This window comes from Mustela putorius, unplaced genomic scaffold (genome assembly GCF_011764305.1).
Source record: "Mustela putorius furo isolate JIRA1106 unplaced genomic scaffold, ASM1176430v1.1 tig00003871_pilon_pilon_pilon, whole genome shotgun sequence".
NCBI lineage: Eukaryota > Metazoa > Chordata > Mammalia > Carnivora > Mustelidae > Mustela > Mustela putorius.
Window position 1 is genome coordinate 4,901,387 of NW_025422023.1, and position 288,358 is coordinate 5,189,744.

Sequence of the window (288,358 nt, forward strand, 5' to 3'; positions counted from 1 at the left end):
GGTGTGTTATTTTGCCAGTGCCCTATTGCCGGGGTTACTGTGACTTCACAGAAAGTCTTGAAATAGAATCAAGTGAGTCACCCAACTTTCTTCTTTCTCAGAATTGTTTTGTCTATTTCAGCAACTTTTCCTTTCAATATACTTTTTAGAATTAGCTCATCACTTGTGTATATGCACAGTTGAATTTTCTTTTTTCATTTTTGTTTAATTTTTAAATGTATTATTATTAGTAGTAGCACTATATAAAAGCTTTCAACACTTAGTGGCAATGTTAATACTCTTAATACTCTTAAGAGTATCATTTATTTAGCTCAAAATTCAGCTAGATGGTCCCCTGCTGGTCCAGGTGGTCTCCTTCATGTTTGCAAAAAGCTACAGTTCAGCAGAGCAGCTCTGCCCCTTTTAATTGGGTACCTGGTGGATGGAGCAACCAATAGAAAGTTTAGCAGAACTAACATATTTGCCATGTTTTCTCATTTTCCAGCAGATTGGTCTGGATTTATTCATGTGGTAACAAGAAAGATTTCATGGCATGTACCCAGAAAATTACTCAGGGACACTACCATTGTATTCCATTGCTGAAATCACATCATAAGGCCTGCTCAGATTGAAGGGGTGGGTAAATGAAATTCCACCTCAAGATGGGAGAAGTTAAAAATGATAACACAATCTACCACAGTTATTATTAATTAAGGTCATCAGTAATATAATTTTTGAAATTATCAGAAGATAAGGGAAATCACCATGAAGATGAAGATAGAAACACATCCATAGTTTTTAAGGACCAGAATCAATTGTGATTAAAAAACAAACAAAACAGCAGTTTTTCTTAAAATGGAATGATGAAAATGGTGATTAAGAGATTTTCTTAGTCTATTTTGGCTGCTGTAACAAAATATAGACTGGGTGGCTTAGAAACAGCAGTTTATTATTCTCAGTTCTGAATGCTAAGAAGTCCAAGATCCAAGTGCTTACAGTTTTGGTATCTAGTAAATACCCACTCGCTAGTTCACAGACTGCCTTCTGGTGGCCACTTCACATGATGAATGGAATGGTGAATGGAAAGGAATGAGCTATCTCCCTGGGGCCTCCTTTATATGGCTGCTACAGCTAATCATGAAGACTCCTCTCTCATGACCTAATCATTTCACAAAGGCCTGTCTTCTTAATATCATCACCTCAACAGGATTTCAATGTACGAATTTTGGAGAGACACAAACACTCAGACCATCAAAGTAATAGATTAATAATCATAGTTTAATCAAGAGGTATTTTATTTGCCCAATCCTAGATGTAAGAATTCATCCACAAATATAGATACAAATGCACCTATTGATATAGATAGAAAATTAACTCTAAATTGTTCCATGGGTGATATGTTCAAACTCTATGACTAACTATTGGCCAGTGTAAGATTCGGACTTCTGTCCCAACTCCCAGTCCGGTGCACTTCCCACAAAAGTGTGCTCTTCTTATGATAGAGAGTTTGGGGGGAAGGTTCCCTTTAGGAAGCAACCATCTATCTACCTATCTAATGTGCTGATAAATACATTTTTTCTGGGTTGTTTTTTTTTTTTTTTTTTTTTTTTTTTTGGAACAGGCAGCAGAATATAAATTTGCAAATTTTTATTTACTAGTGGTAAAGGAGAAATTTATCAAAATACGCAAGGTGGTTTTTCAAAAGGTAATAGTGTTGCGTACTGCTTTACAATTAAAAAGATATATATATTATCCCTAAATTTTAGCTAATTTCACTTACTCAGACTTATAAGAAAGAGAAGGAAGTTTGTTCTCAGAAAGATGAGGGTCAGTAAAACAGATTTGAACAAAGATCCACAGCTAGTCATTCAAAGTGTCTGTACTTGAGCTAATGTTTTTTCTTTTTTTTTAGTTTGCTATATGGTGAAAAAAAAAAGAGAATAAAATCAGTGATATTTCAAATGGCATTCTTATTATTTCATCAAGGGTTGTTTTTTCTTATGGTGGGGGGATATGTAATGACTCAGGAAACCCTTGTGCTATACAATGGGTTATTATAGAGGCAGATTTTTGAGTTCTTATTCCTAAGAGGTCTATTTATCTGAGGCTCCAGTGACCTAGATTTTTTTTAATCTCTTATGTCAGTATATTTCAGTTTGAAAAGAACTGGTAATAAGTCCTGGAAAGTTAGAGACATATAGGTTTATACACATGTGTGTGTTTGCATGTATTATCTGAGTGCATGTTCAGTTCAGTCCTGAGTGTGCAACTGCAAATGTGTGTATGTTCAGTTATATGTGTTTTTATGTGTGTGATGTCTTTGTGTGCTTGATATTGGGGGAGAACTGCTGCTTAGTAACCATTCTTTATTTGTATGAATAAAATTACATAAAATAGTATCGCAGAAATGTACCTTTATTCTTGAATTTTCACTGAGGTAATTTTTAGAAATTATATCCACTCAGTAATGCACTTCTTACTCCCTGTATTTTGAAAAATCAATAATTTTACATCAACTTTATCTTTTATGGATGTAGTACATTTCTTCAAGCATCTGAAACATGGGCACCTATGTTATATGAAGATAGACATTTTATTATAATAATACTTAAAATGGATTGTGAATTCAGATTGATTTTTCTCACATTAGTTGTTTTAAATGGCTTTTATACAGCAGACATATAATGGCATGGCTGTCCTCTGCCAAAATATCCAAGAGGAAAATATTTTAAAAGAAATGATATGAGACATTTGGAAAGAAAGCCCTATATTCATCCTCCTATAGGTGGCCTTTGGGACATTCCTGCTTAAAAACGTTAATGTGTCTTATGAGTTTTGATTTATAGATGTTTTTAACATCATGCCTTTAAGGTGTCAGCTCCTGCTAAACGAATTGTGCTTTCCTCCACTTTTTAAAAGCAGGAAGGCTACTGCCTATACCTTAAGGGGACTGACAACAAAATGAGTAGGCTTCAGGTTTGTTAACAAGGTTTAATCTGAAATAAAAAAGAAAGCAATATAATATTGTATTGAATTTGAATAACAGGTTGGCTAACAGCAATAGAAGGACACATCAATTCACACAAAAGGGGAAGCAGCTAAAATCACATTATATAGTCCAAATCACAGAATAGCTATGGGAATGCAATGAGCAACAAGGACAGCACATCACTCCACAAAGCATCTGAGACAGGCTGTTGTCTCTCCCCTTGTAGTTGCTTCCCCATGCTCACAATCATTGTCACTTTGAGAGTAAGGACAAGCTAATTTGAAAATTGGAATGTAAACCCAAAGGTAAAAGGATATCTGAATCAACAAACAGAAAATACATTCTTTTCTTTTTGCCTATGCATCCCTTGCAAAAACAAATCTTGCTTTGGGATTACAAAGACAGCCTCAGTAAATGTGAAAAACAGTGACTTTAGAAGCTATATTTTCAGATTTCAATGGAATAAATCTTGAAGTCAACAACAAAAATTGCTTGACATTAAATAAATAGATATTTAAAATGGAAATTATCTGTAAATTAAAAACAGATTTTTAAGGGACAACATATCACATCAAAGCTTCCATAAACAGTGGCTTGTATTTGTTTAAATACTTCCTTTTTTCAGAAATAAAAGAAAACAAATGTGCAATATGCAAAGAGAAAAAATAAGCTAAATAGAATTGAAACAAATCATGCCAAAGCTTAGATTAAGTTAAAGTGGAAAATAAGTTAATATAAAATCCTAAATAAAGCCAACTTCTCTTTCCTTAAAAATATCAAGTCTCATTAAGAAACAAGAAAGATTAAAAACACACTAATATGTTCCAGAAACTGTTCCAGGGTGCCTAATGTTCTATTTAGAAAAAAATAAATATAAACTTTCACTTTATAACATGTAGCAAAACAAATTTTAAATTTATTAAAGATCTAAATGTAAATTACCTACTAACATATTAGAAAAACATATGAGAATGTTTATATACTCTGGAAGTGGAGGAAATCTATTTAAGCAATTTAGGTAGGTTCAAATCATGAATGAATAGTTTTCACAGAATAAATTACATAATATAAAAACATACTAATTGGCAAAGACAGCATGAACAAAGATAATATACTAATTCTCACCCAAATTTTACCCTATTCTCAATCATAATTCCACTCATATTTATAATTAAATGCAAAATCCAATGCAGGTCCTATAAAACCTTACCTAGTTTGGTCCAGGCCATTCATTAGTATTCTAAATGCATAAAAATTGCTACTAAGTGATTAATAATTAAGAGATAAAAACAGTCATTTATTTTTATATGAGAAAATTTATCAATAGACTAAACTATAAAGTTATCAAGAGTTAAATTACAGTTCTAAAAACTGAAAAATTGTTAAGGATTTTTGAAAATATTGTCAATACCATGATTTAGTGCTAAAAGGCATGGTACAACACACACACACACACACACACACACACACACACACACCAGAAAAGAAGCATGCAGGAACTTTATAAGGTAACAGATATGTTTATTATTTTGATTGTGGTGCTAGTTTCCTGTCTGTATGCAAATGTTCCAAATCCTCAAACTGCATATATTAAATATAAGTAGGTTTTTGTATATCAATTATACCCCAATAAAATGATTTAAAAAAGCAAAAAAAAAAAAGCAAAAAAAAATTATTGGGGGATATTTTTCATTCTGAATCTTGGTACTTTCAAAGTAAAATTGTGTTTTCTTTTTCTAAAATAGATACTTTAAAGTAAATGTTTTATTTTGAAATAATTTTTAATTCACATGCAGTTGTAAGGAATAATACAGAGAGATCCTGTATGTTCTTCACCCAGTTTTCCTAATGGTTATTATATTTTTCAGCTCTAAAATTTCCATTTGTGTCTTCTTTATATCTTCTATTCCTTTATTAAGGCTTTTCCACTTTTTTATTTGTTCCCCACTCAGTCTTTGCTGATATTGGTTAGGGTTGGGTATCTCTAACAGAGATAACAGAGTTTCAGCAAGAAAGATATATGCATGTCCACAAAAGGTGATTAAAAAGAGTTTAATTATGATTATTTTACAGATGTGTGGACATATTTATGGGACACCAGGAAAGAAGATGAAGCATCCCATGAACTGGTAGCAGCTGGTTACTTCTGTTTTTCTAGGACAGAAAAAAAAACTGTAGCTACAGTAGGTGCTGCCCAGTTGGAGCTTGGCCCACAGTAAAGGAACCAGACATTGATAACTATGAGCTAACAGAATAAGCTGGGGTTTTAAATACAATGGCAGTTCTTTCTTCACACCCACCAACCCAGTCTCCTACTGGAATTTTCTATTGGACAAATGTAACCGTTAAGTGTAAGAATAAGGAGTCTCACCAAGTCACATACTAGTACTCAGAGTAGGATTACCAAACAAAAACAAAAACAAAAACAAAAAAACAAAAAACAAAACACCAAGGGTAGGAAATGAAACTCCAGGGCCAAGTATAAAATATTCAACCCAGAGAGGATTCCAGATGTAAAAGAGGAGACCAAAGTGAGCATGTGTGAACAAAATGAGAAAATTGACCTGTCTGGACAAGATATCAAAGGAAATAGCAATTGGATATAAAATGAGATCATAGATGGTTGTGAAGGTGGGATCAGCAGTCTCAACTAAAGCAAATGATAGAATTTAACAATTCACGGGCTTGGAAATATTAAAACATAAATAGGTAGTTAAAGAGATAACATGCAAATCTAAAACTATTCATTCCACAGTTACATTTTTAATTAACAAAATATTTTTCACAATGAGGCAAAAGAATAAAAGATAAGTTTAATTCACATAGCAAAATATGATAATTTCATTGAAAAGATGTTTAATTAAAATAGAACAACAGTGGAAGGTTTAGAAAGATTGATTGGAAATTTTGTAGAGAAAAATCTATTGTGCAGAAAATAAAATTCAGATTGAAATGCTGAGTATGTGCCATTTTATTTCAAGGATTTATGTGAGGGTGGCATTTTTCCCATTTACATAAACAAGCTGTACTGAAAAAAAAAATCTCAACCAGAAATCTGCCTTCCGATGAGAAACAATGACCACCTAATCACTACCCTTTTTCTTTCTAATACAGTTAGGGTCATAAGAACCACATCTTCCTAACAGGGAAAGAAACACCCAATAATATTTTAGCAGGTGCTGCATAATCAGGCCTCAAATGACTTTCTGCAGATAAAAAGAAAATAGTATTTGCTTGCATAACTGAACATATCTGTCTGAATTGTTTTCCTACAGATGTTATCCTGGGAATAGAAACAAAATTGTTCATTCACAAGCAGCCTTCAAAAAGCACTATGATCTGGGGCAGCAAAGAGCCAGCAATAAAAGACAGAGAGGCATTCTCAATTCCGGAAGAAAACACTGGTGTGGAAAATACATAAAATGGCTGTTCAGTCTCAAGACTCTATGAATTATTATCTAACTATTCTGAATTTTCTAATTCCTGTGTCTCAGAGGACTACAAATAGGTACATATACTGATTTTTACATATGTAGATAATACTGTCAAATACTAGGTTTCCTTAATGGTGTTTGTATTAAGCTCTGTAGACTTTTTAAGCTGACACATACTATTTGTGGCCAAGAACACCTACTAAATTACAAATCTTTGAAAACAGTGATTGCTTCTTATTTACTTTGTATTCACAACTTGAGCCTACTGCATATGCGATATTATAAATGCTTTTGACATTAAATATCCTTTAGGTTCAAGCTATATTTACAACTCAAAGCAGCTTAAAGGTAGGAATTTATTTTAAAATCACAGTGTCTTATTAATGTTTTACTAATGATAGCTAGCATGCTATCCCAAGGAAGTGTAGAAATCAGAATACACTCCACACATATTACCGTGCTTTCCCCAGCTCCAGACCATAATAGATAATGAAACTGGAGTTTGAAACTTTTCTATTGAAAAGTATCCAATAGATACTATCCAAACCTTGGATCATAATCTTTCACAAGGTAATCCTCTGGGCTGGCACTCCCAATAAATCCGAGTGGGTAAGCAACATGCAATCCATTTGTTGTCCTGAGTTCAAAGATATGTAGCATGTAATGAAAATACACACACACACACATGTGTAACTATAACTAGACTTTATACTGCACTGCATCTAAACAACATTATAACTAAACTACTCAACTACTATACACAAACTAAATAAATACCTAAAGTAGGTATGAGAGTTAATTTTATATATCATAGGGGAAGGAAGGGAAAAATGAAACAAGATGACAGCAGAGAAGGAGACAAACCATAAGAGACTCAATCTCAGGAAACAAATTGAGGGTTGCTGGGGGTGGGGGGTGGAGTGGGAGGGATGGGGTAGTTGGAGGATGGATGTTGGGGAAGGTATGTACTATGGTGAGTGCTGTGAAGTGTGTAAGACTGGTGATTCTCAGACCTGATTTCATAACCCCTGAAACAAATAATACATTATATGTTAATTAAATTAAATTAATTAATTAATTCTTTTTTTTTTAAGATTTTATTTATTTATTTGACAGAGAGAGAGATCACAAATAGGCAGAGAGACAGACAGAGAGAGAGATGAGGAAAGCAGGCTCCCTGCTGAGCAGAGAGCCCTATGCGGGACTCGATCCCAGGCCCCTGGGATCATGACGTGAGCCGAAGGTAGAGGCTTAACCCAATGAGCCACCCAGGCGCCCCAAATTAATTAATTAATTCTTAAAAAAACATAACTTCAAGTGGGAAAAAAGTTATATATCAACTCTATCGACTTGACTAGACCAGGCAATGCTTTGATATCTGGTTAATCATTATTTCTAGGTGTGCTTGTAAGGGCATATCTAGATGAGATATGCATTTGGATCAGTGGACTGGGTCATTCTGGGTGAGTACCGTGCAGCCTCTTGGGGGCCTAAATAGAACAGAAAGGTTAGGGAAGAAAACATTCTTTTTTTTTCCACCTGTCATTGCTTGAGCTAGAACATCTCATCTCATCTTCTCCTGCTCTCAAACTGAGATTTACATCATTGACTCTGCTATTTCTCAAGTCTCGGGACTCAAACTGAATTACACCACTGACTCTCCTGGGTCTCTAGTTTGCAGGCAACAGATCATAGAACTTCTCAGCCTCTATAATCACATGAGCCAATTTCTCATTAAAAAAATTTCCTTTTATATGGTCTTGGTTCTGTTTCTCTGGAGAGCCCTGACTACTACACCAGGCAAAAGGAATCAACCTATATAATCAACATATATTCCATTGTCAGCATACTGTGCTTTTGGAAACAAATACATTTTGGGTTCTGATTCAGCAGCAACTATTCATTTAGTATATGAATTTGTGGGCTTTTGATTTTTTTAATTCTTGTAATTTATCTTTGCTAAAACATTCTGGCTTGGGAAGACATCTTATCCTTGCCACATATACTTACAGTGTACCTAGTATGTGTTAGGCCTATGCTCAGTAATGGAGTAGTCTAAAAGGCAAGCTAGCTCTGGAAAAAGAGATTCAGATTCCAGATTGCAGTTGGTCAGCTTGAAATCTGCTACCATCGTTTACTATGTTGATATATTTATGGGTATTAACAAGCAACGATAACTCTATTTTCTATATTCTTATTTATTGCTGTTTTATATTAATTTTCAGAAAATTTAGTCAATGAAATGAATGAATGGAATGAAAAATTTGGGAGTAAACACATTGAGTTGCAAGACAGTATGTTCAATATTTTAACTAATTTGCCATTCATTGACTTATTTCCCTCCAAATCATAGTATTTAAATGGGGGTAATGGCTTAGACTTCACACTGGCACTGATTTAATTGGAGTCCAATTGAAGCAAGATTCTCAAGATGTGACAGGATGAGGCCAGGGAGGTAGTCATCATGACGCTCATTGGCTTAGGCTGTTTGGAGCTACACTAAGAAATGACTATGGAATAGATTCTGGGCTTAGAAAAAGAGGACAGGTGATTGCTTTTAACAATGACAGGGCTCTCCCTGAGCAGACTGAGATTCAAGCATAGGCCCCAAAGTCAACGGGCAATGAGTACACTGAAGAAGAACTGAAAGGGGTGCCTGGGTGGCTCAGTAGGTTAAGCCTCCACCTTCGGCTCAGGTCATGATCCCAGGGTCCTGGGATTAAGTCGCTTGTTGGGCTCAGTGGGTAGACTGCTTCTCCCTCTAGCCCTCCCCGCTTCTCATGATCTCTCTCTCTCTCTCTCACACTTTCCCTTTCTGTCAATATAACTAAATAAAGTCTTAGAAAAGAAGAAGAAGAGGAAGAGGAAGAATGGAAAGTCACATCTATGTAGTAGATAAGAATAACTGATTTTGCATGCCCAGAGTGCCCACCCAGGCTCTCTGGCAGGTAAAACAATAGATCGATTTCCAGGCCCTATTCATTTGGGGCTCTTCCTGTTGATGTGATTGACTCAGGTACTCTGTCTAAATCAGGAGGTGTAAGATCTAAGCTTCCACTGTGGAAAACAGAGAATATGGTTTTCAGAATTTGTGACTAGAAAAATAAGAAGATGAGATACTTTATATTCTAAATACATTTTCAGCTTTTTTTCTGCACTTCAGCACTCTTCATTTGTTCTCAATTGCTTTCCAGAACAATATTAAAGCAATATTCCCTCCTACACTATGCATATTTAAACATATATTTTGTTTCACTTTATGATTTCATTTCAATACATTGTTCAGTTTGTAACAAGTCTATTTTCCTGCAAGTTATTTTCATTTCTCAGCATGACCATGAGTAACCTGCAATGTACTCAACAAAATATTATATTTCTCTATTTCAATACCCTTCCAAATATACATTTTACTGACCTTATTTTCAGTCATTTTAGATCCAATAAAATACAAAAATAATTAGTTCACTATTAATGGATACTCCTAGCTTTTGCTCCAAGCTGTGAGATCTGTTGAACTTCAATGTATGAACGTTGAAGGAACTTACAATCAATGTCTGTCTCCTTCTGTGTTCTCAACAGATCTTTATAGATTTTATGAGAATTACAATGATTATCTATGTGGCTATTGTATATTTTATTAAACACCATTTCTGTCTTCTAGAAGTAGATCAGGTAGGAAGGAAGATAAAGTTCATGTGTAAATAACTATGACAGAACTTAAAATAAGTACCTCGAAAGGTGCACACACAGCATGTTATGTAAGTCAGAAAAGAAAGAGACCTAGTTGTCCAGGAAGAGACATATTTAATAGGTTACATTTCATTTGGTTCTCATTGCACAGAGAATATTTTTAAAATGCATACATTTGGAAATTTTTTACTTCTTGAGTTTTAAGACAGAGCGTTGTCATATTTTTAGCCACTATTACCCAAAATCTCACTAATATATATATATATATATATATATATATATATGTGTGTGTGTGTGTGTGTGTGTGTGTGTGTGTGTCTGTGTGTGTGTGTTTATATATATATATCACTCAAAAAGAAAAAGTCAGTGTGTGAGTGAAGCCCTTCTAAAATAGTTGAAGGTGCTCAGGACAAGTATCCCCAAAATGTACTACTTTAATATGTAAACTATTTTTAGCTGAAGGTAAAGGAGACCGAGCAGATTCAAGAATATTTTTTACCTCTCCCTTAAACTACCTAAAAGAATTTGGATGGGGGCCTACCCCCAAAAGAGAGCTATTTACAAAAGATGACTTTCTTTTTAATCTGAATGACCTATCATTCTGAATGCCAGGACACACCAAGCATTTGTTCTTATCATCCTGACTCTCCCCTCACTCCTTCGAAGCCCCAGACCCCTGTCCCATTCCTTAGCTCAAGAAGGCATGTGGACCTCAACTGCCCAGCTTCTCCTTGGGTCTTAGATTCTTACGATCATCCCCCACTTTCGCATGTAATTAAAATAGTTTTTTCTCCTGTCAGTCTGTTATGTATTAATTTGATTATTGGGCTAGACAAAGGGTCTAGGAAAGTAGAAGGAAATATTTCTCTTTTCTAACAGTGTACAAATAATTTTTCCTCAAGTAATGATATTTCAAAGACCAAAGTTTCTTAAACATATGAGTCACTAACATGTGTGGAGTTTGATCTACTATCTTCTGGGTTCTAGGCCACCTAAATACATCACATTATCTTCTTAAGAATAGTCTCAATTTGTCTTAAAAGCTTTACTTCACGACCACAGAGACCCACTGAGAGCACTGCCTTCATCTTTCAAGCTGGAATTGCAATACCAATATTTAATCCATGACACATTTTTCTGGAGTAAGTTTTATCATGATTTGGAATGCAAATCAAGTACTGAATTCCAGAACTTAGAATTATTATAAATGCATCCTTCAGTCAACTCATTTATCAAAGTCCCTACTATGCAGCAACTTACTGGTAATTGCTTCCATGCATTTTTGAGTAGATCATCCTATAGTTTTTCCTCCCCTCCCTGACAATGTTACATGATTTTTCTCTTTCTCTTTCTTTATCTCTCTTTCTCTCTTGGGCCCTCCTGGCGTTCCCCTCTAGAACTCAAAGACAAAGCTTTCTATTTTTCTTTCTTCTTCCTGCCCATTCTTTTCTCTGCACTTTTATCTACTACTGCAAATCAATCCTGAATCTTCTGCCTTCCCATTCAGTGGTTTCCTTCAGCGGAGCAGTTTATACACACTTCTGCTCCTCTGCCTGCAAAGCAGCAGGTAGGGGTGAATTAGCTACAACTCCCAACAGTTTTCCTTTTCTACCAGCTTCCTTGTTCTCTTCACGTAGTTTGCACACGCTGTTCATAAGAAATGCTCTTCTTTTTTTATACCTCTGCTTTGTGAATCAGCTGCCTAATTTGCCAGACTCTTCTCCCCCTCCTTCGGAGATGGTCTTTTCCAAATTGAACCATTCTCACGAAGGTACATCGAATCAAGTAAAATTTCATTTAGTCGTCATTGGTAGCCTTGTACGTGAGAAGTGACTGATTTCCAATGTAAGTATAGTAATTTGAGGCCCAGAGAAGTTGGAACTTCCTGAAGGTATCTAATAAGTGATTAACAGAGTTGACACTAGAACCCAGGTCCTTATCTGTAACCTAGCTCCCTCCGCGCTGCCAACTACAATCTTATCTGAATGTAAACAAATCAAGATGTAAATCAGTCATACACTGTCTCTATACTTAGAGCTTCAACTAAGACAACTAAGATTTCCTAAGAAAAAATAAAACTAAGATTTAATTTCATCAAGACAATTACAACTAGTAGAAGTAAAAAGTTGAAGGAAACATGGGAGAAAAGTCTCAGAAAGAGATCAACAAACTCAGTACCTGAGCTTGGTGGAGAATTTGACCTATAGAAAAAGATGTCTTGTTTGTTTTAAAGAACAAGGGCCTTTCTTCAAATGGTAATAAAGTCTTTACAGTTGTTTAATTAACATCCCCCCCCCACACACACATTGCTTGATGTTTGGCGCAAACTAACGTGCTATTTTAACCACAGTGCCAAATTCACTGTGTAAGAATCACCTGGGGAATTTGTTAATTACAAAGATTTCTAGCCCTAGTTTTAGAAGTACGTATTTAATGTGTTTGGGGCACAGTTCAGGAATCTGTATTTCTGTGATTTCCATGTGATACTGATATGCAGCCTTGGGGAAACCATTAAGTCACACTATGTGTTACAAACGATTCAGTAAAAACAGCTTTTGAAGGAGGAGATTTTATTCAATTTCTAGATGACAGTCATTTCTTGATGACTTGTAGACGTCTTTTCATCACTTTCCTCAACTGTTCTTTTTCTTACTATTTTTCAAGAAAACTTATGACAAAAGGGAAGTATTGGAAATGTGTATTAATGTCATCTACTCACTTACATCCATAGTAAATATTCATGTGAAGTCAATTACAGGAGTGGGGAGGGGGAAGGAATTAAACCTAATGAAAGTTAATCAAAGAGAAGAACTTCCTTTAGGCTGGCCATGCATGTCTGTGGTTTGCCTGTCATTTATAATACTGCAGCCTCTGGTTCATAGTCAAGCTGTAATTCTGCCAGTTAATGTATCCAATTAACCCCACTAATGAGCTAATCAACAGTGTAAAATCTGTGTAAAATCACTGAGGGTGTATGATGAATGGAAAATGCACTGAACTCTCCCAATATAAAAAGTGCTTTATTGCACTTGTTAAAGTGGCACTGTCTTATCCCTCTCTAAAGGGTAATTTATCACTAGGGTCCGTAACAGTGCCATGCCCTGATAAGGCAGAGGTGGCAATAAACCCATCAGAAAATGATTACTCAGGAATGTAGAGCAATTACAATGTCTCCGTGTATCAGAGTCATAGGCTACAGAGTAAATGTGCTTTTCTGTTGACGCAGGGTTCAAATAAAGAACCAGCAGTAAACTTGAAGGTGATCCGTAACTTGTAAATGGATGGTACTTTTATATATGTGCATATTCTCTTATAATCCTCTGAAGCAAGTATTTCTGGAATCACAAGTCTCCATTATAAAAGAGGATGAGTGTTTTTTACTGGAACTCCTTATCACAAGAGTGGGACAGCATCAAGCTGGCTGTCCTTTAGAAGCTACCTATTTCTTCTAAAAACCAATCTTCTCTTACGGAAAGACTTTCACCAGCTAATTAATAGTCATTTGCTCTTATTCATATACTGAAATAACATTCTAGAAAGGCTCATTCTCGTGTGGGAAATCAAAGTTTTCTTTGTCATGTAGGATCAGAGTCATTTTCTCCATGATATACATCCCACAACAAATCCCAGTATTGGCTCTCCCTAATCCTATTTTCTTATGGCACAATCCCTGGGTGTTTTACATATTTAGAACAAGTTTGAAATCAAGGACAGACTTCTAGGGAAGGAAATAAGTAGCATTCCCTCTTGTTTCTGGGTAATTCTCTGCCCTATTTACAACTTTTTTTTTTTTCCTTTTTTTTTTTTTTTTTTTCCCGCGACTTTGACTAATCTGTTTCCATGTCTTTATTTTCATGTTTCTAGATTGATCCCTTTTCTAGCTGTGGTCTTCAAAAACAGAAAAACTCTCCACTGTTACATCTGAAAATATTTCTGCCTTTCATTAGTCCTGTATCTTACTTCTACAAGCTTGAAGTAAACTTCTTTCTAGCATTAACTTTTACACTTATGTTGGTATTCCTAGCCTCGCTCCATCATTATTCGTTCACCTTTTAATCCTCCCTCTCCTCTGCTCTTCTATTTTCTTTTTTTTTTAATATTTATTCATTTATTTATTTATTTGACAGAGAGATAGAGATAAAGAGAGAGCACAAGTAGGCAGAGCAGCAGACAGAGAGAGAGGGAGAAGCAGGCTCCCCACTGAGCAGAGCGCCTGATGCGGGGCTAGATCCAAGGATCTTGGGATCATGACCTGAGCCAAAAGCAGACACTTAACAGACTGAGCTTCTATTTTCATCAACACCTGCACCCCTCCTCTTCTATTTTCATCAACAAATATACCCAAGCATCATTACTATTTAAAATATTTTTCCTCCATTACGAATATTCTCTCTAGTTACAACTTTTCTTCCTCCTTTAACTTAAAAGTACTTCTCCCTTACTGCCTCCTCTTTGTCAATGATCACATGAACTTACCCTGATAATGTTTCCAACTCTCTCCTCTCCTAAAATAAAATTCCTTCCTCAAACTTCCTCACTGTGCTCTCAAATATCAAACATTGTGGGTTTTTGTGACAATGATCTTCACAGTTAATCTCTGAAAATATCTGACACACTTGACTACAGGTGCCTACCTAAAATTTTTAACCTCCCATTACACTTTATGACACTACATTATGTCTCTGATTATTCTTCTTGAAATTATCTACTGTAGGCTTTAGTTAGCTCTTCTCACATGTATATACTCAACCACTCTATTTTATATACTCATTTAAAAATATTTCTACCATGCCTATACACACAAACTGAGCAATATCCTTATCTAATAATTGAACTACACTGTCTATATTCTAAAGCATGAAACTGCAGTGCTGACTGCAGTGAACTCCAGGTCTACATTTTGTGAACTCCCAGTCTACATTTCCAAGATCTGCTTCTGTTTTTGACACCTTACATTTAACATTTGAAAGATTTGGCTGATTGTATTTTATTCCTCAGTTAAGGAGGCCACTTTAGATTTACACAAATTTGACTTTAATTAACTTAGGCTAAAGAAGGATTTATTAGAAAGATACTGGGATGTGACTGGACTAGCCATACTCAGGAGTTCATACACTTGTCTTCCCTCCCTCTTTTTAGGTGCTGGTTTTATTAAGTTCTGTAAAAATCCACATCTTCCTCAGTATAGGGAAGTTGTTTATCAACACCTTCTGATTCTCATACTTGAAGCTTCTAGTTCTGAAGTTTTGACTGAAGCTTCTTCCCTATTTCCATTTGCAAAATCGTGGGGAATTTCTCCATCAGCTCACTCTAGGTCATTTGAGAGATATCTGGACATTTCCAGCCCACACAGGTGGAATGAACCTGAACTCTAAAGTTATGGGATTGTTCTGAACCAGGCATTCACTTCAACTGGTACCAATCACTACCTACATTCTATATTTTCTGTCTAAACAACGGCATTCACCTAATCACACAAGCTAAATACCACAGCATTATATTTGTCACTTTTCCCCCTTTTAACACCAATTACCAACCCCTCCTCATTCTATCTCAACATTGTCTCACTAGCATTTTCATTTATCTCTTTCTTCAGTGGTTCTGCTCTAGTTAAAACTCAGCATCCTAGCTGTCCTCTATCACTGGTATGTTGGTCTCCAACTCGAATAACTAGCAATTCTACTACATTCTTCTCATTCAAGTCAAAGAAGATGATTATTATCCTCAGCATGCATGTGCTATATTTTCTCTTTCCTCTTCATCCACAGCCATGTTTCTCTGCTATCCTTCAGGCTAAAAGGATATAACACAACTTTATAACAAAATTTCTTTAAAAAGTTGTCAGCAGTCCATGTCTTCAATTCTTCATTTTGTTTTCTCTAGAAACTAATTATCACCCAGCAACCTATTCAACCAATCTTTCCTAATCACATAAGACATCTGTCTTGCTAAATCCACTGTCAGTTATCTATATGCCTCTTTTTTACTCAAGCCTTAGAAGAAGCATTTCTACAAATGATCCATTCTCATCTTGAATTATTTTTTTCTTGTCTTGGTAGTTACCTACCCTCCTGATTTATTTTCTACCCCATAGATGATGTCTTCTTCTTCTTCTTCTTCTTCTTCTTCTTCTTCTTATTCTTCTTCTTCTTCTTCTTCTTTTAATTGAAGTAAAATCAACATCAGCATTATATTAGTTTTAGGTGTATAATATAGGATATAAATCCTGTATATATTGTAAAATTATACCACAGTAAGTGTAGTTAATATCCATCACCATACATAGTTAAACACACTTTTTCTTGTGATGAGAACTTTTATACAGATGCCTTCCTTTCATGGACTATTACTGGGATCTGCTTTCTCTTCCCAAATTACAAATGCTGGCATTCTCCAGGGGTCAACCCTCAGGCCTCATTTTTTTTTCCTTGTATAAACCTCTTTATACAAGGAAAACACTAGTTTACCGCTGCAGCAATTTCTGCCCTCTATGCATATAAACTTCTCTCCAATTGCATTCACATGCCACAATCCTCTGGTGTATTCATAATTATTTAATACTTCTGTGCTTCTGTACTATCTCCTGAGCTCCCATATAGATGGCATCATATCCTTTCCCATTGTCTGCCTGTGCTACCACCACTATTATCTCTAAGACCCAATTCAATCTTTCCCAAGAAACCTTCCCTAATTAGCCCACCCAGTTTAACGGGAATAAATTTTTCTAGGTTTCGCTTTCTGTGTAGCTTGTACCTCATTTTAACACTTGTTTCATCCTGTATTCTCTTATAATTTTGTTTTAAATTCATGACTACCCCTCTTGGATGGCAGGTCTGTGAGAGATTGCTATAATCTGTTCAGACACAGCATTAAGGCTCTGGTAACTAACTTGACTATGATTGCATAACTTTATTCCAGACAACCGCGGGTTTTGGTCCCTGCTTAGCTCAGCCTATTTGACTTGCCTCCTCACAATAAGGTTTACCTGTTTTTCCTAGCTCTGGTCTTCTTCCCAGAACTGGCTTTATCCACTTTTATTTTCAGTCACTTACAAGGTAGCAGACACATCATTTAAAATATTACATTTGTTCACTCTATTTTACTTAATTTTAATGTATTATTTAATGTATTAATGATTGTTAATATATTTTTGAATGTATTTAATGTATTATGATTGATTTAATGATTATTGATTACTGATTATTCAGTTTTTATTTTTTGTGTAATTTCACTTTTAAAAAATTCTCTAGACCTATCCAAATGAGGAAAAAAAAAAAGACTGAAATTAACTTACTTATCCACAGTCAATGAGAGAAAACTTAAAAAGTATTTGAACTCATTTTATTTCACTTCAAAGCTCAGACTTTAAAACTCTTTCCCCTTGTCTTCATCAGTCACCTCCTTACCTTTTCTTCTACCCATCTTACGTTGGCAGGGTGCCCCCCACACAGTAGATACTCTGTAAATATTTGTTGAATCAACTATAACTTTTGCAGAAGTTAGCTATTTTGTCATGAAAATGCTGGGAGGCAGAGGAGGTTAATTGAATATGAGTCTCAAGACATCAGTGTTATATCTCTCCTCAGTACTAGCTGGCAAACTACATTTTTCTCCTTCCCCAACTGCTTCTTATAACCAGCCACAGGGGACCTACAAAGCTTAGGGCAAAGTCAAATAACACAGTCAACCCATTCTAGGAAGGCTCTGCCAGAAATGTATAGTGCTAAGGTACTAGGAAAAAGATCACAGAGTTGGAACAAGAAAGAAAACTGGCTTCAAGCACAGTAGTACAGGTACAGAGCTTGATGGTGAGAATACAACTTCTGTTACCTTCCAGGACTGGATTATTTAGAGCATGGATGAAATATGTATGGGTTTTCTAACAGACTTACTGAAATCCAGCAATAATGCAAAACAAGAAAAAGCCTTATGGTGGGAGGGTATTTGTATACTTTTGTCCCTTTACAGAAATTTATAATACCTTTGTCCCTTGACAGACTTTATAAAAAGGTAATCAATGATACTAAAATTAATTATCAAAATTAGTGAAAATGGTTCAGAGTCAAAAACTGCCTACTCCTCTGCATAGCCAGACAAAATAATACTACAGAATAACGCTTTCTCTTTTTTGTCAACCAGGATTTCATAACTAATCTCTCTGTTAAATGAACTAAAGACCATTTCCTATATTTAAAAAGTGATTATGCCAGATTTCTTACTTTAAAAAAGATGAATAATCTCTTCCATTTAAAAAGAAATCTTATGCCCCAAAATTGTTTACATGATTACTTTCTCTGTGGGTATACCAACTGATAAGGGCAGAGAAAAATAGTTGAATATTTCTTATATCTGAGATTAAGAAGTAGCAGAAAGCTTCTGATGACAGTCATATTTAGAGTTAACACAAAGCTTCAGCATTAGGCAAACTTCAAACACTAAATCTTTATATCACTGACAGTACATCTGCTCATCTCTGATTTATGAGATCCAAATTCCCAGGAAAAGTTTATATTTTTTTCATTCTCTCTGTATAGAAACACATTAATTGACCATAACATGTATTGTGTTCTCCCATTCAGTCCACATGATCTTATCCAAGATATCTTTACCTTCGCATCCTTAACGCCACTTACTCTCAGAAGCTCTTTCCAATCACCCCAGGTAACACATTGTACTAGTACAAAATTGAACCCTGAAGCCCCCTAGCTAAGAATGTTTTTAGCTAAGTCAAGAAATTTTAGTAATTTTGCAAAATGTTACTTAACATGGATTTGTATGGTATCCTTGTGATTAGATCAGGTTAACTATTTTAGTAGAAACAGTGATTTCTTGTTTTCTTTTCTGTGTGGCATAAAGCATGTTGATATATAATTATCAATCTTTGGCAATGAAAAATTTGATCACTTGGTTAAAGTGTTATCATCTAGATTTCTCCCTCGTAAAAGGAAGTGAAATAAGTCATACTGAGAAAGACAAATGTCATATGATTCATACTGAGAAAGACAAATGTCATATGATTCCACTCATAAGTATAATATTAAAAACAAACAAACAAAGAAATGGAAAGCAGAATCAGACCTATAAATACAGAGAACAAACCCACAGTTGCCAGAGGAGATGGGGGGAGTGGAGGTTGTGCAAAATGGGTGAAAGGGATGAGAGATACAGGCTTTTAGTTATGAAATGAGTAAGTCATGGGAATAAAAGGCACAGCATAAGGAATATAGTCAATGACATTACAACAGTTATACAATGGGACAGATGGTATGTACACTGGTGGTGAGCATAACATAATGAATAAACTTATCAAATCACTATCATATACTTGAGACAAATATTACACTGTGTGTCAACTCTTCAAATAAAAATTTAAAAAAAACCCCAACAAATAAATAAAATAACTTTCCCCTTTGTAATAAGAAACAATTTGTAAGGTGGTCATTTGAACTCTGTGAACATCCTTTTTCCCACTAACTTTTCTCCAGTGTTTTCTTTTTAATGTATTTTTTTTATTCTAAAATAGTTCAGAGTTACAGAAAAGTTGCATGCAAGTTACAGAGTTCTTTTATTTATTATAACCAGATTGTTGTGCTGTTAATGACATTTGATGACATATTTATCACAACTAATGAACTAATATTAATCTATTATTACAAAACTCCATACTTTAAATGGATTATTTAATTTTTAACCAATGTTATTTTTTGGATCCAGGATCCCATCCAGGATATCACATTACATTTATTCATCATGCATCCTTAGACATCTCTAGATGGTGACAGTTTCTTAAACTTCCCTTGTTTTTGATGAACTTGACAGTTTTGAGGAGGACTAATCAGGTATTTTACAGACTGTCCCTCAATTCAGGTTAGGCTTGTATTTTTCTCATAATTAAACATGATTGGGGCTTAGGGGAGGAAAATCACTGAGATATAGTTCTATTTGCATCATGTCATATTAAGGGTTGTATGCTACTAACGTGACCTATCACAGGATATTAACCTGATCATGTGGCTGGGTTAGTGTTGTCAGGTTTCTCCACTGTAAAGTGACTCTCTTTCTTTCTTTTCATAATCTACTCTTTGATGGGAAATCTCTATAATCAATTCACACTTAAGAGGTGAGACATTATGTTCCATTTTCTGAAGAGTCATAAATAACTTTTATTTCTTCTGTGAAGATTTGCCTACAGAAGATTTCTTCTGTGAAGATTTGCCTATCTTCAAATGCCTTCATTTTTATCAGTATGGACTCATAAGTATTTATTTTTACTTAAGTTTATAGCCCAATTCTGTTTTGTTTATTTTGTTCAAATTATTCCAGTTTTCATCACCAAGAGTAGTTAATTTGTTTCTTTGACGTATTTCATTGGTTTGTTTTTTTTTCTTTTTTTTTAATTTTTTTTAAAGGTTTTATTTATTTATTTGACAGAGAGAGAGAGAGAGAGACAGAGATCACAAGCAGGCAGAGAGGCAGGCAGAGGCAGAGAGAGAAGCAGGCTCCCCGCTGAGCAAGGAGCCTGATGCGGGGCTCGATCCCAGGACCCGGATCATGACCTGAGCCGAAGGCAGCAGCTTAACCCACTGAGCCACCCAGGCGCCCCTCATTGGTTTGTTTTTTAAGTACTTCCTTACTTTTTGGTACTCTAGATGTCCCAGGTTCATCTTATGTATTTCCTGTTCCAGACTTCTGATTATCCATTTCTACAAGGAACCCTCATTCCTTCTATTAAAAACCAGGATCTGAGTCCTGGATGTGTTTATTACTACTAACGTATCATTGCTTCCAGGATTTTTCAGAGTAAAGAGCTTGGAAATATTATATTATACTTATGTATACAAAGATCGTTGTAATAATTAAAATCTAATTCTTAATATGAGCATAAACCCATATTATAATTATTTCTGTATCTGTCCATTTGTATTAACATTAAGCCAAACATTAGTTCATACTAATGCTTCTAACTTAATCCAGTATTAGCCTTGCCTCCCTGTTTATTTGTAACCTCTTACCCTAATAATGAGCAACCTGGCTCCCAACACCCATAATTCATTTGTGCAATTGTTCAGTCTCAGTACACATGTATAATTGTTTCAGATTTACTAATTTATACACCTGCAAGAAATAAATTCACCACCTAGAGTACAGTTCTTTTGTATAGCTTCTTTTATTCTCAGTCTTATAGTTTCCACTTGTTTCCAAAGTCATTTGGGAGGGAATGCTTTCCCTCCACTTCCTTCAGTGATGTCAGGCATTTGTAATACAAATAGATTGTTTTATCACAATTTGCATTTCATTCTGGGATCTCTCCCACACACCTCCTAATTTGCATTTGTATACATGAAGTCTCACTCCTTGGCTGTAAAACTCTAGGAGTTTGATAAGTGCATACTGTCATGTATACCACTATCCTATCACATTATGAATAGCTTCACATTCCTAAAATAAAATCCCCTGTGCTTCACCTGTTCAGTCCTCCCTGAAACCCTGCAACCAGTGATGTGTTTTCTATCTTTATCGTTGCCTTTTCCAAAATGTCATACAAAGACAATATTATAGCATATAACCTTTTCAAACAGGCTTGTTTCATTTAACAATGTGCATTTAAGATTCATTCATGTTGTATTCATTCCTCTTTTTTATTGAAATATAATTGACATATGACATTATATTATTGTCAGGTGTACAGCATAGTGATTCAAAAATTGTATATATTCATTCCTCTTCATCACCAAACTGTGTTCCATTGTATGGAGGTATAACAGGGCTTTTTATGCATTCATTTTTTGAAAGACATTTTGGCTGCTTCCACTTTTTTGTGAGAACTGCTGCAAAAATTTGCATGTAGAATTTTGGTAAACATAAGTTTTCAAATCAGTTGAATAAATACATGAGCAATTGCTGTATTGTATGATAAGATTATGTGTAGTTTTATAAGAAACTGCCAAAATGTCTCCCAAAGTAGTTACACCATTTTGTGTTCATTCTCACAAGCAATAGATGAGATTTCATTTTGTTTCACACCTTTGCCAGTCTTGAAACTATCATTTTTTTCTTCAATTTTAGCCAATCTAACACATGTATAATGATATCTGATTGTTGTTTTAATTTAGCAATGGTCTTGTCATTCATTCATAATTTTTTTAAATCATTTATTAAATTGGTATTTGCAAAATAGCAACATTTTAATTCTATAATTTATTTAGTATTCCTTGTTATTCTTGTAAGTCTTCTGTTAAAGAACAGTGTCTACCACCCTTTTTTTTAGTATCTTCCATAATATTAATTTCTTTATTTTACTGTTATAATATACTATTGATTTTATATTATTTATTTTGATGCTCAAATTAGCCCACATTTAGCTAATAGCCCATTTAAGTTTATTCCTCTTGCTTTTGACATATTTAGAATGGACAAGTTTGAAAAAAAAACAAAGTAAGCAACAGCAATAAAAATGTACAGAGGAGAATTGTCAGAATACAGATTTGCTATAATAAACTATCTAAAATAACTACTTTTCCAAAAAAAAATTTTAAGGCAAATAAACAAACCGAAAACTGTGACTCATGATCAGAAAAAATGCACTGTCAATAGGAGCACCCGGATGGAAATAGCAAAAAAAGATTTCAAAGCAGCTGGTATAATTATATTTAAAGAATTAAAGGAAACAATGTTTAAAGAATTAAAGTATGATAACAATTACTCAAATAAGTAATAGAAGTAAATACATGGAAATACATTACAAAAAAAAAAAAAATAGAGACTTCAGAATTGAAAACTATGATAAATGAAATGGAAAATTTACTAAGTGGACCTAATAGCATATTTGAGATGACAGAAAAGCAAATCAATAAACTTAGATTTATTTTAGATTGGTCAATGGAAATTATTCAATTTTAACAACAGGGAGAAAAAAAGAGATTGAAGAAAAATTAAGATGCTCAGAAAATAGCAAGCATACCACCACAGATATAATGTAACTGTCAGACGAAAATAGATAAAGGAGTAGAAAAAATATTTGAAGAAATAAGGGTCAAAAATTTCTCACATTTGATGTAATATTAATTTACAGATCCAAGGAGCTCAAGTCCCCATGTAAGATAAGCACAAATACTATAAACCTGGCTACATCAAAGTCAAATTACTAAAAGACAGAGATAAAGAAAGTCCTCAGAAACTAAAGAAAAACACCTAGTGGGGCGCCGGGATGGCTCAGTGGGTTAAGCCTCTGCCTTCGGCTCAGGTCATGATCTCAGGGTCCTAGGATCGAGTCGTGCATCGGGCTCTCTGCTCTGCAGGGAGCCTGCTTCCTTCCTCCTCTCTCTCTCTCTCTCTCTCTGCCTGCCTCTCTGCCTGCTTGTGATCCTGTCAAATAAATAAATAAAATCTTTAAAAAACAACAACAAAAAAGAAAAATACCTAGTACAAAGAAACAACATACAATTAATAAATGATTTTACAGTAGAAACAATGAAGGCCAGAAAGCAGTGGAATCCATATTGTTTTCTGGGATGTACCTATATATGTTCCCTGTGATGTATTTCACCAGTGTCTGAGCCAGAAATTTCATTTTTCCAGAAAAACATGAATACCTTTTCTTACATCATTGATTATTTATTTAGGATATCTATGCTGATTATCTTTTAATTTACTTTTAAGTTTCAGTTGCTTTCATTCATTTCCCTTTCAATAGTCAATAAATTCTAGATATCCCTCTTCATTGTTAGAGGGAAACTGGAAAGAGTTAAATATTTAGTGTATTCTTTTTAGTACAAATAATAACGATTGCTTCATTTCCCAATCACTTCAGATAAAAAGTGAAATTTTAAAATATTGGGGGGTTCTACAGCATAGTACACTTCTGAACTCATTGGGGTAGCCAATATTTTAGGAGTTTTATAATTCCAAGATTGCCTTATCCCACATGGAAAAAATCTTCATCAAAGAGACTCCAGCCCAACCACCCAGCCATCACCACACAAAAGCAGATGGCATGATCCCTCACATTTTTTCCAATAGTAAACACTCCTTTGATATGTTTTACCTCATGAACACTAGCCTCAACATTTTTGTTAACCTAATTAACATATACAGTAAGGTTTATAAAGGGACTGCAGGTGTAATTTTCTTTTGGGGGGGGCAATTCAATGATACTTTGGGAAGGTCTGGGAAAACATGGATGACACATGGGAAAGTTAGTCATTAGTTTTAGAGAGTAGGTATCCCGAGTCAAGGTTTCATCACTCCTATCCGCTGCTGCCATTTCTGATTCTCTGATACCCTTGCACCCACCTGAGTCCAGGTTCCAGGCGCTTCCTCCTGTACTCTCCTATTCATATCTCATACCACAAAAGTTCTGTTAAAGGCAAATGGAGGCATGAATCACAGAACTGAGTAGAGTCTGTATATCTCTATTTTATTTCTTACCCAGAACACATCTCTGCGCTCTCAGTGCAGGAAGACATCTTTCCAGGCAGCCATGACTTGACACATTGAAGGTAGGAATGAGAAAGCCTGGATTTAGTTTTGTGATTTTTGTGATATTTAATAACAGTGTATTTGAACAGTAAGTACGTTTTGAAAGTCTAGGAAAAAAATAAGCTAGCATTATGGCGATGACTTTGAAATATAGATTTTAGTACATGGCAATTTAATTGCTAGTTAGAAGCAAATCCTGTCTTGTAGCAATAGGGTTAGTCGGTATTTCTCTAAATTCAATATGAGCTATTGATTCGTGGCTGCTACAGTATGAGGGCTTGCTGAAAGAGCAAGGGTTTCCAGATAAGGTAATTTGAACAATAAAATCATTTGGTGGGGGAAGCTGTTAAAAGAACAAATTCATTTAACTCACACAGAACCAGGCCAGACTACAAGGAACTTGGAAGAGTATAAACTTGATTAATAGTGGCTGTTTGTTTAGTTTTATAAAAGGGGGGGAACCATGTTGTTAATATGATCTCTTTATTACTGTTTCTAATACAATTCAGCTATTTGTTGTAATAATTCCATTGACAATATTCTTCCAGACCTGAAGTCTTAATAATGATAAAGGGTATGTGAGATTAATAGAGGCTATATAAATTTTCAGGCCCTAAATCCTTTTCTGCACCTTTTAATCTCTTTGTAGCTTTATAGATATATCGGTCCAGCACTGGCATTTCTTATAATAGTCTGGTAGATGGTAAGTTATCAGATAGGTCAAAATTGCCTTCAATACCCCAGTTTTCTCAAATATATTCCAATTTTGTCTTCACATTCCATGTCTACTCAGTATTCATTTTCAATCCTTCTCCAGCCTTCAAAATTTCTAAAATCTTTATTTCTTGTTCTATTTTTTTAATACCAAGGTAAAAATAAATAAACACAGGAACTGAAATATTATCCTTCCTCATAGTATTTGCATTTTCACAATTAACTGCTTTTTAACCATCTCGTATATATGTTCATCTAAGATCCTGAATCTGAAGTGAGCTTTGCAGATTAGAGCTGCTCAATGCAAAGACAAGAGAAAAACAAAATGTTCAGGACAGTTGCTATCAGGAGGTGTGTGGGTGAGGTGAAGGGTTCAGCCAGGCTCAAATACTTTGAAGCACTCTATGGATGATTATGAAATGTTCTTCGATACCCCTCTTTCTGTCTGAGACACCTTCATCTGTGTTTCTGCCTCTTACATCCCTAAAACCAACCTGACACAATGCCATCACAGTGCAACTTGCTGTCCGCTATCTCTGTTCTTCACCGTCTATTCCCAGATTCTATTCTAGATCATGATGAGTCTTTGCTCATCAGTGAACCCCAGTAACTAGCCCAGGATGTGAAGCTGAGTCAAATACAAGAGAATAGAAGAGAAAATACAATAGAAAAGAAAGGACATGTTTCATTCACTGTCTGATAAAATACATCGTTTAGGACAATTCTGGTTGGGCAGGGGGTTGATTTCTTTCAGAGAGAGTCCAAACTTCAGTGGACATTAAAATTATCTTAAGAGCTTTTACAAATATCGGTGTCTGGCCTCATCCCAAAGATCTTTATTTAATTGATTTAGGAAGGGTCTGGATATTGATTGTTTTTAAGTTCCCAGTGTGATTCTAATGTACAACTAAATACAGAATGTTGAGGTACCAAAAAACCATACAACAAAAAATATGCTAATTCCTTATATTTTAAAAGGCAATGCATATTTATTTTGGCATATTCTTCCTGAAGCTTACTCACATAAAATCTACTCTTTCTATTCTTAAAATATAATATATAAAGACTAGAGCTTGACATTTTAAAAAGGAGAAAATAGTTAACTGACTAAATTAATTCCCCAAGGTGGTTAATGCCAGATACTGAGACCAACATAGTGTTATGTACTGCTAACACAGGATTTTTTTTATAAAGAGAATATGTTTTCCTAAGAGACTGACTTTTGTTGAATACTGATCCTACAAGATGTTGCCTAAAAAGGATATAAAGCTTGGAAAACCCATTAAAGCATATTTTAATTTTGAATATTTTTAATAAAGTTGGCATTTTTAAATGCTTTTTGAGGTCCTAGAATGAAGGGAATCATTTGAAGTGATTAATCCTATATTTTCCTAACTTATTTGACTATGAACTATGTTCTGTAATGACACATATTAATAAACAGCAAATTTAATCTTCTACCAAACATACATTGAAAAAATCACTGTCCTACATCATACTGTCCTACATACACACACACACGAACATATATGTATATATAGAATCCTAATGAAATCCTATGAATTAATATTTTCTAAAATTCAGGATGCTAGAAATGGTGTAGCCCTCTTACTATAGAAGGAGTTACTGTAAGTTCCACAATAATATTCTAATAACGTTTTTTAACTTGTGGGAAGTGCTGCAAATCTACTGAATATTTCCAGTGTTAACATATTGGTTTAAAGTGTAATTATAATAGAAAATAAAATTATTTCAATTGGGTCTTTATTAGTAAATATTTATTTCTCTACCTATATGTTGCATATAGACACTAATTTATTTTACCAGTTTCTACTAAAGGCAGTTACAGTATAAATCAAATTTTGACATTTCAGTGTTTTTCACTATGCTGACTTTAAATATTACTTTACAGCTTCAAGAATTACTCTTCAAAGGGATTTGTGAATTATATGACTAGAATGCTAGAGCAAGTACCGTCTCTTTTTGCAGTGAGAGCATTCTGAGCTTTGATTCACAAATAGTCCTTTGTCTAATAAGACCCTATGAGGGGCACCTGGGTGGCTCAGTTAGTTAAATGTCTGCCTTCTGCTTAGGTCATGATCCCCTGGGATCACGCCCCTCATCTGGCTCCCTACTCAGTGGAGAGCATGCTTCTCTCTCTCCCTCTGCAGCTCCCCCTACTTATGTACTCTCTCTCTCTCTCTCTATTAAATAAATAAATTAAATAAATAAGAAGACCCTATTGATTCATATTTGCTAAAATTAATTTACTTGGATACTCTTGTGTGTGTGTTCTAAAGGTAGTTACTTACACATACATATATGCACAAATACATATACATACTCCAGAGGTTTACCTTTTTTTAAACACATGTTTATTGGCTACATTGAGCTTAAATTCTGTAGATTTCAAGTTTTTCTATTTTAGATTTAGTTTGTGGTTTCGCTCTAATTTGTTGAAGTATTAGTCCAAGTCATTAATCATAGTCAAATCTATATATCTATAGATCATTTGGTTTGAGTGATTTCCACTATTTAAAATCAAATAACTTTTATTACCCTATGGGTTTCTAGACTGTTTCTCTCTATCATCAATTCAATCCAATGTCTATTTTTTCTGTACATAATAACTGGGAAATTATGATTTATCACAAGGACATGCTATTCTACAAAACACTGAAACTTTGCTGTGGATTACCTGATATTGTCTATACTTGATTTTTAAAGTTTTTTTTTTAATTTTTAAAAGTTTTTGTTTATTTATTTAAGAGACAGAGATAGTGACAGAGAGCAGGAGTAGGGAGGAAAGGGAGAATTAGGCTCCCCTCCTGAGCAGGGAGCTCATTGCGGGACTGGATCCCAGGAACCTGAGATCATGACCTGAACTGAAGGCAGTCACTTAACCCACTGAGCTACCAGGCGCCACTTTAAAGTTCTTTTAAAAAACAATTGTGGTGGGGGGCACCTGCGTGGTTCAGTGGGTTAAGCCCTTTGGCTCTGTCTGGTCATGATCTCAGGGTCCGGGGATTGAGCCCCGCATCAGGCTCTCTGCTCAGCAGGGAGCCTTCTTCCCCCTCTCTCTCTGCCTGCCTCTCTGCCTACTTGTGATCTCTGTCAAATAAATAAATAAAATCTAAAAAACAAACAAACAAAAATACCCCAAACTTGATAATGAGCCATTTTGCTTTATTCATGGTATAAGATGTTTATGATAGATGGAAAATTTCATGTTTTAAATGGGTTTCTGTCACAGAGTTACATTCATCTAAACAATCAGCGATCAATTTAAAAGATGACAAAAAGAAATTTTGTGAGGAGGAAGAAAAGCAGGTGGTAAATAGACAAATAATATTTAAAAGCTATTGGTAATTCTTGTCATGTTATCTCCTATTTTTAGGACCTTAAAGTAAACTCACTGGAATGAAACAATAGGAAACAATGTCATGTTTCTTTCCCTTGGACATTTTAAACAGCAGGAGGGATCCAAATGATTGTCAGGTGGATTTTGTTGTTGCTGAATACCAAAGAGTAAAGAATTATAATTTAAGCTAAATTTAGTTACTAGAAGCCAAGGCCTTTTTTTTTTGCTATACATCTAACTTCAATATCTTCCTCTGTTGCCTCTGATTTTTCTTTTCAAGCCTGGGAGATACAATGGTACTGAATTTAAAACCTCTTCATTAGGAAGCTGATTAACCTGCATTCACAGATTCCTTCTTTGGTCATATTATAGCATGACATCTTAAAAGATATCCAAACACCTGAAGGCTTATAACTTTATCCCCATTACTGAGTCAAATCAACCATCCATATGACCATTTATCTTGCCTTTATTTGCTTCAGTTATTACCCAGAAAACATTAATTGGACATCATATCAACCAAACAAAAGAGAATACATTAATGCCAAAATGTGGTCTCATTCAATTAACACCTTTGTCTGACCAGAGAGACAGGGAGACTTTTTTTGAGAGGAAGTTTAGAGGTTTCTGGGTGGCTCAGTCAGCTGAGCATCTATCTGCCTTTGGCTCAGGAGATGATCCCAGGGACCTAGGATTTAGTCTTCTACTCCCCTATACCCTGGAGAATCTGCTTCTCCTTCTGCCTCTGCGTCTCTTGAATAAATCAATGATTTTTTTTTTTTTAAGGAAGGTTAGTCCAGAATTCTAGAATTGAATCTTTGCATTTCTATGCATTACTGAAAATGGTCATTTCATTTTTCTAGGAGTAAGTTCCTTCATTTGTAAAATGACATAGTAGGATTTGATGATCCCTGATGCTCCTTTCTAAAAGGCATATCTACCCAATGTTCAATAGAAAATATGCACCTAAAATACATTAGAAAAATCCATTTTTACTTAGAATTTAGAACTGAAGGATTCCATCAAGAGGCTACTTATCAGGAAGAAACAAAAAATGGCTGAATTACATTCCTAAAATACCTTTAGTCTGATGTAAACAGACACTTCTATCTCATGTAGAATAATTCACACAATGCTCGTGTGTTTAAAAAGAAGCTAATGTACGGCATTATTTCATTTATAGAGCTTATTAGGGGGTCTTTTCAAGAGATTATTTAAGTTACTGCCTAAAAATTTAGGGTTTCACCAAATAAATCTATATACAATTTTTATTTGTATTTTGGGAATCATAGCTTTATATATTCTGTTTTTGTATAAGAAATGAGAAATATATAACATTGGTGGAAGGGTTTGACACACAGGGAAAACTTGAGTAATCACTTTACAAGCATATTTACACATTTAATTGTATCTTTTACTGGATTGATTCTAGATATTCTTTTTTTTTTTTTTAAATATTTTATTTATTTATTTGACAGAGAGAGATCACAAGCAGGCAGAGAAGCAGGCAGAGAGAGAGGAGGAAGCAGGCTCCCTGCTGAGCAGAGAGCCCGATGCGGGCCTTGATCCCAGGACCCTGAGATCACGACCCGAGCCGAAGGCAGCGGCTTAACCCACTGAGCCACCCAGGCGCCCGATTCTAGATATTCTTAATTCTTGATTCAATGCTGTAATTTTTCAAGGATTGTTATTCTTGTAAAAAGAGACTACATGCATGCACACATGCACACACACACACATATGTATACAGCGCACCTGCTAAACACTCCTTATTTGTTTAGCTATAAAGAAAAACTCAGCAAAACTGAAGATGCTATCTGAGTTGCTACATAAGTGGTTTACCTATGTGACATCTTTCTCATATCTTGTTTTCTGTGGAAAAGACCCTGCCAGGAACACATTCCCCTGGGAAGGTATTGTACAAGAGTCAGGAAAAAAGTCAAATGTTCTTATACCGCTCATCTTTTATCTTGGGCTTTTCTTCAACCATTCCAGAACACACCAATAATCTAAGTTTTACTCCTCTTCAGTTTCCCTTAAAAATTTCATTCTTAACCACAAAATCAAGATAAAAAAGACCTGAGTATTTGTTCTGAAAAATGTTCTTCCAACTTTCAAGATTCTAGAAAGATGGTCTCATCACACACACTATAACACAGTTCATTCAAAGACAAGAAGAGTTTTAACATTAATTAAAACTTTTAACATAAGTAAAAATTCCATGTTCTGTTCTGCTTCTATTTATTTCCCAAATAATTTAGTTTCTATGTTATAGGTATATTAGGATCAAAAGGGTTAAAAGAAAAAGAAAAATACTATAGGCATATTCACAAATACACGTATCTGGGGGATATTTTTGTGTATTTATAATATTACTAGGATTTCTATACTGATATGTACCATCTGTATTTCTGACATGTACTTTTTTGTTGGGTATTTACTTATATTAAGAAATAGTCTCTATACTCCTATAAATAAATGTTCTATCTATATAATTGCATGTAATGGAACTATATAAAATCAATTATTATCTAAGATGGGAATTATTTTGTTACATCTGAGAAGTAAATTATATCTCTAAAGTTATATGCATTTTTTGTACGTGTTTATCCATTAATTCATCCATGCATTAATTTTCCATTGAACACATAGGGCCCATAAAACCACTACTCTTGTTACACCAATGACTAAGAGGGGCTGAGATAGACTGTAAGTCCAACACTGAGTCCTCATAAGTTACAGAAAATTCTAGAAGTTGCAGTGACCAATGCCTAGAGAAATTCAGTCACAACCTCCAAGCCAACCGTACCATCTCTACTACGACTATGCTCTACTCATTTTCACTTTTGCTTAAGCCATGAATTCTATTTCCTCTTTATTTCTTTTCCCTGAAACACAAATCTGCTTTCCACTTATCCATATATTCTTTTTTTATTCTAATTTTGGCCACACTGACATTGCCCTCATTGTTTGTCCTATGTATTAAAAAAATAATTAATTAGCTCTATTTTCGTATATTTCAGTATTTATCAGTTTGTCACCCCATTTGTTCTGCAGTATTTCATGTCTAATTGATTGTAAAATCTACTTTAGCTGATATATATAAATTTCATCATCTCAGAATTCAGTTTGCCCTCCTATTTTTCCTTCCTTGTTTGTGTTTTCCTTCTCTCTCATCTTCGCATTCCTTCCTTCTTTTGAATGTGTTTTGCTTCAGAAATATCTTGCTGATAAAATGCCATACATGGCCAGAAAATGACCAACCAAAAATAATCACTTACTTATATGTTTTTTTCTATAAGTTTTGGACAAAAATAAGAATTCCACAATAAAAATGGGAAGGATGATTCCATCTATACTGATCATTATTATACTATTATAATATCTATATATCATAGTCTTATCTTCCTATTAGATTTTTAAATTTTCAGATTTAATTTTAATGGATCTTACTAGACTTTTACAACTAACATATATCAAATGAATTGAGAAAAATAACTTAGAAATATGTTAGATTCTTTTCTATTCCTGGCTCCCACATAAATAAAAAATCTATTCTGCTTTACAATAACTTATTAATAAATTATATTGATATTGAGAATATTTTCATGTTAGTGTTTAGGACTTTAGCTATTGTATAAGTAATTTCATCTAACAAATCCGAAGGCAAATTATAAAGAATAAAAATTGATAAATATCAGATTTTAATCTAGTTTTGACATAATGTAGCTGTGATCTCTGAAGTCATTTAATCTTTCTGGTCTGGTTTTCCATGGTATAAAGTAACATACTCTCATACTGAACAGTAACCTGTGGTTATCATTATTTAAATAAAATTATAAAATATTCTATTAAAAATCTTATTCTAATTTTGACTTCTTGACCACCACCCTCATACAAAGGAAAATAAAATAATAAGGAAAAAAGATGCAAAAAATACCTACTAAGTGCTTCCCAGTATTCAAGGTTTTGTTCTATTTAATTTTCATATTTGTTTCTTTACAGTAAATGTTATCTGAATTACAAAGTCGAGAATTTCGTGGTTTGACCAGATAACTTGGCTGGTAAATACTGGATTGATGTAGGTATATATCTTGTATGACTCTCATTCAAATTTGCACTTGAATATGATACTCAGTGTGAACAAGTTAAAAGCTTGTCCGACCTTTCTATCTCCCAGGACCATTTCTTCTCCCTATATATAGTCAGGCAGTCCCATAAAAGCTCTTTGCAAATAACACCCCCCCCTTTTGTTTTTTTAGCAGAAACTATGTGTTAACCATATATCATCATTGTTTATGCCCCCAAGGCATTCAGACACTTGTGTCACCTGTTTTAAGAATTCTATGGTTGCAGGGCACCTGGGTGGTGCAGTTGGTTGTGTCCAAATCTGGGGTTTTGACTCAGGTCTTGATCTCAGGGTGATGAAATAGAGCCCTGTGTCAGGTTCCATGCTCAGCACAGAGTGCAATTGAAATTCTCTCTTCCCTTGCATCTCTCTCCCTCACTCATTTTCTCTCTTTCTCCCTCTCTCTCAAATAAATAAGTAAATCTTAAAAAAAAAAAAAAGAGTCGTGTGGTTCCTCCCTCATAATTATACCTCAGATTCTAATTTTCTGATTCCTCTATTTTAAAGAAGTTCTCTTTAGTGTCACATGTGTTTTAAAGTTGTTCATCTTGGTCAGTGGAGAGAAGGAAACAATTATCTCAGACTTTTGGTAAAGTGAAAGAATATAGCAAGACCTAAATATTGTTTACTTTTATTGGTATTAAAAATAGACTTCATGTTTAACCATGGTTTGACAGTATTAATACAGTATTAATGTATCATAAAAATGAACAGAGGTTTGCAAATAAATGTTTGCAAATTTGTTCATGTTGTTTCAGTATTTGATGGAATGCATTATGATGATCCATTATGGACATATATAGATATAGATATAGGTAGATATAGATAGATAGATAGATATTTAGAATAATGGCTGTCAAGTGCTTTTTAAATATAAATATAAATACAAATACAAATATAAATGTAAATATATAATTTTTTTTTTAAAAAGTACTTGGCAGCCATCATTCTATAATACAGGTTGCTGTATGTTGATTAAAATAAAGTTAGAATTTTATAGAAAGTTGATGTAGGGCTATTGAAATATCTACGATAATTTTTAAGACATTTTGCATCAGAGACCCTCACTTTGCACTTATTCATTCTAATATCCCATTGATCAAAACAAACAATCTGACACTAACAATGTAATAACTGTATAACTGTGAGAAAGAAAAATCACTAAATCACTAAATAATAATATAATTATTTTGTTTAAATTTGAATTGACATGCATGGCATGCTTTTCCTATAAAATGGTTAGTTGAATTTTTTTGTCATAAAATGAGGATAATTCCATGATAAATTCATTGTTTTCACAATCTTGTTTATTAAAAATATTTAAAATATTAATACATTTAATAATAAAAATATTTAATAATAAAATATTTAATCTTGTTAATTTAATTAATATTAATATTTATGAATTATATCTCTGACTTAGTAAGTAGACCAAAATACATACATTTAATTTAAGAGAAAAATCAGTGTATAATTTAGAGAATTGATAAATAATTACTGAAATAGATTTTGAATCTATTATAAAATATTTAAATGGTTCTTTATTTCTTATGTAATACATAAACTAAAAACTAATTCAGTACATCATGGACCCGTAAATTTTAAGTTTAAACAAAATTTAATAAGAAGTTCTAACATTTAGGGGAGTCTGGGTGGCTCAGTGGGTTAAAGCCTCTGCCTTCAGTTCAGGTCATGATCTCAGGATCCTGGGATTGAGCCCCATATAGGGCTCTCTGCTCAGCAGGGACCCTGCTTCTCCCTCTCTCTCTCTGCCTGCCTCTCTGCCTACTGTGATCTCTGTCTGTCAAATAAATAAATAAATAATCTAAAAAAAATAGTTCTAACATTCAGTGATTAAGCATTAAAGCTTTAAAAATATGACTACACAGAGTAGTCAAATACCGCTTTCTTGCAAGAGTATTTTATCTAAAACATTGAGTTTTGTGTTATTCTACCTATGTAATAAATATAGTGACTCCAGGTTACAGCATCAGAGAAATAACTTGTATTTTAGTTTAAAAATTACAATGCAACAGATAGCATAAAGCTACAGTAAAAACTGAACTTGATTTTTAAACTTTTTAATTTAATCAACGTAACCAACTTTATTATCTGATCAACATGAAAAGCATAGAGGAGCATGACTTTAATACATGAAGACACTAAAATAAATGGAAGGTAATCTAATCTGAACCTTTGTTTAAATTATGTAACTTTGAAAATAGTCTTTGTGTACCTATGGTTGTGTAAGTTCCCCTCGTTTCACACAAACAAACTTAAAAAGTAGGAGTATTATCACATTTCATCATTTTAGAGCAATAGCTATCATATTTGACATTGCAACACAGCCATATTTTACATTATAAACTGCCAGACAAAAAAAAAAAAACAAACAAAAAAAAACAAACAAAAAAAAAAACAGAAGAGAAAGAAACATATTGAGATGGCAAATAGTAAATCAGGAAATACCCGAGGGTAAATATAGTCCTACCTAAGCACAACCTGTAGCTAATGATATAGGTCATTATTTTAATAGTTTTCTCCAAAGTCACTGAGAGTATAGAACTTAATTGAAAATGCCCAGTGCGTAACCTTCTTGAGAAGCAGTAGCTACCTATGTAGCTATTCTTTGATGTTGTTGCTGAGTTCTTTAAATTTAATTTCACAAGTATTTATATTTTATTTATATCTGAGTTTGTGAAGTAATTTTCTGATTTAGGATTTAGGGTGATGTCTCTTAAGAGTTGGAGGTCAGATAGGAAAAGGATATAATACAATAATTTGTACTACAGAGTTTGATGCTCTATCTGTAACTGATGTTCTTTCTGTAAAACCCTATTACAGAAATCATTACTTTTCTGTAAGTAAGCACTGTCAACCTTAAAAATAAAATAACAGGTTATTTTACAAACAAAATGAGATTATTCAGGAATAACAGAAGGATTGCAATTTGAGACCAACAAACTATGGCAAACCATAGGCATTTCTGAAGAGACAAAGAGAAGGGCAGCTTTTATTAGGTTTTAGGAGAAAATTGGGGAGGGTAGTTTTGAACATAAGTTCATTGGAGAAGAACAGAAATTTGAGGTTATAACAGTTTCTCATTGGCTGCCACTTCTAGTTAGTGCGTTGTTGCTGGGGCAGAAAGGGACCGCCTTTCTTTTTCTTAAAAGTAGGAGAGGAGAAGTGAGTTGGAGGGGAGGAAGGTAGGAGGTTGGGTGAGTCTGGTGGTAGGTATTAAAGACGGCACATATTGCATGGAGCACTGAGTGTGGTGCATAAACAATGAATTTTTGACCACTGAAAAAAATTAAAGTAAATTAAATTAAATTGAAAAAAAAAAAAGCAAGAGATAAAATTACTATGTGAAAACATCTTCCCTTGCCAAAATAATTCTTATCTTCCTTCTTCCTGCCAATGATGCAGGCTGCAACCCCTGGCATGTGTGTGAGAACTCTGCCTTTAGGACTTCCTGAAGCCATTTTAAATGAGGTTTCTTTTACTCATTTTCACAATATGTTACTTAAAAGTAGAATGAGAGTCTACTGTTACCAGCTACATGACCTTAGGACAATAATTGCTTTGATTCACAGATTTCTCATTTGTAAAAAGGAGTTAATAGTAATAGTAATAAAATTAATAGCTACCTCATAGGGTAGACATTCAGAGAAGATACACAAATGGTAAATAAAAACATGAAAAGATGTTCAAACTCTTTTGTCAATGGAAAATATAAAATAAAACCATGAAATGCGAGAAAATACTACTCATCAGTTTGAATGACCAAAATGGAAAAATAAAAACTGAGGATAACAAATTCTGGTGAAGGTAAGAGACAACAAGAACTGTCTTTCATTGGTGATCAAATTATGCAATGGTAGAGCACTTTAGAAAAGAGATTGGCAGATTTATAAAATCAAGCAAAGACATTATATAATTCAGTAATCACACTGTCAGGTATTTATCCAAGAGATTTAAAAACTTATATTCACAGAAATATATATAAGAAAGTTGAGAGCAGCTTTATCTATAACAGCCAAAACTTGAAGTTGTTAAATTTGCAGGATATGTGCATATGACTCCTGCTGAACCTTTTGCAACTAAGTGAATAAAGCTTTACTAAATGTGAAACCAAATCGATGTGAGCAGAAATAGAGAAAAGAAATAAATTGCGATGATATAGACTGTGGCCTTGATTCAAACCATAACTGGGGCTAGAGTCATCCTTTTGTATCCAGTAATTTATGCCAATACATTAACTTCATTGCTTACTATGAGTTGAGATTCAGTCCCTCGCAATAGGAAGAATCATGACTGGTGTAGTTTTAATTGTTGATAGTCAGACAATGTCAGTTCTATGTGATCTTGAAAAAAGATTAATGAGTAAAGAACAATGAAATCAAAGGCAGTACCAAGCATTGGTCAATAAATGATTAAAATGTTAATTTAGTCAACCAATGCATATTGTATAACTTTATGTTAGAAATTCATATCACTTAATGTGAATACCTCAGAAGCAAGAGACAACACGTGGCTACAGCCTCTAGCTGAAAACAGATTTTGAAGAAGAAAAAAAAAAAAAAACGTGTATTGTTTATGCCTCTCCACTAGAAAAGAAATTTACAATAACAATAACAAAACAAACAATAAAAGAACTGTGTGAAAAAGAGATCAGTTAAAAAGGCAATTATCAAAGCTTTTGATAAATTTGTATACATAATTGCAACAAAAGAACAAAAGTAACAGGTGATAATACTCCCTTTCCATTCATATTATAGTAAAGGAAAAAGTAGTCCTGATAATGAAGGGATTATTCCAGTAATGCAAAAATGATGCAGCATTAGAAAATCTTTCAGTAACACTCATTCCATAAGCAGTCAAAGGAAGAAATCTACATGATTAGTTTAACTGATGACAAAAAAAAAAAAAAAAATCGGGGATAGTAGAAAACCTCTTTAACTGAGTCAGAAGTTATTGGTAAATATGACACTTCATAGTCTTTCACTTCATAGTGAAACCAAAAAGCAGCTGCATTAAAGTGCAAAATCAAGGAACTGCCTACTACCACCACTTTTTTTTTTTTTTTACATTTAATTGAGGTGTTTAGCCAATACCTTAAAACAAGACAAAGAAATGAAAACATTTACAAATGATATGTAAAATTCATTATTACAGAAAATCTAACCTTCGTATAGATCCTCACATACTAAATAAAGCAGCAAGAACTAATGGAGAGTTCAACAAGGTTTGGATATAAGATTTCACAAAAATCAGTTTCTTTTTAAAGTATTACTTAAGAAATAGAAAATCTCATAGAAAAATATCATTATTATGCTTACTATATTTAAATACTCAAAAAGTAAACTTATAGGATGTATACATTTTTTTGAAAAATAAAAACTGATAACCTGAAAACCATAAAGTATAATAAATAAATGAAGAACTATCCAATGTTCATGCATAAGAGGATTCAATATTAAAAAGCTAGCAGTTCCACTTAGGTTAACCTATATACTCAATGGGTTCCAAAGAAACTATTTGATACGGGGCTTTAAAATCCAAATGGAACCACAATGTGTAAAAATAACCAAGAGTATTGATTAAGCAGAAAAAATAGCAGACTTGATCTATGATTTATTACAGCATCTTATATAATTAGAGTAAATACAACAGTGTCATCTGGTTGAAAAAAATAATTAAAACATATTAGAATATTCATAAAGTCACACACACAACAGAAAATTTAGTATGTGATAAAAATAATATTTCAACTTAATAAAGAAAGGGTGCATTATGTTTTAATTGTTTTTCTAATTGATTCTTTGGAAAAATGCATAATAAAACTTCAATTTTTTATAAGTTTTTATTTATTAATTTGTCAGAGAGAGAGCACGCACAAGCAAGGGAAGCAGCGGCAGAGAGAGAAGCAGACTTGTCATTGAGCAACGAGCCCAAGATGGGACTGGATCCCAGGACTGGGATCATGAGCTGAGCATAAGGCAGACACTTAACTGACTGAGCCATCCAGGTGTCCCAATAATTAAACTTTTCTATCATACCACTTACAAAAATAATCTTCGACGACCTAAATGTCTAAATATTTTCAAAGTCTAAGAACATATTGACAACATAAATATTGCCATTAGAATAAGAAAGCTTTTCATAACAGAAAAAATATCGATATATTACAGTATCAAACTTATTATCTGCATGGCAAATGGCACCATGAAATATTAAATCATAAAAAGTCAAATGGTTTGTGTTCAGAACATATAAAGAATTAATCCAGGGGTGCCTGGGTGGCTGAGTTGGTTAAATGTTCAACTCTTGGTTTCAGTTCAAGTCATGAACTCAGGGTTGTGAGATCAAGCCCTATGCCAGCCCGTGCTCAGCGTGGAGTCTGCTATTTGCCTCTTCCCATCACTCTCTTTCCTTGCTGTGCTCATGCGCGCTCTCTCTCTCTCAAATAAATACATAAATCTTAAAAAAAAAAAAAAGAATTAGTACAACCCAATAAAAGAAAGATGAATGTGGGAGATTAGGAAAATGGGCAAAATTAACAACAGTTATTCACAGAAAATATCTATATATGGCAAATAATATATAAATATATTTTAGCATTTTACATACAAAGACAGTGCAGCAGTTTTCAAAATGAGGGATCTCCATTTGCTAATACATAAAGACTGATAATATAAAGACTACTTGTCTCAGAATTATACATGGAATATGACCTCTGTGTAAAAAAAAAATATACATGGAAAATTGCATTAATAGAATCATACATTGGCGATGTGGGTAGGTGTGTCTATAAATGTATTGCAAATTATCTGAAATATTATGCATCAAACTGGTAAGTTGTTACCTCTGAGAAGGGACACAACGTGGGGATGAGGCAAGACTCAAGCATGAGGAAACCTTATCCCTGCCAAAGGAAACCTTAGCTTTATTTGCATCATTTAAAAGCTTTAATTTTTCCCAGGTAAACCACTTTCATAATTAAGAACAAAAATTAGGGGTACCTGGGTGGCTCAGTGGGTTAAAGCCTTTGCCTTCAGCTCAGGTCATGATCTCAGGATCCTGGGATTGAGCCCCGCATTGCATCGCATCGCATCGGGTTCTCTGCTCAGCAGGGAGGTTGCTTCCTCCTCTTTTTCTCTCTCTGCCTGCCTCTCTGCTTACTTGTGATCTCTGTCTATCAAGTAAATAAATAAAATATTTTTTTTAAAAAAAGGAACAAAAATTAGATATACATTATTGTTCTCTAGAATGTATGTTTTGTACAATCAGATTATACAGACACACACACACAAACACAATATATATATAGGATAGGTGCTCAAGTGCCTTGCAAATGAATCAATGAAAAAATTCTGAGGATAGAAAACTAAGAAGGAACAAAATAATACACAGAAGAGCAGCTTGCCTGAGTTTTCCTTAAAAATGATAGCAGAACTTGTCTCCTTTCTTTCCCACTTTTCTTCAGAGGCAAGAAGAGAGGACAGTTACAGAGGGGACCATGGGACTGGATGAGCAGGCAGGTGGCATGTTGGGAGATGGGTACATGCAGGAAGAATGAACACACAGTGTTGAGGGTACTGGGTCCAAGTTGCTCATTATTAAAAAAGGATAAAAATGTAGATAGAAAGAACTAAAGGCATTAAATTGGAAGTGGAAGGTATATCTATTATATTATATTATTATGAAATAAGCAGAAAGATATACAATTGATACAAATACATGTATATGCTTCTGTGTATGGGCCACAGATAGACCTACACACATGCATACATTTCCTTAGTCAGTCTACTAAGTCATAGAAGTGACACACCAAACTCTCAGATCTTGCTGTCTAGATACCACCCTGAACAACAACAACAAAAAAACTAGGACTCCTCAGGTCTGGTGTAGGAAAAGAACAAGAAGAGCCAGAAACACCTTATTTGGCCAGAAAGTAAAGAAGTATTCCAAGAATGATGAGAAAAAACATGATGATACAATACCCAAACTTAGTGGGACTTTCACTGACCAAAATTGGGACAATCGCAGCTTTAAATAAATATTGAAAATAAAGAGTTGGCACTCAATAAATAAAATAAAAATTTTGACTCCATTAATACAAATAAAAAAGTATACAAATAAATATGGGAGAAGAAGAAGCCCTTACTTAGTAAAATGCCAAATAATGAATATAGAAGGAAAGACCACAGTAAAAAACCACCATTTGGCAACTCCCACTCTGTATGTAGTTTTGGCATAAGTCATGAATAGTGCTAGAGTTGATGGGTAGAAATTTGATAAGAAATAGGTATTGCATTTGAAAAAGATGGTAAGATTTTCTTAGGAATTCTACCCACATAGCACCTATCAAAAGACTATGAAATATGAAAGGAATATTCTCTACAACTGTCAAATTCATGAAAGACAGAAGATTGATGAACTCTAGCTGTCTGACGGGAACTACAGAAACAGGATAACCTGTCCTATTCAGGATCCTGAACCAAACAGGAAAAAATATACTCATTGGAGTAGTTGGCACAATTTAACAGCTGTGTATAAACTAGATGGTAGTGTATAATTTTCTAGTTTGAATAGTTGCATTGTGGTTGTTTGTGGTTAAGAGGTAGTGTCCTCGTTTTACCAATAAGCAAACAGGGATGCTGGGGATTGTGTCTACATCATGCTCCCAACTAAGAGGCATAGGGTGATGGAGCAAACAAGATAAAATGTTAACAACTTGGGAATCTGAGTGAGTGAAAATGTGAGGATTTGTGAATTCTTTGTACTATTCTTACAACTTTTCTAAATGGGTAAAATTACTTAAAAATAAAATATAAATAAACCACATTTAAAAGAGAAATTGATTAAAAAGATAAATTAGAATAAAATAAATAATATTTAATAGAGAGAGATGAGTGGTTTGACCCATATAATAAACCGAATAATATTTACTGTGTGCTTATGACTATGTTAAGACCTTATAAGATTGATGGAGGAAGAGCTGTATGCCTTCAGCTCAAAAACTAAATTTGATGTTAATTGTTATATTTTAAAGTACCACAATCATTTTTTGCCTATATACATTTTTATTTCTTGTTTTATGTCAAGTACATTTAGAGCAGTTTATAAGATATCTGATAAATAATAAATGGTAAATGAAAATAGTAAATAACATATAATTGTTATATTTTAAAGTACCACAATCATTTTTTGCCTATATACATTTTTATTTCTTGTTTTATGTCAAGTACATTTAGAGCAGTTTATAAGATATCTGATAAATAATAAATGGTAAATGAAAATAGTAAATAACATATAATATTGCAATATATAAATAAATAAATTTTAATTAGGAATTGGAATAAAACAGGTAGCTCAAGAATGTATGTAAAAGATACCATTTTGTAGTTTCTATCAAATACATCATTGTAGTTTAGAAGAGTCTTAGACAAAGTCTCTGGTTAAATATTAAAGGATTCAAGTTTGATTTTTGAATTTAAATGTTTTAATATTCAAAATACTTTTGGTTGAATTGAATTCCTGGGGTTATTTTGGGAACTAATAGGAAATAAGGTGGCCAGGTTAGAGGCCTTGACAACCAGGTTTGATTTAAATGGTATCACACTAATCCTGAGATATGAAAATACAAGTCAGATCCCTGAAATGAAGCAAAGGATGCTATTTATTCTTTAAGTCCTTTTAAGGCAGAGTTGCTTCGTATTTTTCATGTCCAAGCTCCCAATTTTTTTCAGTGGAATTAGTTAACAGCTGTATGTAGCAGGCATAAGCTTTTGAAAATTGGACTATTAATGAATGAGTTGTTTTCCTGTCTGGTTACAGCAAATGTAAGAATATATATCTACAGTCATTCCTTGTTGGTGTCTATGAAGGGACTTCTGTGCCTATTCTTTCTGCCCCACCTGCACAAGGCAAAAGCAAAGAACAAAGTGGACAGAATTCCCACGTGTAAAGGCTGTTTCAGTGACCATTTTTTTTAACTGTACCATGTGCAGAAAAGCATGTGTGTTTGCTGTACTCAGTGCCCCTTTCTAGGTTCCTAAACTATCGAAACTGTAGTGCACCACCCCTCTGTGGTTTACATCCCATTTTTATGTGTTGCTGCTTTTATAGAGTGCTAAATTGCTTAATTAAATTTTACTTGTTTATTCTGCTTGCTCATTCATATCCTGTTTAATCCAGCCTACAACATTTTTTTCCTTAAAGTGAACATATGAAAGTTTATGATGTATATGTCGTAGTGCATTTGGGCTGTGAGAATGGGTAAGTGGTTTAATACGTAAGATGTTATATGTTGAAAAAAATAACAGAGTACTCCAGTACTGAAGTCATAAACAGCATGTTGGGTTTAGCAAAGTTTTTGAAGGAGAACATATTGGAATAAGTATTTGCTTTCACTAGAAGTCGTTATGGTTTATTTGTAAGCTTTTGTTCTATCTCATATATTCAGAAAGTTCTTTATTCCTGAAACTAAGAATTATGTTCAAAATCCTCCCTATTACAAGGGCCCCATTTAGAGTCTATAAGAAGAGGAGGTGCTACTGCTTGCTTTATCAGAATCTCTTCATAAGTGTGAGTGGCAGGTACACCATTGAAGGGTTTGAAATGTTTCCACATCATTCATTTCAGTACTATTTCTAAAACTTTCCAATTCCTCTCGGAGCTGTTTCTTCTCTTTTCACGTGACCTCCCCTCTTCACATTAAAAGACGATAAAAGACTACAGCAATTTGAAAAGAGTCCCTTCATCATTTCTTCTTCACATATTAAGGATTAACTGTAGCTTTGTCCAAACTAGTCTCCTTCATGCCCGTTATTAATGATAACTTTTCATGGTATTGAATCATGCTCCACCTTCTGGTAAAATAGCAATAATTTAAACCCACCTTCTTCCTATTCCTTATAATTGCAGTTAATATTTAACATATCCATTCTTTTTATTATTGACTATTCACTTTATTATTGACAACTCACTTCTTTGAAAGCATTTATTAATGGGTTGAACCATCTTCCAGATGAGAATAGAAATACACATTATTTCTCTGAGGGTCTTGCTGCTATCTTTTGGCATTTAAGTTCAAACTCTTGTTATTTAAGTTTTTAACTCTCAATATAGCTCAGCTTGTCATTGGTAAAATTATAGCTCTTACTATAATTGAATAATTATAGCACTCTAATGAGCTAACACATGTTTAGGGCATTCCCTAATGTTGGGTATCCTTTTCTTAATATATTTAATAGTGTTGGTAGCCAAAAGGGCTGGGTGTTCTGTAGTTTAATCAGTACTTCCCAATCTCATTAAGTAGCATTATTCATATTTGGTGCCTTGTCAGCTGATTACCTCCTGCCAGGGTTCCCTGCACTGGGTATGTGCTGGGCAAGGACCAGTAACCCATTTTCTATGAGCACCCTATCATTCAGAATGGACACAAGAAACTCAGAGAGTCAGGATATAGATAACCTGTTACTGATCCAAGCATTAACCAGTTATTAAGTTGTTTGATACTAGGGAAGTTAGAATATGGGGTAAAGGCAGCTGATATATAAGTTTATGTGGTAGGGACCATCCTTTGAGGACTTAAAGCAGAAACAAATGACCAACCAATGAGAATGTATTTCAGTATTTTAACTGGTGATCCAGGGGCTATCTTCCTTTCTTTTCCCCAGTGCTAACCCTGATTTTAATGTCCAGATGTCCAGACAATCACCAGATGTAGGGTCATGCCATATTAACATTTCTTCCTCTTTTTCATGCAATTTGATCAAAATTACATCAAATCACTCCATTCACCTTCAAAATTATAGAGATTTTTCTAATATGAATATAAAAATAAAATCTTCAACCACTCAAACTGATATCTTACCTTACTTCTTTTCATGGATGTCAGATTTCATTTTTGTTTGTTTTCTCAATATGTTCCCTGGGCCAAGTGACAGTTGAGTAATAACCAGCCAGCTCTTTGGGATGGGGTATTTCATTTAGTGAGCTCATTCCATTGAGTACATATGCAATTTAACAGAGCCAATAAATAGTGCTCTAGATCCATGGCCCAACTTTTTTCTTCATGCACATATCTTCCAAATATTTAATCCCAGGCTTACCATGTTGAGGCCCACTTTTACGCACATACACACACAAAACACATATGTATTTGTATATTGGTATATTTGAATATTGATATACACAAATATATGTCACCTCTTTACATGAATATCCTGCTGTTACTTCAAACTCTCTATTTCCAGAGTACATTATGCATGCACTTAACTTAAATGTGTTCCTGTATCTTTTATCCCTGTTAGTATATCCTTATTCTAATTATACAGGGTGCAAATTTTAAAGTCATATCTGGTTGCTCTCTCTGTCCTTTTCCCTGTATAAAATTAGCTTAATATTTTCGATAGTTCAATCTCTTAAATTTTTATTATTTTTTTAAATTCTTACTACTATAAAACCCCAAACTTCTGTTGGGGTAAGAATAGACATGGCAGGTGTCTACTGAGCTGAGTCAAGAAGGGGATTCAGGGGCGCCTGGGTGGCTCAGTGGGTTAAGCCGCTGCCTTCGGCTCAGGTCATGATCTCAGGGTCCTGGGATCGAGGCCCGCATCCGGCTCTCTGCTCAGCAGGGAGCCTGCTTCCCTCTCTCTCTCTGCCTGCCTCTCCATCTACTTGTGATTTCTCTGTCAAGTAAATAAATAAAATCTTTAAAAAAAAAAAAAAAAAAAAAAAAAAAAAAAAGAAGGGGATTCAGGGCTTTAAATACCATCTCAATAGATATTAAATTGGTTTTTCTGTTTTTATCTCTACCTTCATATCAATATTCAGAAATACTATGAATTCTTAAGTATTTGGGGTCTCCTCCAGGATAACTAGGCTGCTTCGTTGTTGTTGTTGTTGTTGTTGTGTGTTCAGGAAGCTATATCTTCAAATGTAGATTATGGTCAGGTTTAAGGTTTGTGTTAGAGTATGTGCCTGGTATTTTGCAGTTCAGAGACATCTCAAGGCTTAGGTTTAGTGTTGGTGTTAGTGCTAGGGTTAGGGTTATGGTTAAAGTTAGTGATTAGGTTAGGAATTAGGGGTTAGGAGTAAGGGGCTAGGAGTTCAGGTTCGGGTTCAGGTTAGGGTTGTGCTAACTTAAGGGTGTGTGCCTGGTATGTGCTGTTCAGCAATGTTTATAGCAGCATTACCAATAATAGCCGAACTCTGGAAACTGCCCAATGGTCCACAGATTAATAAATGGATAAAGAAGATGTGGTAAATATATAGGATGGAATATTACTTAGCAATTAAATAGAATGAAATCTTGCCATTTGCATTGACTAGATGGAGCTAGAGAATATTATGCTAAATGAAATATGTAAATCAGAGAAAGACTAATACCATATGATTTCACTCACACAAGGAATTTAAGAAACCAAAGCAAACAAGCAAAGTGAAAAAAAGAGAGAGTGAAGCAAACCAAGAAACAGACTCTTAACTGTAGAGAACAAACTGATGGTTACCAGAGGGGAAGTGAGGGGTGGTGGGTTAAATGAGTGATGGAGATTAAGGAGAGCACCTTGTGATGATGAGCACTGCTGATGTATGGAAGGGTTAAATTAGTATATCATACACCTAATAAACACTTATATTAACTAACTGGAATTAAAATTTTAAAAATTAAATAGAAAGTATTTAAAAAATTCTTACCTCTAAATCCTAGTTTTAGATGCTCATTGATGTTTACTTTAACTGTTTAATATTCTTCTGACTTATTTGTATGTTCCTAGCTTATTTGTCTGTTAATGCAACACAGATATCTTTCTTGAGTTCTAGGTCTTCCTATCAATATCTTTCTTGAGTTCTAGGTCTTCCTATCCTGCATATTGGACATTATTCAAATATCTCAGAGGCAATTCAGACACATAGCAAGGCAAAACTGGAAACCTGAACTCATTAACAATCATCCACACACACACACGCTCACATATATTTACCTTTCCTGTAGTGTTCTCCACCTGAGTACAGAGTTCCTTTACTAACCTTTTTGATCAAGGCATATAATCTGGAAGTTACCCTTGAGCCATCATCACCAGTATATGATTGTCCATCAAATTTATGTATCTGACACAAGTCTCATATTGGGACTTTATTAAAATGCAGATTCTGATTAAGTGGGTTTAGGGTGCGACTTAAGGCTATACATTTTAATAAGATCCTGAGGGATGCCAGTGCTCATGGTTTGAGAACCACACTTTGAATAACAAGATCCTGTGGTGTCCTACATAATCTGGCTTTTTTAGCATCTTTATAGAATTCATCACATTAACAATCCACCTCTGATTCCCTCAGTCCAATCTTCTTGGCTTCCTACCTTTCCTGAGTACATCAAGCTCTTTCATATGTGTCCATACTGTTGAATGTAGTTTCATTTGTCTAGAATGCTTTTTGCCACTTTTTATGCCACTAACCCCTCATCCTTTAGATCTCAACTTCCCTTATTTATCTGAAAAACATTTACAGGGTCAGATCATTAATTTTATGTGTCAACTTGACTGGGCTACAATGTAACCAGATAATGGATTCAATATTATTCTGGGTGTTCTTCAAAGGTATTTCCAGGTGAAATTAACATTCGAATCAATAAACCAAATAACGCAGACTGCTGTCACTAATGTGAGTGGGTGAATACAACAAAAAAGGTGGAGTAAGTGAAAACTTGCTCTCTCTAACCGACTGAACTGGGACATCACTCTTCTGCCTTTGGACCTGGACTATAACTTACATTTTAGGCTTTCCTAGTTTTAAGGCATTCTTGTTAGAACTGTACCACTACTTCCCGGTTTCCAGTTTGCTGACTACTGATCTAGGGACTTTTTATCCTCCATAATAATGTGAGTCACTTCTGTATTATACACACAGACATATATATAAACACACAGACACAGACAGACGGATATACACATACACACATTATTGGTCCTCTTTCTGGTTAATGCTCTGTATGGATATTACCTACTGATAAACACCCACACAAATATTTGGACAGATCAGCAGTAAGGACTATAAAAGAATAGAAATAGAATGTCATGAGAGAAACAAATATAAGTTATATAGGTACTCAGGAAAGGCCCCCTAAAAGGAAATGACATTTTAATTGAAAATTGAATTTATAGGGGCGCCTGGATGGCTCAGTGGGTTAAGCCGCTGCCTTCAGCTCAAGTCATGATCTCAGGGTCCTGGGATCGAGTCCCGGATCCGGCTCGCTGCTCAGCGGGGAGCCTGCTTCCCCCTCTCTCTCTGCCTGCCTCTCCGTCTACTTGTGATTTCTCTCTGTCAAATAAATAAAATATTTTTTAAAAAAAAGAAAATTGTATTTATAGTTACTAGATGAAAGGTTAGGGAAAATCATCTGAGGCAGATGGAACAAGCTTTATGAAGGTTTGAAACAGGAATAGCTGAGTGTGTTCAAGGCCTGAAAGAAATCAGTGTGTCTGGAGTAAAGTGAACAAGAAGATTTTCACTGGAAGATATTGCAAAGAAGACAAAAGATAAACTATGTAGAACCCAATAGTCATTGGTAGTGAATATGGATTTAATCAAAGTACAATAAATACTCAATGAAATAGTTAATTAAGAAAGAAATATACCCTAATTTGTGTTTGTTACATGTTACTAGATGGGATCCCTGTTCCCAGTCATGATAGAATAAATGCTAGCAGACTTGATCTCTTCCTGAAAACTTCTATAAAGCAAGGTAAATTTATGAGACAAAACATTCCAGGTATGGAACAATAGGCAGAAAAGGACTGTGACTGTGGAAAGAAGGGAATCACAGAAGGTGAGCCAGAAGATTGTGCCATGATGGCCCCAACTTTCTGCCTGCAGACATTTCTGTGCTACAAAATATGGAGGCAAATCATTGGTGATGGGGCATCTGGGTGGTTCAGTGGGTTAAGCCTCTGCCTTCAGCTCAGGTTATGAACTCAGGGTCCTGGAATTGAGCCCCACATTGGGCTCTCTGCTCAGCAGGGAGCCTGCTTCCCCGTCTCTCTCTGCCTGCCTCACTTCCTTCTTGTGATCTCTCTCTCTCTGTCAAATAAATAAATAAAATCTTCCAAAAAAGTGGTGATATTCCTGAATTGAGGAGGAAGATATCAGATTTCTGGGCTTCTGGTATGGCCAAAATGTATAGCTCTGGGTATCTGAGAAGAGGGAGGTGTCAGAGGGACATTCCTTAAGGCTCTGTAGGGAATCATCATGAGTCACATGCATGAGGGATAAGTAGTTTATTCAGACAGACATTTGAGTCTGAAACCAGTTAGAATGCAAAGACCAGGGGCGCCTGAGTGTCTCAGTGGGTTAAGCCGCTGCCTTCGGTTCAGGTCATGATCTCAGGGTCCTGGGATTGAGCCCCACATCGGACTCTCTGCTCAGCAGGGAGCTTGCTTCCCCTTCTCTCTCTGCCTGTCTCTCTGCCTACTTGTGATCTCTCTCTCTCTGTAAAATAAATAAAATCTTAAAAAAAAAAAAAAAAAAAGAGAATGCAAAGACCACACTCCCCTACTGCCCCATGCATAGTGAACATTCGTTGGATGGAGACTGCCCTGATTTAGAAATAATGACCAAACCAGGGGGCAAGTGGCAAGCCCTAATACTAGATACAAAACAGAAATGCAGAATAAGATCAAACCTGATAGAACTAAAGCATAGGCAAGTAATTTAAATACCCAACAAAACAAATACAATGTCCTTTAGTGGGTGAAAAATAACCCAAATACTCCACAGTATAGTCCATTATGCTCGGCATAAAATTAAAGAAAAAGAAAATATTAAATATGAAGAAATAGGAAAGATAACAACACAGACAAAATAAAAACAGGAAAAAATTATCAACTTCAAAATGATCTGGATGTTATGATTAGTAGAAAATAACTTTAAAAGAGCTGTCGATCCTTCTCTTTCATTAAGCTATCAGGTAGATACTGTGGTTTTAGCAGTGCCGGGGAAAGGGGAAAGCTCAGGAGGAAAAATAACCATGCTGATATAAATAGAAACTTCAAATAATGTAAGTTTAGAACAGAAAGATCTAAAAGGTAATTTAAGTCAACTCTTTCATACACATCTATAATAGAAGAAGAAAAAATATGACTGAAGTGGTTAAGCATTTATTATTTAACTAATTAGTCGTAGCAGAACCAGGACTTAAATCATTCTCAAATTTCCCAATTTTTCACACTTAAAACTTGTAGGTTTCATTTAAGCTTGTTTTTTATTATCAACATTTTCAATTGGTGTAAAGGGAGTCTTTCATCTTTTAAGAAGGATTACTTTGTGGTTACTTTTGAATGGACATTATCCTAATTATTAATGGAGACAAGGATGACTAGATGACTCTTAGGGTAATAGGTAACTTCCTAGGTTGGCTGATCTTTTAAATTTTAAAACCAAATTGTTGGAAATATTTTCATATATAGTTTATAGCTGAAAACCACTAATGGGATTTCTAAGACATAAATACATTCAGATATTCTTATCTTTCACAATTACCTTTGGTGCTAATACCTCAATGAATTTTACTTCCTTTTTGCTTATTCAACAAAACATGAATTTAATAAATCCCAGTTATATTAAACTAGCAGGTATATTAAACTAGCAAATAGATAATGACTGTTTCTATGTATGTGAGTTTGCATGTACATGTACATGTAGGATGAATGTGGAGTTCAAAGTAAAGACATTATAGAGATACTTCTGTCTATACATGGAAATCATTTAACAATTAGAGAATTAAGCTGCATTTTCATTTATTTTGACAATGGATTTGACCAACTTTACTAGTTGGTAAGTAAGACATTGGCCTTAAGTAAGACAATGTCTTACTTAAATTGTAAATTTTAGGTATGCATTCTTTTGGCTTGAATCTCCTTCAGAAGCATCACATCAGTTGTCAAAAGACCCTGATATGAGGAAGTGGTGATGCAACATGGGGGCTTAAGTGGGTAGGAGAAGAATAAATGAAACAAGATGGGAATGGGAGGGAGACAAACCATAAGTGACTCTTAATCTCACAAAACAAACTGAGGGTTGCTGGGGGGAAGGGGTTTGGGAGAAGGGGGTGGGATTATGGACATTGGGGAGGGTATGTGCTTTGGTGAGTGCTGTGAAGTGTGTAAACCTGGTGATTCACAGACCTGTACCCCTGGGGACTAAAAATATATGTTTATAAAAAATAAAAAAAATTTAAAAAAAGAATATTTATCAAATGAAAGACATAAAAGCTTTAAAAATAAGAGAACAGATTGTTTAATAGCAACACTCCCTATACAGAAATATCTGACTTTAGGTAATAAAAGTCTTTCATCCTGTGACTCCTCACCATGCGTTCTTGGCATGTCTGTGAGAGAAGCAGGCATTTATTACTTCCTATGTCTTCTGATACTTTGGGATTATCACTTAATTAACTCGGTATAAATAGATTGAACAAGTGGTGTAAATCCCAGTGGACACAACACTTAGAATTCTATGATGGATCCTCACAAGAAATCCTGGAAAATGAACTAACAAGAAATAGAGAAGTGACACCTGCTTCAGATCAGAATTTGAGTCTATGACAAACACTTTTTTTATTTTTCTGCACATATTTGTTAGCTTTGGCTGGCACATTTAGAAGTTATAAATAGGCACACAGACATATATTCATAGAAATATTATAGGACCGTCTCCATGCTTCTCTGTTTAGAGAAATATTAAAGAGAAGACTTTTTAGTTTATATTCCAGATAAAAATTGTTTTAAAAATTTTATTTATTTATTTGACAGAGAAAGAGATTACAAGTAGGCAGAGAAGCAGACAGAGACAGAGAGGAAACAGGCTTCCCGCTGAGCAGAAAGCCGGATGCAGGGCTGGATCCCAGAACTCTGAAATCATGACCTGAGCTGAAGGCAGAGGCTTAACCCACTGATCAACCCAGGTGTCCCTAAATTCCAGATGAAATTTTAAATACTTGCTCTATTAGGTTGAATTTAAGAGAATTCAATAAAACCATTATTTGATAATAGAAGCAACTTTATGTTGTAGGAAATAAGGAAATTTTGTGTATAATTTATTGGAAAATTACAAGAGTGTAAAACTAAACTGATTAAGGTTTATTATTCTAAAACTATCCTCAAAAGTGAATTCAAACCTTTTAATCCAATCTCTCTGTGACTATTTAGAAATCTGATTCAACTCTTTTTGAGGTTATCGTACATATTATATTTTAGCAATTTGTTAGGTCAGGGTGCCTGGGTGGCTCAGTTAGTTAAGCTACTGCCTTCAGCTCAAGTCATGATCTTGGAGCCCCAGGATCCAGTACCAAGTCGGGCTCCCAGCTCAGCAGGGAGTCTGCTTCTCTCTCTGACCCTCCCTGCCATCATGTTCTCTCTCTCATTCTCTTTCTCTCAATAAATAAATAAAATCTTAAAAAAAAAAAAAAGAAGAAAGAAAAGAAAAAAAAAAAGAAAAGAAACTTGTTAGGTCAGATCACAGTTTTGCTCAAACTGCATCTAAATATTGAAATATGCAAATATCGAAAAAAAAGAAGAAGGTTGGGGAGGATCTGAGGGGAAGGAGAAAACTGTCATGCAATTTCAGCCAAACTATATCTTAGATCCCTATTACAGCAGTAACTTTTCCTGGACTCCATCAGTGGACCTTTGTAAATGGAAATAAATATTCATATCAGTTGTTATCAAAACTGTACTGGACCTCTTATAGTTTAATATGTTTTAGGACATATAAAGAGTAGCAAACTAATGGATAATTTTGCTGACCCTGCCCACAGTTTTTTGGAACTTAAATACATTTGTGTTTACATCTAAAGACAGGAAATGCAGCTTTCAGTAAGGGACATCTTGGCTCCATGAAAGTCACTTTGAATCCTTACAAGATGTCTCAGAAGCAGATCATTTGACTACATCACAGTCTGGTATGCAGAGATTTTTTTTTCCCCACTGACATAAAAATTTAACGATAAATAACAATAATACTCGGTTTTAAAAGCTAACATTCTTAAATAAGAAAGTCTGAGTGTCTGCTTGGTCCAAAATTCTGGTATGCTGACAGGGACTTTGAAGACATCTGTTTCAACAAAGTGCATGCATTCATTCATTCTAATGATCACAGGCTTTTATTTAAGATTACTGTAGGGTCATCATAAGAGTGATATCACATGACTATTTTGGTAATATACAAAAAATGTGTAAATGGCAAGATATTGTTTCATTTTTTTCCTGATAATTATCTAATAAAATATTTCTGCACATTCATGGATTTTGGTACTCTCTCATTTTCCCATATCCTACTTCTTGACTTATATATCTAAGTTATAAATAAGATGGACTTTATAAAGTTATTTAAGTTATTTACGTAGTAAACAATGTTAGTTTTTTTTTTCTTTTTAAGATTTTATTTATTTATTTGACATACAGAGAGCACAAGGAGGCAGAGACTCAGGCGGGGGGGCGGGGGGTGCAGGTTCCCTGCCGCAGTAGAGAGCCTGATGTAGGACTTGATCCCAGAATCCTGGGATCACGACCTGAGCCAAAGGCAGCAGCTTAACCCACTGAGCCACCGAGGCACCCAACAATGTTAGTTTTAATTTCTACTTTTCTCTTATGTGCATCAGGGGAAGTATCTATGGGAGTAATACTTATAGAAAAAGGCACTTTTTATAAGAGATAGGAAAAGGAATCAATTTAGGGTTGCAGATGAGAATGAAGCCATCCCAGGAGGAAATTCTCGTTTTGATTTCATTATCTGGAGGCACATGTACCTGGAGGAGAGAGCCCAACTGCCCAGGTTGCTGCTTGAATACTATAGACAAGTCATGGACCTGGGCTGGCACCCAGAACATTGATAAAATCCTAAAGACCCTGTGATTCAAAAAGTGCTTTTCATAATGGCTTTTTGGATTCTATGCCCCTGTAGTTCTCAAACTCTGACAGCCAAATGAATTGCCTTGTACAGATTCAGACCTGCCATAGGAGAAATGTACAGTCTTAGTTGTAAGTAGCCAATGGGTCATTTTCTTGCACTTGTAGCTCTCTCTATATTGACTTCCTATGAAGTTTATTTCTCTGGTGAATATCTTTTATTTTCTCTATCCCTAATATACCGCTGATGGTCATGCCATCAGCGCCATATTCTGACATCAGCGCCATATTCTGACAATATACCTATCTGAACTTTAGCAAACTGTGCCCACTCTCACTTTTGAATTGCTACTGAGATTATGAATTCATGACATGATTTTGACAAATAGCAGCATAGTAAGTACTTATAAGTATCATGAGCATAAAGATAAATAACTTCTCATAAGTATCAAGAGAATAAAAAGAAGTGATTTTTTTAAAAGATTTTATTTATTTGTTCCTGAAAGACAGAGAGTAAGAAAGAGAGAGAGAGGGAGAATGGCAGATCAGAGAGAGAAGCAGACTCCCCACGAAGCAGAGAACCCAATGTGGGACTCGATCCCAGGACCCTAAGATCATGATCTGAGCTGAAGGCAGACACTTAACCGACTGAGCCACCCAGGCACCCCAGAAGTAACTATTTAATAATTTGTGTAAAATTAAACATTATATTGAGTATTCTACTTTATTATCCTTGATCTACAAGGATATGAATGATCTACATATTTGGAATTAGTTTCTGAATTTCATTCACGTACAGTCTTCACTTAGACTAGCTTAGGTTTTCCTTCTACCTTTTTACTACTAGTCTTCAACTGGTGTGCTGTTTCTTCCTGATTTTTGGTCCTATTGTTATTTATCAGTTCAACATATTTTCAAACATGTTTTCCTAATAACATTTGAAACTGAAACCATTTTAACTACTAATTAAGGATGCCAACCTCTTTTGTTTAAATACACAGATTCCTGGAGATCAATAGGCACAAGTACTACCACTGTTGTTGTTAAAGTGTAAGGCCATTTTACCTCACAAAAGATAAACATGGTTTTTTCAAGGATTTCTCAGTAATAAGTAATAGACAACCCAGTAATTTGCTCTAGGAGATAGCGAAACTACTGGCCACTTCCTGAAATCGATCAATATCCTATATTTATCACGTATTGTCAAAAAGCCTATTCCCAGTTAAATTAATGGCTTTTGGTTTTTTGTTGTGTTTTCCTGGACAGGCATATTGATTTTTGACTTAATTTTAGCCAGATTGAAGTAATAGCTATTGTTAAAAAATGAATGAAGTCGATTATTTATTGAGTGTGTCTGCTAGGCATCATGCATTTTGTTAAGTGATTGATAAAGTGGGTAGATAGATACATACACACATAGATGGAGAGTCTAATATAATCCTCACAGTAATTTTATTTTGTTATTATTACATTATTTTTATTATTGTTATCATTATCATCATTAGTATTATCTTTTCAAATGAGGAAACAGAAGATAATGTAGGTTTAGAAGCATGAAATTTAATATGAATTAGAGGGAGCTTTTATCTTGAACATACAGGACTCTAAAGGAACCAAAATTTAAGTTCTTTCTACTATCCCCTACGTTTCAATTTAGCATTTAGCCACTTCTTATTTAAGGGTGTGGGGGCAACTCCCACATGAAATAAATTAACCCAAAATTAAGGCTACAAGTAAATATGTCTATAGCCACAAATGTCAAGAAAATCCATATCTCTAAGAACTATTTAGTACTGGAATGGATTCTTGCCAGGAAAAAAAAAAGTTATATTTCTGTTTTCAGCTTTGAGGAACTTGGCAACAGAAATGAGGGAAAGATTTTATGAGTTATGGGTCTACTAGTTGTTTTCTGCAAATACAAAGTGTCTAATCAATGAACTCACAGACTGACCAGTAAGTTAGTTAAGTTGTTTGTTGTAATAAAGTTAATTCTTCATCATGTACACATTTATCATCACACTTTTTATAAGTACATTTTAGGATAAATATTGAGATGCCAATATATTAATATCAGAATGATTTTTTTTTTAATGTTGGAGGTTTTGAGACGAATTACTTAATTACACTTCTTTTATGTTTTGAACCAGTTGAGAAGTAGATATAGTAATGAAGTAAAAATTTGAATGATATATAATTTCTTTCCTGTTAAGTCTGAATTGAAAAAGCACTCTGGGCTGTTTTAAAATGCATGCCTACAAGCCTATCCTGTGAATTGTACTTAAACATTAAATTGCAAGTAGAATTGTTGAGAGGAAAAGAAGGAAAGAGAGAAAGAGAAAGAGAGAGGACATTCACAAGTTAGTTTCTGGATGACTACTCTTCTTTAATATATTAATTCCACAACAAGATGGTCAATGAATGTCATTTTTTCTTTCCTAAAGTGGAGTAAGTGGGGAAAATATGCAGAATGCCTAGAAATAATATCTCATTACTGTTTCCACTTCGAGACTGGTATGACCACCTATGCATAGAAATATAACAAAAGGATGGGGCACCTGGGTGGCCTCTGCCTTCGGCTTAGGTAGTGATCCCAGAGTCCTGAGATTGAGCCCCGCATCAGGCTCTCTGCTTGGCAGGAAACCTGCTTCCTCCTCTCTCTCTGCCTGCCTCTCTGCCTACTTCTGATCTCTGTCTGCCAAATAAATAAATAAAATCTTTAAAAAAATTTTAAAAAAAGGAAATATAACAAAAGGAAAATAGTGTTTTCTTAGCAAATTTGGTGGGAAAATAAAATTGTTCAGGTCAGATATAAGTAAGAGTTGAAGTCATACACTAAGAATAAATAAACTGGGAGATACGGAAGACTGAGGATCAAATATACTGAAACAGGCAATGAGCAAATTGATCTTCTTAATTAGTTGCAATACACAGAGATATCACAAAGGCTTAACTGAATATTCTGTGATTCTTAGAAGTGACAGTAGAAAGCACTATATACCTGAGAGGTCCATAGAGCCAGGAAAAGAAAACATGGCAGGAAGTATTTCAGAATGGCATGGAGTAAACAGAAGGAATGTATTAATATAGTTAACAGGCATACTTTCTTAAAATAACAAATTCATGCACTGGTAAAAAGTAATTTTGACCTAAACATTTAATGTTAAATAAATAACAATGACTTGTACAAATTGCAAATAGAAATAGCTCATGATGCATCGTGATGGAGAGGGATTTTCATACAAGACCAGATGGATTTATTTCAAGATATCTAATGGTATGGCATTGCTTTAATTTCTTTTGATCCAAACTTTGTGCTTCAGTGTCATAGGCTTAGAAATTGTTATTGCCAACTCACCAAGATTATATCTATATTTCTAAGTCTACTTAAGTTAATAAAAAGAAAAAGATTTATAAATGAAAAACATCCAATTGACTAGTTTAAATGAGAACTATAGAGTATAACCAGATGGCTATATCCCCCAGCCAATTCATTTTTCCTATGATGATGAAAAAAATTCCATTATCATCAATATGTTTGTTGTCTGGCAAGAAAGGAAGAATTAGAAACTCAATATTTAATGGCATCAGACTGAAATTGCCTGACATATACCTCTCCACAGGATGAGGGTAGGGGATGCAACATTTGAATGCAACAACATCTGAGGTTCACATCTTAAAATAAGGCATGGCCTACCTTTGTTTCTGTAATGTCTCCCCGTACTCTAAACAAGTATACTCTCTTCCGTAATGTGTTGATTTTAGCACTGATGATATTATCATTTTCCTTCCTTATTTATTTATTTATTTATTTATCTGAAATCAATATTTAGAGATTTACACACATTACTCAGAATGCTGATAAATTCTTGGCTAGACTCTTAAATAATAGATTCTCTACATTAAGGAAAAGATAAAGACAGTAAGTCTTCTAATTCTAAATCTGAACATAAATAACTGCTGCATGAATTGGAACTTTTAACTTTCCCTTCTAGAAAAATGCCCAGTACCCTACATTACATTAAATTATGCAAAAGACTTAAAATATGTATATATGTGTGTGTGTGTGTGTGTGTGTGTGTGTGTGTATAGAGCCTCTATAGTAGAACTTCTCAAAGAGAAAATGGATAGAGTAATATATGCATGGCACAATGGATACACAAGTTACAAGGTTACAAGAGAGGTGCTACTTACTTAAATTCTTATAATTTGAAATGCTACAAAAGGGGAAATAAGTATATGAAAATCAAACTGGCTGCTTATAAATTCATACCTTTGGGATATTCAAAACAAAAAAAAGGAAAAGAGGGATTGCATGTACTCTCACTGGGAAAATTTAGAGCTTAAGACAAATTGCAAAGAAATATGAATCATTGGGACGCCTGGGTGGCTCAGTTGGTTAAGCCACTGCCTTCAGCTTGGGTCATGATCCCAGGGCCCTGGGACCAAGTCCCACAACAGACTTCTCATTCAGCAGGGAGCCTGCTTCTCTCTATGCCTCTGCCTGCCACTCTGCATGCTTGTTCTCTCTCTCTCTCTCTCTCTCTGACAAATAAATAAATAAATAAATGTATAAAATCTTAAAAAAAGAGAGAGAGAGAGAAATTTGAATTATGGTCAGAAGAAGGATAACATCTGAAAGTAACAGAGCCTCAATGGCCAGCCTACTCTCCTTGCCAGGTTTGCTTTCCCAGAGCATACTTGCTTTAAGATACCTTAAACCCTTAGAGGTGGAGAGAATAGATTATGAAATACAAGTATCCTGTAGGCATTTTATATTAAAATATTCAGAAAGTGCAACTCATATTTGGGTAACTAAAGAATTCTCACAAAACAAGGACTCAAACCCACATTTCCTAGAAACATTTGCCTAAAGATTGATCTACCAAATGTCAGTTAGCTTCAGCCAACTCTTGAAATAATTTTGGAGCTATTTTTGAGACTTCTTTTTTCTGCTAATATTGTATTATTTTGAATTATTGACATCACCATAGAATTTTAGGAATTATTTAATCAGTAAATCTAAAAGTGTTTTTACACTTATTTTTGCATTTTTGATATAAATGTATCAGGTCAATATTTTCCGTTTTTCTTTTCTTATAGGTAGATTTTTTTCTTTCATCTTCTCAATCTCTTTTGATGATTTTGAGACATTTTACTTCTTTAATTAAAGATTCTCCAAAGACATTTTATTCCTAGTAATTCACACTTAAGAAACATTTATAGTAGTATTGAGAATTTTATACATTGCATTTATACCTTTGTTCTTGTTGTTTTGTTCCATTGTGTGCATCTCTGTTTACTTCATGCATTAAGCAAATTAGTACCTGCCAATATTCATTTCTGTTAGTGTTTCCTTAGGTATTGATATTCTGACAAGGGGAAAAAAAAAAAAGGAATTGGATGAGTCAGACTGCTATTGAACTCCACTAAATCTATTTTTCAAAGATAAGTTTGAAAATGTAAGTGTGAAACAAAGGGGAATTGAACTTTGGTATCACCATTATGGCTGAAATTTCACTGTTATTTAAAAGCAAGTCTTGATTGTCCACTTTGGATAGTCAACACTTAGTTGATTATTAAGCATAATCATATATAGCACACCATTAAAGAATTGTAAATTAGCAGGGATTCCTCACTTAGTAGTGCATGAATATTAGCTATAATTGATTTTTTCAGTGACTAGATGTACAAATAGACTTTGAGCTGGACTTAAGTTGAAATCCCAACCCAACCACATTAAAGGATTACCTTTATCCACCCCACCCGTTTCCAACTCTCCATTTGCCCTCAGACACTCCATTGAGTCTATTATATGTAAAACATTCAACTATTGCCCTTACTACACAGGTTTGATCAGCTATTCACTTTGATAACAAACTAGTTCCACAAAAGCCACCACTTTTAATGCAGCCAAACTTCCTAAGGCTAGAAAACCAAAAGTAACTTACTTGAGGCCATGGCATATTGATAGTTGATGAGATAAAAGATGATTTTCTGGGTCAGGCCACCTAAATTTGGTTGTATGTTTAGATAAGTCAGTTGTATTAAAAGGATTCTCAGGGACTATTACCAAGAAATCATGTCAGGCTACGGGAGACCTGGGAGAATTGAGGTTTCATTACTCAGTTAGTCAGTGAGAGCTGGGAAACAGGACACGTTTAGAAACTGGATGGGAAATACAAACATAAATACAGCAGGAGAACCCATCCTGAAGAAAGCATTTAGCTGAGCCAGTCTGGTACAAATCCAATAGCATTTTAGGGTTAGAAAGCTCTATAAATCCAGAGTGTTTGGCATACACCCTATAGAATGGTTATTACTCTAACCTTTTGTGAACTATGCCATGTTTTCCTTAGGAAAATGTACAGAAATGAAGTGAGAACAATACCAGGCCATTACCTTCTTATCTATCACCCTCAAATGCCAAACTATACCTTAACTACATTTAGCCTTTTCTAAAATGGCAAGAAATACATTTCCTTTTCTAAACCAATTGATTCTATTAAATACCACTAGGCAATCTGGACAAAGATTTCCAGAGCACAAGTTATTTTTTTAAATGCATAAAAGGAAAATATGAATACATACCTTTATAATTTCCGAGTAGTGTTCTATGAAGAGATTGTCAGAAATGTGAAGCTTAAAGCTAGGAAAAATAAAATGTCTGAGGATTGGTCATTTTAAAACTGGGGTCAACATAACTACTGCTGAGGGTGGATAATAATAAGTTCGTAATTCATTCACATAATTATAATTTATATTCATAACCACAACTTATTTTCAAATTGTCTAATATGTGCCAGTCATTTAGCCATCTTCTAGGTCTTGAGCATATAGTAAAGGATAAAACCTAAGGCAGAGAGAATACATAACTTCTGACTTTAATTCTTTTTTAAATTTTTATTTATTTTTAAATTTCTTTTCAGTGTTCCAGAACTCATTGTTTATGCATCACGCCCAATGTTCCATGCAATAAGTGCCCTCCATAATACCCACCACCAGGCTCACCCAACCTCCCACCCCCCGCCCCTCCAAAACCCTCAGATTGTTTCTCAGAGTTCTACAGTCTGTCATGGTTCATCTTCCCCTCCAATTTCCCCCAACTTCCTTCTCCTCTCCATCTCCCCATGTCCTCCGTGTTATTCCTTATGCTCCACAAGTGAAACCATATGATAATTGATTCTCTCTGCTTGACTTATTTCACTCAGCATAATCCCTTCCAGTCCCATCCATGTTGTTACAAAAGTTGGGTATTTATCCTTTCTGATGGAGGCATAATACTCCATAGTATATATGGATCACATCTTCCTTATCCATTTATCCATTGAAGAGCATCTCGGTTCTTTCCAGAGTCTGGCAACCATGACCATTGCTGCTATGACCATTTGGGTACAGATGGCCCTCCTTTTCACTACATCTGTATCTTTGGGGTAAATTCCCAGTAATGCAATTGCAGAGTCAGAAGGAAGCTCTATTTTTCATTTCTTAAGGAATATACACACTGTTTTCCAAAGTGGCTGCACCAACTTGCTTTCCCACCAACAGTGTAAGAGTGTTCCCCTTCTGCACATTGTCTCCAACACAAGTTGTTTACTGTTTAGTTAATTTTGGCCATTCTAACTGGTGTAAGGTGGTATCTCAATGTGGTTTTGATTTGAATCTCCCTGATGGCTAGTGATGATGAGCATTTTTTCATGTGTCTATTAGCCATTTGTATGTCTTCATTGGAGAAGTGTCTGCTCATGTCATCTGCCCATTTTTTGATGTGATTATCTGTTTTGTGTGTGTTGAGTTTTAGGAGTTCTTTATAGATCCTGGATATCAGCCCTTTGTCTGTACTATCATTTGCAAATATCTTCCCCCATTCCATGTGTTGCCTCTTTGTTTTGTTGACTGTATCCTTTGCTGTGCATAAGATTTTGATTTTGAAGAAGTCCCAAAAATTTATTTTTGCTTTTGTTTGCTTTGCCTTTGGAGACATTTTTGAAAGAAGTTGCTGTGGCCAATGTCAAAGACATTACTGCCTATGTTCTCCTCTAGGATTCTGATGGATTCCTCTCAACTCTATGGTCAAATAATCTTTGACAAAGCAGGAAAAATATATACAGTGGAAAAAAGACAGTCTTTTCAATAAATAGTGTTGAGAAAATTGGACAGCTATGTGTAGAAGAATGAAACCAGACCATTCTCATACACCATACACAAGGATAAACTTGAAATGGATAAAAGACCTCAGCAGAAATCTAGAGAATCCTAGAGGAAAATATAGGCGGTAACACCTCTTCCACATCGGCCACAGCAACTTCTTTCAAAATATGTCTCCAAAGGCAAAGGAAACAAAAGCAAAAATGATTTTAATCCTTTACATCTTTGGGGACAAGGATACTGCTATTCAGTTATAAAAGAGTTTAAGAAAGAGAGCCCTACATACATGAGGAGTTGATGAAGAAGGAATTAACTAATTCAATGTTTTAGGGCTTAGGCAAATTTTAACACAGAACCTGCTAGCAATTTGTCAGTGAGAAAGGTATCAAAATACTACTGTCCTGACTTGTAGTTTTTGTGGGCTTTTTAAGATTTTTATTACCTTTTACTTTATTTTAGTATTTATTTAAGATTTATTTATTTATTTTGATAGAGAGAGAGAGAAAGAGCACACAAGCAGGAGGGACAGATGGAGAAAGAGAATCTCAAGCAGATTTCATGCTGAGTGCAGAGCCTGACACGGGATTTGACATAGGACTTGGTCCCATGACCCAAGATCAGGACCAGAGCCAAAACCAAGAGTGAGTCACTTAACCAACTGTGCCACCTAGGTGCCCCTATTTATTATTATTATTATTTTTTTTTTAAGTAGGAGCCACACCCACCAAGGAGCCTGACATTGTACTTGAAATCAAGACCCTGAGATCAAGACCTGAGCTGAGATCAAGAGTCAAGATACTTAACTGACTGGGCCACTCAGGTGACTCTACCATGCGGACTCTTAATTAAGGGAAGGGAAACATGGGGCACCTGGGTGGCTCAGTGGGTTAAGCCTCTGCCTTCGGCTCAGGTCATGATCTCAGGAACCTGGTATTGAGCCCTACATCGGGCTCTGGCTCAGTGAGGAGCCTGCTTCCCCCTCTCTCTGCCTGCCTCTCTGCCTACTTGTGATTTCTCTCTGTGTCAAATAAATAAATAAAATCTTAAAAAAAGAGAGAAGGAAGGGCGCCTGGGTGGCTCAGTGGGTTAAGCCGCTGCCTTCGGCTCAGGTCATGATCTCAGGGTCCTGGAATCGAGGCCCGCATCGGGCTCTCTGCTCAGCAGGGAGCCTGCTTCCCTCTCTCTCTCTCTCTCTGCCTGCCTCTCTCTCTACTTGTGATCTCTCTCTGTCAAATAAATAAATAAATAAAATCTTTAAAAAAATTAAAAAAAGAGAGAAGGGAAACATATTAAATATATATTTATATATTTTATATATAAGTATGATCTATATAATTATACATAGATTAATAGCTGAAAAATATTTCCATATATATTGAGCAAGATAACACAGGAACATGAAGAGTTCACAATTTAGTGGAGACATCATTATGTTAAACATTAATTAGACATGAAGAAGAATACTTTGATAATAGTATGCACAGTATATACATAGGGTTAAAAAGAAACATGCCTACATCTCCTAGAAACTACAAAGAAAGTATATTTAGTTAAACTGACAGCAACAAAATCTTAAACTGAATATGTCATAAACACCAGGACATTTTCACATAACTTAAAAAGAATCCCAAGTGATTCGGTAACATTATCAAGTAACTTGTGTTCCTTTTACTGGTCTGCCCAACCACCTCTTCCTTTAGAGTCAAAAGATGACCCACACCTAATTGTTTAAAAAGAGTTGAATTTCCATTACGGCACTGGGCCAGTTATGGTCTATTTCTTTGTTTTGAGGATTAGTCTACCCCTTGAGCCTATTGTTCCTTAAAATCTAAACAAAATATGTATCTGTTAGCCAGAAATATGTATCTGAGGCCTTCAGCAGGATTTGCCATATGTAACTTACACAGAACTGTCAGTGTGTTGGCTTGATACAGGCAGACCTACTAATCTATTAGACACAATGGGTATAGCACATCGGACCCACAATATCTTTGGAGCCAAGAAAAGTTTTCAAATTTCCTTCAAATAAGAAGAAAGAAATAGATTTTTAGGTAGAAGAAAATATTTAAACATTTAACATCAATATGTTTGTCTTTATATTAATGTAATTGTGGACAGTAAGTTTTAATATTTTTTATAGTGGGAGAGGCCAGGAGAAATCACAACATGGTCCTGGTTGCACGCATCTAGCATGCCAGGAGCTCAAAGACAGAAAACACATTCAAGGTGAAGGGAACAGCCCAATATTTCTCATGGGAAAGATGAATCATCCCATTTCAGAGGAATGGAGAGCCACACTCTCAAATTCTCAAATGGTCCTAGGATCATTATGTGCATGAGCAGACATCTGCAGTGAGGATACTCAGATTAATGTATTCTAAGTCAATTTACAATTAAACTGGACATAATAAATAGATCTTCCCAGGGGTACATATGAACATAATGCAGCAACAGAACCTTAACAGTTTTTCCTTCCTATTTTTCAAAATGACAGATCAATATTTCCAGAAAGAAAGGTGTACCCTTCTTGTGACTACCTCTGTGTTCCATAAACACTGTACCATGTACAAAAATGCACAGCACACACACACACACACACACACATACATTTATTCTTCTCTACATCGTTTCCAAACTGATACATTTGATAAGTGTCTCTCTGTATTTTTGCTGTCAAGGTCCCTTATTTGCCAGCTGGTTAGCAAAGAAAGAGGTGAAGGCTGATTTGCTTTTCCCCAGGAACAAATCTGTCACAACACTGATGTTCCACTACAATAACCTCTAGGTCTTAGGGATGCCAGTCCTCCTCCTTTAGGGTACTTCCTGCTCAAATACACACACCACAGATTTTCTTCTAGATCAATCAGACATCAGAGTGGCATTCAAGGCTATTATGTCAGAAAAGAACTTAAGTCACAAAAACTTGCCTAGATATTTCCAACAGGAGTGTACTTTAAGAAGCTTCTTATATATATCTGCACACATCAAGGCTTTCTGGCCTTTGTAGACACAAGAGTCTTATTTTAGAGAGCAAAACTGCAAAGATTAGTGATCAAAAGCGCCAGAGTTTTTCTGGCAGAAGTAAATGTGGTTCAAACATTAGTAAATATGTATGCTGTAATGAAAATATCTTTTTTTAATACACTTTCCCACTCTCAGTTGTGAATTTTCATGGGAATTATTTCCAAAGACAGGCTGCAGGGAAAACATCAATTAATCTGCTGAATGAATTTTTGAATCCATTCTCAATGCTGAGACCCCCTCCTGGTGCTTGGTAATTACCCCAATATTTTCTGCACGCTTGTTTAAACGGCTTCCTCTTGGGCTTCCTGGGAAGAAGGCCTTTCTCTCTGCCGATGTGAAAGGCAGCGTGCCTTATCACTCTGCCTCATTCCATCTGCAGCTCGTGGGGGGTCCCGCTAATCACTGTCATTGGAACATTGGATGAGCAGTCTGGGGACATAGATAGATGTGACACCAAAGGAGACCAGGAACTTTCCAACAGAGTGCTCATCTCCGCAAATGCATCACACCCTCCCAGATTCAAAGCAAGAGATGGACCCTTTTCAAGCAAAGGCCTGGACCTTAATTATACAAATACAGTGATCAAAGTTATTATCACCCTTTTAAAAGGCCAGGGATTTAGGAGAATGGTGTTTTGTTACCTTTGACAGAAAATATTTGGTCCTTCTAAAGAGCAAAAGTAGCAGAGAAAAATACAATAGGGGAGGAAATAAAATAAGAAGAAAGGGAAAATGTTTTAAACAAAAATGTTACTGAGAAATACAATTTGTATTGAGAAATACAATTTGAAAGCAATTGATGCAAAAGAAAGATAAAAGTTGTGAAGTGTTGGATTGTGAAAGAACTTCAAAGTGTATTCAAATGTCACATTGATTTTTCTTACATCTTTAAGTAAGTTTCAGAAGATAAATGTGATCCACAATTTATTCATGTGTGATTTATCTATAAATAGAAAATAAAGCACAGTGATATTTTTTCACATAAAAGAATCCTCAGACTGGAAATATTTATCCATTATTTTCTTAAATAAAGATGAATTTCATACTTTTAGAGACTGACATGTGTGAATAACATTTTTAAAATAGTTTAGAGTTTCCTTGAAACTTTGTGAAGTATCTGAAGACAGATACTCCTTTCCTGGGAGTGTAATAAGAGAATGTGTCTATTCTAGTTCAAGTATAATTTAAAGAATCTGAGCAATGATAGAGAATTATCTGAACAAAAGAAAATTAAGTAAAAGGTTAAGGGAAAACTGGTCATTCCTTTTAGTCTTAGGATATAAAATCTCAGTTTGATTAATTTATCTCTGAGCTGAGTCCCAGTATCAGAAAAGTTTGAGATAGCTTCTCATTCATAATGCTGGTGACTTCTAGGATATAGAGTCAGAATATTACAAGCACAATCATTCTACTTGCTATAACCCAAATAAAGTAAAATATTTAGAAAACCTCTATTTTTAGAGTATTGAGAAAATATTTAGAAAACTATTGACTTTATTTTAATGCACTATCTATACATCATAATTCAAAATTTTACCAACAAAATGGAAGCGCCAGTCGTAATGACATAATGGAGTCTGAAAACCAAGAACAAAGCTTGGTTAAGATTCAAAGATCTATATTAATTTTTCATTTGTCTCCCCTTGTCTTCTCTTAAGAATCCCTTCTAATCAGGAATTACTTCTACCATTTCAACAAAATGTCCCTGTTACCACGCTATTCCCTGTTGCTAAAAACCAATGATCATTATCAATTCTATTCCTGGCTGACCTATTATTTATATCTGTCATGGTTTCTCAGACCTTGAATATCTTGAAAATTTGCTTCCTGGTGCACCATTCTTTCCTGATTTTTTCATCCTGCATCATTGACCAATTCTACCTTATTTAATTTTGCTGGTTTATGAACATTCCCCTGATTTCTAATCATTCAAATATCTTACTGCTTAACCTTTAGATCTTTTCCTCTTTACATAGGTCCCCTTAGATATCCCAGTCTCATAGTTCAAAATACCATGAATATGCTTATGACTCTGAAATTGAAATTTTTTCCTACATATCTACCTTGTACTCCATATTCTTATATTCAAACTTATAAACATCCCATACCTAACGCACTCAAAACAAATCTGAACTTTCCCTAAATATGCTCCTCCTGAGGTTTCTTAAACTCCCTAAATAAAAACCCTTTTTATCATTGCTGAAACAAAAAAAAACTTGGACTCATCTTACTCCTGTTTCTTTAACTCTCCACACTTGAAATATCAGCAATGTTTAAGGACAAGAACAATAATGATCTTTTTATAACTCAAGGCTGATCATGTCACTCTTCTATTCCAAACTGTCCACAGCATCTCACGTTGCTCAAATGTAAAAAAAAAAAAAAAAAAAAAATTAAATTAAAATAACAACAACAATGCCTATCTTCTTCCAAAGGACTATAAGATGAAGTTTACTACTGTCTCTGAATTGGTTATCACTTATTTTTTCCTTTGCTCATTAAATAACTATCACTTTGTATTCCTGCTGTTCCTAGGTCAGGCTCAACATTCTCTCATTTTTGCTTTCCTGGTCTTTCTGTCTTGAAAGCTCATCCTTGGCATTTCTCCTTGGGTTATACCTTCATTTTCTTCAGGTCTTTGGTCATATATTAAATATGCTTTTGTCAGTGGCTATGTGCTACCTTCTGTGAACTTTCACTTTTTGGTATACAGTTTTCTCCTATGTATAATTTTGATAAGACTAATTTTACAGAGTCATGCTCAGATTTAAAGGAGAGGTACAACAGTATTAATAAACCTGTATGAATTAAATGCATTTCAGTCAACATAATGTGGCTTTAGAGATTTGTAGCAGCAGAATCTATAAAAGTTTAAATTATGCTAAAATAAAGTTTTTACCAGAACCTGTCCACCTCTTCAAATGATAGATTTTACCAATCTGCCTTGAAATAAACCAAGAAAGATTAGTAATTATTCAGACAGCTAATCAAAGTATCTTACTAGAACTAGAAAAATCCATGTGATATGTAAAAGCAAAGTGAGGAGACCCTAAAAAGGATCCTCTTCAAAGTGAAGTGTCTCAGATGACTCAACCTCTGTAGTACTTCATTAGCTCAAAATCAAACTTCTTAGAATGTTTCAGAACCAATACTATCTCCAAAGTCATCTCATACACTGAGAGCCACATTTCAGAAACAGTAGTGTAGTTGATGCCACGCACTTTTGTGCTTGATTGTTTGAGTTCAAATCAACCGTCTTCTACTGATTAGTCAGTAAGGGTAGCATGGATCCACATTGGGCTATTTATTCAATCTGTTCACCTAACATTCAGATTTAAAAAGTGGTAAGGGTAAGACTACATACTATATTTGTGAAAATTAAATAATCAGTGATATCAACACTTAGATAGTGCCAGATTCATAGTAAGTAGCCAGTGAATTTTATTTACTAGTAACATTAACTCCAAAGCAAAATTTCTTTATGGAGTCCTGCATGGAGAATCAAGTAGCTCTAAGAGTACTGTATAGGTGGAATCTAATGTAAATAGATGACATCTCCCAGAATTAGATGTTTCTACCTACAAGTGTGCTGTATGGCTTCAGTAATCCAATGGATCAAAATCACTTCTGGGAGGGAAGATTGCTGCATGTCCACAATCTCCCCTCAGTCTCCCTGGAGTCTCCATTTCTCAAGGGTGGACCAGCAGTACACTGGAGTCAAAAGTTGAGCTCTTCACCTTGAGTGACCTAGTCTTATATGTAAATCTGAATTAAATCCCATTGTGAGAGGGACCAAGAAATGTCAAAGACCCTGCATTAGTTTTGGAGTACCCTGGAATTAAAATTGCATTTTAGACCCTTGGAAAACTTAGAACTCTTTAAGTACTATAGCTTTCTAACGAGACATTGAAATCAATCTGCTGTCCTAATAATTTCTCAAGGATAGCTCATTTTCCATGAGCCTGTTCCACTGGAAAGCAATCAAAATGATATATTTTAGTATGGACCAAACTGTAAGGACAATGTATAAATCAGCTGAGCCCTGAAGTCAGTGTTTCTCACTTTATAACTGAATTTTGATGAAAGGAGAAAAGAGAATGGCTGACATCTGTGTGTACAACAGGAATTTTTTTCTTCTTTTTTAAGCAAGTCTAACATAGACCCAGTCTTTCCTCACCAATCATGTGTTTGGAAGAAACCCAAACTTCAGTCAGGTTTAAAATCGCATTTTATATCTAGTATCATATAAAATGCAAATGGTTTCATTTCCATTTCTTATCATACCGATGTTTTAGTGTGCTATTGCTTTGCTTTGCATAGCATTCACATTTTTTGGCTGGAACTCATGGTACTGGGTGTAAGAATAAGTGTGTATGTAACAAACTGTAGAAGAATAATGCATCATTACCATTTTTGTTTTCACATAAACCACATACCATTTTAATTCAGAATAAATTATAGATTTAGTTGTGCTTCATGTTCTGAAATTGGCTTTTGTTTTTCATATGTGTTACAAAAATTTCTACTTTCTCACCATCAAGGACAAAATTAAAAACTAAAGTGAAGTAGTCACAGGTCTATGTACAAATCTCTAATAGATTTGTTAACTCCACTGATGAGTTGAAAGTAAATCTGCTGATTTGTGCAAATGAGTATATCATTTAGGTAACTTCATAAATTGGAATAAATTCAGGGAAACTCTGAATTTATTCAGGGAAAATGGTGAATTTGAGGGACATATGTCTGTTATGTTTCCTTTATTTCAGTTCATTTTACTCAAATAAAACGAACTAGTTCAAAATTCCATAATTCTCATATTAACAATGTTTTATGAAATACTGATTCAGTCTTAGATGACTTAAAAATTTTTCTCTCTTTTTAGAAAATAAGGATCTCTCTGAAGTTGTTCTCTTATCCATTCCAATAATGTATATAATTGGGAACTTTCGGGCTACTGAATCTTCCTTTTTCCTTAAAAGTAAAAAGATGACCTTTGATAGTGAAGTGAAAGGAAGGTGTTATGTTAGATTCATACCCAAAGAAATCTTAATGAAATTTTTTAATGAAATGTTTTTGAGAGGTAGAAAAAAAAAATATTTTGATCACCTAACTTCCAGATAACTTTTATTACATATATATATATATATGCCATGCATATATATCATAAGAAACATAATGTGTTTGTAAGCTTTATGATTTTTTCTTTTTAAAATGTAAGATGTTTCACAAAATGCCTGAAAGCTTTCTAAGTAATGAAGGAATCTCTAATGATGATAGACTCTGCTACAGGTTACATCCAAATAAATCCTCAATCAAACAGAAAACAACAACAAAAAATGCCAGTTGTATAACTAAAAAAAAATTTAGTGAATGAAACAAGGTTAAACAAAGTTAATTTACAGAGAAGATGGAGAATTACATGTTTCTGAATGATCTGTTAGAAACCCTATGCTTTCTTTCTGCTGTTTTCTTCTCTCCAGCCCAATTTGTAACTTGACCTGTACAACTTTGTGATTTTAATACTTGCATACATTAATTTCATCTCTTTCTAAGCTATCATTTTGTATTCTACTTATATTTTTTTCATTATTTTGATACAGTTTAAATAAATGTTTCCATGGGAGAACTTTCTTTCTTAAATGTTGAATATTATTTTTTTTTTGAAAACAGAAAACACTACAAAGGGAATAAAGAGATGTTCCCATTTATTATTCCTTCCATCAACATTATGCAGCATCTGCTATAAATACATAGGATGGTCTCTTATGCACACTGGGGGATGGGAAGCTCCATAGACCTATCTTTTCCTTCCAAAATTCTTATCAGAATGATAAGAAAATAGTTGCTGCTGATTCCCTCTACCTTCCTGAACCAACACTGTTCACAGGCTGCTAAAATCACACCAGGAGCATTCCGTTTCTCCATCTCTGTCATAGGTCAGGACACCTGCTAACCTGAACTACAGACCTAGCTGTTTCACTATTCCATCTTTGAAACATGGGTCCTCATGCATGTACAGGCACACACTTCACCTTTGCAGGACACTGGACATTGCTAATAGAATATTGACAGTGTTATATAAACCCATTTTGAGAGAGGAAATATTTCTTTTACTTGCTTACATTCAGAAAGCTATATTATAGTCAGAAAACCATTTATTTTCTTACCTACTGTGGAAGTGCTGAATTGAAAATTAGGCTTTGTTATCGTTTAATTATGATCCTTGACTCTCCAATGAATGTTTTGAAAAACTCTTATTATTCAAAACTCATTTTTATAAAGAATCTTTTTTTTCCCCCTCTTGAGTCTTTCTATTACACACAATGCCAACGAGCTCAATAAATGAAATAATGTAAGGGGATAAAGCTGCACTATCTATACTATGATGCACTGTCTATACTATTTTCTGAATTGCAAATGGTTTACTGTAAAGCATTAAACAGGAATCTGGAAAATGAGACCTGACATAGAGATGAAATGGCCAAGAGAGTATTCTTCCTCCCTTAGACATGGGACTTGGGAATGCAGGGTTTCATTGATTATCCTTTTAAAACTCAGTGATCGGTTTAATCACAAATGCCTCAAAATTGGGGAAAAAGTGTACTGCTAAAGAAATAGAGTAAGATTTGCATTTCTATAAATGTGGTGGCAATTATTATAAGAGCGTTACACAATTTAGACTTGAGAAAAGAAAGGCTTTACCTTATCAGAACAGTTGAAAAATTGAATGTGTGCTCATGTGGAATCTTTTTGATGAAGGGCTCTAAGTCTTTAGATTCCTTTTTTACAGACTCTCAGGAAAGTTCACCTTAGGGAACAGCATGCCAGTTGTACAATGGGCAATCGCCCATGGCAAAACTAGAAAAAGCTCACAGTGCTGAGAAAACTTCAAAGTGCACAAACCAAAAAGACTTAAAACCAAACCTACTCTGCGTACCCTAAATAACAAGAGAAGATGATGTTGAAAGGTTGAAAAAGAAAAAATTACAGATCAAATAATTTATTTACTTAAGCTGACCATGCTAGCATGGTATAACTCTGATAATCAGTCATATATCTCTTTGCTATTCTTCTGGAAGAAGGCCAAATAGAGATTCTCATATACTAAACAAGTTCTATCTCAAATAAATGACTGTCACTTGAAGAGACTGTCTCCTCTACCTCATGATGTTGACTATGTATTTGAAACCCAAATTTAGGACTTTGCCCACATGCTGATGCTGATGCTGTAATAAGCAGAGAGAAGTACATAAAGATGTAAATATATGTGTATGAGCGTAAAAATTAAGATACATGGCATATATCTGCAAATAGTCTTCTGTGATGACAACTATCTTTATATATTATGCACTTATTTTCAGTGAATAACTAGGAAAAGTTGAAGCTATTTTTATTTAGATAATATATTTTTTAAATGTATACATAATTTATGTTCACTATAACAGAAGATGGTGTGACTGATTAACACAGTTAGATTTCACTACTATAGTATTAGTGGACAGAGTCAATCAGTGGTCATAAAACCTGAATTAGGTTCTGTCTTCCCTCTGGCAGCTTACAATGTTCTATGGTCAGATAAATAATTTTGATTTATCATTACCACCACATCTGTGTTCTTCCTGAAGGCAACTTTCATACAGAAAAAAAAGTTGAGTGGCACCCCTGAAATTGTGCAACAGGGCAGGGATACAACTTACATATTTTGGCAAGACGTGACAAGGAATTTTCAATCTAAATAGTTTATCTTTTGAATTGAGAGAAGGGACTTTTTTTTTCCCCCTGAGTGATCAGTCTATGACCAAACTTTTGCAAGCGCTTTGAAACTGCTAGCTCTTTAATTGAAGAATATAATATAAAAAAAAATTTTAAAAGAGTTCTTTTGGCCAACATTAAGTGATTTCTTTGAGGTAAAAGGATTCCTCACTCTTTTCAGTAAAAACATTCTACAGCTAGCCCCATAAATCTAAAAATGCACCCAAATTGCCCCACAAACTTTTGTTTTTGATCAATCATATTTACATAATCTTTCTGCAAAAATTATAATTATTCCTCTTTTAAAATATAAATATAATTTACATTAAAAAGTATTAACTAATATTGAGTTTACACGTTTATTAATTTTATGAAGTTGACACATTTAGGAACAAAATCAGAAACAAGAATCAGGACACTACCCATAATTCAGAAGCTCTCCTCAAGCCTGCCCCCTATAACAACATCTTTCTTTTTTGAGGTAACCACTTTCCTGGAAATTAGATTGTTTGTAAACGTTATTTCAAATGGACTTTTACAGAATGTATCCTTTTATGTCAGACTTTAAAATTGTGATTTTTGATATAAAATCCTATTTTTACAGGTAGTTGTCTTTTATTTCTTCTCATTTCTAAATCCACTGTATAAATACTACAAAGTTTATCATTATATTCATGTGAAAAATTGTGTTTTCAATTTGGGGTCATTTCAAAGAATGTTGCTAGGGACATTTTTGAACACGTTTTCTGGTACACAAAGATAGATATTTCCCTTGTTTATGTACTTATGAGTAAAATTGCTTAGTTATGGCATGCTCATAAGTTTATGTTTAGTTAATAACTGCCAAAAGTCAAACAAAGTCATTCTAACACCAGCTTGAAGTTTATAGTGCTGTTTGATATCTTGTATCATTTTTGGAAATTTAGTACTTTTCTACAAATTTTGCTTTTGCCCCATTGTCTTTCTTTCCTTTTTTACACTAACTACAAACTTTTTTTTTTTTTTTTTTTTTTTTACTGTGCCCCATATGTGTCTTTCCCTTTTTTATGTATTTTAAAACTTTGACCTCTCTGTACTTCAGTTTGGGTGTTTTCACTGATTTATCTTTCATATCATATGTCCTTATTTGGGGTGTGCATAGTGCACTATTACACCAATTTATCAAGTTCTCAATTCTAGATAGTATGTTTTTCTAATGCTAGAGTTATTTTTGTACTATTTTCTACAAATCTAATTTATTGCTGAAATTCTCCATCTTTTGGTATATTTTCTTATATATATGTATATTCATTTCAGTTACTTTAAAACCCATGTCTGATATCAAAAATATTTATTTTTTTCTGAAGTTTCATTTCTATTTTCTGGTTTTTCAGTTAGTTTTCGGTCAGTTTGTCTTCTACTGGTACTCCTAAAATTGTTTGCTTCTGCTTTTAAGTTTTATTTAAATTCCAGTTAGTTAATATACAATGTAATATTAGTTTCAGGTGTAAAATATAGTGATTCAACACTTCCATTTGATATTTGATGCTCATCCCAGGAAGTGACTTCCTTAATCCCCATCACCTATTTTTTTTAAAGATTTTATTTATTTATTTGACAGAGAGAGAGATCACAAGTAGGAAGAGCAGCAGGCCGAGAGAAGGGGGAAGCAGGCTACCTGCTGAGCAGAGAGCCAGATGCAGGGCTCAGTCCCAGGACCCTGAGATCATGACCTGAGCTGAAGGCAGAGGCTTAACCCACTGAGCCATCCAGGTGCCCCTCCCCATCATCTATTTTATCCATATCCCCTCAATGTGTCCCTCTCCTCTGATAATGATCAGTTTGTTTTCTACAGTTAAGAGCCTGCTTTTTGGCTTGCTTCCCTCTTTTGTTCCCCTTCCTCATTTGTTTTGTTTCTTAAATTCCACATATGAGTAAAATCATATGGTACTCATCTTATTGTGACTTACTGTGCTTAGCAGACTACTCTCTGAGTCCACTGATGTTGTTGCAAATGGCAAGATTTCATTCTCTTGTACGTCTCAGTAATATTCCATTGAATATGTATACCACATCTTTATGCATTCATTAGTCAATGGATACATGGGATATTTCCATAATTAGGCTATTCTATAATAGCGCTATAAATATTGGGGTGCATATATCCTTTTGAATTTGTTTTTTTTTTGTTTGTTTGTTTTGTTTTGTTTTTTGTTTTTCGTGTGTGTGTGTGTGTGTGTGTGTGAGTTCTTTGGGAATGTTTTCCCTCTTGCATTGTTGGCAGAAATGTAAACTGGTACAACAATACTGGAAAAACAGTGTGGAGGTTCCTCAAAAAGCTAAAAATTGAAAGCCCTGTGGTTTAACAATTGCACTATTGTGTGTTTTATGTTTTTTTTTTTTTAAGACTTATTTTTTATTTTAAAGTGGGGAGGCAGAGGGAGAGGGAGAGAAAGTCTCAGGCAGACTATGTTAAACACAGAACTTGCTTAGAGCTGGGTGACCCTGATATTGTGACTTCAGTAGAAGTCAAAAGTCCAATGCTTAACTGACTGCACTACCCAGGCGCCCCACTGGGGGTTTGGGAGTTTTTTGTTTGTTTGTTTTTAATGCCAGACACTGTGTATCAAAATTTTCAAGGTTATTCGTGTGTCTAGAAAATCTTATTTCTCTCTCCCTTTACTCCTAACAGGTTAAGGGAATCCTATGTTTTGAGACTAGATTTTAGTTTTGAGACTAGATTTTAGTCTCAAAACTTTATATTCTGTCCAGCTATTCTCTTTGGGCACATTTCTTCCCGGGATCCCAACTGAAATTCTAGGATGTGTTCAAGAGCTCACGTCTTGTCCCATGCCCCCATAAGACTGCTAAATGCTTTTTCTCAGCTTCCAGCATTTCTTTTGCTGCTTAGACTGGGGCCAGATCATTATGATACAATCAGAGGAAGAGCTGGTTGAAGTTTCAGACATGGCTGCAAACTTGTAAATAGGCAAATAACTCCAAAGGAAGACTAATTTCTAATATCAAACATTTCTTTTTTTTTTTTCTTATCTCTTTAAGATACTGATCTTGAAATTTGGGGCTGACTTGACAGTCTTCTATTTTTGAATGGATTTTTAAAATAGAATTTTACTCTCTTTTCCAGCTTTTCTCAACAAGAGAGCTGTTCTGATAAACTGGATCTGCCATAGCCAACAGCCAAAATCTAATATATGTATTCTTCACATGAACCATGCTACATTCACATATGTATTATCCAATAAGAATGGCAATGTTGGGGGAGATATAATGTTATGATTCTTGGTTTAATTTATAAACATCTCTTTTATCAGTTCAATAAAACATTTGAAACATAAGACCTGACATTAAAAGCACAAATGTATTATTAACGTATATGGACTTTTTAATGTTCCTAGTACCATGTTTGGACTTTGTTTCTAAAGACTTATTTAGACAAATTATTATAAAATTATTAAAGATTATAATCTGGGCATAAATAAAAGCATCAAACAATATTTTCATAAAGTGGTCTGTATCCAGTATACAAATATAACCATGTGAAGTTATTAGTTTTTAAATGGAAATACAGAAATATTCTATATAATTTCAAGCATCTTTTGTATGACCACATTTATCTCTTAGTTAAAGACAAAGTGATTGAATAATTATATAATAAAGTAACTTATTTTTTCCTTTGGGTTGGTTTTAGAAATAATAATTTTGTTAATTTAGAACTAACTTAAAATGATAAAATCTTTATTTGGTGGTCATATTTGATTATAAGTATGGAGAATTCTGCACATTTTTAATCATAAAATCTGGCTTAATTTTGCAGGTGGCTTCAAGTTTTTCATTTACTTTACTACTCACTTAAAAACCCGAAAACAACTATTTTCTTCCCAACTTCCTTTACAAATTACTATTTTTGGTGAAAGCAGAATACAATTATGGATTTTCAAATAATCATGGAATAAAGAAAATAAGCCCATCAATTAGAATGCCATTATTTATATGCATATATATTGGTGTTTATTGAAGCATGTATCTTCTTGCTATTTTTCTACTTGCATTGGTGAAAATGGAATCATGTAATATTTACACTAATTTGATATTGAACAAAATAAAGAGAAATATGCCTTATTGATTAAACACTTCAGTCAGTTTTACCTTGTTTATGCTCTCATATCTCATCCATCCCTAGAAAACCTGATACTCCTAGAGACTTCCTTCTGACGGCCTTTTAATAGTTCACTAACCTTTATTCAAAGTATAAGCTGCTTTACCAAGCAGCTACTATATGCCTCACCTTCGTAGGGTGACTAAGGAAATGTACCCCTGTGCTAATCAGGAACTCTGGAACTGCACGGCAAACCACAGTGCATACCTTCTCTCATTTTTCTAATCTGGCTCTGTCATTCACATCCCAACAGTCCCTACTCAAGTCTCTGTCCCAACAGCCTGGCTAGTTTCTTAATGAGTGATGTAAATGATCTGGATCTGTCTTGAGATTCTGGATCCCATCCCCTATCTGGATGCACAAACTATCCTTGCTCCAACTCCTATAAGCATTGATACGAATTCACGGCCAGATTTCTGAGTGTCAGCTTCCTGCTAATGTATGCTAGTTCTGCACTGTGTTATGACAAATCACTACTTTTCTTCACTCTTCTTTAAGAAAATTTTTCCCATTTGTTTTAATCATGACTGGAGATTGCCCATCTTTCTTGAGTGTGTCTTCTAGACCGATCTCCTTACTTAGTCATCAAGACCTGGACACTGGGCTTGTTCCATGGCTTGTCAGACAACAATCTCTTTCTTGCCTCTACTGCAATTCATTTTAAAGTAACTGCCATGCTCTCTCAAGAATTCAGAGACACAACAGATCTCACATAAGTAATCCTTTACTGTGTCATACATAGAATTAACATGTCTTTTTTCTTCTGTAAAGAAAACTATTATTCTAACAACTATTCTAACAATTATTTTAAAACAATTAATGAACTAATAGGGACAAGTTCATTACTTTAAATTAACAGTCAAATACTACTTTTCAATCTTAAAAATAACCAAACACTAGATATATTATCTAACATAAAAGGAAAATAGAAACCTTGAGGAAATGAATTTTCATTTAATCATTTCAGACAATATTTATTGAGGATAGGCTACCAATAGACCCTTGTATATTTATAAATGTTACTACTACCAGAAAGGAAATTGACTATTAATAACCACCAAAATTTAGTATGTAATACTAATGCCATATTAAAAATATATGACTATAGACAGTTTATCCACTTGACTCCAATCACAGCTTCAGGCAGGATATGAATGACAGTGTAAGGAAAGAAGAATATACACAGTGAGTTTACGTTGAGTTTACTTTGATAATCAAGAACAGAGGGTGCCTTCGGCTCAGGGCATGAGCCGAGTCCCACATTGGGCTCCCTGATCAGCAGGGAGTCTGCTTCTCCCTTGCCCACTCCCCCTCACTAACTCATGCATGTGCTTGCTATCTCTCTCTCACAAAAATAAAGTCTTTTTAAAAAGAACTGTTTATTTAAAAAAGAAAAAGGACAGAAAAGATTTTTCAATCAGATCACCTTCACCTATGAAACATGAGACTTAATAAATTCAGTTAATCTCCCCCAAAAATCTATGAGAAATTGGCTTATAACAGAAAAAAAGAAAAAAAAAAACTTCTAACACATATTTTCACTAGCTCTTTTGACATCAGAATTCATTTCACTTAACTTTTTTATGTAATTTTTCTGATTGGGATAGTTTTTGTGAGGTAAATAAAGAAAATTAAGCTTTCTCAGTTTTTATTGATAAGTAATATGAGAAACATATATTCTCACCCTGTATCTGAATATTACCTTATCACTGCATCTGATGTGTTTAAAATGAGCTGAGACTCAAGAATTAACCCAACAAAATATGAGAGTTCAGATGGGATTAAAATGGACAAAATCTTATGAATAAATCAGGGATAGAGTAAAGATGAAGAAGGGGATGAGGGATAAAGTGAAATTCAGAATAAGTGCCTATAGAACACTAGTTTTGGTAGAAAAATAGCCTTTAAATATTACAATGTAGTATGCACAAACCATTGCAAAGTAGTTTTGTTATACAATCAGCCATATTGCATGTCTTGGGTAATCATAAACATAAAAATATTTATAATGAGAACCCCTCTAATAATTCAATCTCAAATAAAATATAAACATACATATTTCTGTATGAGTACTATAACTAAATGAGTAACTAAATATAGAAGTACCAATATTTAAGCATCATGACCTTTGGAATTCTCATTAGAGCAGCATGAGAATGTAATTTTACATAAAGCATAATTATTGTCATTGATTTTACTATTCTTTAGAGAAGATTGTGTTAACAGAAAGAATGTTCCAAAGGAGAATGTTTTGGAGACATTGAATTTGAAAGGCTGGACTATGACCAGTGACTTAACACCTATCTAGTCTGGGAAAAGCTCCACATGACCCAAAAGGGAGACAACTGCCTCAGGCTAACCCAGCTTGATGATACCAGCCATTGCAATTATAAAACTAATTATCCTTGTACTGATTCTGTACCCATCAAACTAACTCCTGTTTAAAATTTGGCTTCTCAAACAAGACTTTCCTACAGAGAATGGACGTCCTGGCTTGTCACCATGAACATCACAGTTATACTGCTCATTTACAAATCAGTATCTTATGACTCCGTTTATAGCTGAATCTTTTAAAAATATGATTATCATGGATTAGTTCTCAAGAGACTATATTATTTGAATTATATGGACAAAATTATTATTTTGTTCTAGAATCTTGAGAAGTAAACATATCCAATATATCAAGTCAGAATTTTTAAATACGCTTTATTCAGGTTTAATTCACAGTCATTAAATGAAGAGATCTGAAGTGTTCACTTGATGGGTTTTGACAAATCTATACACCTGTATGTACAACACTCAAAACAGAATGTTTCTATACCCCAGAAATTGTTCTAGTCCTTTTCGGTCAATCTCTTCCCACAGAGGCAGTCATTGTTTTGATCCTTATCACCATGGATTATTTTTGCTTCTTCTAGAATTTTATATAAATGAAATCATAGAGCATATATTACTTTTTTATTGATATTTTAATACCATGTAATATTTTAATATTAATCCATATTGTTGTATATATCAGAAATAATTTGTTCTTATTTAGCTAATATCACTATACAAAAATATCAAAATTTGTATATTTATTTTCCTGTGGATAGGTGATTCCCTCCCACTCCAGTTCGGAGCTGTTATACATAAAGATTCTAAAAAACTTCTTCATATGTTGTTGGGGACATATGCATGCATTCACTTATTTTCATTATATATCAAAAGGTGAAAGTAACAGGTTATAGGGCATGTGCATGTTTACCTTTATAAGAGAATATCAAACAGTCTTCTATTTTATATTTCCACCAGCAATGAAGGGCATGAGAATTCCCAGTTGCTTCACATCCTTATAACATTTATTTTTCAATCATTTTTAAAATTTAGTTGTAGCAAAAGTGTAATGATATCTCTTTGTTGTTTTAATCTGCATTTCCTTGAACTTTGGTGTTAAGCCCCTTCCACATGCTTATTTTCTTTTGTGAAGTATCTATTCAAGTCTTTTAATTGAGTAACTAGTTGGTGTTTTCATTTATAAAATGATGGAATTGTTTTTATAATCGGGATACAAGTCTTTTGCCAGAAAACTTTGAAAACTTTCTTTTTTTTTTTTTTTTGGTCTGTGTTTTGTTTTTTTAACTACTTGATAGTGTCTATTAATGAAAGAAGTTTTCTATTTTAATGAAACAATTTATTGCCTTTTAAAATATATTGTTAGTACTTTTGCATCCTAAGAAAATTTTGCCGACTCCAGGGTTGTGCTGATATCTTCCTATGGTTTCTTCTATAATCTTTACAATTTTACTTTCATATTTAGGACTTTGATACATATTTGATTAATTTTTGTGTTTTTTTAAGATATAGAAGTTTCTTTTTCTCACTTTCAATATTCAGTTGTTCTTGCACCATTATTTGAAGGTCTTTGATTTCTCTATTAATTGTTTTGTCAACTTTGTTAAAAATCAGTTTTCCACAGTTATGTGAGCTTATGATTAGGCTTTATGTTCAGTTCTATTAACTTATTTATATACCCTTATTAACTTTTGTCACTTTAATGTACTTTTTAAAGTAAAGCAGTAGAAATCATTCATCCTTTTTTTCCCTTTTTAAGTTGTTTTGACTATGTTAAGTCATTTGCATTTTAAAGATTACCAGTCATTTTTCTCTGGAATCACAATTGGGATGATGATTGGGATTACATGCTTAATATGGTGTGTGCGTGTGTGAGTGTGTGCGCGCACAAGCGCGTGTGGCTATTATTTTCTATTCCAATTCTGTTTTCATCAGAGAATACATTCTGTATAATTTTGACACTTGAAATTTACAGAAACTTATTTCGAGGTGCCAGATCTGTTGCGTGTTAAACACATGCACTTGAAAACAATGTGTAGGCTACAGTTATTGAGTGTGATAGCCTATAAATGTCAATTAGGTAAAGGTGGTTTATATTGTTATTTAAATCTTCTAAGTCCTTATAAACTTTGTGCACATCCAAAAATTATTGAGAGAGAACTGCACAAATAACTCTTGTCATTTTCTGCTTTACACATTTTTAAATTGTTAGCAGGCAAATGAACTTTTATAATTGATCAATACTCTTCATTATTATTATAAAATTTCTTTTTTTCTTCTGAAAATACTCCTGGAACTACAGAGATGTGTGCCTGTCTGATATTAATAGATCTACATTAGCTTTCTTATGAGTAATGTTTTACTTCCCACCAGGCTCTATTTTTATGTTTCATTAGTATTTGTCTCTTACAATGAGATTTCGGTCTTTTTTTTTTTTTTTTTTTTTTTTTTTTTTTTTTTTTTTTTTTTATCCTAGTCTGGCCATCACTTCTTTTAAATTAAAGTGGTTAGGCCATTTAAAATTTATGTAATTATTTATATAGTTGGGTTTCATCTACCAGATTATTATTTGTTTTTCTTAGGCTTATCCTTTGTTTCTTTATTTCTTTGGTCCTTGTTTCTTGTTGCTTTTTTTATTAACTTGGCAGTTTTTAACCTATCACCTCTGTTTTGCTTTTGTGCATTTATTTTTTGATACTTTTATAATACTTATTCTAGTGAATATAAAACAAACCCTTAACACTGTTTAGCTGATTTAATATAATACCATCTCATATATAGTGTAAGGCTATTCTCACATTCCTGACTTTTTGAAACATTTTTCATGTATTTATAATTCCAGATGTTATCAACTCCACAAAAGTTATTAATTTTATTTTAAATTATTTACCTTTTACTAAGATTAAGAAAACACTGTTTTGGTGCGAGTCAAAATGGCAGAGAAGTAGCAGGCTGAGACCACATCTGGTAGCAGGAGATCAGCAAGATAGCTCATCTAACCATTGCAAACACCTACAAATCTAATGAGAAATCGAAGAAAAGAAGAGCAACAATTCTAGACACAGAAAATTGATCACTTTCTGAGAGGTAGGACCTGCAGAGAAGTGAATCCAAAGTGATGGGAAGATAGACCGCGGAGGGAGGGGCCAGCTCCCAGCAAGCAGTGGAGCAATGGAGCAGAAAATCAGGAGTTTTAAAAGTCTGCTCCACGGAGGGACATCACTCCAGAGGCTAAACTGGCGGGAAGCCCACATGGGGGTAGCATAACCCCAGGGCCCAAGGGGTCATAGAAGGACCAGGGGTGTCTGAGTGTTGCAGAGCTCACAGGTATTAGAGTGGGGAAGCTGGCAACAGCGACAAAGCTGAGGTGTGAGCTCTCAACTCAGGGTTACCTTGAACCCGTTGCAGGCTGTGTGGGCTCAGAGCATGGTCAGAGCCCATAGAGACAGAAATGACTGGGCTCTTTTCTCCAAGTGCAAGCAATTGAGCACGTTCCTCCAAGTGCAGCCAGAGGCCAGGGAGACAGGGACGGTTGGGTGCTTTTCTCTGAGGGCGCACTGAGGAGCAGGACCCCGAGCTCTCGGTTTCCCCAGGCCAGAGATTGGGAGGCCACCATCTTCAGACCTGTCCTCCGGAACTCTACGGAAAGTGCTCAGGGAACAAAAGCTCCCAAAAGCAAACCCAAGGGGATTACTTAGCCAGGTCCCTGGTAAAGGCAGTGCAATTCCGCCTGGGACAAAGACACTTGACAATTACTACAATAGGCCCCTCCCCAAGAATATCAACAAGAAACCTAGCCAAGACCAACTTCACTCACCAAGGAAAACAGCAGAATTCCAGAGGAGGAGAAAGCAAATCTTATCTGGACAAAATGACAAGGCAGAAAAACTCACCACAAAAAAAGAGCAAGAGGCAGTACCGAAGGCTGGGGACCAAATCAATACAGACATTGGTAACATGACAGATCTAGAGTTCAGAATGATGATTCTCAAGGCTCTAGCTGGGCTCAAAAAGGCATAGAAGATATTAGAGAAACACTCTCCAGAGAGATAAAAGCCCTTTCTGGAGAAATAAAAGAACTAAACCTAACCAAGTTGAAATAAAAAAAAACTATTAATGAGGTGCAATCAAAAATGGAAACTCTTACTGCTAGGATAAATGAGGCAGAAGAAAGAATTAGTGACATAGAAGACCAAATGACAGAGAATAAAGAAGCTGAGCAAAAGAGAGACAAACGAATACTGGACCAAGAGGAGAGAATTCGAGAGATAAGAGACAACATAAGATGACACAACATTAGAATAATTGGGATTCCAGAAGAAGAAGAAAGAGAGAGGGGAGCAGAGGGTATATTGGAGTTTATTATTGTAGAGAATTTCCCTAATATGGCAAAGGGAACAAACATCAAAATCCAAAAGATGCTAAGAACGCCCCTCAAAATCAATAAAAATAGGTCCACACCTCGTCACCTGATAGTAAAATTTACAAGCCTTAATTACAAAGAGAAAATCCTGAAAGCAGCCAGGAAAAAGATGTCTGCAACATACAAGGGTAAAAACATTAGATGGGCAGCAAACCTATCACAGAGACCTGGCAGGCCAGAAAGAACTGGCATGACATAATCAGAGCACTAAATGAAAAAAACATGCAGCCAATATACTATATCCAGCTAGGCTATCACTGAAAATAGGAGAGATAAAAAGCTTCAAGGCCAAACAAACACTGAAAGAATTTGCAAACACCAAACCAGCTCTACAGGAAATATTGAAATGGGTCCTCTAAGCAAAGAGAGACCCTAAAAGTAGTAGATCAGAAAGAAACAGAGTCAAAATACAGTAACAGTCACTTTACAAGCAATACAATGGCATTGAATCCATATCTCTCAATAGTTACCCTGAATGTTAATGGGCTAAATGCCCCAATCAAAAGACACACAGTATCAGATGGATAAAAAACCAAAACCCATAAATATGCTGCCTATAAGAAACTAATTTTAGACCGGAAGGCACCTCCAGATTTAAAGTGAGGGGGTGGAAAAGAATTTATGATACTAATGGACATCAAAAGAAAGCTAGGGTGGCAATCCTTATATCAGAACAATTATATTTATGCCAAAGACCTTAATAAGAGATGAGGAAGGACACTATATCATACTCAAAGGGTCTGTCCAACAAGAAGCTCTAACAATTTTAAATATCGATGCCCCTAATATGGGAGCAGCCAACTATGTAAACCAATTAATAACAAAATCAAAGAAACACATCGACAATAATACAATAATAGTAGGGAACTTTAACACTCCCCTCACTGAAATGGATAGATCATCTAAGCAAAAGATCAACAAGGAAATAAAGGCCTTAAATGACACACTGGACCAGATGGACATCACAGATATATTCAGAACATTCCATCCCAAAGCAACAGAATATACATTCTTCTCTAGTGCACATGGAATATTCTCCAGAATAGACCACATCCTGGGTCATAAATCAGGTCTCAACTGGAATCAAAATATTGGGATCATTCCCTGCATATTTTCAGACCACAATGCTCTGAAGCTAGAACTCAATCACAAGAGGAAATTTGGAAAGAACCCAAGTACATGGAGACTAAACAACATCCTTCTAAAAAATGAATGGGTCAACCAGGAAATTAAAGAAGGATTGAAAAAATTCATGGAAAAAAATGATAATGAAAACTCAACAGTTCAAAATCTGTGGGACACAAGAAAAGCAGTCCTGAAAGGAAAATATATAGTGGTACAAGCCTTTCACAAGAATAAGAAAGATCTCAAGTACACAACCTAACCCTACACCTGAAGAAAGAACAACAAAGAGAGCCTAAACCAAGCAGGAGAAGAGAAATCATAAAGATCAGAGCAGAAATCAATGAAATAGAAACTTAAAAAAACAATAGAACAAATCAACGAAACTAGGAGCTGGTTCTTTGAAAGAATTAATAAGATTGACCAACCCCTGGCCAGACTTACCAAAGAGAAAAGAGAAAGGGCCCAAATAAATAAAATCATGAATGAAAGGAAAGAGATCACAACCAACACCAAAGAAATACAAAAAATTATAAGAACATAGTATGAGCAACTCTGCACCAACAAATTCGACAATCTGGAAGAAATGGATACATTTCTAGAGACATATAAACTACCACAACTGAACCAGGAAGAAATAGGAAACCTGAACAGACCCATAACCAGTAAGGAGATTGAAATAGTCATCAAAAATCTCCAAACAAACAAAAGCCCAGGGCCAGACGGCTTCCCAGGGGAATTCTACCAAACATTTAAAGAAGAACTAATTCCTATTCTCCTGAAACTGTTCCAAAAAATAGAAATGGAAGGAAAACTTCCAAACTCATTTTATGAGGCCAGCATCACCTTGATCCCAAAACCAGACAAGGATCCCATCAAAAAAGAGAATTACAGACCAATATCCTTGATGAACACAGATGCAAAAATTCTCACCAAAATACTGGCCAATAGGATCAAACAGCACATTAAAAGGATTATTCACCACGACCAAGTGGGATTTATTTCAGGGCTGCAAGTTTGGTTCAACATCCACATATCAATCAATGTGATACAATACATTAATAAAAGAAAAAACAAGAACCATATGATACTCTCAATAGATGCTGAAAAAGCATTTAACAAAGAGCAGCATCCCTTCCTGATCAAAACTCTTCAAAGTGTAGGGATAGAGGGCACATACCTCAACATTATCAAAGCCATCTAAGAAAAACCCACTGCAAATATTATTCTCAATGGAGAAAAACTGAAAGCTTTTCCGCTAAGGTCAGGAACATGGCAAGGATGTTCATTATCACCACTGCTGTTCAACATAGTACTACAAGTCCTAGCCTCAGCAATCAGACAACAAAAAGAAATTAAAAGCATCCAAATCGGCGAAGAAGAAGTCAAACTATCACTCTTTGTAGATGATATGGTACTATATGTGGAAAACCCAAAAGACTCCACTCCAAAACTGCTAGAACTTGTACAGGAATTCAGTAAAGTGTCAGGATATAAAGTCAATGCACAGAAATCAGTTGCATTTCTTTACACTAACAACAAGACAGAAGAAAGAGAAATTAAGGATTCAGTCCCATTTACAATTGCACCCAAAACCATAAGATACCTAAAAATAAACCTAATCAAAGAGGAAAAGAATCTATACTCAGAAAACTATAAAGTACTCATAAAAGAAATTGAGAAATACTTGAAGAAATGGAAAAATGTTCCATGCTCATGGATTGGAAGAACAAATATTGTGAAAATGTCTATTCTACCTAAAGCAATCTACACATTTAATGCAATCCCTATCAAAATCCCATCCATTGTTTTTCAAAGAAATAGAACAAGCAATCCCAAAATTTATATGGAACCAGAAAAGACCTCGAATAGCCAAAGGAACATGAAAAAGAAAGCCAAAGTTGGTAGCATCACAATTCCAGACTTCAAGCTCTATTACAAAGCTGTCATCATCAAGACAGTATGGTATTGGCACAAAAATAGACACATAGATCAGTAGAACAGAATAGAGAGCCCAGAAATAGACCCTCAACTCTATGGTCAACTAATCTTCGACAAAGCAGGAAGGAATGTCCAATGGAAAAAAGACAGTCTCTTTAACAAATGGTGCTGGGAAAATTGGACAGCCACATTCAGAAAAATTAAATTAGACTATTTCCTTACACCACACACAAAAATACACTCAAAATGGATTAAGGACCTCAATGTGAGAAAGGAATCCATCAAAATCCTTGACGAGAACACAGGCAGCAACCTCTTTGACCTCAACCGCAGCAACTTCTTCCTAGGAACATCGCCAAAGACAACAGAAGCAAGGGAAAAAATGAACTATTGGGATTTCATCAAGATCAAAAGCTTCTGCACAGCAAAGGAAACAGTTCACAAAACCAAAAGACAACTGACAGAATGGGAGAAGATATTTGCAAACAACATATCAGATAAAGGGCTAGTATCCAAAATCTATAAAGAGCTTAGCAAACCCAACACCCAAAGAATAATAATAATATTATTATTATTAAGAATAATCCAATCAAGAAATGGGCAGAGGACATGAACAGACATTTCTGCAAAGAAGACATCCAGATGGCCAACAGACACATGAAAAAATGCTCCACATCACTTGGCATCAGGGAAATATAAATCAAAACCATAATGAGATACCACCTCACACCAGTCAGAATGACTAAAATTAATAAGTCAAGAAATGACAGATGCTGGTGAGGATGCATCTGTCATCCTTGCCAGGATGGGGAGGGGGACCCTCCTACACTGTTGGGAATGCAAGCTGGTGCAGTCACTCTGGAAAACCATGTGGAGGTTCCTCAAAAAACTGAAAATAGAGCTACCCTATGACCCAACGATTGCACTATTGGGTATATATCCTAAAGATACAAACGTGGTGCTCTGAAGGGGCACGTGCACCCAAATTTTTATAGCAGCAATGTCCACAAAAGCCAAACTATGGAAAAAACCTTGATGTCCATCCATAGATGAATTGATAAAGAAGATGTGGTATATATACACAATGGAATACTATGTAGCCATCAAAAGAAATGAAATCTTGCCATTTGCGACGATGTGAATAGAACTAGAGGGTATTATGCTCACTGAAATAAGTCAATTGGAGAAAGACAACTCTTATATGATCTCCCTGATATGAGGAAGTGGCGAAGCAATGTGGGGTCGTTGGAGGGTAGGAAAAGAAAACATGAAAGAAGATGGGATTGGGAGGGAGAAAACCATAGAAGACTCAATCTCAAAAAACAGACCGAGGGTTGCTGGGGGTAGGGGGGACGGGAGAGGGTGGTATGGACATTGGGGAGGATATGTGCTATGATGAGTGCTGTGAAATGTGTTAACCTGGCAATTGACAGACCTGTACCCCTGGGGAGAAAAATACGTTATATGTTTATTGAAAAAATAAATAAATTAATTAATTTTTTAAAACACTGTTTTATATTTAATCTCAAGTGTATCATTTCCAATGTTCTACTCTCTTTAGTTTTTTTTTTTCAAATATTTTATTTATTTATTTGACAGAGAGAGAGAAATGTTACAAGGAGTCAGAGAGGCAAGCAGAGAGAGAGGGGGCAGCAGACTCCCTGCTGAGCAGAGAGACCAATGCGGTAGATGTGGGGCTCAATCCCAGGACCCTGAGACAATGACCTGAACTGAAAGCAGAGGCTTAACCCACTGAGCCACCCAGGTGGCCCTACTCTCCTTAGTTTAGATCCAACTTTTCATCTGGTATTCTCTCTATCCCTTTGAGTTTTTTTATGAAAATAACAAACTGTTTTCCAAAGGGACTGTGCCATTTTATATCCCAATCCTCAATACATGAGAGTTGTAGTTTTCCATATCCTTATGAATACTTGTAATTTTCTGCCTTTTTAAAATTGTAGTCATTGTAATGGTTGTAAAACCACACCTTATTGTCTGCTCAACAGGGAGCCTGTTTCCCTCTCTCTCTTTGCCTGCCTCTCTGCCTACTTGTGATATCTCTCCCTCTCTCTGTCAAATAAATATCTAAATTCTACTTATATTAATTCTTACATCATAGAATAGATTTTCCTGTTTCTTGTACAAGAATTACTATAATTATGGATAATACATTGTAGAGACTCTGGCTTCTGTTACCTTCTTCTGAAGAATATTAATTTCTGTTTAGCACTCAGTTAAATTGCTGGTTTATTATCTTATAAGAACAGGAACTTATTTTGTGCTTCATTAAGGTAGGCTGTTTTAGATTTTACCTTATTCCTGGAGTAAATTCCTTAACCAGCCAAATATGCTATAGGATATCTCCTGCTCATAGTCTTTATCATGTGAATTTGCTAAATTAACATTTATTTATTTATTTTTAAATATTTTATTTATTTACTTGACAGAGAGAGATCACAAATAGGCAGAAGGGCAGGCAGAGAGAGAGAGAGTGGGAGGAAGCAGCCTCCCTGCCGAGCAGAGAACCTGATGTGGGGCTCGATCCCAGGATCCTGAGATCATGACCTGAGCCAAAGGCAGAGGCTTTAACCCACTGAGCCACCCAGGTGCTCCTAAATTAACATTTATTAAGTAAATTCCTTGTGTGCTGGATGGTGACCTAGGTTCAACAAAAGACCACAAGAGAACTGAAATATATTATTCACAGGTCCTGGAGGAGGTGTACACATGTTTTGAGGACCACAGGGAGAGGTCAAGATGGGAGGGTAGAAACAGGTAGTAACTGGGGAAACTAGGTTTTTAGGATCTTTGAGTGGGGTGTTTGGGGGTTCTCTGGGAAAGTCCAGGTTGGTCAATTCAACCCAAAAAATATGGGAATTTGGTAAGCTTTCCAATGGTTTTATTAAATAAATGTACAAGGTTAAAGGCCCTGAGAAGCAGGAGAGACTGTTTATCACAAGGGATTGGGAAAGTAGTTTTACGAACTTAAATTTGCTTCTGACTCCTGGTGCTGCTGTGAAGGGGATGAATTTGCATGAGGGGCTAGTGTCAGTTTAAGGTCTGTGCAGACCACCTGGCCAAATGAAATGGATGTTTAATTGGATAACCATAAGCAGAAGAAGGAAACTGGACCATTCTCCTCCACTATACACAACTCAAAATGTAAGAAAAGACCTGGGATGCCTGGGTGGCTCAGTTGGTTGGACGACTGCCTTCGGCTCAGGTCATGATCCCGGAGTCCCAGGATCAAATCTCACATCGGGCTCCCAGCTCCATGGGGAGTCTGCTTCTCCCTCTGACCTCCTCACTCACTGTCTCTCTCTCTCAAATAAATAAATAAAATCTTTTAATAAAAAGTAAGAAAAGACCTAAATTATAAGGCAAGAATCCATCAAAATCCTAGAGGAGAACATAGGCAGTAACATCTTTGACCTCAGCTATAGCAACTTCTTGCTAGATATGTCCCTAAAGGCAAGGGAAACAAAAGCAAAAATTTCAGACTTCATATAAATAAAAATCTTCTGCACAGCAAAGGAAACAGTCAACAAAACTAAAAGGCAACCTATGGGATGGGAGAAGATATTTGCAAATGACATATCAGATAAAGGGCTTGTATCCAAGATCTATAAAGAACTTACCAAACTCAACACCCAAAAAGCAAAGAATCCAGTCAAGAAATGGGCAGAAGAAAGAACAGACCATTTCTCCAAGAAGACGTACAAATGGCCAACAGACACATGTAAAAAATGCTCAACATCACTTGTCATCAGAGAAATACAAATCAAAACCACAATGAGATATCACCTCACACCAGTCAGAACGGCCAAAATTAATAAGACAGGAAACAACAAATGTGTTGTTATGCAGAAGGATGTGCAGAAAGGGCAACCCCCTTACACTGTTGGTAGGAATGCAAACTGATACAGCCACTTTGGAAAATAGTATGGAGGTTTCTCAAGAAATTAAAAATAGAGCTACCCTTGGGGCACCTGGGTGGCTCAGTGGGTTAAGCCACTGCCTTCAGCTCAGGTCATGATCTCAGGGTCCTGGGACCGAGTCCCACATCGGGCTCTCTGCTCAGTGGGGAGCCTGCTTCCCTCTCTCTCTCTCTCTCTCTGCCAGCCTCTCTACCTACCTGTGATCTCTCTCTGTCAAATAAATAAATAAAATCTTTAGAAAAAAAACATAGAGCTACCCTATAACCTTGCAACTACACCACTGGGTATTTACCCCAAAGATAATGATGTGACAAAAAAGGGGGTACCTACACCCTAAGTTCATAGCAGCAATGTCCACAATAGCCAAACTGTAGAGAAGTGGAGATGTCCTTCAACAGGTGAATGAATAAAGAAGATGTGATTCATATATACAATGGAATATTACTCAGCCATCAGAAAGGATGAATCCCTATCATTTACATTGAAGTGAATGGATCTGGAAGGTATTACACTGAGCAAAAAAAGTCAAATAGATGAAGACAAATATCATATGGTTTCACTATATGTGGAATATAAGAAATAGCACAGAGGATCATAGCAGAATGGAGGGAAAACTGAATGGGAAGAAATCAGAGAAGGAGACAACCATGAGAGACTCTGGACTCTAGGAAACAAACTGAGGGTTGCAGAAGGGAAGGTGTGTGGGGGGATAGGGTAACTGAGTGATGGGCATTAAGAAGGGCACATAATGTGATGAGCACTTGGTGTTATTAATCGTTGAACTAATGAATCATTGAATACTACATCTGAAATTAATGATGTACTCCATGTGGACTAATTTTAATTTAATTTAAATTTTAAATTTAAATTCATTTAAATAAAAAAAAAATGGTTGAGGTGCCTGGGTGGGTTAAAGCCTCTGCCTTTGGCTCAGGTCATGATCCCAGGATCCTGGGATCAAGTTCTGCATCAGGCTGTCTGCTCAGCGGGGAGCCTACTTCCTGCTCTCTCTGTCTCTGCCTGCCTCTTTGCCTACTTGTCTGTCAAATAAATAAATAAAATCTTTAAAAAAGTATATGGTTTTTGAAGCAAAAATACTGCAGAATAGCTGACCTAGTCTGGAAACTTTACCACTGAATGCTCAGTTTTTTCTTTTTATTCCAGTAACAGCTAGACAATGTTTCCACATTGTTTCAATGAGCTACATGGGTGTGTTTTAAATTCCCCCATACTGACCAGTATTTTCCTGCCCTGAACAATTCTGTTCAGATATAGAATTGCCAAGAGAATGGAAAAACATTCTTTCTGTTTAGACTTTGAGCTAAACTTGGGTTCATCATTTGCACTGGTCAGGACACATCAATTTTAATCACCTTCCTTCTAGTAAGATACTTACTAGAAAAGCATAGGTTACTGCTCTGGCCTTGAATGATAAAATTGGAATAATTTCTGTTTTGCCTGCTTATTGAGAAAATGATATAATGAGAGGGTAATACCATTTATAACTAATTATATTATTAATAATATGAACGTATTTGTGGTCCTATGAACATACTACCTCGTCAGATTTCTAAAGCTAGCATTTCTCACAGATATCAATTGGATACAGTGAGGATGAGATAAAAGATTACAAGATAATAGTGGGTAGTTTTTTCTTGGTTTTAATATATAGAATAAATATGTTACTGTTTTAGTGTTTTGGGAAAAAGTAAACATTAACTTGTGTATCTACTTTGTGTGTATGTGTGTATGTGTGTGTGTGTGTGTGTGTGTGTGTATATATATATATATATATATATATATATATAAAATTCATTTCAAGTACTAATTGTGCTTTATGGTCTCTTATATTTTTATGATTATCCCTTCCTCTGAGAGGAGAAGCATAGGGAGCAGTACACCCTTGTTCACTATTATTTCTAAACACAGCTACAAGAATAATACATTCCCAAGTGACAAAGATAACTAAATAATAAACTGTTAAATGAAAGCAGTTTATTATTTGTTTTATTTAGTAATTTATCTTATAGAAATTTGAATATCACTTTTAATAAAAAATATCTGAAATTTTAATTTCTGTTTTTTTTTAAATAAAGCAACTTAAATAATCAGAAAGGGATGTCTACTCTGTGTAGAAATAACTCCCAAATGCATTAATACAGATCCTGTGTTTTGAATTGTTCTGCATGATTAAATGTAGGTATTTCGATGATCTGTGTTTAAGATGAAATATGTGAGTGAGAGATGAATTCTGATTAGAAGAGGTGTTCAGCAGACATTTAGCTTGCATGAATCAGGAAATGAAAACCCTTAACATATCCTCATTGGGGCTAACTGTATAATTCTAAACTCCTTCCTTCACATACATAACTTGTGACCACAGAAAATTTACAGCCAAAATATAGTGTAGTACGCTTCCTATTAACTATGTGAGTCTTACCAAAATCTTCTTAAATAAATATTTCTAAAATACCAGTTATAATACATGTTAATATCTTAAAAATGGAAATGGGAAATTATATATCTGGAGGTAGAACATGAAAATCTGAATGAATCATTTGGGAAAACTTCCAACATAGCAACTTCTGAAGGGAGCTTTACTGTCATAATAGTAATGATGAGCTTAATTCCTCTGGGTGCATAAAATTCACATAAGGATAGTATTGTAATTTTAGATGAATGAAAGTGTCGTGAAGGGGTGCAAATTGGCTCATGCACACATCTCCACAGCCCAGGGGAGAAGAGATAAGCCCGAAGCAAAATCCTCCTTGAGATTATAATGCTCAGCTTATGAAGCTTGTATTTCTTCTAACAGGAAAATACACCTACCAGAAAAATCTTTTGTTAACCTTCTGTTGCAACTTTGCTTCACACTAGCAAACAGGGAGATGCAGTCACTCACAGAGCAAGTGCTTATGTTTGAATAGAAATTGAACATTCCCAAAGGGTGAGAATATGGCTATTTGCACCTTCAAAATGGAATTGTAAGCCTGAGGCCAAAAACAAAGCCTTATAAGATAAATTTGACACAATGGACCTCCTCTGTCTCCTTCAAACTCCTCTCCAATCTTGGAGACACTACCATGTTTTAGTATTTCTCCAGGTCTAATTACTCCTCTGGTGTCTCCCAAAAGTTTTTCCTTTTGTTTTCTCTGACTGATAAATATTGAATTTGTTATATTTAACTGGAAGTTGGGCATTTTCATTTAGAAGTTTTAGGCTCATTAACTAATAATGTCAGTCCAACTAAAACCATAGTTTTATTGTTCATCTCTTCAAATTGTTCATCTCTTCAGATTTCACTGTCAGTACTAACTGTACTATCATTTTTCTTGTTATACAAATTCAAACCCTCAGAAATATGTTTGAATTTCTTCAACCCGCTTCTTAACTTAAGATACATCATTAGGTGAGACTCCAAGTCGATTACTTTCATACTGGTAACATTGCTGTTATCTCTTCCTTTATTTTTTTTCCTTCCATATTTTTATTACTACCTTTCTAAATCAATTTCTCCTGCTTGGATAATTGAACTAGTCTTCTAACAGGGTTTCCAGCCTTTAATAAAACAGTCTCATTGTGTATCACCATCAAATTGATCCACCCCAGCAGTGTTCTCAACAGGGGCTTATTCTTGATCAAAACAAACTAAAAGACTTCTAGATAACATTAAAAATCATGACTCTGTGTCCCCCCTGGCCAAAACAAAAATCTCTCTCTCTCTCTCTTTTTTTTTTTTTTTTTTTTTTTTTTTTGTCTAACCCCCTCCCTGTATTTCCAGGTATATTTATTCCCATTATACACAATACCTTCCTCAAAGCCTCTCCATTTCCAAAACTCATTTAACTTTGGAAACCCAGCACTTTTAGCACATACTGAATATAGACCATGCAAATATTGAGTCCCTAATGCATTGTCTTCCCCAAGGGCCAGCAGATGACATCCATGGGCTAATTCTTTTTTTTTTTTTTAAAGATTTTATTTATTTATTTGTCAGAGAGAGAGCGAGCAAGAGCGAGCACAGGCAGGCAGAGTGGAAGGCAGAGTCAGAGGGAGAAGCAGGCTCCCTGCGGAGCAAGGAGCCCGATGTGGGACTCGATCCCAGGACGCTGGGATCATGACCTGAGCCGAAGGCAGCTGCCTAACCAACTGAGCCACCCAGGCGCCCCCCATGGGCTAATTCTATGCTTCCACCTCTTTGTGTATTTCCTGCAACCTAAAAATGATTTTTACATTTTGTAAAAGTTCATTGAGCCCAGTCTATAACAGTATTTGCAAGCTGGTATATGAATATATGGGTTTCTGGGCTCTTTTTCAGATTTTATTTAACTTATGCTTTCATTTCATTTTTTAAGACTGATAAACATTTCTGGCTTATCTGTGTAAACTCCTTATAACTGAATATTGCCATGTGATTTTATTGCTTGGGTTCAGATTCCAGTTTATAGTCAACAAAATTCAGCCTAAGTGGCAGTATTAGATTTTAAATAATTTTTCAAGTGTGCTATATTGACAATCGTGCATACCATCATTAGAAAATAAATATTGCCAGCATTAGGTTGGCAAGCATCCATCTTCAAATTCAATTTTTAAATGAGCATCTAAACTTCATAATCATAGCATGAGACTTCAGATTTTTAAGTCAATGGCAATGCCCAATTGGGATCATATTCACAAATTAAAGTTTTAAGTTCTTCAGTAAGAATTTCTCAAACAGCTGTGAAGGCATTGGAGCTGCCTTCTTCAAATATATTCTCAAGCTAGGCTTATTCAAGTTGGAAAATTCTCCCACTCTATAGACATATATATTGCCCAAACTTTCTTAGTTCTTGGAATAGCTAGATGTTGCCTTCAAGGAGATTACAATATTAAATTCCTTTCAGACTCTAAAGACAAGTAACTTTACCTATGCCATTCCTTTAACAATTTTATTTTATTTTTTCTGATCGATTTACTCATATTCAGGTAAAGGCAATCAGGAAAAGTAGTTGGTTCTCAAGGGAACACCTTCTATACATTCCCTTTGGTAGCCCTTTGAAGGAAACTTCAGAGCTGCTCCTTGGCACAGAGCTCATTATTGCCATGGAAGTCTTGGGATGAAGATGGACAGGCAACTTGGGAGGGAACAAAGAAATCTCATTATGTTTTTCTTGGATAGTAAACAGACTCCTTTGTTTCCCAAATGTAAAATATAATATCCAGCATGATGATCCATAATCACTACTGAGTCTTTATTCTATGTCCAAATAATCACTTCTCAGCCTTTTGGCTAAGATCAAGTGTATTCTATGTCCAAATAAAAATATCTTATATCTAAATCTAGGGTAAATTAAAATGAAAAGTTGTAAAGAGGGTAGTTTCTAAAAGGCTAAGAAGACAAATGAGAAAACCATCCAAATTATGGATTGAGAACATAGCACTATAATATAAGAAAGAGTTTGAAAGATTTCCTTTTTCAACTTAGGATTCACAAGGAAAAATTTTCACTAGTGAACAGAATAAAAAAATGATTCTATGAAAGAAAATAACAACTATAAATAAGTACCTTGATATTGCTTTTGGGGAAAAATATGTAGTTTCATTATGATTATCCAAACTTACTAGCCATAGTATAATTTATACATCTGTACTAGTAAATCCCAAAAGAGGAGGTAAAGTATGTTCTTATTCTTTAAAAATTTTCTTATCAAGCATCAACATTTACAGTAACAGTTTGTTAAAAATACTGAAATACTGATCTCATCCAAAAGTACTAAATCAGATTTGCATTTTAATACATATTAGTATATATATAATATGTATAAAAATACATATTAATTTGAGAAGCAGTTCTTGAAAACACCAAATCCTAAATAGTCTACTTAGCCCCTGTTTTACGGAATTTTGTTTGTAAAGTAAAACAAAATTTGCTTCCCCTAATGAAGTCTTTTTATAGCAATAGCAGTAGCAAGAAAGAGGAATTTATTATTTAAAGGAATAGAATTTAGTAAGAGTAATTGAGAAGTTACCAGGAAGGTTATATTCCATCAGTAGTCATGTTGGTATATTGCTGTTGTTGTTTTTGATATGTTTTTTATACGTTCAATGTAATATTGGTTATCACCTGTTTTAGTTTGTATCAATCAGGGGATTATCTTGGGATAGGTAGAGTAATTATAGCCAGTCCATATAAACAGTTTTAATCAATACCAATTACGTCTCTTCTTCACATACAGGAAATATCTACATAGCAAGGGTCATCTGATTTTTATCAGTTACATCAGTTAGCATGAATTATTTAAATTAGTTAAGTGTTGATTATGTAAATATGTTTGACCTGATAAGTTTCCCAGAAAGTTTAAATATATATATTCCCATGCAATTAATCTACTCAGTTGGTAAAGTAAAGGTTATTTCTTAATGTAATTTCATAGCTTTCTGTCAATTTTTAAGATACAAACTAATTTTTATTTTGATGACATTTCTACTAATTTATTTTATCTATTAACAAAAACTATTCTATCTGGAAGCATAATTTAGATAAGGGCAGAGCAAATTACTTCAGTCACAGTGACATTCAAATACAAATTAAAAGAACATGGTTTCAAGTGATCCCAGAAATTATACCAAAATGAAGATCATGCACTATTTAAGTAGTATGAGTCCAAAACACCGAAAGTGGTAGGATTGCTTATGTAGTAATATAAATGATTTATAAGAAATACATTGGAATTTATGAATTAAAAATCCATTTCAAAAGAGTCAATTCAGATGTCCATAAATTTAAAGTGTTAACATTATTCAAACATATTTAGAGGGCCTTATTTACAATTATCTTAACAGATAATATTATATATTATCATTAAAAAAAAATCACAAATTGGGTGGGGGCATCTGGGTGGCTCAGTGGGTTAAGCATCTGCCTTCAGCTCAGGTCATGATCTCAGGGTCCTGGGATCAAGGCCAGTAATCGGGCTGTCTGCTCAGCAGGGAGACGGTCCCTACCTCCTCCTCTGCCTGCCTCTATACATTCTTGTGATCTCTCTCTCTCTCTCTGTCAAATAATAAAATATTTAAAAATAAAATAAAATAAATAAAATAAAATAACAAATGATGTTCTAATATTCATCTTTAAAAAATATATGACTTGAAAGTATCTTTGGTACACTAGTTGAGATAGCAATTTAAGACTCAGTTTCCTATAGAACATATTTGTAGCTCAACATGCTGGGAAAATTATCTAAAGTAATACAGATAACACCTAGAAGTCTTATACTGTCTGTACTACTTTAGTATAAGAAACATCATGTAATAAGAAATTCAGATTGACTGACCTCCATATACATGGGAGATGAATATAATTTTGTTTTCTATTTCCTTTTTTCCTCTACTTAGTACCTAGTGTTCGTAAGGAAAACGAACATAGCACAACAGGGATATAAATTGGAAAACGAACATAGCACATAGGGATATAAATTGAATTCAATAACTCTTAAAACATAAAGAAGTCCATTTTTAAAAATCTCTACAGACTTTCAATAATTTAATTAAAGAGCCAAATCAAGTTACCAAAGAAAAAGTAAGAATATGTGAATCTTTCAAGTAAATTAACTTTTTTTCCCTGTCATATGCTTGCTTTTTTTTTTTTTGGAAGAGAGAGATTGATTCTCCATCACAATAGTCAGTAAAACATTAAATAAGTTAAATATTCTGAGAATCATGCCAGGCTCCTTTCCTAAAACTAGAAACAGATTCTACATCAGAACAAGGAGTACTTGATAGTACTTACACCTCCTCACATCCCTCAACCCAGAAGTGTATAAAAAAATAAATAAAAATTTTCCTCATATTTCCATGGCATTTCTTCCTTGAAAACAGGTCTACCACTAGAGCAAATTTTTAATGTTTTTCTACTAATACACTACCAAGCATAAGTGTAATGACATATTTGTTCCAGAAAAGTATAATTAACCCTCATTGTGTTGAGATTATTATATGCATTTTTTATATAGACTCAAGTACTTCAAATCTTCTAATTTCCCTTTTGGAGTTTGAACAAAACAAACAAAAAATATAATACATGTTATAAATATAAACAAAGAAATGTCTAACTCTGCCTGTGGGAGGCAACTTCCCACAAGAGGTCATATTTGATCTAGAAAAAGGAAGTTAAAACAAAAAAAAAGTAAGTGTCTTCATTGTAAGAAATTTTCCGTACCAAACAACAACAAAAGGTGTATGGATATGAATGTATGCAAATTTATATGATTGTAAAGGAAGAAAATATTTATCAGCCTCAGAGAAAAACAATCTAAACAGATAGCTTCCCCCAGGCTTCATCTCTCACTAATGGACAAAGTGAAGCTAGTTTTCCTAGCTGGCTGGAGCTATTCTAAGACATTTTCAAGAAAGCTGATCATGCTGACTTATACTTTCTCCATCTTTTAAATTCATTCCAACTACATGTTAGAATTTATAAACTGTCAGTTTATATAACAAATGTAGTACTTTACTGATACTGATTCATGTTTCTAAACAGGTGTATGCTTAATGAATGTGACACAATAAATGTTATCTCTATTTGTAAAAACAAGACAGAGCATGAGAAATAATTTATATCAAATATTTTCCCCAAATAATTGTTTTTATTCAAGTCAATGTCAGAGTCCAAATAAGTTACACAGCAGGTTTTTTCTTAAATTGCTTACCCAGCTATAATCTTTCTTTTGCCTCATTTGTAGTTTCTGTAATTGTCACATCTGCAATCCACTTTTACAACTGAAAGAATATATTGAGGGGAGAGAAAACACAATACTGGAATGTATATGAAATTAAGAACTAAGCATTTCAGGTCAGAGAAGCTATAGAAATTTTATTATGTGTTAGAATCTCTTATTTAATAAGAACTAACTCAGAATGTCACATTCTTCATGCTTATAAAATCACGAGGCAAATATTGTATGTTTCAAGAAAAGAGTCATGTATTTTACACCATGTGTAAAAATCACAGGTATGTGCATGCACATGAACATACACTACTACATCAAAGAGATCCACCTTCTGTAGGTAACCGTAAATGTCTTGATTTAATATTAATATCACATTTTATATGAAGATATTGATAATGGTCACTTTAATGCAGTACTTCTGAGCAAGTGGCTTGTGAGTCCCAACTAACCTTGAAATGAATGCAGATATAGAGTCTCAGGATCAAAAGTTGTGCATGTGTACAAATACATATTTGAACATGTTTATGCTGACTTTCAAATATAGGCATTCCTAAGCAGAAATGTGCATCTAAAAAATCAATATAGTTATAGGAATTAACAAATTTATTGTTGTTTTCCACTTAAATGGAATTTCCCTCAGCAATTTTTAAAATGCTGCTACCATTCCATTGTGTGCTTTTCTCTGACAGTCAGAATTAAAAGTTAAGAATATATATGACATCAATTGTCTTTGAAGAAGCAAAGTGTTTAAAATATCTAGAAAACTAATAATCAAGACATTGAAATTACTTCAACACATCAAAAAGTTAATATGGATCTCTATTTACTATAAAACAATTAGTAGTAATATGGCTAACTTTAAAAAAAGAAAGAGATATATCAACTGAGGAAGGAGATTAGTTTTAATGCTCTTCTTTTTCAGTAACCAATATAATCCATCAACTTTTTACACATTTTCACTGAAATGGAAGAGTGACCAAATTCAAAAGACAATGTTATCTGCCATTCATATCTCTAAGAACCCTGATGTTTTGTTTCTAATTCTAATATGCATAACTAAATGCTATTTTCCCATCAGTGCATTTGAAATATTAGCATGTATTGCCTGGTCTCCTGAGTCATGATTTGCATCCATGAAATTTTGTTAAAGAACAAAATATAAATTTGGTATAAGAACTGAGACTGGATAATCAAATAATAAAAGTTAATACAAATACCATAAAGACATCTGATTTTAAAAGGCAAAAATATTTCATAGCTCTTTATATGTAGAATTTGATTTTATTTACACACAGCAACCATTCACTGTGACATTATTGGCCCCTAGAATGGGTTGGATAGCATCACCTAAGAGACACGTCTATGTCCTAACCCCTGGTACCTGTGAATGTGACCTTAGTTGGAAATATGGTATTCTCATATGTAATTAAGTTAAGGATTTTCTGCTTAAATCTTCCTGGATTTAGGGTTGGGCTTAAATCCAATGACTAGTGTCCTTATGAGACAAACAAGAGGGATATTTAAGACACACAGTTATACAGAGAGAATGGCCATGTGAAGATAGAGGCAGAGATTGGGGTGATACATCTGTAAGCCAAGAAACACCAAGAATTGCCAGCAGCCACCAGAAGTTAGGAAGCAAGACAAGATTATTCCTTAGATCCTTCAGAAGCTGCCCTCCCTGCCTACATTTTTGATTTCAGATGACTAGCTTCCAGAACTGTGAGAGAATAAATTTACTTTGCTTTAATCCATCAAATTTATAATAACTTGTTATGACACCCTTAGGAAAACAATACAGCCTCATTTAACCGAAACACTAAAACACAGAGATTCTTATTTTCTCAAGATGAAAACTAATTAACTGATTTGATGTGGGCAACATTAGCTTTGAGACAAGAATGAAATATTCTTGGGACACCTGGGTGGCTCAGTTGGTTAAGCAGCTGCCTTCAGCTCAGGTCATGATCCCAGCGTCCTGGGATCGAGTCCCACATCGGGCTTCTTGCTCCGCAGGGAGCCTGCTTCTCCCTCTGACTCTGCCTTCCACTCTGTCTGCCTATGCTTGCTCTCGCTCGCTCTCTCTCTGACAAATAAATAAATAAAATCTTAAAAAAAAAAGAATGAAATATTCTTTTAACATATGCTGTATTTTCATTTCTCTAGATACATTATGGAGTAGTATAGTGTTTGGTCAAAGCAGTTACCATTAACTTTGAGTTCACAGGTGATATAGAAGAGTTGGACTCTAAAAGCAAATAATATTAAGACCATTTTAACAAATATTGTACCTATGCTTTCTTTTTTAATCAGAGTGAAAAACATGTAGTTAAACTAAGCCTAAAAGAGCTCTATTACTAAGTAAAATTTTAACAAATTGAGTAATAATGTATGGCAATAGTTTAATTATCGGGGTTTTTTTTTTCCTCTTAGAAGATAAAGTAATGGTATATCTTGTCATTGATTCTTAAATTTTATTTGTGACATATATGTGATTGTCATATAGGGTATGTTAGTTAAAGGAAGATAGAAGTTTTTGCAAAACATCTTTCCAAGGATTGCTTCTCTCTCATGCAGAGACCTAGAAATATCACATTGTCACTTGCCAGAACTGACAAAGTTGTCTGATTCCCAGTGAAGAAGTTTATTATGAAACAGATGCTAATGTTATACTTAGAAAATGTTATCTTATAGGGAGGTAAAATCTAATTTTTTCATTTAAAATGAATATTTTCTTTGAATTTTATTATGTTTTTAGTGTTTTATTTGTTTGCTTTCTCATTGGAAGTTTTAAGCCCACCAATACAGAAGTTGTTTGTCTGGCACCAGTTATTCTGAGCTGATGCTTTTCATAGCAGGTGTGATGGACAGAACCTGGGATGTCCCCTACGTTTATACTCTGCCTCATCCCTTAACCTTCATTGTAGCCTGGATCTGTGATTTGTTGTAATTAATAAAACATGGCACTCATATGATTGCATCTATATCTATCTATATATCTACTCTTTTATCTATTTATATTAGTAACTGTATCTATATATCTATCTCTGCATAATACATACATACATATACATATATATTTGCACATATGCATGTATATTTGCATGCAAGAATGTGCTTCTCTGTAGAAATATGCAAGCATGTATTTGTATGCGGGCTTGTCAGAAAGAATTCTCCCACTTCTTGGTTTCATAAGCTTCCATTTCTTGAGAGGACCTACGGAGAGAACACTGAGTCAAGGAAATGTAAGCAACCTGTAGTCCCTGGTCAAAGACCATTAAAAAAGTGAGAATTCAGTTCTTTAAGTGTAAGGACTTAGACTGCCAACAGCCTGAGACAATTCAGAAATTAATCTTCCTCCAATCAAGTCTGTGATGAGAAGCTGTCCTGGTCAAACCTAGATTTCAGTATAGCCTTGACCCATGGAAACTGAGACAGTAAACAGTTTTAAGGTGTTAAATTGGTGGTAATTTGTTGAAGAAATTTGCAATAGAAAACTAACACAGCCATCAACTTTTTGAATAATATTAATGGTCAATCCATTCTTTTCTTCTTGATAGACACTGCTGGCTTTTAGTAGGAATTAAACTATTTCGCACATTACTATTTTTTTTTCTGCTCTATTTGTTTCCATTTTCATCTGTCAACCTATTCTAACAGTGACTTATTTAGAAATCCTGGACCTGTCTGCTCTAGATTTGTATAGTGATCAGGTTTTCTGTTTGTCTTCATTTGAGCTGGTTTTAAGTATAAGTCATATTCATTCTTCTTAACTGCTATTTGATAATTTACATATAAAACTCATTAGTATAAAAGTGCATTATATAAGAAAATGTATTTTGCAATTGTGCTACAAGCTTATTGTTTTCCCCTTTTCTTGGGGAGAGGGCATGGGGGAGAGAGAGAGAGAGAATTTTAAGCAGACTTCACGCCCAGGGTGGAGCCCCACATGGGGCTCAACTCCACAGCCCAGAGATCATGATCTGAGCTGAAATCAAGAGTCAGACATTTATCTGACTGAGGCTTCCAGGTGTCTCACAGCCAATTTTTTAATAAAAATTTTTAGGCTGGCAGTGGCCCGTAATCAAAGGAGTGATTTTTGTAGTGAGAAACCTGCCATCGGGATAAAAGTTTTGGTGGCATTAAACACATGATATACATGTACAAGAGCTCTTCTACCTGAATTATGAGATCTGTTTGTCTAATATTTCTACTTTAAAAGCCCATTATTATAGAAATTATAATGATACTTGGCTTTTTATTTCATTTTTTTAAAATTTATCAATCTAATCTCCTGGTTAACAGAATTGGCAGACGTCTCTATTTTATTCTGTTGATGTGGCAGACTTAACATATTCCCTATAGAGAAGTTTGTTTTGTTTTGTTTTGTTTTGTTTTGTTTTGTTTTGTTTCCCCCCCCACTCATCTCAGTTTCATTTCTTCTTGGCACTTGTCCCAGTCCTCAGGGCTTTGCAACCTCCTAAGAGGTGCTCCTGCCTATGCCCTCCTCCTTCTTGGATCTGTCAGGCAAATCCAACCAGCAGTGGAACACCTTCCCCAGTATCCACGGACGAACAATGTGGTGTGGTACAGTGGTTTCTGGGGTTTTTTGTTTGCTTGTTTGTTTTGTTTTGTTTTGTTTTGTATATTCTGAATGAACCCATTTACCTGGGTTTATAAAAATCTAAACTGTTTGTATTGACTATAATTTCTCTCTTTATAGTTTTATTCTTGAATTCTTTGAAGACATTTCAAATTCAAGTGTCCAGGAAATGGAAGCAGTGTAGAAAAGTAGGCAAGAGTATATATTTTGTGAAATTAGACAGATATGAGTTACCGGCTTCAAATGCTTTCTCCAGTGTTCAGTGGCTAAATGGTTTTGGAAATGAAATTTGTTTTTTTGAAGTTCAGTTCCTTCATCTCTAAAATGAGCATCTTTAGAATGCTTTTTCATATGGTAGCTAAAATAAATTAATGAGGTGGTATATTTTGAGCACTTACCAAAGCATTTTGGTATATCATTTATGCTTAATAAATAGTATTTATTATTATCTACATTGCTATTAATATAAGAAGGCATTTTTAATACCATTGGTTCTTATCCAGGGGTGATTTTGTCCCTCAAGGAACACTTACCAAGGTCTGTAAAGATACTTAGTTGTCACAACAAAGCCAGTGGGTGAGGGGTTTCTACTGGAATCTAGTGAGTAGAGGACAGGAATGATGTTAAATATCTTAAAATGCTTGGGACAATACTCCACAGTGAGAAGTCACCAATCCCAAGCTGTCAAGAGTGGTGAGGTTGAGAAACACTGCCATAATTTTGTTTGCTCATCTACCTTTCTTCTTTTGGCACTGGTGATGTTTTCATTTGAAGGCTCACACTATCAAAACATATTTCATTTTTTCCTTCTTTGCGTGCTTTAAAGTTATGCATATGTTTCTGCAAACTAATTGACTTAGAGCAAAATTGAATGACTCTGCTGTATAAAATATTAGGTATAGAAAAATAAGCCTAAATAAATAACTTTTTATAATTGCTAAACTCTTTTCTTACAAATGCATTATTTACTATAAACCAAATCATGATGCTTTTTGCCTTTTTAAGACATGTTTATAAAAAAGCAATATTAAGTATCCATCATTATTAGTTAATTATTTAGGGAACTGTGAAGTATACTTAATGCAATTCAAACCAGCAAAAAATATTATGTTTAGGTAAAATAAGTTATATCAAATTATTATTGTATTTATCTTTTTTCCATCAATGACAAGCTGAATATTTGCAGAGTTTAACAGTTATGTTTAATCAGTAAAATTAATCATCATAAGTGAAGATTTTGTAGTGATCAATAACATTTAATTTTATTATCAGAGTTGATCACAATACAATGCATTAACAATCATCCAGAAATGTAAGAAAATAAACCATTGCCTCCCATTTGAAATTACTATTTTCCATTACTAATGTGTACCTGAATGTTTTAGAAAATTTTAGTTTGAATTAATGTTGGGGCACCAGAGTGGCACAGTCAGTTGAGTGGCCAACTCTTGGTTTTGGCTCAAGTTTGATCTCAGGGTCATAAGATGGAGCCCTACATTGGGCTCCATGCTTAGCACTGGGTCTGCTTCAGATTCTCTCTCCCTCTGCCTCTCCTGCTTGTGCTCTCTCTCTTTCTCTCTCTAATAAATAAAAAATTTTTTAAAAAAAGAATTAATGTTGATGGACAGTAGTTACATTTAATCATGTTATATTTAAACATAGTATTTGTAAAGTAAAAATGTTTTATACTAATCTTTGCACTGAATTGTAATGTTTAGACCTTTTTTATCTATTTAACGAAAAATTTATATATATGCTATATACAGAAGAAAAAAATATATATATAATATTCAACAAGTGTACTTTATGCCACTTTCTCAGTGAAGCCTTTTTTGATCACTTTTTGAAACAACAGTCCTCCACACATTTCCTTTATTTTCTTTCCTTGTTCTACTTTACTTCACAATATAAACAAGTATGTAATGTACTATATATTTTATTCCTTTATATTTAATATAATTTCTCTCTTTCCTTACCCACTAGCACATGTAAGAATATGATCTTTAGGGTCTAGTGGGTTAGTTTTTATCATAGTTCTGCCTGTTAGTAACTGTGGAAGTTGTGGCGAATTTATAACCTTCCTGTCCTTCAGTGTTTGTGGGAATAATAATGGTACCCATAGCATAGGGTTCTTTTGTGGTTTTAATGCATTGATATATTTTAAAGTACTTAGCAGAAGTAAATACTATGTAAATTTTAGCTTTAATCTTTAAGTTGACAAAAAATTTTTCCACTACTGAATCCCCAGAACCTATAAAAAGTCTGGCACATGACAGACATTAAAAGACTTGCTTGAAGAATGAGTATATATTTAGCTACCAAAGATTCTCTGATTATCTTTCATCACAAATATCTTACTACAATATCTTAGAAACTGCCATGTACTCCAACTCTTCCCTTCAAAATACCAGGGAAGGAGAGTGGAGTAAAGGTGACAACATTTGCAATCAAATCGAGGGGTTTTAAGATTACACTCCATTTTCTGTATTACATATTCTTAGTGACCAATTTGTCATTACTCATGGTTGAAAGGACAAAGCCAATAACAGATAAACAAAAAGTACTATAATTGTAAAAACAAGACAATCTCTTTTGAAAGCAAATTATAACATGTTGGATTAAAATTAACTTTCTACTTAGACAAAGTGTAATGTAAAAAATTAAGTGTAGGAACACATGTAACTAAAAGAAATGAAATCATTCTGCTTTGTAGCTGACAAGTCATCTACCTGGGATTTGTACTTGATTTACTATTAAATACTGTAGAGGACATAATAAATAAAGTTAGACTTATGACAAATATCAATCTATTTCTTTTTCATTTACATTTGAGAATTAGGGTCCTTTACATTTAAGTGAATTAAATTATTCCAACTATGATAAAAACAAAAGTGAATGATTATTTTAGATTAAATTTTTTTATTTTATTTTATTTCATTCATCAAATCTAAAGGTAATGACAAGCTAAGATGTACACAAAATACCTCACTAAACCTAACAGCATGAAGTAGGTTTTCTAATAACATTTTGTAGTTCAAGAAATTGAAAGTAAAAAGGTTAAGTAACTTACCCTTGTTAATACAGCCAACATTCAATTACAGGTTTATGACACCATAAGACTCATGTTTTTCTAGTATCTCAAGCCTTATCTTCATTGTTAGAACTAAGATACATAGATTTTACCATTAGTATAGGTCTTTAATTTAAAACTTAAGATTAATCCTCATATCAATTTTACATAACAAATTTTTGCTTTTATCTATTAAAGTAAAACAAAGAACTTCCCATCAGAAATGATTAGAAACTGCACAAAATACATGAAATTATTTCTACACGTGGACAACAGTCAGTGCTGGTTTATGATTCTTGAAAGTTGAGACGTAAATCATGTGAGACAAACAATTCCTTGTTTCATTGTCTGGAGACTATTTCTAGACCACTTATATTAGAGGCAAGAATCAAATGACCTTAGCATCTTTACATGATTGAAATAAGGACATGGCAATCGGACTTTTTTGGAATCTGTGTCTGCCAGAAATGTAAGCCAGTGTTCTGAAGAGGAGGGAGCTATGTTGAAAAAGGGCTAGAAGTCTGTTTAGAGATTCTTGAGTTTTTACTAAGTACTATGCTGTGCATGCATAGAGTAAAACTCTGAAAAAGTAGGGCAAAGCAGACAAAGGTTGTATAGCATAACAATCCCAAAGTCTTAGAAAGAGCAAGTAGAAGCTTAAGCTCCAACCCAGCTCCATGGTAAACTCTTCAGTAATAACACAGCATTCAGTAGGGATCCAAGAGAGACTGGGCCTAAGTAGTGTGGCTGAGCTTTCTCTGAAGTGAATACTCTTCTACTCCTGTGAATATCACTGCCCTAGCAAAGCTTTAAAGCAAGCATGAATAAAATTAATACAAAAAAATTAATTTTATGCTCCAAAAACACCAAAAAAAATCACACTATCTAAGGGAAATGAAAAAAATTACACTGCTCAGTGTCTAATCAAATTTCTAAACAATTCAAACATTCAAAAACTATAACACATAATCAGAATTAAATTCACTTAAAAAACCAGACCCGGGCGTGCCTGGGTGGCTCAGTCTTTGGGACATCTCCCTTTGGTTCATGTCATGATCTCAGGGTTCTGGAATCAAGCCCTGCACCAGGCTCCCTGCTCCTGAGCCACTCCCCCTGTTTGTGTTCCCTCTCTCACTCTCTCCCTGTCACATAAATAAATAAAATCTTAAAAAATAAAAATCGACCCAGAATCTAAAAAATGATGTAATTATAAAACAAAGCTAAAAAAGCTATTATGATTATAAACATATATTCAACATAAAATAGGAAGTAATAGGTTAAAAATGGAACACCATAAAAAACTCAAAGAAAATTTTATATAAAAAAACTAAATTATTTAAATTTCAATTTTTACTGAATGATACTAACTGTAAATTAAACATTGTAGGAAAAAAAGAAAGGATCAATGAGTATGGAAGCAGAGCAATACAATCTATCCAAAATAAAGAAAAGAGAAAAAAACTTAAAAAGCAAAAATAAATAAACAAACAAACAAACAAACAACAACAACAACAACAAAAAACCACATGAATTGAGCCTCTGGACTTATAGAATAAATTGAAGCAGTGTAAAAAGATATAGAGTCCTAGCATAAAAAGGAATACAGGAAGATAGTTTCAGGAATTAATGGCTGAAGATGATAAAATGTAATAGAGAATTTATTTTAAGCTAATCAAACCTATAAGAAATATTAAAAGAAATTCTTCAGTTAAAAAAAAATATATATATATATACATACCACATGGAAGTTTGTATCTTTCCCAAAGAATAAAAAGTACCAGAAACTATTAATATGTTAGTAAATATAAAATATTATTTCTAATCTTTAAATTTTAAAAATATAATTGTGCTTTTAAGCTAAAAATTAAAATAATGCCCTGTGAGGTTTATGATCCTTGCAGAAATAAATCATTTGGAAATAATAGTATAAAATATGAGGAATGAAAGCATTCTTTTTTAAGATTGTATCTTGTACATTGTACATGAAGATTATATGATTTCAAGACAAACTGCAGTAAGGTGAATATGTGTATGTGAAGTGTTAAAGTGGAAAGAAGGTGGGACACTTGGGTGGCTCAGTCAATTAAGCGTCTTCCTTCAGCTCAGGTTGTGATCCTGGGGTCCTGGAATCAAACCCACCTTGGGATCTCTGCTCAGAGGGAGCCTGCTTTTCTCTTTCCCTCTGCCTGCCACTCTTGCTGCTTGTGTTCTCTCTCACTCTCTCTCTGTCAAATAAATGAATAAAACCTTAAAACAACAACAACAAAAATCAACAGAAGGCAAGATAGTGGAAGAGTAGGGGACCTCCTTTTATCTAGTCCCTTAAATTTATCTAGATAACTATTAAATCATTCAGAACACCCATGAATTCAACCCAAGATGTACAAAAAGAATATTTGGAACTCTACTAGCAGAAAAGCAATGACTTTTTATGAGGTAGGGACTGTGGAAAAGTGAATCTGAGGGAACATGTCAGAATATAAATGGCAGGGGGAGGGGCCTCAGTAAGTGGGCTACCAGAAAGTGATATAGCCCCAGAAGGCAAAATCCGAATTACTGGTGTGCCTGAGGGAGAAGAAAGAGAGAGAGGGCCAGAAGGTATATTTGAGCAAATCATAGCTGAGAACTTCCTTAAACTGGGAAAAAAAAGCAGGCATTAATGTCAAAAAGGTAGAGAGGACCCCTCCCAAAAATCAATAAAAATAGATCAACACCCTGACATATAATTGTGAAGCTTGCAAATTTCAGAAATGAAGAAAAATCCTGAAAACAGATTGAAATAAGAGATTCCTAATCTACAGAGGTAGGAATATTAGACTTGTATCAGACCCATCCACAGAAACCTTGAAGGCCAGAAAGGGCTGGCATGATATATTCAATGTAATAATAGCGAAATACTTGCACCCAAGAGTACTTTATCCAGCAAAGCTGTCATTCAGAATGGAAAGAGAGATAAAGAGATTCCAGAACAGACAGAAACTGAAAGAATATGTGACCACCAAGCCAGTCTTGCAAGAAATATTAAGGGGAATCCTAGAAGTGAAGAGAGAGCCCAAGAGTAACATAAACCAGAAAGAAATATAGACAATCTATAGAAACATGAACTTTATAGGTAATACATTGGCACTAAATTCATATTCTTCAATGGTTACTCTGAATGTAATTGGGCTAAATGCTCCAATTGAAAGACACCAGGTATCAGATTGGATAAAAAACAAGACCATCAATACACTGTCTACAAGAGAATCATTTTAGACATAAGACATCTTTAGACAAAAAGATGGAGAAACATTTATCATGTTAATGGATCTCAAAAGAAAACAGAGGTAGCAATCCTCATATCAGTCAAATTGGGTTTTAAACCAAAGATTCTAGTAAAAGATGAAGAGAGTGACTATATCATACGTAAAGGGTCTACCCAACAAGGAGATCTAAAAATTATAAATATTTATGCTTCGATTTGGGAACAGCCAATTATATCAACCAATTAATAACCAAAATAAGAAACACACTGATAAATAGAAAATCTGAACAGACCCATAACCAGCAAGGAAATTGAAGCAGTAATCAAAAACTTCCCCCAAAACAAGAGTTTTGATAGAATTCCCAGAAGAATTCTATCAAAAACTTAAAGAAGAACTAACACCTATTCTACTGAAGATGTTTCAAAAAATACAAATGGAAGTGAAAACTTCAAAACTCATTCTATGGGGCCAACATTATCCTGATCCCCAAATTGGAGAAACACTCAATCACATGAGAGAATTATACATCAATATCCCTGATGAACACGGATACCAAAATACTCACCAAGATACTTGCCAATAGGATCCAACAGTACATTAAAAGGATTATTCACCAGACCAAGAAGGATTTATTCCTGGGACACAAGGGTGGGTCAACATTCTCAAATCCATCAACCTGATAGATCACATTAATAAAAAAAAAGAACCCTATGATCCTTTCAACTGATACAGCATCCTTGATGCTTGAAAAAAAAATACAGCATCCTTTCTTGATTAAAACTCTCCACGGTATAGGGATAGAAAGAACATACCTCTATATCATAAAATCCATATAGAAAAAGCCCACAGCAAATAACATTCTCAATGGGGAAAAAACTGAGAGCTTTCCCCCTGAGGTCAGGAACATGACAGGTATGCTCACTCTCACATAGCTATTCAACATAGTACTAGAAGTCCTAGCATCAACAATTAAACAAAAAGAAATAAAAGTCATTCAAACTGCCAAAGAAGAATTCAAACTCTCACTCTTCACAGATGACATGACACTTTATATGGAAAACCCAAAAGACTCCACCCCAAAATTGCTAGAATTCATACAGGAATTCAGCAAAGTATCAGGATATGAAATCAATGCACAGAAATCAATTGCATTTTTATACACTAACAATGAGAAAGAAAAAAAGAGAAATTAAAAAAAAATCAATCTCATTTAAAGTTGCACCAAAATCCACAAGATAGCTAGATATAAACCTAACCAAACTTCAGAACAATTATGAGAGAAATTAAGGATTACAAAAAAAAAAAAAAAAAAAAAAAAACAGAAGAACATCCCATGCTCATGGATTGGAAGAACAAATAGTGTTAAAATGTTTATGCTACCCAGAACAATCTACACATTCAATACAATTCCAAATAAAATACCATTGACATTTTTCACAAAATTGAAACAAATAAGCCTAAAGTATGTATGGAACCAGAAAAGACCCTAAACAGCCAGAGGAATGTTGAAAAGAAAACCAAAGCTGGTGGTATCACAATGCCAGACCTCAAGCTCTATTACAAAGCTGCAATCATCCAGACAGTATCGTACTTGCACAAAAACAGACACATAGATCAATGGAACAGAATAGAGAATCCAGAAATAGACCCTCAACTCTATGGTCAACCAATATTCAACAAAGCAGAAAAGACTCTCCAAAGGAAAAAGACAGTCTCTTCAATAAACAGTGTTGGGAAAATTGGACAGCCACATGTAGAAGAATGAAACTGGGCGTTTTTTTTACATCATACATAAAGATAAACTCAAAATGGATGAAAGACCTAAATGTGAAACAGGAATCTATCAAAATTCTAGAAGAGAACACAGGCAGTAACCTCTTCGACTTTGGTTGCAGCAACTTCTTGCTAGACATGTCTCCAAAGGCAAGGGAAACAAAAGCAAAAATGAACTACAGGGATTTCATCAAAATAAAAAGCTTCTGCAGAATAAAGAAAATAATCAACAAACAAAGTCAACCAATGAAATGAGAAATTGTTTGCAAATGACATATAAGATAAAAGGCTGGTATCCAGGATCTATAAACACCCCCAAAAGAATAATCCAGTCAAGAAATGGACAGAAGGCATGAACAGATATTTCTCCAAGAAGACATACAAATGACTGACAGACACATGAAAAAAAAAATGCTCAACATTACTTGTTATCAAGCAAATACAGATCAAAATCACAATGAGATATTACCTCATACCAGTCAGAATGGCTAAAATTAACAACACAGGAAACAACAGATGTTGGCAAGGATGTGGAGAAAAGAGAACATTCTTACATTGTTGGTGGGAATGCAAACTGGTGTAACCATGCTGGAGAACAGAATAGAGGTTCCTCAAAAAGTTAAAAATAGAATAACCCTAAGACCTCACAACTGCAATATTAGGGATTTATCCAAAGGATACAAAACTAGTGATTTGAAGGAGCACATGCACCCCAGTATTTATAGTAGCAGTGTCCACAATAGCCAAAAGATGGAAAGAGCTCAAATATCCATCAACTAATGAATGAATAAAGAAGATGTGGTGTGTATGTATATGTACATATATATGTACACATACACATATGTATATATGCATACATAGTGGAATATTAGTCATCAAAGGGAACGAAATATTGCCATTTGCAAAGATGTGGAAGTATTATACTAGGTAAAATAAGTCAGTGAGAGAAAAATAAATACCACAAGATTTCATTCATATGTGGAATTTAAGAAACAAAATAGACGAACATAGGGGAAGGGAAAGAAAAATAAAGATAAAAGGGAGGCAAACCATAGAGACTCTTAACTATAGGAAAAAATTGAGGGTGACTGTAGGGGAGGTGAGTAGAGGGATGGGGTAAATGGGTGATGGGCATTAAGGAGAATACTTATAATGAGCACTGGGTTTTTATTTTTTTTTTTAAGATTTCATTTTATTTATTTGACAGAGAGAGAGAGAGATCACAAGTAGGCAGAGAGGCAGGCAGAGAGAGGAGAGGACGCTGCTGAGCAGAGAGCCCGAGCGGGGCTTGATCCCAGAACCCTGAGATCATGACCTGAGCCAAAGGCAGGGACTTTAACCCACTGAGCCACCCAGGCACCCCAGCACTGGGTTTTATATGCAACCAAAGAATCATTAAATTCTACTCCTAAAACTAATATTAAACTATATGTTAACTAACTTTAATTTAAATAAAATCCTGGAAAAAAAAAAGATTGCACTAGAATCTATTACCAGTGCATTAAGGATTAAAAAAAAATGCATACATTTAAAAAAGGATTAAAATTCTCTTTATATTCAAACATCATATGTATCTTAAGGAATCAACAAGAATTAATTCATGAATTAAGCAAGGACATACTGTTCAAGGACAATAGAAGGAATCAGTTGTATGTATGTATACATTGACATTCAACAACTAGAATTTGGAATTAAATCAAAATATTAAAAATAACATCAGTATATTAAATATATAGATATAAATTTAACAATATATGTATAAAAAACTGAAAATATTGTCAAAAGAAATTAAAGGAGACCCCCAAAATTGAGTGATAAAGCATATTGTTCATTGCCAGGTAGACTCAATATTATTAACATATCAGTTCTCCTTATAATCATGTATAGGTTTATATAAACCCAAACAATTGCAGTGATTTTTAATAACACTTGGTAAGCTGATTCTTAGATTTATATGGAAAAAAAAAAATGACCCAGAATAGTCAAAACAATTAAATGAGAAGAACAAAGGTAAAGGACTCACACTCTCTTATTTTAATATACAGCACAAATATTTTGTGATCAAGATTTTCATCTTCTTCTTAACATAATGCACTGGCTGTGATTTTCAGGACTATTTGAATGAGAGTGGTGAAAAGGACATAACATGCTTTGTTTTTTAATATATAGGCAGAAAATTCAGATTTATATTGTTGAGCAAATTAGCTACAGTGGCTTTTGTTTTTTGTTTGTTTTAAATATGTCATTTATCAGTTAAGGAAATCTATTCTAAGATTGCTGAGTCTTGAGATGTTGAACTTGTCAATTAATTTTTCTGTATATTTTAAGATAATATGGCTTTTTAACTTTGTTAATATGATGAATTATATTGGTTTACTTTTGAGTTTAGGCCAGCCTTGTATTCTTAGGTTGAACCTCACTTGTTTATGACATATTATTACTTTTATGTTTTGCTGGATTTAACATGTTAATATTTTATTGATATTGTTATGTCTATATTCATGAGGTATACTTGTTGATAGTTTTATTTCTTGTAATACCTTTCTTTACTTCTAGCAGTAGGGTAACTTAGGACTCATATCAAGAACAGGTATTCTTTTCATCTTGTCTATTTTCTGAAAGAGATTTGTAGGTTTTCATTTATTTCTTCCATGACTGTAGTTTGAATTTACTATGAACACATCTGAGGCTTGTTTCTTCTTAAAATATTTTTAATTATATATTAAATCTCTTCAATAGATATAGGTCTATTAAGATAATCTAGTTTTTTTTTTCAGTAAGTTTTGGTAGTTTGTTCTTTTAAGAAATCAACCCATTTCATCCAGATTGTCAAATTTATGGACACAGAATTATTTGTAGGATTCTTTTCTAGTGAGTTTAATATCTATGTACTGTGTAGTATACCTTATTCAATACAATAGTATAACTCATTTCTAAAGGGGTTTTTTTGGCCAATCTAGCTAGAGATTTATAAATTATTTTCAACAATCTCCATATTTTTAATTGATATTCTCTATTATTTTTCTGTTTTGAATTTTATTGATCCTACTCTTCTTTCTTGATTTTGGTTTAATTTCTCATATTTTACTTGCTAAATAAGGAAGATATTTATTGATCTGAAACCCTTCTCTTCTGATATAAGTTCTTACAATCAGAGTTTTAGCTGCAGCTCATACATTTTCAAACATTCTGTTTTTATTTCATTTGGCTAAAAATATTTGGTAATTTTCCTCAAAACTTTCCATTTGAGTTATTAATAATTATATTCTTTAATTTTCATGTTTGGGTTTCTAGATATCTTTCTGTGATTGGTTTTAAGTTTTATTATATTGTTAGCCAAGAACACACTTTGTATAATTATATATTTTAGGTTTGTTGTGGTTTGTGTAATGGTCCAGAAAATGGTCTAGTTGAATGCTTCATAACACACTTGAGGAAGTGTGTATTCTATTATTGTTGAGAGTCAATTAGATCAATTTGATTGATTATGTTTTTCAACTCTTCTATACCATTCCTGATTTTCTGTGTGCTCTATCATTTAAAGAGAGGAGTGTTTAACTCTCCAAATACTTTTTATCACATATTGTTTATTATTTTATATAGAACAGTGACCTTATTTCTTTGGATAAAGTGTAGTTTAAATATTAAAGTAGTTTTAAAAGCTAGTCCTAAGTTATCTATATACCCTATTACTATATTCTCTATAAAATTATTACTCATGTACTAAGTAGATTACTGTCCTATTATTGCATTATTGTTATTATTCTAAATAATCTACATAGATTAAGCATATCATTTAGGTATCAAATCACTTTCATGTGTTCGTTTCTCCTGTATATAGTGATATATAGATGAAGACATAAATGAATATATTTTCAAGAAGAGATAATTAAAACATCAGATATTCCTTGCTAGTGGATCTACTTTGTTGAAAACCTTGTCAATATTTTTTCAAAACTAAAAATCCCTATCGCATCTTTATTTTGTACATAGAAATCAAATATCTAATCCAAATATTATCCATGTTATCAGCCTCATATACAAATATTAGGGTTTATGAGATATTTATTTTAAACTGACCTTATCATGACCTTATCATATCTTATTGCCTTACAGAAACAAGCAATAATCTCACTTGTGAATCAGAGCAGGGGACATTCACTATATTCTTCCCTGTCTTTTTAGTTGTACTGTTTCATTATTATAGTCTCCTATATTACCCTAAGGGAGATTTAAAAAAATATACTATCAAGTAAAATAAAATATGTGGCTCAAATGATTGGCTTTTCTGGTACAGGAATATAATTTCAGTCTTCTTGTAAATTATTATCATCTGAACAGTTACAACATTCCCACCCAAGTTATCCAAGTTGCATATGATTACATCAGTGATTGTAGGGTATATTTATCTTAACCCCTTTCATGCTAACAACTATATTTTACCAAATATTGAATGCTGAAACACATACACACACACAGTGATATTTGATACATATGCATTCACTTGGTTTAAAATAAACAGTCTTATAAAGTAAATCAGTGAAAATCTTGATTCTTTTGAATAAAGCAATAGTTTGATTTTAGGTTATGACTGCATCTTCTACTCTTTTATTTGACATAGAATACACTTTTTTTTACAGCTACCTTATTGTGAAAATATTCTTGTTCCCGTAAAAAAAATAGCTATTAGTTCATTTTAATAGTTCTTTTTACAACTTCAAAATATTCTTCAATTTCATACTGGCTTCCCTGATGAACTCGCTAAGCTTATTTCATTTCCTTACATGCTCACTTGGCTCTGGCCACCCTGGTCTCCTCACTATTCCTTGATTAGCAGGACCTCTTTTTTGGGCTTTCACATTTGCACTACCCAGAACTCTAAGAAATCTTAAAGACTTTGGTCCTCCTTTCAGATTTCTGTTCATATATCTTATCAGAGAGGCTTTCCAATCATTTAATCTGTTTATCTTTGTTCATACTCTCTTATTGTGACCCAGCGTATTATAAATGCATTTCCTATTTGTTTGTCTTCCATCTTAACTTCCATTAACATTCAATTTCCATGAGAACAAAAACTGTCCATTTTGTTTACTTCTATATCCCCAGGTCCTAGAGTTTCTACCAGCATGTAGAAGACACTTCAGAAATACTATTTGACATATTTACTGGATAAATTAATGAGGTGAACATGCTCTAAACTGATGTATATAAATTTACATTGATATTAATTGCTCATGAACATACATTTTGAAGTACTGTATTTTATACACTTATACAAACCTATACAACTTGAGGATTTTGAGACAAAGTTAAAAACAGTGCATGCTTCTTACATTCTTACTCATAATGCTTTTTGTAAATCTTGTAGACATATCAATAATGATGGTAAAATAATAGCATCAAAAAATGAACTAAATAGAAAACACAGATTTACTTATATGTGGTCTCCATGTTAAATGTGCTACAATTTAAAGAGTGCACTTGCTGTTATGAACACCAGGTGCTGTATGGAGGTTGTAAGTCACTATATTATACACCTGAAACATATTACATTGTATGTCAACTAACTTGAATTTAACTAACTTTAAAAAATATTTAAATATGTTATAGCTTTACTTGATGTTTAAAAAATATTCTATATATCTATGATATTTAATTCAAGTACTTGTGTAAGTCCTTCACATATCTCTGTACAATCACAAAACTTTGTAGAGCTCAAGTGGACAACCCATAAAGTGGAAGAATCCAAGTCTCAAAAGAAGATAACTTTCAGTTAACCAGATTAAAAAATAAAAAATAAATAAATAAATAAATAAAAAGGAAACAGTCTGTGGTGAAGACTATAGACTATTTTCCACTATAATATTCTTAAACAAGGGATCACTCCTACCTAGATGGTCTATCCTAAAACAAAAAGACCTCAGGAGGTCCCATCTGTCTTGAGGAGAGTCCAAATCTTAATGCCCACTCCTTGATAGAACTCTTTCTAAAATACTTATGATTCCAAAGAAAAACACATACATTAGGTTTGAAAACTAAACCTCATCGATAGCCATACCATCCTGAACATGCCCAATGCCACTTGAAAACTAAAACTCTACAACTAACACTTTTGTCATAGAAAGCAAGCAAGCAAGCAAGAGAGAAAGAGAACTAGGCAAGATGGTGGAGCAGTAGGGGACTCTGTTTCATCTGGTTCCTGGAATTTAGCTACACATCGACCACTCTGAACATCCATGAAATCAGCCTGAGATGTAAGATTATACGTCCAGATCTCTATGGGGGTAGAGGATCATCAGTCGAGGGGTAGGAAGGATGGAGATGGGGTGCAGTGGGGGTAGGGGACAGAAACAAGCCAGGCTGGGGTCCACTGCTGAGAGGATTGCTGAAGGTGTGCACCACTTGCCGGAGGCTGTAGTTTTCAGGAGTGATTACATAGGGGGAGACTGTGTGTTCTGGAGGATTCATAGAGCAGCAGCCTATAGCTTCTCTCCTCTGGGGTGGAGGTTTGAGTGAGGACATTTTCCTTTACTCTGACCTTCTGAGAAGGCACAAAAAGCCACCAGAGAAGAAATCCCAAGAAACTAGTTTCCACAGAGCCCAGCCCCTTGATAGGGAGCAGGGCAACTCCACCCAAGCAGGATTGAATAAAAAACAATGTGGTTGGACCCTCCCCAAAAAGAAAAGCTGGAAGAACAAGAGGACAATAACCCTAGGGTCCCCATAAAACTGTAAAACCCCAACACCAGGGGAAAACAGTATTTTAAGCTCCTGATGTTGCTTCAGATCCTGTGAATTTCTTAGACATAACTTTTCTCTCTCTTTTTTTTCCCTCTTTTCTTTTTAAATTTTCTCATCTTTTTTCCATTTTTTTTTACCTGCTTATCGTTTCAACTAAATATTTAATACAACATATCCCATAGTAACTGTAACTTGAACTTTTTTACACATATACTTTTATCTTTTTATTTTTCTATATATATAAATACAAACTTCAATGTAGTTCTTTTTTCCCCTATTTAATACTATCTTTATATATATGCCAGTTTTAATTTCTCTGTATATCTGGGAAGTAGTGTTCTCTAACAAAGAGAACAAAACACACCCAGGAGGAATTGAGATACACTACATTGCCCACATCAAGGGATTATACCCACCTTCCCTTAAATCCCCTTTTTTATTTAGGTTTTCTGTGTAAGGGGGGGTGGTCTTTTGTTTATGTTTGTTTTTCCTTTCATTATGCTTGGGTTACATTTTGGTTAGGTATTTTTTGGTGGTGGCTTCCAATTACTCTGAACTTTCCCAGGGTGCACATTGCCTGGATTACGGTTCATATTTTTGGCTATACATCTTATCAGCCACAACTCAATAAACTGAATGACTGGGAGGTGGAACTCCAAAGAAAGGACCAAGAGACAATGGCCTCTAACCCGAACCTAATGGACCTGGATATAAACAAGATGTCAGAAACAGATTTCAGGGTAACAGTTATGAAGACAGTAGTTAGGCTGGAGAAAACTATTAATAGCAACATAGATTCTCTAAGGGCAGAAATGAGAGCTGATCTGACAGAACTTGAAAATGCTATCAATGAGATCCAATCTAATCTACATACTCTAAAAACTAGGGTAAAGGAGGCAGAAGAATGAATTAGTGATGTAGAATACAAACTGATAGAAAAGAAGGATCAGGAGGATGCCCAGAGCATGCAGCTTACAATCCATGAAAACAGAATTAGAGAAATAAATGACACCATCAAGCGTTCTAATGTCAGGGTGGAGAGAGAGAGAGAGAGAGAGAGGACTAGAAGATATATTTGAGCAAATCGTAGCTGAAAATGTCCCTAATCTGGGAAATGAAATAAGTATTCATATCTTAGAAGCAGAAAGGACCCCTTCCAAAATCAAGGCAGACAGACCAATGCCCTAGCCTGTAATAGTAAAACACCTCAATCTTAGAACCAAGGAAACTACCATAAGGCAATTAGGGGGAAGAGGTTACTTATGTACAGAGGGAGGAACATCAGAATATTGTCAGACCTGTCCACAGAGACCTGGAAAGCCAGAAAGGACTGGCAAGACATATTCAGGGTGCTGAATGAAAAGAAAATGCAGCCAATAATTCTTTATCCAACAAGGCTGTCATTCAGAATGGATGGAGTGATAAGGAGCTTCCAAGACCAGCAGAAACTGAAAGAATATATGACCACTAAGACAGCCCTGCAAGAAATATTTGGGGTTGGGGGTTCTATAAAAGAAGAAAAACCCCAAGAGTGATATAGAACTGAAATTTCCAGAGACAATCTATAGAAACAAGGACTTCACAGGCAACAGGATAAAATAATAGCTTTCAACAATCACTTTCAATGTGAACAGCCTAAATGCTCCCAGAAAATGCACAGGATTGTAGATTGGATAAAAAGACAGAACCCATCCATATGCTATCTATGGGAGACTCATTTTGAACATAAAGATACATCCAGACTGAAATGAAGGAGTGGAGAAACTTCTTTATCCCAATGGACCTCAAAAGAAAGCTGGGGTAGCAATTCTCATACCAGACAAATTAGATTTTAGTTAGAGATACAGAAGGATACTATATCATTCTTAAAGAGTCTATCCAACAAGAAGATCTAACAACTCTAAATATCTATGTGACCAACATGGGAGCAGCCAACTACATAATCCAACTGTTAATCAAAATAAAGAGACATATTGATAAGAATGCATTAATCATAGGAGACCTAAACACTACACTCTCAGCAATAGATAGGTCATGTAAGCAGAAAATTCACAAAGAAACAAGAGCTTTGAATGACACACTGGACCTCACAGATATATACAGAACATTCCACCCTAAAACACAAGAAAACTCGTTCTTCTCAAGCGTGCATGGAACCTTCTCCAGACTACATACTGGGTCACAAATCAGGTCTCAACTGAACCAAAAGATTGAAATTATTCCCTGCATGTTCTCAGACCACAATGCTTTGAAACTGGCACTCAATTACAAGAAAATGTTTGGAAGAAATTCAAACACTTGGAAGCTAAAGACCATCCTGCTCAAGAATGTCTGGGCCAACCAGGAAGTCAAAGAAGAACTCAAACAATTCATGGAAACCAAAAAGAACAAAGACACATTGGTATAAAACCCATGGGATATGGCAAAGGCAGTCCTAGAGGGAAAATACTAAACCATCCAACCCTCACTCAGAAAAGAAAAAAAAAATCCTAAATACACAAACTATCTTTATACCTTAAAGATTTGGAGAATCAACAATAAATTAGGCCTAACCCAGACACAAAAAGGAAAATAATTAAGATTAGAGCAGAGATCAATGAATTAGAAACCAGAAATATAGTAGAACACATCAACAAAACAAGAAGCCAGTCCTTTGAAAGAATTAGTAAGATCAATAAACCACTGGCCAGACTTATCCAAAAAAAGAGAGAAAAAAACCAAATTAATAAAATTATGAATTTAAAGTGAGACACCATGACTAACACCAAGGAAATAAAGACAATGATCAGAAATTATTGTCAACAGCTATATGTCAATAAATTAAGCAATCTGGAAGAAATGGATGTATTCCTGGAAATCTATAAACAACCAAGACTGAAACACAAGGAAATTGACAACCCGAACAGACCAATAACCAGTAATTACATTGAAGCAGTGAACAAAAACCTCCCCAAAAACAAGATTCCAGGACCTGATGGATTCCTTGGGGAATTCTACCAAACATTCAAAGAAGAAGTACTACCTATTGTCCTGAAGCTGTTTCAAAAGATAGAAACAGAAGTAAAACTTCTAGACTCAGTCTATGGGGCCAGCATTATCTTGATTCCCAAACCAGGTGAAGACCCCATCAAAAAGGAGAATTTCAGACCAATATCCCTGATGAATATGGATGTTAAGATTCTCGGCAAGATCCTAGCTAATAGGGTCCAACAGTACATTAAAAGGATTATCCATCATGACCAGGTGGGGTTTATACCTGGGAAGCAAAGGTGGTTCAACATTCACAAATCAGTCATTGTGATAGAACACATAAAAGAAGAGACAATAACTACATGGTCCACTCAATTGATGCAGAAAAATCATTTGACAAAATATAGCATCCTTTCCTGATTAAAACTATTCAGAGTATAGGGATAGATGGAACATTCCTCAATTTCATAAAACCAATCTATGAAAAAACCTACAGCAAATATCATTCTCAATGGGAAAAGCTGAGAGCCTTTCTCTTAAGATCAGGAACATGACAAGGATGCCCACTCTCACCACTATTGTTCAATATAGTAATAGAAGTCTTAGCAACAGCAATCAGAAAACAAAAAGAAATAAAAGGTATTCAGATCAGCAAAAAAGAAATAAAACTCTTTCTCCTCATAGATGACATGATACTTTATATGGAAAACAGAAAAGATTCTACCTCCAAATTACTAGAATTCATATAGCTCTTCAGTAATGTGGAGAAAAAAAAATCAATGCACAGGAATCAGCGGATTTATTACGCACTAACAATGTAGCTGTAGAAAGAGAAATTAGAGAATCAATTCCATTTAAAAGAGCATAAAAAACAATAAGATATCTTGGAATAAACCTAAGGAAATAGGTAAATGATCTATATTCTAGGAACTACAGAACACTTATGTAAAAATTGAAGAAGGGACAAAAAGATAGAAAAACATTACATGCTCATGGATTGGAAGAATAAACATTGTTAAAATGTCTATGCTGCCCAGAGCAATCTATACTTATAATGTCATCCTGATCAAAATACCAATGGCATTTTTCAAAGTCCTGGAACAAATAATCCTAAAATTTCTATGGATCCAGGAAAGACCTGAATTGCCAAAGAAATGTTGAATAAGTAAAACAATGCTAGAGGCATCATGTTGCCTGATTTCAAGCTATATTACAAAGCTGGGATCACTAAGATAACATGGTACTGGCACAAAACAGACACATAGAGCAATGAAACAAAATAGGGAGCCCAGATATGGGCCCTCAATTCTATGGTCAGATAATCTTTAACAAAGCAGGAAATAAAATCCAGTGGAAAAAAGGATAGTCTCTTCAATAAATTGTGATGGGAAAATTGGACAGCTATATACAGAATGAAACTTGACCATTCTCTTAAACTATATACAAAGATAAACTCTAAATGGATGAAAGACCTCAATGTGAGAGGAGAATCCATGAAAACCCTAGAAAAGAACACAGGCAGTAACTTCTTTGGCATTGGCCACAGCAACTTTTTCAAGACAAAGTCTCCAAAGGCAAGGGAAACAAAAGTGAAAATGAACTTTAGGGACTTCATCTAGATGAAAACCTTCTGCAAAGCAAAGGAAAAGTCAACATAACAAAGAGGCAACCCATGAGAGAAGGTATTCGCAAATGACACTACAGAAAAAGGGCTGACATCCAATATCTATAAACTTCTCAAACTCAACACCCAAAATACAAATATTCAAGTCAGAAAATGAGCAGAAGACATGAACAGATACTTCTCCAAAGAAGACATACAAATGACTAACAGACACATGAAAAATGTTTACCATCATTAGCCATCAGGGAAATTCAAAGCAAAACCACATTGAGATAAACTTTGCATCAATTAAAATGCCCAAAACTGACAAGGCAAGACACAAGTGTTGGTGAGGTTGTGCTTAGAAAGGGAAACCCTCCTACACTGTTGGTGGGAATGCAATTTGGTGCAGCTACTTTGGAAAACAGTTTGGAGGTTCCTCAAAAAAATTATTTTTAAAATAGAGCTACACTATGACTCAGAAATTGCACTCCTGGGTATTTACTCAAAAGATACAGATGTAGTGAAAAGAAGGGCCATATGCACTCCAATGTTCGTAGCAGCAATGTCCACAATAGCCAAACTGTGAAAAGACCCAAGATGACCTTCAACAGATGAATGGATAAAGAAGATGTGGTCCATATACACAATTAAATATTACTCGGCCATCAGAAAGAATGAATATCCAACTTTTGCATCAATATGGATGGAACTGGAGGAGATTATGCTAAGTGAAATAAGTCAAGCAGAGAAAGTCAATTATTGTATGGTTTCACTTATTTGTGGAACATAAGGAATAACACAGAGGACATTAGAAGAAGGAAGTAGAAAATGATGGGGGGATATTGAAGGGGGAGACAAACCATGAGAGACTATGGACTCCAGGAAACAAACTGAGGGTTCTAGAGGGGCAATGGGTGGGGGTATGGGTTAGGCCAGTGATGGGTATTAAAGAGGGCATGTATTTCATGGAGCACTGGGTGTTATACATAAACAATGAAACATGGAACAGTACATCAGAAACTAATGGTGTACTCTATGCTAACAACATAATGAATGAATGAAAGAAAAAAAGAGAAAGAAAGGAAAAAAAATAAGAAAAGAAAAGAAAAAAGAAGAGAAGAGAAAAAAGAAAAGGAAGGAAACCACAGTTCGGTTCAGTATTGATTGTCTGCCATGTGCAAAGTTGGGAGGAACTGAATGGACTACAGAATAAATGAGCACTCTATTCAATCAACAATTACTGGTCATGGAGCGCCTGGGTGGTTCAGTTGATTAAGCAGCTGCCTTCTGCTCAGGTCATGATCTCAGGGTCTTGGGATCGAGCCCCACATCAGGTTCCATGCTCAGTGGGGAACTTGCTTCTCCCTCTATCTCTGCCACTCCCTTGCTTTTGCTTGCTCTCTCTAGATCTCTGTCAAATAACTAAATAGAATCTTAAAACAACAACAACAACAATTATTGGTTGAACTCCTGTTACATCCAGACATTGCTCAAAGCAAAACAAAGAAAATCCCCCAACCTTAGGGAGCTTGAGAGTAGTAGGTCAGTTTTCTGGAAGAGGGAAAAATTGAAGGTATTGTTACTGTAAGAGCACACTTATCATAGTGTAATGTGAGTAGAGGAACAGAAGTGAGGACAGGCAAGGTAATTGTGGAGAATGGTTCAGGTACTTTGTGTTGTAAGTGCGATGTAATTGAGCTATGGGAGATAAATATGGGGTAGAGGATGGGGACGGTGGGATTCATACTGTAGAGACTTCAAATGCAAAGTCTGAGGATTTTGTACTGAATTTGCTGGTCTTGAAGAGCCAGTGGAGGTTTGTGAATAGGAAAGCAGTTCTTAGAGTTCAGAATGAAACAAAGACTGTGTTATTATATGTTGATATAATTTTAAAACTTAAACATGCCTACATTTTGTTTTCATCTCAAAAGCCCTATAGCAGACAGAAACCTATCTCTTCGTGAGCTACTAGGATTAAAAAAAAAAAAAAAAGAAAGAAAGAAAAAGAAAAACAAAATGAGAATAATGGAATAATATTAGTGTCTATGACTCCTTTCATCCTTTTGAAGGTCCTTTCTTTTGTATAGAGAGCTAGATCCTTTACAAGTTACTAGTATGTGGTTGAACTAACTCTTTGACCTATTTATCATTTTGAAAGAAACTGAAATGGATTTGTGACATGTAGGATATATTCAGATCAACACAATGCCTGGCCCTTGCACCCTGATGAAAAGCAATATTTGGGCATCTAATATTTATATTCATTTCAACTTGTTTGCTCATTTTTCACTGTCAGTGCCCATAGAGATGAAAGAAATTAGTTTCATTATTGATGACTTTTAAATACAGACAAGCTTGGGGAGGGATGAACTTAGATGCATGTGCACCAAAATGAATGTTACATCCTACCAACACCTGTATGTTAAACTGAAATGGCCACAGCAGAAAAATAGAATGGATCATTTTGACTGAATCCATCTTTGTCTTTTTCTCACACACACAGTGAGATAGCTTGAACAACAGATTTTTTTGGGTGAACACCTAAGACCTTTGCATATAACTCAACTTGCTACTCTAATGTGGTATTCATTAATATGTGGAGCTTTCTTGGAAGATAAGAAGCTTCCAAATAAAAATGGTAAATGCTCTTGCTTCCGAGCATTTCCCCAGTAATTCATATTTTCCAGACAGATTTGCAGAATTTTTTCCCCAATTTACCTTTGTGATGCTTGCTTGAGCAGAATAAAATGAAGAAAAGTTTAAGTTTAAAATCTTCAGACAAGAAAACTAACTTTTAAAACTATCATCTATATGCAATAAAATAATAATTTAAATACAAAGAATTCCTGGCAATGCTAATAAGCTTCCTGAAAATCATCAGGCTAAAACAATCATTTGCCCTATATTATAATTCTGGCCTTTTTGCAACGGAGTCCCTGAAAGTAAATGATGTGGCATCTCCTTTGCTAAAAAGATCTTTTTGACCATTTTCATGAGACATACATTAAGTTGTTTTGGAAGTCACTGCTAATAACCTTCCCCTTTAGACCTTGGCTTGCAGAGATAATGAGTCAGGATTTGCTGAACATTTCATCTCTGTTTCAAGTTCCAGCATGGTCAGGGTATTGAATGACCCAGTCTAGTAAGGCATAACTGCTCTTTCTTTATTCTCATTACTGCTGGGAAACAAAAATCTCATTAGCTAACTGACTGGAGAACTCTGTATGGTTAACTGAAATATGACCCATCAACTGAGAAGCTTTGAAGTGTGGGACAAACCAGGAAATTCAGGAGAGTTCCAATTGCTGTTCAGTTGGAAGCTCATTTAGCTCCTAGTAAATGCTGTCTCTAGAAACCAATCTAAATTCATTGTAACCCTTTCCTGAAAGTTTTCTCAAAATGTTTCTATAATTCTAAAATGAAGGTAGAGCGAAAGAGAATAGATTCTCAACCTATTTGTTATTTTCAGTTATAAATTTAACTTACTGAAACAATGAAAGCTAAAAAACAAATCTCTTGCTTTAAATACTGTTATAAATGTTATAAAATCTAGTATCTCTTGTCTAGATTCTGTGTTATGATTAGTGTATATAATAATTACATCAATCCAGTTCAATTAATACCAATCAATATATGACTTTGGGACAACTGAATGTACTTACTATTCACACATTAGTTAGTGCCCCCTTTCTATATCATGCAGTGAAGATACAGAGAAAAAATGATATATGGCTCCCACCTCTAAATGTAAGAGGAAAAGAGCCAATAACACTGTATTGAGGATTGTAACAGAAAAATAAGTACATATGTATACATGTTATATAATTGTATATACAATTGTAGAGCTCTTGTAGCTTTAATATTCATCAGAGATTTGCTTTATGATACTTTATTTTCACTGAAGTCAGTAGTATTTACATATAATATTAAGAATGTTTGAATTTGGGGCACCTGGGTGGCTCAGTGGGTTAAGCCTCTGCTTTTGGCTCAGGTCATGATCTCAGGGTCCTGGGATAGAGCCCCACATCGGGCTCTCTGCTAGGCAGGGAGCCTGCTTCCTCCTCTGTCTCTCTCTCTGCCTGCCTCTCTGCCTACTTATGATCTCTCTCTGTCAAATAAATAAATAAAATCTTAAAAAAAAAAAAGAATGTTTGAATTTCACACATCTTATATTTCAATGCGAGCAATCAAAATCCTCCTAAAGTTTTCTTGATAGTCCATCTTACAAAACGGTGCCCGCAGTACAGAATATAAAGCTTACTTTTGTCCAGGGAAGAGTTGGAGTGAGACTGTCCTAATGTCTGTCTCCAGCCCTCTCACAGAATGCTAAGAGACACAGTTTGCAGCAGCCATGCCATTTTATATGATTCCACAGTCTCAAGTCATACTATAAAAAGATTGGCCTGAAGTTATCCTGAGGTATCTCTGGTTGTGCCTGGTTGTTTAAATGCCGAGCCTCTAGTCAATGCATTTGACTGAACCCTACTCTCCTTGGCTCTTCCATAGTGGTGCCTCAGTGGTTGGACACATTGCTTCCTGCTCTGAGCTTGCTCACACATCTCTCTTCTCCAGGTCAGAGTGCTCATGGGGAACATTAACTCATATGTGGCAAGGGGACATCTTTTCTGAAAAAAGCTTATTAAGTGTTTCACTACAACAGTCATTCTTCCAAACTGTCCTGGAAATTCCTGCTATCTAAAGTTCTTCTCTCATCTGTTTAAATCACAACATGAGGAGAGCTGTACTACCTTTCAGAAAAGTCCAACTTTCTCTACTTTGACATTCATAAACCAAGGGGCATAAGTATTCTTGCTTCTGTTGCTTGATATCACCAGTGAAAAAGCTTATCCTTGGTTTCTTTATATACATAAGGAAATATTCCTAACTACTTATCATATTTTATTTTATCTAGGTCATAGAATTATACCAGGGCCTGGGCATGTGAATAATCTCAGGCTCAGGCATATGATTTTACTTCTGAAGCTCTGCACATGTTTAGTCCTCTCCATATGAAGATCCCCTCTCCCCACTTATCCTATTAATTCTTCAGCCCTTTTCTACCTGTACTTTTCTCCAGATTTCTGTGATATGTGAAAATGTATTAAATGTTCTTGTTTTGTGTATATGTATCAGCTTTTTTTATTACCCTAGCCCTCATCATAACTTCCATTGTACCTATGAGGATGGGGATTTTACTTAATTTCTTCACAAGTGTAACCACATATTGGGTACTTAACAAATACATTTTGAATAAATAATGAACAGATCAGTAAATCTAATGACAATAGCACCACATCATTCATATATATTAAAATTATATCAATTTCAAAGATTATAGAGAAATAAATGAAAATCAAATGTTATAAAAGGTAATGATACATGCAACTTATTTTCAAATGACTTAAAAAATAATAATAATATGCATATTGTTCTTGCAATACATGGTGGTAAATTTAACTTTGTGCCATAAATATCTAACCTATTCAGAAATTATTCACTTTTTCTGAAGGTTTTGTTCTAAGCTACATTTTATTCACTATTTATTATACACTAAGTCATATAATAAATGCATGTATTGGATAAAATATTACATATTTTTAACTTTTAATTTTTTTAAGATTTGATTTATTTGAGAAAGAGAGAGACAGAGACAGAGAACATGAGCAGAGAGGTTGGGAAACAGGGAGAGGAAGAAGCAGAATCCCTGCTGATCTGGGACCCGGACATGGGGCTCAATCCCAGGACCCTGAGGATCATGACCTGAGACTAAAGCTGATGCTTAACCAACTATGCCACTTATCAGAGTTTGTGTAGTCCATATTCTCTGAAGAGAAAATGTCAAGATGATATTAATCATGGAAGAAATGTATCAATGCAAAACCCTGTGAGAGACAATGGAGAGTCAGGAGACACCAGCACAGCCATCAGACCATGACTGGAATGTGATCCTAAATGAAGGAGAAAGGAAGGAAGAGAGGAAGGTTAGGTGGAAGCTTTTCCACATATGTGTCGTAAAGAAACTCTCCAAGGGTGCAAAAGACTTATACAAATAAGAAAGTTCAAAACATTTTTGATTGTAACAATGAATTGCAAGCAACCCAGGTGTCCCTTGCTTTGAATAAATGATAAATTAAATTTATATACACACATAATGAAAGACTCAGCATAAGTCTCTCTCATGCACGCATATTTCACAAAGCATTCTACATGTTTTCAAGGGTACATCTGCATCTAAATAAGAAAATTGGCAATGGGATGGATTGCAAAATCATTTAATATACTAAAAATAGGAATGGAAGGCAAGAGGAATAGGATTGCAGAAAAAGAGGGTAAAGAAAAAATAAAACACAATTAAAATAAAGGGTGGCTTTGGATGTGGTGATGCTAATATTATTATGCCATGAAATTAATTCTGTGCATGTGAAGTTCTAAAAATAGAAAGAAAGAAGGAAAGAAAGAAAGAAAGAAAGAAAGAAAGAAAGAAAGAAAGAAAGAAAGAAAGAAAGAAAAAGATATATCTCACCTTCTGTCTGGTTGTTAGCATAGGACTTGGAGTCAATCTAATTAGAAATTGGGTTTGAGTTTTGTGCTGCTATAGTTATTTATCTCAGTATACTACAGACTACAGATGACTCCATATGGGGAGGATCTGTATTCATTGTGCGATTTAATGTGGGGTCTAGAATGCTGGTTTTTTTTTCTCAGTGTTCTCAGTCTACTCTCACATTTCAGGAGTACCTGAACCCCTGCACCATGTTTGACCATTCTCTTCCAGCAGTTAATCGCCACTGCTTTTTAGTTAACCCAGAGCTCTCAGTGGGATAGGAGTGCTCTTGGTTTTCCTATAATTGTCAGTTTCTATCAGACCCTGTTTACCTGAGACTCTTTCTGTCCTTTTCCTCATGAAAGTACAATTCTTCCTTGTACTGGTAGAGTCTACCTTGTACTGGTAGTGTATGAGCATGTACCTTGTCTCTACTCCAGCAGCAAAGAATCTTTGCTTTGAATCAATGAAGGATTCTCAACATTAGTGGGTTTCCTGCCCCTTTTCTCAAATCAGTGCAAGGATGGGAGAAGAGGGAATCTTCCTCTTGCCCAGCATCTGTGGAGGTTTGTGTAAGAGACATAGGGGATTTTGTAGCTCTTTCCTTAGTACCAGAGGGTTTTTGCTTTTATCCTCCTCTCAATGGTAGTGGGTGATTTTGGGGGACCATAGCGTAAAAAAATTTCTTCCTATCTCTCCAAGAAGAACTTTAGCTTTGCATGAGAGAAGATTCCAGTACATGGACATTATGTAGTTCTGTCCCCTAGCATCAGCCAATTACCACTTCATGCTTGCATAAAGTTTATTTTGTATCTGTGTTCATGTCTACCACTTCTTCCTCCCTCCATCTGCCAATGGTGTAACATCCAATATGTTCTATATCTCCTCAAAGTGCTTGTTATCCTTTGAATTCAGCTCACATGCCTGCTTTAGGATCTTAGCCATTTGTAAAATGTCTAATGGGTTAAAATGGTTATAATTGTATAATTCACATAGTTTTTGTTTTTGGTGTGGGAAAAGCATCTGTCTACTGTGGCTTTCTAGGTAGAAGCAGGATTCAAACTTATTTTTGATAGAGTTTTGACTGTGTGTCTCAATTTAACTAAGATCATAAAAGCTCATAACAAAAATGAACCTTGATAATTATTTATATTTTAAAAAATATTTAGTTTTAATACTTTAATGATGCCTGTACTCATTTTTTCTACTTCTATTATGTCCTTAACTCAGCATGTAGATTTATTTTAACATATTTAACACTTTTGGTGATATGAAGTGGGTTAAAGTTTTAAAATATATATCATAACTCTTTACTTTACAACTGAGAGCAGAGAGGCACAAAGAGGTTGCATAATTTATCTAAATACATGTTGGCCTGATGGGTACAGCTCTATTTGTACCCATGGATTTAGCTCAACTAAATTCAATACTAGTATATGTGCATACTTTGGAAAATTTGTCAAATTAGGTCAGGCTGACTCAAAGTCTGTTTCCATGAGTAACTTAAAAGCCTCTCAGGAGTGTACTTATACCAAGAGTAGAGAGTAAAGCAAACACATTTGATCTAGTAATAAAAGTTTAGTCATCAGAGACAGGGAACAAGGAGAGTTTAGCACAATGTTTGTAACTCAAATTTATCTTCAGACTTACACTCTCATGGGAGAGGGGTGATTCCTTCAAAATCTTAAGGCACCAGTCCAAGATTATACTGATGGCACAAGCAGAAGACCTTAGAGTTAGTGTATTTAAAAATCAAAGCATTAACAACTCCAGTGTTTTTTAGCTTCTCCTGCTGTAAATATAGTAGTAATTCCTTTTACAGCTCTATATTGCTATATACAAAGCTTTGTATCATATGTAATTCTGATAGTGATCTTTTTACCTTTCATCCAATAGATTGTCAAAAAATATTTATTGAATAATGAATGTATTAAATAAACTTTACATCTCTCAGTCATCTACCTCTGATGAATACAGATGACCTTACTCGAAGACCACTCTCTCTTGATTTAGTTCTTGGATGACATATTCCTTAAGTATACTTCACTATGATTTGACAACATATCTCAACAGCAATATATGCACACTACACACTCACAAATTCTTGTTTCCCATGTGCCTATGCCTGCTCTATTTCCCCTTCTTCACAATTGACTTAGAATCTAAGCACTAATATTCACAATAATCAGGGTTTTTTTTTTCACTCTCATGTCACTCATTCTCATGATTCTTAACAAAGGATAGGAGAAATGAAATATGTTTGTGGCGAGTGAAGGTAACTCGCCAAATAAATAAATAAATAAATATGTATTTGATAATTTCTTCAATATATCAAGAAATATAAATTCACAAATGGTTAAAAAAGAGGCATAATCAGAACATAAACTAAGATATATTAGCTATATACATTTTTGTTCTTACTATAACTTAATATTGTTAGTAGTTGTAAGAGTTAGTGGTGTTAAGATTTTCAGTCTCTATTTTTCAATCCATTGTTCTTTATAAACTTTCTCCCCCAACACAGCACTTACCCTTATGATAAAAATAATACTACTATTTTTGTAGAAGTAAAAAAAAAGTGAGAACTGGAGGGGACTTTGAGTATCATCTCATCTCATGACATCACCTCATATTATAAAAAGATAATTTGAGCTAAGTATGCAATCCAAGGCACCCATCTGGTAGTTGAGCAAAAATTAATAATAGAAAGTCATACTGTCCAAGTATGGTGGCACTACATTGTAACCTTTGAAATACTGTACCTTTTTAGAATAGCTATTTTGACATGAGAATCAGTTTCAGAATCTAAATATTACATAAAAGTGAATTAAAAAAAATTAAAGTTGCCAGAAACAAGATATCCCACAAAAAGAACAAAAACGAGTAAGAAAATCTAAATCACATCCCCACAGGCAGTATTTACAAAGGACATGTTTGAGAGCCATTCCATGATTCCTATACTCCATTATGCATTTTGAAAATATAAAATAATTGTGATGTATGGAGAGGATAACTCAAGCTTATGAGGATATTTATTTGGAAATTTGTTGCCACATTGTACATGTCCTAAGGGAAGAGAGTTGTCAGCACTTCCTTTACCTTAAGTTTAGTAATGGGGTTTTGAGAGAGCCACTCAGAGAATTTGAAATGCGCTCCTTGCAGGTAAGAGACCAAGAAAACTGAGAACAGATTCATGCATGAGAAAAAGAAATGGGGGTGTGGGGAGAAAGAAAGTTATGGTGTATTTTGAAGCAGTAGGCTCTAGGTATATGTGTTAAGGCCAGGCTGAACTTCATGATTCTCTTGGGTCAAATGATGTATGTGTGTTTCCTAGGTATCACTGCTTCCCCACGCCAAAGACCAAGGGAATCTAGAACCACTTAAATGTCTTTCAAATGAACCATCAAAGAGACTATAGGCAATCTAGCATCATGAAACTGGGTGGAGTTGAACACCAGTGAACCAGCAACTGAGGTTGATCCTGTGAGTCTGAGGAATAGAAAACATTGCCAAGAGGTAGAAAGAAATTCTTGGGATTTCCCCAAGAATACTCCAAAAGAAACAAGCTGTAAAGCCAAAGTTAACCACATTCCAGCTCTAGAGTATATGAAGCCACTGACTCAAGTAAAAGGCACCTGATTTCTCTTTATTCACCACCTCTCTCAGCCAGTTAAAACAGAAACAGTCTAGATAGAGTGAAGGGGGAGAAAAAGAGCAATAATAAAACGAAATAACCTAATGAAACAAAGGCAAAACATTTAAACAGACAATTCACACACAGACACACAGACACACAGACACACACACACACACACACAGACATGAAAAGTTTTTTCGTAAATAGATTGTGGTTTGGGTGTCCTTTTCCAAATATCTTGGACTCATTCAAGTATTTTTTTTACTTTTTTTCTAGGAGTTTTGTGATTTTTACATAATACCTTTTTAGGCCTCCAAATCAATTTGAGTTAATTTTTGTATATGGTACAAAGTATGTCTCAAGGGATTTTTTTGTTTGTTTGTTTCTTCATATAGGTGTTCAATTTTTCCAGCACCATTTTTGGAAAAGCCTATACGGAATCAAATTAAATCCTTGTAATTTGTTGTAAAATCAGTTGATTAGGTATATGTGTCTCTATTTCTTGACTTTGCATTATGTTTCATCGATGTATTTGTCTACTTGACGCCAATATTGTCATGTCTGATTTAATGTCACTTTAATGTCTTGAAATCAGGTAGTGTAAATTCTGCAACTTTTTTCTCTATTTCCCAAGTTATTTGGCCTATTCTGTGTCCTTTACATTTCCATATAAGTGCTAGAATTATCTGGCAAATTTCTCTAAAAATGCTTCTGGAATTTTGACTGGTATTATGTTGAATCTATAGATCCACTTGGGGAAAATTGGCATTTAAAATTGCGGGATCTTAGGGTGTCTGGGAGTTTCAGTCGATTGAGCATCCAGCTCTTAGTTTTGGCTCAGGTCATGATTTCAGGTCCTGAAATCAGGCCCTGTTTCAGGACACCTGCTCAGCGGGGAGTCTGTTTGAAGAATCTCTCCTACTGCCCCTCCTCCCACTGTCTCCCTTTCTCTCTCTCTCTCAAATAAATAAATATTTTAAAGAAATTTTAAAAAGTAAAATTTTGGGTCTTCTGATCCAAGAAAGGTTTTATCTATTTTTGGGTCATGACATACATCGTTTGACCCAAGAGCATCATGGAGTTCAGCCTGGCCTTAACACAAACACCTACAGCCTACTGCTTCAGTAAACAAATGTGATTTTTTTTTACCTCTTTTAGCAATTTTGTACAGTTTTAAGCATTTAGAACTCTCACTTACCATTTGTTAATCTATAAAATAGCACATGTTTTAGATGTTATTATACATGGTATTTTTTATTTTCAATTTTTTGATACTGGTATATAGAAATAATTTTTTATATTGATCTAAGTCCTACAGCCTTGCCAAAATCACTTTGGCAAGTAGCTTCTTTATAGATTCTTCTAGTAGCTTTTTTGTAGATTCTATTGGATTTTCTATGTAGACTATTATGTTATCTGCATGTAAAGGCCATTTAATTTTTCATTTTTAGTCTGGATTCATTTTGCTTTCTTTTCTGGACTTACTGCACCAGCTAGAACTTCCAAGCAGGAGGGGAGGAAAAAATAAAAGTTTGAAAGAAGTGTTGAAAATGGCATTCTTGCTTTTTTTTTTTTTTTTTGTTCTTAGGAAAAATGCATTTAGTATCTCACCATTGAGTTAGTTATAGCTTTTTTGTAATTGCCTTTGATCAGATAAAGAAAATTCCTTTCTACTTCCAATTTGCTAAGATATGTCCATCATATTGTGTCTCATGATTTTTCTGAATCTACTGAAATTATCACATGACCTTTTTTTGCATTTAATCTGTTAATAAGACAAAGTACATCAATCAAGTTTTTAAATGTTAAATCAACTTTGCATTCCTTGAATAAATCCCACTTGATCATAATATACCATCTTTTTTTTCATTTATGTCATATTTGATGTGTTACAAATTTGTTGAGACCTTCTGAATCCATGTTCATTAGAGATTACCATCTATACTTTTCAGATCTTTGTCTGATTTTGTTTCAGAGTAATGTTGGGCTTAAATACTGATTTGAAGGGATACAGGTACCCTGATGTTTATAACAGTAGTATCAACAAAAGCCAAAAGCCAAATTATGGAAAAAACCCAAATGTCCATCAACTGATGAATGGATAAAGAAGAGGTGGAAAATATATATATATATATATATATATATTTTACTCAGGCATAAAAAAGATAATGAAATTTTGCCATTTGCAATGATGTGGATGGAGCTAGAGAGTATTATGCTAAGTGAAGTCAGTCAGAGAAAGACAAATACCATATGGTTTCACTCATGTGGAATTCAAAAACAAAGCAGATGAACATTAAAAAAGAGAGAGAGAGAGAGAAGCAAACCGTAAGACAGACTCTTAACTATAGAGAACAAACAGAGATGCTGGAGGAGAGGTGGTTGGGAGGATGAGCTAAATGGCTGATGGGCATCAAAGAGGACACTCATTATAATGAACACTGAGTGTTATATGTAAATGATGAATCGCTAAATTCTACTCCTGAAACTAGTATTACACTATGTGTTAACTAACAGGAGCTTAAATTAAAACTTGAAACAAAAAACAAACAAAATATATACAGAATGTCATGAAGTACAATTTGTGTACTTCATGGAAGTACTCTTCCATTTTGAGACAAATGTTGTCTATTATTCTTCCTTAAGTTTTAAGAAATTCTTCTCTCTCTGCCTGCTCCTCTCCCTGCTTGCTCTCTCTTTCTTTGACAAATAACTAAATAATACTATAAAAAAAGAAATATGCAATAGTATACTTAATTTTTTTTTAAGATTTTGTTTATTTATTTATTTGAGAGAGAGAGAGCTCAAGGAGGGGGGAATGGCAGAGGGAGAGGGACAAGCAGACCCCCTGATGAGCAGAAAGCCTGATTCGGGACTCCATCCCAGGACCCCATGATCCCAAGACCCCAGGATCATAACCTGAGCTGAAGGCAGATACTTAACCAACTGAGCCACCCAGGTGCCCCCACAGTAGTATCCTTTAATTTCTCTTAATCATTGTGCTATTTTTGCCATATAGCTCTACACAAATACACATAATATATATGCACACATATATAAAACTATGAACCATATATAAATATATTGTTATTATTTTTGCTTTAAATAGTCAAATATCTTTTAAGGAGATTTAAATTATATATATATATTTTCACATAGTAACCAATTTCCATGACCTTCATTCTAGTATAAATATCATCTGATAATATTTCCCTTCTGCTTGAATAATTCATTATTTATTTTAGTATAATCCCACAAGTAGCAAATTATTTCAGATTTTGTGTATATAAAGTTTTAAACTTAGCTTTTGAAAACTATGTTTTCTTGGTAAAAATGTCTAAATTGAGTTTTTCATCCTTTCAATAATTTAAAAATGTTGCTGTGTGGTCTATTGCATACATTGTTTCTAGTAAGAAATGTGCTAATGTTTTGTCTTTCCTCAGTATATAATGTGCTGCCAACATCTTTATGTTTTTTCTTCATATTTATTATCTCTCTCTCGCTCTCTCTCTTTTTTCCATCTGGCTGCTTTAAAAACATTCACCTTATCACAAGGTTTAAGCAACTTTATTATGATGTGAGTTGGTATAGTATTCTTCATGTTTCTTGTGGTTGGGTTTCATATGCTTTTTCTATCTGTAGATTTATTTTCCCCACATTTGGAAAAGTTTTGGATAACTTTCTACAAATAATATTTTCTGTTTTCCCATCTCCTTTAAGGACACCAGTTACATGTATATTTGGCTATTTGAAGTACTGATTCTCTATTCATTTTACTTAGTCTTTTTTTACCCCTGAGTGTTTTACTTTTGCTACAAGTTTACTAATCTTTTCTTCTTCCATATCCAATTTGTTGTTAATCTCATTCAGTGTACTGGTTTCCTTAGATATTGTAGTTTTTATTTTTATGTGTTCAATTTGGGATTTCTTTCTTTCATGTCTCTACTTATTTATTTAATATTTCATCTAACCTTTTGGATGTTTGGGAGATATTTATGATAGCTGTTTAAATTTTCTTGTGTGTGTGTGTGTTTAATCCATGTCAATTCTGGCTTAATTTCAATTAAAATTTTTATTCTTATTAGGAGTAGTATTTTCTTGCTTCTGTCATGTTTCATAATACTCTTTGATCTTAGTTCTGTTTCCACACAAAAGTTTCAAAAAACACTTAGAATCTTCTGAGAAAAAGTGATAAGAGAGTCTTTTGTATGCTAATGAATACTGTGCCTGGGGTCCCTAGTTAGCTTCAAGGTGGGGCTGGTTTCCAGAAAAACTAAAATACAATTAGAGGATTAGAACTTTCATTGCCAACCCCTTACCTCCTCCAGGGAGATGGGAGGGACTGGAGATTGAGTTAATCACTAATGGCAAACAATTTAATCAGCTGTGCCTAAATAAGGAAACCTCTATAAAACTCCTAAACTATGGGGTTTGGGAAATTTCCAGGTTGTTGAACACAACCACATGCCAGGGTTGGTACACTGCAAATAGGGTCAGAATCTCCTGCACTTGGGATCCTTTTGCACCTCATCCTATGTAGCTCTTCATCTGGCTGTTCATTTCTATTCTTTATACTATTTTTTATAATAAACCAGTAAACATAAGTATTTTCCCAAGTTCTATAAATCATTATAGCAAATTATCAAACTGAGGACGGGGTTGTGTGAACCTCCAATTTATAACTTGTTTGTCAGAATACAACCTGGGACTTGCAACCAGCATCTGAAGTATAGGGCAGTCTTATGGGACTGAGTTCTTAACCCATAGAGTCTGCTAACTTCAGGCAGTTAGTATGAGAACTGAATTAAATTGTAGGACACCCTGTTGATGTCTGGAGAATTGGAGCATTGGTTGTTGATGTGGCAAAAACCCACACAACTGATATCTGAAGTGCTAAGAGCAAAACATTTTGTAGACCTTAATATAACATAGCTAGATTCAATGATGAATAAAAACATCAGTGTAGAAAGATGGCTTTGCTAAATTGGGATTGATAATATCAGCTAACATGCTGAGGAAGTCATGGAAATAAAAATGGATAACAAAACTATACTTGTTACTAAATAGAAGAATTGCTATTAAGACCCATGTTGAGAGAAAATGTTTCTTAATTCATTATATTTTAAGTTCAGAGAGATCTAAACACATCCTTGTATGGGCTAACTAAAGGCTGTAATTTCTGCAGAACCAATATTCATCTCTACACTCACAGAAAATGTTGGGGAAGAACTAAGAAGGAGAAAGAGTAAAGACAGTGAAGTAAGTATTCATGAAGGGAAGGAAGGGACCCTCCATAGGAATTGTTCATAAAGCTTGAAATGAAACAATGTGGTGGTGTAAATCAGTATTATTTCCTCTACTCCATTTAAGTTTCTTGATAAACATTCAATATACACTAAATTCATCTAATTTTACTATCCAGAAACCCAAGTTATTTGGCAAAATATTACAGCTAATTGGGGACAGGACAGCAACATGCCTCTGTGCAGTTTAATAAGTAGGAAATGTCTCTTTTCCCTTCCTAAGGTATATGCTAGTAATATTTGCTGGAAAAAAAAAGGAAAGAGAAAATGTGACAAAACGTTCATGTGTGGTGATATAGGATGTTTAAATATAATATGAGATAGAAAATTTAGAGGAACCTGGATGGCTCAGTGGCTTAAGTGTCTGCCTTTGGCTCAGGTCATGAACCCAGAACTGGGATTGAGCCCCTATGGCTCCCTGCTCAGCGGAGAGCCTGCTTCTCCCTGTCCCCTCTGCCATTCCTCTTGTTGTGCTCTCACCCTGTCTCTCAAATAAATAAGTAAAACCTTAAAAAAAGAAAGAAAGAAAGAAAATTAAGAATGACTTGACTGACTCTTAGAGGGGGCAATGAGATTTTAATAGGGGATAACTATTGAAAAGTCATGGCTTCAGACTGAAATACCATGAAAAAGCCTCATTTCATATAGGGAAAAGGAGGTTTAGATCATGGTGAGTAGATACTAGATTTTTTAAAAAGTAATAATAGAATGAATTAAAATTAATTAATTAATTAATAATTTATTAATAATAGAATGAACTAAAAATCTTCTCTAAATGGGTTGTCTTTGTGTATGTGTGTGTGTGTGTGTGTGTGTGGTTGGTATGATTCCAGCTGCTAGAAAAATATATCATTAAATCAACCCTGTGTTCTCCTTTATACAAATACCATATTCCAAATAATGATAATTATATTCCACAATCAAAATATATCCATTGTTTGTCTTAATGAACTTCTTAATAGTAGCATTATTTATTTACTCTATTAACTATTATACTACACCAGATATACACATAGTATTTTAAGAATTTGTTACAAGTAGATTGGTGTCTTTTTCTACATATCTCTTGGAATCAACAGTTACAAATTATTCAACACGCATTAAACACACATTTAAATATAGTTTTGAATCTCAAAATTTTAAAGGTTATGTTAAACAAGGATGCACTGGACATTACACTTTTACTATGAAAGAACTCTGAATTCCTTTTAATAGAATTTCCCAGAGTCTTTGGTATTTCTTAAAAGTGTTGAGTGAGTCATAATTTTTATAGCAGACCTACATGCAAAAATAAGTTTGGAGATAATAAACAAGTATAAAATCAATTAACAAAATAAAAGGTTATAACTGAAAGTGGCTATATCAAAAGAATATTCCAAGATTGAAGTCTCTCCATCATTTTGATAAAAAATTTTTGAAAAGTCCAAGAAAAAGGAAAATAATGTTCAGGCTGAGGAAAAAGAAAATGAACTGCTAAATAAAAATACATTAAAGAATAAAAGAAAAATAATTGAATAAAAATGAAGTAATCAACAAGAGTCTCAAAGTATCAAAATATGGGAATAATATATATGTGTGAGAAAGTATGTGTGTACTAATTCCATAGCTTATATCTCCGAGGTATATTTTGTTGTAGGTTTGTCAAACAAAAAGTTGCCAGTGGATGCAACATCCTGAGCCAAATTATTTATCTCCTTATAAGATCCAATAAATACACTGATTAGAATACCTAAATAGTTATTTAATTAACATTGAGAAATCCACAAAGACCAAATAAATGCAAGGAAATATGTGACTAGTATTGAGAAGAAACAACTTGAAATAAGGCAGACACCAGCATATGGCAGAGTTGGAGAGAGACATATTTCACATCCAGAGGGATCAAATAGGGAATATGACTATTTTGGAGATTCAGATAAAAATGCAAATGGAACCATTGGAATAAATCCTGGGAGTAAGAAAAATAATCTAGAAAATACAGATGTCAATTTGGGTAGTAAAGGTGATTAGTGTGATTTGATAATTGAAAAGAGACAGCAAAGGCAGAATCTGAAATCTACATTCAGGTTCTGTGGCATGTTGTCATTTGACTCAATTAACTTAAAATATTGAAATATAACTGAATAAGTTATATCATAAGGTAAGACTCATCCAAGAACATGCCAGTTAGTAAAGAAATTCAGATTTTTGTTAACTATAAATTAAGAGTTAATGGGAATTTGTAAACAACATTTGATCCCAGGAACACAGCTTTCTCTTTTGTTAAGGAAGATTAATGGCTTAAAATGGCATCCTGCCTCACTGGTTATACAACAGAATGAGAAGACCAGAACTGTGAATTCTAATTTTAAGTAATGATTCATCTCACATTAGGTGAGAAAATTAGCTTTGGTTTCCTTGAGTATAAAATGAAACATGTAATACCCAATTACCTTCTGGGAATGTTGTAATGAGAAAATCAAGATGTATACTTATAAATAGCCTCAAAAATATAAAGTTCTAGATAATATATATATAAAATATTTTCAAATTCATCAGTAACTTGTAAAATATGTTGCTAGTTTTATGCCACATTGCTGAACTTTTAATAACAAATGATGTGTGAATGTGTGAAAGTTGTCTTCACCTTTCTAGATGACTATGAGGCAAATTAAATTTATTCAAAGAATTTTAAAGTTGTAAAATTTAAGACAGAATGACATTGGCCCAGGGATAGAAAAATTGACCAATGGAACAGAAAAGACACATATACAGTCTCTGAATCTATCAAATAATTACTGTAGTACAATATAGAAAGGGTGATCTTTTTAATAATGGTACCAAACTATTCCATATAATATGTGAAAAATATGACTGGATCATATTTACAAGTATAAATTGAAATCAGCTACTATCAGATTATGGACCTAAATGTGAAATGTAAAGCAGTTATACTTCTTGTGGAAAACAACCAAATATCTTCATGAGTTTAGGAGTAGTGAGAGATTTTTTTGCCCATGACAAAATAAATAGTAACCTTAAAGATATCTATATATATATAGATATATATATATATATATAGAATTCACAGATATATATATATATATATCTTTATATATATAGATATCTTTATATCTATATATATATATATATCTGTGAATTCTAATTTTAGGTAATGATTCATCTCACATTAGGTGAGAAAATTAGCTTTGGTTTCCTTGAGTATAAAATGAAACATGTAATACCCAATTACCTTCTGGGAATGTTGTAATGAGAAAATCAAGATGTATACTTATAAATAGCCTCAAAAATATAAAGTTCTAGATAATATATATATAAAATATTTTCAAATTATATATTATCTTTATATATATAGATATCTTTATATCTAGATATATATATAGAGAGAGAGAGAGAGAGAAATTTGGCCACAATAAAATTAAGAACTTCCATTTGTCAAAAGATTCTATTTGGAGAGGAATAAGTAACCCACAGGTTGATAAAAATATTTGCAAGTCATATCTGATGAAGGTTTTGTATTCAGAAAATATAAGGAACTTCTAAAAGCAATGAAAAAAGGTAAAGAAAAAATAGAAAAATGGGTAAAGTAATTAATCCTATGGTTCACAGATAAGGTTATCTAAAGGACTGCTAACCATGTAAAAAGGCGCTCAATCTCATTGGTCATTAGGTAAATGTAAGTTAGAACTACAGTAGAATAATTTCCACCAAGATGGTTAAAATTTAAAACTGCTATTATGTGCTGAATTATATCCTCCAAAATTCATATGCTGAAATCCTAATCCCCAGTACCTCAGAGTAAGACTCTTTGGAGATAGGGTCTTTAAAGAGATAAGTAATTAAGTTAAAATGAGGTGATTAGGGCAAGCCCTAATCCAGTATGTCTGGTGTCTTTATGAGAACAGGAAATTTGGACATAGACACACATAGAGAAGAGACCATGAAGATATGGAAGAAGACGGTCAGAGACAAACCAAGGAGAGGAAACTAACTTTGTGGACACTGATCTCAGACTTCCAGACTCTGGTCCTATGAGAAAATTAATTCTGTTGTGTAAGTCACAACAGAATTTTACTGGTATTTTGCTATGGTACTCCTGGAAAACTAATATAAAGACAAAACCAGTTGTTGGCAAGGTTGTGGGAAAAAAACCATATCCTCATACAGCAGATGAGAACACAAACTGGCACAGCAACTCTGGAACATGTTTGGTAATATCTACTAAAACAGAAAGCATATCCTATGATCTCTTCCTCTCCTGAAGTATAAAATGTTCACAGTGGACATGTACAATAATATTCATAACAGAGTCAGTCTTAATAGCCCAAAGAGGTAACAACCCAAATGTACATCATCAGTAGAAAGGATAAATGGATTGTGATTTTTTTTTACTGTGTATTTCTTTTGGAACTATTAGACAAAAATAGATGATCATTACATATAAGAACACAGATAAATCTTGAAAGAAATTAAGAATATTGGTTACCACTGGGGAGGAAAGAAGTAGTAACTGGAGGGAGTTAAGAGGTCACTCTGCATTATCAAAATGTTTTATCTCTTGATTTGCATAATAGTGACACAATTATACACATTTTGCAAAAAATAAATTGGAAATTGATGGATCATAAACTTTTCCATATGTATAATATGCTTCCATATATAGTTCATTTAGAATTTAGAGTGAAGCATTTCCAAAAATGTTTTAGTTTATTATGAAGGTTTGTTTGTAGCTTAAAAAAATACAAGACAAACATATCACTCTTCACTCAAAACATCCTAAATTTCTAGCCTCTTTTTCAGGAAAAATGCTGAAGATTTTCCTCCACTTATGCTATCCAGGCCTCTACTACCTCTTTGACTTGACACTGTACTTCACCTTTGCTTATAGTGGTCTTCTGTCCATCCCTCCAATACTCCTACCTTGTTTTCACCTCAGGGTCTTTGCATAAGGTCATGGCTTACTCCCTCATTTACAGCAGGTCTCTGACCAGACATTACTTTCTAATGAGATCCTCCCTGACCTCCCTATCCAACATAGTAACTTCGTAACACTCCTCCACACCTCTCCATTCTCTTTTTTCTGCTTCATTCTAAGTAGTTATTTATCATCATATTTATTATATATTCACTATATGCTCCTAGCCTACTAGCAGATAAGCCATTCAAGGACACTGATTTTATCTGCTTTTGATTTCTTTCATATTCTCTTTATTTGAAATATTGCCTGATATGTTACAGGTTGTCAGTAAATATTCACTTGAAGGGAATGAATGAATCGCTCTTTCTCTTATTATTGGGCTTCAATATTACCTTACCACCTACAGATTTTAGGAAATGGAGAACTGTCAAATGAGAATAATTTAGGGTTAATAATTTAGGGTTATAAATAAAGATAAGAAGAACCCAAGTTATCAAGCATTTACTAATATTAATTGAATGCTTTGAATTAACACTTCACTTTAATAGATCACAATGATCTCTGCAACACAGTTTGATAGAAAATCACCATATTAGAGAAAGAAAAATGTCATTGTTTATTTTTTCTCAAAGTAGTTTTCTCTTATTATGGAAATAGAGATTGCATAACTCTATGTCTTTCTCAAAAATTAAATTATTTAAGCAAAGCAATTTAAGGTCAATTACTCATATTAAAGTTAAATGCAATCAAACAGACATCATAAAATGGTGGAACAAAGCATGGCCCTTGCTTCTATTAAAGCGTCTGTCAAAACAAAACCGTTTTGTTTTCCCACATAATCTGTATAATTATTCAGTATTATTTACTTATTTTGAAAATATTTATCTACTTATTTTAGAGAGAGAGCATGCACACACAGGGGAAGGGGCAGGGGGAGAGAGAGAATTTCAAGCAGACTCCATGTTGAACATGAGTCCAATGCAGAGCTCAATTCCAGGACCCTGAGATCATGAACAAAGCCCAAGTCAAAAGCTGGGTGCTCAATTAACTAAGCCACCTAGGTGTCCCATTATTCAGTATGATTTAGATACTCTTTATAATCAAGACAAATGTGACATGGATTATTTGACAGAAATTACTTTCTCCTATTCTATGTATTTTGTCCAAAACAAATCTTGTTCCTTTTACAAGTGTATCATAGATATCATTTGTTTCTTTAAAGATATTATGCAGGATGTTTAAAGACAAATTCTATATATGTTTGGAATAAAAATTTCCCTCTTCTAAGGAGTCTTATTAAAATACTCTAACCTGGGGCACCTGGGTGGCTCAGTGCATTGAAGCCTCTGCCTTCTGCTCAGGTCATGGTCTCAGGGTCATGGGATCAAGTCCTGCATCGGGCTTTCTGCTTCTCTTCTCAGGGAGCCTGCTTCTCTCTCTCCGCCTGCCTTTCTGCCTACTTGTGATCTCTGTCAAATAAATAAATAAAATATTAAAAAAAAATACTCTAGTCTAACCATTTGCTTCATGAGTTATTGTCCATTCATAGCTGGCTGATTTGTTTCTTCATTGTGAACAGTCTACCATAAGCACTTAGACTATCCTTTTTCCCCTTCATCAGAATTGATCCATGACCTGCTTGAGAACATTACCATGGAGCTACAGATAAATATAGCAGGTCACCTTCCACTGATTTATTATTTTTATTAGGATTTGAAATCATCACCATGGAAGAGTAGCCACCAGGTTATCTTGTTAAATCAGGATCAAGATTTGACTCAGTAAAATACTCTTATCTTGTTCCCAACTTTCTAACTTCTGTCATTTTCATCAGTTTTGTTTCTTTTTCACTTAAGTCTCTAGCTCATAGGTCTCTTATCTGAATTTTTTTGTCCTTTGGGTACTTCATCAACTTCTCTTACTTATACAGCTCAATCTTTTTTGTTTTTATTTTTACATTTTGTTTTTGTGGTTGGTCTTTCAGAGTATAAATTGGAAATACTCTGGAAGTGTTGGGTATTTCCATACTTATATGTCAATGTTTTATGAATCATGATGCACTGAAAAATCAGAAGACCAAGAGTCTGTGTAATTAAGCGGCTAGTATCATATGTCTAGTATATGGCTTTATCCCAGACTGTGATATTTATGTAAAGGTGATCATCTCTGTCTTGTTTATGATGATATCTTAGTAAGTATCTCAGCACCTGTCACACAAATGGTGCTCAATAAATGTTTGTAAATGGATTCTATTTGCTTGCTTTTAGTTGGCACTCAAACAGCACATTTATACTTCAAATATTCTTAGCTATCTATTTGTATATTGATTATTCAAATATCTGTATAAATTAATTCCAATTGAAATTTAAGTTTTGAATGGTCTTCTGGTCAGACTATAGAACTAAAATAATGAGATTCTACAATTGTATTTCTCATTAAAATCTTTATCTTTCCGTCAAAAATATAATTCCTAATAAAATAAGAGAAAAACATTCTATCCATGATGTCAATCTCTTATTTAAGAGGAAAATAATTCTCAAAGAATTAAAAATGACATTTCAGGAAATTATGGGTGAAAAGGTGAGTTAAAACAAAACTGCATGGAGTGCCCAGGTGTCTCAGTCATTAAGTGCCTGTCTTCAATAAGCATCTGCCTTCGGCTCAGGTCATGATCCCAGAGTCCTGGGATCAAGTCCCTGCTGAGCAGGGAAACTGCTTCTCAGTCTCCCACTCCCCTTGCTTGAGTTCCTTCTCTGGTTGTCTCTGTCAAATAAATAAATGAAATCTTTAAAGAAATACATGAAAATTATTTGTTTACAATAACACGTAAAAACATCATTTGCACATATCCAAGTTTTGGCCTTGAAAAGAGCAACATCTCTCCTCATTAACCAATAATGAAAAAATGCAAGGACAAAACTTTCAGTAATTTGTTAAACAGAACTTATCCTAACTTCTTTTGGGAAAATTGACCTAGGCTGATACCTAGTCTAAAAAAGAGAAAAATAGATACTGCCGTGATGTAGATGGATAAACAACATAAAATAGTTTTCTTTTCCTTTAAGAAAAGCATTTAAATACAAGAGAAATAAAGAATGCAAGAAAGGGCTTCAGAGTATTTAAATACTTTTGCCCTTTTTAGTTAATTAAGTGACCTCAATAAAAGGACATTTCAAAATTTCAGAACCTCTGCACAGTAGATTATATATGAAAATGAAAATCTAAATGGTCATATAAGCTCTCAAGGAAGGGACAATTTCATGTGTAGATTCATTTAACTTTTTGTTTCATCTACTCCATTCATTAACTTTTTGCCTTTCTACTACTTATTGCTTAACTTTTTAATTCTAAGGAAAGAGAGAGAGATATTGGGAACCTGACTAGGGGAGAGGGTAAGATTTGACATATTGAATTATTGGCTAATATTGAGTTCATTGATCATCTCTTTTTGTTTTGTTTTCTCTCCTGGTTGACTATTAGATTATAAAATCAATTATTTTAGAATTTAAGATCTCTATTACAATCATAGGTTAAAACAAGAGGTTACACCTAAAAATAAAAGATAGGAAAAGGTGCCTTTTTTTTTTTATTGTTTAGTTATCAAGTGAAAAAGCAGGTGTCTTGAAGCCATGTCTCACTGATGCATCTGAAAATATGGCTTTCCAGGGGGCCTGCCTGCCTGTACTGCTGAGTCACAAGTCCTGTCCAGAGAAGCAACCAGCTGTGGAAAATTCTAGGTGGTGCCAAGGAAAAAACCTGTCCCTAAGTCTATGGAGATGTAGGGTCTACATGAAAAACCTTGCTAAAACCCAAGGAGATTAAAGAAGAAGATGAGATTGAAGAACTGTATAGGGACACAAAGCATGGAAACGTTTGGCATATAAAAAACTGTGCAAAATCTGGTCCAACAAACCATCCATGAGCCCAACGTTCTTAGGCATCTGCATCTTATGGGCCTTTGGGGATTTTTTTTAAAGATCTGAGTCAATAAGGATAGATGTTGTTTTATTACTACATGATCAGCTTTGTCATATTTATGTTGCCTTCAGTGTCTACAATGTTATGTAAATAAGTAATCACTAGATATTTGCTTAGTTTGATTTAATTTGTTTTAATTTAATTATAGATAGAATCTCCCAGTAGCAATGGATAAAACTGAGAAAATAAATTATTTCCTTGTCTTTTTTACTTTAACATTGACACATTTTAGGAGCATGTTTACTTAAAAAGCAAAACATTTATTTAACCACTCATTTAAATATAAAAATAAACTTTCCCAAATACATTTTTTTAATTTTCTAATATTGTTCTGCTTAATTTTGGTACTTAACTAATTTTGTTGTTAGGCTAAATTTCATTGATATTGATATATTACAATTTATATATTAAGAAGGAAAATTTAGTTCTAGATAAAATTTTATCAGTCTTAAAGATAATGATTCTGACCCCATTACTTGTTTGCTCAGAAACAGAGAAAGGTCTTCTTTATTAATATGAGCTATCTAGGAATAAAGGAATATTAGAAGCTAATCTCAGTATCTTTGGCTATGTTATTTTTAAAAAAAGACAAATTTATGGTGCTGTATCATAAAAGTGAATCCTGGAAGTATGGAAATATTAAACATGATCTTTCTGCTGGGCAACTTAAACTATATTATTAATATATTGTGTTATCTTTTGAAGTTTTTTTTCAATGTTTTATTTTGAGGGTTGATAACAAAATAGTTGTTACTATATGTGAAACATAAAACACTGCTTTCCCACCAACATACAAATATTGTTGATATGCCTCAATTCATTCATATTCCTCTTTTACCATAACCTAGCTCAATTCACCAATTGCCATAACTAGACTATTTTATTAAAATACAGTAATACTAAGAACGTAATATAAAAACAAACACAAGGCAAAAATTAAAGATGCTGATACAAAATTTTTTTTTTTTTTGCAAAGGGTTACTCTTATGACAGAATTATGTGCCAAAGGCTTAAATAATATACATATATTGACTATTCTTGAGAAACCTATTACATTTCATTATCTAGAAAGGGGAGCATTGACTGAGAAGAATATTGCATTTGGTTTACATTTTGTCCTTGGGTCACACTTCCACCATCCCCCAATTCCAAGAATGTTAACTACATAAAGCACCTCATTGTTTTGTTCCTGATAAGTAAAATGTTCTCTATCAAATCTAAAGTTGATTGATGCCAGCAGAAGGCAATGACTTAAGAATATATCATCTTTTTTGGCATAAAAGCTTGACCTTTATTTGTTTGTTCTGTCTCTTGTCTGCTTTATCAGAAGAAGCCAATTGACACATTATGCAGCCTTTCATACCCTCAGGATGGTGTGCATAATTTCCACTTCCTGGGTGGGAAGCAGAAAGCAGTTTTGTTTCTAACAAAAAGATCTCCCTAACCAGAGTAAAAAGATACAGAGACAAAGAGATGATTTTTGTGTGTTTTGATATATTTATTCTATTTCTTTTTTCTCTCTTTAATTACATTTTTCAATAAAAGGCTAATTTGAGAGTAGGAAGGAAAAGGTGATGGCTCCCAAAGATCAGGAACTGAGCTAAAGGAGTGGACATGACACAGGACAGCTGGACTACCTGGACATTTCTGTGTGAGTGCCTCAGATACATACCATATGGGTCACAGTCTTAGTGTTCAGGAATGGAGAAACTTCATATTGCCACATAGCAAGTCCTTCCCTGTTGACTGCTCTCAAACCAACATTAGCAGAAAAGATATTAGATCTATATTACCAAACTTCCTTCTCCCTGCTTCTAATTATCCATTATGTCACTTTGCAGCAACACATCTCAAGGTATCTAGAAGAGCAAAATATATACCCTGTTCCAAGTACTGATCTCTGAAAAATGTGGCTGTTGTTTGAGCCATATGTGGAAAGTGGAACCCATTTTTGCTACCATGCCATAATTAATAACAGCAAGATGAAGAGTCTGAAGAAGCTATAGTTATAACTGAATATGAAAACTGCATCCAACTGGTTGGTGACAAGCTGTCCTAATCAACTAAATTCTCTTGTATTGCATGAATGTTGGATGCGACAGATACAGTGGCTCATTTGAGCTCATGTCATATCTCCAATGACTGAGCTCTATTTCTGGCTCTCTACCTGGTTTGTTTTGCATCTTAGACTTGGATATGATCAGATTACATAGACCATATTGCTCAGAAGGAGATGATAACGAAATGGTTGGGTCTTTAAAGCAAGTAGTGGCAGGCCAAGGCTTTATCAAGATAACATCTTTAAAAAAAAAAAAAGATAACATCTTGTTCTGACTCTTGCTTCCCACTTCCCAATTTAAAAGCTCTTGTGATTCCATTGAATCTTGTGTAATCTTGTGATTACATCTGAATAGTCCAGAATAAAGTCATTTTAAGGAAGCTTATTGGTAACCTTAATTTCATCTGTAAAATCAATTCCTTTTTGTCATATAATCTAACACATTACAGGTGCTGGGAAATAGGGTGCTAACATCTTGGGAAACATCATTCTGCTTACCATTCTTGTGCTTACCACTCTCCTAAACCAACGAAGGCTATTTATAGGAATTAAGATAACATTTCAGATTCATAAAATAACTTGTCATTTGTATGGTACACAGATAACCAACTCCAATCATGCACAATATCTGGTAACTCCAGACAGTAAGACTAATTCTAGACCTAACTACACTATTATAGATGTGACATCTAACAATTGTCACATATGTGGCTCTAGGATTAGATGAAGTCTGAACTTCAGAAAGACAGCCTATTGGTTTATAATAAGAGAGAGTGGAAAGTTAGGGAAGGAGACATCATCATTAATGTAATAAATAAAAAATATCCCAGCTACCAATTTCATTTCTGTTACCTTTCTATTTTTTTTCTTATGAAGAATTTCCAGGATTAAAATAGTCACCTCTTGTTTCTAAGACTTAAAATGATTCTTCTAATAAACTGTTCAAAACACTGAATGATTGAGTTTAAATTATATAGGATTTCTAACTTTTGAAATCTTAAAAGTGACTTTTGCTTCAGAGTACCCTGTGAACCACTGAGCTTAAAAGATTTATAGTTAGGTTTGCTGTGTGTTGATATATTTGCTATATTCCATCATTAGTTACAGAATCCAAAAGAAATAGACACTGTAAACCAACTTTTTAACTTCTGAGCCATAAAAATTACAATAATTAGAGCGAGAATTTCTCTTTTTTTCTGCATTTGGGAGTGTTTCAATCTCTTTGCTATAAGGCTATGGGGTACCAGCTTTTCTTCCCAAGTTGTTTATATACACACTATACAAGCTTGCTTGATATTTACCTTTATTTGATACATTAGGCTATAATAATGAATGTAGATATTCATAAAATGTGGTTAATCTTCTATTCTTTTAAGATAGCCAGAGTCTAGGGGCACCTGGGTGGCTCAGTGGGTTAAGCCGCTGCCTTCCGCTCAGGTCATGATCTCAGGGTCCTGGGATCGAGTCCCACATCGGGCTCTCTGCTCGGCAGGGAGCCTGCTTCCTCCTCTCTCTCTGCCTTCCTCTCTGCCTACTTGTGATCTCTCTCTGTCAAATAAATAAATAAAATCTTTAAAAAAAAAGATAGCCAGAGTTTAGTTTTCCTCCAAGAAAATATAAAACAACTTCAAAAAGTTCATCTATTTAGTGAATCATTGTGGATATATGCCATATAGCCAAAAGGTTTAAATAAGACAAAGAAGAAATATTTTTTGAGTGTTTCGATGAAAGTGCATAGTTTTCTCTTTATAAATATTGTTTTCAAGAGCTATTCCTCATACTTCACACCCAGAGTCTGTCTAGTCTTATCCACATGGCATCTCTCTGTGTCTACAACTGTAATCTGTTGTTTCACTTGAAATTAACACTCATTTCAGAAGATTTTTAAGTAAATCAAAATGCTTTAAGTTTATCTTCAATGAAATTACTGAAGTATCAGAAAACTGATCAACACTAGGATGGGGGTTTGCATGCAAGAAAGGGCAGCATTTTAGCATGAAGCCCTAGTCCACTCTGTGCCCAGGACAGGTGCCTTATTGGTAATTGACAACAGTACCCTCAGAACTTTCTCTGAAAGTTCTTAAATACTCCCCATGTTACTATGATAACCATTTGAATTAAAAGGACACGTATGGTATATATATATAAGATTGCTAAACCAAACCAGAGCCCCTTGTGACTAGTAGCTCAGATGCTCCTGACTGACAGATGCATATCCTTGCTCTCTTCTTGGTTTGTCTTTCCCTTTGGGCTCATTCCATTCATTTTAAAGGTAAAGCTTAGAATCCAAATGATCTTGACTACTACTTGATCTAAAAATGGAAGAGATTAGCAAATACAGAAGCAGACTGTGATGTCAACCAGAGCAATGATTCTGAACAGAACATATCTTCTTTTAGAAAATGTTTTTGAATGTTTTGGGGAAGAATATTTTTTGTCACAATAATCAACAGATGATTCTTTTTACATTTTGAGGGGTCAGGAATTTTAAGAAAACTATACTGTACAGAGGCAAATAATTTATTTTCCTATATCCTGTATAGGTATTTTATATACATTGTTTGTTATCCCCATAAAAACTTGGAAAGGTAAATATTATTAACTCTACTTACAATTTGAGAAACTGAGGCCCAAAGGGGATAGATGAGACTTTCAAAATTCAAACTGAGATCACTCTGATCTCTCATCTGGCCTACCATTGCTTCCACTCTATCACACTGCCTCAGTTTTCAGGCACAAATTCTACTTATTCTTTCTAAAATCACCTCTTCATTTTCATTTATTTTACATGAGAACTTTTGTGTTTGTTTTTACCATTGTAGATGGCTACCACTGACACACAATCTCCCCATCTTTTCGAAATTAGTTGTGCCACATACAGATACAAACTTCTATTTTTATACTTGTATAATAAATCCATAAAAAATTGATACAAAAAACTGCTACAAAATGGAAGCTAAATTTAAAAATTCTAGTTTTCCAAATGTAGTACTAAAGTACAGTAGACAGTATGAACAAAATGTTCACATAAGTTTCTGACTTCATTTTCTGGGCCGCTATAATTTTATCATTTCATCCCCTAAACCTTTAGAGGTTATCTTCTAAGCAGAAATATTCTACAACATTTAAAAAATACATAGTTTTATCTTCAGGGCTATTTTATATCTACCATGAATGCATAACTTCTTCCAATCTTTTTTTTGCATAATATCACTTAATTTTCATCTTTTCTCTTACAATTCAAAATTCTGGATATTTATTGTAATATGATATGGTCTGATAAACATAATTTTTTCCATGTTATAAAATTTATCTTCTCAAATGCAACAATGGATGTGACTTAAAATTATTCAATTTTCCTCCCTTTTGAAAGTGATCTAGTATCAAAACTGAGATTTTCATAGTATTTTGTAAGCTGATGTAATCTGACATGATTCCTGAATCACATGAGTCCTTTTGTTCGTAGAGAGAGAGACAACACAGAGAGTTAGAGAAGCTAAGTAAGAGCCCACTGCTGCAGTGCTCCAGCCTTTTCCTTCAATTGCTTGTAAGAACACGTATCTGTTCCCTCCTTTCAATCCTTCTTCCCTCCCTCCCTCTCTCCTTCCCTCCTTTCCTCCCTCCCTTCTCTTTTTTGGCCCTATTTGATGAGCAGCAATCAAGATGGACATCTAATGATGATGGTACTCTGGGAGTCACAAGCGGGGAGAAAAACAAATTAATATCTACCTGTGTGCATGAAAATTCCCAGTTGATTTTCTTCTTTGACTCTTCTTCCTGATCTTATGGTAATTTTATTTGCTCTATTGGTGACACAACAGTGCCATTTCCTCTGGCAGTATTGTAAGTGATATTTATGCTAGCTCATGAATGTTTGGCAGTGACCTTCATGCGTAGAACATTTTCATATTCTTCCAAATTTTCTTTATTTGTGATTAAAGTACTCCCCAAATCTATATCACTTGCATCTGATGCTATTTGACAATTTGTTTCTGAATTTACCTACTTGTATTTTTTTACTTCATGCACCTTGGGAGCTGAAAGAATATTTATTTTCATTCTGATATGAATTTAAACCATAAAATCTAAATGCTGGCTTGTGTGGAATGCCAAAGAACAATAGTTCTGTGCTTAGTAATTCCATCCCCATACCAAGACTCACTCATCCTTGGTTTTATTTCTACCTTTGGGATCAACTTTCAAACAATCCAGAGAACCTTTGTTAAAATCTCATTTCCTTTTTTTTTTTTTAATGTAGAAGTAATAAATACTCAAACAAGTAATCTACTTTACTGTAGTTTAGTGTAATATACAGTGTTTCATGCATTGCATGATTTTTCAATCATGAATAGTTTTTCTTCTCACAGAGCACTCTTTATAATTTCCTGAGTGAAACACTGAAAATTCCATATCAATATCTTCAGAAAGGTTCAGGAGTAAATCCATTGAGTAGGTAAGAATACGTCTTCTTCTTCACACATGTGTGTTGCCATGAAGCACCTACTGTACAAAGCCAACATACCTACTGTGAGAGAACGTGGGGATGAAGAGCAGACAGGAGCAAAAGGCTCAGACTAGAGCCCTGCTAATAACCTTCTTCTTTTTTGCCTCTTCCAGTACCTAAACTATGAATGATAGCAGCCAGCATTTACTAAATGATTACAATGTGCTATGTATTATGGTAAGACTTTTATATATCATAACCATTTATTTTCCACCACAATCCTAAGAAGCTAATATTTTATCCGAATTTTATGATTAATAAAATAAGTATTAGAGGTCTCATGCATGGCTTTCCAAGGTCTTCTAGATTCTAAATATCTGACTTTAAACCAAAACTCAGTTCAATTTCATCCCAAAGTCTACATTTTAAATAGGCTATACTGGCTCAACTTCATAAAACCATGTCTGCAAATTTAGTCCTCAGATGTTATCTTTCAAAAATTAGGAAAATTTCTCTTCAGGGTCAAGTGAATCTCGGAAACTCTAAATGAAATAGCTAATGATTCACATTAGGCCACTGTCTCTGCTAGTAATAGTACTAATGCCGTGATTATTTTCTGGTCTCCTATAACCCAGCACTTAAAAATAAATAAATAAATAAATAACAATAAAATAAAATTACGCATACCATTTTCATGATGTGAATTTGGAGCTCATTTGTAAAACATAGCATCTTGTCTGGCACTTTCTAGACGTACATATACTGCAGTTTGTTTGTTTGTTTGTTTGTTTGTCGTTCCTGCCTTAGTTTTTTTTTTTTAATTTTTTATAAACATATATTTTTATCCCCAGGGGTACAGGTCTGTGAATCACCAGGTTTACACACTTCACAGCACTCACCAAAGCACATACCCTCCCCAATGTCCATAATCCCACCCCCTTCTTCCAAACCCACTCCCCCCAGCAATCCTCAGTTTGTTTTGTGAGATGAAGAGTCACTTATGGTTTGTCTCCCTCCCAATCCCATCTTGTTTCATTTATTCTTCTCCTACCCACTTAAGCCCCCATGTTGCATCACCACTTCCTCATATCAGAGAGATCATATGATAGTTGTATTTCTCTGCTTGACTTATTTCACTAAGCATGATACGCTCTAGTTCCATCCATGTTGTCGCAAATGGCAAGATTTCATTTCTTTTGATGGCTGCATAGTATTCCATTGTGTATATATACCACATCTTCTTGATTCATTCATCTGTTGATGGACATCTAGGTTCTTTCCATAGTTTGGCTATTGTGGACATTGCTGCTATAAACATTCGGGTGCATGTGCCCCTTTGGATCACTACGTTTGTATCTTTAGGGTAAATACCCAATAGTGCAATTGCTGGGTCATAGGGCAGTCCTATTTTCAACATTTTGAGGAACCTCCATGCTGTTTTCCAGAGTGGCTGCACCAGCTTGCATTCCCACCAACAGTGTAGGAGGGTTCCCCTTTCTCCGCATCCTCGCCAGCATCTGTCATTTCCTGACTTGTTGATTTTAGCCATTCTGACTGGTGTGAGGTGATATCTCATTGTGGTTTTGATTTGTATTTCCCTGATGCCAAGTGATATGGAGCACTTTTTCATGTGTCTGTTGGCCATCTGGATGTCTTCTTTGCAGAAATGTCTGTTCATGTCCTCTGCCCATTTCTTGATTGGATTATTTGTTCTTTGGGTGTTGAGTTTGCTACGTTCTTTATAGATTCTGGACACTAGTCCTTTATCTGATATGTCGTTTGCAAATATCTTCTCCCATTCTGTCAGTTGTCTTTTGATTTTGTTAACTGTTTCCTTTGCTGTGCAAAAGCTTTTGATCTTGATGAAATCCCAATAGTTCATTTTTTCCCTTGCTTCCCTTGCCTTTTGTGTTGTTCCTAGGAAGATGTTGCTGCGGCTGAGGTCGAAGAGGTTGCTGCCTGTGTTCTCAAAGATTTTGATGGATTCCTTTCGCACATTGAGGTCCTTCATCCATTTTGAGTCTATTTTTGTGTGTGGTGTAAGGAAATGGTCCAATTTCATTTTTCTGCATGTGGCTGTCCAATTTTCCCAGCACCATTTATGGAAGGACACTATATCATACTCAAAGGGTCTGTCCAACAAGATTTAACAATTTTAAATATCTATGCCCCCAACGTGGGAGCAGCCAACTATATAAACCAATTAATAACAAAATCAAAGTAACACATCAACAATAATACAATAATAGTAGGGGACTTTAACACTCCCCTCACTGAAATGGACAGATCATCCAAGCAAAAGATCAGCAAGGAAATAAAGGCCTTAAACGACACACTGGACCAGATGGACATCACAGATATATTCAGAAAATTTCATCCCAAAGCAACAGAATACACATTCTTCTCTAGTGCACATGGAACATTCTCCAGAATAGATCACATCCTCGGTCCTAAATCAGGACTCAACTGGTATCAAAAGATTGGGATCATTCCCTGCATAATTTCAGACCACAATGCTCTAAAGCTATAACTCAACCACAAAAGGAAGTTTGAAAAGAACCTATATACTGCAGTTTTATTCTTATCCTTCAGTTCCCAGGTCCAGTCTTCCGATATAATGCCAGATCCTTTTAATTCCACTAGCACTGCTCTACTCTGGTTTTCTGACTCCCCTGAGTCCTCTTGCTTGCCTAGATTTCTTATCACTCACAATTCAGTGTTCTCAGACTTACTTCAACAACCAAATGGATCTTTCAAATGCCTGGATAGCAAGCCCTTCCATTGAGGCCTATACTTAATATTTGCTTTCACAAACTTTTATTCTTTATATACCAAAAAACAAGGTATTTTATTGGGGATATAATAGGAAATAAGATAACAAATATCTGTTCCCTTGTGGAAATAACAGCCTAGTGAGGAAGCAAAACAGAACAAAGAAAATGAGAAACTTAGAAGTTAGCAAAAGTGCTCTTAAAACAAAATGGGTGCCCTGATAGAGAGAGTATGAGTTAGATGAGTATTGATTTAATAGTGTGGTTTGGAAAGGCCTTTCTGAGGAAGTGGGATTTAAACTGAAACACAAAAATGAATCTGCAATATACATAAGGAGTACAGGAAAGATTATTACAAAAAGAAGAATCTGTGTGCACAGGGATACTTGGGAATGAACTCAGCATGTTCAAGGAACTAAAGAAAAGCTGGTGCGGCTATGGTAATAAGTAGAACTAGATAAGGATAGAAAGGTAAAAGGAAACCAGATTGGGTAAATACCATTGTTTAAAAAAAAAAAAAGTCGGATTATAAGGATAGATAGATAGATTTTTTAATTAACATATAATGTATTATTTGCCCCGGGGATACTGTGAATCATCTGTGAATCATCAGGCTTACACATTTCACAGCACTCACCATAGCACATACCCTCCCCGGTGTCCAAAACCCAACTACCCTCTTCATACCCCTCCCCCCGCAACTCTCAGTTTGTTTTGTGAGATTAAGAGCCTCTTATGGTTCCTCCCAATTCCATCTTGTTTCATTTTCTCCTTCCCTACCCCCCAAACCTCTCACCCTGCCTTTCAAATTCCTCATATCAGGGAGATCCTATGATAATTGTCTTTCTCTGATTGACTTATTTCACTCAGCATAATATCTATCCACAATGTTGCAAATGGCAAGATTTTGTTTTTTTGATGGCTGCATAGTATTCCATTGTATATATATACCACCTCTTCTTTATCCATTCATCTGTTGATGGACATCTAAGTTCTTTCCATAGTTTGGCTATTGTGGACATTGCCGCTATAAACATTTGGGTGCACATGCCCTTTTGATCACTACATTTGTATCTTCAGGGTAAATACCCAGTAGTGCAATTGCTGGGTCATAGAGTAGCTCTATTTTCAGCTCTTTGAGGAACCTCCATGTCATTTTCCAGAGTGGCTGCACCAGCTTGCATTCCCACCAACAGTGTAGGAGGGTTCTCCTTTCTCCACATCCTTGTCAGGATCTGCCATTTCCTGACTTGTTAATTTTAGCCATTCTGACTGGTGTGAGGTGGTATCTCATTGTGGTTTTGATTTGTATTTCCCTGATGCCAAGTGATGTTGAACACTTTTTCATGTGTCTTTTGGCCGTCTGGATGTCTTCTTGGCAGAAATGTCTGTTCATGTCCTCTGCCCATTTCTTGATTGGATTATTTGTTCTTTGGGTGTTGAGTTTGATAAGTTCTTTATATATTTTGGATACTAGCCCTTTATCTGATATGTCATTTGTAAATATCTTCTCCCATTCTGGTTTTGTTGACTGTTTCCCTTGCTGTGCAAAAGCTTTTGATCTTGATGAAATCCCAATAGTTCATTTTTGCCCTTGCTTCCCTTGCTTTTCTGCTAAGGTCAGGAACACAGTAGGGATATCCATTATCACCCCTGCTATTCAACATAGTACTACAAGTCCTAGCCTCAGCAACCAGACAACAAAAAGAAATTAAAGGCATCCAAATTGGCAAAGATGAAGTCAAACTATCACTCTTTACAGATGATATGATACTTTATGTGGAAAACCCAAAAGACTCCACTCTAAAACTGCTAGAACTTATACAGAAATTTAGTAAAGTTTCAGGATATAATATCAATACACAGAAGTCAGTTGCATTTCTATATACCAACAAGAAGACAGAAGAAAGAGAAATTAAGGAGTCAGTCCCATTTACAATTGCACCCAAAACCATAAGATACCTAGGGAATAAACCTAACCAAAGAGGCAAAGAATCTGTACTCAGAAAACTATAAAGTACTCATGAAAGAAATTGAGGAAGATGCAAAGAAATGTAAAAATGTTCCATGCTCATGGATTGGAAGAACAAATATTGTGAAAATGTCTATGCTACCTAATGCAATCTACACATTTAATGCAATCCCTATCAAAATATCATCCTTTTTTTTTTTCAAATAAATGGAAAAAACAATCCTAAAATTTATATGGAACCAGAAAAGACCTCAAATAGACAGAGGAATGTTGAAAAAGAAATCCAAAGTTGGTGACATCACAATTCCAGACTTTAGGCCCTATTACAAAGCTGTCATCATCAAGACAGTATAGTTCTGACACAAAAACAGGCATATAGATCAATGGAAAAGAATAGAAAGCCCAGAAATAGACCCTCAACTCAATGGTCAACTAATCTTTGACAAAGCGGGAAAGAATGTCCAATGGGAAAAAGACAGTCTCTTCAACAAATGGTGTTGGGAAAATTGGATGCATGGCAATGAAATTGGTCCGTTTCCTTACACCACACACAAAAATAGACTCCAAATGGATGAAGGATCCCAATGTGAGACAGGAGTCTATCAAAATCCTTGAGGAGAACACAGGCAGTAACCTCTTCGACCTCAGCTACAGCAATTTCTTCCTAGAAACATTGCCAGATTATATTTGTTTTAATTGGGGATTGACAAAAATTAATTTGGGTTTTAAGATTTTTCTAGCTGCTTCATTAAAAATAAATTGGGTACAAAAATGGAATTATTATGTTGTGTATGTGAAACTAATATAATATTATATATCAATTATACTTCATTTTTAAAAAGTAGATTGGCATTGATAAGAATGGACATGAATGGAAAGCTCTTCCTATTCTGTAGGCGATGAAAGTTGGTGGTTTGGGCTTGGATGCTGATGCTGAAGATGGAAAGAAATGAACTGCCTCATATGTGTTTGTGTAATAAAAATTGATAAGACCTAGCTAAGGTGAGGTAGTAAGAGGAAAGGTGATAAATACCAAGATTTCTTGCTTGAGTAACCAGGTAGGTAGTTATACCATTTAATTAAATAAGAAGAACTGAGGGCATTAGGATGTACTTGGAAAGTAAAATCAATAGTGCATATTTTAACATATCCAGTTTGAGATATATGAGAAAAATCCAGATAAAAATGCCAATTACCAATTTCATTTGTGAATCTATGGTATCCAGAAGAGGTCTAGGTGACAGAAATTTGAGAAATCCTGTTTATTCCCTAACATCAAATGATATCAAGTGATACACACTTGAAAAAGTGTGTACAAAGGGAAAACAAGACCTGAAAAAGATTTCTAATCAATTCTACCACTCGAGTGGAGGAGGAAAAGCTACTAAAGAAGATTCAGAAATGACCAGAGACATAGAAAAAATTCCAAAGAGTATCTCTGAAGCCAGATATGAGTAGAAGGATGGGACCAAAAGTATTGAATACTGCTAACAGGAGCAGTAAAACAATCTTACTGACTTCCAGTTCTGACAACCTCATCATACCAATACTCTTTGCATCAATACTTAATTTTTTTTTTTTTAATTTCAGGAAATAGTCTTAATAGTGTCCAGATCTAAGAGTAAATCTTCCTGGAGCAGAGGGAGTAACTGAGTTAAACATGTGATTGTTAGTACAGCCATTTGGTCTAGAAAATATTCCCAAAACTTGAAGGTAATATTTGAAAGTATATTTTCAAATCTTTTGTTGAGATAATTCCTATACTGCTTTCATTTTTAAGAAAATAACCGATTAAAATAGAGTCATGTTAAAACATTTGTTTTGTCTTAAAACAATGTTTCTCTCATATCGGCTCTAGCATTCTAGCAATCTATCCATATCCCATAGTATTTATTGAAATTGGCCTATTCAGTATGTCTTAACTATAGCTATGGTGTTTTTGGCTATTCGAATTTTCTTTCATGTTTCACAATCATCAGAAATAATAATGCAAAATATCTGAAGTTGTTCTTAATATCTTAGTTTTTACTGGATTTGTAGCTTACTTGTTTATTGGGTTAGGATTTCTCCCAATAGCAAAATCTATTCTATTTATGGCAATAATTACCACTAACTCTGTTAGTTGATATTGTGCATGATATTCAAATAGGAAAAACCTCTCAGTAAATATTTGGAATGAATGAGTTAAAAATGATTAAATGCAAGATTTGGTCCTACAATTCAAAAATTCCACTTTCAACTTAACTTCATACAATATGCATATCAGCTCTATGAAGCTAGTTGCATTATGTCATCCTTAGAATATAGGAATAGTTTCCAATAATAAGCTCAAATCTATTTACACTTAAAAAAAAAAAAAGAAAAAAAAAGAAAAATTTCTCAGGACTTACTTCCCTCTAAATTCTCATGTGATCAGCTGTTGGTTCAAAAAAGTTTTTCCCTACATACTCATTAGAATGGCTAACACCAAGTTCCAGAAAGATTGTAAAGAAACCGGATCACTTATATACTACTGGTAAGTGTCAAATGGCACAGCTACTCTTGGAAATAGTTTGACTCTTTCTTACGAAACTAGACATGCTAGTATTATATGAAGAAGCAATTTCACTCTTGAGCATTTCTTCCTGGGGAGGAGGGATAAAAGGAAACTTAAGTTCACACAAAAACCTGTTAAAAACACACTGTTCCCAGTATCTGTATTTGTGATACTCTTAAGCTAGAAATGACCAGGTGCTCTTCCATATGCAAATGTTTAAACAAATTATTTCATGTCCATGCCATGGAATACTACTCAGCAATAAAAACAAATGAATTATTGAAATACCGAACAACTTGGATTACTCTCCAGGAAATTATACTCAGTGAAAAAAGACAATCCTAAAAGGTGATATAGTATGCAATTTAGATATTTTGTTTTTAGAAAAACAATTATAAATACACACTTTCCTCACTACAACAGAACTGCACACTAGGTAGAATATTTGAAAACCAAGTCAAATTATAATTCTGAATTTTAAAAAATTAATTAAGCTTTATCAGTCTCTCATTGTGTTTTTCTTATTTTTTTTTCATTTTGACTTGCCAAATATGAATCCATATATGGGCCTTTGAATACTGCTGATATGGAATAATTTAAGTTACAACATTCAGTTGAAATTTTCCAAAGCCTAAAAAATACTGAGTATGTAGGTACCAAAATGATCTCTATCTATTCACTGTGTACAGAGACAGCTGGCTCTCTCATAGTCTATTCTATCTCCCACCTTCTACACTTCCTTTTGCCCTCTATCTCCTTATTTCTCTTTCTTGTCCTGCTTTTCCTCTTCCTCCTTGTCTTCCTCTACCTTCTTCTCCTTCTTCTTCTCTTTTCTCCCTCTTCTTCTCCTTCAGCAAGAAGAGCTCTGGTGTGGGGCTAGACAAAGAACCACCTTCCTATACAGATAAATGCTGTCATATAACTAAGTTCTGAACAATACGATCGAAGTGGAAACAGTGTGCACAACTTTGGGAAGTGTCCTTAAAGAGATGGTTATAACCTCTCATTACACTTTTTTTCTGCTGAATGCAATGCAGACATCTCGACAGATGTGAAAAAATCATATTAGACAATGAAGTCAAAGCCACATGATTGAGATGAAAGATTTCTAAAACAGGGTGAGTATAGGTACATAATAATCACAGAATACCTATTCCAACTGTGAACTTCCTACATTCATGTGTGAAAAAAATAAACTATCTATTGTTTAAGATGTTGGAATATTTACAAATGAATCTAAATAAAACAAACAAACAAAACAAAACATAGTTCAAATGCTTTGAGTTTACTCAAAATTAAGAATATTGCACCTTTGTTGTACACTGCAAACAAGTCTAGCAAACTATTAAGGAGAACCTCTCTATTTTTGCTATGCATATATTAAAACGTTCTCATGTACATTGCAATATGAAATTATTATCCTAACACATTTATCTTCTGTAGTCACAATTTAAATATACAGGCATAGCTTCTTTCATTGATCTTTGCTTTATTGTGTTTCACAGATACTGTGCTTTTTACAAATTGAAATTCTAAGACTTCAGTGGAAGAAGTCACTGCAGATGTGGTGGAAATAGCAAGAAAAAAGCAATCAGAAGTAAAGCCTGAAGCTGGGACTGAATTGCTGGGATCTCATGATAAAACTCTAATGGATGATGAGTTGCTTCTTATGAGCGAGCAAAAAAAAAAGTAGTTTCTTGAGATAGAATCTACACCTGGTAAAGATGCTGTGATGACTGTTGGAATGATAATAAAATATTTAAAATGCTATACAAACGTAGATGATAAAGCAGCAGCAGGGTTTAAGAGGATTGACTCCAAGTTTGAAAGAAGATCTACTGTGGGTAAAAAGTTATCCAACAGCATCACATACTACAGAAAAACCATTCATGGAAGGAAGAGATAATCAGTAATACAAATATCATTGCTTTCCTAGCTTAATAAATTGCCACAACCATTCCAACTTAAGTAACCACCCCTCCCCCTTCCCCCATCAGTCAGCAGTCATCAACATTGAGGCAAGATCTTACACCAGCAAAAAGATTAGGACTGGCTGAAAGATCAGATGATGATTAGCATGTTTTAGCAGTATTTTTAAATTAAGGTATGGACATTGCTGTTTTATACATAATGTTGTTGCATACTTAATAGATTACAATATAGCATCAACATAACTTTTATATGCATTCGGAAACAAAATGATTCACTTGACTTGCCTTATTGCAATATTTGCTTCATTGTGGTACTTTGCAACCAAACCCACAATATCTCTGAGATATACCTGTATAAATAATTGGATTTTTAATCATCCTGAAGGCAAATGAAGCAATATGTATAGTACGAAGAATGTTCGATATGTCTTGCTATCAAAAAATCTCTTTTCTCTTCAGTTTGTTTGTTTTCTTTCTTTTTCAATTCATATAGGTATAGGGAGGGTATAAAAACTAAATGAGACATTTGCATCCTAAAATAGTAGCTTAATTTTTTATAATAGGACCAAGACAGGCACATATGTAGGTATGATGCATGGTAGAACACAGACAGTCCCCTCAGAGCAGAGCCATGGGAGCTTCCAGTTTCTCAGAAACACTTTCTTCTGAGGTTTAGGAACAAGTGAGCTCATCACCCTCAGGTAAGCCAGGGTCTTACAGACATGTAAGGCAGGAACAATCCTAACAGAAACAGATACGTTGGCCCTTTGGCAAGGCTTTGAGGCAGTTGTTTAGATGAGCCGGAGAATGTCAGGGCAGAGAGAAAAAAAGTTGTTGGGAGGAAAAAGAAAACATTTGGAGGATTTCTTCAAGAGTGAAATTCCTATGAATTTTGTGTATCTGCTTAAGTCATTCTTCATTTGGGATGACCTTAGAGACTGATGTTTCTGGTCATTAATATGTTAGGCAATAGAAGAGAAAGCAGTATTTATACCAGCAGGGGATTTTCTTTTCAGAAATGACTTCTTTTCAGAAATAGGAGATACTATTAATCTTCTAAGAGTAAATGATGATGCCTTCTGAGCTCCAGGAAAGCCATCAGAGGGGTTTTGTGAAACTAGATATGGTAGCCATGGAAAAGAGGGAAAATTACCCCTGGGTCACATCCCTGAGAGTGAGCAATTCCCAGGCCAGGCTGGAGATACCCTTTAGGAAGCTGAGTATAAAAAGCTAGGAAGGAGTTTTGGGGAGTGGGTGGCACTAGGAGCAGCAGGGGATATGAGCAGCATCCTGACAGGTAGGCTCAGTCTACACAAAATGTCCCAGAGTTGGCCTCACAGATGCAGAAGCAATATAGCTGTGAACCAGTAGTTATCTAGAACCTTAAAGGAAGTAGAACTTGGTAAGGAGAGTAGAAAAAATAAATGAAGGAAATAAAGAAGATGTTTTTGATGTAATGTTAAAGAAAATAAGAATAAAAGGAACGGTGGAAGGAAATGTTAGAAAATAAGCAGCAGTTGTCTGCTCTAGATGTAAACGCTTTATTTTGGGCATTTTTGGGGGAGAAATAAGGAAAAAGGATATTATAAGGAAAATAGGAATGGTTTGAGACAGCTAGAATTATGAAAGAGATTATATGATAATCCATTATAAACGAGATTCAAAAATTTCTAAAATGAAGAAAAATGACAAGACTTAGTGTAGAAGAAAAATTGAGACCAGTAGAAAACAGAGGAGTAATAAAGAAATAGAGAAAGTTTAAAGAAAAATTTTAAACATGGAATAATAATAAAAGCTAATGTTTGAATATAACTTATATACTTATTCTGTGCCAAGCACCATTCTGAGTAATTCATGAATGTTAACGTATTTGTTCATACAGTAATGATAAAAAGTAGATACTCTTCTCATTATACATGGAAAAACTGAGGAATGAAAGAGGTACAAATAAAGGTTAGAGTTCCAAATAAGCAGTCTAGCTCCAGAGTCTAAATTCTTAATGATTAAGAATGCTTTTGAGGGCATGGGCTGGCATAGTCTGTTAAGCATTCAGCTTTTCTTTTCAGCTCAGGTTGTGGTCTCAGGGTCATGAGATTGAGCCCCATGTCTGGCTTCACACTCAGTGGGGAGTCTGCTTGAGATTCTTTCTCCCTCTCTCTCTGCCAACTCCCACTCTGCTTTTTCCTCTCTCTAAAATAAGTAAATCTTAAAAAAAAAAACATTATCGCTTTTAACCTCTCTTCACACTCATTAGAATTGTCATTATAAATGACAAAATCAGTAGCAGCAGCAGAAAGCAACTATTATAGTAAGGAAGTGGAAATCCCAAACACATGTGCATTGCTGGTAGGGTGTAACATGGAGCAGACACTGGATAAAAATATGGCAGTTACTCAAAAATTTAAACAGAATGGCCATATGATCCAGAAACTATTTCTGATTCTGTACTCAAAATTGAAAAAACAGACTCAAATAGATATTGAACATCTAGGATCCTAGTAGAATTATTCTCAACATTCAGAAGGTGGAAGCAACCCAAGTATCCACTGAAAGGATATACATATATATCCAACTATATATATATATATGAATGATTATTTGGCCTTTAAAAGGAAGGAAATTCTGACACATACTACGAAATGGATGAACTCTGAAGATATTAAGCAAAGTGAGATAAACCAATCCCCCAAGGATAAATATTATATGATTCCACTTATATAAGGTACATAGAGTAGCCAAATTCAGAGAGACAGTGTAGAATGGTGGTTTCCAGGGCATGGGGATGTGGTGGAGAGAGATGTGGGGTTAGTGTTTAATGGATACAGAATTTTTTAGGGAAGAGGAGAAAGGTCTGGAGATTGATAGTGGTAATAGTTTCACAACAATGTGAATATACTTAATGTCACAGAACCATACATTTAAAAAAAATGGCTAAAATCGTAAACCACAATTAAAAGAAAAAATAGTATTACCTTTCTCTGAATTGAATTGAGTGTTGTCAGAACTTAGAGGCTAAAAGACATAAATAATAAGGAGTGAGGAAAACAGGTTGTACTGAAAGGAATGAACATGTGGATTATCTGTATTTATGCAGACTGCATATATGTTGTTTCTAATTTCATTACTAGGTTATGAAAGAATAATAAATACTGAATGAACACATAATAAACAGAATAGCTTATCCTATTTTTTTGACATGTGTTAGGTATTCAGATTGGAAAAAAAGACTATTAGAGGAAAAATTCAAAAAGCTACGAATGGATATGGTCATTAAAGAAAAAATATAAGCTCAGTCTAGAGAATTCATTCTTTTACCTCACAGCATAATAGACTTAAATCATTTCACGTATAAAAATTCACAATTGATGGCCAGTGAGCTGTGGCCTTTCCCATGTATCACAATTAATGCAACACCTGGACCAAACTTCTTTGTGATGATGTACCGCAAATGCACTGTGAGTGGTAAATAACTTTCAGAGTCTCTCATTACTTACTCAAAATGTGATTTCCACTGATGGAGTCTTGCACTGTATTTCAGAAGCTTTCCAGACTTTGATTTAATATCAACTGATTTAATTTCAAATGTTACTCATAGAAAGACCCATCTATGCATCTGCATTTATAACTGAACATTTCTTCTGATTTTTCTGCTTTTATCTAGAGTACAGCTTTTCTCTAGCGTACTGAATATATTGATTATATAGTTTCGTTTATAAAATTGTAATAGAAGAGATTGTCAGGCATTTTCTTTTTTACCCTAGATCAGTCTGAAATAAAAAAGAGAGAGTGAGCAAGAGAGACAGAAAGAAAACATAAGGCTTTGAAATGATGCAATTTATTTTGTACTTGCTAATTAAACAGACATGATAACCAAAATGCATGTAGTGTTTAAGAAGTGTCAGGGTACTTTCCTAAGCATTTCACATAACTATGTTAACCCTCATAATAATCCTATGACACAGGTATTTTTATTACCTCCATTTCATAGATGAAAAAATGGAAATTACTTGCTCACACCAATTAAGTAGAAAAGCTAAGATTTGAGTACAGAAGTCTACCTCCAGAGAAAGTGTGGATCACTGCAAATTAGGACATATATAAGCCTTGGCCATAGGCTCCCTACTAATATTTCATTTCTTTAAGGGCACATCAAAGCAAAGAGCCTCCTTTGCTGGGCCCATGAAGATGCACATAATCAGGCTGGCAGCAGGGACTCCAGTTCTCTCAGACATTAGCATATTTGCAAAATAAATGGTGCCATAGGAAAGACACTCTGCTGGTTCTCTCTCCTTTGGCTATCTGATTGGAATGTGTGTATCTGTCCTTTGAGTGGGAGTAGAGAGGACAGTTTCACTATAGCAACATGCATTTCTAACAGAGGAAATTCTTTCAAAGGGGTGCTACAGAGTTTCATGCACCAAATATGTTCCATGAAACCCTAGTACTACAGCTTCTTTTTATCTCGTGTATTTGAATTCTTTAAATGTGTTCAGTAATTTTGTTGTTATTTAAGAAGAGGATTTAGATAAAATAGTGATCTGAATCTTATTTTATAAAAAAAGTGAACAAGAAATAATATATTTACCTATTTTAAAAATCAAGTTAAAATCAATCACTGAACTACTCACCTGCTAGTTTGGTAGGAAATTCAATATTAGCCATTACCAGTGTCTCTCAACTGCTCATCTATCACTTCAGGTTGTACAAGAATATGAGAGGTTTAGAAGGTACCAGCAAGAGATGTCCCCACATCACTGCTCAAGCTCAGTCTGACATGGTAACCCCTACATCCTTGTTGTCCCAGATCATGTGATCCTTTATGATGAGCTACAATGCCATGGTTTTTGTGTCATGCTTGGGCTACATGACTTTTTGTTGTTGTTGTTTTTAAATGTTAAAAGCCCTGGGCCTAGGTTCTCACCATGCAGTCTTACTGTCTGGGTTTTTAATGTGTCAAAAATGATGTCATGGAGGGAGAATGCATTATTATTATTCCCGGACCCACTGATTTGAGGACGGTTTCTCGGTCTGGGAAATTCTCCCATTTATGTCTCTCTTCAAAACTCTCTTTTTCCTTGTAGAATACTATCATCCTTTCTTTAATAACATTAGACTTTCACAAAGAGAGAGAGCGAGAAGAGAAATTAATCACATGAAGAATCTTCTGCTTTGGACCAAGAAATAAGAAATCAGAATAGATCTGGCTACTTGCCTGAAAGAGAACAAGACATTGCAGAAGAGTAAAAATGAGGTAAAACCTCGATAAATTATTCTGTCACAAAAATTGAACACATTTCTTCCCTGTGGTACTTAGCATATTTAACTTCTGCCCATGTATCATTAATCTAAACAGCAGATATATAAAGTAGTGTTTTTCCAAAACTGTTGTCCAAGATTTTCTTTTCCTTTCTTTTCTGAAGAGCATCTTTCAGGAACTAGTTTGGAAAATATTTCTCATGGAAAATGTTCTTACTGTCTGGACCTCTAGGATTCTAAATATTTTGGGTTTCCTAAACTTCAGTTTCCCACAGCCTTATCTCCCAGAGAGCATAAAAGAGGCTAGCTTATTATGTGGGTACCTCCAGAAGGCTTATTTTTATATTTTTATACTGAAAATGAGATGGAAATATTATAAAGAAAGTCAATGTACACTCTCTTCAAAATTCCTTCAGATGTAATAAATGATGTATTTTGTTCTAAAGTCTGACTTTTCTGAAGAGGGCTGTGCTTTTTCAGGATGAACCAAGCAACAAGTGAGAGCACATGTGCTATTTGATGATTCTGCCATGTTTCATCTAAGGATGATAAAAATTGAGTTCAGGCAAGTTTCCTTCTTCTGAATCACTGGATTTGTTAAGAGTTAAACAAAAGGGAAAATAGAAACTTTTCTTTTTCTTATGCCTCAAGGAAAATCAAACTAAAAAAGAGAGAGCACAGAAGAAACTTTTTGGTATGTAGCAAAAAGAAGTCATCTCCTGTGCATTCTTTGGATTAAGACTTAGTGATGTATTGGGGCGCCTGGGTGGCTCAGTGGTTAAGCCGCTGCCTTCGGCTCAGGTCATGATCTCAGGGTCCTGGGATCGAGTCCCGCATCGGGCTCTCTGCTCAGCGGGGAGCCTGCTTCCTCCTCTCTCTCTCTCTGCCTGCCCTCTCTGCCTACTTGTGATTTCTCTCTGTCAAATAAATAAATAAAATCTTTAAAAAAAAAAAAAAAAAAAAAAAAAAAAAAAAAAAAAAAAAAGACTTAGTGATGTATTAAAAATGTTGGATAATTCATTGTCTGAAATGCTAAGTCTCCTGTACTTTGCAACTTGAATTCAGAAGTGTGGATTTTGTTTACTTTAGTAGGGATACTATTTCAAAAAAAGAATAATTATAAGAAGTGTTTATAGTATGACATCAGTAACTTAGTAAATTTGCTCAATTAAAAAATAAAAAAAGTAAAGAAGAAAGATCACTTGCCTAGTGATGCTTTGGTCAACCACAAGGTGTGAAAGGCCTTCTGCTAGAATAGTGGAGCACAATGTTGGTCGGATATGGGTCTTACCTTCACAAATCTCATTATCTCATTTAAGGCAGAAAGACTACACATGTAGAATAGATAATTCTAGAGTACAAAGTGGTATGGAAATAAAAAGCATAGGGTAGGTAAAAAACAAAAGGGGGGTGGGGGATCCATCTTACATTTCAGAGAAACACTAAAGCAAAATTTGATGAGAAAAGGGGAAGTCAAGGACAGGGAGACCATTCCATACTAGGAGGAGTAAGCCAAATCTTAAGAGCAGGTCAAAACATATCCAGAGGACAATCATGTCTACTTCTACTCAGTTTGTTCTGGCACAGGATTAAAGAAAAGTAAAAGCAACTGGTCATATACATTTTATCCTTTTATATTGTTCCATGAGACTTCTGCACCCTACCTTTATTTTTTCCTCATCAAAACATTTTAAGTTTTTCTTTTATTTCAAACATGAAACACAGGAAAAATAAAAATCATGTATTATGAAAATGGTTTTCACAGAGGAAATTAAATATTTTCTACTGCTTAATCTTACCACTGAATTTTCCCCTCATTTCATCCAAGCCCATAGCCATAATCAGCATTCATAGTACAGGGTGGAAGTGATGTGTGAATAAATCAAACACAAGAAGTACTTAATGGCAATCCTATCAAATGATTTAACCATGGGACTCTAGGTTCCTACAAGTTTCTCTGATAGCACCCACATCTCAGTGCCCCAGCCCCCTAAGTTCCCCAGACATAGTTCTGGTCGTGACTATCAACCAATACAGCTCTCCAGCATGAAACCACTGAAGCTTTCCAATGCTTCCTCAAACGGCTTTTCAAGCTCCTAGAATTTCAAGTTTCTTCATTATTAACAAGTCTAAGATATTATCCTGTTTTCCTTCCTTCCTGGTAGCTGCTACTACCAGCTTTGGCTTTGGGGATTTTAACCTCCCAAACCAGACTGTGCAATGCAACACTATCTTCCCAATCAATCATCCCCATCCCATCCAGGCTGGCCCTGAAAACAAGCACACAAACTTGTCATGTATCTTTGTTTCTTTATTTTGTGTTTTCTTCATGAAAATGCAAAGGGTTTTTTTTGTTTGCTTGTTTGTTTGTTTTTAATTTATTTTCAGCATAACAGTATTCATTGTTTTTACACCACACCCAATGCTCCATGCAATCTGTGCCCTCTCTAATACCCACCACCTGGTACGCCGACCTCCCACCCCCTGCCCCTTCAAAACCCTCAGATTGCTTTTCAGAGTCCATATGAGACCAGGAACTTCAGCTGCTTTGCTTACTTCTGAAACTCCAGAATCTGGCACATAATAAAGTATCAAAATAATAAATTTTGTTCAATAAATTAATGAAGGAAAAAATATTTATATCACCTTCTTTATCTTAGTACTTAGTATATTACACATTTTTCCTAAATGTTTAAGTAAAATTTCAAGTGTACTGATGGCAATTGCCTCATAAAAACAAAAAAAAAAAAAAAAAAAAAAAAAAAGGAGAAACAAACAAAACTTAAAAATGCTCCAGAGTTTGACAAAGTTGTAACAAGTGTGTGTCATTTTATTTCCCCCCTCCCGCTTTTTTTTTCTAAATACATAACTCAAGTTTCTGTAGACTCCTCTTTATGAATTTGCGGCTCACTTGCCCTTTTAATGTCACCTTTGAGGACTTCTTCCCTTTTTCTTCTTTTTCAGAATTTAACTAAGAATGTATAATTTGGTCTTTAAACTTAGATGTGCAATTAGCATCACTTTGTGTCTCAACTTTGTTTCCCAACTCAATAGCACACAGATCTGTTCCTTCCCCTATTCTCTCAGAAAACCAGTGTGAAATCCCTCTTGAGGGCTTGTCTCTTCTTCCCTCAGGTGATTACCATTAAGGGCATCTTGGTGTCACTATCTTGTAGTAAAATTTCCAAGAGTCCCATGGGTACTTAGAAAATCATCCAGAGAATCTGAGATGCTTGCTCCTAGCAATGTATTGGAGAGAAATAATGGCTCTATCAGTACCATCTCATCAATATTGAGCCACTGGATTTATCTGTCATATAACAGCCCAAGGCATTATTGCTGTCAAAATAACAGGAAAGAAATGTAACACTGAATTGAATTAACTGGGAAACTTTCCTCATTACCACTAGTAAATCCCTCTTCTTAAACTGGCTTTGATTTATGTCAGATCTTGGTACCTAAGGTGCTAGTGAACAAGATGCTCAGATCATTAATTCCATATTGAAACAGTATGACTTGTGCTGATAATCTTGATCACAGGAAATGAGACTCATCCAACCTCCAAAATATGTCTCAGCATATTTTCTTGAATTTCCTCAGATAAATTAACCTCATAGCATACAACAAAATTGATACATCTGCAACAATTTCCTAATCTATGAGAAAATGTAGGGAAGAAATTCTTAACACCAACTCATACTAGTGAGTATAATAATCCTAAACAATATTAATTAGGTTTTTGGCATAGCAGGTTGACTATCCTCTAAATTAAAGAATTTCTACTTCAATAATATAATATTTTAAAATTTATGGATATCTTAAATATATAGGTGACACTTGAACATGGGGTTGGAGCACCAACCTCCCACACAGTCAATAATCTACATATAACTTCTGACTCCCCACAAAACTTAATTATTAATAGTCTACTGTTGACCAAAAACCTTACTGATAACATAAATAGTTGATTAACACATATTTTGTGTGTTCTATGTATTATATTCTGTATTCTTAAAGTAAGCTTGAGAAAAGAAAGTGTTATTTTGAAGAAAATCCTAGGGAGGAAGGGATAATACATTTAGAGAACTGTAATATATATATATTTTAAAAATCCATGTATAAGTAGACCCACACAGTTCAAGCCCATGTGTTCAAGGGTCAACTATACTTACACTTTCCTGACCCTGTGTCTTTCTGTCATCTTTCATATTGCTTTGTGCTTTTCTTATATATGCTCACAAAGACACTTATCTTCAGAGAGTCATCAGTAAATTCTTGGGTTGACCATCTCATTTGTACATGGACATTATCTATTTTTAATTTGTGACAACTTTGTCAATTCTATAAGGAATAAAAGAGGAGTTTTTGTGTTTGTTTGTTTGTTACTACCCATAATTTTCTTTTCTTCCCTTCATTCCTGAAAAATCTCTGCTGCATTTACCAGGTGGGATGTCATTTCCAATCTGTCTTGGTGACTGCCCCGACTAACAAATTCACTGATTCCTTTCATTCAGGAATACCCCATAAGAATCCATTCAATGATGGCTTCTATTTTAAGTTTTGGTTTATTTGTTTTTGCTGTTTTAGTGATGCAGATTCTCTTCTTGACACAGCTTGTTATTGATGATTCTTAGTAAGGTATTTTGTACCAAGACTGAACACATTTTCTGTTTGGCATCTACACCATTTTTAAAGTGTTTTGATTGAATAAGCTCACTTGCCAAACCTTTTAGGGAATGAGAGAAAATTAGTTACATTTGTAAAAATTTTGGAATTGCTATGTGTTACTGTTTTTGATTATTTACTAAATAACAAAGAATCCTTGGCTTATAATTACAGAGATGTTCCACTTATTGTCATGGGGATAAATTATTTGCTGGTTTCAGATTTTATACTTCAATTTGAACTTTAGAAAATGTAATCTGAAAATTGAAATTAGATTAGGTCAAAAATTAGTGATAACAAATAGTTAAATTTATTAGAAATGAGAAGTTACATAATATTTTCTCTATTGATATTTTTAGCAAGGTTTTTAAACCATTAAATGATATATAAATATTTATATTATACTTTTGCATAACTGGATTTAAGAAAATATTTAATTAAAAGATGTTTATTATTTCTCAAAAATATTTTAATAAATAATTAATGATATTTAAGTTAAGCACATGTTATTTGTAGACAGTGGAAATGACTGTCCCTGCTATGCTATTAAAGTTATGTTGATATTTAAGTACATTAAAAATAAGCCATGATTAAGATATCAAAATGCTGTCACATTTAACTAATTTTTTTAGTTGCATTCTGACTGCATTGTTTACTTTTCAGGACATCAGAATATTTCAATTCCACCTGCAAGTATCCTTTATATCAGTACGGATATATTATGTTCTTAGAAGTGGATTTTCTATTCCTTGCTCAGATGAAATCCTATACTATGAGAGAATTTGACTTGCTCAAATTGAGGGAAAGTTACAATAGACACATCCATGAGCACGGATCTTTTTATAAAGCAAATTAAAACACTTAGTTTTCCATACCATAGTCATAATCATTGGACTTTCTTGTCTGACTGTTATATAATACATTGAAATGCCAAAAAAATAAGACCTCATATAAAACCTCATACTTGCAATATAAAGTACTTACTTCCTTGACGAAAATAATGAGGAAAATGTATGTCTTCCTCAATTAAAAGTTCATGACAATTGTCATGTTACTCTGATAAATTTCATAGTTAAACTTCATCTATTAGGTTAGAAGTCTTTCTTCCATTTAATCTACTTAAACTATAGATTTCAAACATTTTTGCTCAGGCACCACCTAAGAGCTTTTACCCTGCAATTGCACTACTGGATATTTACCCCAAAGATACACATGTAGTGAAAAGAAGGGCCATCTGTACCTCAATGTTCATAGCAGAAATGGCCACAATAGCCAAACTGTGGAAAGAACCAAGATGCCCTTCAACAGACAAATGGATGAAGAAGTTATGGTTCATTTATACAATGAAATATGCCTCCACCAGAATGAATGAATACCCAACTTTTGTATCAACATGGATGGGACTGGAAGAGATTATGCTGAGTGAAATAAGTCAAGTAGAGAAAGCCAATTATCATATGGTTTCACTTACTTGTGGAGCATAAGGAATAACATGGAGGACATTAGGAGAAGAAAAGAAAAAGTGAATTGAGGGCAATTGGAGGGCGAGATGAACGATGAGAGACTAGACTTTAAGAAACAAACTGAGGATTTGGAAGGGAGGGGCTGGGGGGATAGGGGAGCCTGGTGGTAGGTATTAAGGAGGGCAAGTATTGCATGGAGCACTGGGTGTGGTGCATAGACAATGAATCTTGGAACACTGAAAAAATAAAATAAAATTTAAAAATAAATAAATTTTTACCAAAACAAACAAAAAAAGATATACTCTAAAAGGTTTTAATGTGATTTAAAATTTTACATTTAAACAATTACCAGGATAAGAATTTTTAACAATTATGTATTATATCTATGCTTTAAATATATTTTCACCAAAGTCCTTGAGGTACAAATTTAGCACATTCAATTTACTGAAAATATCTGGCAATTTTCAGTCTTTGTTATACAAAGCAGCCAAATGGGACTTTTCCATCTGAAAATGTGTGCCTTTATTTTAAAATTTTAATTCTCTTGTTAGTATGCATTACTGAGAAAATAATTTTTTCTCTTGAATGCTAATTCTAAGATAAATAGGTTGTTTATGTACATAGGTGAATGTTGCCCTAAGTTTGTGGCATGTATGAAATTTGGTACTCTTTCTAATATTTTTAGAAGCTCTAATTGCTTTGTTTCACAGACTCACCTCTGTATTCTTTAAAACACCCTTGTTTGTTCCCTTGGAAATAGAATGAACATTATGCCTATGTTGTAGAACATAGGAGAGAATGAAGACAAGAACAAGCTAGCAAAACAACCAAATGGTTGCTGCACCACTGATGCTGGTAAAAGGTGTGATGTCCTGGACTTGAATAGGTCAGTAAAAATGGAGAGAGATGGACATACTTGAGAGATTTACACAAGGCATAATCAACAGAATATATTGATTGCTTAGATGAATCAAATTTAGCTCCCAGAATTCTGGCTTGGAAAGCTGAATCGTTTATGGTGCCATTTACCAAAGTAGAAAGCTAGTGATGCAACAGGCCCAGCCAGCAGGAAGGAAAGATGGTGAGTTCAGTTTGGGAAATAGTCTTGAGGTCCTCCAAGTGGCGATCTTGAGTAGTTGAGTCATATAGGTCTGACCATCAGAAAAGCGATTATTTCCTTTCTTTCAGTTAGACAGTTTCAGAAATTTCCTACTCATAATCTTTCCTTGATTCATTTTAAAGATAATGACATTGTTACTAAAATACATTCTATGATCTCTACTTACTCGCCCATATATCGATCATTGTCTATTAAACATCAAAGTATTCATTCATCCAGTCTATCATTCTTTCGTAGCAAACTTTATTGGTAAAAATATATAGACAAAATTACACAACCATGCAGATATCATTCAATGAATTTATACAACCTGAATACATCTATGTGATCACCATCCAGAGCAAGAAATAGAACACCACTTATACTGCAAAAGTCCTGTCATGTTCTTTCCCAATCATTTCCTTCTCTTCAACAAAAGTAACCACTACCCTGTCTGCTGACTTTATACATTTGCCTGGTTTTTGTTGTTCTTGTTCTTGTTATTGTTTTAAACTTGGTATTGTGGGGACTCACTTTGAACCTCAGAGTTAGTATGAATATTATTTTAAGCTAAGTCATTTCAGATCTAACAGATGCAGAAAGAAACCATCTTGGTGTTTCTCTTATCTGAGTAAAAACAGCAACTTCTGAGAAAGGACATTAACATTAACATAAATTCCCTCTCCTGGGAAGTTAACATGCAGTCATAAAGACCAAAAGACTCTTGTACCTGTATAAACAAGCATTACCACAAATTTTATTTCCCATTAGTTCTCCTAAAATCCATGTGTCTTTCCTAAAGTAACTTATTTGTTCTTCACATAGATTTGTCTCCCCTCTCCCTTTTCCCTACTAAGTTAGGTATATAAACTTTATTTATCCAACTAGCTACTTCTTTTATTGGATCCTGTATGCATAAGAATAATCTTTCCTTCTGTTGTTCTGTCTTTCATCAGTTTAATTCCCAGACCCCCAGAAAATGAACATAAGAGAGTAGAGAAAAATTTTTCCTCCCCATGACATAAATGAAATTATATATTATATTCTTTTTTGTGTATAGAATTTTTTCTCAAAATTATATTTCTATTATTATTTTCATTACTGAACAGCATTTCTTCACATGAAATTACAACAATTTATCTATTCTGCTATTTAAAGAATTTGGAGTTGTTTCAGTTGTTCATTAATGCATAAATGTTTGTGATACATATTTACTGAGTAGTATCAGACATTGTGCTAAGTACAGATAAAATATGGATAAGACAAATTTATGCCCTCAAAGCATTACACCCCACTAGCACTAATAAAAGATGAAGAAATGTAACCGTTGCAAGTAATATGAGATTATATGAACAAGATGGAGTACACTGTATTATTTGTATTTATTACAAATAAATACTTATAACATAACTAATTCTGCCCATAATGAGATCAAGGAATAATGGAGGAGCAAAGACCTTTGTTCTAGAAGCATGAGACAGTAGAGGGTACAGGATAAATAAATTGAGAAGAGAAAAAATGGCAGATTTAGAAATACTAGTTCTAAATACATATTACTTTTTAAAAATATGGTTATAGTGATAAATGATTATGTTGCAAATGAAGACTAGGGCCAAATAATAAAGTTACATGTATTTTGCAACTGGATTTTTGCATTTGAAAGGATATTTGTCACTATTAAGTATAGAAATAATAGAGACAAGGGAAAAAGAAAGGAAACTAATGCAAGGTGTCTATCAAAAGTTGAAGAAGGAAGCAGATGAGAAGTATTAAGGTGTAAAGAGAATAGGATTTGGCTCTTGATTGACAGAGGACTCTAAGGTAGTTCCTCAGTTTCTTAGCAAATAATGTTGATCTCAATATCCAGGCTGAGGATTAAATTTTGAAAAAAAATATGAAGTTCAGATATGCACTTATTGAGTTTGAGCTGATATAATTATCTCTGTATACAGTTAGTTGTTTATTTAACTGGAAATCCAAATTACCAGTGTTAGTGAATTCTACAGCAGGAATGAAATCTAGCAAAAAGTGAGGGTAAAAAATGGTAAGGAAAAACTTAAATGTTTGTCATGGGAAAGATAAGAATTTAGGGCAGAGAGGAAGAAAACCACATGTATTCCCTTAATTGTGTTATTTTTCAGTCTGTTTTGATTTTATTTCATCATTATCATTCATGAAATATGTAATTTTCTACAAAAGTACCCATGGGCAATAATTACTTCTGTGCGTGTGTATGTATGTATTTGCACCACACTTTATAGTACACATGCAACCTATAAATCGTTCTTCTGTGAAAATTGGTCAATCTTTTTTTTTCCTCCTGACATTAGGTGAAGAGATGTGAATCACATGCTTCTCAAGACCTGAAAAAATAACAATTATCAGTTTCTGCAAAATTACCACAAGATACCTCTTTTGTTTTAAGTCTTTACTCATTTCCATTTATCATTCCTACTATAGACAACCATTTCTATGGATAGATATACTCAGGATTAGAATTGCTGAGTCACAGAACAGGCCTACATTTAATATGGCTAAATGCTGTCACACTGCTCTTTTGAAGTTACCCAATTTATAACCCTGTTGGGAGCATTGAGAAAATGGTGAAACCAGACGACCTTCTTTAAAGAACAAAGACCAAACACAAATATAAAATGAAATATCAAAGTGAATATGTAAAGAAACTACAACAAATTTTAATGTAAATAAAGTTGAGAAATATAAGAATATCGTGACATCTATGAAAAACATTCTATGACTTAGCCACTTAACATCTCACAAAATACATTTTCTCTAGTTTTTTTTTAGCTTATTACTCTTTAATTTCTTTTCCATATGTAAACAATTTTGAAATACAATTTACTGTCAATAATGGAAAGATTATTTAAATGTTCTTCACTATTATTGAGTAAAATCATAGTTGAGATGTACAAAGTATGAAATCTTTTAGTACTGGTACTGATTTTTGTTTCTAAAATTTTGATAAATTCAAAATAATGTAATTCTTATCAAAAATGAAAAACACACTCATGATATATTTATGATAGTAAACAGCACATTATGGAGTATATTTTTGCAGGAGAAAACTCTCTATTGTCAATAAAAATAAAATTACCTTTTCATTATTTTACACATTTAATGACTGGAATATTTTTTCATAATTAATAATTATGAAAATAATTCTATCTCATGCCTTTATGCATTTGATTCTTCTTCATATCTTCATACTTTTGGTGTTTGATGTTATAGGATATATTCACATTATTGTGGTAAAACCTCTGGGCCAGCATCTTCATGTCATGGTACAGATGGTAGGATATTTCTGGAAAGATTCCTACATTGGAATGGATAGCAATAACTTAAGTATATACTAAGTTAAATTTTTGGCTGTATAGTCTTTGATCACCTCTTCCTATGACATTAATTTGTAGTATCATTTTCTATAGCTACTATATTATAAATTAAAATATATATTCAATTAACTCCAAAGTAAATGTATCACCAGATTAACTTCCACTTACCCAGATACCAAATATGTCTGCAGCTACTCCAATAATACTTGACACAAGGCAAGTCAAGTGTGACCCTAAATGTCTTACTTACTGACTGTTGGCAAATTTAAATTCAGGAATGCTGCTATGGAAATTAAGCATGCCCAGTATTAACAAGACCTGAAAATAATTGTGGTAAGACTATCAAAAACTGATTCACAACCAACCTAAGAAATATTAAATATCTAACATTGATAAGGACACTATTGTAAATCCTATAATATGTTCAACAATGAAAATATAATTATTTTTTGCAGTAATAACTTGTACAATATTAATGCACATTTTTGTATAGGACAGTATCTTAAAACAAAATAATGTTCTTTATAAATACAGAAACTTATGAAGAAGATATAAATTGAAATTTGTTGTAGTGCTCATTATTTGTTTATTGCATCTATCAAATTGGCAATATTTTCTTAGTTGAAATAGAAGCTACAGTTGTCATACTGTCTAAACACATTGTGTGCACTTTAAAAGTTATATAATGTTATTTTAGCACTGATTCTTACTCTCAAAAGTGCCCTAAGGTTTTGATGATACAAATGATATGAAGACATTAGCAAAGAAAATAAGCAATAAGCAAGCAAAACAAAATACTGGACAGTGAAATTTGTGGTCTTTGCGATGCTCCACTAAAAATTTATGTACTGTTATCTTATGGTATTTATTTCTAGTCGCTCTCACTTTGTTCCATGTTTCAATGGGTGACTTTGGTGTGGAAGATGCTATTTTCTACAACCTCTAATGCATCCAGCTACGCTACACAGTGGAACAACAATTTTTAATGGAGGACATTAAATCAGCTTTCCCTTTGGCACTAAGTGTGAACCTCTGCTCCTGACTAGTCCTTATGAATGCATCAGCCCCTCAGAATGAATGATTGCTCTACTTTATAGTACATATATATTTCACAACTTAGAGAATTTCTGACCTATCTGTTATTTTCTAAATTATATAATCAGTAATGCAGTTATGAAGATAAACTTGTAATATATCAAAGATCCAAAGAAAATGAGGGAAAGCTTATTAAAATTTGAGCCATAGCCAAGTGAAGAAATATAACAGACTCAATTTTCATTATTTACTACTTGTTTTATGCATATATGGAGTGTCTGTTGGACTGAAAACTTAAGTAAAGGAATATTGGTTAGAATATAGGCAAAATTCACCTTCCAGATAGAACAGATCTAGATGGGTAGTTCTTAGAACAATTGTAAGCCTAAAGTAATTAGAAAATTTGTTGAACAATTCTTTTCTGAGATGAATTTCATATCCAAATTTATATAATGGTTTTTCACCTAAAGACTGAAGTATGGAACATAGAAAGATAGACAAAAACAAAGATAAGGAACATAGGTGATAAAGAAAAATTGTGTTTAACTGAAACTCAGCTAAAATACCTAAACTAGTGTTCAAAATCTCTATTGGAATACAAGTTTACAACTGTGACTCTGACCCTGTGACAAATTCGTTTTGTGCTGAAAGCCCCTGGCCTCATATGCAAACACTTAACATAGCTTATATCTGCGTGGCTATTTAATGACCACAGCAAAGAATGGTCCCACCATCTCTGAAAAATGAGAATATCAGTTTGATATCATTAGTGAGGGAAAAACAAAACAAAACAAAGGAACAAACAAAAACAAAAAAACAAGCTTCTGTTTAAAATACAGCAGCAGCTTTAAGAGTGGAATATAATGCAAATAAATTCCAAATCCTCCAGCTGACCTCATGCGTGGGTGTTTAGTCCTGGTATAGTTGGAAATGTCTGTGTTAGTAGGTAATTTAGCAGAATATTTAAGAATGCCGTATTTTATTATGAAGGATTACAGTTTTCTTCTTCAGAGATTCAAGAGTGAGTTGTGGCTCTGACAGAAAATTCCAATGTGTTAAGTTTTAATTTTTTTTTTAGTTACATTAAGGAACCCACTCGTGTGTGTGTGTGTGTGTGTGTGTGTGTGTGTGTGTGTAAAGTAGAGACTGATCAGAACAGGTTTTAAATAGCATTTGTAAAGTGAAAATTACAGGAATTTTGAGGGAATAATAAAGATAATTCTTAGAGAAGATAAAGTTGTGAATAGTTGACTGACAAATTATGCAAGAGGCTCAATTTCCTTTCTCGGACATGGTGGGGTCACATAGATATACTCATTCAGTGCACCACCAGGTTAACTAGGGGAAAGGGTGTAAGTTTTCAAGATGCATCCGGCAGATAGAGTTTACAATAGAAAATGGCAGTCAAATTGAAATCAGGGTTCTATGCAACTGAAATCTGGGCTCAACTTCAACTACTGTAGGATCTTGCAAATGGTGTTAAGAATTCATCTAGGTTAGTCAATTAAAATCTAATCTCAAGGTGAGCTATTGTAGGTATTACTAATTTGCACTTCAATAGCTTATTTATATTATTCTCTCCAAAAAAAATAAAATAAAATATAAATAAACTCATCCTTAAAAAGCTAGATATCCAATTCCCTGCATTGGTTGTAAGAAGTAAACACTGAAAATCCCAAGCAAAATAAAATTAATGGAGCATGTCATGGAAAACAAGAAATGACAATTGCTGTCCTAAATATACTTCCTTCCTTAGACAAATTTGCTGGCACTCTCTTGACTTCTCTTCTGATATTCTTTTAACCAACTTCTGCTTTGCTCTGTTCCCATCACTAGAGTGAAACAACTCTTGTCCAAGTTACCAGTGATAATACATGTTATAAAATCTAAAGAACAGGGCGCCTGGGTGGCTCAGTGGGTTGAGCCGCTGCCTTCCGCTCAGGTCATGATCTCAGGGTCCTGGGATCAAGTCCAGTGTTGGGCTCTCTGCTCAGCGGCGAGCCTGCTTCCTCCTCTCTCTCTCTCTGCCTGCCTCTCTGCCTACTTGTGATCTCTCTGTCAAATAAATAAATAAAATCTTAAAAAAAAATCTAAAGAACACATTTTTATTCTTATGCTTTTGACCACTTTCTCCATCTTTACATATGCTCTTATTTTGTCTTCTGTGATGAGGACTATCTTAGTTTCTTCCTGCCCCTGCCTGTGCTAAATGTTTGAATTTCTTAAAGTTCAGTCAGGGATTTTATTCTGTAACTACTCTGCCCCTATAGTGTTCCCAAATACTTCAACAGAATTAAATGTAATTTATATGCTTATATTTCCCAAATTCACATTTTAAAATCAAATTTATGTCAGCAGTAAACTCATATATTCAAATATCTTCTTCTCATAGCCTATCAAAGCTTCAACTGGGAATCCCAAATATAATATGCTCTTAGAAGAACTCTTGACTGTGGGGGCTCCTGGGTGGCACAGCTAGTTAAGTTCAGATTAAGTTCTTGGTTTCAGCTCAGGTTGTGATCTCAGGGTCATGAGATTGAGTCCTGCATCAGGCTTCACTCAGCACCGAATCTGCTTGATATTCTCCCTCCTCCTCTACCCCCACCCCCCACCCCTTCTATCTCTCTCTCTCATAAATAAATAAATATTAAAAAAAAAACTTGACTTTGTTCTCAATTCTATTTTTTTCTCGCAGACTTTTGCCTTCCCTTAGACTTCTCCAAGTCAGCAAATAGCACCATAATTAACATTTCTTAAACCATAAACCCGAAACTCATCCTGATTCCTCTATTATTTACCCCCCATTCCTAATCAAATGGTGCAAATTAAAGCTCCCAAATTTATTTTAAATCCAACTACTTATCTCCAACTTAACTGCCATCATGGTAAGTCAAGACATCATTAGTTCTTACCTAGAAAAACTAATTTCTAACTGATTCCAGCATTTCTATTTTCACTTTCCTCAAACTAATTGTGCACACAGCAGCCAGTGCATTTTTTTTTAACTTGAATTAGACCTTGCTTAAAACCTTCTAACTGTATCTCACTGGAGTGGAATGAAACAACAATAACTTGACAGGCTCTATATCATCCTTTCTGATTTAATGCTACCTGTCTCTCCTTCATACGTCTCTATATTTCACTCTCTGTTTTCCTCAGCTTTTCAAAATACCAAGTTCTCACTCAGTTCAGAGTCTGTGCACATTTTAGTTCTTGTTTGTTTCACTTGCCATGTTTCTTATCTTCTCTTAACATGTTTACCAATTAATTAATGTTGTTAGTTTGTTAAAACTGAATGGAAAACGGGCCTTTTTCAGACAGTTATTGACATATTAAAATGACCTTGAAACCATGAACCTATTTTAAGTGATGTTGGGCAGATATCTTAAAATCCAAAACCAAATTTCTCTATACTCTGGACTGAGAATTATTATGAACATCATAACCTTAAAAGATAGAGATGACTATAATAAAAAGACATCAGTAATTTGGTGTTCCTATTCAGTATAAAGACAAATGTACAAAGAAAAACCATAAAAGTCATAGTTAAATTTTTGAAAAGGTTGTTGTCTAACAGAATAATAGAAAACTGCTTATCATTGATCTATTTTCTTAGGAGAGAAAGAAAAAAAAAGAAATCAGCAAAACAGGCTTTTATAAAGTTATATTCATTTGTTCTCTTCCTTCCTTTCCTTCTAATGTACATCTCTTAAACTGAGGACAAAATATAGTAGCTAGCAATTTAAAGCATTCACTGAATTTTTTTTTTAAAAAGAGCTATTTTTAAGTTATAATTATTAAAAGAGACTGCCTACCAGTGACACTGGTGACCTCTTTGACCACAGAATGACTCACACCCACTCTACCTACAACATTATTCCCACGAGCCCTTGTGAAGAAGGAGCCCTTTTGTGTAAGTTTAAATGTAGTCACATTTAAACTGTCATAGTGTAGTCTGAGACTTACCTTTCCAACAATACTATTATAGACCTTTCCAGTCTCTATATGGACGACTTCTGAACTATGCTGCTCTGTTAGTATGGCCATCTAATCACATCCTGCCTTACCTGTTTGTAAAACAATTTACAAGTAGATTCTTCTCCAGTGGCATTCTAAATCCATTGAGGGCAATAATAAAGTGGAGGGGTTTTTTGTTTTGTTTTGTTTTTTTAATGTAATATCTCTTCTAATGCTACCTAGTGTTAATCATTTGTCTTATTACAAAAAATATGATTAATTCAGCACATGATTATTGAGTTCTGCAAGGGGGACAAAATGTTCTACTGTACACTGGGAATATACCATATTAATATATATTAAGCACTTAGTATATGTCAAGTGTTATTCTTTGTGTTTTACATTTTAAAATTATTTATTTCTCATTGTAAAATTATGACACAGACACCACAATTACCCACCCACCCAATTTATAGGTAAAGAAACTGAGACAAAGTCACATTAAATAATTTGCTCAAGTTTATAGAGCTTATAAATGATAGGGCCAAGATTTGAGTCCAGGGTGTCTCACTCCAGGTGTGTTATTAACTCCTTCACTCACTGCACTTACAATTTTGATATGAACACAACTGAATGAACAGTTACAAGGCAGCATAAATGCTTTAACAGGATTCAGACAGCACACTAGTGGAGCACACAGGAAAACATTTAACGTGGATCTATGGACTCAAGGTCTATGTACTCTGTATATATAAATTATATATAAATTGTGTGTGGGGGTGCTGGGATGGCTCAGTTGGTTAAGCGACTGACTTGGCTTACATCATGATCTCAGGGTGCTGGGATGGAACCCTGTATCAGTCTCTGCACTGAGCAGAGTCTCCTCTGCTTGTGCCTCCCCCTCTGCCCCTCCCTCTGCTTGTGCTCACGCTCTGTCTCAAATAAATAAATAAATAAATAAAATCTTTAAAATAAATAAATAAATTTTGTATGTATGTGTGTGTATGTATGTGTTTGTGTATGTGTACATATATATAAATTATATTGAATATATGAATTACACACACACACATATTGTATAAGTCCTTAGAGATAGTTTTGTCTCCAGCTTTTACTATTAACAGTTCTGCACTTAAGCTATTTAAAAATGGCTTAACAATAAAAACAATTTCACTGACTTGTCACCAGTAAAATCTTATCATCTATATTTCCCAACAGAGTTCTTGGGGAAAATGTTAGATTTGGATTATTTTATTCTGAAAAAATCTTCTTAAATTAGAAAAAGAAGTAGTTTCTTCTAAAATGAAGATCACCATTTGCTTACAAAGTCATATAAAAATATGTTGCATATACATTCAAATATTTGTCTTCTGAATTAATAATCCTACTTGCAGTATTTACCAGAGAAAATACCCCAAAGTTATACAAACCAAATTAATCTTTTAGTACCTTCCAAAAGTAGCGCTCTGGATATGTAACAATTACATTCGATTTTTCAAGTTTGAAAGTTCCTATAGTGCTTCCCAGAGTTTGGTATATTTGTCATCTGTGAGAATATCCAAAATTTTACACTCAGCTTCTCTCAGCATTCTTTGAACCCAAAGAATAAATTACTACCAAGAGATTATTTTCATTATCCATTCACTGCTTCTGTATTTAAACATTGGCAATATAAAAGTAATTATACCATCAAGGAATCCAGATACTAGTAGAGAAGAGATTCCTTGATTTTGTTAATCCTCTTCAGGTTAAAAATCAGTACAGCCCAAGTCTGAACCTTGATGCCTTCCCAAATGTACCAGGGGAAAAAAGCCTGATGCGTACAGAGGAAAGCTGATGTGAAGGATGAGCATAGATGGACGATAAAAATAATGCTCTGAGCAGGTCTGCCACATTGCACAACTCTAGAAGGCACAGTCACATTGTCTCCTATAGAAATAATGCTCCCTGGAGTTGTGCAGTTCACAGCATGCTTAACCACACCTGGCAGCCCTGACTAAAATTTCACTTTATGCTCCAAATAACAATTTCAATGAGTTCATTTTAGAAACATGAAAACATCAAACAAACAAAGGCTATTTCTCTTAGCTTCAGAAGCAGACTTTTCAAGATAATAAGAAAAAACATATCATTATGAAATTCAACATTTACATTACAGACCATTAATGATTACTTTAAGAGACTGTTTTTAAGAAATCATGCCTGCTGGGGAACATGGAGCCAAACTTCTGTGAATGATTTCATCTTGCTCTCCAATAAAGCTTTTAATTATAGATACTTTTTAAAGTGCATTACATTAATTAGCCATTTGCTCAGCAGGCTGCTTCCCAGGGCTCCTTCCAGCTCCTCTGACTCTGTGGCAGGACCTGGCAGTCACTACAGCAAGAGTAAGAGTTCAGATGTTTGAAAACAGAATTCAATGATCTTTTGCCAACATGAAGAAGATAGATATGAGCATACGGAAAAGAATGCATTGCTCTGCAAAACACTGCTTCATTTCTCAAACACAGGGGGAGGGCAGGGAAAATAAATTGCATTGGACAGCTTCTCAGGCTTAAAATAGAGGTTTACAAGGCAGTTCCATTTTTTTTTTAACCATACATCATTACTTTAATATTATTTGGATAGGAAACTGATTTAACTCAATTATCCTTAACTGAATTCAGGACATTTTAGTCACGCAAACAGGAAAGGAAGAGTGGAGTAGCATGAGAGTTATTAGGATTGAGGCAGAGAAGAAGTGTTCCACCCACCCAGCTGCCCACTAGTACCATTACTTTTCCCATCCGTAATTACATTCTATCTACAATTTTATTCTCTTTCCAGAGATACATAATCCAACTTTAGAAGTCATCTTTCTAAAACCATAGCCTATTGAGTTAGTCTCACAATTTCAAGTGCCCTGCTGAAAATGCTGGGCTTTTCTCCCCAAAACCATTTCCTCTTGACTGATTTCATCCCTATTTAGGAGCCTGAAAGACTTGGTTTGGATATATATTTAGTGGTACTCTTCTTATACTGCAAAAGCATGAATTTGTTATAGGAAATCTGGCTTAAAAGAAAAAAAAATAACATAAAATGTGGAAAAACCTGAAACTTTAGAAGGCAGGGCTATTGCAAGGACCAAACTGATATTGACAGTATTTGGTAAAGCTAATTTCCGCATCTGCCTTGTGCTATTCCTCGAAGCTAGCCCTAAATATGTTAGCTTCTCTCTGCTGTATCCTCTCTATGTTCCTTACACAAGGAAGGTGATATTTATAATAAGGACTTGATACAGTCACCTTATTCAATGCATAAGATTTGGGTAAGATCCACATTTCCTGGTTTTGTACTGTAGAATCATCCTAGGTAATTATTTATAACATTAGTTAAATGGGCCTTGAATGTGAGAAGCACAGGTTCAGATATGACCTAGAATTCTGTGGCAATGGATGGGCATAGCTCAGAAAGTGTGTCTTTGTAGAAATTTAGGATTTAAAAAATGTGTATATAATTATATGTATAAAACAATTAAATGAGGTGAAAGAAGAAAGAATACATCAAGTACATCTCCTCTTGCCAAAATCACTTCAATTTGTGCCATATACCAACAACAATGATGGCTTTTCTGGAAAAAGTTTGCTCAGTTTGAGACTGTCTTGACCTTTCAAGGGTAGATTTCAGACAATGACTGTGTAAATCACCCTGCTCAGAGAGAGAGAGAGAGAGAGAGAGATGGCAAATGGACTATTTCATTAGTTCCATGGACAGCTCCTACAAAGAAGCTCTGGTGCTCTGATGGCCCCAGGAAGGGAAGAATTGAGCTGGACCCACTGGGTGCACTTTTCTGGTGTTAGCACTCACAGCCCTTGAACATGGACTAATACTTTCTATTTGGCAATCCCACATTGTTGTTTCACCCAAGCCTGTTTCAATTGGAGACAAATGAGAGTAGAGTTCTTTTAACCACTCAATCTCTGCACTAAGAATGAGAATAGGTAATAATAGGAAAATGCCAGAGATGTGAAAAATGGCACATAGTTTATAAAAGGCTTATTACACATGATCATTTGCCTATATCCTCCAACAAATGTGTTAAGGAAGAATTACTAACCCCATTTTTTAAAATGAGGAAACTGAGACTTGAAGATGTTAAAGGTTTGCTCAGGTTCATACAAAAAATACATGGCAGAATGGAAGCTCAAATGCAAGCATTATATTTATAAATTCAGTGTTCATTTAATTCATTGTATATTTCTGTTTATATGAAACTTGAAAGAATCCCACATTCCTAAAGAATTTCTAGAAATTTCCAACTGACCCAAAAGAAAAGAGAGAAGAGATATGTCAAAAAGCCAAGGTATGATTTTCATACACTAGCTCTCTTCTCATTTTACAGGAACACAGAAAAACTAGAGAAAAGTTAAAATCAAAGAAAAGAATTAGACTAATTTGTTTTTAGTGTACTAAAATATGTCTTATAAGCAAAGTGGTGCTGAACTGAGGTTGTATATATGATGATGAGACATAGTCACAAATACCATGACACACAAAATCAAATCACTGGGATCATCAAAGTTTGTGGAGCAGGGAGGGTGAAACTGAAAAACAAGCGTGGTTTGATTTCTTCCCAAGTTTCTCTACATTCTGAGTTTCATAATGTTTTTGATTCCAGGTAATTTTTAAATTATCTAACTACAGTTTTAACATGTCTATTAATTACTATTTTAAAATAGCAGTAGAAAGATATTATTATCTTGAGTTCTTACACGATTCTTATACATAAAACATTGTCCTTCTTTATAAAATGTTTCTTCTTTGCAAATCAAATCAAATATATAAAATATGTTTGTTTCAAGTTATACATTTCACTCTACTCTCATTTTAAATTCCAATGCCTTATAAGTGTATTTTAATAAACTGAAGTTAGCATACCCTGTGTTCTCTCTCATGTCTTGTTTTATCTCTTTGATTCCTTTTTGGATGTTGCTTTATAACCATTTTCTCTTTACCCTAAAACTCCCCCTAGGTTTACAAAAATATATAATCTTAAAAATACAAAACTAACAAAAGAGAAACTTTGTTGTTGTTGTTGACAACAAGTTAATTTTTTATTAATTTTTTATTAACATATAATGTATTATTTTCCCCAGGGATAGAGATCTATGAATCATCAGGCTTACATACTTCACAGCACTCACCATATCACATACCTTCCCCAATGCCCAAAACCATTAACCCAACCATTCTTTCCATACACACCCTCTTCCCAGCAACTCTCAGTTTGTTTTGTGAGATTAAGAGTCTCAGGTTTGTCTCTCTCCCAATCCCATCTTGTTTCATTTTTTCCTTCTCTATCCCCCAAACCCTGACTCTGCCTCTCAAATTCCTCATATCAGGGAGATCATATGGTAATTGTCTTTTTCTGATTGACTTATGTCCCTAAGCATAATACCCTCTAGTTCCATCCACAACATTGTAAATGACAAGATTTCATTTCTTTTGATGGCTACATAGTATTCCATTGTATATATATACCACCTTTCTTTATCCACTCATCTGTTGATGGACATCTAGGTTTTTTCCATAGTTTGGCTATTGTGGACATTACTGCTATAAACATTCAGGTGCACATGCCCCTTTGGATCACTGTATTTGTATCATTATGGTAAATATCCAGTAGTGTGATTGCTAGGTCATAGGGAAGCTCTATTTTTAACTTTTTGAGAAATCTCCATGGTGTTTTCCAGAGTAGCTGCATCAGCTTGCATTCCCACCAACAGACTAGGAGGGTTTCCCTTTCTCCACATCCTTACTAGCATCTGTCGTTTTCCTGACTTGTTAATTTTAGCCATTCTGACTGGTGTGAGGTGGTATCTCATTGTGGTTTTGATTTGTATTTCCCTGATGCCGAGTGATATGGAGCACTGTTTCATGTGTCTATTGGCCATCTGGATGTCTTCTTTGCAGAAATGTCTGTTCATGTCCTCTGCCCATTTCTTGATTGGATTATTTGTTCTTTGGGTGTTGAGTTTGGTCAGTTCTTTATAGATTTTGGATACTAACCCTTTATCTCATATGTCATTTGAAAATATCTTCTCCCAATTCTGTCAGTTGTCTTTTGGTTTTGTTGACTGTTTCCTTTGCTGTGCAAAAGCTTTTGATCTTGATGAAGTCCCAATAGATCATTTTTGCCCTTGCTTCCCTTGCCTTTGGTAATGTTCCTAAGAAGAAGTTGCTGTGGCTGAGGTCGAAGAGGTTGCTGCCTATGTTCTCCTCAAGGATTTTGATGGACTCCTTTCTCACATTGAGGTCTTTCATCCATTTTGAGTCTATTTTTGTGGGTGGGATAAGGAAATCGTCGAGTTTCATTCTTCTGCATGTGGCTGTCCAATTTTCCCAACACCACTTGTTGAAGAGACTGTCTTTTTTCCATTGGACATTCTTTCCTGCTTTGTCAAAGATTAGTTGACCATAGAGTTGAGGGTCTATTTCTGAGCTCCCTAATCTGTTGCATTGATCTATATGTCTGTTTTTGTGCCAGTACCATGCTGTCTTGATGCTGACAGCTCTGTAATCAAGCTTGAAGACTGGAATTGTGATGCCACCAACCATGGCTTTCTTTTTCAACATTCCTTTGGCTATTCGAGGTCTTTTCTGGCTCCATATACACTTCAGGATTATTTGTTCCATTTCTTTGAAAAAAATTGATGATATTTTAATAGGGATTGCATTAAATGTGTAGATTGATTTAGGTAGCATAGACATTTTCACAATATTTCTTCTTTCAATCCATGAGCATGGAAAGTTTTTCCATTTCTTTGTGTCTTCCTCAATTTCTTTCATGAGTATTTTATAGTTTTTTAAGTACAGATTCTTTGCCTCTTTGGTTCGGTTTATTCTTAGGTACCTTTTAGTTTAGGGTGCAACTATAAATTGTATTGACTCCTTAATTTCTCTTTTTTCTTTCTTGCTGTTTATGGACAGAAATGCAACTGATTTCTGTGCATTGATTTTATATCCTGAAACTTTACTGAATTCCTGTATTTTTTTCTAGCAGTTTTAGAGTGGATTATTTGGGGTTTTCCACATAAAGTATCATATCATCTGCAAAGAGTGAGAGTTTGACTTCATCTTTGTCAATTTGGATGAATTTTATTTCTTATTGTTGCCTTATTGTTGAGGCTAAGACTTCTAATACTATGTTGAATAGCAGTGGTGATAGTGGACATCCCTGCCATGTTCCTGACCTTAGGGGAAAAGATCTCAGTTTTTACCCATTGAGAGTGATATTCACTGTGGTTTTTTCATAGATGATATTTGATGATATTGAGATATGTACCCTCTATCCTTCACTTTGAAGAGTTTTGATCAACAAAGGATGCTGTACTTAGTCAAATGCTTTTTAGCATCTATTGAGAGTATCATATGGTTCTTGTTCTTTCTTTTATTAATGTATTGTATCAAATTGATTAATTTATAGATATTGAACCAAACTTGCAGCCCAGAAATAAATTCCACTTAATCATGGTGAATAATCCTTTTAATGTACTGTTGGGTCCTATTGGCTAGTATTTTGGTGAGAATTTTCGCATCTGTGTTCATCAAGGATATTGATCTGTAATTCTCCTTTTTGGTGGGGTCGTTTTCTAGTTTGTGGATCAAAGTAATGTTGGCTTATAAAATGATTTTATAGGTTTTCCTTCCATTTCTCCTTTTTGGAACAGTTTCAGGAGGATAAGTATTAATTCATCTTTAAATGTTTGGTAGTGTTTGCCTGGGAAGCTATCTGGCCCTGGGCTCTTGTTTGTTGGGAGATTTTTTTTTAAGATTTTATTTATTCATTTGACAGAGATTACAAGTAAACAGAGACATGAAGAGAGAGGTGGGGAGGAGGCAGGCTCCCTGCTGAGCAAAGAGCCTGACACCGGGCTTAATTCCAAGAGCTGAGACCATGACCCAAGCCGATGGGAGAGGCTCAACCCACTGCGTCACCCAGGCACCCCTATTGGGAGATTTTTGATGACTGCTTCAATTGCCTTACTGGTTAAGGGTCTGTTCAGGTTTTCTATTTCTTCCTGGCTCAGTTGTGGTAGTTTGTATGTCTCTAGGAATGCATCCATTTCTTCCAGATTGTCAAATTTGCTGGCATATAGTTGCTCATAATATGTTCTCATAATTGTTTGTATTTCTTTGGTGTTGGTTGTGATCTCTCCTCTTTCATTCATGATTTTATTGATTTGGGTCCTATCTCTTTTCTTTTTGATAAGTCTGACCAGGGGTTTATCAATCTTATTAATTCTTTCAAAGAACAAGCTCCTGGTTTCATTGATCTTTTACTGTTTTTTTGTTCCATTTCATTGATTTCTATTCTGATCTTTATTATTTCTCTTCTCCTGCTGGGTTTAAGCTTTCTTTGCTGTTCTTTCTCCAGCTCCTTTAGGTGTTGGGTTAGGTTGTGTACTTGAGTCCTTTCTTGTTTCTTGAGAAAGGCTTGTATCGCTATATACTTTCCTCTCAGGACTGCCTTTGCTCTGTCCCACAGGTTTTGAACAGTTGTGTTTTCATTTTTATTTGTTTCCATTAATTTTTTCAATTCTCCTTTAATTTCCTGGTTGACTCATTTATTCTTTAGAAGGATGCTCTTTAGCCTCCATGTATTTGAATTCTTTCCAAATTTCCTCTTGTGATTGAGCTCTAGCTTCAGAATAATGTGGTCTGATAATATGCAGGGAATTATCCCAATCTTTTGATACCAGTTGAGACCTGATTTATGACCCAGGATATGATGTATTCTGGAGAATGTTCCATGTGCACTAGAGAAGAATGTGTATTCTGTTGCTTTGGGATGGAATGTTCTGAATATATCTGTGATGTCCATCTGGTCCAGTGTGTCATTTAAGGCCTTTATTTCCTTGTTGATCTTTTGCTTAGATGATCTGTCCATTTCAGTGAGGGGGGTCTTAAATTCCCCTACTATTATTGCGTTATTGTCAATGTGTTTCTTCGATTTTGTTATTAATTGGTTTATATAGTTGCCTGCTACCATGTTAGGGGCATAGATATTTAAAATTGTTAGATCTGCTTGTTGAACAGACCCTTTGAATACGATATAGTGTCCTTCCTCGTCTCTTATTACAGTCTTTGGTTTAAAATCTAACTTATCTGATAAAGGATTGCCACTCCAGCTTTCTTTTGAAGTTCATTAGCATGGCAAATTGTTTTCCACCCCCTCACTTTAAATCTGGAGGTGTCTTTGGGTCTAAAATGAGTTTCTTGTGGACAGCATATTGATGGGGTTTTTGTTGTTGTTGTTGTTTAATCCATTCTGATACCCTGTGTCTTTTGATAGGGGCATTTAGCCCATTTACATTCAGGGTAACTATTGAGAGATATGAATTTACTGCCATTGTATTGCCTGTAAGGTGACTGTTACTGTATATTGTCTCTGTTCCTTTCTGGTGTACTACTTTTAGGCTCTCTCTTTGCTTAGAGGACCCCTTTCAATATTTCCTGTAGAGATGGTTTGGTGTTTGCAAATTCTTTTAATTTTTGTTTGTCCTGGAAGCTTTTTATCTCCCTTCTAATTTTCAATGATAGCCTACCTGGATATAGTATTCTTGACTGCATATTTTTCTAATTTAGTGCTCTGAATATATCATGCCAGTTCTTTCTGGCTTGCCAGGTCTCTGGATAAGTCTGCTATCAATCTAATATTTCTGCAAGAGAAATTTGACTCAAATTTCCTTCTATTCACTGTTTCATCTCTCCAATTATCATTATATCTTTCCCTACATTTTTATTAGCAAATATATTGAAAATGTGGTTTACATTTTTCCTCAGTATTTTGCCTTCCATTCCACTCTGGGTGAAACTGATGGCTGTGGAATCTGATATTCATGAGTACCTTTCAATCAGTGCTGATTTCTTTTCTTTCTATAAGCTCTTTCTCTGTAATCTCATCAACCAACCACTGGGACAAGGATTCCTCAGTCTATATCTTCAGTGCTCACCTCCCTTCTGCCCATTTCTTTCTCATACTTCCTGACCATTGATTTATTTTTAAAATATTTCTCAAGGTTGCCCGTCTCAACCTTTTTTTCTAAAAGACACCAACACTTCTTACTTTACTAACAACAGTTGGCTTACTTAATGTCTCCTTTTCTCTATATCTCTTTCTTCCATTAAAAAGATAAAGACAATCTTTCTAAAATGTCAGTATGTCTGTAACTGTATAGAAATTCCTCACTAATATCTGAAAAAGGAAAGAATTTAATATATAAAAGTGTTTATAGGGTAATATTAAAACAAAGTAAAACTACTAAATGCAGTGTTAGAAGAAGTAAGTAAGTATTAGGCATGTATCTGGAAGTGGGACATAAATTTCTAAATAGTTGTGTATTATTTTGGAGGATGCCAAAATATATCTTAATGTTATTTTTGTATCAATTTTTAAGTGTAACTTTAAAATTAAATAATAAATATATGTATTTGATAGTTGGATCTCCTAACATATTTAGTCTAACTTCCTCAACACAACACAGAAAAGTCTTTAAAAGCCAAACACAACTTTTTCCCAGAAAAACAAACAACAAAGGAAACTATTTGCATCTAAGTATATGAGGCTATTCAACCTTTTAAAAATGTGTCTTGTTGATTTCTCTTCCTATACATGACACATGAAACCCATTTTTAAATGGCAATCTTTGTCCTGGGGTTGTAATATACAGCCTGGCGACTATAGGGGCATTGTATATTTGGAAGATTCTAAGAGAATAGATTTTAAAAGTTTTCATCACAGTATGGAAGTTCCTCAAAAAATTAAAAATAAAAATACATTATGATGCTATAAATCCACTACTGGGTACTTACCTAAAGAAAAGGAAAACACTAATTCAAAAACACACGCATCTCTCTGTTTACTGCAAACTAATCTACAACAGCCAAGATGTGGAAACTGCTTAGGTGTCCATAAATGAATGGATACAGAAGATGTGATTTATATATAAAGTAGAATAATATTCAGCTACTCAGCCATTTAAAAAAGGAAGAGACCTTGCCATTTGTAACAATGCTGATGGACCTAGATGGTATTATGCTAAGTGAAATAAGTCAACAGGAAAAAAAAAATCCATATGAGTTCACTTATATGTGGAATCTAAAAAAACAAAGCAAGCAAAACAAACAAACAAAAATTAACAAACCACAAAGTAGAAACATACCCATAAGTACAGAGAACGAACTGTTGGGGTCCAGAGGGGATGGGGTTGAGGGATGGGCAAAATGGGTGAAGGAGAATAGCATAATTCCAGTTTTAGAATGAACAAGTCATAAGAATGAGAGGTACAGAATAGGGGATATCGTCAATGGTACTGTAATAGCGTTATATTCTGACAGGTGGGAGCTACACTTGTAGTGAGCATAGCATAACGTGTAGACATGTTGAATCATTATGTAATACATCTGAAACTAATGTAACATCATGTATCAAGTATACTTCAATAAAAAATTTAAAGATTAATAACGAAAGGAAAAATATTCATCACAAGAAAAATATATATAACCATGTAATGTGACAGATATTGACATAACTTATTGTAATCATTTGCAATATATACATATATCAAAGTATTATGTTGTACACCTTGAATTAGTGCATAGTTATATGTCAATTTCATTTCAGTAGAACTGGAAAAAGTAGAATAGTCTTTGCTTTGTGGGGCCCATCACTGAACCATCACCTCCCTGAAATGAAGAATCTTAACTTTTCATTTTTGAATCTCTCTTTTAACCTAAAATGTGTCCCAGAATGCTTATTTTTCCTTCCACCAAACTTTTCATCCCCCTTACCTCTAAACTCAATTTATAGTATACCACCTAGACTACAGCTGGTGATGGAACTTTCTGCAGAAATGCTGTAGTCCCTGCAACTTTTAATGGTTATAGGTTGGAACAGAAGTAACATCATTAAATAGATAGATGATAGATAGATAGATAAATAGATAGATATAGATAGACAGATAATAGACAAAGCAGAAGCCAAGTAAAGTGAGCTCTAGTCTATTCTAATGCATAGAAGAGTTAACCTTGGAGAATCTTTTTATTTTTATTATAGAATTACTGATTACTAAATCTCAGAAGTGTATCAAAGAACTAAAATAAAGACACATAAAGATAAGAGTCTAATCCTTTTTAAGATATAATGGAGAATATGGGTTTCCTTGGTGAAAGACTATCTGGGTCTTCGGTAAATTTCTGAAGTGAATAGTATAGTAGCTGCCTCTTCATATGTGCTCAATGAATATTGAGGAAAATTATAATTACTATCAGGTCTCTGCAGTATGGTCATCAACTGCTTCCTTTAAACACATGATACAGTTTTCAATCACTGTTCTGAGTTGCTTGATTTCAATCCCAGAAAGCCTCTGCTCAAATTATAATACAAGCTATCATCCTGTAACTGAAACTCACCCTACTTATTTTGTCTTAACTCTGAAGTTAATAGAAAATGTCACTTTTTTGAAAGATAATTCTCAAACTCATGTCCAATTTTTTTTTCGATATCTTCATCCAGATCTTAAATAATTATTATTAGTATCCTTAAAGCTTATGTGTCATGGTAACCAAACCACAAGGTCAAGTTATAAAATCTGGTAATTGCACTTTATGTTTATTATAAGACCTCCTCTTCAAAAAGTAAAACCAAAAATAAGTAAACAAATAGCAAAAACACAAGTTGTTGACTATTTGAGAAAATTTCAGTAAAAGTTAAAAGCAGAAAATACCAAAATTCATAAGGAGCAACATTCATGAAGCATATTTTCAAAATATAAGAGACCTAGATCCAGTTTGGAAATCTGTTATAAATGGGTTATTCAAAAAACTATTTAATAACCAACTCAAAGCTCCAAATATTGGAAAATTGTACATACATGGATTTTTTCATGGAAAATTAATGAAATAAGGAATGATGGGTTAGACTGAAGTTTGCTTATTTTTCCAAACAACAGGGTCTTAGATCTTAAAAGTTTGGATTCTGTTCTATGAAGGAAAAGCAAGTTTCCAACTTTTGACTAAGAGTAAAAAAAAAATGTTTTAAACATATAATGTATGAGATTTCACGAAGAAAATATCTAAAGGACAATAAATTAACTATGCTAATTCATAAGAAATTGGACTTAAAATTTATGTTAATTGAAAGGGACAGAAAGCACTTACTGGAATTCTGGCTTTGAACCTGGCCACAACTTCAGTAGTTTTAATTATTTTTTATTGTTAGGTTATTAACTCAAGGTACATTTGAAATATTGCATAATTTCCTTTAACGTTAAGTCATAGTTTGTCTTTTCCTCTTGTCATAGAGAGAAAGAACACATGTGAATATGAATGCAGAGTATGAGAATGAAGAAGGTACAAAAGAAGTAAACAGGGAAGGAGGAAATATTAGTCATCATAAGAACAGATTAAGGTTAGGCACATTTCGGCCTTATTATCTAAATCATCTTTCATTTGGCAGTGTTTGACTTGTTTAACAAACACATTTTTATATCATCTTAGTCTTTGAGTTTCCTCAGCCAGAAAATACTACAACTGTAACTCACATTGTTTGGAAGGTCAGACCAAATCATGAGAACCTAGTTTAATGATGGCCTTTCCTTTGGTTTGAGATGCAATTTTGTCTTAAGTAGAACTATACAGTTGTATCTTAATGCCTCCAAATCTAAAGGAAGGAAAAGGTACTCTGTCACCTACTTTCAAGTACACAGAATCAATAAAGCACGTTTAGATCTCTAAAAACTTGTGAGCATTATGATTTTCGAGCACTTCCCTTCACACGGAATCTCTCAATCAGTGCTAAATTATTGCCATGGCTTATATAGCCATATTTTTTTTTTGCCTCCCTAGTTTTTCTTTTTTATCCTTTTAAAGCACTGTGTTAACAACACTTTTATTTTCATGTAGTTCATCCACACCAATTCTTACTTTCTTTATTCCTGTGTGTTGGGTTCCTGCAACATCATCCTTACCATCATATATGGAGTACCTACTACATAAAAAGCATTTCCATAAGACAGGATAAAGTAGGTTTGAGGGAAATCCACTTTTCTTCCACAAGTTCAGAAGCATAAAATAACATCATTTAATCATGAGGAGTCATAGAAAATATTCTTAAAAATGAGTCCATTAAAAAAAATGAAACTTTAATATGGTAGAGTTCCCTTTTTTATAACCAAATATTAATAATATCACCTCTTCCTTCCTCCTCATTACAACCATATAAGTAGACCTGTTCCTACTTTAGAGGCACATGTAACACACCTCCCAGTTAATGAAAGTTATATCTACCCATAATCTCCAGTGCACCTTTTCTCCTTCCCACCTGTCCCTAGGAAGTGAAAGAACATTTTTCCTTTTAATCACATTGTTCTCCCCAGTTCACTAGAATTATTTGACACATCCTTTAAAAGCTAGAAATAAAGGGCATACTATGTTACTTTAACAAAGTTCATTCCTTTAGGCAAAAGGACCACAGACAATTTATTTCAATCTCTTTACCATATGCCTCCTAAACATTACTACCCAGCTTTTCATGAGGAAAGGCTGGTCTTCATATGTATACTATGTGTACTCTTAGATTTCTTCTCCACCAGCCATTCAAAGACTATGTTGTGGGATATCAAGATATTTTAATTTGATCAGTTTCCTCCCTAATACTTTTAGACATTCTTCTCTTTTTAACCAATTACCATAATTATCACAGAGCTTGGTTCTTTCTTCCCTTTCTAAACTATTTCTATATTCTACCTTGGATTCCTTTCTTGGAGTTTCCCGTCCAGCTAGATTCATCCAGCTAGATTCTCCTAAATGCACTTATTTCAGCACAGTAAGGGAAAGGAAACCTAAGGTAAATCCATACAAGGACACAAGGTATGCTGGGGAGGATGATAAAAAATTACCATTATACAAAAAATCAAATATTTGATCAGTGTGCTTTAAAAATGGAAGACAAGGGAAGACTGAGGGACTGTTACAGATTAGAAAAGACTAAGGAGAGAGGTGCCTGGGTGGCACAATTGGTTAAGCTCAGGTTGTGATCTCAGGGTTGTGACATCAAGTCCTCACATCACACTATGGACTCAGTGTGGAGTCTGCTTGAGATTCTCTCTCTCCATCTCTATCCAGCCCTCCCCACCCAGATATATAAATAAAAAAATCTTTAAAAAAAAGAAGAAGAAGAAGAGCCTAAGGAGAAATAACAAGTACATGATCCTTGATATGATCCTCAAACACAAAAAGTACAACAGTGGAAAAATGATGAAAGTAAACACAGTCAATACATTAATAATTAATACTAATAATTAATACTATTACACCAATATTATTGTTCTGTTCTTACCAGTGTCCTATGGTTATAAAGTTGTTAACATTAGGGAAAGTGTGTGAGGGTGAAAAATAGAAGAAAATGGTTTAGACTTCTTTTTTTTTTTTTTGCTATTTTTCTGTATGTCCAACATCAGTTCAAAATTTAAACAAAAATAATAAATAGAAGGAAAAAATTGAAAATCTGTGTACAAACCAAACCAAGGCCATCTTCTAGAAGTTCTGGCTGAAGCCTGACTTTCATGAAAATGTAGAATCCAGAGAGTAAAATGATCAGACTAATATATGGAAAATTTGTTTGCATAATAACAAAGCTTCACTTGTTAGAAAAACCACTTAATCAATCTTCTAACAAGTTCTGGAGAAATAGCATAATAAAGGGCAGGCCTGGAGAAAGAAAGCAGGGAACCATGGTTCCTCACTATTTCTTCAACATTCCCAGCGACAGGGTAAAGAAAGAAAGCTTGAGTAACCAGCTATCTACAGCCATCTACTAGTACTTGCCCCACCCCTATTTAGTCTGTCATTCCTAAGAGTAAAAATGTACACTTGGTTACTGTAACTAACCTGTTACTTGGAGGAATTGAAACACTTACTAATATTGACATTTATGGAGATTTTTTTTTTAAATCCCACTTTTAGAATCCCACTTATGATACAAAGTAAAAAACCAAAAAAAAAAAACCCCAAAAAACAAAAACCTCCATTATTTCACACAATTTCTTCTGTGCAGTGATGACGTAAAGTGAACAGAAAAATTTGAGATATACTCATTTGGAGTGATAAAATATGAGTACCCTTAGCAAAGTTTAGTTGTTAATAGTATACTAAGTTTGCTTAGCACAACAGATTTTTTAAAGTGTTCTGATAGATTTTATACCATAATGATATCCATGTAGAATATCAACATATCTAGATCTTATATGAAAAAAGTAGAATTTCACAAGTTTTATTAATGGCATACTCTACACATGGCAGATAGTGAAATCTGGCTGAAGTATAGAGAATTTTCAAGGCATGGATAACTGAATGTAAGGGAAGCAAGTGATGTACAACTAACTCTTCACTTGTTCCCATGGAGAACGGCGGGCCTGATATACTAATGTCTTCCAGGTTTTTAAGAGGAATTTGGTATTTTATCTCATAAAATTTGGTCAACCAAAAATGTAGTGTATCCTTTCTCCTCTGACTCAGTTGCTTATGGCATTTTAAAAATATGTATTTCTAGGGGTGTGTGGGTGGCTCAGTCCTTAATCCTCGGCTTTGCCTTCTGCTCAGGTCATGATCCCAGGGTTCTGGGACTGAGCCCCGCATTGGGCTCCTTGTTCAGAAGGAAGCCTGCTTCTCCCTCTCCCACTCCTTCAACTTGTGTTCCCTCTCTCACTATCTCTCGCTGTCAAAATAAATAAATAAAACATCTTTAAAATATGTATTTCTATCAAAGTACCATCCATCTTTTTCAAAGAAATGGAACAAATAATTCTAAAATTTATATGGAACCAGAAAAGACCTCGAATAGCCAAAGGGATATTGAAAAAGAAAGCCAACGTTGGTGGCATCACAATTCCGGACTTCAAGCTCTATTACAAAGCTGTCATCATCAAGACAGCATGGTACTGGCACAAAAACAGACCCATAGATCAATGGAACAGAATAGAGAGCCCAGAAATAGACCCTCAACTCTATGGTCAACTAATCTTCGACAAAGCAGGAAAGAATGTCCAATGGAAAAAAGACAGCCTCTTCAATAAGTGGTGCTGGGAAAATTGGACAGCCACATGCAGAAAAATGAAATTGGACCATTTCCTTACACCACACACAAAAATAGACTCAAAATGGATGAAGGACCTCAATGTGCGAAAGGAATCCATCAAAATCCTTGAGGAGAACACAGGCAACAACCTCTTCTACCTCAGCCGCAGCAACATCTTCCTAGGAACAACACCAAAGGCAAGGGAAGCAAGGGCAAAAATGAACTATTGGGATTTCATCAAGATCAAAAGCTTTTGCACAGCAAAGGAAACAGTTAACAAAATCAAAAGACAACTGACAGAATGGGAGAAGATATTTGCAAACGACATATCAGATAAAGGACTAGTGTCCACAATTTATAAAGAACTTAGCAAACTCAACACCCAAAGAACAAATAATCCAATCAAGAAATGGGCAGAGGACATGAACAGACATTTCTGCAAAGAAGACATCCAGATGGCCAACAGACACATGAAAAAGTGCTCCATATCACTCGGCATCAGGGAAATACAAATCAAAACCACAATGAGATATCACCTCACACCAGTCAGAAAATGACAGATGCTGGAGAGGATGCGGAGAAAGGGGAACCCTCCTACACTGTTGGTGGGAATGCAAGCTGGTGCAACCTCTCTGGAAAACAGCATGGAGGTTCCTCAAAATGTTGAAAATAGAACTGCCCTATGACCCAGCAATTGCACTATTGGGTATTTACCCTAAAGATACAAACATAGTGATCCAAAGGTGCACATGTACTCGAATGTTTATAGCAGCAATGTCCACAATAGCCAAACTATGGAAAGAACCTAGATGTCCATCAACAGATGAATGGATCAAGAAGATGTGGTATATATACACAATGGAATACTATGCAGCCATCAAAAGAAATGAAATCTTGCCATTTGTGACAACATGGATGGAACTAGAGCGTACCATGCTTAGTGAAATAAGTCAAGCGGAGAAAGACAACTATCATATGATCTCCCTGATATGAGGAAGTGGTGATGCAACATGGGGGCTTAAGTGGGTACGAGAAGAATAAATGAAAGAAGATGGGATTGGGGAGGAGACAAACCATAAGTGACTCTTAATCTCACAAAACAAACTGAGGGTTGCTGGGGGGGAGGGGGTTTGGGAGAAGGGGGTGGTATTATGGACATTGGGGAGGGTATGTGCTTTGGTGAGTGCTGTGAAGTGTGTAAACCTGGTGATTCACAGACCTGTACCCCTGGGGATAAAAATATATGTTTATAAAAAATAAGAAAATATTTAAAAAAATATGTATTTCTAGATATGATACTAACATTAATTTCCTCACCAATTCTCACTTGAAGACTAAAAAGCATGTGTAACTCTCTTACTATATCTACTATATATACTGTGAAATACAGAAAACATTTTAGATCATATAAATTTTATGTGATATTTTTTAGTATTTAAGGATTGCAAAAATGTTATTTTCTTAAAATGAAGCACCATGCTAAATTTTGTGGGTCAAACAAAATATCTGTGGGTCCCCAGTTTGACATATGAGTTATGCTTTCTGAAAAAATTCTTAAGAAGTTTTAAAATAAAGAGGAGGAGAAGGAGAAGGAGAAATACCACCTGGAATGATTTATCTGTCAACTGTGCCATTGGTTTGTTACTAGATTCAAGTGAGAGAATGCACATGTAATGAATAATAAAATAATAATAAATAAATAATAAAATGCTGTAAGAAGAGAAGGAATTATATTTATATTTATGTTTTATGAAAAAATAATGCTTGTCTTGAAACTTTTGTCCTGGCAATTCATAAAGTATCCCTGTATGTTATCCCAGATGAATAAAAGAGTGTACACAGGTTCCAAACACAGAGGTGAGTTGGTCTCCATGATTTGTGTGTCTTTGCTTACAAAAACAAATTTGAGAAAATAAAATTAGTTGTAGTAGTAATGTTAAAAAAATTTTTTCTGTATTAGAAGCAAGTTTAATAAAATAGATAAAATTGCATGTCTCAATTTAGCCTTCAAATCAGAGCTAATAAAGATATTGTGCATATAATATGTAGCAACATGTTTTTCAAAAATAAACATTATCAAATAAGTCAGAACAGAATTTATTCTCCCTAACTGGACACTTTGCTATAAGATAAAATTAACAACTATATCATTGATATCACTTCCCAAATACAATAGAAATACCAGAAAACTAGTGGAGAAAATTAAGCAAATGTGTATGTGTCGTGGCATTTCTGTACACAGCAAGATTAAAAAACAAGGGCTTATTTTGTGTAGATAAACTTGGATATGTGCCTCTGAAATCAAACCACAATCTCTCACAGTCACAGAGTGTCTTGTAATGAATTTCTTCCTTCTCAGCCCTTCCCAAAAAGGGAAATCTCAAGCAGGTTTTAACCCCTACTTATTTTAAAACTTTCCACTTGTGCTTCAGAACCAGACTAACAATATGCTGAGTTCTGTCATTTACTGTGAGAACAAGCAACTTATTTAATAAATTTTCTTGGTCTGTTTCTGTATGTATAAATATTGAGTATTGAACATACTTACCTCTTAGCTGATGAATATCTAAAACTGATTGTATTAACAAGGAATATTTTTAAATTTTGTACTCTCAGGGAACACAGCTATTTTTCAAACAAAGAAAGGAAATTCTATTCTGCATTGCCTGCCACTATATGTTATTTTGACATATAAAGAATATTCTCTGTGTGGGTTTTGATAATATTGAAGAGAGATTTATTACTCTGACTTTGTTTAATTCTAGAAAGAGCCTATTCCATATATATATAGTAAACTAAAAATTAAATATTAGTCAATTATATATCTCAATATACCAATGTGTAATTTTTTCAACAATGTATTTGCTATTATCTAAAAATATTATCTTTTGACAAGTTGGGCTCTATTTTAGATATTAATACTAATACTTATTAGCAATAGTATTACTTGGGAATCTCACTGGGTCAGGTACTGAGCTCAGCATATCACACACATTATTGCATTAGGGAAGTACAAAGAACAGATATTTCGAGTGAGAAATTTCAAATTTTGACTCTGCTGTTTCCTGGTTGAGTGACTAAGGAAATTATGTAACCTCTTTGTGTCTCTATTTGCACAACTGTAATATTCCACATATAAGGTTATTTTAAGGATTAACTGAGTTAATTAGAGCTTTGGGATCAGTTTTTGGAACAAAGGTGGCACAGAATTGGTGATTTCTACTACTACTACTACTACTACTACTACTACTACTATTATTATCATATTTTAATTAAAAACTTGTTTTGTTTCTAGAATCACTGTAGTAGGCATAGTAGCAAACTTCACAGTGAGAAGACCTGAATTTCAATCCTGGATACCAAATTCTAATATTTCTTTTCACTTTGGTTGTGTCACATTACATCACTGAGCCTGAATTTACTCATCTGTAAAATATGAATAGCAAATCTAACTAAAGGGCCCAATATTATCATCAAATGGAATAATATAAGAAAAGTTCCTCATAAAGTATAAAGCCTTTATGAAAATATAACTATCTTCTTATCTAAACAGAGAAAAAAATAAGTCTCTACTGTATCTTGCCTTTTTTCCATAACATCTCTCCTAGCATCCACTCCCCACTCCACTCAACGGAGGGCTTCAAAACTACAAACCTCAAATCACAATGGTTCTTATGTGTTTGAAGATACAATGCACTTAACAAGAAATATTGAAAGCAACTGCTCTGTATAACTTGGAAGAAGTTCTTCTAAGTGCAAAAATCTTAAGGAAAATATATACATTTCCAAATTTACAGATGATAAAAATGACAGCATTTTTTTCAAGCTTGATGTTGTGTCTTACATATTTTTTAAGTCTTTCCTTTCTGCCACCCTTTGCCTACTAGGGAATCTGAAAGTGACAAAATGAATTGTTGAGTATCTAACACACATTAATTAAAAGCTTCAGACCCCGCCATCCTTTTCCTCTAACAGCAAGTTTTCTGATTGATACATGTACTTGTGATATCATTCTTACATCCTGTTCGTAAAATGTCACTTTTTTTCTTGCCATTTAATGATGATGACACCAGGTAGAAATGTTTCAGGCTAAGGCATCATTCTCAAGGAGAACAACTCAGTGTAGGTGTTTCCCACACTAGGCAAAAGGATTTTTCAGTAATTAGGCAGGATTTTATCAAACCAAGGAGAGATTTCTGAAAAAAAAAAAAAAGGAGATATTTTATACTTGGGATAGAAAAAAAATTAAATGAATATGGAAAGTGAATTATGTAGTTAACTAAACTTCGTTTTTTTCCAGTCACTCTGGACACCATATAGTGCTGTTCTGATTTTTAAAAAGCTTAGTCACTAAGTTACTAGTGCAAGTTCATCAGATATGACTAATAAAATCTTTCTTTTATCTTTACAGTGGAGAATAGAAAATTTTGACAATAATTCAGAATTTATATTAAACTCTTTTTAGTGAGACCTGTTATTGGATGATGCATTTGGTTACATAATTCTTCTAAATCTTTTCTCACTGTGTACTCATGAAAGTAGAAATCTGCTGTCCTTTCTTTGGACATTCTGAGCTGGTAAAAGCATGAAATTTCTTTGAAGTTTTCGGTTTCGTTTGTAAAATTCATGTGAACTTTCCATTGTGTTCCTTAATATGTGGAATCCCTTTTAAAAGAAAAAAAGATTTAATAAATATTTTTGATTAATAAAATTAAAAGTAATGTACACCAGGAAGATGTCATGTTTATCAAGCTTCAAGACATTCCCCTCAAATTTTGATGTCCATACAAATCTCCTAGTAATCTTGTTAAGGTAGAGATTCAAACTCAGTCTCAAGGAGGGCCTAAGATTCTGTATTTCAAAAGGCTTCCATGTGAGGAAGAAGCTTCTGGTTCGAAGACTATATTCTGAGTAGCAAAATTTTAAGGGGCAATTAGAAACCAATCCAGAGAATCTTAAGAAGACTCATTACAGACATATAAAATTCTTAAGTCATATAGAAATATACAGGTAATGTATAAGAGTAGTGATTTCTGAATTGTACACAGAACATGAAAATGTTTTTTTTCTTCAATTACATCCTAACTACTTACTTAATTTTCATTACTCAAAATTTAATTGGTGTCCATCAGTTTACACATATTCTTTAGATTTTAATTTAGTGTCACCTCTTACCGAACAGACTCCTTTGTGCCCTTTCTGAGTAATTCATTTTATTCCTCTGATGAAGCCAGTTTTGACAGTTTGGCCTTAATGGGGGTCTAAGAATCAGAGTCATAATCACAGGTTTGTAAAGTTCCAGAAATAGTAAATGAAAGGGTCAGAATTTGAATCCATTCTGACTCCAGAACCTAGCCATGTCCTTTTACAAGATAATTTTTTTTAATCTCAAGTTGCAAATGGAAAAAGTTAATATACTATATTAGATAAAATGGTTTTCTTGAATTTGTGATAAAACCAGTTGATGGCATACTTCTTTATAATATGCTTTCATTAGCTTTTCATTAGCTTTCAGCTAATGTGCTGAAAGTATGTTGAACTGAATAAATTTGTTTTAAGTATGTTCTAGAATAACACAACAGAACTCCTTTAAATTTGACACAGTTAATGGATAATATCCAGTCTCAGAAACCCTGAATTGTTGTTAACCTAATACAAAATCATGAGTAACCATATTATGAGAAAAATGAGGCTCTAAATTTACACTGAAACCACTTGTTAAGCCATTTTAGAAGAACTCTACCATTTCGGATACCTTCAAATGCATTTGTTGCATTTTCCTGGTCTGGGCAATAGATGTTTATCTATTATGTCTCTCTACCAGAGATTATTTATCTTTTTCATAGTACCTCTAAAATCACTGTTTTGTGGGGAGGGGTATTAAAATTTCTAAAAATCCAACTGTTTTTTTAGTATTAATAAAATACTATGAGAAAATTATCTCTCACACAGCTACACTTTTCTCCAAACCTTTAAACAGCTTTTGAAAGCTTAGTTTATGCAATTAGATCAGTGACAGCTAAGGAGGGGAGAAGTTCAATGAGTGGCTCAATCAAACCACTAAACCAGGCAAGTAGAAAATTGCATTTTGTTGCCTTGAGTTAGGTAAGCTGTTACCTGAATTTGTATGCACATATTTATTTCTATGCTTATTAATTTGGAGTTTTTCATTTCTCTTTTAGCTTTTCTATAGCCCGTATTTAAGTTGGTGTTTTGGTTTCATTTCTTTAATCCCTAGATGGCATTTTTTACAGAGTGAGGTTTATTTCATCTTATTTTCATATCATGTAGTATTAATGAAGGGTATCCACTTGAGAACCCCAGTGTATTAGTTATACTCCAGAAAAGCTCTGTATGAACCCTCTGGAAGCATCGAAACTATACTAGATAACACTAACTCAAATGAATCCAGGGCTGATGTGCATATGGCTAGATAGCAATGTGCAATGAATGATTCCATTTTTGATTATTCATGTGTCTTCATGTTTAACCAGTGTGTGCTATAAACCATGGTGTATAACCTGGGACTCACAGGTCCATTAACTGATTTTAGGGATCCATAAACTCGCTGAAATTGGGTGAAATTTGTAAACATTTGCTCATTTGTGTATTTCTTTCTTTCTTTTTTTTTTTATATTTTGTTTATTTATTTGACAGAGAGAGAGAGATCACAAGCAGGCAGGGAGGCAGGCAGAGAGAGAGGGGGAAGCAGGCTCCCTGCTGAGCAGAGAGCCCTATGCAGGGCTTGATCTCAGGTCTCTGAGATCTTGACCTGAGCTGAAGGCAGAGGCTTAATCCACTGAGCCACCCAGGCACCTCATGTGTATATTTCTTGAAAGAGATGCTGTTGCTTTCAGGAACTTCTCAAGGGGGGTTTAAATCCTCAGAAAAGATTAAGAATCACTGTCTTACACCAAGAGATATGTGGCTTGGTATTTAAATGTGTGCTTTAGCAGGCTAACAGAAAACATAAATAATGCAAACTAAGGCCAGATCAGAAGAGAGTGTCAAATAGTGCCAGCAGTCCTAAAGATCTTTAAGAGGGCAGAAAATACTAGCATTTGTTGAAGTACTATTACCAGTCAGACACTGTGTTATATGCATTTACACTCATTAAATCTTGACTATAATTCTGCGAGGTGATAAAGGATTCTCCTTTACTCCATTTCACAGATGAAAAGATTTAGGGTCAGAAAAATTAAATACTGAGCAATTAGACCTCAACATTTATTGATGCAATTATCTGCGCTAGCCACTATTTCATGCATTATTTCATTTAATCCTCATGACAACCTTACGAGGTAACTGTTATCCTTATTTAATACATGCATAAACTAAAATTTAGAAGTTTATGTTGCTTACTCAAAACTACACAATTAAGGAATGGCAGAACCAATATAAAATCAAACATGACATAAATTCTATGCCCATAATCATTGTTTTATAATAGATATGACTAAAAAATTTGTATTATTTTTACTGAAGCACAAGGACAAGTAGGTAATACTGATAATTCACAATTACATCCTACCAAAATGATTTTACATCTTAAAGGGGATTTACAAGTAGAGAGAATGAATTTTTTAGAAGACCTATAAGAATTAGGCCAAACCCTTAAGATGAGAGATGAGTTCAAGAAGATTCTTACATGCTCAGAATTTTCAAATTGAAGAGAAAGAATCTTAATACAATCTGGCCCAGCTACTTTCTCATGTTGAGACTTCTCTATCTCCAGCACACAGCATGCAGTGCTTGCGTGAGATTCTCAATCGGTAGGAAACTCACTATCTCTCAAATAGTCCATCATAACATTTTTAATTTTCACAAAGGTGAAAATTATACAGGGAACAAATTATATCCTGAACTGGAATATAATTCAACTATGTTGGGCAACCGAAACTGTACTCATTCAGAGTAGACGTATGCTCTCTTCCCATTTTCATTCCCCTTGAGCATCCATCCTCTCTTACTTAGGTTCAGTATACCCCTCTTTTGTTTTAAGCTTGTTTTTACTCACAGCAAATATGGGTGCAAAATGTCAAAGATCTGTATTCTGTATTGTTGACTGCCAACAGCAAAGCGATCCCATCTTTCATTTTCTTCTTTCATGTGTGATTTTTAAGAGTTGTTGGTTTTTGTTTTGTTTTGTTTTGTTTTGTTTTGTTTTGGTGCACTTAACATTATGTGTGCTCAGTGCTTCCTTTATTCATCAAACATTTATTAAGTTCCCTACTTTAGAACAGGCACTCTGTTGAGTGAAGGAAACATAAAGACACATTTCCTTCCTTCAAGGAGACCATGACCTAGTGGAAGAGACAGACAAGTGGACCTATGTCACTGGCAATTAACAGCTTCTCTGCAGAGTACAAAAGAATGCCACCTCATACTAGCTGTATGCTCCCAGAGGAGATGAGTGCTGGGATGCTTTTTGTGGCTTTGTCCTTCATAACATCATTCTCGCTATGCCATGTGAGTCTCCTATTTTTGTCCTGAGTTCTGTGACCTTCTTCCAATCTTTATTTCAAGGCTTCCTGTCTTTTTAAAATCAAATTTATCTGAGAGTTACTCATGCAGTCAGATGGCTCTCTTCAGGATATTGATCCTTCCCTTACTCATCAGAATAACTTGTGATTGCTGAAATAAAATTTCATTTGTGATAATTTTTTTTTACCTTTTAGAAGCCTCATAATACATTGTGTTTCATATTTCTCATGTTTATCTTGTTAACCAAGAAATTCAGGAAAAAAGTACCCTTCTCCATCCCTTCTAACATCCATATTCTTTTCCCTAATATTTTCCTGTGCGATAATTTTTAGGGTCACTGGTGCACTAGAATATAACAAATGAACAGATCACACAGGGGAAAATGTTGGCAATGAATTATAAAGAAAATAAACACAAATTGCTAATAAAAATGTATTACTGTCCCTAGTGTGAAAAGAAAATATGAAGAGTGAAAGATGCCTTTGGATTGTTAATCTATGTCTTCAAGTTTTGATCATCATTGATCATAGAACTGGTAGTGATATCTTAAGCCTTTTATTGACTAATTTTTATCTATTTAACCCTTGAGTAATTTGATATTCTCCTTTATTTTCCATGATATATTTGCAGCATAATATATTTCCATAATACATTAGAAACTCAAGCTTCTAGACAAATCATGTAGAAGGCTTTTGTATCTTGTGGCTCTACCTATGTCATCTGAAGTCTTCATAGACAGAAACTTTTGAACCATATTTAATAAAGAAAAAAAATTCACTGGAATTCTAAGCCAACATCTTCTTTCATATGTCACCACAATTTAAATTTTAGAGAAAAATAACAGCTTTTTCACCAAATAATAATAGTGAATATAGTATAGTAATCTGGATCCATCTACTTACTTTCTTTCAAATAACTGAAAGAGCTTTCATGAATATTATCCCATCCCGAAGATGGAAGTATTGGTTTTATGGTCACCATATTTTCTCTTCAAACAAGCCTATGACATTCCTGTTCTTATTTTGAAACTAAGTAACTGTCCTATCTTCTATAACAAAAAATGACACAATATTTTGCTTTTATCTCCTTTTACTTCTCGTACATGTTGGTACCTAATATCATCATATGCCTCATAATATTTCTCAGAGTGTATCACCATCACATTGTTAAAATCCTTCCACAGGAACCAATCTCTCTTAAAGAATTAGCTTTTAGCTCTCTGCATGTAATCTAGCAAAAGTAACTAAATGACATAAAAATCTTGTTTATCATAAGTTAATTATATATGATACAATTTATATATTTTACATTAGAAAGTGTAGAGTATAATGAGCTATACTATATACTTCCTAATGTAAAATATATATAGTATAGCTCATTATACTCTACACTTCCTAATGTAAAATATAAATGTAAATGTAAAACTTGTAAAATGTAAAAACATAATTAGGTTTGTTTTTCTATACCCCAGAGGACATACAAAGTCAAACTTCCCCTTTGCTTTGGTCCAGTCCCATTTAACAACTTATTTTCTCCCTTAACTGTATTAAACATACATGTGATATCTGGGGAAAAAACAATTTTCTATCTACCTTCTGCCCTGATGGAATCTAGCCAGGTGTGGAGGCTTCACCTTCTAAATAAATTCTGGGGCATGTTGTCACCTAAATCAGAAAAAAAGGAAGTGCTTTTCTGAGTTTGAAAACTTACAACTTTTCTAATCTCATTAGAATGTATTCTTGTTTGAGAACAGGCAAAGAAGGGGTGGAAGATGACAAAATAAGCTCCAAAAAGGAAAGCATTAAAGCAAGCAATCTGGTGTCATTAATGTGAAAGCTGTCAGGAGCAAAGCTTGTAATAACAGGAACAGATAGTGCCTTTTTCAAATCCTGAACTTAAAGCTTCAACAGTAAGCAGGGAAATGACATTTACATTGAGATGTAAATTGCGGCCAATGACACTGTTCATTTATGTAAGGTGAGTTTATTTTGGTTTTTGGAAATATAAATTGAAATCCTGTGTTTTCTCTTAGAAGGACTAACTGCATAGAAAGTAAAACTTAAACTTGTTCCTGACACATCAGGAAAATGTAAAGGCCGTTTTATCACTGAAATGTATTAATGCCGTGCAAAGGTAATTCTGTTTAAGAGGAAATCTAAATTAGTAAGATTATTTCTAAGTTCTCTTGGAAAGGCCATTGCTTTTGAGGCAATGGAAAATCTATAGAACAGCAAAGCCTCCCACAAGAAATATGCAGACACATCTCTGTTATCCCTGAACATTAGGTAAACAGTTTCCCAACTGTGTGCTCTAGGGACAAGTGATGCATTTCCAAGAACTAAGAGACTGAAAGAGAATTTGAAATGCTATTTAATTTCAATTCCTATCCCTTAGCACAAATAGATTATAGACTTATTTTTTTCCCCATACAAATTGCCAGAGAAGATGATTCTTTAATCCCTATTGTATTGTATCAAAGCAGTCACAACCTTTATCATAAGAAAGTTTTGAAGATCGATCCTAACCCCAACTCCTTCCACTTAATACATTGACTAAAACCTTCCTATGTGGAAACACAAAACAATGATTAATTACCATATTCTGTGCATTTATATTTGCCCTTTCAATAACTCTCCTCATGATTCTATCAGAGCACCCATCACCTTGAACAAAATGTACCCCTCCTCTCTCTCCTGCTGTTTTGGACACCAAGAGGCCAGAGAGTGAGCCTTCACAGTGGCTAGCTCAGTATCTGGAGCACAGTCCGCATTTTATAGAGGTTCAGTTGCTATGTTGTTTGTTATGTCATATACACGATATTCAAGCTAAATATTTTCAAGCATTTCAGATACTAAGTGGAGTTATTTCTCAAACCTTTCTGGAATTCAGCAACATACTTTACAAACAGCACCACAATGAATGTTTTGTGGTTATGATGATAATGCAAAATATAGTTTGTGAGTTGCTTTGCCATTAGTTTTAAAACCTGTCAGGTTGTCATTTTATTCTGCCTACATTACCATCTTTGTGGCTGACTGATACATAGACCATGATTGACATAATTTGGGGGGAAAGTAAGTGCTGTTAGGTACAAATCATACTGTTCTTGTGGTCCCGCCCCAACCTTATTCTATAGGCCCTGGTTATGTTGGAATAAAAATGATCAGGACAACTTGAATAAAAGAAGGCAAATAGGAGTAACATCAATAGTTAAAGAAGATAGAGATAATGTCCAAGCTACTTCTAGAAGTCATATTCTAATTGCTTTAGAGATGATGGCAATCTCTTACTTGGCAACTAATCAGACCACCCCCTTCCACCACTTTTCCCAGTTGGACATTCTGAGAGGCTTTGGCAAATCTTGCACCAGCCTTGCTACCGCCTTGTTGTCCATGCTAAAACAAGGGTATTCTGAAATAACGTGGAATTCTCCCAACTCTAGCTCCAACATGATCAAGATGATTAGTTCATTCAACAACTAATATTTTTTTTAAGTCATTGTCATACATCAGATGTGTTTTGGACACTAGACAATTCATAAAAAGGCCTTTTTTTATTTCTTACTACGGAGCTTATAGTTAATACAGGCAGACCATAAATATATACTCAACAAATACACAGTATATTAGATGATAATAAGTACTATGAAGGAAGATAAACAGGCTAAGGTGACCATATAAATCATTGGATAAAATAGGAGATTTTGAACATAAGAGGAAGGAAGAGTTTTTATAATAACACTAGTAGACATAAACCAGAACTGCCCCATGCAACCAGGGCATGTAGTCACCATAGTTGAGGGACATGAGAAATATGAAGGATATAAGAAAATGGCTTAATTTCTAGGATCTAGAAACCTAAAAATTAGGTAGCTAGCACAAGTTGAGTTGCAGAGACTGTTTATAACTGTTCTCTGTAGTAACTCATTTAATCACTACCATAACATTATGAAGTAGGCATTATTATTATTTTTATATGATGGGTTGGAAAACATATGCATATAGATTCGAGAGCAAGATTTTCCAAGGGACCCATCTCTCATTACCCTCTGGTTCTCTTCCTCCTCTGGATCCCCTTCTCCACTTGCCTGAAATACCAGACCCACAATTTCCCTCTCAAGGCTTCTGTATAAGATTGAACAAGACATACAAACATGGTAAATTAAAATAAAATGCTGAACTCTGGCCATAATTACTGTGCATGTGAAGCTGGGGAAATACACTTTTCATAGGTCCTCCTTGGTATTTAAATTCTTTAGATAGAACCTAAAGACTTTGTGCTTTTGTCACAAAACTATGTATTTGTCTGTTTCTTTTTTTATCTCCATATCTTTCCACATTGAGATTTAACGCATTGCTTTCAATAACATATGCATTGTTTGTCATTTTTAAGTTGTGTGTGCTTCAAGAAATTCTTTCATATTTTGAAAGACTATGTGCCACAAAAGTAAAGTCTAATATAGAAATATTAAACTAAAAAAAAGAAGAAAATGCAAAGTTCTGTTATATAAATATCCTTGTGCAAACCATGGGTATTAATGGGAATTGGAAGAAAAATAAAAATAAAAATGAAGTAGATTTATTAGAATTGCAGGATTGTGAGTAATTTTTAATGAGTTTACATTATTATTAGAAGATTTCACAATAAATAGAATTTTTTTTTAATCACTGAACACAAGACTTATTCATGTCTAAGAGTTACCAAAGAGGCAATTTATAGTCCTTAATTTTCTAGAAGCTATATAAATTACATGTTCCACTTCTATACTATACTTGGAATGGTTTAGGGTCTTATTTATCAGTTAACCATTTCAAACTTATATAGAATAAGTTGGAGAAAGAGAACACAGCTAAGTAGAAAAATTGTTAAAGTGCTCTGATGAAATTGGTAACAGGTGTAGACTCTGGTGAAATAGTTTAATAGGAACATATTTCAAATAATACTCTATGGTTTGATATCCAGTCTATTCATGGATTTTGAGGCGTGTCTGGAGAATTTCCTGGTACCCAGAAGAGAGACAGACACATGATACTGAGATAAATAAATGTCTCTGATAGTTCTTCCCTGATAAAATTTGAAGGCTATGTGTGCCCTACAACTCAGTTTTATATTAATCACTCTAAAGCTGTAATAGCCTTTATATAACTCTTCAAGTTGAAGCTACATAAATAAATAAATATATAGTTTTTAAAAATTCAGTTTAAATATATTTAAAATGGCCATTATTTAAATAAATAACATATTAATAAATCTGTATTATATCTCATATATTAGTATTTAGTATGTTTGTGAAATCATTAATTCTTTTCAAAAAGGAGTAATTTTTTAAAACAAGCAAGGTTAATTAGAAGGCTGAAATAGAGAAGTTAAGAAATTTTACATGCATTATCCTTGCATAAAAACTATAAATTTTACCATTCAGTATTTAGAAAAATAGCTCTTTGGCTTTGATGTTTTAAAAGAACACTGATGCATATGTTCATTTTTTTCAAATGCTGCCTTATCAGTGCTGTATAGGAAATTGAGAAAGTGCTTTTCACCAGTGTTTTATTGTGGAAGATAATGAATGAAAGCAGATATTGACTTGGGAATGGAAAGGTCACTGCAAGATATGTGTATGTGAGTGCTCTGGAAAAGGAATAAAATGGGATATACTTATATATAGACATCGAATATTATATGGTTCAAAATGCCCATTAAATGTAAACAAATGTTATGCTAGGCCTTGGGATATGGCTTTCAAGGTGTCTCATTTTCCAAATATTACTAAACTTTGTCAGCTTCAGCAAGGCAAATAATGCAAACCCTCAGCAAGATGAATAATGCTTAAGCATCCCCCAGCTCCACAGTCCTGGGTAAGTCCTTGGAAGTCAGGAGATAGGAAGACTAAGCCCCAGTCTGAAGCTGGTTTTGTTCATCTGGCCAAGATCATGGAAGGCCATTCTCTGACGGGAATTCTTCATTTCAAATAAACTTCTGAGAACAATGCTCTCCTTAGAAAGAAATCTACCCATACTCTTAGATTGAATAACTCAACCATAGTTAAGCTCTTGTTCAAAAAGATAATTACATCCATTCTGAATCTCTTAATCAGTCCTTTCTACATCAGAGCCCGGGACTGGGGAATGAAGGACTAGGGAAGGAGGGTGTAAAACTGCCTCCATTTCTATCTTCATTCTTTGAGTGCAGACTTTTTCTCAAGAGTTAGTACAGTTCTATTAGGACAACGTTAAAATATACCCCACCCCAGAATCTCAAAACCAATTATCATTTGGTTGGCACTTTTACTAGAATGAAGATTAGGACAAGAATAACCAAGGGAATGAAGTCCATAGAAACAGGTCACAGTGCCACTGTTTGCCATTGGATGCATGTGTTTAAGGAAATGATTTACACATGCATCACTGCTTTACAAGACATTTTCCTATAGAATTAACAGTGATGTTTATGAACAAATTGAGCTAAATAGCTAGTAAGCAAGCAAAATAAAAAGTTCAAGGTAAACCAATACTTTTGATGTAATAGTAAAAACGTTCCAATGCATTTAACCTAAGTATATAAGCTTTACTAACAAGAACATTTGCTTAGTCTTTTCTATTAGGTTTTATTGCTACATTGATTGTGAAACTATAATAAAACCTTGCTGATACTTTATAACCAAATAAAATGTACTGATAAATGAATCACCTATCACATAATGCATAATGGGTGGTGGCAACTACTTTTTAAAGACCTAAGCAAATATATAGATCAATAAATAGACAGCTATTTCCTAAACACTATATTAGGCACAACTGGTATCAAAAAGAAGCAAATATATTCAACACAATCTATAATATTGAGTACATGTTATAAAAATATCTCTAATACCACAAGAAATAAAAGCGACATGTGATGGTAGAAATAACAAACAATAAAAGAACTCATGATACTTGAGTAAGAAAACAGATTTAATGATAAAGAATGCACCTGAGATAGACACTGAAGGATGGGAATCAGGAGAGGTAAAACTAGAAAGGAAATTCAGTAGGGGATACTATGCACCAAGTCTGCTGACAGTTGACAAACTGGAAAGAAATTGTTACAGTTAAACTCAACACATACAAAACAGGCAATCATATCAAAAAATGGGCAGAAGATATGGACAGACACTTCTCCAATAAAGACAAACAAATGGCTATCAGACACATGAAAAAATGTTCATCATCACTAGCCATCAGGGAGATTCAAATTAAAACTACATTGAGATATCACCTTACACCAGTTAGAATGGCCAAAATTAGCAAGACAGGAAACAACAGGTGTTGGAGAGGATGTGGAGAAAGGGGAACCCTCTTACACTGTTGGTGGGAATGCAAGTTGGTGCAGCCTCTTTGGAGAACAGTGTGGAGATTCCTCAAGAAATTAAAAATAGAACTTAGGGAAGTTCTAATAGAACTTAGGGAAGTTGCACTCCTGGGTATTTACCCCAAAGATACAGATGTCGTGAAAAGAAGGGCCATCTGTACCCCAATGTTTATAGCAGCAATGGCCACGGTTGCCAAATTGTGGAAAGAACCAAGATGCCTTCAACGGATGAATGGATAAGGAATGTGGTCCATATACACTATGGAGTATTATGCCTCCATCAGAAAGGACGAATACCCAACTTTTGTAGCAACATGGACGGGACTGGAAGAGATTATACTGAGTGAAATAAGTCAAGCAGAGAGAGTCAATTATCATATGGCTTCACTTATTTGTGGAGCATAACATAAAGCATGGAGGACATGGGGAGTTAGAGGGAAGGGGGTTGGGGTAAATTGGAAGGGGAGGTGAATCATGAGACACTATGGACTCTGAAAAACAATCTGAGGAGTTTGAAGTGGCGGAGGGGTGGGAGGTCGGGGTACCAGGTGGTGGGTATTATAGAGGGCACGGATTGCATGGAGCATTGGGTGTGGTGAAAAAATAATGATACTGTTATGCTGAAAATAAATAAATGGAAAAAAAAAAAGACTAACGATTTACCTTACCATAATTAAGGAACCTAGGTGAAAGAGGAAGACAAGAAGTCTAATATGGATATTAATAGGCACCAAAGGGCAAAGTATATGAAGATATATATGTCTTTATTATGGAGAAAGAAATGAAATTAAAACCATACTGAATATACCCATTGCAAACATTATTTAGCAAAAATTAGAAAATGTGATAATACCAAATATTGGTGAGAATGTTGGGGACCAAGCATGCTAGTACATTACTGACAGAAATATAGACTAATGCAGTTATTTGAGGAATTGATGAAATAACACTAGCAAGATCCTATCACTAAGAAATTCATTCCTATTTTCATACCTCCTAGAAACTAGTACACAAACACCGTGTAATCAAATTGTTGTTACTATTGTGGTTGTTGCTGTTAAAATATTCTGACAACAGGGAGTTGAAAATAATTTTTCATTTTGTTTTTTTAAGATTTACTTATTTATTTGCGGGGGGAGGGCAGAGGGAGAGGAAGAGAGAAAACCAAGGGGACTCTACCATGAGTGGGGAGTTGGAGGTGGGGCTGGATCTCAGGATTCTGAAATCACGACCTGAGCTGAAACAAAGAGTCTGATACTTAACCAACTATGCCACCCAGGTGCCCCTAAAGTAATGTTATGTGTCTACATAAGAAACTTAGTAGAGAACTGAATAAATTAAAATGTGATGGAAAATTATCAGAAACATCTGAAATATAATACAACCATTCTGATACATCTTAAATATATATCAGTAAGTTTAAACAAAGGAAAGAAAAAATATCAGATTTCTAGTACAATCCAATTTATGAAAATTTAGAGATAAATGGGCAGGGGCAAGATGGTAGAGAAGTAAGAGACCCTATTTCAACCGGTCCCCTAAAGTCAGCTAATTATCTACCAGAACACTCTGAACACTAATTTATGTAAACTTAAACTACTTACATATATAAAATAATATTATATATAATTTTCCCAAGATACATAGAGATAGAAAGCAGGAAAAGGGTAGACTAAAGTAGGATTCTGAGTTTAAAAAAATGTAAAACTAAAACAGAGATTTGCAGAGACAAAGATAAAAGATGAAGATGTAGATTTAAAAAGGGAGCCATAAACTGGGAAGCACACAACTCTTAACACACCGGGTCCCCCTAAGGAAAGCCAAATGGCCAGTCTCTATGTTTTCTTGTCATATACTTGTAACTCTCTGCAAAAGTAACCAAATTTGGTTTGAAATTATCTTATATTTTTAACAAGTACTTTGTAAAACATGGCTTAAATAAGCAGGATTATAAACCTAGAAATTCTGTGGTTTTCTTCCCTTAATATAGGTCTGAGAAAAACAGGAAGATGGGCTGAGTTCAGAACATGCACTGCTGAGGACACAAAGGTTCTGGGCCACAAGATGCTAAGAGTAACAGGTCAAAGCTGAGGGGAAGAAAATTTCCCAGCTTCTTCCGCAGAATATGGATGAAAACAGATTAAAAGAGTGAGAAGAAAATTTGGGGCAGGTAAACCTGTGCCATTCTAGCCCTTTCCACATGAGCATTGAAAGTTCGTTCTGAAGATTCTTGACTGCTGACAAAACATTATCTTTCAACTCTTAGTTGCAAACTCTTGGAGTATTCTTGATTTCAGGCATAAATGGAAGTTTCTACAGGTTACTCTTCATCTGCATGGAGCCGGCATAATTAATGAAAAAGGAGCTTTTATTTTACCTCTACCCATCCTCTTAAAAAGAAAACAGCCATCACTAAAAAGGTATGGAAGGAGGTAAAGACAGGTAATAAAGTGGGTATTATTTTTCCTTCATGTCCCCATATGGTAACTCCTCTATGTAAATCATTCTTTTCTTGTCCAGCTCCTTTGCTGAGTCTCAAAAAACAAAACAAAACAAAACAAAAAAACCAGACCGCTGGAAGCAGCCACCACATGATGGTTGCCCTAAAGGAGGCAGGATCGCTGCAGGCTGGTTGAACCCCAGGATGATGATGGAGGCTGCAGATCCCAGCTTTATTAAAATCAGAGGAACTCGGGCTTCTTTAATGTGACTCAGGATCTGTATGCTGCCTGAGGACTGGCATGGAAACCCAAGGCAAGTTCTTCTTCCAGCTCCTGTTCTGCTCAGATCCACCCATGGCATTCTGTAGGCTGTGTCTCTCTCCCCTTTAAGCTCTATCTTGGGCTCTTGGCCTAAAATTTCATCCTCTACCTCAATTCCCAACATAATCCCCCCATTCTCAACATACTGATTCTATTATAATCATTAATGTCCCAGGTATCATTCTGTTTCTGTGGCACAAGTCTGCCCTTTGATTTTTCGCTTAAAGAATGCAAGTATTTGGGGAGTCATGAAAATACTGGGTTGATGCTTTCATGAAGGGCATTAATGGCTAAATAAACACTGAGGAAACTCCAGAGTCTAAGGTCTTATTTTGTGTGAGAATTGAAGTGGAATCTTTTTTCCTTGTCTTTAAATAATATGGACTTGATTTGGTCCTATGAATGACCAGAATTCACAACACTGCTGGAGAAGCCTGAAGTCACTAAGAAAAGGGAGTGTCAGGACACTATATGAACTCAAAATGTGACAAAAAGCATTGTGATTATTGACTTTCACGTGAGTTGCTTACAATTTTACACCTAATTACTATGCTGTACAATAATGATTATGTAGACCATTAAATGTTTCATTAACATTTTATGTCTTTTATTTGATTAGTACAGCAAAATCTATTCATGTGTGCTCCATGTTCAGTTTATTAAATATACAACATAGTTTCCTGCCCATAGAGCTTGATTTCCCCTTGTCCATACAGTAGGAAATGTAAAAAGTATGTATTCTTTTTTTTTCTTTTGCCTTTTTATGCCTTGTTTTCGAGCATAGAGAAGAAATCATTTGAGTTACCAGAAATTTCATATGAATATAACACATCAAAAGCTGACTTAAAACATTTTGAGAAAATGAATAATTTGGGTATTGTGATAAATGAATTGAGTCTTTTGGCATCTCAGCTCTAGGACTTGGTGATATATCTTGATATATCAAAATTCATTTTGCCCTTGTATCTATGCCCTCATTCTGAGTTCAATTAATCTGACTGTGTGCTAATTGGCAGCATACATTCTCAATGATGACAATAAAGAGAAGCATGTCCTTCTAAGCAATATAAAGTAACCTAGGCTTAAGAACTTTATAATAATTTATTCATTCTTTTTAATAAATCTGAAAGAACTCTATTGTACATTTTGAAACATTTCATGTACTTGTTAAAATGTTGATTTCACATAATTGATTTATAATAATAAATTCAAATTCAGGCTCAATTTTCAGCTTTTTTTTTTTTCCAATTAGAACCACTCCAAACATTGCCAGATATAAACCATTTTAAGAGAGTAATTTAAATTGAGATTAAGGAATTTGCACAGTTAAATTAATAATTCAGTGGAGATTATATTTGAACTCTTAGCTGGTAAAACCTAGTTCTCTCTCAGCTTTCGAATCTTCTAAAGGGCTTCAATAACATGGATCTGTAACCGTCTGCCCATGCCCATTGTTCTAAATCCCCTTTATATACCAGTTATTTTGTCATTCTGCTTTGCTTGCTTGTTGATATCTTTAGTTTCCCTATAATAGTTTAGTTCCAGATCTACACTGACCTTTCAGCATATTCATACAATCTCACTTCCATTAATATTTAATTTACATGAGAATTTATTTTCAACGCTCCCACCAGTTCGAGATATTTTTCCCCCATTTTTTTTTTTTAAAGATTTTATTTATTTGACAGAGAGAGATCACAAGTAGGCAGAGAGGCAGGGAGAGAGACAGAGGGGGAAGCAGGCTTCCTGCTGAGCAGAGAGCCCAATGTGAGGCTTGATTCCAGGACCCTGGGATCATGACCTCAGTCAAAGGCAGAGGCTTTAACCCACTGAGCCACCCAGGCACCCCTTCCCTTTTTGACTTGGCTTCTTATAGCAATGGGATGAGGAAGTATTTAACTTATTGTAATTCTAAGACATCTTATCTTTCTTTACCATTGTCACATATATTATAATGATGTAAATTCTATTTGTTGCAAGAATATGAGAACAGTTTGCAAACAATGAAATAGAGCACTTGAAATTTAAAAAATAATTATAAAAAATATACACACGGTGCATTTCTGCCAAGTTTGTCATTCCCAAATAACAATATGAAAACAGATTGAATTATCCCTTTAAAAATAAAAAAATACAATCACAAGAAGATAAAGAAACAGTATAAACAGACTCCCCTTAAAGAGCTTTAAGTAGTGAGCAGCTCAGCATTAATCGGAAAAACAAGGGGGCTTGAACACTGTAATGGTTGAATTTATGTGTCAACTTGATTAGACCATGGTAACCGGTCAAAGACTAATCTAGATATTTCTGCAAATGTATTTTCTATGATGTGATTAATATTTACAAGCAGCTGAACTTAAAGTAAGGTAATGCATGGGTGGGCTTCATCCTGTAAGTTGAAGTGTTTAAAAGACAGAAGTTTCCTGAGAAAGACAGAATCTTGCCTCAAGCTAGCAACATAAAAATTCTCCCTGAGTTTCCAGCCTCTGACTGGAACTCACGACTGTAACATCAACTCTTACCTGACTCACCAACCAGCCAGCTTGCCCTATTGATTTTGGACTTGCCACCTGCCATCTCTGAAAATGAGGTGAACTGATTCCTTAAAATCAACCTCTCTCTCTCTCTGTCTCTACCCCCAACCTCATCCTATTTCCATATTGGTTCCCTTTAGTACTCTAACACAATGGCCACTACAGAATCTTCCAAATTTTATTGTAAAAAACAAATAAGAGTCATCCATATCACAGGCAAAATTAAGATATAATAAGATGTGTTCTTTCCTTAAAAGGTTACTCCTCACTTGTGATCAAATCATTTTCTGGACAGAGGTCTCAATTAGAAACATCATTAACAAAGGGTCATTAACATAGGTATTGGTAATTGTACCCTGAAAGCTGATGTTTTATTAATAGAAGAAATTTTGTGATGTTTGATCAACCCATGATACATTTTACTTTCCTGAAAATTTCCCTCCCATCCTACAGTTAGACCACCTCCCATCATATTTGCATTGTGTGAAATCCACCTTCAGTCACCACAGATTGGACCAAAAACAGGCACTTGATTCAGGCTGGATTCACCATATCTTTCTCTCTTAAGGATATGCAGGTGGGTTTCAAAGTCTATAGTCTCTGTAAGTCTTGTTGGGAATGGAGAGAAACCTGGTTTCAGAGTAAAAGAAGAAAATAATGAAGCAAATATTTAATAAAAAGTAGAGACAGTAATTTCTCAAAAGCCAGAACAATGAAACTAAAATGCTAAAAGTTAGTATTTTTTATTGTACTTAATAATTATATTTTGTAAAGATGGAATCAATAAAAAACAGTTTCAGTTTCTGAGGGGATTAGAAATACATCTTTCTTCAAGGTCCATGAAATATCTCAGTAAACTTATACTAAATCCTTTCCTCCTTTTCATCCTCTTAGTATTTTTTTGTTTTCTTCCTCTTCAAGATAATTTGAGTGGCTTAATCATAAGAACTATGATTAAGATAGACAATCAGTTTCCTTTTGACAAAATTAACCATGATTTTTTTTTAAAGATTTTATTTATTTATTTGACAGAGAGAGATCGCAAGCAGGCAGAGAGGCAGGAGAGAGAGAGGGGGAAGCAGGCTCCCTGCTGAGCAGAGAGCTCGATGCAGGACTCGATCTCAGGACACTGAGATCATGACCCGAGCTGAAGGTAGAGGCCCAAACCACTGAGCCACCCAGGTGCCCAACAAAATTAACCATGACTTTTATCATTTGTTTTCTTCCTTTTTATTCTTAACCATTTTGAAGAGATAAAAATCAATGCCTTACTTTTAATCCACCATCATTTCATGAATCACATCATCTATTTCCTAATAGCATTGAAAGTATTATCTCTCTCACACACACACACACACACACAACAACAACAACAACGACTCAGATGATGCCAGTGAAGGTTTTGATATTTACTGACTGTTTTAATTAAGATTTTAAGAACAGAGAATCACAAGTCAAGCTGTGAAAAGTCTGGATTTGATTATATCACGAAACAGCTGCAATAGTCCAAAACACACTGAGAAAATGATTCAAAATAATTAGTAAAAAAAATTATCAAGGAAAAAAATGTGATAAGAGCTTAAATTGGTAGCATTTAAGGTAGGACTTAGATATGTGGTATATTTGCAAATATTTCTTATGCGGTCCTCTGAAACCATCCAATCTTAGTCAGTGTTATTCAATCGAGAAAGCACCCTTATTATGGGCAATGAAAGAGCTCCACAGGAACAGACCAATGAAGTGTAGAGTTACTGCATGGCAATTTTGGAGAACCATAGGTTTTTAGGACAGAAAGCCAAATACCCTTAGCCCCCAGATCTGTTGAAAAGATGACACAGAAAGGTGGTAACAGAAAACGCTCACAGTGCTAAGTGAGAAGCTCCCTGCCTTTCACAGTTCTTCCAGGGACAGAACCAGCTATATGAATGTCCACTTCAAGATTTAACAGGCAGATCTTCATGAGCTCTTTGTACAGCTACTTCTCACCCTACCTTTGGTGGCATCAATATTGTTTCCACAATTTGTGTAAGAAACCAACCTCTCTTGTCTTCAACATATTTTTCCCTGCAGGTCTCTCAAGTGGCTACTTGCTGGTGTTCTAACGTACATTGTGGATATTACTGCAACAGAGATGGTTTTTCCTTTTTTATTTATAAACATAGAAGCAATGGGAAGAGAATTTACATACTGTCCCTAAATAACACTTCCCAATCTACCTGCATCTAGAACACAGACTCATGTTTTTCTTGTCACAGACATAAACTCCCCTGCTTCTTCCCTGGATTCCAGTATCTCTCACCTATTTGTCCCTCCTCTATTTTCTTGTTCTCAGTAAATGATATCTCATCCACCATCTCAGGCTCCTTCTAGTCCTTGACACCTTGTTCTCCTTTACCCTACAGATTCCAATCCAACAATAAGCCTTGTAAGCTCTGTCCCTAACTATATTCCTAAGCATTCACTTTCTGCCACTTCCACTGCCCACTAGTCTAGCCCAACCTCCATCAAAGACCCCAGTATGAGAGCTTCCTCCCAGGTCTTCCTCATGCTGATCATGACTCCTAGGACTTATTTTTCATACAGCAGCAGATATTTATGGTATTCATCTGAGCAGACCAGTTCACTGCTCAAAACCCTCCACTGATCTGAACCTTCCCCATACTGAAATAAAATGTTAACCATTTTGCATGGACAACAAAGCCGTACGAGAGCTCATCCCTGTTTTTTTTTTTTTTTTTTTAATTTTTTATTTTTTATAAACATATATTTTTATCCCCTGGGGTACAGGTCTGTGAATCCCTGTTTTTATCTGTATCAACAATATACAATTCTGATCCACAGATTCATTTTAAAAACATAAAGCTTCTTCCACTTCCTCTACCTCTCATTTCTGCCTCAAGCTCTTTATTACCACACTGCCTAAAATAATCAGTCTAAATACCTTAAAATGACTCATTTCTCCAGTTTACCCAAGGATTTTATTTCAATGTTAACATATTCAGAGTACAATCAGAGAAGCAAAAAATGATTTTTTTTTTAAGAGAAGAAAATTTGTTAGAGAATGGCTAATGTGATTGTGGAGCTGGTTTAGCAAGTCTAAAGTTTGTAGGGCAGGCTTTCAGAAAGGGAAGGTCATGAGTGACTAGCTCCACAGGCATGGAATTTTTGTCATGTTGCTGAGAATTGGTCTTGTCTCTTAAGGAAAGACTGATTTTAATTCTCATTCTAAGGCCTCCCAGCTGTTTAAGTCAGGTCCATCTGTAATAATTACTTACTAAAGTCCACTGATGAACAACTTTATTACATCAGCATAATTTCTTTACAGAAGCATCTTGATTACTGTTTGGCTGAAGAACTGGGGGCAGCAGCTTAGCTGCATTAACATATCACAAAACCATCACAGTCATCTGTTCAGAGAGACCTTCTGTAACATCATGACCAGCCATATCAAGACTCTGCCAATCTATTCATTCTCTAAGTCTATCACCTGTTCTCTTTTTTCAGAGCATATATCATAAGCTGACATTATGTATTTATTTTGTGATTCTCCAGTAGCTTCAAAAAATCAGGGACTTGGTTTCTTTCACCACTCTATAGTCATTTTTTTTAAATTAATGAATGAATAAACTGATGACATGATCACAATAAATATTCTCAGAAAGGAGGTAATTTTTCAGAGTATGATGCAATTCTCTACTCAAAACTCTGTTCTCATTGCTTAGCAATGAGTATTGTTTGAACTTTTATTAAAGGGCTTATTGGTAAGAAGAATATTTAAAGGTGTTTTTATCTATAACCTGAAGTTACACAGTGGGGGATGATCATGATATGTTTTATTTTAGTCTAAAATGTTTTAAAGGAACTTGATTTCTAATGTATGATTATTTTACTATGATCAGGATTTCTGATTGTTTTCTGTAACTCAAATCTTAATTACTCTTTTGACCATGAAAAAGCACCCTTTGCAGGTATAGAAATTAACAATGTAGTTTTTAGTTAAGAAGAAAGGAAAAAGGAACAAAAAGAAAAGAAGGAAGGAAGCAAGCAAAGGGCCTAACTAACTGTTGGTCCATTTCAATTGTTTTGTTTGCTTATTTTTCCCTTTAGAGAAAATCACATTACTTTTTGTAATCTTTGCATCTTTATTTCAAATAAGTGTCTTTAAAGGCAAAAAATAAATAAATAAATAAATAAATAAATTTTATATTATTCAGTCACCTATTAAAAGGAATGATTCTTTCAAAAAAAGGGTGAGTTGGGGGTGTGATGTTAATTCAACTAATTTGTAGCATATACTGAAATTCTATTATGTGACAGGCACAAAATAGATAGTGTGAGGGATACAAAAAAATGGCCTCTGCTTATCTTGAACTCATATTTATTACATGTATAAATTTTTCTCTCATTGTTCTCTGGATTTACTAAGCACAAATTCCCTTTGGTATACTTATATTTGTTTTGCAATTAACAAATAAATAAATAAATGTCACAGGCCCAGTTAAAACGTGTATCTTTGCACAGGGGTCCTATAAAAACCATTGTTGATGTGGTAGATTAGAGTATAAAAAATCAACACCCAAAGCAAAACAAACAAACAAATACTGAGTCCCTTGAAAGGAAAAACGCTGTGGGTATACTGAAAATAAATACTTTATCCACCCATTCTCTGAGTGGATAAATGGATGAATCATTCTCAGGGAGCAGTAAGTTGCGTCCTTTCAATGGTACAGTCTATCTCTTTCAGGCCACTCAAGATCTTTTCAGAAAAGGAGGCCGCTATATATAAACTGTACCACACAGTCAAGAAATCAAAGCACCTCCGTATCTCACTCACCAGGAAGATCCGGAAGATTGAGAATTGTTCCAGAAGAAAGCACCTTAGCCAACAAGAGTCTCCCTGAATCATTCCCTGTGTCAGAAACAGGAGATGTTAAGAAAAACTCCTTTGAGACCATCAGTACACAAAGATTCTTAGCAGAATAAAAGTCAGGGTTCTCAGAAAAAAAAAATTATTTTTAGTGGTCTAACACCTTGCATCAAATTCCCACTAAAAGAATTTCAAAGCTTGCATGAATGCCTTCCCAAAGCCTCCTAATTGTTACTCTCCAGATGGAAGGTTCTTAAAACGTTGCATTTGCTGCATGCTTTCAAATACAGACATTTTCCTCTAAGCCAAGTTTTCATACTGCAAATTTGGTATGACATCATCAATAAATGTTTTAAATAATCATCAATTTCTACCATATAGAATTACATCATAAAATCTGTTCTATTCAGGGGTTCATAAGAAATGACTCTCATGCAAAACTCAGAGGCAATCAAACAGTCATTCTCTCAATGAGATTTACATTAATCTGTAATGATTAAAAATAAAATTATCATTGAAACTTCCTGTGAATCACTGGCTAGCCCACATATTATAGTGGCATTTTGCTACCATTAAGAAAGAAGCACCAACAATTTTAAGCCCTCTTTCCTTTTATATGAGATCCACCAGGATAAACACAGGTTATACATAAAATAATTCTAGAAACACTAACAGAAAATGTTTATCAATTTGTTGTAGAGGACTTCCCTGATCATCTGAATTGTAATAGTGGATATGCATTGAGAAATCACTAACTTTCTTTCCAGTTACTGCTTTAAGAAATTGACATACATTTATATATTCTTTCTATCTCCATTTAACTCTATGAAGCAAACAATATATTATTATCATTTTATAGGTGAGAAAACAATATACAAAAAAAATCAGGCAATTTGCCCAATATAACAAAACTTGGAACCAGATCCCAAACAGACTTCAGAGGGTAAGTTCTTAATCATTATATAGTATTTCTTTTATAAGGCCACTTAGGTGTCCTTATTTTATTAAAAAAAAAAAACCTTTATTCGTAACATTTATCAGAACTTATAATGATACTTTCAGATGTTTTCATTGATTTTGTATCTGTTTCTCCCTATGGTTTCTGGTACCCTGGGCTATATCTATATAATGCAGTTTCAAACATCATCACAAAGATGTATCAACATGTTAATAAACATCATCACAAAGATATATTAACTATGTGAATGAATAAATGAAGAGACAAATGCAAAAAAATTACTGAAAATTATTTTACCTAATATTATTTTTCAATCAAAACAATTGCAAGCAAAACTTACTTGAATATCAAATTAACCTAGGAATCTTTTGTCACTTGGTGGTCATATTAGGGACACATTTTAAAGGGATTTCATGGCACCTATCAATTACTGTCTATATTCAATGAATCACAGCTCTGTTTCCCTGCCAAAATAGAACTAATGCTTCTTCTTAATTACAAAGCAAAATTCTTATGTTTTTATATATCACCTGCATACAGCTTCTACAGCTGTTCAACCTGCACTACCCAGACCTCTTTCCTCTTACTCTTAGCAGGTAATCTACTGAATTATATTCACAATGACTCAGCTCCTCAGCCCACATAAGAAACACTGTCATGATGATATTGACCTCAATATGGAAGAAATAGATATATTTTATATATTCATCAAAGATATAAAGAGAAATTGGTAGTGATGTTTTTAAAAAGTAAAAAGCATAAGAAAGTAAAAACAAGAAAAATATGAGAAAAAAGTAAGACCTTGGAGATATCAAAGGAAAAATTTCCTTCTGACCTGCTTAAGCTAGTCAGTGACATTTTTTTGTTATTACCAATTTCCCAGATCCTTACTTTTTATGATTTTTTTTTAAATTGGAGGTTATCCTATGTTCTTTAATAGATTGCAAATGCCTTAATGTTAATGGAAGAAACTATCTTCTATATATGTAAAGATACTTAAACACTGGGAAAGTGGTCAGTTCTCATGGCAGAGCCATATACATACAATATCCATACATATACATATGCATATGCATACAACACTTATCTTGAGGCCTATACATGGTGAGCATGTAGGAGGAATACTGTGATATGCCTGAACAGCAAATAGGAAGAGACAGTTCACAGGCATGGGGGACTTGGGTTGCAGTGAAGGAGCTGTGAGGGTGAGATAAAGAGGAAGGTGTTCTAGGTGCTCCTGAGAGAAAGAGAAACAGTATAAGACAAATTTTAGAAATACTTTTTTTTTTAATTTTTTATTTTTTTATAAACATATATTTTTATCCCCAGGGGTACAGGTCTGTGAATCACCAGGTTTACACACTTCACAGCACTCACCAAAGCACATACCCTCCCCAATGTCCATAACCCCACCCCCCTTCTCCCAACCCCCCTCCCCCCAGCAACCCTCAGTTTGTTTTGTGAGATTAAGAGTCACTTATGGTTTGTCTCCCTCCCAATTCCATCTTGTTTCATTGATTCTTCTTCTACCCACTTAAGCCCCCATGTTGCATCAACACTTCCTCATATCAGGGAGGTCATACTTTTGTATGATTTATCTGCATTCAACTTTCAAGAACACCTTTAATAATTTAATATCTCAGTTATTCTATGATGTCTTTGAGTTCAAGCTGCTCTTTCTTACTTTTTTTTTTTTTCATTTTTTTATGTAGGCCCCACGTCCAGCATGGAACCCAATGTGGGACTTGAACTCACAACCCTGAGATCAAGAGTGAAATGCTTCACAGACTGTGCCACCCAGGGGACACTGACTGCTCTTCAGTTACTATAGAGTTTGAGCAGTGAAGAAGGTGGGGAGTTCTGTGTGATCTACCTGTGGTTTCACTTCATAAATTTCAGGCATCTCAATAGTGTTTTTGATTTCAACAAATTACTTGGAAGTAAAGAGGAGTAAGAAAGCTGGCCTGAACAGAAACTCATAAGATCTTATTTTTCTTAGCAAAAACAGAGATATCCATGTGAGATAACTCACTGTCTTTTTATTTAGATTATCACATAAAAAAACTACACTGCATTCCAGACTGCAATGTTTAGCAGAAAGATGTTCAGTAAATATACAAAATGAAAGATGATTGTTGAAAATAGAATATAGTATTTTATTCAAGACACAATAGATATATAAAATCAGAAAAAGAAGAATTTTCTATTATCAACCATTAATAGCAAAACAGAATTAAAGGAGTTGAGGCAAATTAGGCCTTGTTGGGATAAAATTCAAATTCAAATATATATCACCTAGTTGATACATACCCCTAAAAGCAACTTGCTTTTCTCCCATGATATGATAGGTGATATAATAAAACTGAATAAATTTGAATAAAATTGAAAATTATATATACATAATTTTAAATTATATATTACAACACATAAATATATTTATATGTAAATATATATTTATATGCTTATAAATATATATTTATATTTTATGTATTTTATTTTGTTATGTATTGTACCTATTTCATATGTTAAATATATAAATATATATACAATTTTATATATATATACATATACATATATATATATATACACACACACACACACAAAAAATTTTAGTGTGCTATGCTGAATTGATACAGTGTGAACTGATATAGTGACAGATTTCTCTCTTTCATTTTGGGGAAGGGAGTAGGGTTTACCAATTACAATAATCATAATGAAGATCTGGCTCAGTCTCCAGTATCTCTCAATCTGAGACCAGACTTTAAAGCCTGTGACCTATTGCAAAGTTCCAACCTTTATAGAAAGTTTACCAAATGGAAGTTGATGTGACTGCTGCCAATATCTTCTACTTCCTTGTTTTAATCAACAAGACCTGTCTTAGCTGAAAAATGACCAAAATCTATTTATTAGCCAATATATTGAATTACTGCTTTCTCATTTTTAGAAATTGTTTTAGGTCACTTAATTATCCTATAGATCAAAGGTTAGCAATCTATGACCCACGGATTGAATACCATTTACTTAAGGTTCAAAAATGTGTTTGTAAAATCATTTTGGCAGCAAACATCTCAGAAGCAGAGGCTCTACTACTCAATTTGTTTATACCTAATGCTATTGAAGTACTATGCATATTAAGGGATCCCAAAATGATGTATATGCAAGTGTCCCAAAATTTGAATTACATTATTTTCCTAGCTGAAGAACTTAGCTTTCAGAATACAGAAATACAGCTCATGCCTTGTCATTTGTTACATTTGGGCATGCCATTGCTGTGTAGTTATTCTGATGGTTCAGAAAGAAAGACTCCCAAATAGAGCATCCTTAAAAACAAACACATTGTTGCTTGGGAAGAATTCTGAGGATAGGTGTGGTTTAGGCAAGAGATCAAAGAGTGTGGATACATGTCAGTGACCTATGTCCGAGCAGAGCTACCATGTTATACCGTTCTGTAGCACAAAAGTCAAACTGAAATTTTGCTATAGGGGGAAAAATTTGCATAGACTAAATGTAAACTGCATTCATGTTTTGCCTCCTGGATTTGTTCAAAGCAGCAGCAGCACCAGACAGCCCACCCTTGATTTTCTCTGAAAGCTCAGCCACAGGATTTGCAGTTGAGGCACTGAAGCTTGTTTCAGGCCTATGGAGCCAGTTCCTTCTCTGAGTTTGGGATCAGGCCACCTTAACACTGAATCTCAAGAGTCCTGAAGGTCACTAGCTTTCTGTGCCTTGCTTTTGCTGATCCAGCACTTAGAATTTTCATTTCCATTTTGAAACCAATAAATCAGCATATCTTGCCAGAGGAGTTTTAACCTCTTAAGATGCAATCAAATTGCTCAGTCAGAATGACTCCTGAAAATTGATCTGCACATTGTTAAGAATGGAAGAGAACTTTTCATGTTTCTAAGGAATACATATTGCTGATTTACAGAATAATGTTAGCTGGATCCTGCAGAATTAAGTAATGCTATTGTAATTAGAAAGATCTGAGATTATCTGTTCAAATAGAGCAGAAAGTTATCTATCAGTGATACTGGCCAATTATATACAGTTAGATAACCAAGATAATCAATGTGTTTGCTGATACACTGTTATGTGATTATCTTCATGTCATTTTGAATGTTTATTGTCTTTGATCATTGTTAAGAACCATAAAAAAAAAAGATGACTATAATTTCTAAAGTACTATCCTTAGTGCTTTATACAACATACCAAAGGCTGCGAAGTTGCTTTTGGTTTTTATGGTGTTTGGGGAGGAAGGAGCTGCATGATTTCATTATTTTTATCCTGCTTTTTCTAGTTTGACCCAACAAACTAGCAATAGATAATTTTCTCCAAAATTAGGTCTTCAACTAAAACAATTTAAATTTTAACAGAATAATTTTCTTATTCAATATGTGTTGTAAAGCAGTAATATTACTGATGTATTGCTTCTCACTTTTTTCCATCCCAATCTTGTCTAATTTCTTTGGTCAGGGCTGGCTCTGCCTCACAAGGGAATCCTAAATAGATCATTCATCTCCCTGCTTTAACATCAGGAGGGAGGTGAGAAATGACCACCTCTTGAGATCCTACATCTCCCTTTAATGAAGCAATATCTATCTAATTAATTTAATCAGACTATTACAAAGATTAGCAAGGTAGCATGTCCCAAGTGCTCTGTGTTATTTAGAAAAAGTTTTTATGTATATGGAAGGCACTGTATGATTTTATGCATTATTCCCTCAGCCCTTAAATTGACTGGTTTTTAGTTTCAGTGCCCAGAATCAAGTGAGCATAATGTCAATGTAAGACTCAGATAAAAGAACATGTGAACCAGCAACCACTAAAATCACTAAGTAATACCTGCAACTTATGAACATGAAGAAGCAGTCTGCTGTTGGAAGTCTCAGAATGACTTTTTTTTTTTCTTGCAGAATTTAGTATTAATTTCTCCCTCTTTTTAACTGCTCGATGTCATATAAAATGTAATCTGTGCATGTTTTCCTAAACTAGCAAAGCAGTTAGTATTCTTTCTTTCTATAGAAAGAAATGCAAACCTCCCCCATTGTAAGTAGGGTAATCAGGTAAGTTCAGTGGAACACTCTTTGCCTCCAAATTTTGCATTGTTGTGAGCAGAAAATAATAACATGTGTTTTTGTTACTGTTGTTACCACCAACTCATGTTCTGTTTAAAAGCAATTATTGCTAAAATATAAGTGGGTAAAGGGAATAGAATAATGAAAGGAGTCATTAAAAGAGGGTTGTGAGCAAGTCTAGTAAGACAGCTGCAATGCATTAAATTGTAGTTTAATTATTTCAAAGTTTTCCTCAGAATACTTAAGGGAGAATTGGAGGAATATTGGAGAGGAAAGGCCAAGCTGTGCTAGGCATTCTGAATGAAAACATAATAAGATTCTCTACCTCCATTATTCTTCCATGTGTTTTCTGTAGCCCATGGGGGAAAGAAAGGAAAGAATGGATACTGCTCTCATGTTTATGCCCCAGTTCTCAGTTGCAAAAGCCTCAAAAACATGCTGTCCCTTTGAGCTTGCTCTGTAATTATGGTATGGACTCTTTCCTGAAGGACATATGAAAAAGTCTAAAGAATAATTTTCGAATATCCCTTTGCCCAGAAATGTTTCCATCTCATCAGAAACTATGCAGATTCCTTCTTGATCCCTCCAGAGTTGCAGAAGTTAAAGCTGATATTAGGAGAAACTTCATTCTTTTTTTTTTTTTTTCTTTTATAAACATATATTTTTATCCCCAGGGAGAAACTTCATTCTTGATCACATTTATGAAACTTTGAAAAAGCCTACATATGAAAAGAGAAATATCAGCACTGGGTAGGGGGTCAGCTCTGACTGGTTCCCACAAGCTGACTGTTGAATGTCCTGGGTTTTTATAAGTCCACTGTGAAACCACTAGTATCTTTAAATTGGGCTTGGTAGGAATAATTACACCATGAAAACTGATAAATGCAACATAGCAGCCCCCTCGTTGCCCAAAATCCCTGCAAGGTAGGAAAGCTGAAGGGACTCTATTTTAGAAAGGCTCCATTTGTGCTGTTTTTCCTGCTCAGCCCCATTTACTCATGTTCCATATTTTGCCTCTGTAGAAGCCAAAGAAGCTATGTTTACACTTTAAGGAGGAAGCAAGAAATTTAACCATTCTCTGAGTTTTATCCTCGGCCCTAAGACCTAAGATGAGCCAGATCCCAAGTATGTTCCAGGACACTAGCTTCAAATAGACTTCAGATAACACTAGATTCAACACCTGGACCTTCAGTAATTTATGAAATAGCACCTATTATTCACCTGACACTTGCTTTGACTGGACCCAAGTGTGGATTCCTGAAGAAACATGTGCCCTAGACTCTTTCTCCATGTAAACCCTTAGCTCCAAGCAACGATGAGACTCATTCTTCTCTCCTCTCTGAATCTCCAGACACTCCATCTGCTGCTATTCTCTGTCATTCATGCTCTTCAATAAACTCTGTTTTCACTTCCTCTGGATCACATTTGATTTTTATTCTGTGTGAAGCCAAGAAACGTCTTGGGTGATCCTGTGGGACCCTCGCCAGGAATCTCAAACCCAGCCTGCCTGCATCACCAGCATGCTGGAATAATATTAATAATAATATTAACAGCCACACAGACCTTATGTACTTTAGTAAAGACACTTGCATGTAAGAGGATTAGTGTAGATACCTGTTACTCCTATCATAATCACCACAGAAGCTTTCAGAAAGGAAATTAATAGCAGGATGATACAGAAGAGAACTAAAAAAATAAAAGTCTAAAAAAACTTAAAAATGCTCTTCAACCACGTGTGATCAGTACTCATCCCAAGATAGAAAACTTCACTTTTTTTTTTAAATTTTTATTTCTTTTCAGAGCAACAGTATTCATTGTTTTTGCACCACACCCAGTGCTCCATGCAATCCGTGCTCTAATACCCACCACCTTGTTCCCCTAACCGCCCAACCCCCACCCCTTCAAAACCCTCAGATTGCTTTTCAACATCCATAGTCTCTCATGGTTCACCTCCCTTTCCAATTTCCCTCAGCTCCCTTCTCCTCTCCATCTCCCCTTGTCCTCCATGCTATTTGTTATGCTCCACAAATAAGTGAAACCAGATGATAATTGACTCTCTCTGCTTGACTTATTTCACTCAGCATATTCTCTTCCAGTCCCATCTATGTTGCTACAAAAATTGGGTATTCGTCCTTTCAGATGGAGGCACAATACTCCATAGTATATATGGACCACATCTTTCTTATCCATTCGTTCATTGAAGGGCATCTTGGTTCTTTCCACAGTTTGGCAACCGTGGCCATTGCTGCTATAAACATTGGAGTACATATGGTCCTTCTTTTCACTACATCTGTATTTTTGGGGTAAATACACAGTAGTGCAATAGTAGGGTCATAGGGAAGCTCTATTTTTAATTTCTTGAGGAATCTCCACACTGTTTTCTAAAATGGCTACACCAACTTGCATTCCCACCAACAGTGTAAGAGGGTTCCCCTTTCTCCACATCCTCTCCAACACCTGCTGTTTCCTGTCTTGCTAATTTTGGCCATTCTAACTGGTGTAAGGTGGTATCTCAATGTTGTTTTAATTTGAATCTCCCTGATGGCTAATGATGATGAACATTTTTTCATGTGTCTGTTATCCATTTGTATGTCTTCATTGGAGAATTGTCTGTTCATATCCTCTGCCCATTTTTTTATATGATTGTCTATTTTGTGTGTGTTGAGTTTCAGGAGTTCTTTATAGATCCTGGATATCAACCTTTTGTCTACACTGTCATTTGCAAATATCTTTTCCCATTCCGTGGGTTGCCTCTTTGTTTTGTTGAAGCAGAAGGAAAACTTCCAGACTCTTTTTATGAAGCCAGCATTACCCTGATCCCCAAACCAGGCAAAGACTCTACCAAAAAGGAGAATTTCAGACCAACATCACTGATGAATATGGATGCTAAGATTCTCAACAAGATCCTAGCAAACAGGATCCAACAGCATGTTAAAAAGATTATCCACCATGACCAGGTGGGATCATCCCTGGGCTACAAGGATGGTTCAACATTTGCAAATCAATCAATGTGATAGAACAAATTAATAAGAGAAGAGAGAAGAACCACATGGTCCTCTCAATTGATGCAGAAAAAGCATTTGACAAAATCCAGCATCCATTCCTGATTAAAACACTTCAAAGTATAGGGATAGAGAGAACATTCCTGAACTTCATAAAATCTATCTATGAAAGACCCACAGCAAATATCATCCTCAATGGGAAAAAGCCTGCAGCCTTCCCGTTGAGATCAGGAACACGACAAGGATGCCCACTCTCACCACTCTTGTTCAACATAGTATTAGAAGTCCTAGCAACAGCAATCAGACAACAAAGAGAAATAAAAGGTATTGGCAATGAAGAAGTCAAACTCTCTCCACAGACATGATTCTTTATATGGAAAACCCAAAAGACTCCACCCCCAAACTACTAGAACTCATACAGCAATTCAGCAATGTGGCAGGATACAAAGTCAATGTACAGAAATCAGTGGCTTTCTTATACACTAACAATGAAAATACAGAAAGGGAAATTAGAAAATCGATTCCATTTACTATACCACCAACAACCATAAGATACTTGGGAATAAACCTAACCAAAGAGGTAAAGGAACTGTACTCGAGGAACTACAGAACACTCATGAAAGAAATTGAAGAAGACACAAAAAGATGGAAGACCATTCCATGCTCTTGGATAGGAAGAATAAACATTGTTAAAATGTCTATACTGCCTAAAAAGCAATCTATACTTTTAATGCCATTCCGATCAAAATTCCACCGGTATTTTCAAAGAGCCGGAGCAAGTAATCCTAAAATTTGTATGGAATCAGTAGAGACCCCGAATCACTAAGGAAATGTTGAAAAACAAAAATAAAACTGGGGGCATCAAGTTACCTGATTTCAAGCTTTTACTACAAAGCTGTGATCACCAAGACAGCATGGTACTGGCATAAAAACAGATACATAGATCAGTGGAACAGAGTAGAGAGCCCAGATATGGACCCTCAACTCTATGGGCAAATAATCTTCGACAAAACAGGAAAAAATATACAGTGGAAAAAGGACAGTCTCTTCCATAAATGGTGCTGGGAAAACTGGACAGCTCTAATGCAGAAGAATGAAAGTCGACCATTCTCTTACACCGTACACAAAGATAAACTCAAAATGGATAAAAGACCTCAACATGAGACAGGAATCCATCAGAATCCTAGAGGAGAACATAGACAGTAACCTCTTCGATATCAGCCACAGTAACCACTTTCAAGATATGTCTCCAAAGACAAAGGAAACAAAAGCAAAAATGAACTTTTGGGACTTTATCAAGATCAAAAGCTTCCACACAGCAAAGAAAACTTCACCTTTAAATACTACTATGCTTAATTGTCTTAATCAAATGTTGCACACAATTGCATATAATTTAACCAAATTTTCTCCCCACCTACCCCCACGCCCAGACAATTTTCTTAGTGGTGATCCACACCCTAAATCTCAAAAAAAAAAAAAAATCCTTTTAGGTGTTATTAAAGCAAAATGAACCTGAACATTCTAGAAGTCACTGTCTCAGGCTTTTGTAGACAAAAGCCTAAATGCATGCCTGAGAAAATTTAGTTTGGTGTCTATTCTCATGAGTGGACAGTAGATTTGAAATTAGATTTAACCAATTGTACAACCAATCCAAATTTGAAATTAGAGTTAACACTTACACACTGCTTACTATGTACCAAAAGTATTAACATACTAAGTGCTTCTAAGAGCTTGTGAAGTAACTACTGCCATTTTACAGATGAGAAACAAAAATGAACAAACAAACAAACAAATGAAAGCCTGAGTCACAGTAAAATCACCATGCTATCTCTCAGCAATAAATTTGGAATAAGCTATGAGTTCTGGTCTGGCTCCAAAAGGTAAGAACTTAAGCATTACACCAGTGCTCTTCAGGGAACCATGATGTTTGTGATATTCAGAAGTTCTACTGCTTGAGAATGTTCCAATTAAGTTTTGCCTTTTACTAGAATGCAATGTGTATTCTATTTTCTTTATTTTCTATAAAGAATATTAATTTATATGTAAAGGTTTTTGTATTTTCATCAATTGCTATGATTATTATACTTACCTGTATAAATGTGAATATACTCTAATTCAGTCTGATTTAATAAATGATTAAGAATTTACCATAAACTAAGGATGCCTAGGTGGCTCAGATGGTTAGGTGTCTGGCTTCAGCTCAGGTCATGACCCCAGGGTCATGGGATCCAGCCCCACATCAGACTCCTTGCTCAGCAGGGAGCCTGCTTCTCCCTCTGTCAGCTACTCCCCCTTTTGTGCACTCTCGCTCTCTCTCCCTCTCATACACAAATAAATAAATAAACAAATAAAATAAAATCTTTTTTTTTTTAAGATTTTATTTTATTTATTTGAAAGGGAGAGAGAGCATGAGAAGGGGAAGGGACAGAAAGGAAAGCAGGCTCCCTGCTGAGCAGGGAGTCCAATGTGGGACTCGATTCTGGGACTCCAGGATCATGACTGGAGTCAAAGGCAGTCGCTTAACAAAAAGCCACCCAGGAACCCCTAAAAAAATCTTAAAAAAAAAAAGATTTACTAGAAACTACACACTCTACTGAGACTTATGGAAAACAGAAAAGCAGTATAAACAGTAATATGATATCTGCATCAAGCTTCATTACAATAGAAGTTGAAGGCCAGCACTTACACATTTGGAACATTTATAAACTGGAAAAAGTTAAAATACCTTGCAGTGTTTCCTCCAAGAAAGTTCAGGAGACAATATTAAATCTATGTGCAATAAAGATTCCCATTTTAAAAAGACAGGATAAATAGATATTAGCAAAACAATCAAGAAATAAAATATCACTTTGCTATTACAGAGTCACATAAAGGTGAATAAAATAATTTGTGATATAATCAAAAGACATTCTAAGGAAAGTTGATATTGAGGGAAAAAGAGAATCTGGACTAGATAAGAAATCAAAGAAACATTAAAATCTTGGATGATTGAAAAAGAGAGGTGCATAATGTAAGAAGAAAGAAGAGCTGTAGGTATAATACAAAGCTGGGGTTACCAGGGGAAAATTTAAAATGAGAAATCCAAGAAGTACCAGCATTTCTTTCAGTGGACTGACACAGCTAGGTCAAAGTACTGACAACTCTCAGAACAGACAAACAAGTGGTGCTTGGGTGGCTCGGGTGGTTAAGCACCTGCCTTCACTTGGGTCCTGATTCTGGAGCCCTGCTCAGCAAAGAGTCTGCTTCTCCCTCTGCCCCTCACCTTGCTTGTGTTCTCTCTTTCATGCTCTCTCTCTCTCAAATAAAATCTTTAAAAAAAAAATAGACAAAAAGCATGTATATTCAGTGAAAAAGAATACTTTAGAGTAATATTGATGAAAAATAAATTTTGGCATTAGATACCTTTAATGATTGCTTTTACTCTAACTTTAACTTGAATTTAAAAAAAGGATGATTGAAAAAAAAAAAAGATGATTGAATCTAAAGGATTATAAAATCAGTTTCTTAATTTGTGTCCATAGTACTGGAATGATTAAATAGATACTAGGCATTTAGAAGATGAAGAAAGAAATCAGGACCCATCGAGTAATTTTTGAGGAAGAAGTTAACTCAGAAAAAAATGATGGAATTGAAATATACTAAAATATTTCCCAATGAATTAGGAAATGTATCCAATACTCTTTGAAAGCTTAGGGGTATACACAAGAGAATAAGGTCAGAATGCAATGTATGGGAAGAGAAATTCTAGAGGAATCAAGCAATTTTCATGAGGGGAATGGATGCTTTTTGACCCTGTGAGGACATTTACTGGCAAACTGATAATAGAAAGCACTGGTGAAATCCTGAAAACTATTATTAAATTGAATTTTATTTATTTTCAGTTGTACGTACACATTGATTAGGCTAATGGCATAATGTATTTGTTAAAGTAAGCAACTCTAACCTTTGCAACAAATAAATTTTAAAATTTCAAAGGCTTAATAAAACTTTGTATCTTACACATGAGATTTAACACAGGTCAATCAACCTTTCTCTACTTTGTACTTACACCATCTATGATACTTGGTCTCCAGAGTCACCACAGTAGGAGAAGTCTGATCTGGGGATTTATGCAGAATATTTTTTGTTGTTTTGGTTTTTTTTTTTTTAAGTTCAGGCCAAGAAGTAGTATACATAATAACTGTACACATCTTACTGGCCAAAACCCAGTCTCAGTGGCACAACCTAACAGCAAAGATATACAGACTTCCTCTGTGCCCAGAAGAGAATAAAGTAAAGTAACAGACAGCATCTTCCAATATATATCATTTAAGATGTAAGAAACAATAATAAATTTATGCCTGGAGATCATTCTGCTTTCACTACTTGTGACTCAAAAGAGAAAATCAAGAAATGGGATAAACTGAAACAAATATCACCAGTGTCTTCACTATGAATCTAAAAGATCCCTGAGCAGAGCAGTGTCTGAACAATGTTTGATGAGCCAGTCTTTACAAAAGAGGAGTGCTAACTATTAACATAAAACACACACACACACACACATACACACGCACACACACTTTCTATAAATCTGTTAGGTTCTGTGTCCCTGTACCATTCTATGTACTCTTTTAAGACTTACCAAGAAGCCACCCGATGTAGAATTACCTGATTATTGAGCATAGAAAAATATACCAGAAGAAATAAGTTGATGTCCTCTTTAGGATTCTTCAAAATTTGTCTCCAATCTGCACTCAGTTTTCCTACCTACTGCTTAGTTCTTAATACTTCGCCTTCCCATATTCCTCACACTTTTATTATACAAAGAAATTTACCTTTAGGATGATGCATTCATAAATCTGAATAATTCAGGACCACCAATTTATCCAAGGGAGAAAAAAAAAAAAAAAGCCTGATGTAATTACAGGTCTCTCACCCTTTAGAAATGAGATAGGTAGTAAACAAACATGAAATGTATTTGTATGTTTTACTGAGAGGGAAAGAGGGAAGGGAAAGGAAGGGGAAAGGGAGGAAGAAAGGAAGAGAGGGAAGAAAAGGCTAACTTGGAAGGTCAGACAACTCTATCCTCCATAATGATTGAATCACGGATGCACCCATTATCCAGAAGCCAATTGGGGTCACACCAGGAAATTTTTTGAAACTATCAAGAAAGACGGAGTCTCTCACAGTTTGCCAACCTGAGATAATGTAAGACATTAGATAGAGAAGGCTCTTGTTCCATAATATATAGAAAATTAAAAATGAATTCAACAAAAGTAAATAAAATAGCTGAGAGATGAACAATGAGGGAGAGAAGGAGAAAAGAGAGGGAAAGAGAGAGAATCTGAATCCTATAATCTGTCAAGACTGAAGCCATTTCTAAACTTTTTCGTTATTAAGCTAATAAATTCCTACATTATGCTATCTAAGCAATTTGTATAAAGGATTATATGATAGATGCATATCTGTTTTAGAGTAATATTTTTAAAGTTTACAAGAGAAAAATGTACACAAGCAGAAACAAAGAATGAAACAAACTGAATTTTAAAAAGCAATACTTAAAGAAGTTTCTTGTGTCAGGTAGTACTTAAAATGCCTTGTATTTATACAGCCTTTTTGTACTTAAAATTTTTCCTGTAAGTTATTTAAGCTTAATGTAATCATCTAATAGCTATTACCGTCACAGTCTACAAGAAGCAAACTCATGGCTCACAGAAGGAAAATGATTTGTTCAAGGTCATGTAATAAGAAATGGAACAGTAATTCAAGCCAATGTCCTCATTCCCACTGTTTGAATACAAAATGTTCCTCTTAGAGCTGAGAGCTATGAACTCTTAAGTTAAACGTAATAACATATAGTCAAGAGAATTTACTTTCACCTCAAATAAAAAAGTTATAGAAGAGAAGTCATCTTAGTTGCCTTGGTCTGAGTTCACCTGAAAGTACAGCCTGAGGTGAGGACTTGGGTTCACATATTTTATATGGGATGTGATCCCAGATTGCTAGAGTAAAGGAGAGGAGAAAAAGAGACAGGGAAAGAAAAACAATACAGGAGAAACTATTGTGCAAGTCCTCAGTGTGGGCAACTGGTGCTCAACCTCACTTGTGACCACCTGATAAATCTTATTGTAGATACTCAAAACTTGTGCCTGAAGGATTGGAAGCTGCAGCATTTATCTACCACCCCTGATTCCTACAGTTTATAGTGGCTACACTCTTGCTGCATGAGCTCTTCCACCAGCTCCCTGATGCCGTACCTGCAAGTGGGCTGAGTGCTTATCCCTGCTGCTTAGAGAAAGACCAGAGGCAGAGTTGGGAAAACCTCAGCATGCTAGTGAAGAGCCCTCACAGGTTTCAGAGGTGGGACACAGGGACTCAATGCAAGACACCAACAACATCTGCTACAGTCTTTCCCAAAATAGATTAGCATTAAAATCAATGTGCTATCATTACCCTGATATTTGATATGGACCCAGAAACTACAGAGAGAAAGCACAATGAAAAGACCTATATTAACTCTCACAGAAAACAGATAACATATTTTTCTTCCTAATCAATTAGAGTTTAGCATACATCTCTCCAAAACAAACCTGCTTAAGTGGTAAATAGAGTTATTCATAAGGAAAGAATGAAAATGAGTAAGAAAAGGATCAAATTATTATACATAGATATAAATACGTATCATTTCTATCTTAATTAGAAGTTCTAGGGGTGCCTGGGTGGCTCAGTTGGTTGAGTGTCTGCCTTCAGCTCAGGTTATGATCCCAGAGTCCTAGGACTGAGTCCCACATCAGGCTCTCTGTTCAGTGGGCAGCCAACTTCTCCCTCTACTTCTGCCTACTATACACCCTGCTTGTTCTCTCTCTCTGCCAAATAAATAAATAAATAAAATCTTTAAAAAACTAAAGATGTTCTAGCAGATAGCACCACTACAAATGGCTAATACCTCATAGAATAAATTACCTTTAATGTATACATCAGGAGGATATTTTGGGCACAGGACAATATATATATATATATATATATATATAGATTTTGGCAGATTTTATATATATATATATATATGCATATATATATATATATCTGAAGATAAATATAAGGTTTTGTCACATTTTTATGGTTTTATATATTAAAGACAAAATAAATTGCTTAAGGTTAAATTTGAAATTTGTACAGGAATAAAGTTTATACAGTTTCAAAAGAAATTGGGATTGTAGAAATATGTCTTTCTATTTAAAATATTTCATTTTTCTTTTATAGTCTTAAAAGTCTTCATAAGCATCAATACTTCCACAATATTTTTAGTATTTGCAAAAAAGTTAGGATAAAACAAATAATTAGAGACTTCTATTGGAAAGTAATCTATTAATACTTAAAACATTTTCTGATGTGATGTTAACAATGCCAGTTACTCAAATTTCATTTCCATTCCTTACTGAATTATGCTCCTATAGACCTCAGGAGTTGATATTAAAGATCATATAATAACAACTAGAAATCATTTAGATATAGCTCCTATGATAATTTTACTTGAAATAAATTAAACAAAGCAAATCAGAAGAAAACTACTAAGTGGAACTAGCATCTAAAATGTTATAAAATTTTTAATCAAAATACTTGAAATGAGAATGATGTTACGAATGTTTCCTACTAAATTACAAAAGCCTCACACAAAGATTATAATTCAAAAAATAAGAAAAATAAGGGGGTGCCTGGGTGGCTCAGTGGGTTAAAGCCTCTGCCTTCAGCTTGGGTCATGATCCCGGGGTTCTGGGATCGAGCCCCATATTGGGCTCTCTGCTAGGCAGGGAGCCTGCTTCCCTTCCTCTCTCTGCCTACTTGAGATCTCTCTCTCTCTGTCAAATAAATAAATAAAATAATAAGAAAAATAAGTATATTTCCAATATATTCAATTATATCTGTATATGTTTATTAATATATATTTTTAAAGTATAAATAAACTCTACTAACATACAATATATATTCAACAAAATATACCCACTTTGAATGCAGAGTTTGTCAAGGTTTGACAAATGTATTCCAGTAACTACCACACAGTCAAGGTACAGAATGTTTCTATCACTTCAAAAAAGTTCCCTTATCTCCTCATACTACTATACCATGACTGGCTCTAGGCCATCATTGTCATATTTTTTTGTCACTGTCCATTATTTTTGACCATTGAAAAATTGTATACAAGTAGAATCATGTGTATTATAATATCTTTTGGCTGGTTGATATAAGGTCCCAAACATGAAATAAAAATAGGCTGGGAATTACTGTCCTCCTCATTGAAGAATGAGTGAGAGTATGGAATCTCCCCTTGGGAATGGCCCATCAGAAGCTCTTAAGAATATACAGGTGTCAATAGTGATGATTGGTTGCTTGTTCCAAGTTTTCACTTGGTAGATCTCCCTTCCACTTGGGGAGACTCTGAATATAATAAAGTTTGCTTCTAAATCATTATAGTTTCTATTTCTTTTTAAAGTCCTTGTTTTAAAATCTGCCAAAATCTAGACATTGTTCTTTCTGGAATAGACAGTACTTTGATCCATCTATGCACAATGCACAAAATACTTCATAGCATCTACAGGCAAATCTGATCAAAGGGAATCACATAACAATGCATTTCCTGTCAAAATTCAAACAACATCCTAACATTGCCTGCACAGATATCAGCTCTCTGCCTGAAGAGGGGAAATTTCAGTTTTGTCAGGGGATCCTGTACTCTGAGCAATAGTTTCTTGATGATGATGATCAGAGAGAAGGCAAAGGGAGGCTGAACAAAGGTGCAACAAGTGGGAAAGTAGTAATGTAACCCTTTTAGATTTTGCTCTGGTCAAGTGTTTGGGCCTCTACTTACCTCCAAATCTGCTGAGTTATATCCTTGCAAATTCTCATTTTACATTATGTGGGACTATTTTTTCCTTAATCTAGTGGGGACAGATACATATATAAAAAGGGCAAGCCATCTGGGTTTCTATGAATGAATGAATTTTAAATATGGAATCAGCATATGTTTATTTATTCTCTCTCACTGAAAACATGTAAATGTCTTAGGGGAAAGGTTGCAGTTAACTTTAAAATATCTTAAGAGTGATGTTTATCATGTTAGCATCATATATTCCCACAAAAAAAAAAAAGGAAAAAAATCATTATGGGATTAGGATAATGGAATTTCAAGACAATTTGGAGAAGGTACCCAAGTTTTCTAATAATAATCTATATGGTTGTTTGTATAAGGTGAGTATTTTGTCTTAATACTGGAGGACCTCTCCAAAACTTTCTTTTTTTTTTTAAATCTTTTTCTTATTTATTTATTAGAGAGAGAGCATGAGAGGAGAGTCAGCAAGAGAAGCAGACTTCCTGCCGGGCAGAGAGCCCAATGTGGAATTCTATCCCAGGACTCCAGGATCATGACCTGAGCTGAAGGCATTCGCCCAACCAAATAAGCACCAACCAGGCACCCCAAAGCTTTCTTTCCTTATATTTTATTTTTTAGAGTTGGTTTGCGGTATTTCTCCAAATTGCTATTTGTGCAATAATTTAAACTTCCAATTCTTAAGAGAATCTATTGAATTGTGTCACTGTCATTTAGTTTGAAGATCTCTGTCCCTATTCATCTTGATCTTGCCCTTCCTCCTCTGCAAAAACTATTTCCCCTGCTTAGATCCTCCCTTTATCTCCTCTTTTCAATGCAACACAAGGGTCGGTGTTAAAGTCCCATGAACATATAGTTAGGCACAGGAAAAATGTGTAGAAGAGAACAGAAAAACAATTGGAGTCATTAGCATGCATTAAGAATAAGGAAGCTTACTTACTCAGGGAGACTGAGAAGAATAATGATGATAAGAGAAAAATAAAACTTAAGAGTCCTGTAGGCAAGTAAAAGACATCATTTGAAAAGTGGTAGCAGTTAAGATTGGTGAGGTATATGGCACCAGATTGTGGATGCCCATCACTCCAGGCTAAGGAGTTGGATGTAAACCTATAAATAATGGACAATTGAACCTTTTGGGCAAGAAGGCAGTGTGAAAAAATACAAAGCTTTCTTTTAGACAGATTGATCTGGAAGATACTTGTAACATGAATTTTATATGTGTAGACTTTCTTATATCACTATTTCATATGCCCTAAAAAGCTTCAGCTGAGTTTGTTGTGTACATGTATGTTGGCATAAATTAACTTTAATTTATTCTTTAAGAGAAGTTGGTTAATTTGAATGATCCTAAGCAGGGATACTCACTCCAGAGCTTGTTGGTCAGCTAGTTGGAGTTCAAATTCCAGAACTGATTTTAATATCTTCCATTATCTTTAGCTCCAACTACTGTAGTGGGTTTGTTAACCAATATGGAAGATGTTAGATATTAGAAATACTTTTGCATTGGTGATATGTGTCATTCAAGGTATCTTGATTTGTCCAGTACATTTCAGAACAGTACCTTAGTCCCAATACTGTTGATTCAACCCTTGGTTCAGACATTTAAAGACGGATTCAATCACTATATTCCAATCAAGCAAATTCTGCTGCTAGAAGATTATCACATAATCCACCTTTTGTGTGGATTCTCACCAGAATGCCTAAAATGACGAACTACACTCCACTGAGTTTATAAGAAAAAAATATGATTGTTTTTGACATTATTTCCTAACTGATGTTTCCATAAGTAGCAATAATCTGATACTTGTCTTTATCATGATTACTAGCAGGTAGTAAGCATTTAAAAAAAAAGCAAACTGTGGCTCTCACTTAACTATTAGAGATGACTGATATCTATTTTTAAAAACAAAAACAAAAAATCAAAGAAGCATCGATAGTTGTGAATGGCCAAATTGGCTTGAGCCTGAATGCAGCAAAATGAAGGTGCAATGCCAATTCTGAAAACACATCAATAGTATCTATGTGAGGGAACGATTGTGAACTAGTTCTATGTGGGGACAGAAATATTTGGAAAAGGCTAAACTCAAAGTCTCTGCAAATTTTAAACAAAAGAAATTTAACCTCAGATTTCATTAAACTTTTCTATTTAAGAAATGTATTTTACTCAATATCAAATTAAGAACATTATTGTAAAATGCAAAACACATGTATCTTGAACTTTATATAGTAATTTTGATTAAAATAATAAGAATTAGAAAGTGGAACTGGGATAATAGAATAATTAAACAGAAAAATAATTAGGCCAGGAAAAAGAAAAGTGGAATTTAAAAGCTTGCCAGTGGTTTATCTAGAGACATATTACAGGCCCTCTGAAAGAGTATCTAGCACTATGTGGGATGATGGAATCTCACTGTGTTATAAAAACACAGCTGCACATCCTGTTCTATATAAAATGCTATGTGAAGGTGACAGATTGTATGTAGGTGCAGTGTGTACTCAGTTTGTTCTAATAAAGGACAATTTGATGTTTTGCCATTTCTAGCATAGTTTGGTCCATTCTGAAAATTACTCTCTATCTTCCCTAAAGAACAGCAAGAGAATTATAGACTGAAATATTTTCTTAAAAAAAAAAAAACAAATATGTAATTGTAGATTTAGAAAAAAAGAAGGCAAATATTTATCTCACTCTATATGTTTGTCCCTTAATGAGCCTTTTCCCCAAATTCTGATTGGCTCTATGGTAAGCAGAATAAAAATTACTTATACTAGAAGATTCCAAAAATATGAAAAAAAAACCCTCTTGCATGCAAAACATTTCTAAAGTACTTAGTGTTACTATTATTATGTTTTGAAATGGAGAAATTAGCTGAAGCTATAGTTCTGCATATAAAAGTGCTGCCTGGAGCACAGTAGGTATCAGTGGATCACGTTAAATTTAAATGTACATATTGGAGCAAAAGTAGGGTAAAAGATAATCAGCTCCTATTTAAAAATCAGTACAAATTAATTTGTTGCATTAGCAACAGTTTATTTTTAGGAGAACTAGCTTCAAGAAAAGCAAAGTAGGATGCAGTATGTCTGAACAATGACACAGGGGTGGCAAACTGGGCAGGTGGAGTCAGGGAACTGCCAAAAAGCTAATGGGTATGACCCAACTTCATTAGTATCAAGTTTGAATTATCACAATACTAGAAAACATTGCAAATGCTTACACGTATTTTGCTATTAACATTTACTTATAGAAAGAAATAAAATGCTTGATTTGCAACCATCTTGCTCAAGTCCACCTAATCATGTTTAAAATATTCCAATTCTAGTTAGTTATTGAAGGTTAATACAAATTCACTTTTAGCCTTTAATTTTTCTTTATCTTTTAGCTTCTTATTGGTAGGAACGTATTAATTGAGTTCAGAAGTCACAGTTAATTTTTGTAAGTAGGATCTGGCAAGTCAGTTCCTGGATTTTATATAAAGATAAGAAAAACTTTTATATCTATAGTTCTATAGTTTTTATATCTATAGTTCTAGAATAAAAATTTTGCAAATTAGACATTCGCTCAATAAAGACAAATTTTATAGTGATGGGGTCTTTCTCCCTCCTAACTATAGAGCAAAGAGAGGGTATCTTTCCAAAACAAGGGTATTTAAACATGCCAGAATACTGTAAATGTGAGCAAAAAAGGAATATACACACATATATACGTGTGTGTGTGAATGTTATTCATAAGCATGTCATAAATTTTACTATTAATAGCCTATTTAAATAATAAAAAACACAAGAGACTTCAGTAAGAACAGTAATCTCTGAAAGATGAAACACAAATAAGCTGAGTCCTACAATTTCCCAGCTTACTGCCTAGGAAAATGTCCAGACTGCAGCAGAGACAGAAGGAACCCAGAAAAGAGCCAAGCAGACTCCCTAATTTGAGGACAAGAAATGTGGCTAGAAACCAGAGGGCAAAGAAACACAGAGGACAGAGATAGACAGAGGAAGAACTTGAGTCATCTTCTGAGGCTCGTCCTCAAACATTTAGGGGCATACTGACTGATCGGTGCAGAAACTACCTGAGACCAAGGAAAGGGCTGCCTCAAAACATTAGAGTAGTAGTTTTCAACTGGGGCAGTTTTGCCCTTAAGGATATGCTTGCCAATATCTCCAGATATCCTTGTTGTCACAACTTGTAGGAAGGGTGCTACTATAATCAAGTGGGAGAGGCCAGGAATGCTGTCAAACAAACTGCAATGGACAAGGAGAGCCCCTCACAGCAGTGAATTATCCAGTCTAAAATATCAATAGTACCAAGGTTGAGAAACCCTGTATTAAGGAAAACAGATGGAGGGCTCATGGAGGGCTGGAATATACCCATACCGCTTCAGTAGAAAACCTCCTAATTCAGAGTATCAAGCAGAAAAGTGAGCAATGAGATAAATGTACCTAGATCAGATGTTGACCTCGTTTCATCTAACAAAACATAGGCACCCACCAACAAAATCTTAAACCATTTCCAAGTAACTTAACCACATTGTAAAAGAAATCTCAATAATATTTTCAGGCAAACAAAACACCCAGCACACAAACAAGATAAAACATACCATGCTTGAATCCAAAAGAAAAATTACAAAGCATTCAAAGAAATACAAAAATATGACTCATGAAGATGAGAAAAATAATTAATCAAAACTATCTCAGAAATGACACAGAGGATAGTATTCATAGTCCAGGATCAAAACAATTATTATAACTGAATTCCATACATTCAAGACACTAGAGGAAAGACTGAAAATATTAAGTAGGGATGATGATGTAAATTTTAAAAAATAATTAAAAAAATAAAAGGCCCAAATTGAGCTTCTAGAAATGAGAATAAAATTTTGATATAAAAATTATACTAAAAGAGATTTTAAAAAGTCCTTGTAGGAAAAAAAAAGTGAATATGAAGACTTAATAATAAAAACCATCAGAAATGAAACACACAGAGAAAACTGACTTTAAAAAAAATGGGGGATGCCTAGCTGGCTCAGGGGGTTAAAGCCTCTGCCTTTGGCTCAGGTCAAGATTCCAAGGTCCTGGGATCAAGCCCCACATGGGTCTCTCTGCTCAGCAGGGAGCCTGATTCCCTTCCTTTCTCTGCCTGCTTTTCTGCCTCTTTATGATCACTCTCTCTCTCTTTCTCTCTCTTAAAAAAAAAAAAAATGAAGAGAGCATGAGTTGAACTGTAGGAAAATTTTACGAGGCCAAATATTTTTTTAATTAGAGACTCCAAAGGAGAGGAGAGATTGTGAGAACTGGAAAAAAACAATTTTTTTTGAAAAAATTCTGGTTAAAATGTTTCAAGACCTGACAAAATATAAAGCCTCGTATACCCAAAAAATCTCAACAACCCCCAAGCACAAAAAACAAAAAGAAAGATACACTAAAGCATATCATCACTGAATTGCTTCAATCCAATGATAAAAAAAGAAATCTTAAAATGGGCAGAAGATATGAACAGACACTTCTCCAATGAAGACATACAAATGGCTATCAGACACATGAAAAAATGTTCATCATCACTAGCCATCAGGGAGATTCAAATTAAAACTACATTGAGATACCACCTTACACCAGTTAGAATGGCCAAAATTAGCAAGACAGGAAACAGCAGGTGTTGGAGAGGATGTGGAGAAAGGGGAACCCTCTTATACTGTTGGTGGGAATGCAAGTTGGTGCAGCCACTTTGGAAAACAGTGTGGAGATTCCTCAAGAAATTAAAAATAGAGCTTCCCTATGACCCTGCCATTGCACTACTGTGTATTTACCCCAAAGATACAGATGTAGTGAAAAAAAGGGCCATCTGTACCCCAATGTTTATAGCAGCAATGGCCACGGTCGCCAGACTGTGGAAAGAACCAAGATGCTCTTCAACGGACGAATGGATAAGGAAGATGTGGTCCATATACACTATGGAGTATTATGCCTCCATCAGAAAGGACGAATACCCAACTTTTGTAGCAACATGGACGGGACTGAAAGAGATTATACTGAGTGAAATAAGTCAAGCAGAAAGAGTCAATTATCATATGGTTTCACTTATTTGTGGAGCATAACAAATAGCATGGAGGACAAGGGGAGATGGAGAGAAGAGAGTTGAGGGAAATTGGAAGGGGAGGTGAACCATGAGAGACTATGGACTCTGAAAAACTATCTGAGGGTTTTGAAGGGGCGGGGGGTAGGAGGTTGGGAGAACCAGGTGGTGGGTATTAGAGAGGGCACGGATTGTATGGAGCACTGGGTGTGGCACAAAAACAATGAATACTATTACGCTGAAAAGAAATTTAAAAAAAAAAAAAAAGCAGCCAGAGAAAACAATTTATTAAATACAAAGGAACCAAGATAAAGATGATGGAGGAGTTCCCATCATAAATAGTGTAAGATAGAAGACAGTAGAAAACACATTTAAAATACTAAAAGAAAAGTACAGTCAACCTAGAATTTTACCTAGAGAGCACAACTTTTAAAATTGAGGGTGAAATAAAGGCCATTTCACACAAGCAAAATCCTAAAGAATCTATCAATTCCAGAATGATATAATCAGTAACATTGAAGTCCTAAAAGCAGATGAACAATGTTACAAGAAGGAAACCTGAATAAGGATTGAAGAACATTTGTTATAGAAATTAAACGAGTTGTTCCATTAAAAAAAAGGGGGGCAAGAAAAAAAAAGTTAAGTTTCCTTAATGAAAAATCAGCTATTTAAGCAAAAATAATACCAAAGCACAGTGGGATTTATAATACATAGAGAAATAAAATATATGGCAACAATAACACAAAGGCTGGAGGTATAATATTTTAAATAAATAATTTAAATAATATTTTGAATTTCTTATTCTATAATAAGAGCATTATAAAAGTAACAGTGAAGTAGTATTGTATGATTCCAAAGTATGCATAAAGATGCATAGTCTAAACTCTCAAGAATCACTAAGATAACAAGAATTTGTTTTAAATTAATGAGTTCAAAATATTTTTTTAAAATAAAATAGTTTACTATAATCTAAATAAGAAAATAATAAGTTTATGTTAAGGCAACAGATCAAATGTAACCATTAAAAAAAATCCTCAATTATTCTAGAAGGCAGCAATTGTTTCAAAAGGAAAACAAAAACATATAAAAAGGATAATATATAATAAACAAGTGAGATTTCCACTAGGAATAGAATATTGGTTAAATATTTGAAAATTAATCAGTGCATGTCACCACATTTACATATATACATATGACATCTCAATAAGTGGGTAAAAAAAAGGAGTAAAAAAATACTAAACATCCATTCCAGATTTTATATACATATATATATATATATATATATATATATATATATATATATATATATATCTCCAAGCAAACTAGGAGCAAAACAGAATTTTCTTGACTGGGAAAGAACTTTTACAACTACAGTTAATATATGTAATGGTATAAGATTAAATTTTTTACCCCTACAATCTCTCTCAGGTGCTTGGTGGCTCAGTCACTTAGGCATTTGCCTTTGGCTTGAGTTGGGATCAAGTCCCACACTGGGCTCCCTTATCATGCTCTTCCCTCTATCCCTCTCCCCATTCATGGGTGCTCTCTCTCTCTCTTATAAATAAATAAATAAATAAAGAAGTAAAATCTTAAAAAAAAAGAATAAACCCTTTCAACCTTTATTCAAAATTTTACTGGAAATTCTAATCAGTGTAATAAAGCACAAAAAGGAAAAGGTCGCCATTGAGATTTGAAAGATAGAAGTAAAATTTTTTATTTGTAGACCGTATAATAGTCAATGTAAAAAAAAAAACTGATGAAATAGACAAAAAAGCCATCAGTGAATTTTAGAAGAATGTAGGACATAAGATCAATTTCAATGGAATTCAATAAAATTTCAAAAAATTTTATTGTATTTCTATAGATCAGTCACAATAGAAATACAAAATAAATGACACAACAGCATTTACAGTAGCATCAGAAAATATGTTATGCTTAATGATAAATCTGACAAAAGATGTGCAAGACCTATGGACTGAAAACTATGAAACATTACTGAGAGAATCAAGAAGACCTAAATAAACTGAGATAGATATTCATGTATTAGAAGAGCTAATATTGTTAAGATGTCTATCTTCCCCAATTTAATCTATAGATCAACATAATTTCAACTGAATTCCCATCAGAGGTTTTGTATAAATTGACAAGTTCTTTCTAAAATACAAATGGAAGTAATAGTAATTTAGTAATACCTAAATGTACATAACCTAACATAACCAAAATAAAAAGAAATAAATAAGTATTGAGAAAATAAGACTGAAGGACTACCAGATTTCCAAAATTATTATAATGCTATAAATTATTATAGTCCAGGTAGTTTGGTACTGGCATCAAGATACACAAGATCAATAGAACAGAAGAGAGGGTCTAGAGAAATAGATTCCAAAATACATGAACAACTGATTTTTGATAAAGGTGAAAAAGCATTCAGTAGTGAAGTAATAGTTTTTCTAACAACAAATTGTGATAAAAATTGGATAGCTCTAAAAAAAAAAAATTACAATATATACCTTGAAATAAAAGTAGTTCATAAACTTAGTGTAAAATCTAAACTATAGAGGTAAACAGAGAAAAAAAAACAGTGATCATGATTAGGAAATGACTTTTTGAGTCATTTTTAAGTCACAGTAGCAAAAGCATGCTTCATAAAATAAAATATTGGTATGTTGGACTGCATAAATATAAGAACTTCTGATATGTAAAAGACACTGTCAGAAGAATGAAAAGACAAGCTACAGACTAGGAGAAATATACTTGCAAAGCATATATCTGATAAAAGATTTGTGTACAGAATGTATAAATAATACTTGTGAATTGAAAATAAATTTCAATTAAAAACCGCACCGAAGACTTGTACAGATACTTAATGAAGGAAGTTACAAATTAGCACATGAATGGATGTTTAACATCAGTAACCATTAAGGAAATGAAACCTTAAAACTACAAGGAGATACTTTTACATTCCTATTATATGGCCTATAACACCGATGTAACGTAATGGTGTGGAATAGAGAGAAAGCGGAACTAGTTCCTTTGCTGTTGGAAATAGTACAACCATTTTGGAAAACAGTTTGGCAGTTCTTTAAAATGATAAACACATACCTACTGTATGACCCAGCCATTAGCCCTAGGTGTTTTCTAGAGAAATGAAACATTTTTCTAGAGAAATGAAACATATTTCCACACAAAGACTTGTACACAAATGTCATAGCAAGTTATTTATGGTACCCTCAAACTGGAAATGACCAAATTTCCATCAACAGGTGAATCAATAAACAAATTGTAGTCTACTACTTCAGTGGAAATCTATCCAACAATAAAATTAATATTAAATAATATAATATAATATAATTGATTAATTATTAATTAATAAGTAATTAATATAAGCCACAACATTAATGATTTCAAAATAATCATGCTGAGTGAAAGAAGCCAGACAAAAACCAGTACCTACTATACTTGTTTTCTAAAAATCTAGAAAATACAGGCTGGTCTATATGCTAAACAACAACAGCAACAAAAACAGATCAATGATTGGGAATGCGGAATGTGTGAAAAGAGCTAGGAGAAGGATCACAGAGCAGCATGAGGAAATTTAGGGAGAGAGTGATGAATATATTCATTATTTTGAGTGTGATTTTATACACACACACACATTTTACAGTTAAACCATGTGAAGTTTATTGTATATCAATTACACCTCAATAAAACTGTTATACAAGACATGCTTCCAGCTTCTGTAAGATAACTGCATAAATCTGTAGAATTTCCTATGGAAGCATCTTGCTGCATAGCTCATGTTCCCTTCAAACTTACAGAAAAGAATGAATTAAGAATAAAATTATGTGGCAGAAAATCAAAAGATATAATTTAAAATATTTTTTTTGCTCTTGAAAGAAACCACAAACACTAAACAACAGAACAATAATTCCTAGAATATTACCGAGTTCAAAATCACAGGAAATAATATAAGAGAGAAACATTAAATCTAACTGCAAATTGATCGGGTGAACAGAAATGCATAATCAAGAAATGGTAAATTTCCTAACATGTTGCTTTTCCTCTGCCTTAAAGTGAAGATTGTCTAAGTACAAACTGAAAAAAACATATTTTCTACTGCTAGGAAAATTTAATCATAGTCATTTAGAAGTAACTAAGGAAGGGGTTGGAAAGAAATTAAATGTTTGGACCTATTCAGAGGGTTCTCTATAAATAGCAAATACTCACAGGTCCTAAGGAGATCCAAGCACAATGTGAGCTGCCTTATAAATGTCCAAGTAGTGAAGAAAACTTCCTAGACCATTAGTCAATTTTTGTGCAACAAAATAAAGATTATTCCTAAATGGAATGACACCCTGGAATTGCTACAAATAAATTATCTAGATGAATTCATAAAACATTCGTAAGTGCTTTAAGTCAGGGCCAGGGAGACTGAGGTCTCTGTTTTTGTTGTTTGTTGTTTGTTTTTTGTTTTTTTGAACCAATGCCAAACACAAGTATATTAGTGGTACTCAATAATTCTTGGCTAAACTATGTGGTTTGTTTTTATCTATTTATTTTTATTTTGGAAAACAAGGAAGAGGCTAGTTTTTAGCAAATCAAGGTCTTATATTAGGCAATATTGGTATAATAATAATAATAATAATAATAATAATAAATCATTTATCTTCTCTGGCGGCATATTTCTAATCTTCTACAAGTGATATTAACAAAGTAAATACAGGACAACATAAAAGAAACCAAATACAATAGCGATATCACCAAGACAACCAGAATAGAGAAGTTAGTTCATTAAGATAGAAGCTAACAAGCTTAGAGTTAAAGCATGATAGAAAAGCAAAAGGGGGCACCTGGGTGGCTCAGGGGTTAAAGCCTCTACCTTCAGCTCAGGTCATGATCCAGGGTCCTGGGATCAAGCCCTAAATCAGGCTCTCTGCTCAGTGGGGAGCTTGCTTCCTCCTCTCTCTCTCTCTCTACCTGCCTCTCTGCCTACTTGTGATCTGTCAAATAAATAAATACAAATCTTTAAAAGAAAAGAAAAGAAAAGCAATAGAATCATAGAGATGGCAAATAACCTCTGAGTTAGTAAATCAATCTGATGCAAAGATTCAAAGGCCCTTCATAATTCCAAGGTGTTACACTACTGAGAATAGCAATAATAAAGAGCAAGGGAATAATGCAATAGTTAAAACTAGTCAGATGAGAAACTAGGGGATCTTAATAATAAATGGCAGTGGAATTGTTAAAGCACAAGGAATAGCAAAGAAATTGTGGAGATATAAGATCTGATGAAAGGTTGCCCAGCAGACAAGGGGACTGAAAGATTGGTAAGGAGAGTAAAGGATATCAGTCTGGGTACCACTTTTCAGGAATACTGGGTGTGGTGCTCCGATGTGTATTAGTAGAGGGTGAGAGTTGATTAAGGCTCTGAAGTAATTAAGTTTTATCTTGACCATTGAAACATATGTAAAAATGAATTGCTTAGATGCATAAAGAAAAAAATGTAAGCAGCCAGAAACTGGGGAGACCAGAACCATGATCATTTCAACATATCTTCTCTACCTAATGCCAAAAGCAGCCATAAAATAGTTTTTCATCTCACTTTGTAATAGTTTCCCAGGGCTGTCATAACAAATTACCAAGAACTGCTGAGTTCAAACAAGAGAAATTTATTGTCTCACAGTTCTAGAGTCTAGAAGCACAAAATTAAGCTGTTGGCAGGACCATCCTCCCTCCCGAGGCTCCAGGGAGAATATGTATTTTGTCTCATCTAGCTGCTGGTGGCTGCAGGCATTCCTTGGCTTGTGGCCACATCAATCCACTCCATACCACCAGGGTCACTCTGCCTCGTTCTTCTTTCTGTTTCCTCCTCCATGTGTCTGTTTTATTAAAGATATATGGGGACCCACCCACATTATCCAGGATAATCTCCTTGCAAGCAATATTAAGAAATACCCCCCCTTTTTTTTTTCTATCTTATGTGTGTGATATTCCTAAATTCTGGGAATTAAGACATACCTGTTGAGAGAACTACTATTCAACACAATGTATACTACCTCTCTGAAAAAATGTGTATATAAAAGAAATAGGGTATATAGCCGTAATTTACAAATAACAATAAAATACATAATACTTTTTTTTAATTAATTTTTTATTTTTTATAAACATATATTTTTATCCCCAGGGGTACAGGTCTGTGAATCACCAGGTTTACACACTTCACAGCACTCACCAAAGCATATACCCTCCCCAATGTCCATAATCCCACCCCCTTCTCCCAAACCCCCTCCCCCAGCAACCCTGTTTGTTTTGTGAGATTAAGAGTCACTTATGGTTTGTCTCCCTCCCAATCCCATCTTCTTTCATTGATTCTTCTCCTACCCACTTAAGCCCCCATGTTGCATCACCACTTCCTCATATCAGGGAGATCATATGATAGTTGTCTTTCTCTGCTTGACTTATTTCGCTAAGCATGATACACTCTAGTTCCATCCATGTTGTCGCAAATGGCAAGATTTCATTGCTTTTGATGGCTGCATAGTATTCCATTGTGTATATATACCACATCTTCTTGATCCATTCATCTGTTGATGGACATCTAGGTTCTTTCCATAGTTTGGCTATTGTGGACATTGCTACTATAAACATTCGGGTGCATGTGCCCCTTTGGATCACTACGTTTGTATCTTTAGGGTAAATACCCAATAGTGCAATTGCTGGATGTTGAAAATAAAATACATAATACTTTTTATTGTAAACTATGTTAGTTGATTTTCATGGAAAGCTGTCATTGATTTTTGCTGAACTCTTGTATCTTTGGCCAAACTATCGTTTCAATTCACAAAGAACGTTGGTCAACATTTTAGTTTATATTAATAAGATGAAGGTAAAATAATAGAGACAAATGTGAGAACTTTACTCATTCACCAATGCAGTGGGCAAATTTTTATTGAATTGACTAACAGATTTTTAATTCTGAAAGGGTATTTCCTCAAATATTTTTATGCTAGTCATAATGTAACAGCTACAGCTACAGACAGCACATACTTTGAAGTTTAATCTGCATTCTTAACATTTTCTCCATAACTTTCCTAAGTCCAGACAGTCAACAAAACAATAAATCAAGAACTGATTTGTGGTATTTGATGATTTCAATAAATATTTCAATATTTGTTTTAAGTATTCCTACTGTGATTGAATTCAAACTGCTAATATGAAATCACTAAAAGCAGAGTTGGAAAGAGATATTTGGTAGCCTGTAATTACATAGGATTTCCTCCATTTAGATACCATAATATAAGAGTATATTTTGTAGTACAGAATCAGATACATAATATTATGTATACATAAGGTATATATAATAGTACAAATGATTAAAATAATTAGGAAATTATAAACTTTGATATTTATTTTGTTTTCAATATAGTTTTTAAATTTTAAGTTTTTAATTTTGATTTTTAGTAATGACTATGTCTAACAACTCACTTGTAATATTCCTGAAAATTGTAGTTAGCTCTCACCCATTATTGTGAGCTGGTTTCAACATATCACATGATAGGGAAGAGTCAGCAGAAACATTGTCAAATTTTTACATCAGCTAAACTGAAGTTAATCAATGTTTACCACTTTTAGTCAGAGCAAATGCATTTTAGAGTCTTCAATCTTTTCTAGAATTATTGATACAACCCCCACTCAGAGCTGGCTCCAAAGAAAAACACTAAGTTTTATATTAAAGGTCTTAATACTTCAATTATAATAAGCAGAACAGGAAGCCAACTTTCCTGCTCTACGTTTGGAAAGTTTCAGCTGTGCCTACTGATGAGTCTCCAGGTGAATTTCCTAAGAGAGAGCTTACTGATGAATTCTAATTATGCCTAATTCCATATTCACCAACAAATTCACAGCTTTATTGTGTGGCATTAGGCAAGTCACTTCCTTTTTCCTGGCAGTTTCTTAATCTAAAAAATGTGGATGTCCTACCCCACAAGGGTATAGTAAAGTATAACAAATTAAAAAATATTACATACCCAAAATGCAATTGCACCATTAAAAACAGTAATTAAGAAAATTAGTAGGAAACTATGACAACTCCTTTGGAACCAAGCCATTAATTTTTAAATAAGGAAAGAAGAAACATAAAGGAACAGCCTCATCATGATCTTTTATAACTTCTCTTTTGGGAGAAAGGAATCATGCAACAGTTACTCCCTCACTGAGGAAAATAGAGAGAGGGATGTGACCCCAGCCTGTTTCTATTATGCTAGCATCTGCAATCATTAGGTTCAAGTGGCATTTTAAAAAATTATTTTCTGCAGAAGAGTCCCAAGGAAACAATAATTATCATTTAATGGGATTCACAGTGGCACAATAAATATCACTGCTCTTCCCCACCTGAGTTCTGAACCAATTGAGAAAGGCAGATGGGCGCCAAAATATCTTCTTTATTACTGACAATGGAGAGTGTGGCTTTTATTGGAGAATAAGTGGGCTTTCTTAGGATGAACATGACAATAAAAAAGACTTACTCATACAACAAAGGCAAAGGGGGTTCACACATCCTTCTGTCCCAGAATGAGGCCCTTGATCACTTAGAGTATGGGGGATTTAGACAGGATATCTACTTCCTCAGAGAGAAGAATGGGAGGAGGGGAGAGAGAGGAGGAGAGAGAGAGAGAGAGACCCCATACCTAGCTTCTCCTTCTAAGTTCACCCATCAGATAAGTCTCTCCTCTTTAGTGGGGGATAAATGGATGACTAGGAACACCAAGACCCAGATTATTATGCTAAAGGAGCCCCCTCTATAGGAAGGAAACTTCAGGAGTAGAGACAGCTCATCTTTCCCGACCCTATCTCACAATCACTCAAAATTATTGGTGTAGGAAAAGAGAAATGGGTAGGAGTTGTCCATGGGATATCACCCAGCAAAGTATCTGGGATCAAGGAAGAGGGCATTTCCTCTTAGTTCACCTCTAATCAATGCCAGACTCAGTACTAGGTGCTCAGAGAAGTCAAGCAACTTAAGTAAGGTCACATAGTCAGCACTGGTATGTGACTAGATTACATGCTCTTTCAATGCAGAAATTATACCTTGATAACTATTTAATTACAGTAGCTTAATAACAACTTGACACATTGTAAATGTTTGTGGAAGGAAAGAAATTTAAACCCAGGTCTGAATGCATACTCCTACCACTCTACATTGCCTTGGTGTAATATGATAGCTGGGCTTGATGACTTCTAGAGTCTTATTACTCAGAAAGGAGGTACTCTTGAATGATCATATTCTTATTCTTCAGAATAGTAATCCTCTCTAAAGGCAATGTGCTCAGTGTTCCAGCTAGCTCAGACATTGTACTGGCTGCATGCTGAGATGATATATAATCTCACGGGTCCTCAAACCAGACTGAGAAAAAAAATGAATTGCACCTAATACATAATGGTGTTTATAATCATACTTAAGATCAGCATGTTCTGCCATAAATAATAATGTAACTACAAGCTTTCATTAGCATATTTTAGGCATTTTTTCTCAACATAATATACAAGGCTAAGGTTGTCATTCTTTTGCTGTTTGTTAAAGATTGTTTTTACAACATTGACAAACATTGATATATGGGATTTATCCATTTAACTCATATATTCAGGAGATGATTCTCCAACATGTCCATAGCTGTATAAGCAAACAATAAATACTATTTAAAAAATCACAGGAATGGGCACCTGGGTGGCTCAGTTGGTTAAGTGTCTCACTACTATTTTCAGTTCAGGTCATGATCTCATGGATCATCAGGCTCCATGCTCAGGGCAGAATGTGCTTGGGATTTTCTCTCTCCTCTCTTGCTGCCTCTTCCCCTGCTCATATTGCCCCCCCAAAAAAATAAATAAATAAATCTTAAAAATAAAAATCACAGGCAATCCACTGGTCAAAAAATTTAGGTAAGCAGAAAAGTCTGTCCTGGAGCTCAAGTAGTTTTTCTCCTGTTTACATTTTCTGGGAGTTAGGGGTCTATTTACAAAGAAAAACTAACCCCTCAGTAAGTACAATGAGCTATTTAAATATTAAAATGAAATTTCGAAGTCCTTCATGTTAGAGGAATAGATACAAAATAACTTAATCATTTGAATCTCTCCTTTTTTGAAGTTTCTTACACAGATGTGTTATTAGACCTGCATTTCAGTCTACCCTGTTGAAGACTAGCCACACTACCTTAGACAGACAATAGCTCTCTTCTGGGTCTCAGTTACAGTTTTTGATCATAAGGATGCTAATCATGAACATGGTTACAGGCAGACCAAGGCCCAGACCAACTGACCTCTTAACTTTTATAGCCTTAAATATCAATCTATGGTGACTGTGTAAACAGTTGCAATTTCAGACAAGTGGGATCCAAGGCAGTTAAGTGGCAAAACTGCTGTTCTCATCCAGCTGCCCTCCTGCCCCCATAGCAGCTTCAGAATGAGTCTGCCTGGCCCTGATTAGTGTGTCAGCTGAGTCAGCATCTGCTACAGTGATATGAAGGATTACGGCTACATGAGACCTGCTCCTCCAGCCAGGAAAGCCAATCTCCTTCAGAGCAGTAATACTCCACAATCAGCGCTGCATTGCAATTCAGCCTCCATAAAACTTATTCAGGTCCTCTTTAGTCTGTTGATCCCCCTCAGTAATAGTCTCCCATTCCTGCTGTAATAAAGTACCACAAATTTAGGGGCTTAAAACATCACAGATTTAATTTTAGTTTCTTAAGAAGAAGTTCTTAAGGACTGTGCTATAGGCTGTACTATAATCAAGACGTTAATAGGGCTCTGTACCTTTATGGAGGCTCTGGAGGAGACACATACGCTCTCCTAAAGGCCACCCCCAGTCCTTGGCTCATTTACACCCTCTCCTCATACCAGCTACACCCTAGCTCCCCGGTTGTTCTTTCATAGTCGTGCTGCCCTCTAGCCACAGCCAGGAACGATTCTCCATTTTAAGGATCTCTGTGATTAGACTGAGTTCCTCATAATCAATGATTATCTCATCTCAAATCCCTGCTCTTATTCAGATAGGCAAAGTCCTTTTTGTCCAGCATCTCCAGAGAAACAGAGCCAATGGAATGTGTGTGTGTGTGTGTGTGTGTGTATGAGAGAGAGAGAGAGAGAGAGAATGAGAGAGAGAGAGAGAATGAGACTGAGAGAGAGACAGAAAAGAAAACAAAAGAGAAAGAGACTTGTTTTAGGAATTTGTGTAATACAATTGTGTAGACTGGCAAGTCTAAAATCGGCAGGATAGACGGGCAGGTTGAAAACCCAGGGAAAAGCTCATGTTGCCCTGCACTCCAAAGGCAGTCTGAAGGTAGAATTCCCTCTTCCTCAGGAAACTTTAGTCTTTTTCTCTTAAGACCTTCAATCAATTAGGGGCATCTGGTGGCTCAGTGGGTTAAAGACTCTGCCTTCGATTCAGTCATGATCTCAGGGTCCTGGGATCAAGCTCCTCATCGGGCTGCTTCCTCCTCTCTCTCTGCTTGCCTCTCCATCTACTTGTAATCTCTGCTGGTCAAATAAATAAATAAATAAATCTTTAAAAAAAAAAAAAAAGACTCCACCAATTACATGAAGTCCAACTCTTATGGAGATTAATCTATTTTATTAAAAGTCCACTGATCTGAACGCTAATCTCAACTGAAACAACAACATCTAGACTGGTGTTTTTAATCAAATATCTGGATACTGCTGGCTAGCCAAGCTGACAGAAAATTAACCATCAGGACATGTAAAGTAAGATACATAGGTTCCAGGGATTAAAACAGAGATATATTTTGGAGGAGAGAATATTATTCTGTCATCTCTTCTATGAAACTTCCCGTAACCATTTTAATCCTTACTTATTAGATTGTGTCTTGCGCTCTTGGTGTTTATCTCCCCCATTATTAAGTAATTCACTCATTACTGCCTTTTTCAAATCTGATTGTTTTAAATGTGCTTTGATAATTTTAAACTTCCTGAAAGAAGACTTTCTGTTCCATGTGTCCTGGGTCCTCTCACTCTTTCCCTATCACATTTACACTGCAGAGTATATAACAATTACTATGTTTCTTAATTATCTCTTTAAAACCAGACATATTTTTTGCTTTCAAGACACTTTAAGTTGTATCTTTTTTTTTTAACCCAAACTGAGCACCAGAAAGATCAAGTGAACACCAAAGGAGACATGGAGTAAGATAAGCATTCAGGATCCTACAGGCACTATAATCAGTCAGTACTCTTTCCATCATTTCGAGTTAAATTCTTAGAAGTAATAATCTTTCAATAATCATTAGATAACAGATAAGGATATTGTACATAGGTATGTATTTCCCATGATTTATCAGTATGAAAGAACACCATTTTCATAACAAGTTTCATATATAATTCTGAAAAAAAATTAACAAGAGAATATAAAGAATATTCTAAATATCGAGGGACACTTGTGATTCAGCATTATAAGTTTTGTTCCTTTAAATTCTTATTGTTATGTACTGCTGGTTTTTAACATGGGTTAAATTCAAAGTAATTCACAGCAATGAAGTCTTGGTGAAGTCCTCTGATTCTCTGCCAATATTTCTGTGATATCCAGCATAAAAAGAGAACCTGCTGACCATCCATGCCCACTGAAGAAAGTTTTTGGTTCCTTTGCAGTTGGGCCACTGAAATTTGACTGGTATTAAGGAATTTTCTGGGTCAATATTTAAATACTACTGAGGTTAATCACCAATTCTTCAGTAATTTATAGCCGGACTAAGAGGTAAAACAAGAAAAACAAAACAAAAGCAACACACACACACACACACACAGTTTCTAATTTCCCGCAGTGAAAAAAAAAAAAATGATAGAATTGAGTTTCTAAGTGAACTGGATGTGACTTGAGGACATAGAGGCCTTGTTCAGTTAAAAAGAGATAATGTCTTCATACAAACACAATCTGAATTTAAAATTCTACAATGTATTGAAGCAAATAATATTCACATTTGCTATGGATGGAATGTGTTCCCCCCAAATTCATATATTGAAACCCTCCTTAACCCTCAAAGTGACCATAGCTAGACATGGGGTTTATTTTGGAGGTAATTAAGTTCAAATGAGGCCAGAAAGATGAGGTCATAATCTGAAAGGACTGCAGGTTTGTAAGAAGAGAGTTATTAAGAGAGTTTCTCTTGCCCTCTCTGTCATAGAAGGATACAGTGAGAAGACAGCCATTTACAAGCCAAGAAGAGAACATTCACCAGAAACCAAAACCTGCTAAAAATGTGGATTGGGACATCCCAGCCTCCAAAATGGTGAAAAAATAAACTTCTATTGTTTAAGCCACCCAGTATATAGTATATTGTTATGGCAGTTTAAGCAAACAAATATAACATTTAATTTATAAAATGGCTTCTGTGGAAACCTGCTATAATTAATCACAACAATTTGTGCAATGTAACTCTTTCTCCAACAGTAATAAAGAAATCTCTAATTAATAAAACAGGAGAGGATATCCACTGCAAAATATAAATTAGACATGATCTTAAACCTTTCACAAAAATTAACTCAGAATGGATCAGAGACTTACATGTAAAATACAAAACTATGAAACTTCTGCAAGACAATATCAGAGAAAATCAAGGTGATCTTTTTCTTTTTTAAAAGATTGTATTTATTTGTTTGACACTCAGAGATCACAAGTAGGCAGAGAGGCAGGCAGAGAGAGAGGAGGAAGCAGGCTCCCTGCTGAGCAGAGAGCGTGATGCAGGGCTCAATCACAGGACCCTGGGATCATGACCTGAGCCTAAGGCAGAGTCCTTAACCCACTGAATCACTCAGGTGCCCCAGAAAATCAAGGTGATCTTTAGTTTGGCAATGATTTCTTAGAAACAACTCCTAAGGCATGATTCATAAAAGGAAGAATCGATAAATTGGGCTTCGTTACAATTAAAAACTTCTGCTATGCAAAGCACACTATTCTCAGAATGAAACAACAAGCCACAGACTGCAAGAAAAATCTTTACAAAACTTTCATCTAATGAAGGACTGTATTCACATACATACTGTTGAAAATTAACAGTAAGAAAACAACCCAATTAAAGTGTGGATAAATTATCTGAACAGACATCTCACCAAAGAAGATATAAAGAGGCAAATAAGCATATACAAATACGTTCGAAATGTGTGTCATTAGAGAATTGCAAATTAAAACAGCAATGATATATCACTACATACTTACTAGAATGACCAAAATCAAAACACTGAAAACACCAAATGCTGCTGAGGATGTGGAGTAACAAAAACTCATCCATTGCTGGTAGGAATGAAAAATGGTACCACCATTTTGGATGGTTTGACAGTTTCTTAAAAGCTAAACACAGTTGAGCATATCCTTGGTATGTGCCCAAATGAGGTAAAAACTTATGTCCACAAAAAACCTGACATAAATATTTATAGCAACATTCTTCATAATTACCAAAACCTGAAAATAACCAACATGTCCTTCAATAGGTAAATGGATAAACAAACTGTGGCACATCCATATAATGGAATATTATTTGGTGCTAAAAAAAAGAAATGAGCTATTAAGCCACAAAAGACATAGAGGAACTCTATATGAAAGAAGCCAGCATGGAAAAAAAAGAAAGGAAGAAAGGAAGAAAGGAAGAAAGAAAGAAAGAAAGAAAGAAAGAAAGAAACCAGCATGAAAAGGCTGCATAATATAGGATTCCAATCATATGATATTCTGGAATAAGCAAAGCTATGAAGACATTTAAAAGATTAGGGTTGCAAGTGGTTTGAGGGGGATGAACAGGTAGACCATGGGGGATTTTTAGGGCAGTGAAACTATTATTGTGCTGTAACGGCATATGATTGTATAATGGTGTATACATGGCATTATGCCTTTATTAAAATGAAAAAAAAAAAACAATACAACACAAAGAGTGAACCCTAATGTAAACTGTGGACTTTAATTAATAATGATGTATCAGTATTTGTTTATCCATTGTAACAAGTGAACCACATGTTTGCAAGATCTATATAATAAAGGTAGGAAAAAGAATATATAGAAAATCCCTATATTTTCTGTTTAATTTTGTGTAAGCCTAAAATTGCTCCAATAAATAAATCCTATTAATTAAAAAAAAATAGGCAACCTCAAGGTAGGATTTATAGCAAAGTTTTTTATTCTATAATGAAAATGCTGAACATAAAGGTAATATATTTTTATACCCTTTATATACATATGCATATATACAAAAAACACAACTCTGTGGGATGTCAACTCATAAACTTAATGGAACTGAAACCATGGAGTACAGAAGAAATAAACACAACTATAATTCTATGAGTGAGGTCTTGAAAAAGGAATATATTTATACTCTATGGCTTCTATAGAGCATGAAAATGAACTACTTTTAACTCATAAGAGTAACATAAAAGTAGAATGACAAGAAGAAATAATATTTGAATTCTTAATAGAAAAGAAATCTGTTATCTTGAGCAATCAACTGAACTAGAGTGAGCTCAGTGAAAGTTTTCAGAAATGCAAATTGTCTTCTGTACAATATAAGGGAAGCTATTCATTATCCATCTTCCTGCATCCACACACCAGGAAAAAGGAATTTCTTTGTCCTTCACTCATGAGCCAGAAGGAAGAAGTTTTGTGAGCTCTTGTAAAGTTATAAATGACATGTGCCATCTCAAAAGGGAGACAAAGTACCAACAGAACGTTGTAACTTTTGTGACTCTTTTTCCTCATTATTTTTATTTACACTTATAACAATTTTTAAGCTCTTTCATTCATTTGTTCATTCATTCATTCAAAAAATGACACTGGAGCTCCTACTATCCATTCTAGACACTAACAGTGAAGAACCAGTGACCAAAGTGGACCCAGTCCTTGCTCTCAACAAAGTTAAATAAATCCTTTACTAGTTCTTTCAATAAAACCCTGCATAGGGATGGATTACTCCATTGTCTTCTGGCATCTACTGTAGAAAATGAAATACCTGTTTTCTGTTGGTTGGTTCTTAAAAGGAATCTATTTTCTCTTGTGACTTTCTCTTTTGTCTTCCAAGTTGCATAGTTTCATTTTAACACCTATAAATGTGGATTTGTTTTTATTTATCCTGTTCAGAGTTTTGTGTGCTCTTCCAATCTGGCAAACTCTGTTGTCATTGTTTCTTGAAATAATCAGTGCACCTCCACACTACTCTTAATTTTCAGACATTCTAGAACTGTTTGGGGATCTCTTTCTATGCACCATGCTTCAAATGCTCTTTCATATTTTCAATTTATTTTCTCTTTTATGCAATACTTCCCAGATACTTCTAATGCATTTATTCTCCCTCTTCTGACATCTACTGTTTAATTCATCCATCATTAAATATTTACTTCTAGAAATTAATTTCATGCGAAGAGTACATGTTTGATATTTTACAAATTCTCTGTTCCATGATTATATTTCCTTAAATAAGTAAGTGATAATAAAACATGTAAAAATACGAGAGAGTTGCTGGTTATATTTAAGTAACAGAAGAGATGATGCCATGAGAGGGAAGACGGTATAAAATGAGATCCAAGAGGTAGGTAATGAACCATCAGATTGTGCAGGGTTACCTAGGCCATTTTAAGGAATTTGAATTTCTAAGTATGATATCAGTGTTTTAAACTGAGGCGTAGTGGAACTTCATTTACATTTAGAAACATGCCTTCTGTGAAAATGGGGAAGGGTGTAGGGAAAAGTGGTGGGAGGCTATTTCAGAAGTGCAGAAGAGATTATAGTTGTTTAAATTAGATCACTATATTGCAAATAAAGTGGAAGTAATCTTTAATATACACTGGCCAGTATTCATAGCTTTATGCACAGTATCATTTTTAATCTTTACAATTGTTATCATTAGTCCAATTTTGCAGATGTGCAAACAGAGGCTCAGTCATGCTAGAAAACTGCTAAATTCACACAGCTTCTGCAGAATGTTAACCGTTTTTGACTGAAATCTCACAGTCTAGCGACTCTGATAAGAAAGAACAGGCTCGAACAAACAAACAAAAGGCAAGGTGTATTCAGACTATGATAAAAGCTGTAAAGCAAACATAGTAGGATAACCAAAAGCGACCAGTGGTTGAGAGAGAGATACTTAGCAAACTTTGAGCTGAGAACTGACAAGATTGTAGGCATGAGCAAATTTAATAGAAGGCTCTTTTTGAGGATTTAAAGTTGAGATTTTTATAAAACTCTCAGCATAACATTCTTGGTATTATGAATGCTTTGTTCCACCTAAGAGAACTTTTTTAATGTTTTTACTTCTATCTGTAGTGACCAACACTTTAGTCCCTTCTGCCAATTTCACTTCTTACCCCTGTGTTTCTTAATGACAAATCCTTCAAGAAGAGGAGAACCTCTTATCTTGGCTTTGGGAGCAGCACAAGGAGGCTGGTGTGTGTGTCTTGTGAAAGGAATAAGGGAATTGATAAAGGAGATTGGAACCCAATCTACAGGCATGTGTGATGGAGAATTTCTAGAAAGATAACATAAATGACAGCTGCCTGCCTTAAGAAAAAGAGGGAAGAAAGCAGATAAGGTCTGAGAAGGGAGCCTTGCCTTCTAACAATATTTCTTGAATGAATGCCCTTTATAGAATTTACTTCCCCCTAAAAAGGTTTTAATATTTTAAGTTGTCTGCCTGGGTTTTATATTCACTGGACAACCTGCTTAGAAGCAACCTGCTTCTAAGAAAAATAATTAGTATGTCTAAGTTACATATCTTTAATTGTTCTTCTAAAAATCTTTGCTTTGGGAATTGACCAATATTAAAAGAGGCAGAATTAATAATAAAAATTGTGGCCTGATGTAAATCTCAGTATATTTTAAATTTCAGATAAGTTATATAATTACAGAAGTAATATATGAACATACAGTTACAAGTATATACATATACACATGAACACATACAGGATGTTTCCATCTGGCAAACTTTCTTTTTTTAAATATTTTATTTATTTGTTTGAGAGACAGATAGCACGAGTGGGGGCAGGGAGAGGCAGAAAGGCAGAGGGAGAGGGAGAAGCGTACTCCCTGCTTTGTAAGGAGCCCGATGTAGGGCTTGATCCCAGGACCCTGGGATCATGACCTGAGCCTAAGGTAGACACTTAACCAACTGAGCCAGGTACACCTCTGTCTGGAAATCTTTTATTGACTGATAACAGTCAAACTGTTTATTTTCTGGCCTACCCTTATGGAAATACTAAAGAAACTGAAAAATCACTATTTGACTTGATAGATGACAGGACTTGGAAACAGTGTTCACATACTTGACTGCTGTGGCTGCAGTCATTTTCACTCAATGATAAAGCACAAGTCTATATCTGGGAATATCTTATTCAATGTTCACCAGCTATAAAACCAAAGACAGTGTTGTCCCTCATCAATAGCTCTGCAGAAAAAAAAAGAACCTATGTGGATAAGGGGAATGGAGGCTTTGCTGCAAACTAAGGCCCTGGCACTCTGCCTGGAACTCTATGTGCATATAAAAATCTACACTTTTTCTTTTCCACATGCAAGATGAGGACCTGTAGGAAATCCAACTATGCAGTATCAGTAGCTCACACTCTGGAGTCAGACTGCCTGTTTCAAATCCCCTGTGTGCTTCTTGTTAGTCAGACGTGCTTGGGCACATGATAGAATCACACAAAGTTTCAGCTTCCTTCTTAGCAAATGGCTTGAATAATTGAATGTCCCTCCCCACATACAGGATGTTGTGAGGATTGAATGAGGATAATATGAATCGTTCATAATTGTGCGTAATCGATAGCAACAATTTTCAAAGTACTTTCTTAATATGAAACCTAGAATAAGTAATCAAATTACCATCCTGTAATGGGAAACTTACTGCTTATTGATAGGGGTACCAGACCCTTGACTAAAATTATTTATTGGGTCGTGCCCAATATACATGACTATTTTAATGGTGTTTGATTTCCTTTCAATCCAGAACCTCATATACACTCAGTTATAGCTGAAGCCACATTGTGAAATAAACTACACACTGTTTACCAGACAATTATTAAGTCAAACATAAATATATATTTCAACAAACCACAAAGAGTATTTAATTTGTCACTTACATTGATTTTCTGTTTCCCTTTTCTTAAATTAGCAGGACATGTTAGCCAGAAATCTCTATAGATCTCTCTATCCTGGTTACATTTCTATTCCTATCTTTCATTGTTGATTGTTATGTTGTCCCAAATAATTCTCCTATGGATTCAATGCAGAATTAGAATTTCTAATATCAATTTCTGGGAATTTTTAGACCCTGCTTCTTCAATAACTGCTCAATGCAGTGCTGGAATTTAAGATTTTTTTCACACCTTCAGTGTTTTCTCTTTAAAATGCTGCCTTAGATGTTTATCCCTTATTACACAGGATACAACCCAGGAAATGACTAGTCTCTTTATTTGCAAGGTAGTGCATTTCTGTACAATATCTCTTGGATCAGAATTCAAGATTCTATAATCTTGACCCTGTGTCAACATGAAAATGGAAGGGGTTTTTTATTACCTTGGCTTTCTGCCCAAAGCAAAGTTCTTTGCTGGATGAGAATAACATCTAAGTAGTTAATGTGCTACCTGGAAGAAAAATCCTCATTCATAAGATGTGAAGAACTAATCTTTTTGCATTTTACAGTAGTACTAATGTGCCCCAACACTTTTTCTAAGAGTCATTAAAAGTTTAAACCTTATGTTGTTTTCTACCTACTTTCATTTTGGTTTAGGTTATGCTTTAGGTTAGGTTATGCTTTCACATATATCATAAACAGCGGGTCTTCCTAATCACGCTGTGTGGGGAGCTGGGCAAATGTCTCCCTGTGAGGACACCAAGGCCTGGGAGAAGCCTTGGAGATGACTCTGTTGGCAATGGGAGGAGCCGAGATGCAGACCAGACCAGGAATCCACATCCAGGACAGGTTTCACATGTCACCATGCTTTTGTCATGCGTAATTTTGATTGAATACCAGTTAGGTCATGATCCCTTGTTTTTAATCCAGCAAAATAAAGCTCACCATCGGAGAAACAGAAGAAACACTTCTGTTTTCCTTTTGTTGTTATTAACCCAAGTTCTAAATGACATTTAAAGCCTTTGAGTGAATACTAAGTATATTATGAGCTACTGTTGTTCCTACATAGCAATGAATGCAAATATGAAGCATAAAACACAATAGTACTCCTCTAAAAGTGATGACTCATCATAATGGCACCTGCTATAAATTGGGGGCAGGTAATACAATTAAAAAGGCATGGCCTGTATGGGCAGGAAATCTTGAGTTCAAATAAGCCTGCCTCTTCTTTGTTCCTTGACTTTGGCAAGACATTTACCTTCCCTGACCTTTAGCTAAAATGAGGATTATGATTCCTAATTTGCAAGGTTGTTTTGACTTTAGTAGAGTATATAATGTGTGGTAAAAAGCATGACTCACACTTAATATTCAATAAATATTAAACATTATGACAATTAGTTGATTATATGAGTCAATATATCTAAGGTATAGAGAAATAAGAAAGCTTCCTTAATGTCACAAAATAAGCCACCTCCAGGGCTGAAAAAAGAATCCATATATCATCACACTATCACACTAGTTTTTATTCATTTCAAATAATGCCAGCAACCGAGTGTCATATTTCTAGAAAAATTTAAGTAATGTCTTCTCAGTATTTTAGAGCATTAAAACCCAGGGATACACAGAAGACATCTGTTCTATAGAAATAGATGCTATACTGGTGATAAATCAATTATGGAAAAATTACATTCTACCTTTTATTACCATAATTGAAAAAAAAAACAACTAAAGATTATCTACATATTTCTAGTAACTAACTATGTATTCACTCTCTCTAAGCCTCACTAACTAATCTACAAAATAAAGATATTAGACTAATAAATCTTTTCCAGTTTAGTCATGTTGTTATCCCATGATTATAGAAAGAAAACAAATTCTAGGATAATAAGACAACATTTTGAAATTGATAGGAGACCCAGGACTCAAAAGTATTTTGACAAGGTTGCAAAATATCAACTTAATTAAGTAGAGCTACTGACTCACATACTGGTAAGGAAATAAAGTTACTGATGCTAACTTTAATATTTGATGAATTGATAAAGCTTTTTTACATCTGAACATGAATGCTGTGTGCCAGGAAGTTAGAAATTGAGAAATTATGAGTCAACTAATTTACCTTCTCTTTTTAAAGTTAACTCTAATTTCTTATCTTTAAATATATGCCCTAGTTATATTTTAAAAAAATGTCTTACTACAGAAGGCATCTCACACAGAAAGGAGAACTCTGGATTCTACCATGCGAGAAGCATTTGGGATTTCCAACTCTGCAGGAAAATAAGTAGATAATTTTTTCTCATTTCTTGAATTCAAAAGTTTTATTGTTATTTTCTGAGAAGAAATATTGAGAAACTGCACTCTAAGCTTAATATCATGTCAGTCTCTATGGGCAGTAAGTTTTCTCCCATAAGTTCATGTAAAATTCTTGGGACATATATACCATATCCTAGATTAAATTTAGTTAATCACTTAACAATAGGGAAAAAAATACCTTCAGTATTCCATTAAAATGGGAAAATTTTATTTCCAAATTTTGTATAAGTTGCATTCTCAAGTTTAACTTAATGCTGTATAGTTGTTATAATTGTATAACATAGTATGGAATTCAGGTCTAAAACACATCACAGAGGAAACCTAACCAGTACAAGATGCCTGCTTAATCACATTTCTGCAATACTAGTCTTGGAATCGAAACAGCCCCACTAGAAGACTAGAAAAGTTTGATTTAATTCCATGCCTAGAAAGGTTTGATTTAACATTATGCCAAGGAACTGATAAGAGCTTACAATGCTTGCGCGCCTGGGTGTCTCAAGTCAGTTAAGCATCTGCCTTTGGCTCATGTCATGATCCCAGGGTCCTGGGATGGAAACCCCTGCTCAGGCTCCCTGCTCAGTGGGGGAGTCTGATTCTCCCTCTGCCCCTCTCCCTTCTCTCTCTCTCAAATAAATAAATAAAATCTTTAAAAAAATAAAGATGGGAGGTCTGTCGCTGATGTAAATACTACAAAAATATTTAACACCATCTTGCCAGTGACACCATAGTTGGACATGATGGCAAATAGAAGAGTGGTGGTTTCCACTGTGTGTGGACATTGAAAAGGATAATTCTCTCCATTTGAAAAAAAATCTAAACATTTCCTGTTTCATATATGACTAATAGTGGCTCCAATTCATTCTCATTCAAGAATGAGAATAGAAGATGGAGTCACTATAAATTCAAGACTCATATTTCTTAAAAACATTTTAAGGATGATTAATTTAGACATCTGAACCCATAATTTTAGTATATTTATAAGAATATTTCAGGGAACTCTACCAATTTAAGAAATTATTTTCTCTAACTGCTAATAATACATTGAAAACTGGCTTAAATATATGTATAATTAAGTTCTGAATGTAATCATCTCAAAAGACCTGCCACCATATTACATAATAAAATAATCATATATTTTCAATATATTACAAATTTTAACTTCAAGAATATTGCTTTTCTATTGCCTCTTTGTTTGCTTAGCAAATACTTTCTCATTTTGATGTAGCACCTCTTTGCAAAATTACACATTTATCTAAGAAACTAAAATGATATGAAACCTTATGATGTATTCAAATTCCATTAAATTGGTGCTTTCTGTGCCTGCATTTTCCACTGAACTACTAAAAGAGTCCCGTGCAATGAAGTGCCCCTTCTGCAGCCCTAAAACAACTCATTTTTCATAACAGTGTATTTTTGAGCTGTATATCAAGTCTAAGATGAGCTGACTTTTTTGAAACTGGATGTATGAAAGCACAGAGAAGCAGAGGGAAAAGATGGAGAATATAAACACACATATGTCGGTAGGAGTTCACCAGAAGTATCTTCCAAAGAGAGTCTGCCACTGGAAAACTCATTCCTTAAGAAATAATGGCAGAACCATCAGTGTGAATAATGTACAATTTATTTTACATGTTGTGTTCTTCCAATCATAGTGTTTTCAGTTCCCAGTCTAATTGAAAACATATTTTCTAGATAACAAAGAGGAAAAAAGAAAAAAAGAAAGAAAGAAAAAGCTTTATAGCCAATCCCTAACAGAAGAGTGTTTATTACTATTCTTTTCAAAATACATTCAAGATAAAAATTACAGATTAAATTTGTTATAAGAGTAAAATATTAAAAAAAGATCATTTTCTTGCAGATTATTTTGATGCAATGTGTTAAAAAAGATGTTGAATGTTTATTCTACTTTAATTCTTGAATTCTTCATTGACTTTTATAATTGAACCCTAAAAAATAGTAACACACACACACACACACAGACACACATAACTGACAGATTTAATAAATGTGACTGGAGAAGTATAATCACAACTTTACAAAGTCTCTCATGGTCCTTTAAAAGAATTTTAATAGAAAAAAAATTTCCTGTTCTCAGCTTTTAAAAAAAAGTTTCATGATAACTAACTAATTATTTAGTTAGAAATGTCTGGTACCATAGTTTAAATCTTCATTGAAAATAAAGCTTTTGGTTACTTCTCTCCACAACTCCTAACTATCCCATTTCTCACTTTCAGTATTACTGAGTAACAAGTGGGCTGCCTTTTTTTTTTTTTACTTTTCCCTTTATTCTGCTTATAATCCCACTCAAGATTTTAGCCCTTCTGGGTTGAATTGTGGGAAAAACAGAATACAGAAAATTCATATTAACCTGTACTGTGATAATTGTTGTATTCCTTGGGTTTGACGTAGGTGGAGCATCAAATCTTGGTTTCATGGTTGGCTTTGTGGAAACTTCCATGATTGTTTACTGGAACCTTTGCATAATGACTGACATACGAACCACACAATCTATCCTATACATCTCCTGCCCTAGCTAACCCCTCCCTCACTCTACTTCCCACCCCCCACCCATCCACCACTAGCTTTCTAGTTACTCATTCCCACACAGTCTCTTGGGCAGAAATTAAAAGGGCCCCATTCCACTCCTGCAATCTTCTGATTGGCCCACTTTTTCTTCATGGACTATTCTTCAAGTGTTTCCTTATGAAAAGAAGCACCTACCACAATACTGTTAAAATCACTGGTTTTCTTAACCTGGGTCAGGCACATCTAATGAGTTCCCAAGTTGAGGATACTCCCTGGGTGGTCCCTTTGGGCTTTCTCTAACTGGCTGTGGGGTAGAGGGTAGAATATCTACACACTTAAATAAAATACAGGGTGCCCAGTGAAATTTAAATTTCAGATAAGTAACAATGCAATATTTATCATAAACTTATTAAAAATATCACTCATTGTTTATCTGAATTTCTAATTTAACTGGATGTCCTGTATTTTACTGGATTACTTTATCTACCCTTCCCTTGCTGTTGAGTAGGATATAACAGCATCTCTCCCCAGAATTTCCTTTCCAATTCCCCCCTCTTAGGCTGTATCTCTAACAAGTGGAGGCAGGAAACTTAGTTCTTAGACATTTCTTTTGACTAATGCATTTTGGTATATCTCACACAACTCATTAAGTATCAGAAATCTATCTTACCTCAGTGCCTCAATTGAAATTTTAAGTTTAGCTTCCTGTGTAATAAATGTGATATAATGTATCATTATGAGATATCTTAAAAATCCTCTATAACTTCATATTTTTAATGTCCCATAGATATGACTTCATGTATTTTTAGAATCACAGTGCATGGTTACTTGCTATTATGATTATAGAAATAATTTTATATATTTTTATTTTATTTTTATATATATATTTCTATTTTTATATTTGTATATTATATTTATAATTTATAGAATTTACATAATAATTATAATTTTTATGCTAATGCCTCAATTCCTCCAGGAACTGCAACAGCAACCTCATTCTTCCTAGAATTGCTCTCTTCCTTATATAAAACCATTATCTTCCGTGCCTCTGTTGTTCAGTTCCTTTGACTGGCGCAGAATGGGTCTCTGACCAAAGTTAAGTCAACTAGAATTGTCCATGGTAGCTTATATCAACTCTGAGAGAAATCAATTAAACTAAACTTTTCCATATAAAATTCAGAAACTGTATTTGATCCTATTTCTTACTTTCTGGAGGTAACTGTATTTCAGTGACAATGATGGAGGCATCTGAGGCTTTGTTCTAATTATTTCTGTGGTCTAGGTGCCACTTTTGACCTTCTTACACATGAGAAGTCTACACTTTTCTTGTTTTTTAGGCTGATACATTCCATTTTTTTTTTTTTTGTCTACTCTAGTTGGAGTTAAGATGTCCTTTCCTTACAATCAATGGACTGCTTACATGTTGCAATGCAATTCATTATTTTATTCTTTGTTTAAGATTTTATTTTTTTAAGTAGTCTACACTGAGTGTGGGGCTTGGACTTACAACCCCAAAATCAACACATTCCACCAAATGAGTGAGCTAGGAGCCTCTCAATTCATTACGTTAATATCGTGTCCAACAAAAGGCTATCAAGACTTTTACAAAGTGATATAGATTAGGGAAGATGATAGGCTTAAAAAAGATAAACTAAAGTAAATGAATTGGTCCTATTGTAAAATATAGTTAGAAGAGGAAGAAGACAAATAAGCATCACAATAGAAATGGTTAATACCTGAAGACACGGATATATCATCCCATACAAATTCTATACATATATAAAACTATATATGTATAGTATATAAAGTATGTATAGCATATATGGTATTTAAACCCATATATGGTATTTAAAACCATATATCCAATGAGAGGTTATACCTGAGTGAAATTCTATTTATCTAAGATAGGAAGAGAAGAACTAAGAGCACAGGTTCTCAGAATTCTTAAACAGATCACCAAATATTCTTAGTAACACATTTTGAATGTATTTTACATAAGGAATTAAAGTTAGAAAAGAAATTCTTGCATATATGAACATTGAGCAATGGCATACACCCACAAAAAAAAACAAAAACAAACAAAAAAAAACCTCTGACAATGGCAGGCAGATAATTAGAAAAGTATGATTACCTATTTCATCTTCATTTTAGCATTAGATCTAGAGTTGGCTCTGAGGACTATTTAAGGTAAATGGTTTGTTTGTTTTTTTTTAAGATTTTTATTTATTTATTTGACAGAGAGAAATCACAAGTAGATGAAGAGGCAGGCAGAGAGAGAGAGAGGGAAGCAGGCTCTCTGCTGAGCAGAGAGCCCGATGCGGAACTCGATCCCAGGACTCTGAGATCATGACCTGAGCCGAAGGCAGCGGCTTAACCCACTGAGCCACCCAGGCGCCCCTGGTTTGTTTTTTTTACTCTTTGTCTCTTTCAGAAATTTTCCCCTCATTTCATTAATGTTCCTCCAATAGCTTCCCAGTGCACTTGCCCTGTCCTGCTTTCTGGGACACAGACAGTCTGTGTCTGTACCAGTCCCAACTCTAAGTCTAAAGCCCCCACCCCATATTATTATTCATAATACTGAGCAAATTGTGGCAAAAGTAGGTGTGAATTAGTCAAATCACTTTTATAAAAGTTCAATTGAAGTTTCTTTCAGAAAACACAATGAGGATATGAAATTCTGTCTATTTTGCCATACTTCTTATTTCCATTTTTTATTACATTATTCATAGTTTCTAAACAATGGAAAAATTGTTGTCTCTCCCAGAAATATTCTTTTCCAATAAACTTCACATAATTTTATGACCATGACTCTTTGAAAGGACTTCAAAATTAACTAATACTTGCAAATGACTTTATGGCTAAAGGGCTGGTATCCAAAATCTATAAAGAACTTACCAAACTCAACACCCAAAAACAAATAACCAGTCAATAAATAGGCAACATGAACAGACACTTCTCCAAAGAAGACATACAAATAGCTAACAGACAGATGAACAAATGTTCCACATCAAAAGCCATCATGGAAATGTAAATCAAAACCACAACGAGATACCACCTTACACCAGTTAGAATAGCCAAAATTAACAAAACAGGAAACAACGAGTGTTGGAGAGGATGTAGAGAAAGGGGGACCCTCTTACACTGTTGGTGGGAATGCAAGCTGGTGCAGCCACTCTGGAGAACGGTATGGAAGTTCCCCAATATGTTAAAAATAGAGCTACCTATGACCAGGAATTGCATTATTGGGTATTTACCCCAAAGATACAGACATAATGAAAAGAAGGGCACATGCCTCCCAATGTTCATAACAACAATGTTATGCTGTTGTTTCTTGTGGAACAAGCAAACAGTGAAGTAGCCAAGATGGCCTTCAATAGATGAATGGATAAAGAGGTGACCCATATATACAATGGAATATTACTCAGCCATCAGAAAGGATGAATATCTACCATTTGCATTGACATGGATGGAACTGGAGGGGATTATGCTAAGTGAAAGTCAAGCAGAGAAAGACAATTATCGTATGGTTTCACTCATATGTGGAACATAAGGAATAGCACAGAGGACTATTGAGAAAGGAGGGAAAACTGAATGGGAAGAATCAGAGAGAGAGACAAACTATGAGAAACTGGGCTCTGGGTACCAACCTGAGGGTTACTAAGGGTGTGGGAGGGGTAACCAGGTGATGGGTATTAAAGGGTGCACATGTGGTGATGAACACTAGGTGTTACATGCAACTAATGAATCATTTAACACTACATCAAAAACTAATGATGCACTATATATTGGCTAATTGAACATAATAAAAATAAATTTAAAAATTAACTTATAGAATTATTATATAATTTAATATTGGTTAAGCTGGTGTTATATACCTATAATCATTTCAGATTGTGCAATCATAAAAGAAATACAAAGCATGATATGAGATGATATAAAAATACATATATTTTAAATAACTGAAGTATGATAGAAAGTTGCCAATATTCCAATTGAAAAAAAGGTGTAAAATACCTGTTGTCTCAGGAAACCAATGTGCGGCTATATTGGAATATTTTTCTTTGGTGTTCATACTCATTTTAAAATTCAAGAAAACTATAACAATAAAAAGTATGGAAGACTGGGCATCTGGGTGGCTCAGTGGGTTAAGCCCCTGCCTTTGGCTCAGGTTGTGATCTCAGAGTTCTGGGATGGCATCCCACATCAGGCTCCCAGCTCCATGGGGAGTCTGCTTCTCCTTAGACCGCCCCTCTCATGCTCTCTCACTCTTCTCTCTCTTTCTCTCAAATAAGTAAATAAAATCTTTAAAAAAAAATATATATATATATATGGAGGACTTTGTCTCTGATAGAACAATAGAGAGGAAAGAAGGGAAGGGTAATGATATATTCATTAGAACAGAAGGGGAAGAAAACAACAAAACAGTCTGTGAAACACAAGAAGGGAATCAGATTCTCCAGCGGGATAAACTTGAATATTTGGTTAACATCCCTGTTTCACATGTGAAAGTCATACAATTGGGAATGGGGGATATTGAAGTTAAAGTGTTGTTGTTGTTGTTATTATTACTACTATTATTATTATTGTTGCCGTTATTGCAATTTGTCTATAGAAGTTAATGGCTGTCATAACAAGGGACTTTCTGAAAGGGCCAGACTTCAAAATAAGAACTAAGGTGAGTGTCAGAATTCCCCTTGAGAGGGTAAGCATTAGGAACTCATCCTTTAGTTAAGTAATTAATCTAACAGCAGGCTTTACACTGAGACTACTTCAAAGCAAAAAAATATATATAAAGCAGGTAGCCGAGGTGAGCTGTTATGGTACACTGTACTTAACTTCTCACACTACACCTAAAAAAAGAAGAGTTCAAGATATTTTATTTGTAAATTAAACTAGTTAATTTTATTTAAGTTAAAAAAAAGATATGGAAAGTTGAAAAAAAGGAAAAAGTTGCATATTCTGGTCTCTGAGAAATTTTCCCACTTATATTTCTCTTATTTATTTAGCTAATAAAAACATCAGTGTTCTAATTTCCACATTGAGTTTAAAAAATTGTTATACAATGGGGGAAGTGAGCATTCGTAAATCTTTTTAACATTTTTCCTTTTAGGGACCACTTCCTCTCTATATATGGCTGAACCTGCAGTCGTAGTGACTTTCCCTGCCTTCATCTCATCCCCACCTTTAATACCTACTCCAACAAATGGTGATCATGTGATCCACAAGGGCCAATGAGTGGAGCTGCCTTATGCAGTTTGTTGTACCTAAACATGTCTGGCCAAGGGAATGAGTGGGGTCTGAAATCTAGCCATGCTTCTCTCCCCAAGCTGTGTACCTTGGCATGGGGTATACATGCCCAGAGAAAGGTCACCTTTTTCTAATTATCATAAAGGCTCCATCTGCTTGCCAAGCTGTTCACCTGCAGGGCTGCCTCTACCTAGTGGGGAAATTATTTGCTCATTTGTACAAAGGCTATGGAGCCATATGGGCTAGCAGAGGTCCTGCCAATGAGAGAGCACCATATCCTTTGCCCCAGTGATTGCTTCATGGATGGACTAGAGCTCAAATCTGGTCAATTAGAATTCTCCCCTGGACTTTTGTATGACAGTTAGCTTGCAATATTGCATTTAATGGCAAGGGTTGTTACACTGAAAGGATGATCACAGCCACATCCCTGACTCCATGGAGAGTCTATTTTCAGGATTAAGTAAATGGAAAGAGAAAGGGAGCTGAGATACGGATAAGGAGAGAACAAGTTCTGGTTTGAACTTCCTGTCCCAGGGCTCACTGGTCTATCTACTGGCATTTCCCAGTTAGAGGAGGCAATGTTTTCTTCTAAATTAACTTGGTTGCAAGTTGAGTTTGTCATATTCAAATGAAAAAGTTCTGATATACACCTGTGTTATAGTGATTAGTTCAGTTGCTGCAATTCACTAGAAAGGATGTTGTACATAATGGAATGCTACTAATCTTCCTCTAATAGCAGTGCTACAGGTTACTATGTAATAATAAGCATCTGTTGCTTTGCAGTATGAACCTATATGTAAAAGCTGATGCTTTCAGAGTAAATGATGGATTATAGTGGGATGAATTCAGTCAGGAAAGGATCTCTGAAGATAAATGAGTGCTTTTGCCTAATCCCAAAGTAATGAAGCTGGATTGGCATAAGAGTGAAATGAAACACTTCAGTTCAAAGAATATTATGAACAAAGACACAGAAAGTTAGAGATATACAACTTTTACATTTTGTGAAAGGTGAAATGAACTGTGGTCACTTATGTCCAAGACTGGAGCTGGAAGAACATTAAGGAGATGTGCCTTATGCACATCCTCATGGGTAGAACTGTGAATTTTCAAATTGGGCCACAATGCAAATATTCCAAGGACTCAGCCCAAACACCTGCAACTTGCTACAGTAAGAGAATTTGCTTAGTTACAGCCTTAGCAACCAATTATATGCAGTAAAGATTGGTTTTCTATCGCCACTACCTATCAAAATTCTTTGGGAACACATATAGAGGCATTCCCTTTTGTCTTTAAAAGCCCTTGACTTTTGTTCCCTGTTGGGGAAGGGACAATATTTGGCTTGCTGCCCAAATCTATGTTCCCCAAACTGTAATTCTAAGACCCCAAATGAAGCCTTTTCATTTTACTTTAGCTCTGACTTTATTCTCAGTGGACAGTTTCCAAATGAATGAATTTATTAGCTCAATTCTGAAAATTTTCATGGGTGTCTGGAACCAGAATCATCTGGATTCATATTTACATATGATTAATAGGTCTCTCACTCACTTGTTCTCCCTCTCTCCTCTTGTACAAGGAACAATACCCTTTCTGTCATTCTATCAAAAGTCTTAGGATTAGTTGTAATTGACACTGCTTAAGTCATGGGTCCAACCTTCTGTGGATCGGACTGGCCAAAGATATATGCGGTTCTGATAAGTATCACCCAGAGATGAAGGTGGAGGAAGTTCCATCTGAACAAACACGTTGAGTGGTGGTTGCCCAAGGAAGGGGTGAGCCATTACTAGAAAAAAGGAAAATAGGTGATGGGTATGTAAACATCTAATGTCCAAGGAAGACAGAGAGCTGACTGGCTAGATGGCAAGAAGTGAAAGTTTTCAACAGCATAAAGAATATGGTTGGATAAATGAGAACAAGTTCAAGAAACAATGGAGTGGTGTAAGTGTGAGATATTTGAACATCAATATTGTACTTACAAATGGAGTTTACATACAGTAATCTGTTTAGCATTGGAGAAATACCTGTGAAAAGGTATACCTATTTTGAATAGGGAGCTTATATCATTTATATTCCAAGCTGGGACATTTTTGAGAGTAAAGGGAAATAGTCTTAATGACTATACCAGAATAAAAGGCAAATATTGGCCTTACAAACTGTCACTCTTCCTAGCAAAGTGGTCAGAAAGAGTAGCTCACACACACATTTCACAAGCAATAATATTTGACTCTGTTATCATAGCCAGAATTAATTCCAAGAATCTGTGACTAACCTTAAGGCAGTCACCTATAACTGAACATAAGAGGGACCAGGTGATTGGCCTGAGAACCTGTGCCAGAGTGGAATACTTGATCAGATGGTAATCTACAATGCCAACTGGATCCTGTCCCTTAAGAAATGTTAGATGCAAAATACACAGAGTAAGGCTTCTCAGAATGAAGCAGAATTGAAAATAAACTCACAGGTAACACAGCGTATAAGTTGGTGTGGGCTAAAGTTCCATAAAAGCCAAAACCAAATATATGTGTCTCAACCAATGAAAGTTGAAAGTTGTATCTCATTCTTGTGATAGGGCAAAATGTGTGTTCCTAGTCATTGGAAGATCTCTGTACACAGTGATTCTGAGAGTAGGACTTCTCCAGTTTATGGCTCTCTTGTCCCGAAGTTGTGGATTACCATTTGTAACCATCCAGCAGGATAGATAGATCAGAAAATGAATGGATGAACCATAAAGTTTTTCTTAAGAGTCTTGGCTCACATTCACTTTACACTGATGAGAAATAGTCACCGGAGACACAGGAAAGAGGGTCCCGGAAAAGGTACTGTGGCTGGGACACCTTCACACCAGGTGAGGGTCTCTTAGAAGATTATTAGTCAGCTTTGCCTAGTAAGCAGAATCTCAGTAAACAACCTGAGAGGTAGAACTGTGGATAGTTGTGAGTGGGTTAGAAATGGACATTTGTTTAAGAAGCAAAGCCAGAGAAAAGTTGACCTATACTTCTTAGTCCAGCCTCTACAAATTGGCGTTTGAAGAATTTTCTCCTGGCCTGCTTGCTTCATTTACAACAAAGTCTTACGTGTTCATACACATTAATCTGGGAGAAACTATCCAAGAAATTTATGGCTCAATCAAGCTTAGTAACTCCCACTTTCAACTCCCCAAGCAACACAGTCTACTTTTGTGGCTTCAATTACACTTTTCATAGTTGTTGAATCCCCCATTTATTTCTCCAGGACAGGACTCTTCTTGAGCTCCAGCCCAGCATACCTAGTAGAATGAAGTACCTCCACTATATCTTGCATCGCAAACAACTCGGCATTCCACCCTGAAGCCATCACTTACTCTCCTCCAGCCTGCTGCTCTTATATTCTTTATCTCAGTAAATAACACTACTGTATGCTCAGATGGGAAACTTGGGAATCAATCCTGAATCTTCTCTCTCTCACTCCTCACAAAATTGATCACGACTGGAGCCATGAACAACCAGAATAAATAGTGTTACCAGAATTTAGAATCAGCGATTCCTGGAAGAAAGCTGGAACTTTTGCAGGAACTCGTCTGACAAGAGCTGGGACCATGAGTGAAGGGTCTGGTGGGAGCTGTAATCACAAGAAGATGCAGCCTCCTCAGAGTAAGAGAGGGAAAAACACCCTGGCTCCTCTTCTCCTACCTTGTACTCTAGCACCTTCCATCACTGAACTTATGCGGAAGCCAAAAGGGCAAGGAAGCCTGAGTGTCACACTTTGGGGAACACAAGAAGGTTGGGAAATGAATGTACATGGACTTCCCATTTTGGACCTGCTTATCTTGCTAGTCCTAGTTCTTGACACTGTTCTCTCTTTTGGATGCTCTGTACTTTATCCCAGGGACCTCATTTCCGTTCGTTAGCATATGCTCTTTGTACTCTCTGTGTTTGTAAACCCCAGTTTAGGGGACCATAACTGTGACCCTCTCCCAATTGTCTGACTATCCATTCCTAACAGTGCTTTGGGTCTCAGCTTAAGTATCATTGCTTTGGAAAGTCTATTTTGGTCCCCAAATCTGAACTAGTTATCTGTAACATATAAGCCCTTAAAACCCTGTAAATCCCCATTATGGCATTTATAACAAACATTAAAACATAATATAAAAATAGACTATGGTTTCCAATTTGCTTGTCTATATCCTGAGCCAGTTCATAAATTCTTTGGGAATAGAGAAGGGGCCCACTGCTTACTAGTCACCATGGCACACAGGACTTGCTCAACAAATATCAGTTTACTGTGTGTGTGGATCAACAAATGAAGGCAAGTGAGTCAGGGAATAAAAGTGGCCAGTAAGGACTGGTGTAGGTCCCTACTCAGGGCAACCATAGGAATTATAGATAGGACCTCAGTGTTCTCAGCTTTTGAAAGACAGCTTACATTTTTTCGATTTCCATGATATTCAAGTGTGTGATTGCTACTTGGGCTTTAGTGCTATCTTATTTCACCAGGACCCTTAAACTAAATTCCTTACTCATCCACTTAGGCAACACACATCATAGTACATGGCATAGATGAAGGAGAAAGACACAGGAAACCAGGACCCTGCCTAAAAGACCACTGTAGGAATCTAGGCGTGAGTCTGTAGGAGGAACAAATTAAATACAAGAAAAGAAGAAGAATGAGAATTTTTTTTAACTTGAGAAATAGTTTAATTTGGAAATAATCCCACAACGAGTAATCAGAGACTGTGTTTACCTGAGACATTATTAGAAAAACTTATTATAATCTAGTTTAGATACCTCTCTAGCAATAAAGGCACACTTCTCATTTGAACGTGCACTCATTTGTGGGAAAATATCAAAAAGGTTGACCAAAGAAAAGCTAGTACCACAGTCTGGGGAAAAACTACAGAGTTCCTTATAATTATTTTAAATACAACATATGCCCCAAATTACAAATAAACAAACAGTAGGGTTTGGCTTTAATTATTATTTCCTAAGGCACAACAAAGTCAGGTGGTATCTCTGTCCTCATCTCTCTGTGACTTCTGCATATCACTTTTGCTGCTAGCTGCTGAGACAACCATCCTATGGAGGGCTATTATCACTCTGTTGGAATGATCATCTTTTATGATGATAGTCCATTTGTTGGCAGTTTTATCCAGGTTAGTTCATTAGTAACCTCTTCCTTAGGCACACAGATTTGTTACTGCCTGTTACATTTCCATACCTAATTTCTGTTATACAAATTTATGATGCTGAAACTCTTCTCTAGTGTGACTGAGTTAATATGTGAATGTGCTATGCTAGTAATCTTCTTTTCTGTGTTGGAGGGGATTTCAATTACTTCTATCTGTAAGCAGAACATCTTCTAGAGTAGTCCATGAAGAACATTTCTTGATATACAATGTCTTTTCCCAATGGTTTATTGTCTCTATACCATAGTTATTAACCTGAGCATCTAGAGATAAAATCTTCTGCTCTGTAATAAAACTGCCTCACTAGGTATTTGCTTACTACAAACAGGTTCCATATATTCTCAGTATTAAATAAAGAAGCAAAATAAAGTTGAAGTAGGATCTGTTTACAAAAAATTACAGATTGCTCTAAGTCAGTCACCACTCAGTCACCAAAACCAAAAACCAAAAACCAAAAAACAAACAAACAAGCAAACAAAAAAGATATGATACAGTGTTTTCTGTGTTCCCTAAAAAATGCTACTTGAACAAATTCTCCTTTATACTCAAAATCAATAGCATATATGCATAAAATATAAATTTGGTGATTTTCTTTGTACATAAATAAAAGATAAACAATTATATTACTTGTAAAACATCTGAGCAGTTTGAAACTGGTTTTATGAAAAATAATGCAAGTCCTCAAACCACAGAAAGTAACTTAGAAGTAAAGTTCAGCTGGCATGAGTTTTCCCAGGAAAAACTTATATCTCAGATATCTTGTCACTCAATTGTCTACCCAAGTGCCCACAAAGCAACTTTGCAGCCAAGAAAATGAGTACTAAGTAAAAATATAACCATAAAAATTCATAGTTGGTGTTCCTAGTCATAGAGGAGTTCTATTAAGGAAGATTATTTTATGATACTCTGTGAATGAGAGAAAACACACTTTCCAAACACAGACATGGAAATGTCATCTAAACATTTTGACTAGATAGCATCCAAAAATTATTTTTATCTAATGGAGATAAATATACTTACTTCCTAGGGTTGTGGTGAGGATTAAATAAGAAAATGTGTATACAATACCTGTTGTGGGTTGACTGCATTCCCCCCAAATTTATATTGAAGTCTTAACCCCCATACCTCATAATGTGATCTTATATGGTAGCAGAGTTGTTGCAGATATTAACCAGTTAAAATAAGATGAAGCCAAACTGCAGTAGGGTGGATCCCTAACCCAATAGGATTGATGTCCTTCGTCTATAAAATAGACGAAAGCAGAAAATATCTTTATCTTCTACAAGCACCAAAGATTGCCAGTAAACTACGAGGACTAGAAAATAAGCATGGAACCAAATTACCCTCACAACCTTCAAAAGATCCAACCCTGCAACACTTAAATCTTGGACTTCTAGCCTCCAGAACTGTGAGACAATATATTTCGGTTCTTTTAGCCTCCCACTCTATGGCATTATGGCAAACAAATACAGTACCTAAGACACACTGGCACATAGTGGGGATTCCACTGGCACCGGTGCCTCAGTGACCTTCCACATGAACACATTCATGTACAGAGAGGGATGTAGTAGTACATTAAGCATTGCAGTAAAAGTTTAATAATCATTTTGAGAACCAGAATTCCCAATCTCTGTTCTAGTTTCCCAGAGAACAGAGGAGAACAAGAGAGAAATCTGAGACCCATGAGAACGGAGTTTTTGTTTTTTTGTTTTAAGATTTTACTTATTTATTTGAGAGAGAGAGAATGAGAGGGGAGAGGTCAGAGGGAGAATCAGACTCCCTCCTGAGCAGGGAGTCCAATGTGGGACTCGATCCAGGACTCCAGGATCATGACCTGAGCCAAAGGCAGTTGCTTAACCAACTGAGTCACCCAGGTGCCCCAAGAACGAAGATATTTAACAGGGATCCCAGCACAGCCCTTATCAATACAGGAATTCAGCTGTTCATCCAATGGACAAGAAAGACCTTTGTGCACAAGGAAGAATGAAAACTTTGGTAGAGAAATCAGGGTCAAATGAGTTATTCATCATTTATAGCATATTCGCCGTACATGCAAGCATTCTGATAGGAGCAGAGGGCGTAAGAGTAAAGGATTCCTGACTTTCTTATCTAAGAGCTAACCGTCTATCTGGGGGAAAGTCATTAAAATATCGTTAAAAAATTGGCATAGGGCTATGAAGAGGAAATGAATGGAAATAAGTAAAATAATTCTAGATACACTGAGGTTTAGGTGTGGCAGGAAGCTGTGTATGTATACTTGTCCCAATCGTCAACATGAAGTTGTACTGAACATTAGAATACTTTCTGGAGCTTCTTACATCTTCTTTGGCTTAACGAAATACATTATTTGGGCTAAACTATAGTCATTAGAACTAGGTTAAATTGGTGAATGCCTGAGTAAGTAAATCATTGTAATGTGTTTTCTCCAGAGTTTTCTACGTGCCTGATACCTAAAGCCTAAGTGTTTTCGGTGGTGATTTATTTCTGCTATTCACCAGCATCTTTATTATAAGTACAAACATTATTTATCTAGACCTAGTTAAAATGTGAATATTTTTGCTTCTTAGTGGCCTTTCCTAAACATTCTACAAAAATACTCTTCAAGGCTGAACTCAAAAATCCTCTTCCTCTGGTCTATATCATAGAGATTAGGTGCACTTAATTCACAGCTATGCAGCAGAATTTGCCATATTATACTGTGGTTTGTTATATCCAATCCTTTGTATTTAAACATTGTGTATGGTGGGGAAAAACAATTTACTTTTGCTCTTCTAAATGTGCTTTT